Source organism: Lathamus discolor, chromosome 1 (assembly GCF_037157495.1).
Source record: "Lathamus discolor isolate bLatDis1 chromosome 1, bLatDis1.hap1, whole genome shotgun sequence".
Taxonomy (NCBI): domain Eukaryota; kingdom Metazoa; phylum Chordata; class Aves; order Psittaciformes; family Psittacidae; genus Lathamus; species Lathamus discolor.
Window position 1 is genome coordinate 27,008,491 of NC_088884.1, and position 261,948 is coordinate 27,270,438.

Genomic DNA, 261,948 nt, shown 5'->3' on the forward strand with positions numbered 1-261,948 from the left:
AAGGCACATAAGCTATTCTCAGAGTTCCCAGCTGAATGCATCTATGAGCTTGTGGAAGGGATTACAGAATATTATTTTAATAAAAGCTAGTAGCTGGGCTTTCTGACTAGTATGATTACTGAAATCACAATGTGTTCCTTTTCATGTATGGAGTAGATTTATACCAGTGTACACAGTAAAGGCTTTCTTTGCCATTGTCAGAGAAGAATATCAACCCAAGCATCTCCTAAGGCCACACAGTTGAAGTACACCTGTTATTACATGTTGTATTATTCCTCCACTGCTATAAAACACAAGGTCTACATTTTCACATGTGCATAAGCTAATGACTGATGAGTCATATTCCAAATTACTGTTGTGGAAGCCAAGCCCCAGGCACCAACTCATTTTCATGCAAGCATGCCAAAATTAGATTATATCCTTGAGACAAAATGGGATAAAAAGACCCTTTGAAACACTAAGAATTCTGACCTAATCAATAATTTTTGCTCTTTTTGCATGGAATTTAAAATTTGAGCAGTGCATTTGATTTTCACTTTTTGTTAAATCAATCACTGCTTTTGCCAGTCTAGAAAATCTGCCACATTGCACTGACACTTCAGGTGCTTAAGTACAGTTTAAAAATTGGGCAAGTGTAGCTTTAACATGGGGATGGGAACTAATTATTCTTTTGCTGCAATATCTGGGAAAGCTGAAGGCAATTCACATTTTTGTGTGTCATTATAATAGTTGAAACTATTGAACCAATCATCCTTCTCCAAACCATTTTTATAAGGCTATATGATAACCCTGATTGTGACACCAGCCCAGCAAATTTCAGGTGAAAATGGTACGGAGAAATGACATCCATGGAAGAACCATTGATTTCAGAATTTATAGCTTGCTATAATTTAACTCAACAGGACATTCCACAAGAAAATATTTCTACAGAAACCTCTATCTCTCTTCTTCTTACCATGCCTTTTAATTAAGTCTGGAGCTTTGAGTGGCTGTAATCAATGTACACAAAACAGGTAAGCAGGCAGCTGTAAATACAACTGAGGGAAAGAAAGGATGTCATGGGTTTCTAACAAAGATGTGACAGATTTACTGAAGGGAAAAGAAAATAGAAAGAGCACAAAGAAAGATTACAACCCAACAGGATTCTCTGATTTTACATTCTTCTTCTCTTCTACTTTCATTCTGCTAGAACATGGGATGGATGCCAGAGATGCATCAAACTGTCCAAGTATAATTTAAGTAGTCAGGGAACAGATGTTCACAACAGTTTCTGGTCAGTGCAGGGATTTTATTACCTGCCCACAAGCTCCTACCCACTGTGAAAACTGTATTTCTTGAAGATGCACTGTGTCAGATTGTATCAAATTACCTGTATTCTGTAAGGTTGAATGACCCTAATCAACTAGCAATGTAATACAATATCTCTTCTCTTCCTCTCATCCTCGCTTTATCCAAGACACAAGTTACTTACACTGGCCAATATTATAATGTGGGTTTCAAATGATAAGATACTTCAGGAATTTGACTTTGAATGCTAGTGACTTCCTACAGTGTGAACAGGTGGGAGAATGCTGGAAACTGAAGGTGAGCAAGAGTTCTCCTTCCCTTCTCCCTTGTATGTGCGGCAAAGGTCACAACTCTAATCCACCTCTTACACTTTCAAAGAAAGAAGACAGCGTTCCAGCTCCAGAAATCTACCAAAACTTTTTTGCTTTTTTATTTTTCCACAACAAGTAAGAAAATGGTAATTTCTCTTAAGTAGATCATCGAGGTATATTGATTCTTTTGATTTGAAAAGAAAATGTAACCAAAGACATAGAAGGGATTTGAATACATGAGAATTTACATACAGAAGCCAATATATTGACAGGAGTGGAAATGGTAACAGAAAGCAGAAATTACTGAAACCTGAAAACAGGGTGACTGCAAAAATGCCAGTCAATGAATCAAATGTATGGCTTCAGCAGCATAAAACATTTTCTGTGCATTAGCTAACACAGGAACAACTTTAGCCCACATATACACAGTTTTACTAGCTTTATATAGGTCATCACCAGTGGAATAGCTGTATTTTAGGGGAGCTTTGTATCCGAAATTTTTCCCAGTTTCCCTGGAGCCCACACCAAGAATGTGCTACCATGGCAGCACTGCTAGTGAAATCCAAGAAAGGCAATTTTAATCTAGCTGAGGTTTCTCTAAACATGCCACAGTATAGTTGTAGCCTCAGCTTTCACTGCGGATGGCAGAAGTCAGGTCTCCACCATCATGACAGAGTTGGTGTGTATTGGGGTATATATGACTTGTTTGTTTCCTCTTTAAGAAAAAAAATGTTTCTGGTCTAGGTCAGGCAGAACTTCTGGAAGGAAACAAAAGACTGCACATTTCCTTGGAGAGTTTTTGTACATATTTGGGAAGAAAAGACCCCAGACACCCTATGCACATGATATACTTTATGCACGATATATATACATGAAAGAATCACGCCATAGAGAGACCTCCCACAAAACGGAAAGGAATTTTCTATGAACAAATGGGAGGGGCCCAACAGTTCTTTACAAGGTAACAATGCAGTATCAACCTCAGTAATGCTTAGAAGCAAGAACTCATTGGTTGGGACACAGTGGAGAGGGTAAGAGTGGTATGCAAAACTATTTTCTTGGGTTTTACTTCCAGTTTGCTTTCCCCATTTGCTTAGAGCTTTATTTAAAAAAAGTTATGTTCTGTTCAAATAAAACAAAACTTCACTGATTTTGAAAACTTCCTGGTCTTTCTGGAGAGCTGAATTGGAGCCAATCTGAGTATATTGATCTCACAGCTATGGCTGCTTGTGGCACCATTTGGGCAATCTAAGAAAAAAAAACAAGTCAAGAGCGATGGCCTACCTAGGCAAATAACACTTCTCTGTAGAATGTCCAGGAATACTTACTGCAGTAGATGTGAAAGTATTTCTTTCCCTCTTTCGCTTCTCTTTTCTGGTTGGGACATCAGTATTTTCAAACTATGAACAAAATTGCATATTAGAAAACTTGTCAATTTTTGTATATCCTTCACAGTAGTAGATGGAAAGTTTGTACACTTCTTCCTTAAATGCTTATCAAATTGTATACAAGTAGAAGATCTCTTTTGTAAGTCTGTTATTTTGAACAGAAGGACAATATAATGTTGCCTTATGTCATGAAGGTCCATGTGGTACATATGTTCATTCATGCCTAGTAGATCTCTCAATATAGTCCTGAAACAAGCATTCTAGTTGCCTTTTCAAACACTGTCATATCACACTTAAACCTCTGTGAATAAACAAAATCTTCAAATATGCGGTCTGGATAGCTAAGAATGAAAAATAATAACAATCTCAAAAAGACAAAAAAAAAAAAAAAAAGAAGAAACAAAACACTTAAGTAGGATCCTTCTTTCCCTGCTTAAAATGCACTAACATTCACATGTTGTGTAAACGGTTCCACACCATCTGGCAGCTATGAGAACAAAACATTATTTTCAGGTACTGTACTTCTCACATTCTAAATAATGTACCACAGTGCACTAATTGTCATAAGACACAGCACAATATACAAAGAATTTAAAGGGCAGTATGTTCCCTTTCGTTCATATTTATGCTACACAGTTCAGGAATGCACTTATGTTGCATGCAATTACTATTTCGTGTATTGCCTGGCTGTGTAGATTACCTGTGATATGCTAGAGAGAGAGTAGATTATACAGAAATTGCATTCTTTCCACAACACAGCCTTGTTGGGCTAGAAGTGTACCATGGATGATAATCATAGGAACTCTTTCTTCTACCATGCCGATATAGGGAGTCTGTCGCCACTCTTAGCATGCCAGCCCTCTGGTAGACTGCAGCCTATCCTGCAACTGTTTCCACTGAACCCCTACATACCTGCACAAACATCAGCAAAAGCCAGCTTCCTCAGCACTTAGATGAATCCCAAGTCCAGTAAAAATCAGCAGATGAATTTAGTGTGTGCTGTTCTCTCTCTGAGACAGTCCTGCATGCATTCACCTGCTATACTGATGCTGTACATAGCCTCAGTATAGCTGCATCTATATTGTGCTCCATTCAGACACAGGGAGCTGTGTTTCTCTGTTTGCCTTGCATGATTATGGTGGTTGCTGGAAGTACTGTTGTATGTGGGAATGAGCCAGGAAGGAAGCAACCATGGTTTTCATAGCAGCTCATGTAGGGCCTCATGTTTGAATCTGCCTGGGTTGCTATCTTCAAAGCCAATCAGAACGGTGGCACAGGTCTCCATTTCTTTACAAATACATCCCTGCTCTTAAACAGCTCCACTGACACGAATTTAGAGAGGGCAAGTAGGGCATTCCTCATGATCTAGAAATGATGACAAGCAGGACCTTTACAGGATTTGATCCTGTCACAGTCTTACAAACTAGATGGTAGCAAATTGTTCATCACAATCCTTTTAAGGAGCTCTCACATTTTTATAAACCAGTCTCTATCAGATGTAGTTAATTTGGGGAGAAACTCCTGAGGATTTGTGTCTTCCTAGCTGACTTCCAGTAGTCTTCTTCCCTATAGAAGGCATCATTAAAACTTACACAGCCAGACAAGTTAGCATGTGTCAGCCAGTCTGGGATAGCTTTCCCTACATATATTCTCAGCCCACACCCAGGCAATTAGTTATTTTAACCTTCTTTCTCTGAAAGTTTACATTATGGAAATGTCTTGCTCTATCAGTTGGATAAATGCGTATGGTAGCATCTTCCTCAGCAGACTCTTACGCCTTCTGTCATCACAGTTTTTCTCTCATCTTTCTCTCCTACACCTCATCCAAACTTCATGCCTACTCCTGCTCTTTCCTCATCCGCTATCCATCCTACGCAGCTTTGCCCCCTCCTTTAGTCCACTAGGGTTTTTCCTTCATTAAGTGTGCATGCAACCAGGCAGACTCAGCCACAAAGTGAAGCTGGCATCTTACAAAGTCCTGCCTCTGCCTTCTGTACATCTTCATTATATTGAGAAATAAATTATCTTGTTAGTTATATTATTACATTTTAAGTTGACAAGTAAATCTTATTAGAAAAGTGTAATGATACAATAGGATATTTTATTCATGCATTTAGCCCTCTCTCTCTGACACTTAATTATATCTACTGCTGCATGGTGATCTGAAACACTAATTTGCCAGATCAACTAAAATCCTCCATAATAGACCGATTTCCTGCCCTGCTCTTAAGCTTCTATTCTGAAATTACTTTAAACATATGTCCAGTGAACATTTGAAGAGCCTGATGGGAATGAAAAAAAAAAAAAAACCAAAACCAAAACAAACCAAACCAAACCCAAAAGCCTTAAAAGGTAGTATAAAAGGTAGTATTTCACTAAGAACCACAATGGGAATCAAATTGGAACTTCCATACAGGGTGAGATAAGAAGTTTTGGATAGACATAAATGGGATCTTCCCTATCATGAGCAATGTGGTACCCATGTATCTGTTCCACCACAATACAATGAACACATAACAAAAGAATTTTATGCTAGGGCTCAGGCAACTGAGGTTGTATCTCAGCTTTTTATGGAGCTTTGGCCCAGGGGATCTTCCTTCACATTCAGATGTGCACACAACCATGTATATGCATGTGCACATTGGCCAGGGAAGCTGTGGTATGAGCTAGGCACTCCACACTATGGAGCCCTGAGGAGCCTCAGGATCCAGCATATGTCATCCAGATTTTTCTTTTCAGGTAACCAGCATTCATCCTGTTCTTAGGCTCCCTACAATTCCCCATCACTTTAGTGTGGATAGCACTAGAGCTCACTACAATCCTGAGAGGAAAAGCCATAGATTATTCTCCCTGTGATCTAACTGCATGTCCCTATGTCACTGTAAGAACTGATGGGGTAGCCAATGACTGCACAGAGAGACTGCACTGAGGGACAGACATCCTGCAGGTAAATCAGGCCTGGGGTCCACTTGGGCAGTAGAAGACCCATACGATGTTCCCCCAAGAACTCAAGCAGGTTGACCCCACCACAGCACTGAAGGTATTCCAATATACACAGCTTGATATATTCATTAGAGCACTGCCTTAAGGGCCATTCATCAGACAGCAATGCCAAGGCCCTACATCTTCCAGCAGAAGCATGTAAAGCATGCAGAGCCCTATTGCATAGCTCTTCTCCCACCTGCCCCACTGCCCAGCTGAGCCATCCCAGTCTGCATCCTGAAAGAGCACAGAAGTGCTTGTGGGTGTAAGAAAGCTACAGAGACAAGCATGCAGAGGGCTTCCAGGGGGAGAGAAGTCAATTTGCTGCAAATCTTAATTTAAAAAGCCCTCTGAAATTGAGCAAAAATAATTATAGTTTGCAAACTACCTATAAATTGTGTTGATGACACAGAGACAATCTCCAAGCAAATAATCTTCTCCCACACTGAAAACAAGCCTGACCCTGGTAATGCATGCTTTCAATAAGGGGCTGACAGACAATATAACAGAAACCTTTTTATTTCCATAATGTGAACTAAACAAAGGACACAATTGCATCTCATAAACATGAAAGACATCCACCCTCTTTAACTAATAAATCTGACAAATTTACCCACCTAGTGTAAAGGAAAATGGAAGAATAAAGGCTGAGCCTTTCTTTCTGGTGATAAATAAGGCTAAGAACATTCCGGTAGAGTTACTGCATAAAATGTATAAAAGACTTTAAGGAACTTTGGCACCCAGCTTTCACTGAGCATCAGCTGGAGGTGGATGTCTAACTCTCTTTCACTCCTTTGAAAAGTCTTCTGAAAATTATACTCACTTCTTCACCTCAGTGAAATTTTGTGTTCTGCTTGCATATACCATCAAACCTCAGACTTGTCACTTTAAGCAGAAGACTTACAATCAGTAAACATGTCTTTTCTAGCCCAAACCCAACATGACTCTATTCATCAGTAATAAGCTTTGAGTATAAATTTCTTTACTGCTGTATTTCTCTGTGTATCAGAAATTCACACACAGATTTGGTATAAGCAACTCCAACTTCCTCTGGAAGTTTAAGAGGCAAACTCTGCAATGACAGAACATTGTAAGTTACATACAACTATAAAAACATTCAAGTGACAAAATATATCTATTTGTCATTCAGGGAGAGTACCAAGACAGCAGTTCATGCTATGCTTTTCAGAACAACTAAGCCTCTATCACTGGGACAAAGCATTTAAAAAAAATTGGATCTTACTAAGACACCAAAGGAAGTCACCAGGTTTTAATAGAAGTCAGTCCCCGTGTTGTCTCCTAGGAGCAAAACATTTTCATAAAGTCCAACTCCAACTCTACTAAAAGTTTTAAAATTAGCTCATTAATACTTTTAAAGATCTATTCCTTAAAGACAGCATGTTAGGAAGACATAAAGATGTTAAATTGTACCTCTCTTAGATGTACTTTGCTTCTCCTTTTTTTCCCTACTATCACTTCTATCCTTACAAACTTAAGTAATTTCCTGTCCTCCATATTCACAAGCCTGTAAGGCACCATTTCACCCCAATTTCTGGTGAAGATGATATGGAGAGAAAAGCAGTCCACGCTCAGGACTTGAGCCATATGTGCATACTGCCTGACCAGAAGTTTGGTTGCAAGTTTACCATATGGTTCTTGGGCCATCTGCAGAAGCCATATACTACTAAGTCACAACCATTTCCTTCAGTATGTCATATTTAGGCAAAATGCCTAAACGTGGTGCTGCAATGCTACAGATGGCTCAGATTCCTTTTAAGGATCTATCTCAGACACTCTGAAAATCAGCCATACACTGGCTAGGAATAGGTGTAAATAAGTACTATCATATAGAAGTAAATAATTTCTTCTTAATACAATCTTCCTCCATAGATTGTCCAGTAGACAGTGATTCTTTTTTCTTTAGTGCTGCTTTAAGAAGTGTCTTCAACTAAGGAGTAAAGGATCTCTTTTGAGCCTGATATTTCAATTTGAGAAAAATAACTACTTCAGCTCCTGGCAGTCAAACTACCAACTTAGACAATTATTAAGGATCAATTAGTTGCAATGTAGTTCTGAAAAAAGTTCTTAAAAACACATACATGAATAGAACTTAAATTCTACCAGTAATAAGCAGAAAGAATTTTATACAGTAATCATGACTCTATTTTTAGAGAATTATATAAAACATATTTGTTCTTGAATCTGACAGGTTTGAACAACGTATGCATGAAAATCACATTTTGGTTTAGTAACCAAGGAGCATCACTCAAGATTAATGCAATAACTCAGAAATATACATGATTATCCTCAGTAATCATCAAAATCAATAACTTAGTGCATGAGATACAGTATCTGGTCCTAGGGGAATAATAAATTGAATCTACTTGGAAACAGTGGTGAATAGCACCCTAAACTTTCCTAGAACTCCATGTGTCGTGTATGATTTACCACTATCTTTTCATTTCATGGTACAAGCGCCTCTTGTTGGCCTCATCCTCCTGTAAAAAGCAAATTGTTTTGATGAAGGTCAACTGTATAAGTTGGGAAAGAAAGGCAAACTGGTCACAATATTTCAATTAAATTGAAAATGTTCCTACATGAATGTCACAAACAGTATGTTTCTGATCCCAGAATATATTAGTGCAGTGACCCCAGAAGGGATCTCTCATCTCTGAGATTTACCTTAGAGATATTAAAATGTAAGTCAGAGTGGAGAACACTGAATAGAAAGCATGTTTCAGCTCTCCTTGCACAGACAAATGGACTTTAAAGAAGACAGCTTTTTATTTATATTGCCGATTATATTACTATGATAACACCTAGAATTTTCCTTTATCCTTGCCCCTGTTTTACCCCATTAAGAACTCATTGTGTGAAATACTGGAGAAATCAAAAGAAAGCAGCCCCCATTAATTACAGCTCCATTGAAACAAAATGCAAACAATAAGAAGGAATGGAGTAAGAAGGCTGGAAAAAAATCCTGCAGTTGTCTTAAGACTATGAGCATTACAGAATTTGTTGTTTGTAAAAAAAAGATAAGGGCAATGGATAAATGACCTAGCTTTGGGAACTTATTCTATATAGGATTGATGACATGGGAAAAAGAGCACCATTGTCTGCAGAAGTGCTTAGACAAGTAGTGGAGATTGATGCTGTTGTCAAGAATGAGTAGCATTCACAAGAGAAAGTATGAAGGAGAAGAAGCTATGACATCCCTTGAGGATATGAACCTGTGATGTATCTTGAGCAGGGTTTAAGGTTTAGTGTTCTGGATACTGAAAAGACAAGCTTCTTTATAAGGAAAAAACATACAGCCTCCTCATCAAATTTCTAGATTTTGTAGGTAGAAAAAATAAAAGTAAATGTTTCCTAAAAAAATAATGCTGTGGAGTCTGTTTGCTTCATGGGCAGCTCAAAGAGACTTGAACTCCACCACAAGTATCACACACTTCCTCAAAATCCCATTGGGTAACACCAGCTTCTGTAATTACAGTGTTCTGAGTGAGCCTAGCAGGGATCTGTATTATTCACATATGTCTCGTATGTAGAGCTGCCACATGTGATGTAAATCATCACATTTAATAAGAAGTCTAACAAACCCTGCTCCCCCTCAACCCCAAAATTCTCTTGAATAGAAAAATTAGATGTGCTCTAAAATGTCAACCTATTGTGCTAGCATGGTGTTAAATCGGTATATCTCTAGTGCCGTACGATACTCAGTTTGTTTGGGGCTTGTTTTTTTCCCCCATGTTTTCCTATATAAGTATCTATTTTATTAAAATGGTTTGATCACACTATAGCAATCTCTGTCTGAAGTTGAACCACTACTAATTCAACCACAGATGTCTAGTCCTTTCATGTCCTTTAAAAGTGAGCTAAGATGTCTCATCAGGGCAAACAGAATTTTCAAGATAAATTTGAGTGTCTATGTCAAAAAAAGGTAGAAGTAAAACAGACAGCTGATGCATATAAAAAAGACTGAAGCAGCTACTGTTTTGGTTTTTACTTCAATACTTAAATTTCTTCTGTACTGAAAATTTTAAATCTTTTCCTTAGATTTTAAATTGTGAACATTTCACTTATAAATTGCATAAATATTTTTAATAATTCCAGAGAAAACAGAGTTGTCCTTATGTTATGGTCATGCTGCAGTCTTTTGAGCTGCAATTTACTTTCTTTATATTCAAGATATCCTTCTGTGTAACTGTCAGGAAGCAACAAGGGCTGGGATCTCAGTTCTGAGCTTGAATGGAGCCCTAGGGCTCTAGGCAAGGTGTGCAGGTGAGGTCCTCTCTGAGGTCACTGGTACTTGCGGCCCTCATATTAATAATTTCAAAGGCTTTTCTCCCCTCAGGAGTAGGATATTATCTGTCACAAGAATGCAAGTGAAACTTGCTTTGTGTACCTGAGTCATCTTTCATCCTAAAGGACATTGTCTCCTGGTCACTTCCTGGGAAAATTAAAATTCATGAAGCTATCTAAGGTGTTCTGTTAATGGGTTTTGTATTTCTCTTTTCCTGTCTCATTTCTTTCCTCTTGTTTTCCTCCCAGCACACATCTCCTAGACATAGAGTATTCAGACGAGCTTGGTAGAAGCTGAAATATTAAATTAGCTTTGAACTATTGAAAGAAACAGGAAAGATTAAAACCCCTTACACCTCCAGGTCAACTGCTCAACTGTTTAACTTACTTTTGAAAAAGGGAAGAGCAGACAGTTCTCTGAGAACCAAAATGGTGCACAGAGACACAGTGACCCATTTCATCTTTCAGGCAACCACTTGGGCTCTGGTTTCAGTGATGGCTGCAGTGGGGAAGACAGGAGAGGAACATCACAGCATAAATTGCTGACACAATGTGACAAACCTGTTAGGGAACAAACAGTGGCTGGCAGAATTAGCTTGAATCAATCACGCAGGAAGTTCGTTGGAAAAAGAAAATGAGAGTAACAAAGGATGAGCTAAACAGTAACTAAATAATGTGGAAAGGAGGAGTCTCAACAGGCTGATGAGAAGCAGTTGGTGGAGGCACTTTTCAAGTCACTCTTCAAGGCAATCAGGTCTGGTGCAGGCACTTTCCACAGTGGAGCATGTCATTGCGGCATATGGCGGGTTCCTGGGGGGTGCAAAGCCCAAGGGAGCATCCAGACCCACCAGGATTCGGCAGCTCTTGCTTGAGTGGGTGATGCGATGTGGGAAGGGCCAGGAGCTCCCTAGAGAACCATGAACAGAGTGGACAAATAGGGTGTGGGGAAATTTGCATGGTAGTTCACGCAGGGAAGGCATCTCTTCAAAGAAGGGAGGTTCCACTGGACAAGTGGAGACTTGAAGTACACATAACCCAGCAAACGGGTACCGCTCTGTGATCCTCTGCACAGGTCAGGGGCACTCATCCTACCTGACCCTCAAGGCAGGATGTGGGCGCTCATTTGAGAGTAAAGGCTGCAGCTCTGCCTGGCACAATCTGCACCGCCTACCCCAGTGGAGGTCAAAGCCTTTTTTCTCCTTTCATTTATTTCTCCTGGGGCACGGACAGGCAGCAGCCCTGCCTGCAGACTTTGTGCCCAGGTACATTTAGATTAGATATTAGGAAGAAGTTCTTTACGATGAGAGTGGTGATGCATTAGAACAGGTTGCCCAAAGAAGCTGTGGTTGCCCCACCCCTGGCAGTATTTAAGGCCAGGTTGGATGGGACTTTGAGCAACTTGGCCTAGTGGAAGCTGTCTCTGCCCATGGCAGCAGGGTTAGAAGATGATAACCTTTAAGTTTCCTTCCAAATCAAACCATTCTATGAAGCTATGATTCTATTATGATCTTATAGCCACTGAGGCAAAATTATAGCAAGTTTAAGCATATGTGCATCTTCAGAAGGAAGGAAAACACTGCTTCTTGAGCAGCTCTGGTTAGTGCTTGTTCCAGTGGAGAGCAGCAAGGGTATGGTCATAGAATCATAGAATGGAATCATAGAATAGTTAGGGTTGGAAAGGACCTCAAGATCATCTAGTTCCAACTCCCCTGCCATGGGCAGGGACACCTCACACTAAACCATCCCACACAAGGCTTCATCCAACCTGGCCTTGAACACTGCCAGGGATGGAGCACTCACAACCTCCCTGGGCAACCGATTCCAGTGTCTCACCACCCTAACAGGAAAGAATTTCCTCCTTATATCCAATCTAAACTTCCCCTGTTTAAGTTTTAACCCGTTACCCCTTGTCCTGTCACTACAGTCCCTGATGAAGAGACCCTCCCCAGCATCCCTATAGGCCCCCTTCAGATACTGGAAGGCTGCTATGAGGTCCCCATGCAGCCTTCTCTTCTCCAGGCTGAAAAGCCCCAACTTCCTCAGCCTGTCTTCATACGGGAGGTGCTCCAGTCCCCTGATCATCCTCGTGGCCCTCCTCTGGACTTGTTCCAACAGTTCCATGTCCTTTTTATGTTGAGGACACCAGAACTGCACACAATACTCCAGGTGAGGTCTCACAAGAGCAGAGTAGAGGGGCAGGAGCACCTCTTTCAACCTGCTGGTCACGCTCCTTTTGATGCAGCCCAGGATACGGTTGGCTTTCTGGGCTGCGAGCGCACACTGCAGCCGGCTCATGTTCATTTTCTCTTCAACCAGCATCCCCAAGTGCTTCTCTGCAGGGCCGCTCTGAATCTCTTCTTTGCCCAGCCTGTAGCTGTGCCTGGGATTGCTTTGACCCAGGTGTAGGACCTTGCACTTGTCGTGGTTGAGTTTCATAAGGTTGGCATCAGCCCACCTCACAAGCATGTCAAGGTCCCTCTGGATGGCATCCCTTCCCTCCAGCGTATCAACCGGACCACACAGCTTGGTGTCTTCGGCAAACTTGCTGAGGGCGCACTCAATCCCACCGTCCATGTCAGCGACAAAGATGTTAAACAAGACCGGTACCAACGCCGATCCCTGAGGGATACCACTCGTTACCGGTCTCCAGCCAGACATTGAGCCATTGACCACAACTCTTTGTGTGTGGCCATCCAGCCAGTTCTTTATCCACCGAGTGGTCCATCCATCAAATTGATCTCTCTCCAATTTAGAGACAAGGATGTGGTGTGGGACAGTGTCAAACGCTTTGCACAAGTCCAGGTAGATGACATCAGCTGCTCTACCCTTATCCATCAGTTCTGTAGCCCCATCATAGAAGGCCACCAAATTGGTCAGGCAGGATTTCCCCTTAGTGAAGCCATGCTGGCTGTCACCAAGCACCTTGTTGTTTTTCATGTGCCTTAGCATGCCTTCCAGGAGAATATGCTCCAAGATTTTGCCAGGCACAGAGGTGAGACTGACTGGTCTGTAATTTCCCGGGTAGCTCTCTGGATGCAAGAAAAAGTCTGATTAACCCCTGGATGGGTAGATTAATATTACTGTGTCATGTACACAGAATCACAGAATCACAGAATCCCAAGGGTTGGAAGGGACCTAAAAAGATCATCTAGTCCAACCCCCCTGCAAGAGCAGGGTAACCTACAGTACATCACACAGGAACTTGTCCAGGCGGGCCTTGAATATCTCCAGTGTAGGAGACTCCACAACCCCCCTGGGCAGCCTGTTCCAGTGCTCTGTCACTCTTACAGTAAAGAAGTTCTTCCTGATGTTAACGTGGAACTTCCTATGTTCCAGTTTACACCCATTGCCCCTTGTCCTATCACTGGATATCACTGAAAAAAACCTAGCTCCATCATCCTGACACCTACCCTTTACATATTTGTAAACATTGATGAGGTCACCCCTCAGTCTCCTCTTTTGCAAGCTAAAGAGACCCAGCTCCCTCAGCCTCTCCTCATAAGGGAGATGTTCCACTCCCTTAATCATCTTTGTGGCTCTGCGCTGGACTCCTTCAAGCAATTCCCTGTCCTTCTTGAACAGAGGGGCCCAGAACTGGACGCAATACTCCAGATGCGGCCTCACCAAGGCTGAGTAGAGGGGGAGGAGAACCTCTCTTGACCTACTAACCACTCCCTTTCTAATGCACCCACTGCCTTGCAATAAAACATAGGTCAGTAGAGCTTACAACCTTCAAGGGTAGAAGGACTTTCGTATCTGTATTTCTGTGGCTTGACATGAAAATTTATTTCTACCTGCTCTATACAACATAGTTGTGCCATCTATTGTGATTTTTATCCCAGTTATTTCATCGACAATATTCTCACCTGGTTTGAGTGACAGTAATGAAATTCTTAAAAGTATATATCCGAAAGATAACTTGGCCCATTTATTAGCAAGTAAACAAAAGACAACATATAACCTAATGACAAAATACAGACTGCAACTTCTGTTTACTTGCATTAAAAATGTTCAATTGTTCTAATAACAGGCTTACTAGCAAACTCCTCTTTTGGATCCATTATCTCCGTCATTAGAATTCGAGTGGCAGGGTGAGCATACAGGCTGCTTATTACACAGGAGTTCATTATCAAAATCTACCATAGATTGATTATCAATAAAGTGTTTTTCATTTCCTTAGAATCCTCATCAGAGGGCTCCTTTATTTATTATACTTCTACTCTCTTTTCTTTATCTAATCAGCATGTGTTGAATCAGCTTCTAAGCATTCAGGAGCAAATACTTTCTTCAGCCTTGTAACTGTTAAAAAGTCCATAGGAGCTATCATTCAGACCAAATGCGTTATTGTTTGTCTAAAGATCCAGCTCTTTTTTCATTTTTAAATACCTGGCTTCAAGAGTGTAACAATACCAAATGAGGACCAATATGGTTTCAGACAGTGATAGAAAACGTGCTTCAAATGCAGAGTTTACGCTACTGATCTAGGAAGTTGGAATGTATACATGCACATTAATACCCTCCTCCTCGCTAGCCCTGGAGAGCATGTGTTGCCCATGCTGAATTTCTGCTGGGAGTAAGCAGGCCTTGAGAAGCAACACAGGCAAGCTGGAAAACACTAACTAGATGGCTGAGGTTCAGTTGCATGCAGCTGGTCTCTCTGGGTGCCCCTCTGATTAACAAGGGTGTGTTAGAAAACAACACATGGCACCTGAAGTTCCTGCTCATTTGCAATCAGTGAAACTGAATTACTCAAACCTCCTCCAGGGCTGTGGTTGATAGGAAACAAGGGAAAAACATGGGTAATGTTTAAATACCACCTTTTGTACATGAAAGTTGTCAAATCTCATATAAATAAATTGTAAAAAGAGGCAGCTCTGGGCACTGTTTTCAGTGGAAAAGAAGGAAAATAATTCTGGAGGTTTAAAGGAAGACCACAGAGCATCCTGTTATACTAATCAGAGCAAACACTATGCGCATCACCTATTTGGGTTGAACATACCAGAGGGAACAGAGATGACCGAAAACTTTAACTAGCTCTGACAAAGTTAATTTATATGACAAGCTGGTTAGATCCTTTGAGTCTTAGTTCTAGTAGGTGGAGATAGGATAGAAAATATCTACCCCTCTCTACAAGCTAAAGAGGTAAGAAAAAAATAATTTCTGGTCAATGATTTCCATCCCAGCTATTTTTATTTACCTGAAGTGCAGTGCAACATCCAGTACAATGTTACTCAGAGCTTTCGTATTTTTATTTTACAACTAATGAGAGTTTAATGACTCAACTGACTTAACTGATCATGGTCCATAAACTGCTCAAAGCACACCATGGTAAAAGTCAGAAACTGACTGTGGATCCTCGGTCATTTTGGAAGGATTTCAAAGGGGTCTGAGATGAGCTCTCTGAAGTTCCCAACTGGTTCATATACAGAGAAGTCTCCCCTGTGCCTTAGTCGCCAGCCAGCAGAGCCATATGCTTCCACCAGCCAAGGATGGCCCACGCAGCACAGCACAGTGCTAGAAAACCAGCCATCACAGCATCCTGTGGGCCAGCTGATGTTGTTCAATTTCAACTCATAAGTGAAGTTTCAAAGTGGATTGAACGGCAGTACAATCAGATGGCAGAGCTCTGGCTCCAAATAGGACAGCCACCTCATGACTGAAACAGCATGGCCATACATCTGATGCCCTGCTGAAGTTTTACTCATCTGTTTGAAAACATGTTCATGCGATCTACTCCCCCAAAAATGCACCTACATATCAAGTTCTGAAACATTTTTAATGACTGGGGGACAGAAAAACATGTAAAAACTATAACATACCTAAAAATGTGAGAGAAATATGTTTGGAACTAGTACTGTATCTATCGATGATATTTATTTAAAAAAAAAAAAAAAGTGCCCTGGAAAGTGGCATCTTGCTGACTCACTAATTCTAAAGGCAGGAAATTTAAGGAAACAAAACTACTCTCTGAGCCTGACTAAAACTATCTGTAACTTTTCTATGTCTCCTGAAGGATGTCTTTCTAAAGGGACTTTCTCAGTCCCTGCCTTACCATCGAGCTTTACCAGAATTGACCCTTGTAACCCTGTCCTGTGTGTTTTCCTGCTGTAGATCTAAAGAAATAACTTTCCTATCCATCTGGGAAGCTGGTTTTGTTTTTCTTGTATCTTGGACCACAAATCTAGACGGAGTGGGTGAGAGCCTCACATTATTTAATGTTCTTAAGAAAAATATGAGAGTCGCACATAAAAATAAAAGAGAAGAAATATCCTGTTTCAGAGAAGGCGTATAAAGTGAAATGCCTTTTTTCTCAGTGTTTTGTTTATATTTAAGTAAGCCAGGGAGGTTTTTTGCAAGCAGATATTTTCTCAGCATTGAAAAAGGCTTCCCATAGAACATGCAAATAATCTACACAATATTTTCTAGCGAAAACATTAGTAAAATTTCACCAGCATTAAATATACCTGCACAAAAAGGTCCTAAGTAGGTTATACTAGTTGAAATAGGAACTGTATATAAACTATATATAGAACTATATATAAATATATATATATATAAACTATACATAAGAACTATATATAAACTAAAGCCAGAGGGCTCAAGCTGATCAATGCTGGAAGCCAGGGAGAAGGATTTATATCCCATTACATAATACAGTTTTCCTGTTTAGGTATCTTGTGAGCTTTTTCTACCATCTTTGACAAGCTAGTAAGCTTGACAAATCACTGTTTTCTGACTTGGCAATTTCCATTTTCTTATAAAGAAAATAGCATATGACAAGGTCAAGAATATGAAAGCAATTATAAAGAAGCTTGACAGATCAGATGAAACTTCTTGGGTATAAAGGGAGAAAAGTAAATAAGGAGTTTGAGAATGGACATTAGTATGGAGAATAAGAAAGCAAGCAGAAACTGACAGCTCCAACCCTGGGAAAGCACAGCAGTCATTTATTTGTCAACAACAGAGACAAAAAAAAGAGAGAAGTAGGTATTGTTACCTACTAGCAATCTAAGCCATGAATGGGAAGGCATAAAATGTTTTCTTTAAAAAAGACCACATTTAAATGAAATTAAGAAAGAGGAACCAAATTCTGATCTGGCGTTAGTGAAAATAAATCAACATTGCTACCAGCGTGTGCTCCCCGCAAGAATCTGCTCTGGATACACCTCAATTGGTGTTCAAAACAGTGTTCAAGCAAAGGGCAAAGGGCTAATCAGAAAGAGGAAAACTGGGAAGGCTGAGAATAGTCAGAAACAGCATATCAGGTTTCAGGTATGCAGAGAAAAGTAAGTCTCCTTGAATGAAAAGCACTCTACAAGTGAGCAAAAATATAAAGATGGTCTAAGGAACATCAAGACTCTGGGACAAGAGGAAAAAAGTTCAATAAAGATTAAACACTTTTGATATAGATTACAAAAACTATGAAAGCATTTGGGCTGACAGTGAGAGATAGGCATAAGGAACAAGATGTAGAAGAGAGAGAAGAGCTGAAGTAGAAAGAGATGGTATTGCAGTCCAGGTGCCGGGGTGGGACTGTGATGAATAGCATCTGGGTTTTTTTTTCTGGTTTACAGTTAGTGTTTTTTATGTTCCTTTGAAAACCCAGTGGCTGGGCAGCAGGTAGGAAAACTACTTCTTCGCCTTGCCTTAACCACTGGGCTTTGGCAAAAAAGCGGTGTTTTACAGATGGGGCAATTGCTCCTTTTCTGACAGCAACTGAACTTGCTCAGTGGGAAGAAGGTGCAGGAGGGCAGAGCTGGGTAGTGGGAGGGGACAGGCTTGGCAGGCAGGGAGCTGCTAAGACACAGAAACTGGCAGAGGGGAGCAGAAAACAACCATGTAGTCCAGAGCTAAAGAAAAGAGAAATTTCCAAGGTAGCTGGTGGGATGGTAGAAGCTGATCCAAACCAGAAAGCTACTGAAATTTGCTAGACTGAGAATAAGGCTGCAGAGAAAAAACTGCCCAGCCCAGTACAGGAAGTGAAAGTTTTACAGTCTTATTTTCAGGGTTTTTTGAGTTTCACGCTCAAAAAAAAAAAAAAAAAAAAAAAAATTGGTCTAATCTGTGCTAATAAAAAAATTGTGTTAGAAGTTCAATGTACTCTGGTGATTCTTGCAGTAGCTGCTTTAAAAAACAGAGGCAGACAGCAGCTTCTCTTCTTTCTGGCCACTGTTATCCTAGAGCGAGGACATTTTGAGTTTGACTTCTAAGTTCAGCACAGACTTTTTAGATGATCTTGCAGAATGGCTTTTGAATTTCTGCTTCTGTCCTAAGTTTCTGATATATAGATGACATGTACTTAGTTTATTATAATAAAACCTTGCTTAAATCTGGAAGTTGTACATATCCAGATAAGTAATAAGAAACCACCCTGCATGTCCCTCAAGAATTTGTCCAGTTTGTCTAATTTGACACTGCTGGACAATGCTAGGAAAGATGTCCTAGCATTAGGTAGTATATATATTGTGTATTGCAGCATAGTACAATATTAGGACTAGTTTAAAATAGGCAATATAGAACAGATTTAAGAAATTTAAAAAGGAAAGGAAGATATCAGTGGTTTAGTAAACCTAATAGTTTAGTCAGCTGTAGTTATGTATGTTTATATCCTACAGCAACAGTGTGAGAAACACCAAGAGGCTGCAACTCTTTAGTCAGGCAGTTTTGAATTCAGTCCAAAATACAGCAATAAGCACCAGAAACCTAGAAATCTCCAGGGAGGTTTTCAGATCAGCCAGAAGAGTTTGTCCTCAAGCGGAACTGGGTTCTAACCTTTAGCTAGGTGATCTACAATTTTTCCTCAGCTACTGCAGAGCAACTTTGCAGCATTGCCTTTATCTATGTTTTCTCTAAAAAATAACAGCCTAATTTTCCACAGTATATTCAGATGAGTAGTCCCACTCATCCACTCAGTCCACTTCCAGCAGGAATGCATGGGAAAATGAAGTGCCTCTGATACTAGGATTAAATTTTAGGAAGGCAAAGGGAGGACTGGAGATGGAGGAGCAGAGCAAAGTAATACACTTCCTCAAAAAACAACGTATGCACTCATGAGCTAGTGATCACAACAATGATACCTACAGTATCTACAGATAACAAGCACTGAGGCGAGCAAAATCACAGGATGCTGAGATATTGTGGTGTGACTGAGCCAATCATGGGGATGAAACAACAAGAGATTCTTTCGTGTGTGGAAACACACGGACACTTCTTAATCTATATCCTTGCAGTAGAGTTCAACCTGTTCAGTAACAAAACCATTCATGGAAGGAAAGCTGCTATTTATTTCACGAGATCCTCAATTATATGTCATTGCTTGGATGTCTCCAGAAGTTTTGATGTGGATGTTGTTTAGGAAAGAATTCTGATAAGTAGGCTGAAAAAATACAGGACATTAGCATGTTAAGAAAAGTGGCATATTATATTACATGTATATTGTGTTAGCAGCCAGTCTTAATATTACCAGGTAGTTCCATGTCTGCTTAATGACTCTGTTAGTTGAGCAGTTATGAACACAGGGAGTAAAATTTTTAAAAGGTACACCTGTATTCCACCAACAAAAGAAGCAATTTTGTGCCTAACAGGTCATACAAATGGCCTCTCATGCTCTTGAGGATTTTCTGAGCACAAACATTATGGCCCTAACCATGACTGAAGTAATAGATGGTGCAGACTGAAGCCACAGCTATCTATTTATACTAATAATCTTTTGTCTCTTGAAATCTATGTCTAACCTGTAATGTGATTTCAAGGTAGAATTAAAAAAATGGGTTTCTTCAAATGGAGTTTGAGTTGATGTAGTCAGACTAAGCTGGATGAAGGCTAGTCTACATCCTTTAGTGAAGCCTGAATTTCCAGGGAAACACTGTACTTTGAACCCCAGACCTGTGTGACTGGGTAATAGAATAAAGAGGCTATAATTAAAACTCTATTAAAAGCAAAAAATCTATCAATAAGATGCAGTAAGAGTCTTAAGTTGTGTAAGTTACCATCTTCAAACATAGAGAAAAACTTTGCCCTTGACTTGTCCTTCTGCCATAAAAATGTGCAGTATTGCTGGAATTCCATGGTACATCGTTCTTTATGACCCATTTCAGGCCACAAGTTCACAAATGTTTTAAGCTTAATGTTTTAATATTTGCCAATATTGCTACTAAGAAAAAAGTCCTGCTGGCTTCCACCACTTCTCCTGCCTGCTGTTGTGCTTCTCTACCCTGCACAAAGCTACATTCAGTTGAGTGGCAGACTGAGACAGGGAGCTAATACAAACTAAATCTGAACTGGGAGTGGGAGAGGGGACAAACAGCCCACTGCACTATTGCAAAAGAAGTTTAAGCACAAAGGTGAAGGCAATGAACCAGCGAGGTCAGGTAGAAGCTGCTGGTGAAGAATGTACTCTAAGGCTGCTGCTTTGAACACCAATGCCAACTCATGGCACGATAGCATGCAATTATACAGTTCTCACCAAGAGGCACTCAGCACCCTCCTCCTTCCCTTCACCTCCAAGAAATCTTCAAAAGCTGAGAGGAGCAGGCTGGCCATAGCCTTACCTATGTAAATGTATGCCTCAAGCATTTCGTAAATCACTTACGGATACTTCCAAAGCTACACAGAAACTGCAAAATCCATCCTCCAAAGTTTTCTTTTGCACATTGGAAACAAGCTGATTTCTTTTAGAGCTGTCCAAGAAAAATGTCAGTTTTTTGGTGTTAGATTCATGTTAACTCTGTTCCGGGAATTTCTTTTCTGCTCCCCTTCAAGAGCAATTGGGAAATGATGAAGAACTTTGGTCTAGTCTATGAGCTGGGTGCAGTGTGGGCATGGCCTATGTTGCATCCTATGCTTCCATAGTGAAAGCAATTCTGTATCCTGAATTATCTGCTCAGCATTCTGAACAATCTGTTCAGAAAAGGTATTACGTGAATGCCCTGTGGGCAATATTCATTACTCTGTTTCCCACTAGCTCTGCTAAGGACTTGTGTGTCTAAGGAGACAAAGCAGTATATCTGTTTACTGTTTTGATACATGTTCTATTTTACATTATTTTTTTAATGGAGATGAGTTCAGAAAAGAGCATCTCATTCTTCTAAGAGATGAAATAGGAGTGGGAGGAAATATTCATTAAATGCTGATAGGTGATGACATGCCTGTTTTGGAGTGGGCATTACCTAAGGAGAAAGGCCTTTGTTTCTCTGGGAGGCAAGGGGAAAAAATGTTCAGTGAAATAGAAAACCTGCACGATGATTTCATTATGTCAGGTCAGTGATCCAGTTAGAGGGACTAGGACAGTTAGTGCCAGCAAATCCTCTGGCTAACAATGTAAAGGAGGAGGTTACTCACCCTTCCAGGCCTTTTAAAACATGACTACAGGCATCATGGATCTTTTTAAGCACAGTTTAAAGATGGCATATGTCCTTGCTGGTCACATCATCTTGTTGGTTAAGCATCTTGTTGCCTGGAAACACATCCCAGTGGTTTTAGCACTATAAAGAGTCAATTAACAAGCTGCCTTTGTTCCAAATTTGAAGTATTCTCCTGTTTTCAGCTTTTCCCTTCTTTAAGGCAACTGTTCTATGTTTTGTAAATTAGCCATAATAGGCATTGAACTGATGAAATCCCCTAATGCTTCCCTCAGTAAAGGTAAACAACTTTAGGAATGGGTACTTGAAACAGTGCAGCTAACTCAGCAGAGGTGTAAAGGAGTGAGCATCCTTTTGTCCATTCCTTCCTGATTACTGAGTAGCAGAAAGATGTGGAATAAAGGAAAGATCACTTTAAAGTGCCCAAGAGGTAAAAGTGAGGAAAATAAAATAGCAGTGGAAAGCTGTTAAGGGATCTGGCTGCAGGCATCTCACTCGTGTTTGCATAAAGGCTGTCCTTCAGACAGTATCGTCAGCATGCTTGGCCCTTTATAGAACATCAGAGACTCCAAGGCTCAATTTAAAATAAAACCTGATCAAACACTGTATGTAATCTATGCCTACCCTGAAGTGAAGGGAAATACTCCTGAGGAATGAGCTATATGTTGCTTCTGCATTACAAACACCTCAGCCCTGATCACAAAAACACAATGTGCTCAGTCTCACAGCCCCATTTTTAAGAGCTTGGCTACCTATCTGAAGAGATGCCTCAGGAAAGGATCACAAAAAAAAAAAACCTGCCGAAGGGGAAGCCGCTTATCTAGCCAAGAGGAGACAGAACAGGTTTTCCCTTTGCTCACCCTCTTTCCCCTCCTTTCTATCTCCTCCCATCTGGAGGAGCCTGCATCAGATACATGCTGCCCAGGGCTAAATCTTACTTCCCTGAGAGCAACTAGCTTCATCCAGACCTTTCATGCAGTTGCTCAGTGTTTAACTCACCTAGGATGCAGACAGATTTTTTGCCTTCATCTCGGCATATTTTGAAACACTGCAATTTCAGAACTATCTCCCTAGAGAAGCCTAAACTGCTGGACAGGATGAGCACAGTCTATCGTCCTTGTTGAAGATGGGTCATGGTGCTGCCGTGGCTGCAAAGCAAACCAAGGCACAAAGAAACCTTGAAGCAGTGAACCTGGATTGCTAATTTAACTGCAAGGGAATGCGTTGGTGGGGAAGAGTGGGGAGGGAGCATCCTGCATTTCAGATCCCACTGTAACACTGTTACAGATCCCACTGTTACAGCCCAGTTAGCATTTTACTCAGACACTGCATAATATATCAACAGTCCTCAGAAAAGGACTGAAACTCAGGATTTTCTTTCCCCCTTTCTCAAATGAGGATCTCAATTTCTTATCCAGGAATGAGGCTGAAAGCGTATCTAATGCACCAAACATCCTTGCTGAGACAGATGGCACAGCATCTACCTGGTGAAAACTGAAAGCACTCAGGTGTAACACAGATGCCAAAATGCTCAATATTGTCGAATTTAAGGCATCTATGAGCATGCACAGAGGCAAAGTTTCATGTTCCTACAGCATATAGGTTATGCAGAAGCTGAACAAAATGCTTTCGACTTTTCCATCTAATTGTGCTTGTATCCTTTGGAAGGATATGGAATTTGATCTTCAAACCCATCAGTGGGATTATTGTTTGATACTTTGTCACTGCCCCATCTGGAGCCTGCCATTATAGCTCCCCCTGGGAATTCCCATTTTTAACATGCGGAATCCGCCACTATAAAGGAATTAAGCTGATCTAATTTTCAGGGTTAGAAATCAGTCACACAGGACAGTAGATTGTGGGGTAGGTCTAGTACAGCTTCCAAAGTATCAGAAAATCCTACAGACCAGTTGCAATATAGATAAATTAATTAGTAGCTATTAGCTTATTAGCTGGCTTATTACACAGTCCGGACTGGAGTCCTGAATGGATTTGGGTATTCCCTCACTCATTAGTGCCACATTTTATGCCCCAGACATGGATTCCCTCTTCCGCACACAGTAGGAAATGGGTACTCAGGCTGGAACTGCTGCAGCAATACTGGGACTGCTGAGGACAGGTCAGCTAGTGAGCAAAAAGGAGATGCTGAAGTGAAGCCTGTACCTGAAATATTTCACGCTGCTAAAGGGGGCTCCAATGTCTGACAACTTAGGGTTAGGTACTTACATCAGCCTTGATATGCAGACAATTGTTTCATCTGTGTTTTTTATTTGTGTGTATTTAATAAGACAAATTCAGGTGGGAAGCGACCTCTAGACCAACCTCCTTCTCAAAGCAAGATCAGCTCTTAGGTCAGACCAGGTTACTCAAGGCTTTATCTAGTTAAGTCTTGAAAACCTAGAAGGATGAAGACTGCACAAACACTTTGGGCAACCCACCCCGCTGCTTCACTGTCCTTGTGGAGAAAAAGGTTTTCCTTATATCCCATCTGAATGTTGGTTATTTCAGCTCATGCCTGGTTTTCACCCTCCTTCCATATCCCACTGTTCAGAGCCTGGCTCCACCTCCCCAGTGCCTCCCTGTAGGCACCTGGGGTGGCTGTTCAGCAGACCAGAAGCTATCCCTGCTCCAGGCTGGACGTCCTCAGCTCCCTCTACCTCTCCTCACAGGGCAAGTGCTCCAGATCCCCAACATTGTGATAGACTTTAGCTGAACTCATTCACAATTATGAGTATCTGACTGGGACTGGAGACCCAAAACCATTTCCCCTCTTTTCTACAATACCCCCACTGGACAATGCAAATGAATGAGAAATGGAATTCTCTTCAGTACCACCTTGCCTTTGTGGAGCCAGTCCAAAGCCACATCTCAGTGTTCCTAAGAGGGTTCCTAGGTAGTCAGTGCAGTAGGATGGGAAGGTGTGTGCTCTGCAGATACACTTGTCCCATACAGCTCTGGGTGGAAGGACAATTGAGCAGTTGTGCCTGATTTCTATCTCCCAATTTTTTTGGAAAGAAGGAAGAAGGGTGATTTTTTTTCTTGCTGTATTTCTTTGTTTTAGTTCAAATACCTGCTTCATCCAGTTGAGCTTTTTAGCATTTCTCATCTAGTATGATTTTGAAAGTCACAGCTTCTCAGCTGCTTTGCATGGCTCTGAGCCGTGAGTTTCCTTGTTAAGATGAATTTCATTTTCCAGCTATTGATATTACCTTCTAAATTTTTCATTCCCTCTTTGAAGTTGCAGCCAAATAGAAATGTTCCTGCCACTGACTGATTTTTCTCACATGAAAATTAAGTTCAGTGTATACCGGTATGTAAAGGTAATGAAATCAGAGCATCACCTGAGAAAAATCAAAGCCTTTACCAAGTAACTTTTATGAAATTATTCTCTGTTTTCCTGTACTATGGAGGGCCATAATCTCTATTCCTGGCCTAGGTATGGCACTACCCAGTTGATAAAGATATTCTGATTTCATATCGCTTCTCAGTGATTCTGTTTAGTCTCACAGATTCATTTTCACTAGATTAACGTTTCCTTTCTAGGGAAGATGATTCAGTCATAATCCTTTTGGATCAAAAAGAAAACCTTACCAGACAGAATTGCTAATGTTTAGGTGAAATATTGCACAGGGCAAAATTATAAATTAATGCCACATATCTGAAATACCTAAAATTCAGCTGAGACAATTGTTTGTACTTTTATTCTGTTGTGAAGATGGGGAAAGAGTTTAGAGTCAGGTGATGATCATTAATCAGGTATTAGATTAAGAGGTAGCTTGACTTCATGGACCTGCAGGACATTGTAATTAAATTTTCTCCTATTTTCAATCAGTGTAACCCTAGTTACAGATTTGAGAACAAGCTTGCAGACCAAACTCCAGACAAATTGGTTCTGTGCATTTGTGCCTCAGCTGCAGGGAAGGTGTTTGTCATAGAACTGAAGGGATGAGCAAGAGTAAAAACATTTTTTTAGAAAATATTTTTTTCAGAGTTCTAACTTGCTGTAGTTAGGACAATTCTTACTTATTGCAGAAAAGCTGTAGTCAGACAGACTTTCTAGGCTGTCTTCAGAGCTAGTCTAAGCTCTGAAGCCCAACCCAGTACACCCTGTATCCATCCTGATGTGGGTAATTTAATCTCTACGTAGTTAATGGGAAGCCCTAGAGGTCCCAACGCCCCTCCCAGAGAACAGCTCAGGCCAAGAGTAGCCCAAAGGTAGTGAATGCACTAGGCATAGTAAATGGGATGCCACCTGGAGCCTGCCAATACCAGATCACGGGCATTGTGGTATCTAGAGAGTATGTGGCTGGAGGATACACTCAGCACTTGCCAAACCTGGTCCATTTTGTGGATGGATGTGTAGTCACCTCATGTTTCCAGAGCTTGGGAAGCAGGATTAGTGGTTGCCAGTGAAGCAGTGTCAGAGTGGTGACAATTCTGCTCTCACTTCCCCAATAGGTGTCCCCACAAGTACAGGGCAAGGAAGAGACAGGCTGTCCTATGACTGGACAGCGAGACCATGAAGTTCCTGTAGTTGGGCGGGAAGATAAATCAGGCTCTGGTGCCCAAAGTCAGATGGGTGCAGGAGTCATAGGGATGGCACCAGATAAAACTCCTCTGCGTACTCCCAGCTAGCAGGACTTGTGTCAGGAATGCTGGCTATCCACTAGCAGTCACCAAATTTCAGTTTTCAAGTATCAGTTTTATGTGGAAGTCACTCAGACTCCCCAGTGATGAAAAACAGTATAAACCAAACAAATAATTATGCATCGTCTTCACCCACTTCTAAGCGTGCTAATCACTGTAAATGTTAATGCAGCTGTTAATCCTCCATTTAATAATGAAAATTCCTGTCTTGAAACCTGTCTGAATTTTGTCTGTAAGCTATGATACTACAATGCTCTGGTCATCCTTTGATCTTAGAAACAATGGGGCTTTGAAGAGCAGCAGACTGTCCATTTGAGCCTTGGAAATCTCTTCTCTGATCACAGTGTTTCTGTCTGAACAACCCCACTTTTATGTTGCACTTGCAAACAAAGGTCCTGCCTTCTTCCCTCGCCTCTTCACATCTTTCGTGACCTGTTTCCCACCAAAACTTTGTTCTTTTCAAAAAGGTAACTAAGAAAAATTTGCACTTTTCCTTCTTTTCCCTGTTTTTTTCTTTCCCTTTTGATGCCATTGTGGTGCCATGCTGAACTCAGGACTCTGCTCTCAGCACTTCCTTTCTCCCTTCAGCTCAGTTCGTGCCACCCCTCCCCACCTTCCTGTGTTCCCTCATCTTTATGCTATTTGGTTTATGATCTCAATGAATATAACTGTTCTGTTTAGGAAAAAAAGATCACTTTTTCTTTTGATCTACTTCCAGTACTCATTGTACTACCTCTTATTTCATTCCTTCTATAAAAGTCATTGTTAAACCCTTTTTCTTCAAAGTATATGCTTTTTTTGATTCACAATCACTACTTCAGTGCCTTTTGAGAACTCTTTTATCAGTGCTGGTATCTTTTGTCAACTCCCACCACATTTTCAATCTTCCTTGCCCTCAGTATTATCCCTGAAGAGGTATGTTTTATTTTTCTTACCCATCTTCTCAGTGGTAACTTCAACCAGGTTCCCATGTTATAAACAGAGCAGTTGCTGTAAACCTTCATATTTTTGGACAAAATACACATTTTATGAACATTAGTACATTGAAATTTGTGCCATGTCTCCTGTTCCAGTTCATAAATGTCATGATTTTTCACTCTGCAGAAATGAGTGTTCCAGCAGGTAGCTGAATTCATTCTCAGCTAATCTTTAGACAGAGTTTACGGTTTTCCCCTTTTAAAAAATGACCATGTTGTGATTTTCCTTATATTTGCAAGGTGTTTATTCTCCAGACTGAAGATTCAGGAACTTTCTGACCCTTAACTTTTTTTGTACCATTGTCACAAACCATTTAGAGCTCAGCTTTGCAGGATACTAAACATAATGATGCATTGGAGCACTTCAACTTATTTTTCAGCATATGTGCAGTCCACTCCAGCTGTAAGCACCTGCTCACGTATTTAAATTTAAGTATGAAATTAAGCCCTCAGGTGGATCAGGGTTCATGGGCTCAGATGAAGAGTCCAGAGGTGCTGCTTGGTGCAGAACTGCATCCATACGGCATTGAGCTCTCCAGAGCCAGATCTGAAACACAGAATTTAGTTAACACCAGTGGGTGCGCATTCTGTGCCCTCAAGTGCTGACATTTCATTCCAGTAAAACCAAAGATAATACTGACAGAAATATCCATCCACCAATCAGCACATTAAAAAGTAGCTGTCTGTAGATGTATCAAGTCACTTTACCTTTCTTCTGTTGAAAAATTCCACCCTGCTATTCTGCCACCAACCCAGACACCCCCCAAATTAAACCAGATTTATTACACTACTGTTGCAATAATTTTCACATACATCTGAGACTACTTTTCAGTACAATGGTCTGTTCTTTGTGATACAGGAAGAAATACAGCCTGAAATATAAATTTGGAAATTAATATAGTCCAAGTAATTATAAAACCTGATATTGGAATATATTATAGTTATGAAAAGCATGCCAGAGAAATTGGAATAAATTGAAAACTGGAAGGAGAGAGGATATTAAAAGCACATGGAAAAGTACAGAGCAGGAATCAAATTTACTGATGTGAATATCTGAGCAAACTCGAAAGTGATATTGCTACACATACTAAATGGTTAAAAGAATTTTAACAGGAAATAAATACAATGTGTCTCTTCTACAAAGCTGTTTCATTTTCTTTTTATAAAAGAAGATGATTAGGGTCCCTTGAATATCAACTCTTTGACATGCAAATTTGACAAGGAGTGATTGAGTTTCAGTAAGTTATCCCTAAACCAGGCTTTCTTACACATTTATCTTATCTAGTTGCATTTCCTAGCTAGACTATTTCTGCAAATTTCATGTGGACTGTATATTTTTACTCTGGGTCAAGTTATTAATTTAAGCCTTCTGAAGTATGATCCCTTACTGAAAATGTAAAATGAAAAAGAGAACCTCACAAATTCTAAGAGCACTCTCTCTGTCTTTTAAATAATCCACTGTCTTGCAAAGAATAAGTACCAAAAGCTAAACCTAATCTTCAGAAGTATAGTCTCTGTTTTACAGCACTTCCAAAACTCCAAAGCAACTGAAGATTGACTAATACATTTACATTAAAAAAAAAATAATAATATTTTGGAAACTGACTGCTCTTAAGCAATCAGTTTTGTCTAGCATAAGCTTTAATCCTTTATACATTTCTAAAGGGAATGGAAACTGAAACATATATTGCAAATTTAAATAATTAAGGTCCAGATAGACTAAGGGGCTGGATTACTAACCACGGGTGCTTGAGACACCCAAGTTAAAGTAACCCCTATAGCAATGCACAGTTGCCCCTGATCCTGGAGTTGCTGAAGTTATTCAGGTTTCCAGCAGTAAAATATCCCAGGCATCTGGTGGGTTCATACATTGGGAAGTTAGAAGCTTGGTTTCAGCATCTGACTCCCAAAAAACAAGGAACATCAACGTTGAGAAAGGCTGTGTTGTCTTTCCCAGGGTCTGCTCCCAAGCAGCAGAAAGGGTGGCTGTTGCTGAGAACTACTTTAATGGTTCCTTGAAATTCAATTGGGAGCTTGGGCACAGAGCTCACAGACGAGTTAGGAGTGATAAGGGCCTGAAAGTCTCTTGCGGTCTTTTTGGACATGCTCCAATTGCATGGGGCTTCAGTAAGGCTCACAAGTTTAAAGCTAAACAGCTGCTGAGAAATCTGTGGGCCCAGGGCCTTCAAGAGTTTAGGAAAGAGCTGTGGATGTTTAATCAAATAGCAGCAGTGGCCCTGCCTGCCCGGCTGCAATCATGGCAAGGCAAGCTGAAGCAGCTTGTTAATAAATGCTTCAAGCAAAACTAAACAGAGAAAATCATGGTAAGGAGAAAAGGGGAACACTTCAAACACAGCCTAAAATGATTATTCTGCAAATAAGTGCTGCTTTCAGTCTCAGCAAAGATACCTGTTTGCATAAAGCCAGATGCCGAAAAAAGCAGTGCATACTTTAACGTGTAAAGCACGTTTGTGCCACACACCAGAGAAGCGCAGCCAGGGAGGAACCTGCTTCCCTGCTGCATGTCCCTTATGCTGTCCCCATGAACGTCATCCTCTGCAGTTTCAGGCAACAGCTCAGCCTCACTGGGACTCACTGTGGAGAGAAGGATGCTCAGTTTGCTCCTGGGGGCTTTCCTCTGCCAGCCACTACCACAGCCTCAGCAACGCCTGAGTTGCAGGCACAGGACCCCCTGCCTGACATGCCTCCCTGGCCACTGTTACCTTCTTCAGCACCCAGTTTCAGCAATAAAACTGGAACTCAGTTGTTCCCAGTAGAGATAAATTTAGAGAACATTTTGTCAGGTTTCTTCTAAAACAAAACTGAGCTGAAATAATGATGTAAATGTCCACTATCCAGCCTGTATAACTCCTTGCCCTACAGACACTTTCATTCCTCAATTCAGGACGAAAACAGCCAGCGGTCCTCTGAAAGGAGTAAGGCTTTGAGTTCTGCAGCATCTTTGAACACTGTGTTATTTCCAGCTCCTCCCCTCTGGAAACCCAGGAATGGCAGAGGCAATGGTCCGGTCCTGGCTTGCAGGCAATGCTACCAAGGGGTGCTGCAGGGCTAGAGCCACCCAAATCTGGACTCTGTAACCCCCACTGGTCTGTCCAAAGGAAGGGGGCTCAGGCTTGACAGCCTTCCCACAGGAGCTGTGGTGCTTCACCACTGCCATCACAAAGGCTCTTTCTTCTCCTGAGTACTGCCCACCAAGGGAAGAGCTTTAGCACTACTCGCCACTCTTTTATGAGACTGGGATTGCATTGATGTCATATTTCCTCTCCTTGGATGGTTTTCTTTGTGAAACTGCCAGGAATAGAGGCTGAACTTTGTTCAGAGTTACTGGATCCTGGAGCCTGGTAGGGGTTCCCTGTTCTTAGGATCATCCCAAAGTGACCCAAGGGTCCATTCTGCATACTGGGGGAACCATGGGGTTCCAGGAGCCATTTACACCAGACCTTCTGCCCATCTCAAAAGGGGAGGAGGCTGCTTCTCTGACTAGGCTACTGGGGCTTCTCTTCCTGCATTCCCTTGTGCCCCCATGTTCATTCATATGTGTGTGGAGATTGGCTTTAATCCCCATCATTTAAAAACTTGAGTTAGTATCTGCACTTTGTGCTGAAATGAGAATTTTGACTATGGAAACTATAATATTGATGGGTATTTAAATTTTACTGTTATTCGTGTGATCAGTAAAAATACGTATCTTTTACTAATAACTTCATATTTCCACATTGTAATCATAACTTGCTTCACATGGGCTGAGATTCATCAGAAAAGATTAAGGAAAAGATCATGCTGGTTCTACAGCTGCTGCCTTATGTCTCTGTTTTCTCTGATGCCTGTCCATGTACCCCCGAACTGGAAAGAGTTTCTCTTGTAGAGAAATTGAAAATGTTGGAAATGAGATATATAAGACACTGTGCACTGAGGTTTATATCTGAGACATGTCTAGATGATTTTTCTATATCCATTTAGTAGGTCACTTACAAAGAAAAGAACATAAATTATTAATGGAAAACAATAGGGTTTTGAGGGTTTGGGTTTCTTTTATAATCATTCCCTCTGGGCTGTGATCAGTGAAGATACACCAGAGATGAATTGTACCAGAAGCAGCTTTTTTTACAATCTACTCAGTACTGATCAAAATACATGAGCAAAATGTTAATCAAATTATTTCAGAAGTTGTATCCTAGTGTTCAGTGGATGTTTTAGGTCATTACTGCAAGACCAGAATCTACTTTCAGGATCCTGTTTTTCTCGCTAGTCTAAAAGCATATGCACTTCTAAAATATGAAGGAAAAAATAACATTCATGTATTCACAATAGAGATTTTGTGTCATCAGATGTAACTTGTTCATGCTGACACGTTATTGTTATAAGGAGTCATACCTTCAATTCTAATGGTTAAAGCTATCATAATTATTGGGGAAACATTTTTTTTTTAACTAAAAACTACCTATTGTAGGTGTCAACTTACTGAACTCAATGGGACTTTGCATAGGTCCAAAAAAGCCAGCAACAAAATTTCTGGCAAATTCAGGGGAAAAAAGGTCTGTCTTTTTGAAATTACACACTTCCTTTTCTCTTTCATCTGTATAGTTGAAAACACTGAGTTTGCTTCCAATTATCTTTTATTAAGCTTATATAATAAATTGGGCTTTTTAATTACTGAAATAGAAATACGAAAATCAATTTCAAGCACAGAATGATTCTTTCTGCCATAGAGGTGGAAGATAATTATTACCGAAGTATTATCGTAAGAGATTCCAGGAGATAAAGAGCTTTCAGAGTCACGAGTGGCAATTACACACTAATCTCTCCAGGAATCTCCATTGCCACTGAACGCTATCAATGCTCATGTGAAAAATCCCATTGTTAAGGTATATTAGCATCTCCCATTGATACTAAAGTAGGTAGTTTTAGGTTTTTTTCTTGCAAAATAAAACACTAGAACACTGGCAAATCCATAGGTTTGTGAAAGTTTAATGACTAAAAAACAAGTGTATCCTTGGACTCCTGTCTACTGCCTTTAGTGGAAGAAGAAGATACTTGCAATGCGAAGTGGCAGTAAAAACTACTCTGGTGTAGACACAGATTTTAGATGCTACCTAGTGGGAAGCCATGTGTGGTTCAGAAGTGCAGGGATATATTAGATTACACGAGTTAGTGCAGGCTAAGTAATGAAAAACATGCGGAAGCACAATCTGCAGTTATGAATCATTTTTTGATCACAACTATAATTTTTATTAGCTAAAATACTAATTGAATTTCTTTGCAGTTACTTCAGTTCATCTCATTATTAGCAGAAAATATATTAAATTGTGAATCAGAGCCTGTGGCGATCTCATGGAGGTAGGTTCATATTGAAAGACTAAAAGCACCCATTTCTGCAGCTGTTTCATGCAGCTGCATACAAAATTTACTGGTATCTTGATAGTTTGCCAATGACACAAAGCTGTGTGGTTCGGTTGATATGCTGGAGGGAAGGAATGCCATCCAGAGGGACCTTGACACGCTTGTGAGGTGGGCTGATGCCAGCCTGATGAGAGTTTAACCATGCCAAGTGCAAGGTCCAACACCTGGACTGGAGCAATCCCAGACAGAGCTACAGGTTGGGAAGAGAAGAGATTCAGAGGAGCCCTGCGGGGAAGGACTTGGGGGTGCTGGTTGATGAGAAAATGAACATGAGCCGGCTTCAGTGTGCACTCGCAGCAACATAAAAAGGACATGGAACTGTTGGAACAAGTCCAGAGGAGGGCCACGAGGATGATCAGGGGACTGGAGCACCTCCTGTATGAAGATAGGATGAGAAAGTTGGGGCTGTTCAGCCTGGAGAAGCAAAGGCTATGTGGAGACCTCCTAGCAGCCTTCCAATACCTGAAGGGGGCTATAGGGATGCTGGGGAGGGACTCTTCATTAGGGACTGTTGTGATAGGACAAGGGGTAATGGGTCCAAACTTAAACAGGGGAAGTTTAGATTGGAGATAAGGAGGAAATTCTTTCCTGTTAGGGTGGTGAGACACTGGAATCGGTTGCCCAGGGACGTTATGAATGCTGCATCCCTGTCGGTGTTCAAGGCCAGGCTGGATGAAGCCTTGGGTGTCATGTTTTAGTGTGAGATGTCCTTGCCCATGCCAAGGGGGCTGGAACTAGATGATCTTAAGGTCCTTTCCAACCCGAACCATTCTGTGGTTCTGTGGTTCTATGATTCTGTGATTCTGAAGCTGACAGGTAAATTTTTACATGCCACAGTAAAATTGGGAAATATGGAAAGAAATAAGTTAGCTAGGAACCAGTGATTGTTCCCATACTGCCATAAGCTTTATAGACCTTTCTTAGGCAGGAACAGTGCCACAGCCCACTCAGCTGTCTTTTGTGGCTTGCAGTCTTGCTAGCTGATTGCATCCTCTGCCTGCAGCACTTATGAGCAGAGTTTCCTGCAAACCTGCTGTCCTCCCACAAAGGTGGCTCAGATCCTGAGCTTAGTCAGAATAATAGGTCAGCATCAGTTTTTCTTTTCCATGTAACATAGGGATAGAGCTGTGCATGAATTCTGAGCAAAACAGTCTCCAAATTACGGTTTTTTCATAGAACCATAGAATAGTTTAGTTTTTAAGGGACAGTAAAGATCACCTAGGTCTAGCACCCCTACCATGTGCAGGGACACCTTCCACTTGACCAGGCTGCTCAAAGCCCCATTCAACCTTGAACTCTTCCAGGGATAGGGCAGCCGTATGAAAACCACACAAAAACCAGTCCAGCAAATTTGCCTTGTGCCAAGTCACACAGTAGGTTGATTGGCTGTCAAATTGACCAGTTGGCAAATAAAATGTTCTGTAATAAAGATCTGGATTTTTTTTTTTTTTTTTTTTTACTGGAAAATATATTCTATGCATTTGGGTATATTTAGTTATTATATTGCTAATTCAGAAAGGTTGCTAGGAAACTCTGCTAGTAATTGACTTTGGGGCAAGGAAGAGGGAGGAGACATACAATGTTAACACTGGGATATCTCCTGCTATCTGGAAGGACTTTGTGTGCAGTGAGATGTACTGTTTGGTGCGTCTGATCTCCAGACTCAAGGTCACCTGCTTGTAGGTCTTTTCATCATGGACACAGCCGAGGTATTCACATGCTTGGTTTATGCTGGTGAGGAGGAAAAGGGATTATAAGCTCCAGTAAAGTGGTGAAGGAACCAAAGAAGGTGACTTAGAGCTGTAAAATGTCTTCATTGCCAGGGACAGGTTGGGCACTTACAATTTTGAAAGCAGCAGGGGAGTGAGAGGCTGGCAATGAGTTAGCTCAGGAACAGGATAGTCTCTACAGGTGAAGCAAAAAGCCAGAATTGATGAACCAAATGTATTCAAAAGAAGAGGAGAAACTCTATGTGTAAGCCTTTGATTTTCTCACCTGTGTTTTTCTCCCTGCAGAGCCATATGTTCTGTGCTTTGCTGTAGGATATGTTCTCAGACCTCAAAGTCACAACAGACCTTAAGTCTTTCATTCTGTGAAATCTCATTTAACATCCATGTCTCTGGAGCAATAACTGCTTTGGGCTAAATCTGTGTCTTCTAGATAATATCGGGAGCTGAGCCATTCAGCACTCTGATAGTTTGCTCTAGGAGAGTAGCCCACTGCTGAAGACTTGAGAACTGTTTCCTGTCTAAACTTCTCCAGCTTTGGTTCAAGGTTACTCACCATTTTTCTGTGATACTTGAGAGAGCTCTTAGGTACTAAACGAATTTTTCCTCAGAGGTGCATACGCACCTTGCTGTGCACAAGGTATCTCTCCATCCTTTTTGATAAAGCTAACCTTAGCTGTCTCTTTAAACTTGATATTATTAGACCTGTTCTCCAACCTTTATTGATATTTGAAGTTCTTTTTTGGCAGGCATTTCAATGTTTGTGATTTGTTCAACGTTTGCCCTAGGGCTATTCCTACATACTTCATGAATCAACAGAGAGAAAAAACCTTCTCATCTCCCCTTCTGCTAGGTTAAAGAAGCCAAGCTCTCATTTTCTAAAGCAGACTTTCCACTCCTCCATCTTACTAGCCTTTTCCTGCACACAGCCAACACAAGGTCCTGTTTCTTGAACAGGAGTGACTAGAAAACACACTCACAGTTTATCCATCACCTTTCCCCCATGACAGTGATTTTTCTTACTGCTGCTTCAGAAGTCTCTGGTTTTGCTTTGTTTTGTTTTGCAGGAGCTGTTAAATATTAACATTTGTGCCTCTGGGCCACATAATGTTTTCGCAGTCTGAACTTTATAATGTTCCCTCTGTCTCTGGCAGTAAATAAGTTCTGGAATATTCAAGGAATGTCTTTTTCAGTCATTCCCTTGTTGTTCATATCTGCTACCTGGTATCCACTGATAACCAGCAATCCAAGCGTGCTGCCTCTGGCAGCAAGCCCTGCTGGCACTTCAGATGGATGTGCTCTAGAACGAAACGGACAGAACAGAGCCCTGTGGGGACTTCAGAAACCCCACTTCTGTTGTCATATGTAACTAAATAGAAACATATGCCTACCTCTGAAAGAATACCTGATAGTCAGACTTGTTCTCTCTCTTAGTAATCATAAACTAATTCTTGCTGTTTAGCTCTGGTTATTTGCAGAAAGAGGGATCATATGCTCAGGGACTGAAAACCTTGAGTCACCTCAGAAGTCTAAAGATCTGAGCTTCATGCTCCTCACAGACACAAACAAACTTCTGTTAGGGATCAGCAGTGGCACCTAAAGACTGAAATATAACAGAAGTTTATTCCTTGCAGTAGCTTTTTTCCAGCCATCTGCATTTGAAGGTGGTCAGTTTGTTATTCAGAGAATTAGTGTCATGGGATGTGGCTGTTAGATAGTCAAAGCCATTTTTTAAATGCATTTGTCCCCAGTAGTGGACATTCTAACATCCGTGGTGCAAAGTTGAGATTGCTTAGTGTGACTTCCCAGAGTACACAAAGGAATTAGTTTGGCTTTTGGCCTCCCTTCTTTTAACTGACTGGTAAGTATGTGTACAAAATATAAGAGAGTCGGGCATCAAAAGGATTTCATTGGACTGAAACTGAAAATCTTGCTAAAGAAAAAGGAGAGACAAGATCTTGTTTTACCATTTCTGTTGATTGTCCTCTTCTAAACAAAAAGAATAAAACATGATTACTATAATAAATCCGTTTTTAAGTGAATGCCTTTTCAAGTACTAAGCATTATCATGTTGCAAAGGACTGTCAGAACAAAAAAATCTTATTAAAGAAATTGCAAGATGACATCTTTTATATGACTCAAAGTTTCAGACTCTTGCTGTGAATTAGTGCCTGAAGTCGTGTTTAGCTACTAAAAGGTCACACTCCTGCACCTGTATTTTCAAATATCCTATAGTAGTACTTTGAAAGAACACCTGCTGTGTAACATGTGCAAGACCAGCCACCAAGATCAATACAGACACTCAGAACCCTGCAATACTGATAGGCCATTACAGCATTTCTAAAATCAGTGGAGTATTTAACAAGGTGCTAATGTAACTCCATTGAGACCAAGACAGTGAGCCTGTCCCAACATACTTGTGGCATATTTTTGCAGAACTTCCAATTTTTTGTGTATTTTTTGAGAAAAAGATACTCCTGATAACTGATAAATAGCAGTCAGCTGCGCATGGCATCCTAAATATCAACCTTCCTCCACACAGAATCTACCCTCGCTACACGGCTTTCATGGTGTTGTACTAATGCTGATCTGCTGGAACCAGCCCAACTGCTAAGCTGGCCCTACCTAGCAGTGGTTCAACAAGGCAGCTTCTTCACCTGCACCCAACATCCAAAATTGTTTTAGTGCACTGATGTAAGATGTACCATAGCTAAAGAAAGCAATGCTCAGAACAACCTCTTCAGCTGCAGCCAATTATTTAAACTCCTGCAGAGTGAGCTATATAGATATTCCTCAAAGGTCACTTCTAACTTAAGGTAGGCCAGTAAACTACCCCCTTTTAACATCCAGTATACAACGCAGATGCTACAGCAGCACTATTGATGGAAAATTCTTCCCCTACATGGAATCGTGTGACCTGCAACTGCTGCTTTTTGATCTGAAAGTGAAAAAATGGATGAGGGAACTGGAATGACATTGCTGTAATCAATCACCTTGGTCATCCAGTATCAGGCAGTGACTAGATGCCAGTTCTCTACAGCAAAGGCAGTGTAAGAAGCTCTCGTTCTGTCATAGCCCTCAATTTTCTGCATCAATCAGTTGTGTAAGAATCTGTTGGGAAAATTTTCTAAATTGTGCCAGTAAAACAGCTGTGTTTTTTAAAAGCAAAAACTCGCACTAGAAAATAATTAACCTTGATCCCATTACACAAGTAGTTTGTACCATGTTCAGCAGGGAATTGCATTAGTAAGACTGATTTAGTAACCCTAAACTGCAGGCTGTGTGTGAAAAGTCTTGCACCCCAGGAGAAAATCTGCATGAAAATATATCCTGAAAAAGTGTATGATGATGGTCATCTTACCCTGCAGAGCCCTCGCTTCTGCAGAGCTCAGAAATTTGTCCTCTGTTCCACCCCGGTCAACTACTATAAACAACTGAGGGAGGTTGCCACTGCAGTACAAGTTAAGATGCCAGTGGTACACTGGTGGACTGGGGAAACATTTGGAAAAGCAGTATCTTTATTAAGTTTCCTAACCTGTAGAAACTGTTGTTTCAAAGTTTTTCTGTGATGTGGCATTTGTACACGTGAACTGGAGACTGCAGAGAAAAAAGAGATGGCTTTTTTGAAAAGCAAAAATAGGAAATCACTCAAAAAGGTAGATGCAGCTTGCAATGCTTCACGCTTTTTATCTCAAGAGCTGACCATAAAGTAGTCAGGTAAAAGGATAAAGCACTTGGGCTCCCTGTTCCCCTCCCAGTCAATACCTGAAGATGCAGAATTTTGCACAGATCACCAAAAGGGAGAAGTTTCACTTCTTTTTCACTCATCCATCTTCCTTTCCTCTCTGATCCTAGCCGCTTTTATCTGTTTCTTGCATTCTGCAAGTTTTCCTTTGAAACATTTTAAATTCACTAACCCAGTAATTTTTTTAACTTTTTTTAGGGCTTAACTTTCTCCTGGGTGCATTTAATTGGATCATTGGTTGGACTGGTGAATGCTATATCCAGCACGAACTAAGAAGTGCACAGCTAGAAATCACAGTAGTGATGGTGGATGCTATCCCGTTTAAACCACTTTGTTTGGCTCATGATGCTGCATGAAGCCATACATTGGGTACCTAAACTCAGGCTCCTTTCAGGTGTTCTCAAGCTTTTTTCATGGGATATGATGCTGTTGTCATTAGTCATTCAAGGTAATATTGAGTTGTGATCAAATACTTTGGGTCTTGATTTCAAGAATCCACAATTATTTGGCAATAATTAGAGATGCTTCTGAAAAATGAACTTTTTTTGTCTGGCTGTATTCCAGAGTTTGGGGATTCCAGGTTGAGAGAGAGGCAAGACATAATGAATAAAAAATCCAATTAGTTTATTACTATAGCAAAAGATAGGGAGGAAGAGCTGGCAAAGGGTAGAAGAAAGAGTGAAGGATATTTTTGGTGAGTGTTTATCTTACCAACCCCAGAGACCATGTGATGACGCTTAGGAAACCAGCTCTGAGAAACATCCGCAGTATCAGGCGGCAGGCTCCACCGTAGCGGGCATCCCCGCAGAGGCAATGTTGACCTGAGCGTTGTGAGGCTCTGCCTCCGCACACCACGAGGTTCTGGCTTTTTATGTTGGCAAAATACACACTCCTTCTGCAGTAGGGGGCCAATCTACAACAGAAGGAGCAGCCAGTTTTACATATACATCAACTATCCAAGAGTAGGCGGAGTTTTATGTAAATTGAGGGAATGTCTTCTTGGCGTTTGCGCACTGCTCCCAGGTGGTCTCTGGTGGGGGTCTTCTTGCTGTAGGTTCAGCATCTTCCTTGTTCTGAACTTTTGAACCCTTCACCACTGCTCATGCGCGGTGGTTCTTAGCAGCAGTCCAAACCATATAGCTGGTGCAAACTGGTTTGTTTCCTCTTTATCTCCTTGGTGCCTTCTTCTGATTGGTTCGTTATTTCTTGTAGATTAGGCATATATAAATGTGTTGCAAGCATCAGCAGAATAGGTTCAGTAAGTTGCAAACTTAGTCAAACTAAAAATAATGCCTTAGCACTCCCCCCTACCCGAGGCTGGGGGGGAAAGTTTGCAGGGGATGTTTGGGGAAAGGCCACCATGGACCATATGTTTTTTTCCCTTGTCAGGCTCGCCTGACACAGGCTGCTAATATAAATATTAGTATATCTGTAAAGCTTAGAATAAGTATTTCTTTAAGACTGTTTTTTTATAAAACATATCCGTCTGCAATTATAAATCAAATAGCTTCACAATTAAAAGACATACTTGGCCTTTTTTACCCTGTGAAGGTTTGTGTGAAATTGGAGCCTTGCTGTGGGTTTTTTTTTACATAATTAAACCTTTTTGCAAATGAATTCTTCATACCTCTTAATTAAAATGTGCAACAGCTTTTTATTTAAAGAGCACAAATTCATCAAAACAAACAACAGCCCAAATTGTCACTGAATTGTTGCATCTGTTTTTCCTTGTCACCTGGTTAGAGATCTAGAAGGAATTGCAGAGGTGTAGATAACATTTCATTCTTCAGCACTTGTGTCACCACAGGCTCCCAGTACTCCTCACCTATTCTCCTACAGGAGAGCAGAAACTAATCTCTTCAGAGCATTAGTGCCATTTGCAGCTCATTGATAATGCCTTTCTACTAAACTATTGGTTTACCTGCTCTGCACCATCAAAATGGTCATGCCTCCATTAATACATGCCTTCTCTTCTCCAGAGCCCTAAGAATCACCTGTCAAAGGCATTTCTACTCAAATGGAAGAATATGCAGTCCTATTCCTTGGCCATGTGTTAGTTTAAGTTATCTTTATCTGTCCTATCATGGTACTATTTAATTTCAGAGCAAATTCATCTTTATTCCAACATAGTTTCTTACCTTTTCCTATTTTGTCTGCATCTTAGCATGGTGCAGTAAGTCTATGACAAAGCATGAATTATTTTTTTTAGCTGCAGGAAAAACTGTGTTTTGTAGTCTGCAGTAATTGGGTGATCCTACTGGGACACCCTCCTTGGCACTGCAGGATTTGAAGTGGCAGGTGTTTAGGCGTGATGCAGATTCATCCTCTCTTGCCTGCACTGCCTAACAGCATGAAGGCAAATCCAAAGCTTTCAAAAGCCTGTAAAACTCTGATAATCCTGCTAAGATTTACTGCAACTGTTCAAGAAAGAGATACGAGCAAGTCCTGAGATTAGATAAAAAAGAAACATTTTTATTTTTTAAAAAAGATAAGCAAGTCCACTCCAAAGGAAGGAAATCTGTAATTCACCTTGAGCACTACCCAAGGAAACACTAATTTCTTTCACATGCAGGGTCAAGTTTTATGTGAAGCCATTTTGACCTGTAATCAGTTTGCCTATGAATAAACATATGTGCTATGAGGAACCATGGAGTGGAGACAAAATATGATCACAAACACATCTACGCCAGCTCTCTTAGAGGCCTGTGGAAAGGCTGCTATTGATTTTGATAGTATTTGGATGTAATTCTGTCATTCAGCACAGGTGATTTTATTCAGGACATTTTGGTTCTCTCAGTGTCAGAACAAATGCAGCCCATGTTATCATCAGAAGAAACCAGAAAAGCACAGTACTTCTGAAAATTAAGCTAACAACCCTTTTCAAAAGAAGATGTGATAGCTCCAAATGAGTCCTCCTTTACTGGTGATGAACACCAGCTCAAGTGCTAGCTTAAATGGGAAAAGGGTTTTGTGTGCAGCTGGAGAAAGCAGGCAGAGATTTTGTGAAGCTGGTGGTTGTTATTTTTGTCCTTCCATGAGTGGCGCTTTGTTTAACGTACAAATTCTTGGGCACTCATTGATGACAGCTATCCCTAATGAGTGGATCCAATCCCTAAAAAGGAGGGAGTAAAAATACATCTTTCTGGTTTGCAGCGGTCAGTGAATTAACAGAAGAGTTCAGTATGTCAGCGATTTCTGAACTAACAACACAATGTCACAAAGCTGTTTTTAGGCACACCACCTATAAAATTGAATACATTTCACAGCTGACATCCATCTTGTGCTGGTTTTGGCTGGGGTGAAGTTAATTTTCTCCACAGTAGCTAGTATGGGGCTATGGTTTGGATTTGTGCTGGAAACAGCGCTGATAACACAGGGGGGGTTTAGCTAATGCTGAGCAGTGCTTACACAGAGCCAAGGCCTTTTCTGTTCCTCACAGCACCCCATCAGTGAGCAGGCTGGGGGTGCACAAGGAGCTGGGAGGGGACACAGCCAGGACAGCTGAGCCCAACTGACCCCAGGGATATCCCACACCATGTGGAGTCATGCTCAGCATGTAAAGGTGGGGGAAGAAGAAAGGAAGGGGGAACATTGAAAGTGATGGTGTTTGTCCTCCCAAGTAACTGTTACATGTGATGCCCATGGGAAGTGGTGAATGAATTCCTGGTTTTCTTTGCTTGTGTAGCTTTTGCTTTACCTGTTAGACTGCCTTTATCTCATCTCGACCCATGAGTTTTACCCTTCTGATTCTCTTCCTCCAGCCCAACAGGGGAGAGAGAGCGAGTGGCTGCATGGGGCTTAATTGCCAACTGGGTTGAACAATCACAGTCCTTCTTGGTTCATGACAAACAGGGTTATAAAAAAATGTAAATCATAATTCTGATTGCTAGAGCAATGGAAAAAAAAATAAATAAAAAAAAAGTTGTTATCCATGACTTGAAGAGTTTGAATTTTAACTTCTGTTTGGACCAGAATTTACAAGGAATTTTTAAGGCCTTTGAGGCAAGGATAGAAGCTTCTCTTTAAAGCAGATCAAATAAGACAGTCATACCCATCTACTCTGATCATAACATTGTTAGACAGTAGATCAATGGTTGAGCATAACTTTGGCACTTTATAGATCTTGTTGATAGTTTTCCATTACAAAAAATATTGTGTCAGAAAACATTCAGAAGATAAAAACAAAATTCCTTGTGGGAACAAGTCAATATCAATTATTCTTTCCACTGAGCAGAAGCACGGACCCCATGGACCCTTGTCAGTCAGACTGGATTCCACTTGAACATTTGTGGGTTTCAGTGAGTTTATACGCAGCCCTCAGCAGGATGGACTCCTGGGGACTGTACCCCATCTATCAGTCCCTACACAGCATTTGAAGCATGAGACCTGGGAGGCAGGAATAATGGGGATCAAGCGTCCCAGGTGTCATGTCCCATCCAGGACAGTCTGTCAGCTCAGTGTGATGCCAGATCCTAGTGGCAGCAACACCCTTGTGCCTTCATCCTTCCTGCTTTATTGCTGCATGTCAGATGTCTTTCCTGACTAGCGTTGGCCACTGAAGGGCTACTCTTTCTCTCAGACCTCTGCACTTCACTGTTGAGCATCAGTGCGGATGTTCAAATCAGTGGAGGAGGACTTCATTCTCCTGTCCTTAGGATCACCACCCAAAAATTATGGATCCTTGCAGTTTTGACAGTTACTCTGAAACCTCTCTTAGAAAAGGGTAGTAAAAGCCAAAAGCAAATCCATATACCAAATTCAAGCAGAGCAACTCTGCTATCTGTGGAAACAGTTGGACAGAAATGAAGGGAAACGAAGCATGTCTCACACATGGCTGCTCCACTGGCATGGTCCAACTGAGAAGTTGCTAGCCACTTCCAGCCCTTCTGTTGAGGATACTTCCATCCAATCCCATGTCCTCCATTTACTCTTGGAAGAAGATGGGGCTGAAGAGAGTCTTATTTTCTTTTACAACCCAACTCAATCTTTGGATTAACTCAAATTCAGAACTCTCCCTGATTTATTGATTATTACCTCAAGCACAAGTATCTCTACCTACCACTTTGCACAAGTAAAGCCTAGTGCCACTCTCAGCTGGCCATTCCTGACCACAAGCAACCATGACTGGCTAAGCCTTGGTCAAGTGTTATCATAAGAATTTTTCCAGAGATATTATGCAAAGACAAGAATAAACATTTTCATATGTAAACTTCAAGATCTACATATACATCCAACTTGTTAATCATATTTAATAAGATGTCACAACTCGACTGATACATGCAGTTTATTACCAATGATCAGTTTAGACAGGATGGCAACCACCTCTGAGATGACAATGAATTTGGGGGTCCTCATAGCATCCCCTCTCCTACAAGTTCGACTTTAAAAGCTTGATTTTAAGACAATCCTGTGTATCTTTTATGGGTGACTAGGAATACTTTGATTTGAAAACCACAAGCTTTCACATTGCTGGAATGAAATATTGCAGCATTTCTGTGGCATATTTTTAAACTTTTCACTTGAGGTTTTGTCACAGTTCTGAACGCAAGTTTTCAAAATACCAAAAAATGATAGCAGGGTGGCCATTAAATTTCCTGGACTCAAAAGAGGACACTCAAAGACTGGGTTTTCTAAGAAGCACCTTTCAAACCCTGCGTGGGTATAAGTGGTGAAGCTAACTTAAGGCATGGAAGACAGCAAATCTACAGCCAAGCTGTCTGAAATAGTTGAGAGAAAAAAAACTTTCAGTCATCCACACTGGGAAAACTGGTTTTCACGAGATAGAGAAACACCTGCGTTGTTTGCCACTGAAAATGATATTTACAGTCTCTTCACATGAAATAATGTACTTTAATTCATTAAATTCGGAGGAGCTGAAGGATTATTTTCTAAATAGCATTCTCTGTTGCTTGAAAGATTTTACTGCACAGCATAAGACACAGAAGTAAATGTAGTCTGTCTCGAGGGCCTGAAAGCTAAAGTGGCAGTGCTGACATACGAAATAGTGAATAATACAATGAAAGCAGTCTGCTCTTCTTCTAATATGAGCTTGGAGATGTCAGTGATGGTACTCTTCAGAGTAATAACATTGTACATTATTAAAGACAAGATCTCAACAGCTGCTTAATGTTAATATAAGACCTCTGATCATATTTTCCTTGTCAGTCCAATATAGGCACTGCAGTTTTAACTTACAGTATAATCACCACCTTCTCTTACACTTTGAGTTTATTTCCTGTTTTGTCAGGCAATCATTAATCTCTTCTTTAAAAAAACCTAAAAAACAAAAATAAATTGAATGTTCAAAATTAACTCCTAGAAACTACCCACAGTTCTCCCTATCCTTATCTGAAGGAAAAGGAAGCTATTTTAGAGTCAGCTGAATCTTTGCACTTTCCATTTTATGCCCCGTCTTCTATTTTCCTTGAGTAGAATTCCACTGCTCCTGTTTTCCAAGACCAAGCAATAATGGCAGAAGCTGTGAGTAGATTCATAAAGAGCCTCCTGCAGGATCTGAGTTTTAATTCTAGCTGTTCACACACTGTGTGTTAGCATATGTTATAAGCAACTATAAATTGTGTACAGATGTGTGCTGGAATTTCAGTGTAGCCAAGCTAACAACATTGAATAACATCTCGTGCGCTTTGTAATTATACATAATGCATGTGTTGTCATATAAGAGAGTCCATGTTTGTGGCAGGATTTATCCATTGGCTTTGGAAGCAAGGAGTAAGAATTATGGTGTGGATTTTTAAACAAGATTTTTAATACAAAATATGCAAACCAAAGAAAAGAGACTGATTTCTGGGGAACATTTTATATAACAAGATATATAACAAGCTCTGCCTAAGTGAGTACACAAGCCAGGACTTGAAACACATTCCTTTAGAACACGTTTCAGAAGTCTAAAGACAAAAAAGTTCACATATAAGTAAAAAGAGAAAGTATGCGAACATTGTCCTAGTTGGAAAAGCGAAGTGACAACAAACATCAAATACAGCGTAGCACAGCAAAGGGAACAGGGGGAGCAGGCAGAGAAAGGCCACTCTGAAGACCAGGAAAGGCAGGGCTGAGTGGCTATGAGGGTCCTTAAAGAACCTTGTAAATAATCTCGGCTGTGTTTTTGCCCAGAAGTGATGATTCTCATCAAGTGAAGATTAGTATGTTGTTTTCTGTAAATTAGAGTTTGAATGCTGGGAATATTGATCATCTTTGTTCTCTGCTGCGTGGAGAGGGCAGACTCTCATTGCCTGCATACCAGCTATGCCCTTTCCATGGCTCAAACAGAACAGCAGCACTGCTCTTCTGACCAGTGGCAAACACCAAGCAGATACAAACAGCCTGCCAAAAAGAAACACTTTTCTTTCAGTTGTGTGGACAAAGCAGTAGAAGAAAAGGTAAGGAAAAGGCCTAAATACACTCTCAAAATGTGAGCATAGGTTAGCTAGAGCATGGCAGAAGATCAGACTTCTGTTGCCTCTTCCACTCAGACTCCTCAGGAGAAGGCTTTCAGCATGTGTTTTAACCTAATCCAAATCAAGGTTGGCCTCATCCCACTTTCCTGCACATTTCTAGCTTTTTATGCCCTTGTCATCCGTAACTTTAGCACAGGCACTCGTTTGATTGCATAGTGAAATGGTTCAGGGAGCTGGAAAACCTGAAAACTTACCATGAAATAAAATAGCTTCCAGCCAGGTAAGTTCCCTAACTGGGTTCAATGTGAAGCCAGAGATGGCAGGGCTAATGCAAGAGAGGGGCGAAGGTGTGCAGCTTTGGTCCACAAGGAAAGTGCAGGTTGCAGTAACCTAGTCCTCGATTACCTTAAACTGCCATGGAAGCACACCATGGGGACTCTCAGCAGATATCACAAGCTGCTTTGTTACCCCATAGATACATGTTTGCCTCTTTTGGGTAGGCAAGAGAGAGACCTTTTTCAGTAACCTAAGATGTTTTGTGTTTCTTCTTCCCCAGGTTGCTATCCTGATAGAAAGAGGATTTGTAGGTTTAATGAGAGTACTCTCCAATAGACAGTAGCAGCATTAGTGAGCAGCATCAGCTCTGAGAAAGCCACAGCTTTCAAGATTCATCCTGTGTTTGAAGGTGATTTGCTACATCTAAGCTGAGAAAATACATTAATAACAGAAAGGAAAAAAAAAAAATCCATTGCTGTTTGATTATATCTTGCATTTTTCTTATTCAGCTTACCTTTTGGTATAGATCTCCTTTCTACTTGTATTACACATTCCAGTGCATTTCTCCATACAAATAGCATTTGCATCATTTGGCAGAAAACATAAAAACCTAAATGATGATCAGACTTCCTAGACTGTGCTCGAAAGGATGTGTTAAGAGAAAACACTTGCAGTTAAATCCCATCATATTAAATCAGCAACATTCTTAACCCTGAAGCGTAGCATCTTGTTATTTATTGACTGCTTATTCTTGACTCCTTGCACTCCTTATATCTCACGAGTCTGATTAGCTACATATCTGATGGTTATGTTTTCTCCTGTCTTAACATCCTTGGCTTAATCTGTGCGGCTATTTTGCTGACCCACTTTGTCCAAACTTGTGATACTGCTCAATACCTTCAGAGCCTACCTTAGAAGGCTGACGTAGCTTAACACTGGCTGGTGTCCAGCCTTTCTTTACTGCAAACAAAAAGCTGAATAGTCCCATCCCTTATCTGGGAGGGACAGCTGCAGCTGTACTTCCTACCTCAATTTTAACAGAACATTTCTGAAAGATTAAGTGCTTTATACAAATTCAAAGTGGATCTTGTGAAAAAATATCTGTGGAAACGTAAAAGCACAGAAGAACTGACACTAGGAAGGGCCATGGGTGAAAGAAAAATCCCAGGTAACATTAGCTTGTCTGCCTACAGACTGTACCAGTCTATGAGCAACATAGTTTTCTACTACTTTATTGTCCCACTGTCCTTTCTTGCATTAGATACTATAGTATTTCTTTCTCATGAGGCAGATTATATTTAACCACACATTGTAGCAATGTTTCCTGATATTCTGACAGAACTGATCTGAATTCCGTAACATATATATATATATATATATATATTCATATATAATGATGGAAAGAGGTAGCAAACTCCTACCACTTCAGCAGTTTCTAGACTAGGATAAATGCAACAGAGGAAGAGGACTCATTGACAAGTTATGCTACTGTTTCTAACCATTTTAATATTTTTTTGAGCGAGACAACCTAAAAGGAGTTGTTCCATCTCAGAGGATATGTGTTGCTACAATAAAGCACAACTAACTACATTGTTATCACTTCAGCTGTAAGACTTAACATGCTCCACTGCATTCCCAACCGACATTCCCTACTCAACAGATAAGGAATTAGTCCAGTGATTAAATTATTTCCATCAGATGCTCTCCTCTTTCAGCTGTGCTGGTTGTCCTTTTGTTGTTTTATTGACCTCCATTTTCCAGGCCATTGCATTTCCAAACAGCAGTCTTCAGAAACATTATCCCACTAAGAAAGCAATTAGTTTTCAGATTTTAAAGTATCTGAGGCCTTACTGGCATCCAGTTGCATTTCTTCATCTGTCAGTTTGTTTCAGGAGGTTTTGCATTCTTTTGCTGCTATTTTAATTGATTGCTCTGGTTTAGTAGAAGCACGCAGTTGCTAGGAGCAATGCCCAAGTGCTAGACCACATAGTGCTGATGTGCAATAAAGCAGCTCTAGGGTCCCCCGCATTTCAGAGGATGACAGAGAACTGCTTGGAAATTTTTGCTATAGGAAGTGATTGTCTTCAGAACAAGTGAGCTCAAACTCAGAAAGGCGACATAAGCACCACAGTTGAACTTCCAGGGGTCGGTTGTATCTCTGTAAGGACGTTGGCATGGTGTCCCGCTGCAGCAGGGAGACAGGGTTGCCTTGTGCAAAAAATGAGGTGGAGGCTTTAATTTTGCTTTCTTCCTTCATGACATTGTTTTCCAATATTGTAACCAAGAAACCACAGTAACTTGAATTGGGATTTGCTATGCACTGTGTACTATTCACCTGCACTATGCACGTGCTTGTTTTGTTTCCTTCCATTTCAATATTGAACCAAGTTGCAGAGACGAAATCTGACCCTGTGGAATTTGCCAAGGTGAACAGCTGAAGGATTCAGATAGTCACTCTCCGAATGAGCTTGCAGAGGCTAAGCAGCTAGATTAGGAGAGTACAGATGGGAAAGCGATAAATCCCATGATCAGAGGCATTTACAACAAGCTATGAGACTCTGCTTTGTGCTGTTTGTTGCTTTAGGCTGGGGTTTTTAAATCCCAGTCTTTGTTGTTTTCCCAGCTTTGTTTGCTCAAGGCAGAGTGATTGTCAAATACCACACACAGAGGCCCCTAATTCTGACTGGGACGTCCAGTAAGATAGAACTTAAATGAGACACAGTAGTAATATGTAGAATTAAGTCATTCTGGTCTTAATGCTGCTGGTATTTCACTAATTTTACCATATGGTAGATGTTTTCAGTATGCTGTTTTCCTCTACAGAGTTTCAGCCCATATGCCAAAGCACAGCACGAAGTACACTAAAGGCCACAATTTGCCAGATCTGCTTCCCTGCAGTTCTGTCCTGTAAGAAATGACCAGTCCCCAAACAGCAACAGAAACAATACCCTGGATTTTCCTGGTTCTGAAAACTGTATCATGGCAGATTAAGCACATTTCTTTTGACTGACCGTTGTGCTGAAGGAAAGCGAGTGATTTCTGAAGACTGCCCTGTAATGTAACTGTTCTGGTATGTCATACGCTTTTGGACAGCAGTTACTTTCAATATTCTTATGTTATAGCTTGATTTCTAAAGTCTTCTTTTGTGTGCACCGAGCTAAAGGGTTACTGCTCAGGAGCTGACTGCTGAGTGCGGCTTCTGGCTCCTTGCAACTGTAGGATAGATGCGCCCTCCCGTGTACCAGCTCTGAAGTGTTCTTACAGCCACAGCACTCAGAAACCAGAGACCCCTCTAGAGATCTGGAGATTATTATTTTTTTAACAAAATGTTGCAAATAGGAACTCTGCCAAAAAAATCGCTTTCAATCATCCTGAATTTATTGATAAAAGTTTTGATTTGGAAGAAGTGGAGAAGCTTAGACTTGCAGAACAGGTAGCCATAAAAATAGTAGTGCTGCCTCCCCCATGGCTTTATGCAGTGAAGAAACAAAGAAGTACATGCCCCAGGGGTTTACGCTGCTTGCAAGGATAGTCTGATGAGATTTTGTACATTCACCTTTCATAAAATCAGTACAATTCATGTCAAATAGAGCAGGGTAAAGAAAGAAACATCTCAAGGTAACAGTCACTTTGCATAAACTTCTTTGAAGGAGTATAGTGCCAGACATACATTTTAATTTCAGGGCACCACTAGAGTTAAGCTGGAAGCACTGAGGAACCTTTCATTTTTTGCATGCTTTGATTTTGACACCATCATCCCTGCATCGATTTATGAGAAAACTTTGAATCAAAATAGCGGCCATCAGTATCTGTGCCACCAATGTAAACTACTGGATTTTTCAGGAGTCTCTGTTTCTTTCTGAAATATTAGAGCATATCAGGAAATTGTAAGGTGCCTTCATTACAGAACTATAATACTGGAGTCTCTGACCAAAACAGTGTCTTTCTTTGTTGACAAGGAAAAGGTCCTGGAGGTAATTCTAGTTCAAATGGCAGAAGAGCTATATCAGCTATTTCTCCATATTTTCCCTCAGAAATGTCATGCAGTGGGAGGGGGAAGTACTGGTATTGCTTGTTTTCATGTAGATCACTAGTCCCTCTCAGCTCTTCAGTATGTCCCTTCCCCAGAGTGACTGGAGCAGGACATAGGTTAGAGGCGCCCAATTGCCTCTGTATCTTTGTCTTTTCATGGTCCCTGGATGCAACCTAAAGACATCAGTTGAGCAATGTAGGCAGCAAATAAGCTGCATAAAATTGGGCTTTGTGAATAATACCTTTCCAAGTAACAACACACCTGCCTCAAAATATGCTTTGCCCTCTTTCTTTGTACTGTTAGCCAAGGCACTACAAATTATGCTAGTGTCTTTATTTGGGTTACAGATGTATAAGACTGCTTCCTTTTCAACAGATTATCTAGTCAGATTAATTTTTGTCTTTTCTTGTTTCCATTCTTAATTCTTCTTCAAAAATGAGTAGTATTGTCATCTTTGGATAGTTTTCATGTTATTTCTCTTTATCTTCTATTGTAGGTTGGGAAATTCCGGTTATATTTTGTTTGCATTGATCTGTTTTGCCTAGTCACCATAAATTTCAATCTCCTTCCTCTGCTGCATTTATTCCATTAGTTGTCTTAACTGGCAGTTTCTTTAATAGTCCTTGTTCACATATGAGATTTTCATAGCTTTGAGCTACTTCATTTCTCTAGAGAGGAAATTAATTTGCACTTTAAACATAAGCAACACTTAGTCTCCGTTCAGTCACTGGCAGCTCTTATGCTTTGGGCTGCCTCAGATCTATCAGTAGTTTTTGTGGGTTTTTTGCCCCAATTTGTTTCTTTCCTGTAATAAAAAAGAATCTTATTACTGGAACCTGATTTCAGGTCCTGAAATTACACTTTCTTTCACCCAGGCCAGCTGAGAAAGAAACCTACCAATTACTTCTGAAGTTAAAATCACTTACTTTTCAATAAGCCAGAAGTTGATGCTGTATCACTACCTCATTCTGCAGATCCTGTTAGCGTGTCTTAAAAGCCAGCAGTAAAAAAAAAAGTGTATTAAGACTCTATAAAAGTGGAAATTGAAGTTTGTGCTACTACTAAGTTCTCAAGCATATTTACTGTATATAATATAAAATTACTACATAATATGACAGACTAGGAGCATGGTCTTACAGTTCTAACACTTCAGGTCCAGAACAGGATTTGACAAACCCAAAGTACACACAAATATTCTCCAGAGATTTTTTTTTTTTTTTAACTGAGCTTAAAGCACAGCTGATAGTATTTATTAGTCATCAAGAGATTGTCCAGGATACACATTTTCATACACGCTAGGCCTCAGGATCCCAAAACTATAACGTCTGAATCCAAACTTCTATTCCTTGTAGCTGTATTAATCCATTCTGTATAGACACTGGCTAGGTACCTTGGACAAGTTCCATGGCACATTACCAAATACAGTGCCTACACCCTCTAACCAATGTTTTCCTCCAACCCTTTCTGGTTTCTCCTGCCATTCCCTGGTTGGATGAAAGCTGAGATTGTCCTGTCTGTCAGAAAGGAGTCTAGCAGGATCAACATAAAGAGCTTAGGGCAGTCTAATGAGCCAAAAGCAATAATTCAGAATCAAAAGATGCATCTTCACAATATTCCTGCTCAATAAAACTTAGTTGATGTAGTTTCCCCTAATCTATGTGATAATTTGAAACTGAGAGTACCGCTGCTGACTTACAGAATCTTTCTACACAAATACGTCACAAGAGAGTTTGTAAAATACAGTCAGTATAGACAAGTAGAAGACAAAAGATTAATGTTATTAATTTACTTGAAAAACAGCTATTTGAAGTGGGCTAGATGGGCTCTGAAACAGAGATGTGTCTAGCTAACTGAAAAGAGGATGAAATGGGGACTTGGCATTTCTGAAGCCTTATGTTCCAAAGTTTGCTTTTTCCCTTGACATGTAAAACCAAGACAACCCCATACATAAAGATGAATGCAAGGTTTAAAAAAGTTTTGAGAACTAGTCTGACCTCAAACATGCAAACACCATTTGTCACCCTTTATCATGTGCAAGTACTTTTCGAATAGCTGTTGGACTAGTGCTAAACTCCTATAGCCTCCAATATTTAATTGCTAATACTGTTGCTTGACAGTGGTATTCTTCAACAAAGGCTTTAGTTTCACAATAATGACATTATGCTGTTTATTCCTTAGATTGATAGTATGTAACTGGTGGGTTACTAAATTTGTGGGGTTTTGTTTGGGATTTTTTTAAAGAACACGTTCAGTCGGGACACAATCAGGCGATTTTGTTGCCAACATCCCATTTCTGTCTTCCAGAGACATATGCAAGTCTATGAAGTGAACACAGTTTCACACTAATTTGTGGTCTGGGAATCTAAGCAGGACCACCTCTGGACATTTCTCAAGTCCTCACTCCATGTTAGGTTATCATTGTCCCAGCCAGCACTTCCCTGTAGCGTTCAGCAGTTTCATCCAGGACACTGGCAAATGCATGGTGCATTCTGTGAGGCAGGATCTTTATGTTCCTCACTGTGTGGAACAGTGTATAGTTTGGGTTCTACATAAGTAGGAAGCTTAAACCCTACCATTACTATTACTATTGGTTAGACAGAATGGGAAATTGTGTCCCATACATTTTACTTAGCAGCCTATCATATTTATTTACATAACAAGTGGTAGGAAGAAGATCTTGGGGCAGAGATGCCATTTTAAAATGAAGTCATTTGTCAATATTTCTTTTTCCACTCATTTAATTTGCATGGAAGGAAACTAAGTTTTATCTCTGGCTGTGCTACAGCACTACAGTTTATTCACAGCAGGAAAGATAGCAAATATAAACATCAAGCTAATGGGCTGAACTGCTGTCTAGCTGGTGCTAAAGCTGACCTAAGTATGGATGATGATGCAGCACAGTAACTGCAACAAAGGAGTGAACGTGTCCTTCAGATTGTAGTTTATCTGGGCTACATGAACATAAAATTTGAATTTCAAGTGTGCATCTTAGAAATGTGTCTAAGAGACTTTGTGATTCTTTCTAATGTATGTCCAGAAATGCTGCTTCAAATTAGTTTCTAGCAGCCACTTCAACATATGGAAATGGCAATGCTGACATCTAGCTATGGGCTTGTCCTCCAGGCTCCTTTAGTGAGAAACTTTTCAGGCACCAGTCCCTTGGTACAGTTCAGAGCTCTACTCAGAATCAGGGGTGATGGCACCGGGAAGGACCTCTTTCTCTCCATTGACTGCAAAAGAAGTGTGTGCCAAGCTCAGATGTAGACGTCTTAGTTTCTGACATGCTGCAAAACTAAGGAGATAATAACTTGCATAAATATAACAAAGTGACTACCTAACCAACACTAACTCTTGTGTTTTTCACAGACATCTCCCACAGGACAATTATTTTGTGATTACTAGTTTTCTTGGGAAGTGCTTTCTGGATTTGGGTACACTTTGTTGGCTACAATTGCTTTTTAACTTGAATTGACCTGACAACATATTGGATGTTATTTTCAGAGCATTTCCATAATGAATAAAAATTTCCACAAATAAACACGTGTCCTTGGATGGGGAAAGATGAGCCTTTTTCTTCTTCTTTTGTGGATAACAGATACAGGATTAGCTGGCATGTTTTGAATTATCACAACTTTTACATCCCAGAGGAGGATGACTGTACACATTCAACAACAGGCCCTTACCACCGAGACATTCACCTGAAGTTTCTTGAGTAGGCTCTGTACTGAGAATGTAATGGCTGCTTCACCTGAAGGTGAAGATGTTCTGAACCCCCAGGATTTTGATGACAGCAATGGAGAGAAATAGACTCCTTTCCTTTTTCAAATTTGCATAACATTTTCCACTGATGCAATAATGGTAAAATACAAACAATACAACAAAGCCCCTCTCTTTACTGATACGCCAACTTTATTCATTCCTGCATGCAAAAGCTAAATTATTTATTTGCATGAGGTAATATATTCTATATGGTTGCTGCAAATACTCGCTGATGTCTTAGGATAAATTTTTACTTGATCAGGTAGGTATAGGAGTAATGTTTTTTAACCCAGAGATACAGCTCACTGTTAACTAACAGTGCACTTACAAGCACTGCTTTGAGCTGGAGCAACTGACTCATTTTTAGATCAAAAGTGATGGAAAATTGCCAAGTCTGTTGAGCTGCCTTGGCTGTGACATTTTATGAGAGAGATAGCCATCTGAGCATTGCTAACACTGGGCATCTTGTTACCAGCTACATATTTATGCTTGTATTTCTGCTGCTGCTGCTAAAAGAGTGAACAGAACTGATCAAATGGGCTGATAGCAAGAACTGTCCACTGGACAACTCAGTTCTTTCTGGACAAAGGTGGAAGTACATGAAAACAAATAACTTGAATTTCAAAATCTTGGTCAGAGTCTGCATCCTTAGTTTGAGGATGAAGTTGTCCAAATACCCACAAGAGGTTCATTTCCTCATCCTTCCCGTAAATCAGAAATGAATGGAGTAAAATTCTTCTATTCTCCCTGTTTTCTTGGGTTTGTTTTTTTCTATTGCTCTGAAACTCAATGTTTTTCTTCCCCTGAGGAGGATCTCCGAGTAGGCACAGGTTGGATAAGATGATGGTTGGATAAGAAATTCCTGAATTCCTGTAATAAGGTGGCCCTCAAATCCAGATCTCGCAGAGGTGGAATCTGTTGTGAAGGATACGTAACAGGAAAATCAAAGCAAATACGTACACTAAATCTGGATTAATCTGATAACAAAGGCAGACCAAGGGACACTCAAACGCCTCTGATAGAAATTCTGACCATTTCTGATTTGTGTTACTAGATAGTCTTGTATTAGGAACAAAACAAATACCTGCACTGCAGTTCAGGCTTTTAAAGTTGTGCCTGAAGCGTAAGTTTCCGAGGATCTCCTCAGATACTGGTGGCATATTCAGACTTTAATTTTCTGTGTTGAGAAAGCTTGATCACAAGCATAAATACAGAAATCCAGCTCACAACCACGCTTTACCAACTGTGCTCATTAATTCTCATTTGGAAGCTTGTAGAATACCTTTTTTTGGTCAAAAAAGTGGACAAGTTTCAGAGCACCTGTCTTTGAGAGCCTTTCTGTAGCATCACATCATTTTTATTTCTGGCATGTATCTTGACTCAAATGTAGGGTTCATAAAGAAGATTTTGAAGTGTTAAAAGGTTCTTTGATATGGTGCCATAGGAATCTAATTATTTACTCTATTGCTGCCTCAGCTACACTAAGCTTAAGGAATTAGATGGGGTGCAAGATTTTAGTTTTAACTTATAAAAATGCAAATGCTCTGGAATTAAATTGCTCAGGAACTTCACTCTCCATCATACAGTGATTAGAAGCACTTGAGATGACGTTCTTTCCCATGGCACAGCATCATGCCTGAGTGATTGCCGGACTGGGAGCTTTTCCACCTCTCCTCATGTTCCCATCTCCAAAGAATTTAATTCACTACAAAGTACTAACCTTCCTCCCCACTCAGTTTTCAAGGAAGAAGTGACCTGAAGTACAGATCAGATTTCCAGAATGTCCTTTCTGTTGCACTTTGTATCTGTGGGATATCTGCCCAGGACGTCAGATGGGTATCTAGGACTGCTTTTGTACAAGAAAATCTACAAATAGCTCCCAGCTACATCTCCCAGCGCATTCTCTGTGAGACCTGGGGGCCTTTACTTCACCTTTTTGATCATTTCTGCTTCAAAAAAATAATTTGAAAAATCTCCCCTTGCTGATTTTCTGCAGGATCTTCCAAAGATTAAAACAGATGAAGACACCTTCATCCTGCAGATTACAGCAGATGAAGAGAATTTCATTCAGGGTGAGAAACCAGCATGATTACAATTCATTGTCACACACATAAAAGACAGATTGTCCATTGCATCCCTCTGTCTCTTGTTCCCTGAATGCTGTGTGGAGTTCTAAACAGAGAACTTATTAACTTTGCGTTCCATATAACCAGGCTTGTATATTTACTTACCAGACTCATCCGGATTATTGGAAGTCTCCCTTCTCACTAGCTCCATTGACATAAATGACTCAAACTTCCTATGTGTACAGGATGCTTCCCCTTGCTTGCTAATCTACTTAAATTATCTTTAAATTTCCAGATGTCACTGAACCCATCACTACATTTTCCCATTTCCCCTCCTAGAGCTGAGGCTTCCCCTTTTCTCTCACCTCCAGAGATGTCCAGAATTCTGTACCTCCTCTGTTTGCTTTGCCCTGATTTTCTCCACCTGCCCCTTGTTTAATTCTGCTGTGGTGTCAAATTTGTCTTCATCTGCTTTTTTGCAGAAAACGCTCACCACCCTGTGTGTATATGGTATATACAGGCGTACCTTTGGAAGCTTCCTTATTAACTTGCAAAATATACAAAATACAACGGCAGAGAGTTGCAGAAATGTAACTGAGAACAGAGGGTTTGCTACTCCATTTGCTCTTCTGATGAAAAGTTTTGAGACTGTAAAACATGAACACAAACACACCAAAAACATGCTTTGATGTAGTACGCAGTGTGCTTGATGAGAACAATAAAAAAGCTTTCCACTCTATATAGAACTTCATAAATATGCATTTATTTCCTCATCTTTCATCAGCTTTACAGTTTTAACCAGGTGTCTCAGTGGTAATATTTGTCAGGAGCATACAATGGAAATGCAGATACTTTCTGTAGTTCTGAAGTTAAAAATAAATTCATGGGCCTTTCCATAAGGAACTGAGCCAAAAAATAATGAAAGTAATTTCTTATAACATATTACAGAGTTATATAATATTTCAAATTACATTTCTATCCTACTCCATGTCCTGTATTTACATAGTTAACTAATATGTTTGTTATTTACATTTTTCAAATGCTGTAATCATAAATCTTTTTATATTGTACATTCTTGTTTTAGCTTTTTATTACAGATTTTTTTTTTAACACACGTTTTAGAAACTACATTTTTAATACTTCACATGAGTTCTAGGAAATGACTGCCTGGTTTCACTAGTAATGTGTCAAGATGACCCCTTCATAGGAAAATACATATTACAAAGGAATTTTATAATATTCAGAATCTTGCATTTTGAAAAAAATAAGTACATGGGATGTAATAATGATAATGGTACTTCCTTTTCTATGTCATATTTTGTTCGGAATAACATTTTATCTGAGATGTAGAATTGTTAAATGTGAGTGGGTTGGGTTGAGTTGGTTTTCCAATAAATGATGTATTTTATGTAAATTCTACAGTACTGAAAATTTGAACTTTTGCATAAACATTGGCCTTCTATGTACTATTCCTATCTGTATAGATATATAAGTGCTATTTATATATCTATATTTTCTTTTCCAGAAAACTCTACATCTACATAAATAAGCATTGTTAGTATCCTAGGAAACTTCCCCTATCCTTAAAAAGCAATGTGCTCAAGTACAATATTCAACTTCTGACACAGACATAATAGTAAATGTGACCTCTGATGGAAAAACATTCTTCCAAGGGAAGTAAGAGGTACCTGTTGAATTTGGAAGACGTGGCAGACAACTATGTGGACCTGACAAAGGAAATTTTATATATCCAGTCCCATAAATGTTATGCAGGAGCATCTGACACAGCAGACAACTTTGGGTCAACTTTCCATGTTTCATGTAACGACCTAAATAATGTCTTAATAAAAAAAAGTTAATTATAGAAAACTCTTACAACATTGCACATTTAATGCTGCGTGTCTTTTCTCGTTACAATAATACACATTTCTATTAACAAATGATTGTAGATACTAAGTTTAAAGCAAATGGTAATGAATTTCAGGTTTCTTTTATTCTGTTATTGGTAGATATTCTGTTAGGCACAATATGACATTCTTTGTAAACATAAAGATAAATTTCAATACATTAGACCATGAACTGAAGTTACAGAAAATAATATACAGACATTAAAGACACACGGATCCACTACACAGTCTAGGCACAAATGCAGCAATCCAGGAGACCTGATCTTATACCCATTGCAACTGAAACCCCCAGCTGACACTAGTGGAACCGAAATGCATACAAGTGACCAAACACTCCTGCTTCTGAATTTATTAATTTTTTTTCTCTTCTACCAAAGCTTTCATATAATTTGAAAAAATACATCTCTTCATCATATGTTGGTAAAAATGTATTTTAGTCTATTTACCCTGAAACACCTAATTATTTATAAAGTCAGTGCCCAGAACTAAGGCTCCTAAAGCAAGTAATGTAACTAACACATCTAGAAAGCTTTCTTCAAAATATGTATCTACATATTTTTAAGAACTTGAAAATAACCTTCCAAAAACCAGTCATAAGAGAAAACCTCTTACAAATCTTTTATTTCCCAAACTTAAAACTGCACTACATTTTTCACGCAACATTGTGCAACTCGAGAACCAAAATGAGGAATAACAATTCTGAGCTTTCATCATGTTGCTTATTGCAGCTCTCACCCTTAAATACCTGTATGTGTAGGATAGGCACAAAGTAATAACAGTTATTTACATCTAATAGAGCAACATCAGAATTCTTATCTGAAAAATTTTCTTGAAAATAAATAGCACACTTAAATTATGTGAGTTTTAAGAAATTATTCAGTATCCCATGATAATGTGAAGAAACACTAATTTCATGCTATAAATTCATAGAAGACTTTTATTCTGCTAGTGAAACAAAAGTGATCTGAGTATACGGTTACTACTATTGTTACTGGGAACTATCTTCTTGCTTCCTCAGAATAATCAGGAAAAAAAGGGTATTCAATTCTTTAACAAATAAGCTTTAGAAACGTTACTTTTCCTTTTCTAACATGCTAGAAATGGAGAATAAGGCAACAACTGAGATAAAAATGTATCTTGCTTTGTAAACGAAGCTTCTTAGTATGTTTCTTAAAAGTGAACCTTCATGCTGAAAAACTGAAAGGCCTCAAAAGAAAAGCTTTAATTACTTTAATAAGACCATGTCTTCTATTTCATTCGATATTTTCCATACACTCCCAAATATATAGAGAGGGATTTACTTTAGTATTACAGATGACTCTTCAGCTTTAAGTAACTCCTCTGTAGGACTAAAAAGCTTATACAGCACTCTGCAAGACTTGAGTAATGTTTAGAAAAATGCCACCAATTTCCATTGCAACCTTCTCTATTCTTACATTATTATTCTAACCTAATTGCATGGGAAAACAACAGATGGTGTGTGAATATCAGTGTCTTCTGACTTATAACCAGGCCCCCAAACCCAGGCCTTGCTGTCTCATTTGATCTTTACAACACTGAAAAGTTCTTTTTTTCCCCCCTCGAAGGAAATAACTTTTACTGACCGAAACTGGCTGATAAAGTCATGGCAGGTGATGCTGAAGCAATGATAAAATCATTCCATAAGTAGTTTTAAGTCTTAGGTACATACAAAAATTGCTTGACATAAATTAGACAGACTGCAATTAGAGAAAGGAAAAAAAAGGAAGAAAATTATGTTACAGACTCTGAATTCTTTTTTTCATGCTGAACAAAAAAGTTCACTTTTAAGTTCATTCTATGCTCAATATCCTGCTTTGTCCATTTCTTTGGTATTCTGTTCTCATTCTGCAAATTTTAGCACAATTTTAATGGTCATCTTAATTCAAATGAAAGAGCAATGAGCTGAAAGCACAACCAGAACAGATGCCATAATACTGCAGAACACATTGGTCTTCATGATTTTTGGTTCTTTATATTCATTTCTTGTAATGATTGGGGGCATCTGCAAATGCAAACTTCAGTCTGTAGGCCTCTGCTAGGAGTACACTGATTTCTTCATTTCCCCAGTGTACTGTGGGCAAATTTTGCAAAAATATCAGCAATTCCTAGGTGGAAAGAAAAAAAAAAAAAAAATATTTTTTTCAAACACCAGTGTATAGGAATGCAGTACTTACACAATGATTATTTGTAAGCAATCACACCTCAGTATCCCAAACAAAGCTGAGATCCCATTACACTTAGTGATTTTCCTGTAACTTTCACAGAAATACTTGCTGTTCAGTCTCCCACTTCAGAAATGAGCTATTAATTGCAACTGAACTGTAGTTTTTGTCTAGTGCTAGAAAAATAAATACTACGCATGAAAGAAAGCAATACCGCCCAAGTGTGCAAATTCCATGTACCTGCACTTGCATGTTTAGACCACTACTGGTATCCCAGTCATGGGGCACCTGGATACATCTTACACACTTGTGAATTTCAGCCAAGCTCTAGAAGCTTTCATGTACCATTTTGTGTATAGTTCTTTAAAAATTCCACATATATCTTCCACATTTAAGATGTTCAACCTAATTTCAGTTTGTACCATCTGCGGCCCAGATCATTTCAGTATACCAGTACTAGGTATGAAGAAGGGGGGAATACCCATACTTCTTTAAAGAGCTATAAAAATCTTTAATTTTCAATACCTTGAATGTTTTTAGAACCTCTTTATGAGGTGGGTTAGAGCTGCAGACAGCTACATATAAAGCAGAGTTGCAGACTAAACTGAGAAGTGCTAAAATTCTCTTCCCTAATTAGACTTTTCGCATGCAAACATGAAGAATATCTGACTTCTGGTTTGCTGCTTTCTAGGTATGCCTTGTATATAGCACAGCAAACAACAGTTCAATTTCTTTTGACATTAATTATATAGCAATACAGATAAAATTAATCAACAGAAGTAATTTTAAGTGGTGATTTGAATTTCATTTCATGAGGCCCTAAAATGTGGGTTCCTGGTTTTGTAAGGCATACATGGGGTGTTGGAACTAGATGATCTTTAAGGTCAGTTCTGATGACAGCACTAAAATCCACCATGACTTACAGCAGGACAAAGCTTCAAATCGTCATCTGTATGCTGAAACTTGCCATCTGTGAAAGCACTCTTTGGAAGATCTACTACCACCAATTCTCTCCTGAGCTCATACACATGACGGTTTTATAAGATTCCCATTTGACCAAACTCAGGAAGTTAGTTTGTTTTTCTTAAATAAATAGCGATCCAAAAGGTCACGAACTCTCAAACATGATGCAAAAGGCACCCTAGGCCAAATATGAAGCTCATGTTTTAAACTTTCCAAAGAAAAGATCACCTGGAGATCTCCTCTTTTGAAAAAAACATTCCTTAAAATTTCAGCTGTGGCGAAGCAGCAAAAGGCAATTTTTTTTATGAGTTCCATTACAACAAACTGAATGTGGAATTTTATGATGGGTGTTATAAGGTGATGTTAGGAGTAAGCATAGTTGTTAAGCTTGCCTGCCTCTCATAGGTGCTCTATTTTTTGCTGCAAAATGCAGATAATTTGTGCACATTTGTATATGTGCATATATTTGTGAGCATGTGCATATTTATTTTTTTGCATGAATATATTAAGATTTATTCTAAAGAGCAGGCATAAGGAAGCAGGAATGCAATTAAGCCCACAACCATTATCTTGCTATAAATCAGAATCCTGCAACATCCCTGGCAGGTTGGATGGAGTCTTGGGTGACATGGTTTAGTGCAAGGTGTCCCTGCCCAGGTTAGAACTTGATGATCTTAAGGTCCTTTCCAACCCTTACTATTCTATGATTCTATGACAATATCATGTATAACTACACAGTGAAATTCTTCACCTTCATGAGGGTCTTATTTTCCTTGTCCCCCATTCTCCCTCCTCTGCATCTGCTTTCATGGAAGAAGGCTGTAGGAGCCTTTAGCAAAGATCCTGTGGTTACAGTAAAGAGCAGGGAGCAGAAATGAACATGAAATTGTTTTTTTGGTGTGCGCATGTTAATTATTTTGGCTTCATCTATTTCATGGTCTTGCTACTCTGGTTCTTGCAATATGAGACAAGAAAGGATAGAAGTTGTGCAGTACTATATATTTAATTATGAATAGTATAATAGAGCATGAGAATGCTTATATTACACTTGAGAGAACACATTTTTAATAAACTGTTATACAGGTGTTATTTCCATCTACTTATTTGACAGTTATGCTGATAACTGTAATTAATAAATTAGCACTGGAGAGTAGGAAGGTTGTGTGGAGGGATGATAAATGCCTACCTCCACGAAAGGTGGGTTTTTTCTTCATTTTACAAAAGTAACTTTCAATCAGTTCTAAGACACAGCAGTTAATTCAGTGAGTTTTGTGAAATTGGCTCTTTTACTTTTTGCAGTGCCAAGACTTCACTGGGTCAGACTTCTGATGTGAACTGGTACAACTGACTCATGGTGTTCGAGCAGTGTTTTGGTTTTCCTTTGGGCTACTGTTCAAATAAATTTGGCCTAAACCAATCCTCCAGGCACTGGAGAGCCATGAACCTTCTAGCAGACCTCAGCATTTGGACTTTGTAGGACATCACCTACTAGAATGTGCAACCAGCAGTTGCCTGTACAGAAGCTACTCAACAGCTAGTGAATGAAACTAAACTGTTTCAGCATGAGATTAGAAAGAAGGAGTCTACGTTGGTCATAGAGTTGGTCTGATACACTGATTGTTTCTGTGGCAATCATACATGTTTTTGTGGCAATCGTACATGTTTTTCAAACTAGAAAATGTTGGTACATTTATGAAACACTGATAATTCTTGCAAATGAATGAATGCTGCTTATATATTCAGTTTTGACTGTAAGGTAATCATGCTGGATATGCATATTAGAAAATGATTACAAAAATTGAGTTTATTTTCTTAAAACCTCCTACATAGCAGCCATTCTTACAAACATCTCACTGCTCAATGGTTAAAAAAAGGAGGTAAAATAACAGTCACTTAACTTTCCAGAGTACTGAAGTTACGTTATCTTAGAGAACAAATCACTTTTTCTGAAATAAATGTACAGGTTTAGAAGTTTGTCTGGAAATGACCCACGAAGAATGACACAAAACACATTATTTTTCTCCCAGGATATACAGGACAACTGCAGGAGAAATCAGGTGTTCCAGGATTAAGGCTGGAAAACTCAACCCATTTAAACTTATGCTCTTCGTTGAACATGTAAAGACTAAATCTCCAGTATCCACAGTACATGAAACTTAAGGTGCATCTTAAATCTGAAATATGATTATTGGTGAAGAATTAGTTTAATACTTCTATGATTAACTGCAAAATTATTAACAATTTTCATCAGCATCAAATATATAACTAAACAGGAGAGCAACCCATCGACCATCTAAGTCCACTTCTGTTTGAGTGGGCATATTTGCCACTGTTACTAAGGAAAAGAATCATTCCTTAACTGCTCCTCAAAGTCTAAGACTGACACTGACTAGTGCATATGTTATAAATCTAAATGAAGTAACTGGCCAAAGATGCACTACTTAACTGATTTTCTAAATATAAGGCTTACCCTTCCTGTGATCTATTACAGAGCTTCAAAATTGGCTCAGATACAAATTAATTTATATCTTGTTAAAAAATAAAGTAGAACTTGGCAAAAACCCTACTAAAGAAAATTTTTTTTGCTTTAAGCACTAAAGAAAATCATGTTGCACTTATTGTGCCCAAATATGGGGCATTCTTTGAAAACAACAAAACAACAACAACCAAACTCAAAAGAAACTCCAGAAAAATCTTTGGATTTGAAGAAATCAAAAAAATGTTAAGACCACATGAAAAGTTTATCTAAACCTGCTTAATTTAGCATTTTGCACTTACAAAAAAGAAAAGGTGACAACTGACTCAATAGTATTATTTTTTTTTTTAATTACTATTCTTATTTTTTCTCCAACAGATAAAGCAGGAACCACTAGAATGCATGTGCAAATAAGGCATCCACATTAACTGCTTCAATTAATTTTCGTACCCACACTCAAAATATAAGACGCTTTGAAATATGATGAATCATGAACTTGAATTCATGTTTACCATAAAAAACTCAGTGGTGATAAACTGCCTGGAATATTTCAGAACAAGAAAACTGAGTATGAAAAGGATTATTTGTAAACTATTCCTGCAAGAATTTTATTTTCTGCTTAATTTAAATGATGTTGTGATGCCACCTGGCTGAGGAACCAGGGCAGCCAATAGATAATCATCAGATGGGGTTTCCAGAATCCCAGTCCAATGTTTGTTTGTATTTTGGCAGCATCTACAACAAATATACTCAAAATTACATTTGGCAAACAGAGTGCCCTGGTTTCACTGGCCTCCAACTGCACTGAATAGACATATTAATCTTTTGAATTAGGTTTAGCTGCCTGACTGAGCCCACAAGCACAACTTCAGTTTGGTCAGTGTGTGGCATTTGCCCTGACATGCCACACTGTGGAAAGGCATTTCCGATCTCCCTTCCCTCTTGCCAAATAGTGGTAGGTTTCCTCCTGTCTGGGGAACAGTAACAGGTATCTGAGGTATGCACAACCAGCAGCTAATTCGTCATCTATGGAATAACTCTGCTAAATTAAAACCAACCAAACAAAATAACATCACCAAAAAAAAAAAACAAACACACAGCAACTCCTCCCCCAACCCCGAGAAATTAATCCCTGTTTACTTTTACTTCTGCTTAAAAGTTAAAGACATATAGGAGTACTTTCAAAGTCATAAACCCCTGAACATTGTAGTGAATGAAATAACTGATTACTTTCTATTGCTCAGTGTTGTCTGACCAAATCTGCTCTGAGAAATCACAAGTCTCTCTATGCAGCATAACAGCTGGGCAAAGAGATACTACCCATAACAGAGGAAGATCCAGGAACTACTTAGATTTGCTTCCCCCTCTCACTGTACAACAAAAACGTGAACAGATTTTAGCACAGGGCCCCTAACATGGTTAGAGGGCTGCAGCAGATTGTTATACCAGGACAGTGTAAGAGATGTGGGACTTTTTTTATCTTGGAGAAGGCTGAGGTAAGACCTAAGAGCAGTTTCCCACTACATACAGTGAAGGTTATAAAGAAGAAAAAATAGTAACACTACTTTAACAGAATTTGGATTTACACGATACCTTACATAAATGATATACTAAAATATGCTATAGCACATTATGTAGCATGCTCAACTATGCTACAATTTATAAAGTATATTTCAACACTTACAAACAGCTGTATAGAATGTAATTTTTAAAGTACAAATACTTTCAAAATGTCATTTTTCTTCGATAAATCCACATTTATTCTAGAACTATGTAATCACCATGTAACCAAGACAAGACTGATAACATTTGTTTTAAGGGCAGGGTATAAAAGCACCTTCACAAGTACAGAAAGTTCGAGGTCTATGTTTTAAACACCACAGCAGTAAGACCTGGGAGTAATGCTGGCTATTAAGTAATGGCTGTTGTCAGATAAAAAAATTATTCTTGAGGGAAAAAACCTTACCACACAAGATCCAACACATATACCTAAAAGAAAATGCCAGACTACCAGACAGGTATCTCAAAAAGAAGATGATGTCCAAAGCCCTTATTCTTCAGTGTATTTCTCGGTTTCCTCCAAAATCAAAATGATAAAAAAAATCAAAAAAAGATCAAAAACTGAATACTAATAAAACTTAATTAAACACATTTTTAATAATTATTACAAAGCTCTCCTCATTGAGACTGTAACCCAATGAAATCTCAGATCATCAAAACAATCTTAAAAACCAAAACCAAACAAACAAAAAAAGGAAGCAAAAGAAAGCAAATTTTATCATGTTTTGAAATCTAGTTCATTAGCAAATCCACTTAATAGTATGAAGTCCACTATAATCCTTCCAATCAATACAGGTTTTAGCATACCATTTGGCAATAGTCATGGTTATTTGGTAATGGCTATCTATAGTTGTGCCATTTACTGCCACCCTGACTCTGACTCCATATGTGGAACATCAAAATCAATTATACAACAAATAACACACTGAGAGTTAATAAAACAAATATGTTATGCTAATGAGCAGAGAATAAGCGTCTCTTCTGTGATAGTCAAAGCAATTTATTTACTCCATTTATTTATCCAGCTCAGACTTTTTTGTCTGTATGAAGTATTGACAAAGTTCAACTGCAGTGTTTTTTTAACAGAAGAAACTTAACAGAACATAAACCTCCGTAATAGAATAGTGGGTTTATTTCTAGTTAATATAAAAATAGCAATAACTGGGTTAAAATTAAACTTGAACATACTGAGGACATTAATAGAGTTGGTTTTTAATGTCAAAACAGAGAACTGGTCTATTAATTTAACAAATAAAGGCAGCCCTAAAATACAGTATTTTTCTATGAGAGTTGTTAATCCTTCCTGCTGCTAACTGCAACATAATTATGGTCTGAGTACTTCTGGTCTACCACAGCTCTATTTTGTAGTGATAGGCAGAACCTACAATCTTACCATATTTTATGATCATGAACTTTTTAATATTATGCTTCAGGGCTGCTAAAGGTAAATTAACTTCACAGATAAATTTGCATTAATTAGTAAAGAATTACAAATACCTGTATTATGAACCACACCTCTACCTATTACACCTTATGCACACAAATAAAACACCGCAAAATTTATACTGGCAATTTGATCAAACAGCTGCCTTATGAGAGTTATTTGGACTTTAAATTTTAGGACATAGTACCTATTTTTTAAGAACTAATGAAGTACAATACTACTAAAATTTAATTAGAAGAATTATTGAGACAAGCTAAGGAGGAAAGCAATTATTGCCAGAGAAAATAACCATTTATCTTTTTGGATAATATAAACCGCAAATAAACCACACATACATACAAAGAATACTAAATGAATTTATTTAATGGAAAATTATATAATGTAGTGCCAGAGAGAGCCAGAACTGGACAATGATTCAAACACTGTTTTCCAACCAGATGTATCCACTATGCAAGCAAAGGAAATACTCAATATAGGAATGATTTAATTCCTTTTTCCTTTACAACATTATTTTCCACTTGTATGTGGAACTTCCAAATGTGAAAGGGTGGCATGGATGGATTGTTCTAAGAGGGCATCCTGCCCATGGACTCAGTCCCTCCCCTGAGCTGCACAGTGAAGCAGACAGAGCTGTTGCCTGGCTGCAACCCTGTAATTGCTGCAGGGGCCAGGCTGGTACTGTACTGTGCAATCCTAACTTCAAATCCTCTTCCCACATACTTAAGATGAAGGATACCCGTTTGCTTGGGGACTTGTCCAAGATCAGTCCAAATCCTCCCCCTTCAGACCGCTGTCAAAGTAGTGACAAACGCACTGGCTGGTAACTTGAAAGCAGAGGTCCAGCACTTGCTGAGAGCGCAGCTGACCTTGTTTCTGTTCCCTTAGAGCTACTTTTCCCTTCTTTTTACCTCTTGCTGTTCATAAGCAGTGCACCAATAGGACTTTACCTCTGAGACAAGTTTTTTCCTTCCTGAGCACTGTTTTCCTTCTTTCCATGCACGCAGCAATATTCCCTACACTGCTGCCACATCTTATTTCTCCAGCTGTCCAAACCTGCTACATGGAGTTGCAAATAATGAGCTGTATTTCTGGAGTGCTGTGCATCTTATTAATTACCTATGTGTCTGAGTCAGAGAAAATGCTTACTTCCTATTGGGCACAGCTGGAATTGAGAAAACTAAGATTTCAAAATCTAATATTAAAGAGATAGCAGGAATAGGCCATCTACTGCGGCTTAAGAAATATTTGCTGCAGATGCAGGTTAAGAGGCATAGATGGATCTGGATCCTTCAGTGGTACATCTGAGCACCTGCAGTGCTTCCTAAGCATGGAAAGGTACATGCCACAGTGCACACGTAGTGTGGTCAGCAATGGCTGAAATAGCACCCAACAGTCTGGTTTGGATACTGGATGTAGCAATACCCTCCTTGTTCTTGTAATATCAAAGATTATGGGTGAACTTAAACTTTGATAAGCAGAAGATGGGGGAAACACTGGTTTATCCATGCTAAGTGGCAGGGATGTTTAAGCTTGTACTGGCATAGTCTGAAAGATTTAGGAGAGAGATGTTCTTGGCAAGTCATAAATCGGTGTCACTCAATAACTCCCACCTTGAATATGAAAGTTCACGTCCTATCCTGTGACAGTTTAGAGGAAAACAAATGAAAAAATCCCTCAAAACCCCAACACAATATTTGCTGAAATAGTGAATATTCAACTTTGCAAATTTTTTCTTCTACATTTTTCTATTGATCATTACCTAAATTATGCATCTAGACTTTCTTAAAAGGGTTATTAATTCTTTCCAAAGAATTGTCTCCTAAACAATCAATCATCTTTATCTCTTATACACCATGACATCTTAACCATTGGACCACGGCATACAGAACTCTGACCAGTATTAAGCTAACTACAGAAAAAAAGGTTATTCAGAGTTCTAACTAGACTTGATGCATCTTAAAAATGGATACTTTAAAAAAATATATAAATAGGTTAAAGGTTAATTTCTTCTGCTATCAGCTTCCATTCAGCAACTCAAGTGTAAAGTGGTTTTCAGCAAGTATATATATATATATATATATATATTATTCTTTCATATAATATATATTCTTTGATTCAAATATATATTTTTATTCTACTTCCAAGTCAAAAATCTCCCATTAATCTTCTGCAAACATACAGAAGTATGCTATTCTTACAATGAATTTCATATTCCTAATAAGAACTTCATAGAAACACACCTTAGTATTCTGAAAATGAAAGCTTATGAAAAGTTGATGGCCTTATCATTTCCCTTTCATGTTTTTCTTTTCATGACTACTGAAAAGGATTCCTGGACTCAGCATATTAAAACCACTAAACCAGCAATTAAAGTCCTGTTTCATCCAGTATGGAACACTTACACAAGTCATTAGCAACCTTAATTGCTAATCATAAAATATGTGGTTCTAAAGAACTATGTCAGAGAAGCTGTGCTTACTTAGCTGAAGAGAAGATTTACATCTTCATTTACACAGATATGAAAATATATGAATTAATATAGTAAAAAGTAACTAAGGGAACACATTTTAGCTGTTATTGTAGGTAGCCCTATATCCTTGCTCTCAAATGAAAACAAAAACCAAACCCACAAGTAATACATAACTCTAAAGCTTAAAATGGGAAATAAATTTGCATGTTAGATATTCTTGTTAACAAACTTACTATATACACGTTATTACCTACAGGTTTATATGACAAGGTTAAGCACACAGACTTAAAAACAAAGCAAACATTCCCACAGGACACAAAAGATGTTCAACTCCATAAAAAGCCATCTGTTTTTTGTAATACCTCTTTATTCTGAACTGTCTCAAAATGCTTTAAAATTACATGCATGTGAAACCGAAGAAACACATAATATTCAATGCTCAAGAAACAAGAGGAAGTAAACTTACTCCAACACTGATGTAAATTCAAACTTAATTCAGACAAACAAAAACATTCTTGAATTCTTTCTTACATTTAAACTAGTAAAAACAGAACTTCCATTTAAAAATCTCGTATGAAAATTGAATATCTGGGAAAAGTCCAGGAAGCATCTGTGCCTCAATTGCTACAGCACAGAGCAGAATGCTTCTGAACCACTCTCACTATGCTTTTTCCCATATTGTTTTATGTTAATATGAAATATTGCTACACTGCTGGTATTTGGAGATATGCGTACTTCTTATGCATCAAAATATAATCACAGCAAATACATTTAATGAAAAGCCCAGATAAATCGTTTGTCACTAGCTCTGTGCAAAAGAAGCAAACAAAGAACGAATGCAGATTTCCAGAGTATACAAAGTCATAGAATCATAGAATAGTTAGGGTTGGAAAGGACCTCAAGATCATCTAGTTCCAACACCCCCACCATGGGCAGGGACACCTCACACTAAACCATCCCACCCAAGGCTTCATCCAACCTGGCCTTGAACACTGCCAGGGATGGAGCATTCACAACCTCCTGTCATGAAGATCAGAAGTCATCCTATTTGAAAAAAACAACAAACAAACACAGAACCTACTGTACCAATTAAGACTGCAGCAATTATGGCTGAATTTAATTTCTGAAATGAATTGCCAATGAGTAAGTTACTACATTCTTTTTTTCTGTAGTCAAGCAAAATCAAAATATTTGTACAGCAGATTCCAATAGAAAATTTACAATTCTGCTTCTCCATAAAGTCCATATGCTACCCACTTGGTTTGGTTTTCCTGACCATAATTTGGCAATCCATTCTAAGTGGAAGAGTTTTATACAGTTCCAAATTCATACATATTCACCCCTCTACAGAAACTTAAATTTTAACACAATAGTATGAATACCTAAAAGCTCATAAAAAAAAAAAAAAAAAAAGAAGAAAGAAAATCATAAAAGATCAATTGAATATAATGAACCACAGGGACAAGAGTGTATCAAAACTTCTGTATTTTCAACTTAAAGCAGTTAGTATGTTTTGACAAAAAGGTACTTCACATTGTAAATCATTCTGAGTAAAACCTCATCTTGTTTTAGAGAAAACATATTAAGGATCACTGACGTAAAATTGCCTGTATACAGAACTTAAGTAGCACTACCTGAGATATATAATTCTAACATCCAATAAATACGTCACAATGTAGCAGCTACTTAGTGTATTATCATAACTAAAAAAAGGAAAAAAATCCTAAGGATAATTCAAATGGAATATTGTCAGTATCTTAGGGATATAGGACTGAAAGAGGCCATTCCAATCCCCATTGTTCAATCACCCACACCACATGAAGCCATAAATAGGTGTTTTGCTCTAAATATAAATAAATGTTCCCCACTTGCTATGTCAAAATCCAGAAAGCATTTGTGCACCTCTAACAGACTTCTAACAGTCCTGTCTCTACATTGGCATGGAATCTCGTAACTGAAAATTTCTAAGTTAGCCTGAGAAAACTTTCAAAAATCAATAACAATTAATCCAGAAGTCCCTTTAACTCTGAGGAGAACATCACTGTTAACACTAAGAAATCGTTTAAGTTTCCCTGGTGAGCAAAGCATGCAGGCAAGAGCACAAGTCGAACCATTCAAGCTGCATGGGTTCTCTCAATGTAGAAAACCAATAACATCACCCCAAATTTCCATCCATTCCTTGATGTCTCAAAGAGAAAAATATATGAAATCGCATTTCCTTTGTACCTCTTAGAACAAATGATGTTGAAGTTCTCTCTTGTGAGACCTCACTTGGAGTACTGTCTGCAGTTCTGGTGTCCTCAACATAAAAAGGACATGGAACTGTTGGAACAAGTCCAGAGGAGGCCACGAGGATGATCAGGGGACTGGAGCACCTCCTGTATTAAATAGGCTGAGAAAGTTGGGGCTGTTCAGCCTGGAGAAGAGAAGGCTGCATGGAGACCTCATAGCAGCCTTCCAGTATCTGAAGGGGGCCTATAGGGATGCTGGGGAGGGACTCTTCATTAGGGACTGTAGTGACAGGACAATGGGTAAAGGGTTAAAACTTAAGCAGGGGAAGTTTAGATTGGATATAAGGAGGAAGCACTTTACTGTGAGAGTGGTGAGGCACTGGAATGGGTTGCCCAGGGAAGTTGTGAATGCTCCATCCCTGGCAGTGCTCAAGGCCAGGTTGGACAGAGCCTTTAGTGTGAGGTGTCCCTGCCCATGGCAGGGGGTTGGAACTTGATGATCTTAAGGTCCTTTCCAACCCTAACTATTCTATGATTCTAAGTTCCAAAAGTGCTTCCACAAACAATCAGACTGAAGCATTAATTCAAATTAACACAATATAATTCAATTGTATACTATAAACTAAAGAATTAAAATATTCTAACCCAGTATAAGTACTATGTTGGAAACACGATAAACATCTGTGCTTAACACATCTTTCAATCTGTCTGTGGACAATAAGAAATCCAAACCAGGACGAATCTTACTGTATCATACAGTAACATAAAGCTTTGTCAGAAAATACATACTGCTCTTTACGTCCTGATATTTTTACATTGGAGGTGCTTCACTTTATCTAATGGTTTATAAATCAAAATAACAATTTATATCCTTTTGATCTTTCACTAAAATTATGTTATGAATTACATCTTTACCCCATTACAAAGTGATCCAATTGCATTTCAGAAGATAAACGTACTCCCTCTCAAGCTTTGTTTTGCAAAGTTAAATATGCAACATTCTTTTAATACTCTTTGCTAGGGCCAGTTCTTAATTTCCCAGTCTACTGTTGTTGATAAACATAATTCTGAAGAGATTACATAAAACCCAAACAGAATTCTCATGCATGTCTCTGAGAGATGCAATTTTTCAAAAGCAAATAGACAAAGAATATACAGGGACCATGGAAATATGACAATTCTAAATGGAGCATTTGGAAGTCTTAAGGTACATACAAATGCCTAGGCCCCCAGTATTCTAATACAAAATACTAACATATTTTATTTATATAGTCTTTAATTGCCTTTCTTACATATTACTATACTGATAAAACCAGAAATCTACAACTTCAGCTTTGGCCAGCCAGAATTTAAGATTAAATTTTCATACAAAATGATGAAGGCTTCAACTTTCACAGAAAACACGAGCTTGCAAACCAGCAGCCAAATTCGGGATTTATTCTTTGCTTATCTAGCAAAGAACAGCTTCCAGACACAAACATGAAAGAATGTCTTTCAGTACAGTCTTTCAGTACAGTGGGTGACAGTGGCTGGGTTAATCCCTTCTGACTCCTGATTTTTAAGATTTCAAAGATTCAAGTCCTGAAAGCGCTTAGGCCATGAGTACCTTCTCTTGGTAATCCTAGTTCATACATGTAAGGAAATAAACAAGTTTATACTCTAAAACTTCATAAAAATCTGCACGTTGAAAGCAGTGGTCACTGTCACAGTACCAGTACTAACAGAGCAGTTGGCAGAGGAGCACTCTGACAACTGCAAAGCAGTTCCAGATCAAGCATGTCAAAATCCTTAATTTTCTACTATGTAAGGACAAAACTCACTAAAAGCATGGAAAATCAATATGGAGAAATACTGTTTTCATAACTGCTATTCTAGCATGTGACAGATGCTAGTATTACATAAACTACGTATTAATAATAGTTTGCAGTGCTACTCCCAGGCATAAGGTTCTCACACCCGTGTGGTTTTGTAAAACTTTAAATTACATTAGGAAAAGATTTGTGGCCTTGTGCCTTCAGAGATACAGAAAAAAGCTTTGAAAACTCTGTCTGAAGAGCTCATCTTAAAGACTCAAAACCACACATAAACTGAGTATGTTCTAAGGAAAACATTACTCCTGAATTTATTTTCTTTGGAGATCTGGGCTTTTGACAAAATTCTTTCTTCTAGAAGACCATACCTTGTGAACAAAATGCCATTTTGTTTAAATAAATGAATATGACCAAAAGGTGTTTAAGGGTTTGGCAAAAACTGTAGTAACAGTTCAAATGGAAAAATACTTCAGTGGTGTATTATATGATATAATCTAAGTGTTTGATGGGCTGATTTACCCACAGTGACTACATCTCTCATCTGTTCCTTAGCAGGCAGGAATTCCTGTATTTATCACAATAATCTCCGAGAGGCAACTATAGCACAGCTTGCAAGATGTAGCCTTTTCTCACAGAAGAGAATAAAGACATCAGCTACATGAAATATAACTTTCAGAGGTATATTCCTGGTGGCAATTTCTGTGCTCTTTAATAGGCTTGCCTGAGAGCTGGCAACTCAGAGGCCCTGCTATGCTCTGTCATCTTTTCTCGTGGGCAACAGTCTTTGAGAGAGGATGTGGTAGAGAGCAACAGCTATTAAGGACTTCAGCTATCCCTGTATAACCTGTCATTGTATGCAGATCAGTACCTGAAACTAAGCACATGTCTAACAACTGTGATGAAAAAAAATTAACACAAAGCTTTAGTGAATCAGTTCCTGAGAAGTGAATGCAACCATTGCTATTCACTCAGCTAATAGCAACCAAATGCTATTGTGCAGAAAATGAATTAGAACAGGATAAATGGGAGCTCTTACTATATTTGCAAAGGGATGTCTAATGTAAAAAACACCATAGAGAGCGAATGGATTGTCATGTGTAAAGATCTTGCTCTTGATGCAGCTGAAAGGGCTTACTAGGAGTACGATGGCAGTAGTAAATCTGCTAAAATGGCATTTCTGGAAGAATTTTAAATCCAATTTGTTTACAAGTAGATGACAAAACAATACGCATTTTAATTCTTGTTATTTTTACTGTCTTGTAGTTGCAATGAGACAATTCTTTTGTAAGACAGCAAAATCTACACACAACAGCATTTAGGAAACCACAGAACAGAATTGAAAGAAAGAAAATTAATCCTCCTCCATCTGCTTGTCTCAAAGAAAGGCATATGTCACTTCATCCTATTATTCAGCTCATACTCCAAAAGCTTTTAACTTCTTTGTTCTCTTATCAGTAGTTTTGATTAAGTTTGGTAGTCAAGTATACAGGTGCCTGTGATTTTAGTCTTCTCCAGGGTTACACACTGATAAAGCCAATAATTGGCATTGTTATGCAGCAGTTCTGCTGAAGAAATAAACATGGAAAGAAAACAGTTTTCTTTGTAGAGAGATATCTCCAGTGACAGCTGTGAATTACTAACTGAATGGAAGCCCTGCCAGTGCATTTAGTTTGGCAGGTGACTTAAATTACTCAGGAAGAACAAGAGTTTTTTTTTCTTTGTTCAAGAAAATCCTTTTTATATTGAAATGGAGAAAATGCAGAGATCCTTTTTGTGGTATTTACTGAAAACAAACACAAACATTGGTTGAGGAGAGAAAAATACCTTATAGCCATCAGAAAGTGCTTCTCTGGAAGTTTGCAGGACAATACAATCAGATTTTCATTGTTTGGAAGATTTGATTTAAAACTTGGGATAGTAACAGCATCTCTGTAAAATACAAGCCATCAAGCAAGGCTTACAAGAAATCTCTCCAGATTATACACATCCTGCATCACATCCTTCCCTTTCTTTAGCAGGAGTCGGAACAAACACAACTCTTGACAAAGCATGCAGATTAGAGGGGACCCCAATTCTGCAAGGTGTTCCTCACAGCCCGCAAAATGCATTGCTGGACCTGCATGGAATTTGGTCTCAGCATCCTTAGAGAAGTAAAGCTCTGAACAGAGAACACAGATATATTTCCTGTTACTTCAGACTTTCAAGGTAAGGCAGGACACAACTTACTGGCAGAACAAAATTAATGTGTTTCTAGAATTTCATTATTTTACTGGACATGGTGACAATAAATTAAAAAATAATAATGAAAAAAAGCATTGATCACTCAACAACTATTGAGGCCTTTTTAAACAAAATAGTGCTTTTTCTTCACAACTAAGCTTTATAGAGATCTACAATTTTAGACCTCTATTTTATATCGGCAATGTGGTTCTAACACTGTGTGCTTCTTAGTAAGTATAATTAAAAATTACTAGATATCAAAACGGTTAAGAGGTAATTGTGGGAAGCAAAACACATATATGTTTTAGCAATGACAACTGCCATTTCAAAACTGTACTCTCATATATTAATCAACACACCTATTGGTTTTGTTTTTGATAAATTAAACATTTTGAACACTTCAACCATCTACTCTAAGCCCTCGCTATGTCTTTGACTGCAGATATCAAAACTGGATGCAGTATTACCAAACCCTCCCCCCCAGCCAAAGCAAAACAAGCTGTTATGTTCACTGGTTTAAGGATGTAATTACTCCCAAGTGCCACAGCATCATTCTGTTAGCTCACACTGAGAGAGCTGTTAGCAATTCCCCCTAGGATCATTTCAGAAGCCATGCATCCCAGTCTACAGTCTCTCACTCCAGAGACATGACCTATTCTACTTATTCTGTATTTGCAAAATTTTTCATTTGGCTGTATCAACACACAGCTTGCCTGAAGAGGTCAACTGAATGAGTGATTCAAGATTGGTTTATGTAACTGCTGTGTTCTCCTCACTTTGTCAGAACAGTAAATCTGTATCACCCACAGAATATTATTATCTGTTGTTTTATTAGTGGAATGCTGATTAGCATCATGCCAATTACTGACTCCCACAGAAGTTCGTTGGACAAATTGCCTCTTGAACATGATTAACTAAAACATCTTTTTAGTCCTCCTTTTAGGATATGTGTCAGTATGATCCCTGTAATATATTCTTTGTCTATTTGCTTACGAAAAATTGCATCTATCAACCAAATATATATCACCAAAGAATGAAATCAAGTTTCATTGTCTTGTCTATTACCTAATGCAGGTTTACTTTTCAGGAATAAAGATAGAAATGAAGTTGTCATGAATGACACTGGGGGAAAAAATCATTCGTATGTTCTTCGTAACTGATAGTAAGAAAATTGGATCTGTAACTAGACAAACAATAATTATGAGAAAAATAATGCCTTAGTAAATCTGATAGAATTTAATACTTATAATTAAAATGACATCTTTATTATCTTTAACAACATAACAATATTACTTTCTTCTCACAGAGTCTTCTGAGATAGATAAAAATTGTCACAGATACAGGAGGAACTTATAATCTTGCCATTAAAATCCATAAAGCAAAATAAAGACAAAGCTATTTCTGCAGAAAATATTAATAATTATTATCATTGCTGTTAGCTGGACACACCATGGTCACAAGAAAACTACAATGTCTTTACAGTATTATCCTCTGATACCTTGGAGCTTCCCTATTTGCAGTCTTCCTGAAAATTAGGAAAAGCCTTTGGAGGGAACTCTCAAGGGTACAATGATGTCTACATATGAAGATAATAAACCCATCACTGAGAAGAGTTCTGATAAGCTTTAAGTGGTAGATCCGTTAACAAAAAGTAACCCAGTATTCAAAATCTTCATGGAAGCAAAAATAAATACCTAAGACCATCCAAACAGCTAAAAATATCCAAAATAATTTTAACTGGAGCAGAATCTTTTCTGAAAAGTAAAGAAAACATATAAAATAACACATTTTTTCATTACAGTTTCGCATTCATGACCTACGCTGTATCACTTATTGGTGAGTGGTCATGCTGCCACAAGCGAAATGATAGCATGTTCAGCAAGACTGAAATAGGACTGAAGGCTGAAATAGCATCCTTGCAGCCCCAGCAAAGCATGAAGTCAGTCTGCTTATGACAGCTGGAACCACTCCAACCCTACTGCTACCTCATTTACTTTCTAACATTCTGTTGAGATAGAGAAGTTGCAGTACACATTTGGAAAGCCACAATAGTCCACTGCTGATTCATGCTGTTAAATCATGCTGTTATTACATTATATTTATGCTGTTCTCACACTGCTTTACGATGGGAGACTTCATTATGGTCAGAGCCAGAGCAGATGATGAACTGCATGTCAAGAAGAAACAACACTTGTTTGCCTGCATTAAAATGTATAAACTCTGTACATCAGGTGAAATTAATTCTAGTGATACAGAAACATTACAAGTTTCAGATTATTTGTATAATCACTGAAACACAACTTTGTGTTTCAATGATTACACAAACACACAGGCATGTTTTGCCAAATGACAGATCTAGCTGCTGATGACATGAAGACGGCAGTTAAAGTTGAGACTGCAACAAGAGTTCCTGTGGGGTTTTTGATACAAAAAGTCTATATTTTGCTGTGTGAGTGCTTTCTATCTTCAGGAATTCTGTGCATTAGATTTTTCCTGTGCTTATTACAGTTTTTCACCAGCAACTCTATTTATCAACTATAATCAAATGATTTGAAAAGATTCCTAAGACCTGAAGAGAAGGAAAAGATAATTAATCATTCGCTTCTATAACTTCACCCTCAGGATTACTGACAAGATTTTATCTGAAAAGCCAAAACTTGGAAGCCTCTGTATTTTAATACCTGATCTGATGTCAAATGGGTGGATGGAAACATTTCTAAAGAAAATAGTCATAGATGTCATCTATGTAAGACATAAATGCTATAACTTGAAAGACTAAAGAAAGGTAAAAGTATAAACCATTTTCAACCTGGTACATCTTAGTAGAGTTCCCATCTTAACTTACAGCAAAACATCAAAATCCTTAACTTGGGTATGATTATGCTTTTAATTCAGAGTGAATGTGCCAAGAAATAAAATACATTAAAGCCCATGGGAGTCACAGCTGCAAACTTGACACATCTGCAGTTCAGACAGGCAGCTACAGCTACTTTTAGTTACTAAGTAGCAGCTGCTCTTTCAATGATTTTGACAACCAGACTGTCCCTTCTCCCCTCCCCTTCTTGCGTCTGTGATAAAAATGCTCTTACCACACACTATGAAATATTGCTACAAAAATTAGAATAAATTCCAGCAACATTGCCAAAACATACAAGTGAATATAGCAGTAATGTGGAATGCTTTAGCATACTGCTACTGCTTTTCTTCAAAACAGACTGAAACATGCATCCTTTAGGTAGGTATCTGTGTGAAATTCATGCACGTAATGTAAATCTTACTTTTTCGCCAAATTTTATCATTTTTATTAAAGGACTGGGCAGTTAGTTAGCAGGAAGATCTCTGACATTCACAGCATGAGTGAATTTTAGTAACCAGCTGTAGACTAAAACATTCCTAACAAAAGCAAGTCAAACCACTATGGACTGAGGTTTTAGAATTTTTCTTGCACTTTAGGTTTCACAGATAAAAGCTAGTTAAGAGATGGAAGAAACATTGTGCTCAGCGTAAGGATCTATGGATATCTTTGGAAACCCTTATGCACTTCAGTAGGTTTTCAGTGGAGTAAGTGATGTCAGTAATGGGAAAGCGCAGAATACAACTGAGTTCTTAGATATTCTGGGCCAGAGACATCTGTGAAAATAATGATTGTCTATATGCAATCATCTGAATAAAAAGGTGTCATGAATATGTGGTCAACTTTCAAAACAGAACTGAAACTTAAGAGATTTGCCTACAAAAATACTACGAATTAAAATCACAGATCAAATCTCACTTTTTAATTGGTCTTTATTGTGACCACTATAAACGATACTGTGCATTGATCATCTGAAGATCAAAAACTTTATTTCATTTTCTAATTTTGATCAAATCTTCAAATAAATTCAGTCATTTCATTAGAAAATATAATTTGGATACTGGATTTCATTGCTGAATATCTGGACTTCAGTCAGTCTGAAATAAACTGGGATATTTTCAAACCTCTTCAGTTTTATGATATTCATTGAATTACTTAATATATTTTTAGATCATGTAATTATTCTTTAAGTTAAATCTACATTTATTCTATTTCTGATTCTCTCCCCGTAAGTCTGTAGAAATGGGCATTAGAAGCTAATGTTCAAACACTTTCTCATTTCATGCTTGCATCATTAGTAATTTTCTCTTGGTCAACTTCCTCAACTCCATTGGTATTCACCACATCACTTATAGCTGAATTAGTTTCAGTATAATTTGTTGACACACTGATAGTCTTGCATTGCTTTTCTACAGTAAATGTCCTCTGTTATGTAGATTTTTTTATCCTAAGGCTCAAATTGTTACAACAGGCAACTTTACTGAAGAGAAAATATGACAATTCTGCAATTAAGACAAACTCAATGTTTCCACTGAGAAAGAAACAATTATGATGAAACCATTCAAGATGCAGCACAACTGTAATGTAGCAAAAATGAAATCTGGACTGATAAGAACATCCAACGGAATTTGCAAGAATCAAAAACCCCTTCCAGTTCCAAGAAGTGTACCGCTCTTTTCAAAGGTGATAATTCAAACGTCATGTAAAGTTACACATTATGTGCTGTTTCAATGGACAACATTGTTGGAAGATTTATAGATTAATATATTGAAAAGCACAGGATTTTGTGGGGGTTTTTTTACTAAACAGACAGCATAAGCAACCTTTTCTGCTTTGGATGATTTTGGCTGGGGTTTCTTGTGTTGGTTTTGTTTGTTTGTTTGTTTATTTGCCTTTTTTTTTAACATGGAAATTTGATACCTTTTAAGTTTTGCCAGTCCTAAAATTCCCGGTTGTAATTTCATTTTCTGTTGGTAGAAAGTCTTATCTGATTTTGGTACTCCCTTAAGATCACCTAAGAACAGCATATCCAGAACGAAACAGCACTTTTTCAAAAATGAATATCAGAACACAGATGTAAAAAAGTCAGCTCAGCTCTTTCATCTCATTTTCTGCCAGTATCTTATTATGCAGTATTAACAATGACATGTTAGTCTCAACTATAAAACAGAAAGGAAAACCTTCACCTCTTGGTATAACACTCTGCAAATTATACATGAATTGCTAATCATATTTGCAAATCAGTTTTGGTTTTGAAGACTATTTACTGAACTTGTATTTTATTGATTCTTAATGTGCCCAAGTGAATACGCTTTGAAAAGAAGTATTACTCTAGTTATGTCACAACAAAGTGTCTCCGGATCCCTGAGGTCCAACCCAAAATATGAGGTTTTCTCCCCATGTACAGTTTAACCCTTCAAGAGTAGCATTTACTAAAAGTGGTGAATTGAATTTGTCAAATAACTCAACTGAAGCCAAAACTGAATTATTATTCTGGTTCACTTAAAGCCATGCAAAGACCCGAAGGATTATTAAGGACTACTTTATGGATAAGTGCACAAAATATAGTCCTTATTCTTGCATCTTAAACAAATTAAATTCTTCATACCCATTGTATTTTATGCACATTCTTCTAATCTCATTCTTTTTTCTAGAATAAGCAAAATAGACTTCTATTTCAATTATGACTCACAATGCGATTTTTAGCTGCAATCAGAACCACTTAACCATTCCAGCTTCTCAGCTAAATGTAATCACAAAACTGTGCCAAGCCCGTAATTTCAAAAGTTTAGCAAAAGTTATTGAAGTAAACTTATTGACAAAGTGACAAAATTTGTTACAGACTGTCAAAAGTCCTCTGTCCCCAAACAGCTTTTTTTTCTCTTTGTGTACGACTATCTACCAACTTGATTCTGATTCAGTTACTGATTTATGTATTCTAGGACAATATTACATTTTCAAACATTTCAGCACGCTGCTTGCACACTAGTAGCATTAATGATATGTGTTTTTATGAACTCTACAGATTTGTTGTAGCATTTTCCCCTGTATGTTCTGTAGCTCAACATAACAGAAGTGTAGATCCTCTATTGTGCAAAAAACTTTATCAGCTTAAGGTTTCTTTTAAAAACCTGTCACCCTGAGTTAGAACCTGATATTGTGGAAAACATAAAATTCATATGGGTGCCATCATTGTAACAATACATTTACAGTTGTGTTTAAAAAATAAACCCAATCAACAATAAAATACATAACCCAGATTAGAAATAGCACTGTAGCATTATTATCTGATCTCAAACAGTTCAATGACAATAAGTCACATGCAGTATCTATTACACTGTGGTAAAATAGCTTTTATAGAATTTCATCTTACTTTTTTTGCAATCACTGCTGAGCCTTTTATTGAGAAGCATAATTTAGCATAGATTAAAGTTAGATACAGTGACCAAGACAGAAACTTACAGAGTTTCTCACTATAAATACTGATAAAGTAACTGGAGGAATCATTTTATATGATTGCCATAGGTCCAGTGCATGACACTTCCATCACTTCTAATTTGTAATTTACTTCAACAACAGCAGCACAATATGCTATGAAACCCAGCATCAGTTATCCATGGCAACATTTTGTCCTTTCTAGATTTTCAGAATATACAGACTTAGAAAATAAAGTAAAACAATACAAGTACTGCTCTTCACCTCAGACAAATATTATCCATCATTAAATATCTTACGCGTGAATGCTCTAGGAACTCATCACAGCATAAGTACTCCAAACCTAGAGCTTCTGTAAAACTGTTCATAAGGAAACCTCCTTTTAAGCCAACAATGATTACGCTGCATTTAGTCCAGGCCAGTCTCACACACTCTAAAAGTCACATTTGCTACTAATTTTTGTTGCTACATCTGGGCCTATTTACTGGGTGTCTGTTCATTCTGCAAGGACAACTTCAACAGAAAAAATCAAGTAAGGGACATAAAACCATATTAAACATTTTCCTGCAACTAAAACAACAACATTAATAAAAACAATACAGAAAAAAAGCTTGATCTAGTGCTAATTTCACCAAGCAATTTCCATTAAAAAGGAGAATTCCTGAGGCAAATAGGAAAAGCTGACCAATGACACTGTACAGTTAATGGGATCAATCTAATCACATTCGAAATACACAATTTTCAAGTACAGCAAAAAGTAGATTTTGATAAACTGCAGAACTTTGCAGATACGTAACAGCAGGTAATCAGCTTTACCAGATTTAAGTGTTAGGGTCCTACAGTTTTTACAGTACCCAGAGTCTAAGAAAGAAATTACTATTATGCCACTGTTACTGGAATGCTCTCTAAAGTTCTACATTCAGGTAACTCTCTGTGCCTTTGGTTTTTTGTAATACTTAATATTTCCTTCTTCAAGAGCCTTTGATTCTGAAGAGACTTACAATAAATAGTCAGGGGCCAAGTGATTTCTTAGTAATATCCTTTGTTAGGCTGCCCTCCTAATTAGTGACTATGCAAAATGGGTAGAAATGGGAAGGTTTAAAACAAATCAAAAAAATATATTAAATCAATTATTGGCAAGAGTATACAGAACACATAGTATAATTTTACAGAATAACTAGAAGCAAACTAAAACACACTCTAGGGTTCACTCAGTTACAGTAAAGAGATAAAACTGATTACTAAAGAAGAGTTACAATTAGCATGTTCAGAAGTAGAAACTAGGCATCTTACAGTTCGCACATTTGAAAATCATGTTCATATTACAACCACATGGATGTGTTTTCCACCAAAACCGTATTTTATTCAAAGCTATATTAATGAATTCCTTAAACTCAAATAATAATAATTTAATAAAAATAATATTAATTTTGATAATTAAAAAAATAGACCTGCACACTAATGGGGACGGCTTGGTACTCTCTCATAGTCAAGTGCCCAGAAGAATACAAAGAAATGTAAACCTTTTCTTGCCCATGAAAAAAATTAGAATTTAAAGGTATCTTGCAAGCAATATGAATTGTATAAACACTATGTGCCACGGTTTTTCTTCACCCAACAGCAGGTTTTACAAGTGGATTTATGTTCAACAGCTCTTTCCCTCTATTCAGCAGCCTCAACAGAATTTGCTCCTGGATGCTTAAGGGCTTCCCACCCTCCTGCTACTGATGACATCTCTGGTGACGGTCAGTACAGGAAATGATATTTGGGCTTGCAAAGGGACATTCAAACTTTCAAGGAATTCTTCAAAGCATGTTCAATATCCAGACCACTAAATGTAGGCATTTAACAGATTAATTCTAATTTCTGCTGATGCCATGATCCTTTGTAATTAATAGAGTGAAATAAATATTTGCAAAGGATAGGCTGAGATCAGAGCTGACTGACTCACACTTACATCTTTCCACTGACTACAGATGTAATTTAAAGTGACTTTATTTCTAATTTAGACATGGCTCACAGGATTGGCTTTATTAAAGCTTAAGCCTAACTAAATAATGTAACCCATTTTCAATCTAACTGGTCTCTGTAACATGAATAATACCTACAAATAATATTTGTACTGAACTATTGCACCTGGTTAACATATTTCTTTTGTTACCTAAAAGATTAATATTTGAAAAATAAGGAAGATAAATATTAGCTAATGTCACATAGAATTGATTTAGCAAACACAAATTACTGCTCATTTTGTCATACAGCTGTTTTGTTCTTTTTGAAGAACACAGAAAAACATCAGAGTTACAGCTCGGTTCTACTAATATATGGTACTCCGACCTCAGCTGTCAAATACACTAACTCTGCTGTCAAAGATTTTGTTCTGCATGAAAGAATAGGTAGAAGTTAATGAACTGCTGTACATTGCACATGAAATCCAAGCACAGAACTGCACTTTGAGTGTTCACATTTGAACTTTTTAATTTGATGCATCATCTAAAACTGCAACATATTCCCTATCAGAAAAGCAAACCATTCAAATTAGTAACTTAAATTGGAACTAACTGAAGAAAAACACTGTCTAAATGGATTTTTTTCAAATGGCATGAACATTTACATGGAGTTAAAATCAAAGTATTCAGAATTATAACTTATCATATACCTTCTTGGAAACATTTTTTAAATTGTAAACATGCAAAAATAATGCCAGTGATTTTAGTAATGTAAATTGGCTCTTCCGGAACAGGTTGCCCAAAGAACTGGGAAATCCTCCACCCCTGGCAGTGTTCAAGGCCAGTTTGGGCAGAGCCTTGAGTGACATGGTCTAGTGTGTGGTGTTCCTGCCCATGGCAGGGGAGTTGGAACTACATGATTTTAAGGTCCTTTCCGACCCTAACTATTCTATGATTCCATGATTCAAAAGTGCTAACTCCCAGTTGTCTACTACTTGTACTCAGAGATTAAGGAGCAACTTCTTTAGATTGCTAGCTATGATGTTCAAAGTCCAAAACAGCAGAGCTTCCAATTTCTGGCAACACATGACAATATATTAATGTCTTCCAAAATTGTTCACAGCAGGAAGTAAAATCACAGCAATGTTAGTAGGCAGGGTCTTTAAATTTAGAAAGATTTCCATGTTCACAGTCCTTAACTCTTTACAGGTTTTAGTACGTTCTCAGAAAAGACCCTTTTAGCTTCCACATACTGAAGAGTGAGAGTGCAGGATCAGAACCACAAAACCTCTAATCACAGAGCTTACACAGAAGAGGGGTGAACACTCCTCTGATCAGAAAGCTAAACTGTTCAGAAACATCAATTTTTTTTTTAAATTGAGAAACATTTATTTTACTGCAGTGGTAATGAGAACTAAATTTCCAGCACAGTACACACCAAGAAGCTAAATTAAAAATATATTTATTAGTTACACCTCATAACATCTGAAGTGAGAACTCCTGTACTTTAATGAAGAAAAAGTAACTATTTAAAAACTCACATCATAAGCTAGGAACAAGATGACGAAAGATTAAGGAAAACTGTGTTACTGTATTTGAGCATAAATGGTATAAAAGCATGTTTGTGATATATGACGTTTCTATAGTAGATAATTACTAGGAAGGATATTAATATTAAACTTTCTAAACTAAAGCCTGTTACCTATGCAGACAGCAGTATGAATAGAATTTGTCTTCCAAGCACCCTCCTATTCAGTCACTTCTGTAACCATCTACCAAGCCCATTTTTAGGGTGCAAAGTTGTATTTCTTGTGTAGCTGTAGTAAATACACATTCTGGCAGGTGTACAGAATCAGATTTGCCTTTCTTTAAAACCTTCTCTTTCAAGTGATTTTAGCTCACAAACAAGAATCCACATTAAAAGAAATGCTAGTTCATGTGAAAAGTGAAATAAAAATATACCTGTAATAAATCTAACAGTCTGAACAGCGATAAATGCAAGCTACAGACTTCGTCTTTGATTGCACATAAAGTCTGCTATATTTCAATGAAAATAACTGGCAGACAAGTTCAAGAATGAAATAAGGAGACAATATGCTCATCATCTATATATTCTTGGAAAATAGGGATGAAACCCAAGCATTTTCAATAGCTCTGATTTTAGATTGTTCTGATTAATTCAGACTTTCCTGTTGAATATTAATATAATTTAATATAGGTGGGAAATCCTCTGCAGGAAATATGCTTTTTTTCTCTTTTTTTTTTTCTTTAAATTTGAGATTATGCCTAAAGCAACACATGTCATTAACCTTCAGATGCCAAGGGTTCACTCATAAAAAGAGAGCACTATTTCTCTATTTCATGGAACAACATAATGCTTTAGGAACTTTGAAATCTAATAAATCGAATGGGCAGAAAACAGACCACATGTAGAAATACTTGTCTTTGCACCCCAAAAATGCTGATAAACACAAGGAAAAAGACTAAAAGGGCAAGCTCATCTTCTAAATGACAGTTGAAAAACCAGTAGTGTATTCTTACCGATATCAGAAGATACTAACCTGGACCATCTCTAAACTTTATTTCAAAGAAGGGGCAAAGTATTTAAGTGAGCTGGGACTTAAATCTTAGGAATTAGGAAGAGTGGTAGGTAGCAGTGAGCCTTCTAACCTTATGCTGATTCTAATTAAGTGATTATTAAAGAGGGAAGGAAAGGCAAAACAAATCAAAGGTATTGACAGTGCTCTCTCCATCACTGAGCTGAAGATGTGCTTCAAAGTCAACCTGCAGCTGACTTTCACTTCAGACATTTCCACTGTGAAACGCTTCACTATCCTCTGAAACAGGAATCCATCTTCAAACTAATACATGCATAATCTAAGATTAAATCTAAGAATAAAGCTGACAACAACTTCACAAGGCATAAACATTCACATAAGTAATAACCTCAATTTCCTTTAAATTTTATTGATCATATGATGTAGAAAGATGATGGTTCACCTTATCATTTCAACTAACATTAGCTTGTAGTACTTCACCATAGTTAAACATTTGGCAAAAATCAAGAGCACTTATCTAAATTTTAATAAGACAAACAATTGTGCACACATTCATTTTAGTCATGAGGGCATTACAGCTTACTCCTTAGCATTTCTACAAAATAAAATTACAAAATCACTATTTTAAAGAATGTATAAATCAGAATAAAGGACAGTCACTACCCTGAAGATTTTATGGCTCAAGTATAAAACGAGAGACAACAAATTCACAGAAAAGTAAAAAGAAGCAACCCAAACCTAGTCAATGTGGTTGCAAGTGCTATTAACAGACTGAACCCTGTCAGGTCTGTTCTAGGTATTCAGAAAAACAGAACTTACATAAAGATTTAGAAGAAAGTAACTGAGTATCTGCATTAGGTGCTCCATTTAAGTGAGACAGTCTATCTGGGAGATAGCACAGATACTTTCTTGCAAGCTTAAGCCCGTGATGAGGCTGTCATCACCAGCTGATATACTGGCAGTCAGCATCTCAACACTGAATATGAGATGACATGTAAGGTGTCAGTATTAGTCCATTAAAGGCCTTGGAAGAGAAAGTGTTTAAGTTTTCCTTGGTGCTATAAAGGAAAGGGAGCTAAAGGAGATGCAAAGCAAGAAAAAATGATGGACTGAAAAGTGATCTTTATAGCTTCTTTGCAGTCCGGGTGAATATAAATGAAGGAAAAATGCATTTGTCAAAGCCAAAGAAAAGGACATTGCAGTAACAAAGATGTGAATTGATGACAGCATGGGTGAAAATGTCTGTTAGACAAAGAGAAAAGCTTGTATCTTCGAAACACAAAGTAAAAATCTGCAAGACAGATTCCTTACTACAACATATTGAATATATCTTTGTAGCTCAGCTATGTCAACAAAATGATGACTTACTTAAACTGAAAATTTGGACTATAGGATCTAACAGGTAAACCGGTATCAGTCCAACATTACTATTAGCTTACATTCAGTTTGACAGCTGAATCTAGTTCCTGAAGTCTTGTTTCCTTACAAATCTTTCAGATATCTGGTAACATTAAACTCAATAGCCATGTTTTCTATTAATATTTTAATTCTAAATGTGCTTAAAATCATGCTTGAGTATTTTAGCATCAACCATTCACATCCCAATATTTCAGAAGAATTTTAGAATTATGGCTGTTGTTAGGAAAATTAATGACAATAAGTCAAAATCTAAGACATGCTGATGAATAGAAAGGTCTTTATTACTTGTATCTTTAATTACTTAAGCTTAGATAGTAAAAATTGAATTAATTTCATATGTTGCATTCGCATGGCAAGACATGTTTTATCACGTTAAAAAAATATTGCATTTGTATCCATATTAAACTTAGTGCTTTTTCTCTTTTTTATAATCCGACACTAGTATGAAATCAGTGAATTAACACAGAACACTTATACCATCAACAGAAGTGTCCTAAGGCAAGAATGACCCATTTGATCGTATCAAACATCACATGGGTTACAAAGGAAAATGTAAGCCAGCATTAAAAGGTCTTCCATTTACTGTCTGCCCATTCTGTTCTCTGTTTCCCCACATGTCAAGTAAAAACTGTTAATGTGAAGTATGATTAGAGGTACATCACTACACAAACGAGCTTTCTGCACCTGGGTTTGTGAGGCACCCTATGTAAGTAAAGCAGACTGTCTCTCTCAAGAAGTGATAACTATGGGAGATTAACAAGCTCTAACTAGAACTAAACCACTATCATTTTCCATAGAATTAATCTTTATATTGTATATGGGTATGAAATATTTAAAATGTCTATCTGGAAACATATCAGCATAGTTTCACTGCTATCAAAAAGTGACCCTGTAAAAACTGAAAATAGCATGTAATTATTTTTGCCCTTGCTACATAGCATTGCATCACATAGCTGATAGCACCAAATAGCAAAGTTCAAAATGGGATCAAAGTTTACTAAAGAGGTTACCAATACCTTTATTAAGCAGGACAAAATATAAGCAACTATAAACTCACAGCAAAACAAAAGTATATGTCATTTCTCCTCTGCTCAGCTTCCTAAAATCAAATATTTTCTCTTGGGACACTGCAGTTTGAAATAGTTATCCTCATTCTCCAGTGTACTGTATTTTACGCTAGTTAGGCAGGACCAATTTATAAAGACATGGAATAGAGGACTGGCTTAACCTGTGGGAAGTCAAGACTTATCTCTATCATATGCATACGCAAGAGAAATGATGCATGTTTCCATGATTCTTGATAGAGTTTACAGAACAAAAAATGCAGCAGAATATGTACTATAGCTATGACTTCTCAATAATGTGAATTCAATGAAATTAGAGTACCCCCACAACACAAACTGAACTTCCCAATTTTCCAGTGTATTTTGAATACCTATTGCTTGTGCTACCACTTTGTAGACTAGACAATAGTCTACAACTATTGTTAACAAACCAGAAGAATAATGGATTTTATTCTTGCCTGTGGGAGAGAAGCATCATTTGGAGAACTAATAACACTTCAGTTTAGTCATTTTAAAAGGCCATGTTACACAATAAAGAAGGGCAAGTCTTTTAGTGATAACATCCGATAGTGATAAAACTAGCTCTGCAGAGCCTCAAAATTACTAATAATATTTCTATGTCGTAAGCAAGCTAAAGCAGTCTGATAAATATGTTCCAGATTTATGTACTTCGTAGTCTACTTTCCATAGCCTATAAAGAAATTAAACCATAATTAAATACCTTAATTATTAAATAAGTAAAAAAATCTCAAAATATGTAAGGAGAACAAAATAAATCTTCATAGTACTACTCACTAGATTATTATTTATTTTAAACGTACTTGGAATAGAGTCTGTAAAAGGGGAGAATTATGAAATTGGTGCAGGAAATCAAGAGGAAAAATTTAATAGGAAGGATTAACATTGTGAACATTTGTAGTTGAGAGGCATGGCTGCCAACATTAAAGTTGTTTTTGACAAGATAACATAAATTGAGAAAATCTGACAGTGTTAGCAGGTAGGATAAATTACAGTTAGCTGTGCCCTTAGGCACTTCTTTATTGCAAAGATAGGCAACTGCAGTTAAAGTGCTCTGAATAAATCATTTTATGATGAAAGATAAAATAGATTGAAGTGATACACAAATTTATACAATGGTTCATTTGTACAGGGCAACAGAGTTCAGTCAGATGGAGAGAAAACAAGCTGGTAACAGGCAATTTCCCAGGGGCAGGCAATGGTGGTGGCTTTGTAGCACGGTTTGCTTACAGTCACCCTGTAAGCAGGATGTAAATGCCTTTCAGGCATTGCATACATATCATAGGGTAAAATGCAATATACGGTGTTTCTATGAAAGTGAACTGCCACCAGTTCACAATCATAACTGAACTTCTACAGGCATATGCAAATTATTTGCCTATTTATAATATGCAAATTCCATTCCAAATAATTCCCTGATATGCTCCTTGCTGAAAAAATTGAAGGCTTTGGAATGCAGGGACCTTAAGTGAATACTCTTACAATCCTTTTATTTCCTGCTGAAAAACAGGCTCCTTATTTTAAAAGACAGCTTGCCTAGGTTTTTTTGAAAGAATTAAAATCATGTTGTTAGTGTGTGCTGTTATTTATACAGATGAAACACTATAAATACATAAAAAAAGATCCAATTACCTTATCAGAAAATCTCTTAGTGAAATACCAAGGCTCTGCTTGCAACAGCATCTCCAGAAATCATCTCAAAGCTCCTCTCAGCATTTTTTTTTTCCAGAGAGGACAAAGAAAATGCATCTTCTACTGCTTATAGTCCATCACTTCAGGTCTAACAGTTCTGGAGCAACTCTAACAGATACCGTCAGTCTTGCTGCAACTGCTGGTATTTTGTCATAAATCCATCTCCAAGTAATACTAGGAAGCTAAATTTTATAAATACCACCATGTGCTTGAAAAATATCCCCTTTACTTACTTGAAAATCTTTCTCTTCCAGGATCTCTTTCCTCCACCTGACAAGGAAGGCAGCACAGACGTACAAGTGGAAATGAGAAAAACCCTCTGGTTCAGACTAGAAAAGAGAAAAATATATTATTCTTTCAATACACAAAACTTCCTTTTGATCACCATATACCCCAAGTGTATTTTTATGGCATTCACTTCTAACTACAAACGTCAGTCAAATCTCTCTCTGTACCATAAACATGTTTGCATTTCACCTATGCCAAACCTATTCATAACTACTGTCTGTAAAAAAAAAAAAAAAATAAAAAATCAAGGTGAGGTGTGCATCCATTTCTTATACTTAAATTCATTCTTTCCAGACGTGTTTTCCATTTCTGACGTTATCCATTGACTTACATCTGGCATGAAATACAGTACTGTCTAGCTTAACATTGTGGCATGAGCATATGCTTTATCTCCATTATTAAGAGCAAACTCTTACTACTACTAGCTTTTCCATCATAAATTTTGCTATCAGAACTTACTAAGCATTTTAAAAACACATAACTGACTGAACTAAAGGGTTTTAGTAAAGGAAAAAATCTACTAATTGTAACACACAAAACATTTACAACTCAGATTTGTATTCAGATCTGCAAGTTTCTGTTCTAGTTCAAGTCAGCAGATTCTGTCACTTTATAAAACTCCCCCCAGAAATTAAGATTTTATAAGTATACCTAAGAGCTTAGAAAAATCTGCAATCTTATTTTCAAAAGACCTCACTAAGTTTTCCAGTGTTACTAAATTAATCTTAGATTTTATCTTCTACACCGAGAACTGAAAAAATAATTATGATATCGAATAATCAATGTGATGACTGTGAATGAAAGCTATGTAAAATCTAATTAAAATAACATTTAAAAATAATAATTCCAAAATTAAGCTACATAATCTGACAAATGTAGGGACACCTAAATGATGATATCTAAATAATTTTTAATACCAAATTGCAGTGCTTTGAAAGTATAGCAAATTTGTTTTCCTATTTCTCTACTGGTCATTTCAAAACTGCAGTTTACCTTTTAGAAAAACACTGTGTTCTGCTAAGTAAAATGAACTGAAACAACTTCTTATTAAAACATAACATGAGAAAATATCTATTTTATTGCTGTTTACCGAGAAGAGCACGGGATTTAAAATAACCACATAAGACAGTGCAACAGAGTAACCTCGCTGTTATCACAAGTGGAGAAGGAAAAATATTCTCCTACTATACTTTTCCTTCTCCCATACCCTTGACTGATGGAAGTACACAGTATATCACAAGGGGTTGATAAAAATACCACAGTAGCAGCTACAGAAACAAAAGATCGTCTTGTCCACCAAACTGGTAAACCAAGAAAAGAGATAATGCCAATGATTTGCAGAGGAGTTTTAATTTTAAAAGTGTTGGAACCGAAAATAGAAATTAGTTAATTCTGGAAGTAGAAAAGGAAGATTCTGATTATAGAACTGTCCTGGGTTCAGCTGCAGCAGTTATTTTTCTCCTTCTTAGTAGCTGGTGTAGTGCTGTGTTTTCGACTTTAGTCTGAGACAATGCTGATAACACACCAATGTTTTTAGTTGTTGCTAAGTAATGCTTAACCCGATCAAGGACTTCTCAGTCTCATGCTCTGCCAGCGAGGAGAGGCACAAGAAGGCAGGAGGAAGAAGAGACAGGATACCTGAACCAAATTACCCAAAGGGTTATTCCATATCACAGCACGTCATGCTCCGTATATAAACTGAGGGAAGTCACCTGGAACGGGCAGATTGCTGCTCAGGTCAGGCTGGGTATTGGTTGGCAGGTGCTGAGCAATTGTATTGTGCATCACTTGGGTTTATTGGGGATTTTTTCCTTTCCATTTTTAGTTTTATATTCTCTCCCCTTCTTATTTCTATTATTATTATTATTATTATTATTATTATTGCTGGTAGTAGTAGTGGTTTTGTATAATACGTTATTTATTGGACTGTTCTTATGTCAACCTGTGAGGTCTGCATTCTTTCGATTCTCCTCCCCATTCCACCCAGAGGTGGAAAGGGGAGAGTGAGCGCATGGCTAAGGGTTCTAAGCTATAGGCTGGGCTTATCTAGGAAAACACTGTACTTGGATAACATGACTTGAATAATGTTGTAAAATCCCAGGACAGACAAAGCACATGGTAATTTTAACTAGACTTCTCTCTAGCAGTTGTCTTAATCAGAAAAAACAGACTGAAGTCCAACTTACAATATTAGAGTTTTACAGAATCATGTACTTGCTACAACCCTCTTGAAAAATCCGTGTCTTTTACTTTAGTGTTGGCATTTCTCTTGGGGTGGAAAGCTAACGTATATAAAAGCATGAAATGGTATCTCAAGAGGACACACTTGTAAGCAAAGTGCTGTTACCATTTATCGTATCAGATGCTATCGTGGAACATTTAAATAATCAAACACAACTCTAAAAAATACAGAAAGCCAACTCTAAGAAAACAACCCTCTTCTTATTTCATTGTATAAATAAATTTACAGAACATGCAGTATTTTAAAAATTCAGCCTTTGATAATACTTTACTTTGATAGAATGTTCATCTCTAAAATGAGAAAAAATACTTAATTTTTTTTTTTTTTTAATTAAGTATAGAAACAGTACTCGTGGTCTACTTTTTCTCGGCACTGAACTGCAACCAATTTCTCACTTTTAACGTGTCAACAGTCTGTACGAGAAAATATCAACACATTTTCCAGAAGCCACCTTTGAAGGATGCGCTGTCACGGTGAAGACTTTCTGGCATAGTGAGAACCAGCTCAGTTCACTGTTACCTGGTGAATTTTGAACTGTGTTTAGCTCCACTTCAAATAATGGGGAGCTGAAGAGCATAGCAGCAGCTTGAGCATTTGAAATCAAACAGGAAAACAGGGAAGAAAAAAAATGATAGCTACAAGATGGAGGAAAAGTACAGAAATACTGCTGACAGTAGCTTAAGAAAGAGGAAGATTATTTTTGCAGATGAAGAAGCAGAAAGACTGAATAGTCTATAAGGACTAAAATTTCATTAAAAATATTAATTATTGATCAGGATATTTTATGTATTGGATTATTACATTTCTTTAATTATATTACATAAGCAAGAAAGAGGGTAGATTTAGGTTAGATATAAGGAAGAAACTCTTCATGGTGAGGGTGGTGAGACACTAGAACAGATTTCCCAAAGAAGCTGTGGCTGCCCCATCCCTGGCAGTGTTCAAGGCTATGTTGGCTCCGGCTTGGAGCAACCTGGTGTGGTGGAAGGTGTCCTTGCCATGGCAGTGGAGTTGGAACGGGATGAGTTTTAAGGTTCCTTCCAACCCAAACTGCTCTATGATATGATGAACTGAAAGGAACTTGGTTTAATTTTAATACATACTGATCTTCCTTTCTTCTCCTCACTCCTCCAACATTATATAAATCCTTTACAAGCACAGGAGAGAAGGAAGCAGGATTAAAGAAGTCTGTCTCAAAGCAGCATTTTCACTTTAAAAGTCAATTTGCAGAACTGTTGGCAAAATTGTTTATTTTGATCTCTCTTAACCATGTTACATAGGCAGTCAAATTAGATCATCAGTGTTCATTCTTCTGATATTAACCTAAGATTCTGATTTTATGCCCAAGAATTCATTCTATTACCACATAATCAAGAAAATTCTTTCATAGCCAGAAAGTCAAGAAAACCAGCTTAAAATAAAAAAAAAATTGAAATTAAAATCAAAAAAGCCCAGAACTGCAACATTGTAAATTGAAAATATTTTGAGGAATTGCAGAAAAAATATCTGCAAGTATGTAACAACCCATACTTTTTCTTGGTATTTTTCTGTTCAACCTTTTTTTTTTTTCCAATACAATTTTCCTCAGCTCTTTTAAATGAAACCAAATAGGCTTAAATATGCAATTCATTAGAGAAAAAATACATAACCCCCTAAGAATTTAAGAATTCATTGTGCTTCAGAGATAAGTCTAGGCTACAAAGTATTTCCAATGGATAGTTTTAGACAGTTTTAGAAATTGAGTAAAACAGCTAATGCATAATTGCCTTTTCTAACACCTGCTACCTATTATACCTTTCCATTTGTAGCTTTTGAAGTTGCAAACAGTTTGATCTCTAAATGTAAAGAAATGCAGACTACCAGCTAAAAGCTATTTAAAATCAAATATAAACAATGACCTTGATTTAAATATTTTAGCAAAAGATCTCAAGACAGATGTACAACCTTCCAGAAGACTTACTCTGAACATATTACGAACGACTCAGAGCACATTATCTAAGAACCATCTGTCATTATCTATAAAAATCATTTAGATTGTTAACATCACAAATATCTCATTGCCCTGCAAATGCTGGATCTCCTCTGTAGCTGAAATGAAAGGCATTCTGTACCCTACACTTCCCCAACTTCTTGAATTAAACAGTCACTGAGAGAATGCAAATTTTGTTGTATGACTAGACTGATTATTGTCTAGTCTAACCTGCCTCACATACCCTGGATACTTCTGCATTTAAGGATAATAATATCTCATGGTATTATACTTGTTGATAGAGTAAATAAAATGCATGATTATTTTTTAAGTACCCAGAATGATTAAAACTATGAAATTGTGCCAAGGTTAGGTATTAAACCACCACATTTCACATGCAAATAATGGCTCAGACACAAGGACTTCTTTATAGGTCAATAAAGCAACTTTAAGCAACCCTGTTTTTATTACAATACAAAGATGAGATAGATAGCTTAGCTGTAAAAAGATTCAAGTATTTTTTCCAACATTATCTAAGCAATCTATGGCAGAAATAGAAAAAGAAGCCAGTGCAGGATCATTATGGAATGTGGAATGTGTTGGCTGCTCCTTCATGATTTGCCTTTTCCATTAGCCAGGCACTCTGACTTCCTAGGCACAGACTCAATTCACTGTCAAAACTGTGGCTCAGAGTTCCAGCATGAGAAGAAACACAGCACGAGTACACTACGGCGAGATCCGTCAGGGTAGCTATCTTCCAACAGCAGTGACCAACAGCATTGCTTTAAGATGACTAAGACTATGAGTGCAAGCATATAGCAGTACTCCCTCAGCATGTCCTGTCAACTTTCAATGATCTCATGTTTAAAAATGTCCTTACACAAGCTGTAGAATACATCCATTTTATTTACTAATATGCACAAAGCTTTTTGCAACTGTAAGCTTTTTTGGTAATCATAAAGTCCTGTAGTAAAGAATTCCACAAGACAAGTGCATGCTCTATATCATGTCTGTTTTAAAACAGCTGTTTTAAACCCAGCACCTGTTAGTTTCATGCAAAGCTGCTCAGTTATCACATTGAAAGAGAGAAATAATATTCACTTCCTGTTCAGTCCATTCATCTTTCCTTCTATTTTACAGACTAGATTTTTTTTCTGGTCTATTCCACCATTGCTCATATACCAGCTCCACCATCTTTGCTCAGCCTTCTTTAGCATTTTTTCGTGGACTTTTCTGATTTTGAAATAAGCTTGACATTATATACAGCATGTAAAATGCAAAAGGACCATAATTATCATAGCTGCATAATATTTTGTTCTCCTTTCCTTTTCCAACAATTCCTAGATTTTGATTTCTTTTTTCTTTTTGGATTGCTACTGAGCTTGTACTTTCTTCTTGCGCTGGAGTGCAGAAAGCTAACCTGAAGCCAGCAGTTATACCAGTAAATTTAGGATTGTGCCAAACACACACACAATATCACTTTATATTTGTCCACATTGAATTTCACCTGTTATTTACTGCCTGGGTGTTTACAGCAATATGAAGCCCTACAAGTCCTTGCTGTCACTTTACCACTCTCCGTAGGATGGTGTTGTCAGCAGACTTTGCTGTCTCACTCCTGTTTCCTGTTCCAAATCACTTCAGCAGAAACAGCTAATGCCTCATCACAGATTTTAAAAGATTTACAAGTGATTTCCTTTAACTTTGAAACCTGCCTGCTTATTCCTACCACATCTTTTTAATCTCTGGACAGTTATTATCCATTAATTTCACAGCCATGCTTTTTCTTTAACAACCTTTAGCAAAGAACCTTCTCTACTGTTTTCAGTGAGCTCAACAGGCTACATTAACCTGGTTCATACGTCCACTGGCTCTTAAAACTTTGCAAGGTGTGATTTCTCACTACAAAAGTAATGACAACATTTTCTTAAAATGTCATATTTAATAATGGTGAAATAATATTAACTTTAGAGAACACTCTCATATGTTCTCATGATGACACTAAATCTCTTCATCCTAAAATATGTTGGAATACTGCAAGGACTACAACTATCTTAAAGGTATACAGCAGCCTACCAACTCATGTAGGATCATAACATTCATTTCCCTATCAGTTTTAGTCACTTATATAATGAAATTTTGATCATTCTGTGATGCTAAAATATCAAATTTCAGTCATGACACATTTAAAAGTATTTTACAATTGTAGATAAAAATATCTATTAATTTTTTTTTTGTGAGCTAGCACATTTTGGATTGCCTTCTATCATTGTCTCTGTTTCACCATGACTATTCCCAAGGGGACGATCCTAAAAGAAAGAAGTGACCAACACAACAGCACTTGGCTAAACTGAATCTAATCTGATAATAAACACAGCAACTAAGTTGAATCATACATTCTTAAGAAAAACCCAAACAAACAAGCAAAAAACCACCTTACTATACGTAAGGCTTATAGGTAGCTGTTTCTAATGTAAACATTCATCAGTTAATAAGAAAATTTAGGACTGGTTTTCCCTTTGCATTAAAAACAAATCTGATCAAAACACATTTCATAGCACTTTAAAATCTGTAATGGACCTGAGATATAAACCCCTGCCATGAAATTCCAGCCACAAGAAACATTGATCATTGCTAAAATATTTTTTTTTGGATCAATGTCTTGCCCTGTTAGAATGCTCCATGTGGCCTGCAAAATGCAGGATAAGATTATTAATCAATATCAAATATAAATGGATGCTACTGTTAATTACTATTTACTTGATTTACCCAGTCTCCCACTAATCATTTAGTTTTAAGAAGCATCTTTCATACAATTCCAACATTAGCTTGTTTTTTGAGAACACAGCTTAAATTACTGTCCTCTTCATTTGCTAATATATTCAATACAAATGGAATGAAAAATAACTAACTTCAAGAGTGCGTTTGACTTTTTTGTCCTAGTTTTTCCAGAATAAACTATGGTGAAAAAAAAAATCAGTATTTCTTGTTTGGTTCATTTAAAGAACTCATCATGAAGTTTGGGGCTTTTCAGCCTGGAGAAGAGAAGGCTGCATGGAGACCTAATAGCAGCCTTCCAGTACCTGAAGGGGGCCTATAGGGATGCTGGGGAGGGACTCTTCATTAGGGACTGTAATGACAGGACAAGAGGTAACGGGTTCAAACTTAAACAGGGGAAGTTTAGATTGGATATAAGGAGGAAATTCTTTCCTGTTAGGGTGGTGAGACACTGGAATCGGTTGCCCAGGGAGGTTGTGAGTGCTCCATCACTGGCGGTGTTCAAGGCCAGGTTGGAGGAAGCCTTGTGTTGGATGGTTTAGTGAGAGGTGTCCCTGTCCATGGCAGGGGGGTTGGAACTAGATGATCTTGAGGTCCTTTCCAACCCTAACCATTCTATGATTCTATGATTCTATGATCAGAATGTCAAGTGAATTCGCACTTGATGATGTACTTACTGTCCTGGTTTCAGCTGGGAGAGAGTTAATTGTCAACAAGTAGCTGGTATAGTGTTGTGCCTTGGATTTAGGATGAGAATAATGCTGGTAACACACTGATGTTTTTGTTGTTGTTTCGTTACTCCTCACCCCACCCCACCAGCAAGCAGGCTGGGGGTGGGGCACAGGGAGCCGGGAGGAGACACAGCCAGGACAGCTGACCCAAAGGATATCCTACACCATATGATGTCATGCTGAACAATAAAGTCGGGGGGAATTGGCTGGAGGGAGCTGATCACTGCTCAGGGACTGGCTGGGCATTGGTCAGCAAATGGTGAGCATTCACATTGTGCATCACTTGTTTTGTATTCTCTTATCGTTATCAGTTTCCCTTCCTTTTCTGTTCTATTAAATAGTCTTTATCTCAACCCACAATTTTTACCTTTTTTCCAGGTCTCTCCCACAGGGGATGACTGTGTGAGCAGCCGTGTGGTGCTTAGCTGCCTGCCAGTTTAAATCACAACAGGTACCTTCACACCCAGTGTGAAATGTGGTTTTCTTTTATAGTTATTTTTCTCCTCATGGGTGGTAGTCTATTATCGTCATATACAGGAACCTTGCTAGACCTTAGCAAAGGCACAGAACTTCTTATGCAACTCCTTTGTAGTTCTGTGGTGCTGAATTAGGTATTTACAGAAGAAATTAAGAGTAAGGCAGTTTTCTTGAAGAATGCCATTGATACAAACGCAAGGTTATACTGAACTCTACGCAATTACATTTTGCATCAATTATTTCCAACATTACTTTGAAAAGAAACTAGATATACATGGAAGAATTATGCATAGTGAAACTATCAGAAGTTTATTGATTTCTTTCCTCTAATTTCCCATGTTAATATGCCTCCTCTCACCTGCAGTGAAGAGTTCTTTCTTAGGTCTTTGTAGTTACCAGAGAAAACTTTACTTAATCTGCCCCTCTGAATTCCTACAAAGCAAAAGGCAAACACCTTCCATTCTACCTACTAGTTACAGCTAGGAAGAACATGAAAGACCAGGACCATGGCGATGTAAGCATGAATTCTACCAGTTAAACAGTCATTGCCATTTTAGCCAACAAAAACCCAACATAATGGTAAGGGATGAAATATAAGCCCCAAATCTAATATACATATTTATTTAATAACTTTCTGCAGGTTTTTCTTCTGTGTAAGACCAAAACTTCTTCAGATCAAAAAATTTGAACTTGTTTGGAATGACAACATCAGAACCAGTAGCAAAACTAATGGAACTACTCCAGGCTGATTTCAGTGGCTTAACAAGTAACAGTCATACAACATAGCAAGTCTACATGAATAAGGGTGAATAAGGGTGGATAACTTACACTGTTTAGATTTTAGAAAGTGGTTGATTACTTACAGCTATATTTTCTTTTGTTCATCATGGTTAATGTATTAAAAACTAAAGTATTTCAATTAGAGCCATTAATATGGTTCCTAATTATCTCAACAAGCTGCAGCACTGAGCAATGACAAAAAGGAGAATTTCTATGTAAACAACATGTCTTTTACTTCCTCTAACAGCATGAAACACAAGCATACAGTATATTTTGTTTCATTCGTGAGTATAAAGCTGAAGCATACCTTTCCCTATGCTCTTTAGGCAGATGACAGAAGTTGTAAGAGGATATGAGAAGATGATATTACCAACAGTCTTTTCAAAAATGTACACACACTTTGAAAGTCTAACTCAACAGGTATTTCCCAGAAAATTAATTTTGTATCTTTAATTATTCAGATGCTCCACACCAGTAACTTAGAACCCTTCTACCATTAGAGAAGTTATAGAAGTATCAACTGCATTGTTATGGAAAAGTTGAGGAGCAGAATGATGAAGATAAACCCCAAAGCGACAGACTAGTTGCCCACACAATAGGTGAAGTTGAAGAAAACACTTTCTAAAAGCTGCAGGGTATTTTTTTATAGGTTGCATGGCAGATTTGAGTGAAAAACTCCATAGAAAATATTTTCAAAGGTATTCACATTTGAGATACCAAAATTTAAATCTCATCTTTGTTTTACCTCCATTCAATGACAGAGAAAACATTTACTTCAAAGACTACTTTTATTTTCAGCTAGGCTTAAAGTTAGGCTTCAGTTGTTCAGGCATGGTTGTCCAGCTGGAAAGAAATTTGTTTTGAAGTTTCCTTTTAATTAAGACCTTATTCTTTCTATCTGAAATCACTGATTTAATTTAAACTTAAACATTGAAATTCTTTCTCAAGTAATGACTTGACACCAATTAGTTAGCCAAAAATGTGGTGGAAAAAAGCAAAGCTGTGTTACAATAAAATTGCTATTATTCACAGAATTCTACTTAAAGATAAGATTTAACTTACAATGCACAAACTAAATCCAGATCATTAGGAAAAATATGCCACAACTGATTTAATTCTGAAGAATTAAAGGAAAAATATTTTTACATAAATGTTAACCTGCTTTAATCAGACTACTGATTTCAAACAATAGCAAGGCATGACTGAAAAAGAATATGGCAACTTTTCCACCTGTGAGCAGAACTTCAGCAGATCATATGAATCAAAACTTGATTCAAAAATACTTCCACAATAACTTGATTTCAAAATGAATACAAATAAGCAGTATGACTAATATTTACTAATCTAATTCCCTATTTCACCTTTTAAATTTCTAAACTATTTACCTCAAGTATCATTCTAATTATTTTTGCAGTTCATTCCCAGAGAACCTTGATACTGGGAAATTAATTAATGGACACAATGGAAGAACTGTCAGCATTATTTAAATACAATTTCAGCATTGGCCTCATTTACATGTATCCCTTTCTTCTAAACAATGGGACTGCTGAGGTTTTTGTATGAAACTGTTAGTTCATTAAAAGAAGCACAATGATATCGTTTTCTGCAGATACTCATCTGTTATCACACTTTGCTGAAATACATAATCCATGCTCAAGACACCACGAGAGCTTTTAGCCCCCATATTTCAAAGATATTGAAATAGTTGTATAATAGTAGTATAATTGTTTTATTAATTTACTTTAGCTTTATCATATCATTACCTTTAATAAAAGTTATTAAATTAATTCTTCAAAGCAGACCTATAAAAAGTGTTAGCTTAACACTTTACAACTGAAAAAAATAATTTGAATAACTGCACAAGTAGATATCACATATTTATACTGAAAGACAAAGCCAACCTCTAAAAGTATTAAAGACCAATAAATGCTTATTCCAACTTCTCAGCAAATAACAAGAATATCCTAACTGACACACTGCCAACATGCAAGCAAAAAACATCCTCACAATACGTCACGTCCAGATAGGGTGGCTCATATATGTGCCTTGATGGACAAAATTTGGCATTTTGATTGCAATGAATGCTTACAATGAAAGTTACTTTTCACTTGAGTAAAGCGTCATCCAGTAAAGATGTTATTGAGTTCTTGACCAGTGAATAGAAATTCTACAATCCTCAAATTCCCTCTTCTGCAGGTTGAAGGGATGATAACATCAATGCAATATGTATTGCATTCAAGTTTTTGGAAGATTTCTTATTAGATTCTGAACATAAAATTACTTTCATACAAAAACCTTGTGTGTTCTGTCTTAGTAATAACAACTAAATTTTCAAGAAGAGCAGTCCAGTGATACACACCATAAGAACTCAGAATGTGTACTGCATTGAGTCACACGTTTTCTAACAGGTGGTCTTGTTAGCTAAGAAGATAAGTGGATAGGATAGTAGAAACAGAGATACCAAAAAGGTGTTTAGTAATATCCATGAACTATTGCTTTTCTTTCTTGTTCATACTGATCTTTGCAAGCTTAGTCATAATAGAGTCAAGTTGTCAGTCAAGAGCACCACCCAAGTTTCTAACACAACCATTATAAAGATACTCAAGATACACCACTAGCTTTTTCCACCCCCTTCTCTCATCACTAAACCACGTTGCAGTCTACAAACTGGCAACAAAATCCTTAGTTTCTGATGACCAGTATTCCTCTAGAGACTAAGAAATAGTTGGAACTTGTATTTTCTACCACTTGCTGGTCTGCAGATATCTTAACACTTATTCATGAAAATACTGTTCCCTCGCACAGCAACACTATCTGAATCAGTTTCTACGTAGGGATGGCAGTGTGGCTGAATGTTCAATCTTGTCTCATGATGACGATCTAATTGCAACAAGCTTTTTGTGACCATACAACTGCTTAACGACATTCCATAGCCTGCATGCTTTACATTTCATTCAGCTTCTATTAAAACTAACGTATTAATAATGACACAGAAACTAAAGATGGCAACTCTGAATGCAACAGCATCTTCACCGATTAAAGAGAAGAAAAAGCACATCTGAAAACACTACTTAGCTGCTTTTCATCTACGTCCAGTACACAGCCGTGATTCTGCAAAACTGCAGGTTTATGAAAAGGCTCATGTCAAAAGCAACTGAAAAGCCACACCATTACTCATTCCAAGTATCTGAAAATTGCTAGGCACTCAGTATCACAGCTGGAAATGCTAATAATGCATGCATTTTAATTGAATTCATTAGATACTTGATAGCTATCACTAGAAGCTTGATCTTGTCTGGATGAATAAGATAAGCTGCTTCTTACCTAAATACTTCACACAAAAGACTCACCAAGCTAATCCAAAAAATACTTTTCATACCACTTCTGTTCCCATCCACCAACTGGTTAGTGCAGAAACAGAATAATAGTGATGATTACGTGCAAGTTTGCCAAACTCTGATCAGAATGGGAACTTAAGTCCACAAAACATAATTGATTTAATTAGCTTTAGCCAAAATACGTTCTGGAAATAACACGATTGTTCTGAAGATGCTAACGTGTCAATGGATTCCAGACTGATTAGTGCTTAAATATCTCTCAGGACACTGAATCAAAGTAAGCTCTTTGATTTCAATATTTAATGCTGAAAATCAAAACTTGGTGGACAGCAGAACAATCAAGTCAAAGTCTGCACTAATAATGAGTCTTCACACCAGATTACTGATTGAAGACAGCAGCATGAAACAAAAGCCTTGTGTTGGAATGGCAACCCCTGTGGAGTTGTTGCAATTTGCTTTATCAAGGTTCTCTAGACGTTAACTCTGATAGAACTGAAAGATCTGTCTTGACCCTGACGAGCCCTGAGCAATTACAAGACAGTAATACTCTCATACTTTTCTCCAGCTCAGCTGCATCATACACTGACCATCAATGCTTTCCTAAGTACACAGACTGCAAGCACTTTGTTGAGAAAAGCTTCTACAAGAACACCCTACAGCAGTTTAAATGAAGAAAATAATGGCAGAGAGTGAGCCAAATTTGAAGATACTACCACCTGCAGTTTTATTAATTGTATTACCAATAATATGTTGGGGTTTTTTTCTGGATAACCTTACTCCACCACAGACACTGCACAGATGAGTTGCTTGAAAAGCCCTTGCTCTACAACAGCTTCTTCTATACTGACAGCGTGAGGTGAACAGTATTTTTTTTTCTCATTTGACATGACATCACCAGAGTGTGATGTCCAAATCTCTTACAGCTCTCAGTAAACATGGCTTCCTTTTTATTTTACACCAGTTTTTGGGCGCATCTCTCCATTAATCCAAGGTGACTGAATCTTCAGTACCAGTATCTTGAGACACTTCCAACAGAAGACAAAACAGAGTGCCCTAACCATCACCTTCATGAGGACAACTTTGATTCAAATAATAGCTTTCTGGATGAATTTCTTTGGCTGAACATAGGATTTTCACCTGAAATTCACAGTTAACATCTAGTATAGTACTTCACAATCTCTTTAATCAAGAACTATTGACTAAATAATTTAAAAGCACAACACTAGTCCTACCAAAACAAGCTGGGCACTGCAGGCTGCATTAGATTCCTAAACATCACTCCAAATCTTCAGAAGAGTTTTACAACTTATTTTATTCAAGCCTTCAAAAGAGTGCCTACTGAGGTTATAAATGACTCTTACTGGATTTGTTTTTTAGTATTAAAAAAAGAAAAAAAAAATTATGCTTCCATGTAATTTTCCTCGAATCTCTTTTATTACGCTGTAACAAGCAACAATAAGACAATCATAAAAAAACATGCTGCCAGGCTTCAGGACAAGTTTTACCAACAAAATGAATGTGAAATGTACAAATATTTAGCAAAATAACAATTCAGCCTGTAGAAAATTACAACAGAAACTAAACAATGTAGTATGTACCCAAATAAGAAATTAAAATAACAGGTTAATCTATTAATGGATGTATCATCAAAATGCAATTTTTTTACTGCATCTGCCCTTTAGCTTTATAATGTTTTTCAAATGATTTACATAGATTTTTCCCACATGATTTTTCTTATAACAATGAAGACTGAAGACTAAACTTTTAAAATCTAACTAGCATATATCCTGAAATTTTGGAAACAAGGATGTCAAGCTGTGTGTTCAAACATAAATTTAACATTTAAAATAGCATTTAAGCTGCAAATACAGCTTCATTTATCATGTAGCTGAAAGATTTTTGACACTTTACTCATCTTCAGTTACTTTGTGTACACTGTTATTTCTTGATTCCCAAACCCTAAATTTATGTCAATATAAATAAATATAAATAAGACATAAATTCATATCAAAACAGTAAAAGATGTAGAAAAAATAAATTAAAAATACACCATATTTACTGCAATTAGATTTTCTGTACCTTAAAAAAAAAATGCATACAGAGATTTTTTGATAGGCAATACCAATCATCTAATGCCATTTTGGAAAAATCTGTACATGTTATTTTTTAGGGTTGTATTAAAAAGTTACTAGTATAAGATCACTGCTATCACAAAACGGCTCTGTAGAAAGATGAAGCTCAGCATATACTGACAATGCCTGTAGCTCATTCCAGTCAAAATGGAGGCAGTACAGTGATATTAGTTGGAAGAAACATGCTCTATCCAACTAGTCAACGTACTCATGCGGAGTTCTACTGAAGATTTACATCCTGAAGACTCCCAGAACCATGCAGAAACTGCTTGTTCAGGTGCAGGGATAGAAACTGGTGTCAAACAACTAACTGATTCCAGAAGTTTTACAGTTCTCAGGACTAACGATGAGCTACTGACTCTGGATCCTGAACACCTTTCAAGAATCTGCACTTGCCGCATAACTTTCAGACAGCAAGAACTATCATAAACATTTTTAGGGCTCTTTATTTTTCACGTTACCTCAATAAAGCGTGCCTAGTCTTAGAAGGCTGTGAAAAGCCTCTGCATCCCTGAGGTCTTAAACTATAAACCAAGTTAAGACTCATTTCAGAGAACCGACAAGGTGCTGCTACTATGGAAACAGGCAGGAAGTAAAGGTTGTCACGCACTGCTGACTGAGAGCCTACAGGGATCCCAGCCGTGGTGTTTTGCTTCCATAGAGGATACAGGACCAGAGACAAAGAGAGTTCAAAACAAAGGAAGGGAAAAAAAAAAAAAAAAGAAGAAAAAGAAGTCAGCCCAGTTAGAATAAAAGAAATGCAGAACGCATGTGTAATGAAACAGGACTCAATACTGTAAGGGAAGGCAATCTCCAAGTCAGAAAACTGAAAACCTCTTCAACATATCTCTGATTTACACAGCAGGTATTTAGCGATGATATTAACAATCACTCTTAAAACAAAATTAAAAATATATATATATATATGTGTATACTGCCATCATACAAACATTTAGTCTACACTTAAATATTTGACTTCAAAAAGTGATATGGTATCATACAACAATATGCATTTAAAACTGTATCTTATGGAAACATCAAGAAAATCAAAGTTTTTAACTATGAAAATGTTTTATTAAAACTGGATGTTGGATTATTTCAAAATAAAACAACAGCACATCACCCACATAAAAGAAATTTTCCATGAAATATTAAAATGAAACTAAAACATGTGTAAGAGAGAACTTTCCTCTATCTGCAATCTAAGCTTTAAGAAGCATCATTAATGAAAGTTGTTTATACCTTTCAGAAAGGACAGATTGATTTGTTTTCCCACTAACACACTGCTTTTCTGCAGGTTTGATAAATTACTACGAACAAAGAAAGAATCTAGTTAGAAAGAAGAAAAACCTGTTTATTAACAAACAGGAAGACTATTAGAACTTAAAGCCTCAATCATGCAAAAGCTACTGTTAATTCTGTGAAAAGGTATTTGAAGAAAATGTGCAAAAATGTATTAAAGGATAAGCAGAAGATACAGTTTTTGTTGAGCTGATTTGTTTTTCAAAATCTATACAAAACTTTAAAAATATCCATATTAAAATATGGTTGCCATTATATGGACATTTTAATTCAAAAATTATGTAAAAGAGGAAAAAAAAGAATTGACAGTATTTAAATAAAAAAGCAAAAAAGCAAAGACCTTTCAACTGCTATTTCTGTTGCCCTATTTACTAGACCATGTGTTCCCTCCAAAATAATCTATGTATTTTTGCCTAGAATGCAAAAAAAACCATGCTGCATAGCTTTTCTATTTATTTAGCTTATTCAAGGTATTATTACTATTTCCTAAGTCACTACATAAAACTTGCACTTCCCGTACTATTTACTGTGTTTCATAAAAGTTCCATTAGAAACAAATTCAGAGCAAATGTAAGTTGGAGGCATCATTTCCATTTATTACTTTTCATAATACCTTTTTCATTCAGAGGTATCAACACAATCTACAGAATTACTGCCATTGTTTTCAAAGACAGATAAAGGACAAAAAAATAACAGCATAATGTCTAATTATTGTCATCTATCAAACACAGAGGGATATATATTGAGTTATACAACACAGAGTACAGTAATCATATGGATATTTATGATGATCCAATTTAAGACTTTTGTGAAAGATTGCACTTTGATATATACTTTTCATATGTGTGTGTGTTTTATGCCTTTTCATAAATAGACACCACCAGGAGGTCAGGATGAAGCCTCCAGAGGAAAAGTGAGATCCCTTGTGAGCTTCCCTTTAGTGGAACTGAGGACACTTAGGAATGAAAGTTCCAGTGACCGCAGTGAAAACTAGAAGAAAAATTACAGCAAAAAAAAAAAAAAAATGGGGGGCTGCACCAACCAGAGCCAGAAAGACTGATGAAACGATTGGGAAACAAACAGACTTTGATGAAACAAATCTTGTAGAGGCAGAGACAGCTTCAAGGAGCTTGCCAAGATTCAGAAATTCTTCAAGGGCACAGCTACAGCAGTGATTTGGTTTGGACTGCAAGCATTCTTTTGAAATACATTCTCATGTACATTCATGTACTAAATCATGGCTTGCATAGTAGAGTTTCTCTCAGCAGATCCATTCCTATTTCACTGTACTATTTGCCAACATGGACACACAAACTTAGAAATTAACCTAGAAGCAACCCCCTACAAAGATGCACTGAGTAGACATAAGTGTTGTCTACAAATCGCATTTATTCCTGCTTTTTCATAAATACAATTTTGTGACTAGTAAAGAAATTAATTATTCTAACTTAATAAAACCCAGCCTTTAAACAATTCAAAAAGCCTTTTTTTGGAATGCTTTCAAGCAGAAAGAGGAGGAGCTGTGTTAACCCACCTACAAACATGGCCAATATGAAGTTTCGCTGAGTATCCAGGGTCCTGTCAGAGATAGTACAGGTAGTTAAGAACTATGCTCTTGCACATGAAAGACTTTCTGCAAAGTTTTTGTATTTTCTATTTCCATCAGCACTTACAAGCATAACAGAAAAAAATGACTCAGACTGGGAATTTGACATAATGTTTTCCCATGTACTCTCTCTCTTCAGGAAAACACAATAAGGCACAAAGAATTTTAGTTTCAAAAACGTTCAGCCAAACTAAACCACAGAAGAGTCTGCGATTTTATCTCAGCCATCTGCTTAATTTATAAGCAAAGAATGTTCAATATACTGCGATAAATTCAAAGCCTCCGATCTGTCTCCCGTCAGAAGAAAAATGTGAATGTTTTGGTGCAAAAGATGGGAAAAACACTGAATTTCCATTAATTCCTGAAGTGTCCAAACAACTTTAACCACAGACTAAAACAGAGTATCATGCCCAGTTTTCTTTATTCTTATAGTCAGAACTAGAGAAATCATACAGCCACAGCTCCTATTACCACTTAAAAATGAAGGTTTCTCAGAATTTGGTAAACATTTATCATGTAATTCTTAGGAGTCTGAAGTCAAGCGCACACCACCATCTTCTCTCCAGAAAAGGAAAGCATAACTAATACATTATTACTAGTACAAGCTCTCTTTCATTATTCACTCTCTATAAGAAAGCATGGACATGCACAATTGCTAGTCCAACCTCCAGCAGTAATGGTATTCATCAGTAATCTTCTTGTGAGCCTTTACAATGGCCCTACTACTTGACTTCAATCAGCTGTAAAGCTCCTTTATTCTGTTATCACATCAGTGTGAGGGAATGAATGCCATGGATTGAATGCCTTCCTAAAGGAGTGCAGTCATGCTGTTAGAATAGCAATGAGCTTCATCTGACACTGCTCAACACATTCTTTCACACTCCCTCACTCTTGCAGGGGAATGCATGCATGACAAAAATAAATATCTGTTGAGTGCAAATGCTAAGAAACATATCTACAGAATGATATACTAAATAGAGCATATCACAGTTTAATAGGAAGAGTTGGAAGTTGATATAAAGGATGCAATTAATAGACTTAACTGGCAGCAGTTGTGTTCCATTTGTCAGAAGAAAGGGATAGACAGAATAATTATTCTACTAGTGAGAAAGATACTCAGAATTTCAATGCAGAATGTCTCATCTTCTCCTTAAGTTCTTTTTATTTGCGCTGATGCAAGTACCTAAGCATAGACTTGGTCTTTCACATTTTAATAAAGAGAAGAAAACAAGAAAAAAAGGGTAACTGTTGATACTCTAAGTAGAATATTCTGTAGTTCAGCCTGTCTTTTCCCTAAATAGGGAAAACTGTCATGCATATTAGCTTTAGCCAAAACAAGCAGTTTAGTCTAATATGAAATCTCTATTAGTATGCCTGCAGAATCTAGATGACCATATTGACAAAGTTATCAAACAACTCTGGCAGGAAACTGAATTATCATTCATAATTGCTTTTAGGACTCACTCAAAGTTTAATTTGCCTTTATTTCTGCAATTTTGAATACATCAACACTCCACCACAAAAGCAAGCTAAGAATAACGAAAGTGCATCTTCATAGCTCAAGTATATTGGTGAATTTTCAGTAATAAACACATTATTAAATGCTTCTCAAAAAATTGTATTTCCACAGTTAGCTATAATAAACTAGTCTTTCTGACCAGCTATGACACAGTTTATTCTCTAGAAAAGTTATTTCTACTATTTTAAAAACATTTCAATCAAAATGATACTGAAAAATAAAAGAAAGTGTCTGAAAGGAAGAAAGATAACAGAATGCAGCAACTATCCTCGCTCTTCTTTGGGACAGTATCTTTTAAATTAACACTAACCTGCAAATCCATTCATTCTGAAAATTTTATACTTGATAATCTCAAACCTAATCTATTTATGCTTCTCTTTCCTTACTAAGATACTCTGATTTTTCCCCCTCCATTAATTTTTTTGTATTAAAAATATATAATCTTCCCTACACGTGAGCTTATTTAAATTCCTGTGCTGTTTTGTTAAGGATGAAGAGAAAGGATGGTGCTGTGGACTGTGAAATGCCTTTGTGTTACTTGACCAGAAGCAGATTATTTCAAAAGTGTGCTACACTCTAAAGTCCATTTTAGAGCAAACTGGAATAAAGTGAAATCTTTCTTCTGTGAAGTATCTGTCAGCATCAACTCTTGCTTGGAGAAGCACAGAAAAACTTCTGTGCCCATGCTCAGGAATAAGGCACTGATGTGGCAAGTGAATGGGGCCTCTGAACACTGTTTTGAGAACATGAACTGATATCTCAGAGTACTGGATTTACATTAAAACATAATGAGTGACTCAGCCAATGACGTTTTCTTGAAGAACGACAACGATCCAGTCAACATTTCCAGTAGGAATTTTAAATATTGTCTCCTGCACCTCTCAATCATGCTTGTGAAAAGTTCAAAACTCAGGATGGAACTCTACAAAACACGTTCCTCAGTGAAAGTATATAGCTAAAATTGCATCTGCAGTGGTGCTGTAATTTAGTACATAGTAGTTTGGTGACACCCATTCCCACTAATGTGAGGAAGAGAAAGTATCAACAGAAATCAGAAAAGACATGCTTTTCTTTTTAGTATAGCAGAGAAATAAAGCTTACAACTTGGTCAGCCCTGAAGTGGTCAGGCAGTTGGACTAGATGATCACTGCAGCTCCCTTCCAACTGAAGTATTCTATTCTATTATACTAATTATACCCTAAAAACCAGTTATTAGCACGTTCAGGCAGTAAAACCGAATCAGAACACACTTAGAAAGGAGCAAGAAATGACTGCTTCAAACAAGTCCAAACAGCCATTCTCTGCCCCTTCTCACAACTGCAACACAGAACTGCCCAGCTCTCCATGCCTTGCTTAAGCTTAAGTATGTCCAATAAGCAATATGAAATTAAAACAATGTCCTCCTCAAAGACATGGCAGAAGGAAGGAAATGAATGGCAGCTGAGATAACACAAGTCCAAATCCTGCACTGACAAGGAGAACAAGAAAGCACTCATAACTCACACTTGGTTTCAGTAAATAACATTCAAAAGAACTAGGCTGTGCCAAAGGTAGGCTGCAAGAAGACAAGTGCTTGAAGAGCTGAAGACCTCTCAAGGTTGTTAACACACTGTTTACACAACAATAATGAACTCCTGGGCATTGGTTTCAGGGTTACAGTGTGAGATTAAGCTTGTAGTTAACATAGGTAACACCATATGCTTAGCACAGGTATGCATACTTCCACATGTGCTCCTCTTCAAATCTTCAAAATCTCTTTCTAAATATGGAGTTCTCTGAATCAGGATTTATTTATAATCCCCAAATCAATGAAGCAGAATAAAGGGAAAAGAAACAAACCAACAAAGAAACAAACAGAATAGAAAAAAAAAACCAACCCTGCACTGCTGAGTACAAACATTTCATGTAGATGTAACTCCACAACATGTACTCTTCTATTGATACTAGCAGAACTTCTGGAAATGACACTACGAAAAAAACATTTATAGCAACAAGCCAATTAACTTAAAAAAAAAAACTCCTAAGGTGATAAAATACACAGTAGTTTAAATCATACAAATATAAATTCAAACACATCTGTAAGAAAACAGATACACATTACATTTTAATAGTGAATGAGCAATTGGTAAAATCCTCATTAAAAAGTGCTTTGCAGAGACTAAAATTTACTACAATAAAAGCACCTGAAACATTACTCTGACTTTGCATAATCTTCTGTTAATGACCTAGACCTAGCAATATGATGGAAAACCTAATAATGTGGTTTTAGTACTTCCATAAAGGAACAAAATGGAAGAAAAACCAATTCAAAATGGGTTTAAATGCCTCAAAAAGATAAAATAATTTCCTTATATTGCCTTGATTTTACAACCACTTCTTTAAGGGATCAAAGCATGCTAACACAACTTTTATTTAGAAAAGTTAAATACAAGACAACTCATTTCTCCTACACTTTGTTACCCCTGTTCCCACCCTGCTCCCCTGCTCGAGGAATAACATTAGTTTTTGCTAATGCTGTTAAACAACATAAATGTCTTGTTCATAGTGGAAAGCTATCGTGTTTAAAAACAAAGAAATATTTATTTCCAAATGGATGTTCTCCTGGCATGTAAACCCACCCAGCTTTACACGACTGATATTAATGATTTGTGAAGAATAAAATGCTTTTGATATGTCTTGCAAGAATGTGGACATAATAAGATATAAGTAATGAAAAACTGGACTACTGGAGACACTGGAGGTCAAATCTGATATTTGCTGAGACCAGGAAAAGGAAGAAATAAAACCAGAAGAAGATAACAAAAAGCAGACACTGTCTCTGTGAGCGATAATAACATCTGAAGGAAAACAACCTTTACTTTAAGTAAGAGTTTATTCACACAAAAAGGTCTACCTATTGCAATCCCATTAAAAAATACAGTTTTGATGAATAATTGTTTAGTTAATTAAGGGATTAAATTCTTGGCCTAACTGGAAAACAAAGACATAATTTGCCTATAATACAAATCAGATGTTATTTAAAATATTTCTATCAATATTTTTCTTGACACTTCATTTTGCTCATTTACTTGTCAGCAAATTGAGTAATCTGCTGAACCACACTGAATGAAGAGGACAGCTACCATTGTATATTTGGAGATACAAAATACAATGTAACTTTACTGGGTTACATTGCTAAGTATTCAATCAAGTGTACATGGAAAGAGCAGGAAGAAATCTATTTGAAAAGCAAAAGATGGCACAATTCAGGGCAATATTTTTAAAGTGAAAAAAGATTTACAAGGAAAAAGCAGATGTCAATATCTAGGAAATCAACATTTTACATGTTTCTACTTAAATACAATTAAATTAAATTGTAAATTAGCAAAAATAGTAAATTGCAAAAGCATAGTAAATTACCAGGAAATCTTCATTATTAATACTATAAGTTAATAAATACGGTGAAGGAAAAAGTACTGCCTAATTTTGTATATCCACTTTGCCTTTCTTGGAATTATTTTAGACCCTGAATATAACACGAAACATCCCAGTCACTACGTGGGTGTGAAAAAACAGAGCACATTGCAGAAAACAGACATCCTGTCATAGCAGCCTTACAATATCTGAAGGGTGTCTACAAGGATGCCAGAGAGTGACTCTTCATTGGGGACTGTAGTGGCAAGACAAGGGGCAATGGTTTTAATCTTAAACAGGGGAAGTTTGGGTTACATATAAGTAAGTTCTTTACTGTGAGGGCGGTGAAGCACTGGAACAGGTTGCCCAAAGAAGTGCTAAATGCTCCATCCCTGGCAGTGCTCAAGGCCAGGCTGGACAAAGCTTTGGGTGGCATGGTTTAGTGTGAGGTGTCCCTGCTCATGGCAGGCAGATTGGAACTAGATGATCTTTCCAACTCAACACTGCATTTGACAGCATTCGACACTGTCCCACATGACATCCTTGTCTCTAAATTGGAGAGACATCAATTTGATAGGTGGACCACTTGGTGGGTAAAGAACTGGCTGGATGGCCACACACAAAGAGTTGTGGTCAATGGCTCAATGTCTGGCTGGAGACCAGTAACGAGTGGTATCCCTCAGGAATCAGTGTTGGGACCGGTCTTGTTCAACATCTTTGTTGGTGACATGGACAGTGAGATAGAGTGTGCCCTCAGCAAGTTTGCTGATGACACCAAGCTGTGTGGTTGGGTTGATATGCTGGAGGGAAGGGATGCCATCCAGAGGGACCCTGACACGCTTGTAAGGTGGGCTGATGTCAGCCTCATGAAGTTTAATCGTGCCAAGGTCAGAGCAATCCCAGACACAGCTACAGGTTGGGCAAAGAAGAGATTCAGAGCGGCCCTGTGGAGAAGGACTTGGGGTGCTGGTCAATGAGAAAATGAACATGAAGCCGGCTGCAGTGTGCACTCGCAGTCCAGAAAGCCAACCGTATCCTGGGCTGCATCAAAAGCAGCATGACCAGCAGGTCGAAGGAGGTGATCCTGCCCCTCTACTCTGCTCTTGTAAGACCTCACCTGGAGTATTGTGTGCAGTTCTGGTGTCCTCAACATAAAAAGGACATGGAACTGTTGGAACAAGTGCAGAGGAGGGCCACGAGGATGATCAGGGGACTGGAGCACCTCCCGTATGAAGACAGGCTGAGGAAGTTGGGGCTGTTCAGCCTGGAGAAGAGAAGGCTGCGTGGAGACCTCAGAGCAGCCTTCCAGTACCTGAAGGGGACCTATAGGGATGCTGGGGAGGGACTCTTCATTAGGGACTGCAGTGATAGGACAAGGGGTAACGGGTTAAAACTTAAACAGGGGAAGTTTAGATTGGATATAAGAAGGAAGTTCTTTACTGTGAGGGTGGTGAGGCACTGGGATGGGTTGTCCAGGGAATTTGTGAATGCTCCATCCCTGGCAGTGTTCGAGGCCAGGTTGGACGAAGCCTTGGGTGACATGGTTTAGTGTGAGGTGTCCCTGGCCATTGCAGGGGGGTTGGAACTGGATGATCTTAAGGTCCTTTCCAACCCAAACCAGTCTGTGGTTCTATGATTCTTCTATCACATGAAGTTCATAAAACAATTCTTCAGAATAGTATCTTCTTCAGCCTTTCTAAGCTTTCTTAGAGTTATCCTTCTGCTTTTCAGGAAAGCCTATGGGGCTCCTATATGTTACATCTGAGAAACTTTACAAATGTTTATTTAGTCTAAAAAAAGCTAGCTAAACATCTTTTATTACATGGAAAGTATCCAAATGTTATCAACATAGCTTCTGTGTCGCAGAATGGCTACTCTAAAATAAATCTCTAGGTTGAATACCTTGTCTTTATAGTTGTCAGCAGTCAGGGGTAATGTGTAAGCTTTAGGTAACTTCTTATCATCTTCTGGTATCTTGGCACAGAGATTTCTCAAGACAGATGCTGGAATCTGTTTCTACACCTAATGATGGATTTTTCTCTCACAAATTTGCTTGATCATGTTTTGAAACCCTATAAAATTCAGGACACAGAGTCTTGTGGTGAAGTGCTCCACAATTAAACTGTGTGCTATGCAAAGAAGTACCTTCTTAGGCTTGAACCCGACACCTCTTTTTAAATGTGACTAAACCTTTTCCTTTGTCACGTGTACTTTGTACACCTGCACTATATTTCTATCTTAACCTTCCCCCTTTTCCTCAGGATAAGGAGTCTTCAGAAGAAACAATTCTTCATCATTATGCATTCTTGACTTCCTCTAACCTTGCCTCACTCCAGAGGAACACCACGGGTTTACATAATGGCAAAATTAGGTTCTCTTATAGTCTCCATTCTAACACCTTCACAGAAGTATTTTGACCTTGAGTTCTTGTTCCTACGTAGCAACACACACTTCACGGTTAATGACCATGTACAAAAAATATAATTTCCTTTTTCTCCCCAAAGCTTTCCACGTCACCTTACAGTTACATGAACAGGAATTTCAAGTGCCATTTTATCGCTGTCACTCTGTCCCAGAAGGTCTTTCTGCTTTTCTTGGTTCATAAATTTGTTTCCATGCTTATTCTGAATAAGCTATTATCAGCTGCAGGCTTTCTTACCCTGTTAGTCACCTTTTCCTGATCTCTTGTGAAGATGCTAAACGACATGTTCAAATCTAAATATGTAACATTTACGTAATGTAGGAAAAGTACACATCTGTCTGCAATACTTTCTGTTTATCACCTTAAAATTTGTATTTAATCTTAAAGCTTTCTACTTGTTATACTACCAGATAATACTCCTTTGTTCTGATATGAAAAAATGACAATCTGGTTTGTTTCAACTTCGTCTACTGCGCATTTGAAAATAACTGAATGGCTTTTTCTACAATTTATAATCAACAGAGTAAGTTTCTTCACAGTGAAAAAGGGAGAAATAATATTATATCAAAATATATCATCCGCTAATATTTCCCAAGGGCTTACACTGTCTTCTCTGAATTAATAGCTCTTCAACAGCTGTATTATGTCAATATTAATAGCAAAGAAAAAGGTTCTCCAAAGATACTTTAACTGCACTTCACTATCCTGAAACGTGTTTAGTATTTAAAAGAACCCAAACCTGTAATCTTCTCCCCTACAGTAATATTTCTTTGCAACTTTTCTCCAATTTCACATTTTAAGTCACCACAACTATGTTTCCTCTCAGCTCACTGTCTCTGAAGTAATGTAATTCAACAGAAAGTAACAACAAATAAAGTAACTAAGTATATCTAAAGTAGACTACTATAAAATTACATTAAGACATGCTGCCTTCTTTTATTTCTTATTTTTCCCCTCCATTGAAATCCTCAGTACAGCTGAGAAACATTTTTTCAATTTAAGTAGATTTATCAATTAAAAATAAAGCCAATTACACTAGACTGAATTTTACTTAAAAAAAAAAACATCTAGTAAAAGATGATACAAGACCCTGGGACTTTCAAAGACATAGGTTAAAAAAGATGTTTTTTAAAACCCACAGATAGTTCTGAGACAGAATCTGTGAAGAGAATGATCTCAAACAATGCTATAGGTGCTGTCGTTATTTTCTAGTTACTGCCAAATGATAACACATTTGTCTGGAATTCTTAACAACTCCATCTAAAAAAATCTCCATTTTAGTCTGTACTTAAAACAAACCACCACACACCAAAATGAGAAATCAACCTCTTATCAACTCTTCTTATCAATCAACCTCTGTTTTAAAAATGGCTTAATCTGTGGTCTGAAAGATCACTGCCCATTAAGACAACGTGGACTTTGTATGAATCATTGCTAACCACATATCCTCACAACCACAACTATATTTGACTGAAATGCTGTATTAAAAGTCTAGGAAATAGGTACCTGAGTTCTTTTTTAAAGTATCAGCTGTAAGTTTATTTTAATTATGTTGATGAGCAACTGTCATGATATGTGTTTTCCTGTTCATTTCTCAGAGTTACACATCAGTTTGCCAGTTAAATCTTTCTGAATGTTCTAATTTCTAAATCTTTTCCCTTTGACTGTGATTGATGCTTCCTTTCTGCTGAGGAAAAGGCATAAAAGGCATAAAACGCTTACAAGCTAAAATGCTTAATGGGTTTATGAAGAAGAATGTTGTAAGAAGGATTGCTTTGACAGTTTGATTAGATTAACACAATCAATCAGTTTCAATAATATACACCACCCTTAAAAACACAGGTACTGCGGCTTTCTTAGTGCATGCTACCGCATTTAAATTGAAAGCAACAATATCACATCTTTTCAGTGCGAAATGTGCCCCTCACTACAAGAAAGATATTGAGGTGCAATGAAGAAGGGCACTGAAGCTGGTGAAAGGTCTAGAGAACAAGTCTTATGAGGAGCAGATGAGGGAACTGGGGTTGTTTAGCCTGGAGAAAAGAGATTCAGGGGAAACCTTGATGCTCCCTGCAACTACCTGAAAGGAGGTTTCAGCGAGTCAAGTGTCAGTCTCTCCTCCCAAGTAACAAGCGATAGGATAAGAGGAAATGGTCTCAAGTTGCACCAGGAGAGGTTTTGATTGGCTATTAGGAAAGATTTATTCACTGAAAGGACTGTCAGGCATTGGAACAGGCTGCCCAGGAAAGTGGTTGAGTCACCATCCCTGGAGGTATTTAAAAGGTATTTAGATAAGGTGTTTAGGGACATGGTTTTTGGCAGTGACAGGTTTATGGTGGAACTCAATCTTAAAGTCTTTTTCAACCTAAATGATCCTATGATTCTATAAATACAGTATGATCTACATTTTATAGCCTCATACTGTGCTGTAAATAAGAATATATAATGCTGTAGTTCTGTCTTCTATCAGAAATATCCAGAAAGTTCAAAAGCATGTCTGGCAATTGTTAACAGGTCTGATTCAAAGAAATGCAGAAAAGGAACTGATCTGTTATATTTTCACCTTCTTGAATTTGTTGTTTTGACAGTCATAACATTATCAAACATTTCTTTATTTCTCCCTCTCCTAACTTTCACTAGATTTTATGTAAAATGATTTGTAATCCATTCATGAATAAAACTAACAAGCAAACTGGTGGTACAGCTATAGCATAAGCCTCCCAGGTTTATAACAGTCCTGTCATAACCAATCTCACCTTGGTGTAGAGAAGATCAGATTATGAGTTTAGTAGCAGGATAGACATGTCCTATGCATTTGAGTAGGAATAAGTCCTTTTCAATTGTGGAGCGTGTGAAGGACAGGTTATCCTTGCTTTCAACTCTATTATCAACAAGGCAATATCCTATATTATGACAAAACTTAAAAATTAAACACTACTTTCCATACTAAAGATAATAAACAGTGGACTAGGTTTGGATTTATGGTTGCACAACTGCATAACAAATTTTATCTTGTACAATGATACCCAATATCACGATACAACAATGACAGCAAAACTAGATATATTTGAACTTTTATTAACCAAGCACAAATAGGCTGAAAATACTGTAGGAAAAATGCATACATCTTTTACATCTTTTCAGCAGTTGTTGAAGATGCACTGAGTAACAAGCAGATACAGAGTAAGAGCCACCTGAGAGACTGAAGTGATCTCTATATAGTAACAAGATCCACTGCTGGCCTTGAGATAGTGCTTGTTTAATTCAGGACGATGTGAGATGGACCAAATAGGGTTATCTGAAAATTTATTAGCAAGAAACTCAGGGCAACAGGAGATGATGAGATCAGAGCAGTCTGGGCTGAGGCTTTTACAGCTACAGTAAATGCACTTTGGATTTGCATCTTATTTCACACTCAATTTAGTCTTGGATTTTCCTTCAGACTAGATTTAGCCTTGAGTCCCCAAATGCAACATTCCCACTATCTTGTGGTCCAAAGCTGTCCAAGTGATTGGCTTGAGACATGTATGTCTCCTTTAGGGGTTGTTACGTGTTAGAGCCTCTTCAGTGTGTAGCTGGAAAATAGCTTACCATCACATTTCCTTACAAAGGAATTAACACCCAAAACTATTCCATGAACCAAACGAACAGAAGCCAAGTGAGAACTAAAGAGGAATTTGGTTCAGAATTGCACTACTATTCCAGACCAAACCACAGACTTACATTTGCTGCATGCATATGCAGGCTTGAATGTAAAACTTGCTTCACAAGAGAAGAATTTGGGGAAAAGTGCCTAATAAACACAGAATTCAAATAACCTAGAAGGTGTCAGCATTTCAAAATGAAAATTGAACAATTCATGAGCTGTACATGCTGACTTATATAATCAAGGTCACCTCACATGACTGCAGGGATACTGCCTGTAAGCATCTACAAGAAAAAGCTGCAAACTAGCAACATGCCTATTAAGACAAGATTGTTCAAAAAAGTTCAAAGTTCTCATTTGCACATGGCTGTAAAAAATGTCTTCTAAATGACAGCTTAATGGTTCTAGAAAGAGAAAACATCTTTAATTTCAACGGGAAGGGAAAAAAAAGAAAAAAGTACGAAGGCTGCAATCAGAAGAAAATTAAGATAGAAAGGTTGGTGAATTGTCAGTGCTGATTAAGAAAGAGGAGAAACAAAAGCTAGACAGGGTGAAGTTAAAGCTTTGGAACCCCTGCAACTGCTATGAAAAGAAATCTCAGTAGTCAACTAAATACAAATGTACTTTAATACTCTATTAAAGCAGGCTGAAGTATCCTTAGTGTAATAATATTCAGCCATTGAAAATAATAGTAGCCAAATTCAGCATTCTGCACGCTATAAACTTTGGAGAATAGAGTATTGCTCAACTTCACAAACTACCAGTTTGGGAGTGTTCAATGTGAGGCACTTATAAGAAAAAAAATAAAAGGTATGATTTTTAAAGACATTTCATAAGCTGCCTTTAAATGAAGCTCCCAAAGTCATTTTTGGATTGTACACATGAATGACAAACCTGTGCTATTGGCAACAAACAATTCAACTTCTATCTGATTGCGTGAACTCTGTATTTCTCAAACATCATGGTTAATACAAAATGAGAAAGCTATATAAAGAACACTATTCTGTATCACAATAAACTTTTTTAATAAATAGAAATAAAGAACTGGGCTTCATTATATTTTTCCCTCTCTACTATGGCAAAACACAGTTCCAGCATTTAACCCAAGTATCTCCAGCTTGCACTAAAATATATCTTCCTTCAATTACCACCACAGTCACAGCCTTCAAAACCTGCACAGCAAATGTGGAGTCACCACCTCCAAAAGGTATGTTTTTCACAACAGCTATTTTATTTATAAACTCCATTGTTTACAAAGTCATGACAGTATCACAGCACAATAATAATGCCCAAATCATGATTCAGACATTATACTTAGTCTTGAGTGCATACTTTAGATTCATTTATTTTGAGTCTAAACTTCACTGAAAGATACCACTACTCTATGGAACATTGCTGAAGATAGCCGAGTTATGTGAAATTAATCACTGACTCCCATATAGAGGTTTTGTCAACTGGTTTATTAAACACACGGTGAAAATGGATTAAAGGGTGGCCAAAATGTTGAATATAGAAATAAATGTTCTTTCAGAGAGACACCTTTTCAAACAGGTGAATAGACTAGGCAAGATTAAAAAAAAAAAAAAAAAGTAAAAAATTAAGAGATAGTAGTCTCCAATTAATTCATTTAAAATGTTCTATTATTAATAACTGTATATTTCATCAGAATAACCACTACAACAACCTGCTATGTCACAAATTGTACTTTATAGCGTACTTTCTATACTCTGAGATCTGAATAATCCTAAGGACAAGGTAATTTCTGAACCAGTGCCAAACCACTGTCCATAACTGATGTCACATTAGGAATCAATTTAGAACATCTTCATATTCACTTACATACTGCAGCTTATGCAGCATTATACCAGTTTCCCACTATAAAAACTTTAATTCAGCTAAGCACAGAACAAAATTTAGAAGATATTTATATACATTTTGAAATAGTTGGGGTTTTGATCAGTGATTCAACTCCTGGGAGAAAAAAAAACACCACCAAAACAGCCTAAATTGGGATAACCACAAGAATACTTACAGAGAAAAATGGCAAGAAAATGAAGGAACTGAATGATAGAAACTCTGAGCACTGAAAGAAGCAGCAAATTACATATCCCATCTGATTTAAATAGATTCATATTATTCATATTGTACAAAAAAAATCAAAACAAGAATTAGGCTTTTTGAATTTCTATGAAGAAAAAGTAGAGTACAGAGAGTCTGGAAAATGTAAGAGAAAAATATGTTAAACAAAAAAAAAATCCTATGCAGGATCTACTACAGAAAGTTATGAAATAAGAGAACCAAGAGCTTTTGGGGGAAAAAAGAAGAATCCTTGGTATCAGTAACTGTCATCAGCTATCTAGGGAGAACTGTCATACAGATGCTCTAAAATGTGCATCTCAACTAAGAGAATCAGGCCAGAAAAAAAGAGCAGATATGCAAATCATAAGCATAAGCTGACAGTGAAGTTGTAGGAAAGCCTCAGATCACCCATGAATAGGATGGAGAAGGAAAAGTGAAAAACAACCAAGAAAAAGTGCCTTCCATGAGACTGGAAGAAAGGGCAGAATAGATCTCAAAATAGATAGTCAAGGGCAATGCAAAAAGCAGAGCAAAGCACAAGACTGTCATGTATCAGGAAAACAATAAAGGCCAGAATATTAAGGAAGAAGTGATCATTACTAGGAGCTAAAGCACTGGAAAGACAAAAGAAGATAAGGTTCTTAATATTTCATGTAGTTCTAATGATGATGTGCATTCCCGAAACAAACAGTAACTATGCCAATTTCCTAATCCCCTTACAATATCTATGCTATTATAAAAAAGCTATTTTTACTGGATTTTACAGGAATACTACTAGCTTGTCCTTCCTTTCACCCTCCAAGGTTATGTTTGAATTCAGGTACTATGTCACATACACTGGAAAAGAGCTAAAAATTATTTTGAAAGCTCAACAGATTTTCTGTGCAGGTTGCTTAAAATCTTTCCCATTAAAATTCTCTGCTTCAAAGCAAATCAGGTTAATCTATGCACTTCAACCTACTAATCTTCATTGTAGCAGAATGTTCTGCAGTACACAGCCAAATTTGCCATGAATATGTACTCATTATTTTACATGTGGTAGTGAGGATGCCCTGTTTGGTAAAGTGGCATCAAACGCAGATTTCTGAATTTCAAGTCTATTTTATGGGAATTTGTGTTTTTTCTTACCTGGATAAGGTTCTGCTATTCAGACATTTGCACAACAATATAAACCATATATGCAGTATTATTTCCAATTCTGTTGTTCATTTACAGTAGCAATAAAATGTTTTTAGTTTCATCCAACTCTTCATCTTACATCTACTATAAACACTTCTGATTTGATTTTAAATTGGTACTGTTCAAAGAAGGAAACCATGCATTCTCACATTAGAGTAATCTATATCAATTCTGTGTTAGCTATGGATATTCTGACAAATTTGAAACAGAGAACTGTGCAATGTTAGGATTATTTTATATTTATTCAGGTTCTAACAACAGTAAAACATCAGAAACAAAAGTTAAAAAAATGGTAGTCATGGTTTGCTTGTTAGTGTTAGCTTCTACAAACACCAATAACCAGCATAACTAACAATAGCTGCTTGAGAAAAGAGAAGTAAGTAGGCTCCAGTTTTAAAATACTAAACTGAACACAAACTTGCAGCTTAGTCTCTTAAGACATGTAAGTGAAGCTCTGTGAGGAATGGCTGAGGGAAGGAGGAGTAGCCCTTTCCTGCTTTGCAGAGATGCCCTGTAATATTCATGCTCGGCTCTGGCTCCTTCTCCTGCGAATTGTGAATTACACAGACTCCACACCCCTGGCTCCTTTGAAATTACCAAAAAGTGCTACAAAAGTCTGATGTGTATGGAATCTAAAAGACGCACAAAATGAAAGAATATACAGATATGAGAAACTTTCCTTTTTCTCTTCTTGTATAGCATCATGATTCTCTTTCAGACTTTAGACTTTAAGGATAATATTAACTTTAATAAAGCCTTCTTTTAGAAAAACTGACTATTTCAAAGAAGTGAAGAAGCAGAACAAACCATTTTCTAGATTATCTAACATTCTATTATCCTATAGAATAATGCATCAAGATCCTGATCAATAAAGCATTTTAAAGGACATGCTTAATTTACTAAATTCATGAGTTGTTCCACTGAAGCCAATGGGATTATTCACATTCTTTGAGTTAAGCATAAGAGAAAGTACTTTATCTCATCCCCTCTACATTCACAATCAACTTCCATTTAGCTACAGAAAACTTCCATCTACTTCACCAGTACTGGAAACTGCCTTAAGAACTTGAACCTAGGAAAACCCACAGGCTTCCGTATGCATATCACTGAGTTTTGATTTTGTCTGGGCTTTGCATGTCTATATACCTCCCTCATAAAATAGCATGGCTACCAATCTTTTTCCTTCTTTTACTTCCCACACAGAGAATTCTCCCCCATGTCTATGAAAGCTACCAAAAAAAAAAAAAAAAAAAAGGACAAAAATTGGCAATATGCAAACATATTTGAAATTCACTTACTTTAAAAAATTGATCTAGTGGCCCAGAATTTCAAAAGATAAAACTCCTTTTGAATACTATCAAAGGAATTTCAACTCACTTTTTATAGAAACTTGGAGAGCTTCAATTTTGAGATTAAGGTTTCTAAATTTGAGTGTCTAAAGCGTGCTGTGTACTTAAACTACATAGGTAACAAAGACATAGTCAATATGGTCAACGGAGCCTAAAAAGGTACTCAGCTGACAGCTGACTTTAAGCCATACCTAATCTCTCTCTAGGCTCCTCCATTTCCTAAGTCTCCACCAGCTATCATGGAAGCTTAGAAAACTGACACAGCAGTACATACACACAAACCTACAGTAAGGTATTTATATTATTTCATTTTTATCTCAAACTAAATCCCACCTCCACTGTTCACAGTAAGTCCATAGGTAGGAGGGGCAGAAACTAGAAATCGTGGATTTCCAGATCCAACAAACCTCTAAACCCAGAAATTCCCACATACTGATGAGTAATAAGGAAACCCATTCAAAGGCATGCATTCATGACAGACAGTAACTTCAGCTTTTACGGGGAGTCATACTTAAGCATCTCATACAAGCACCTTATGTCAGTTTTATATCTGCTAGTGCATATTTCTTGAAGTTCAGGTAACCACTACAACAGCATTTACTCCCAAGAAGTAACCTGATATGCATCTCTCATGGTCCACAACCTGCTCTGCTGTACCACAGAATCTGAGCAGAGATACAGAAAGTGACAAGTTTGATTTTTCCTGCAAGGCCAGGACTAAATGTGACAATAAAGACAGGGCTAAGCAGATGACATGTATTAAATAATATGGTTAAGATCCCTATTAGGGCTGGCACAGGAGTAAAGCTGATTTTATTTGATGGAGGATGGAACTATTAATTTTTTTAAGCTTTTCAAGGCAAAAAATATAAGATGGGATGGGGAAGATGAGGATATATAACTGCAGACAACAGCTTGGGATCTGAATGTTCATACTGCTCTGTTTAAGACTGTGGTCCACCTCAAAATCAGGAGCTGCTTAGTCTGCTTTCACTGGGACCTTGGGAACCCTGCCTCTCAATAAGAAACTGCAAAATAAATAAGAACAACTAACAAACTAGAGCTGGATGATCAGCAAAAGAGTACTAATTCTATATAGACATTGTTATTATTCTACAAAAAAGCATTTGGCTTTCTTCTTTTCCAGAAGAAAACATCAGAGCTTATAAAAATTTGAATGAGTTTATTTTAAGATTTGACTGAAATGCTGAATTACTGTTAAAGAAACCGTTTTTTTCTTCATTGTGCACACAATCCTTATGCACATGAAAGACTCTACATAATATTAGATATATAGTTCAACAGAAACCAGTCCAGTTCTTGTTCTATCATCTTTTCTTTCAGCTTTGTGGTTATTTCAGATATTGCGGTTAGCACAAGATAAACAATAAGAGGTCACCAGCTGCAGTGCTATACCACTGAAATATAATTGCCTGCCACAATAAAGTCCTAATGAGCACAACTCTTGTCAAGGGGAGGTTGCCTTGGCAACAAAGTTATCCCAGAAGATAACTATCCATGTGGTAGGAGGTGATGACAGTCAGTTGCCTGACAAAGATTTGAAAAATATAAACTTTTCAATTGCTCATGTTGAAGGGAAGCTTTATGTACCAGGAATCTACTGACATAAGGGAAAATACTGACTTGCTGAACACAATAGGATCTAGAAAATTCCAAAGAAATGAAGAGTTAGAATAAGGATGTTTTATTTTAATAGGAATATGTTCAGATTGCCAGTCTTGCAAGTAAAAGTCCTTCTCTCATGTGTTCACATCTTCCTATGGTCCAAGAACTAAATCTGATTTAAATCATACTTTTAGATTTACTTTTAAAGAAAATAATGGAAAAGGTGCTCTTGAATAACAGTGAAAGTGGGTGAGATCAAGGCTGGGATCAGTAGACAGCAGGATGGTGAATTCCAGCCCTCAGGTAGGAAGCTGAAATAAAAATCCCCAAGAGAAAACAAGAAGTGACAGAATCAAAGGGAGAGGCATGACATGACTACAGGCTCCAGAGGCGGATGCTGATTTTAAATCCAGGCGCTGGTTTCTCTGATGGTATACAGCAGGTGGATAGGAAGAATAACCACCAAGTCACACAGGATTTTTACCTTTATTTCCTACAAAAATTAAACTTTCGCATTCACATTTTATGTCTGGGCAGGAAAGGTTATATCTCACTATGTCTGTCTCCCCTGCTCCAGAAATACTGGCCAGTTTCAATCAAATTGATAAATGCCTAGATAGCTTAAAGACATGATCCTACCCACATGTAATTGGATATAAAATATTCAGTGCCCAGACGTTTTAACAAGGTCACTAAGCAAGACTCTAAAATTAAGTTGTTGTTGAACAAAAGAGAAACTGTTAATGAATTTAAAGGACAAAACCAACAATAGAATCTGTGTTGCTCGCTAAATTACTAAGCAGTCTTGAAAAGAATAGTTTGGTAGAGATGCAAAATTATTCAGGATAAGTTTTGCTGATAAAAAATTGGGCTGGCTGCAAAAAATTGCAGAAAGCTGTAGTGTCACTGAATAATAAGATGGCAAATGAAATTCAGTCTGGTTATATACACAGAGGGAAAAACACTGCAAAGCATACACACCTGATATTGTCCTTGACAGTAACCACCAAGACAGACAGCTAGACTAACTATGAATAGTTACCTGAAAGCACTCATTTAACAGAATAGACATGAAAAATAATAAATACAGAAATAAACAGAAAACAATTTCACCTCACTCTATGAATCTATGGCATGTTCATCTCTTGAAGTTTCCACTTAGTATATGGCAGCAATAAAATGTATAGTAAAACTATAAAGATTACAGAGAAGAAAGATAAACACAAAAAGTGCACAAAATGGTTTCTCTAAGCACAGATATTTTCAGCTTGGAAAACGAGTGACTCCATACAGAGACAGAACACAGTTTTGAAACAGGTGATGCTTCAAAAAAGTGAATAAAGAATGATTTGACACAATCTCATAATCAAAGAAATAAGACGATGTGACTTCAGAAGAATCTTTTGCTAAAGGAGAATTTCTTTTCACACAGCATAAAGAAACTGCAAAAAAATCACTGCCACAGGATGCTTTACGCAGTATATTTTAAAGCAATTAGATACATATTTAGTAATACTCAATGGACATTTAAAAACAAAAGTATAGAAATACAATAAGGCTTCTGAGTAATAGAAGATGGGATGGTACACACCTTCCCTGCTCTGCTCTCACTCTAAATGTTTGCTGTCGTCCACTTAACCCAACCTGTTTCAAGGAACTTTATAGTCAAAAAAAAAAAAAAAAAGATGAGACCAGTGGGACAGTGAGAGGTTTATGCTCCTGCTGAAGAAAAGGATGAGAATTGTCTATGTAAAACCATGGACTCAATATGGAAAAGAGATATTAGAGCTGACATAAAGGGTATTCTTGACCATGAAAAATTAAATCTGCTTTCAGTACATGTATTTTGAGTCTCTTGTCCCAGGTGGATTAAGGCTTTGATTGAGACCAGAGTAGTAATATCTTTCTTGTATAGAATTTCCAGTGCCTGTTGAGAAATGCACTCCTGTTTCAACTTTCATTGTTTTGGGATTTTTTTTCAATAAATACTAATCACAATATAACTCTACAGAAAAACTGAAATACTGTCCTAGTTTGGCTGGGACAGAGACTTAAATCATTCTCATGTTCAGGGAATCAAAATCTCCGAGTCTATGTGAAAAAACCCTATAACTGCATGTTTTAACTTTTCCTAAATTTCAACAACTGCTGGCCAAACAAATTATATTATTACATGTAACCTTCTTTCCTCTCTTTACTTTTTTTGTCTTTTTCTGGCAGGAAGTGGTGGTGTTACAATTCTTGTAACCAAAATTTTGTTTTAGTATGTCCCTAGAGCTAGACCTCCAGTTTTCCACTGGTATAAAGAGAAAACCTCTACTTGTGCTGTTCTTCATGAGCTTTAATAAGGTTTCTGCATTCTCAGCACTTCTGGAAAATCGTATCAATGTTAATTAAAATATAATAGTAGATGTCTACTTTTAAACAAAATCCGCTTGATTAAAAAGTAGTAATGAGCTACATAAATTATACCAACCAATAAATGGGAAACAAAGATGTCTGTTATCACATTGGTCAATTGAGTACATGAGGTCCAACATGAGCTACCTTACAATAAAAATGAACACTAAGTCAAAGAAAGGGAAAAGAAACTTCATCTCTTCTTGAAGAAGGAAAAGATATAAATGGCTGGTCAAGTACATGTGATAAAACTCAGTCTAATGAAGACACACTCACATTCTCCAGAAAAATAAAATAATGTTTAGTTTGAGCAAAAGAAGCCTCAGTCTCCTGGATGAAAAAGGAAAATTAAATTTTAAGGAGGAAAAAAATATATATTTTTCTGGACCCACCTGGAAGACTTCAGGATGAGAGATTACACCAGCAGTGGGTGCTTTCTGTTGAAGTTTGTCTAACAGATGCAACCTGAGAAACGTACTATATACCAAGAAAGAAATTCTTCTTTAAAAAAGATGGCAAATAAGCTGTCATCATTCTGATTCAACACTAGGGTCCAATTCACAGCTCTGCTATCCCATCCTCTCTCCCTTGCACTGGCTGTGGTACTCATCAGCCCCCTCACTGGGCTAATCTGAAGAAAACTAACAGACAGTGCCAAAGCGCAGGAAATAACAGGAACAAGTAGAAACACCTATTTCAGCAGTGAGACAGTAAATCAACTCAACAGTATTGTCAAATTCTAACATTGTTGTTATTTGCTTTTTCCTATACCTTTTGTAAATCTTTGTAACTCTGTTGCATGTTACATGGTAGGATTATATGCTTTAATTTGCATTTATTTTCCATGGTAAGCTTTAAGATATCCTGGTAAAGTTTTTCTCACACAAGAATAGGGTAAAGCTGTAAAGTAGGAGCACCAGGGGACTGCAAACAGTACCTATCGCACCTGCCTGTTTGGCAGTGTATCCAAGAAGTCTGAGTGTGTGACTCATTTCAACGATACCAGCTTCTGGTGAGCTGGCAATACAGCACTCAGCTAAGTGGTACTTAAACAAAGAGGCTTCCTGGCAGGGGAAAATATTAGGCTGTACACTTGAAACATTCATGCAGCACTTGCTACCATGTACTTAAAACTGAAAACTAATACACATAGGTGCTGTTATTTTTTTTCATTTTTCATTTTATTTTTTTCCCTGAGCAAGTTCTTAGCTAAGGAACTTGTGTCAGTATCTCTTCTGCAAATTATATACTACTAGAGAGTTACTTACACAGAGAGAGCATTGCACAAAAGACAGCACAAAAAGGTAATTTATGTAAGAAGATCAGATCAGCAGGAAAACACTGTAATGAAAAATACATGCGCTCCATTCTACAGGAAAAGTAAACAAAACTAAGTGCTGATGTGTCAATGAAAATTCTTCTTCTATTTAAAATGGCAGTCAGTATACCACCATGTTATGATTTGATGGCATTGTTGAAGATTTCCTTCCAACTCCAAACTGCCCAGAAATCCAATGTAGTTTTGCACTCAGTATTTAAGCAGTTTAAAACTGTTGATAGTTAAAAGTAAACACTGGAACAAAACCAAAACTAACTTGCATTTCATAAGTCTGTAGAAATATGTTAAACATTATGTATCCTGAATAATTCAGCCATCATACTACCTCCTTTTACCAATATATTATGCCAAAAAAACATGACAAAATATAAGATAAAAAGGCAAGAGATAATAAAAAGATAAACCTGAGGTTTTATGTTGCACTATTTTTGGTTTGTGGAATCTTTCACATTTGATAAAGTACATGAACATTCATATTAATCAGTTCTACAGATTTAAAATTTGACTGTCTTGAGCGTGACCTAACAGTGATTTCTATTTTGAAAGAATTTACAAGGTATTTACAGCATTTATCTTTTTTTAGAAGAAAAGAACAAAAACTAATGATAGCAAAGCCCAAATAAGGTGAAAAAAGTGGGATAATTTGATCTCATTAAAATGCAATTCAAGTTAGAGAATAAACCAAACTAAATATTTATGCTTAAGAAGCTCTCACAACATATCTTTTGTAAGCACAATGCATAATGTCTGCAATTTTTCTACTTTACAAAGTCCTGCCACAGAAGACAGTGATATATTTTAGTGGATTTAGTGGATTTCATAGATACAGTTACAGAATACCAGGGTATTTACTGAAGTGAGGATTTGGGAATCTTTCCAAGTTTCTCATCCCCTCAACTCTAACTAGCTCAAGTACAGGTATTCTGGATTATATGTCCAATGATGTACTTCACAGAGCCTAACAAATGACTGATGAATCCTGAATTAAACTAGACAAAAAAGAGGACAACACCCAGAGTACCTTTGCTATCCTGCATACAGAGACAGAGGTGGATGTCATTTAAGTGTCCAATCCTATTCTCACTGAAGGCAATGGAAGAACTGCAACAAATTTTGAGAGACAGAATGCAGTTCTAACAACCCCAGACAACACAGTTACCTATCACACTAGGGAACGTATAACAGCAGACTATTTAAGTGTGCTGTCATTCCCTTGAAAACTCCCTGTTGCGGTTCATGAGAAAATGGGGCCTGTTCTGAGAATGACCAATCAGGAATTTAAGCTGGAGACAGCACAGTATTTATCTTTCCACTGCAAACAGAGGAAAACATGCAACTCAGCAAGACCAGGCATTATTTCAGCTTTGATGGGGAGAGAGGAAGACAGAGGAGATAAAAAACATTTTTTCTGTGAAAACATCGTCAGCAGGGTCTTCTCTTCAAAAAGAGGTCACTGCACTCTAATCCTTGGATGGGCAGAGAAGCCATCCACCATCACCCTGGATTTCTTCAGGAAATGGAGGAACCAGATGCACACTTGGTGCAGACATGAAGGAATCTGACAGTCCTGCCTGTCTTCCCATTCCTTACACATAAAGAAATCTGACAGTCCTTCCTACCCTAACTCTTCTCTGGCATTGCCAAATCATGTTGTATACTGGGCTTAGAGCTGCCTGTATCAGTGCCTTGCAAAATGTCCCATTCCTTCCCAAGAGCCATAAGGTAGAGCCTGAGCAAAACCCCTCATATCAGCAGTGTAGGGATACCTGTAGTCCCTGCTGTGGATAACATTACATTGCAACATGATTAGTTCACCTTCTCTGTGAACTTATACTGCAGTTAAAGACATTTCTGTTTACAGTAGTGCGAGAACTCCTGAGTCTGCTGAGTAACTGAACCAAGAAAACAGTGCAGAACAGCTGCACCTGCTAAATCAAAACAGAGAAATACTCCTTAAGCATGTTTAATATACAAAAATAACCCTACTCTAGCTATAAGAATCCCTGTCAACGTATTTAGGTATAAGAAACCTTCACTGAAAAGATACATGGAGATCCCATGTGAATACGTAAGTTTTAAGCTTTTAAGTACTACAGACAACTATTGTAATATAGCAAAATTTGCTAAAAATCAGAACGAAATACTCAGAACCACTTACTATGGTGAAAAAGATCAGACTGAACTTGAAAGACTCTTTTCAGCATGACAACAGTTAGCTTGAGAAGGTAACCCCATGCTTGGTCCTCAAAAGAAGTTTTTCAGCATTATCATCAACATTATTATATTACCAACATTATCAACATTATATTATCAACTTTAACATCACAGCTCACAGAAGTGTTCCAAGTGAAGTTTTGGCAAAGCCAGCTATTTCTTGGGCACATAAAGGTGCTTACCTGCACCAAGGAAGAGCTTTCACATGATTTTAGCACACTGATGAGACTAATGAGCAAGTACCAAACGCAGTGCTAGAGTCAGCATGATAAAAAAACCTTCAGGAGTTAGAAATGCTGCACCAACAGCAACAAAAATTATTCAAAATGAAAGAAACTCGCTACAGTAAAACATTTCAAACAGCTCATTTTTTTCAGTTTCTCAGAAAAATCATGCAAAGAATAAATATTTTCCACTGGAAGAAAATGCAAGGTAATAACAGATATTAAAATGAAAAATAGACATTAAAATGAGACAAAGGAGGTAAAAGGACCCCAGAGGGAAGCAATATTCAAATTCAATTCAGAAATTTGTTGAAGATGAACAACCAAATAAAACATGCAAGAATACCACCTCCTAGGACACACTAACAGTAGAAGTGGTAGATCATTCCTAACATTTCTGAACATTTTCTTACCAGGTTTGGATATCATTCTACAAAACACACACAAAAACAACCTACTGGACTCATCAAATGAATAGCAAACAAATTTTTAACCCTCTGAGAGGTATGTATAGATGGTCTAAGTGAACAATCTGGGATTAAAGTGTATGTAACTTACTAAACTTTGCTACAAAACGAATAGATGTGAAGACACTTCTATTTAAAGATGCTACACATCTTTACAAGACATAAATTATGAATTATTCTCATATTTACTAAACTAATTCCATTGAAAATTTTTATGGAATTAAAAATATTTTTACTTTTCTTCATTTATTTGTTTTTCATTAAAATCAACATTAAAGGCAGCAGAGGATATATTGTTTAAATACATAGTCGAAAATTCCTACCAGAAGCTAGCGGAGTGTCAAGTCACAGAAAAAAGAATGGGTAAAGTTTTTTCTGGTATCAATTCCTTAACTTGACAGTCAGGCAACGAATTATTGAGGAAAAATAATTACCTCAACTAGAGGTCAGTAACATAACAAGTTTTGTCTAGACAGACAATAAGACAGAAGACATGATGGGAGGATGAATGTTGAGAACTGGAGACTGGAACATAGTATTGGAGTGAGTAGTTAAGCAGACAGGCAGTAAGAAGACTGGAACTCAGAATCAATGAAGGGCATTGATTAAGCACAATTCAATGTTTTACTTCTCTGAAGAGACAAAAGAGAGTATCGACATTAACCCATGCTTTGAGTGAGTGTTCATTTTAGTACTATATCACAACATCAAGTGTTTGGTTTTGAAGGACAAAAAGACTGAAGACATTATATATTTCTAATTATTAACTATCACTGAAGGCTTTTTCTCTTCTTATGATGATTCTCAGATGACACCAAAACTAAAGGTTCAAGAAAAAACACACACAAGCATATTGGCATGTGCAAAACATGTTACCAGAGTTATGGAGGTTTAAAATAGTACTCACTTGGTATGTGTCCCATAACCTGATGGTACACTGTAAAGGGACTTCTCTCATCAGCAAGTTATTCATCCAACGGAATGCAAATTGCAAGTATTTCACCTCATGCTGATCCAAGTGCCTATGAACTTGTTCTGAAGAAAGAATAAACAGATATTTTACTGCAACTTTTCTGTAGTCCATAAGTATCAAAGGCACTGCCTGAAAAAATAAAATATTCTTCCGTTCTCAAGCGAATCAAACGTGCTGGTGCATGCAAACTCTTACAACTGTATGAAAATCCACAAAATATAAGCAAGTAATTAAACATTACATTGGATTTATTTTTCTGCCTCTTAATAGCTTAAACAACTACTCTCAGTGGTGCTATCTTAAGAAAAGATTAAACTGAGAGCTTTAAAACATACTACAAAAAATAAACAAAGTTAAAAAGTAAAATGATTTGGTACATATATCCTCACTTAATTTCTTAGGCTACAAATTATTTGGGGCAAGTCTACAAGAAACAAGGTTTGCAAATAACTTAATAGCTTCCAAAAATAAACTGCTGGTAATAAAAAGAAGACAACATTAAATAACAAGGCAAAGAAATACAAGGGAAGTGCATGTAAAGGTTGCAATCACTTGAGACAAAAAAAAGGTGAGAATAATGTGAGCAAATTTTAGTAATTTGCAACTTACTTAATTTCTACTCTGCTCTTGTGAGACCTCACCTGGAGCATTGTGTGCAGTTGTGGTGTCCTCAACATAAAAAGGACATGGAACTGTTGGAACAAGTCCAGAGGAAGGCCATGAGGATGATCAGGGGACTGGAGCACCTCCCGTATGAAGATAGGCTGAGAAAGTTGGGGCTGTTCAGCCTGGAGAAGAGAAGGCTGAGTGGGGACCTAATAGCAACCTTCCAGTATCTGAAGGGGGCCTACAAGAATGCTGGAGAGGGACTCTTTGCTAGAGACTGTAGTGATAACACAAGAGGTAATGGGTTAAAACTTAAACAGGGGAAGTTTAGATTGGATATAAGGAAGAAGTTCTTTACTGTAAGGGTGGTGAAGCACTGGAATGGGTTGTCCGGAGAAGTTGTGAATGCTCCATCCCTGGCAGTGTTCAAGGCCAGGTTGGATGAAGCCTTGGGTGACATGGCTTAGTGTGAGGTGTTCCTGCCCATGGCAGGAGGGTTGGAACTGGATGATCTTAAGGTCCTTTCCAACCCTAACTATTCTATGATTCTATGATTATTAGTCTAACAAATAAATAGAAATAAAAAACAGTACAAATCAATGGTTTCTAAAGCAGTACTCCTACACGCTGTATTTAATGAAGCATGTTTACTATTTGAAGGCTGTGATAATCACTTGCATAGGTTACTGCTAGAGCTAACAGAACTAATCTGCTCATTTCGCTTATGTATTTAGCAGAATTTCCTCCAAAATGGTTCACAGACATTCTGCTAACATGTTTTAGCTAACAGGCTTGAGTATGATGTTAGCATGGTGTAAATGATAAATACTACAGACATGCTAGAGTCTTATTTTAGATAAATTTATGACAAGAAGTCTTAGTTAAAGCCTAAAAAAAACATTCCTAATGTCTTTCTTTATACAGATACAATCTTGGGAGACTTTGCTACCCAAGCTATTTTTTTATCCACGTCAACAGAAGTGTATTATCAGCTAAAACAATGCATAAATGCTGATCTTGCAAATTTCACATTTCTCAGAAAGATCTGAAAAGTCACTACAATACTAAGCGAACAAAAAAATTAATCCCAAGAATATGGTTGCACTGTTACAGGAAACATGACCTAAATACTCAGGTAGTAGAAGTTAAATTGTACTAAATTATAATGCAGACTGAAGTTACTCAAATCACTTTTTCTTTTTAGTCAATATGTATTTTGTGGCCATATGAAAGTGACAGCCAATGCAATACACCCGGTTCAATACAGCAGAAATATTTTAGATTTTAAAAACAATGAATAGCAAGCTTTTTGAAAAATAAGACCAGTCCCAACACTTTATACTGAAAGTCCACCTGTCACAACATTCCATCTGAGTGGTGTCTGCAGACAAAGAGTCATGGAAAAGTATAAAGCACTAGTACTTCTCCATGACACTTAGCCTCGAGTAATCTGTGGCTAAAGCCCTCTTCAGGAGACCTGATATTTATGTTCCTAAAGTCATACCCTTCTGTAATTTAGAATCATAGAATACTTACGGTTGGAAAGGACCTCAAGAGCATCTAGTTCCAACCCCCCTGCCATGGGCAGGGACACCTCACACTAAGCCATGTCACCCAAGGCTTCATCCAACCTGGCCTTGAACACTGGCAGGGATGGAGCACTCACAACCCCCTGGGCAACCCACTCCAGTGCCTCACAACCCTAACAGGAAAGAATTTCCTCCTCATATCCAATCTAAACTTCCCCTGTTTAAGTTTTAACCCGTTACCCCTTGTACTGTCACTACAGTCCCTGACTAAGAGACCCTACCCAGCATCCCTATAGGCCCCCTTCAGGTACTGGAAGGCTGCTATGAGGTCTCCACGCAGCCTTCTCTTCTCCAGGCTGAACAGCCCCAACTTTCTCAGCCTATCTTCATACGGGAGGTGCTCCAGTCCCCTGATCATCCTCATGGCCTTCCTCTGGACTTGTTCCAGCAGTTCCATGACCTTTTTATGTTGAGGACACCACAACTGCACACAATGCTCCAGGTGAGGTCTCACAAGAGCAGAGTAGAGGGGCAGGATCACCTCTTTTGCCCTGCTGGTCACACTCCTTTTGATGCAGCCCAGGATATGGTTGGCTTTCTGGGCTGCAAGCCCACACTGCAGCCGGCTCATGTTCATTTTCTCATCGACCAGCACCCCCAAGTCGTTCTCCGCAGGGCTGCTTGGAATCTCTTCTTTGCCCAATCTGTAGCTCTGCCTGGGATTGCTCCGACCCAGGTGTAGGACCTTGCACTTGGCATGGTTGAACTTCATAAGGTTGGCATCAGCCCACCTCACAAGCGTGTCAAAGTCCCTCTGGTTGGCATCCCTTCCCTCCAGCGTATCAACCGGACCACACAGCTTGGTGTCATCAGCAAACTTGCTGAGGGCGAACTCAATCCCATTGGTCCATGTCAGCGATGAAGATGTTAAACAAGACCGGTACCAACACCCATCCCTGAGGGACACCACTTGTTACCGGTCTCCAGTCAGACATCGAGCCATTGACCACAACTCTTTGTGTGCGGCCATCCAGCCAGTTCTTTATCCACCGAGTGGTCCATCCATCAAATTGATGTCTCTCCAATTTAGAGACAAGGATGTCATGTGGGACAGTGTCAAATGCTTTGCACAAGTCCAGGTAGATGACATCAACTGCTTTACCCTTGTCCATCAGTTCTGTAGCCCCATCATAGAAGGCCACCAAATTGGTCAGGCAGGATTTCCCCTTAGTGAAGCCATGCTGGCTGTCACCAAGCACCCTGTTGTTTTTCACGTGCCTTAGCATGCCTTCCAGGAGAATCTGCTCCAAGATTTTCTAGGCACAGAGGTGAGACTGACTGGTCTGTAATTCCCTGGGTCTTCCATTTTCCCCTTCTTGAAAATGGGGCTTATATTTCCCTTTTTCCAGTTGTTGGAAACTTCACCTGACTGCCATGATTTTTCAAATACGATGGCCAGTGGCTTAGCAACTTCATTAGCCAGCTCCTTCAGGACCCGCAGATGGATTTCATCAGGTCCCATGGACTTGTGCGCGTTCAGATTTTTAAGATGGTCTTGAACCAGATCCTCTCCTACCAGATCCTCCAGATCCAGGCCCAAGGTCTTCATTCTCACAGTCCCTGCGTCTACCTTCTAAGAACTGGGTGGTGCAGTCAGAGCCTTTGCCAGTGAAGACCGAGGCAAAGAAGTCATTCAGAACCTCAGCCTCCTCCAAATCCTGTGTAGCCAGTTCTCCCAAGAGCTTCCTCAGGGGGCCTATGTTGTCCCTAGTCTGTTTTTTTTGCTACGTACCTGTAGAATCCCTTCCTGTTATCCTTAACATCCCTGGCCAAGTTTAATTCTAACTGGGCCTTAGCCTTCCTAACCTGGTCCCTAGCTTCCCAGACAACATCCCTGTACTCTACCCAGGCCGCCTGTCCTTGCTTCCACTTTTTATAAGCCTCTTTTTTTCATCTGAATTTTTCTCAGCAGCTCCTTATCCACCCAAGGAGGACTCCTGGCCCTTCTGCTGCACTTCCTTCTAGTTGGGATGCAGCACTCCTGAGCTTGTAGCAGGTGATCCTTGAATATCAACCAAGAGTCTTGGGCCCCCCTGCCCTCCAGGGCTATATCCCATGGAACCTTACTAAGCAGGCTCCTGAAGAGGCCAAAGTCTGCTCTTTTGAAGTCCAGGGCAGTGAGCTTACTACACGCTCTTCTCACTCTCCTGGGGATCTCAAATTTGACCATCTCATGATCTCTGCATCCAAGGCTGCCCTGGAGTACCACATTCTCAACAAGCCCTTCCCTGTTGGTGAGCACAAGGTCAAGCATGGCACCTCTCCTTGTCGGCTCCTGTATTAATTGCAGAAGGAAGTTGTCTTCCACACAACTGAGGAACCTCCTGGATTGCTTGTACCGGGTCGTACCGTCCCTCCAACAGATGTCAGGGTGGTTGAAATCCCCCATGAGAACAAGGGCCTGTGAGCGTGAGGCTTTTCCTATCTGTCTGTAGAGTGCTTCACCCACAGGTTCTCCTTGATCAGGCGGTCTGTAACAGATTCCCACAGTAATGTCTCCCACGGCTGTTTTCCCTTTAACCCTGACCCACAAACTCTCTGTAAACTGCTCACCTGTCCCCAGGCAGAGTTCCATACTCTCCAGCCTATCCCTAACATAAAGGGCAACTCCCCTTCCCCGCCTGCCGGACCTGTCTTTTCTAAAGAGCCTGTAGCCTTCCCTTCCAACACTCCAGTCATAGGAGCCATCCCACCATGTTTCTGTGATGCCTATTATATCATACCCCTGTAGATGTGCACCCATCTCTAATTCCTCTTGTTTGTTCCCCATGCTACGGGCGTTTGTATAGAGGCATCTGAGCCGAGCTCCAATTGAAGCCAACTCGTTGGCTGGAGCAGCTGGAATATATCTACGTTGTTCCGAGCATTTATTACAGGTGTTGGCAACTGACTGGGTGTGTTGGGATGGAATGATGCCCCCCTCCCCCAGCACATCTAGTTTAAAGCCTCCTTGACCAGTCTGGCAAGCCTCCTACCAAAACTGTTCTTCCCCTTCTTTACCAGAGCAGCTCCACCAGCCCCCAGTAGACCTGGCCTACTAACTTCAGTTTGGTGTTCAAGACACCCAAACCCCTGACTATGACACCACCCTTTTAACCATTTATTAACCTGGCCAATCCTCCTAGCTATGTTTTGGTCCTCCCCTGTGTCCTGGAGAATTGACAAAAAGACTATCTGAGCTCCAGAGCCCCTAACCACCTCTCCCAGGGCTCTGTAGTCTTTCTTTAAGGTCCCCAGTCTACTACTGTCTATATCCCTAGCACCCACATGGATCACCAGGACCGGGTAACAGTCAGTGGAACTTACTAGAGCAGGCAGCCTCTCTGTAACATCCCTGATCCGTGCCCCTGGTAGGCAGCACACCTCCCTCGAGACGGGGTCAGGCTGACAGACGAGTGCTTCTGTCCCTTTCAAAGTAGAGTTCCCTATTACTGCGACCCGCCACTTTTTCTTTGTAGCACCAGTAGAGATCTTTACCTGTGCATAATCCGGCTGTTTGTGGTGCAAGTGTGTTTCCTCGTTAGTCTCCTGTAGGACAGCAAAGCGGTTCTGCGTGGGGACAACAGATTTAGGAGGAAGCCCCTTGCCTTTAATTGTCCTTTTCCTCCTTCTTTTGTTGTTTTGCTTTGTCACCAATTCCCAACTTCCCGGGTTGGTGGCCTCCTTCTTTCCTTCATGAGCTGGAGGGGAAGCTTGAGGCCCCTGCACAGTTTTGGGGCTGGAGCAAGCAGCCCTGCTTCCTCTCAGTACCCTGACATCTTGAAGCCCACTAATAGCATCCCGCAGCTCAGCCCCTGCTGCAGGAGGACCTCCACCAGGGAGCACCGAGTGCAGCCCTGCCCATCGTGCGCCTTTCCCTCACAAGCCCAGTGCAGGCACCCTCTACACCCCGAGCTCTGCACTGCAGCCTCCCCTCTCATCGGCTCTGTCTGGGTGCCTACGCTGGCCACCGCCGGGGCAGCCAGAGCAGAGCTCCCAGACCGAGCCCTGGTCATACGACGGGTGCTCACCATCCCGCCCGCCTGCCCGTGCGTGGTCACTCGCGCTCCCTGGCGCAGGTTTTTACCCACTCAGGGCTGGTGCCGCTGCTCCTGGCTCCGCCCCCTGTGAGTCCCTGCTCGCGTCCGCGGAGCTGCCGGCTCCTGGGCAGGTCCTGTCGAGGACTTGAGGCTCCCTCGGTAGTTCCTGCCGCTCTGAGTTGAGGCTCCTTCAATATTGCCAACTATATAAAACTATGTGCATATCTTAAAACTATCTGTTACCTCTCTTGGGAACTCTTTAAAGTTGTAGCTATATAAAAAGATATGTGAATCTTTAAATGATTCGTTTCATTTCTATGTATAACACCAGCTAATTAGATACTTCTATAGAATGGACTGAACTGCTACTATGGGATGTGAAAAGGCAAAAAATGAAGGTGGAGAGGTAATGATCTTGTGCTATTTGAAGTGATCTCATTAAGTCCTGGATAATTCCTCTCCTCTGCCATTATGTGTACAAGCGCAGTACTACAGCATTACCACCGTATATTGTGCGTACGCATTGTCAGTATTTCTAAAATTACATAAGGACTTTGTGATGGATTTTCCACTACCCATAATAGCCTCAGCCTTCCAGTCTTAACAACCTATGACTAATCTTCTTCCTTCCTCTACAAACCTAATATCCTCCTGTCACCTTCATACCCTTCTTTCCCAGGCTTTCTGCAAAACTCATCAGCTGCCCCAGCTGGGACAGAGACAACAGATAATATGAAGGCTAGATACGAGCCTTTCCTCAGCAGCTTTGCTAATCCGGGTTGCTTTTCTTTTCTTTCTTACTAATCAGCAAATAAGCTTTAGAAGAGTCATAGAATTCTGCACAGTGGAGACTTTTCTCCCTCTGTATAATGCTGATGAAGCAAGTTCTCAGCTTGAAAACTTACTGGAAAGAAGACAGATGTGGTAATCATGTGCTAAGGTTTGCAACGTTAAACAAACAGGCTTAAAAATGAAACAGGCAGTTCATATGTAAAAGACCACATTCTGAAGACAGTATAAGCTTCAGAAACCTCTGTATTTTCATTTTCCACACAGAGGCCTTGCACGTCTCTACTTCTAAGCAGTTAGAATACAACAGAACAGTTCCAATTGGAAGGGACCTACCATGATCCTATAGCACAACTGCATGAACACTCCAGGCCTGACCAAAAGCTAAAGCTAATGTTAAGGGCATTGTTCAAATGTCTCTGAAACACTGACATGCATGGTGCATTGACAAGCTCTCTAGGAAGCCTATTCTGCAGCCTCTCAGTAAATAAATGCTTCCTAATGTCCAGTTTGAACCTCCCTGGCCAAGCTTTGAACCATTCTCATGTGATTTGTCACTGGATGCAACAGAGAACATCTCAGCATCTCCCTCTCCATTTCCCCTCCTCAATTAGCTGCAAAGAGCAATGAGGTCACCCTCTCAGCCTCCTTTTCTCCAAATTAGATAAGCCCAGAGTCCTCAGCCACTCCTCACAGGACATGCTTTCCATCCTTTCACCAGCTTCACTGCCCTCTGGATGCTTTCAGAGACCTTCACATCCTTCTTAAATGATGGGAACCAGACCTGTACACAGTACTCAAGGGGAGGCTGAACCAATGCTAAATACAGCAGCATAATCACCCCTTTTGTCTAGCTGGTTATGCTGCATTTAATGCACCCCAGGATGTTTGATGCCAGGATGTGGCTGCCAGGGCACACCGCTGACTCGTATTGAGCCTGCTGTTGACCAACACCCCCAGATCTCTTTCTGCAGGGCTGCTCTCCAGCAACTCCTCTTCCATTTTATACTTGCGCCCAGCGTTACTCCATCTCAGGTACAGAATCTGGCATTTGTTCTTGTTAAATTTTCAAATGTTAAATAAACCTCTGGTGATTGCCTAATGTTCCAATCTATCTAGATCCCTCTGCAAGGCCTCCTGTCCCACAAGAGTCAACAGCACTTCCCATTTTTGTATCACCACCAAATTTGCTAATTTGGCATTCAAGTTGTGCATCCAGATCACTGATAACAATATTGAACAGGACAGGCCCTAGTCCTTGAAGGACCACACTAGTGACCAGTTGCCAGCTGGATGTAGCTCCATTCACTACAACCCTTTGAGCTTTCCCCTTCAGCCAGTTCTTCACCCAGAGCACCATTATTAGATCAGATATTCAGAACAAATACAGACTGCCTTTGCTTTGGCTGAATTCAGCTGCAAGTTAAACATACTGACCTGAGATACTATGTTAGATATCTTTCGTGTCACATTCAGACACCTATATTGCAGACTACTATAATTAGATAATCCACCACATCATAATGCAAAAAAGTCAGTTTTATTTCAGCTGAAGTTACTAACTCACAAACATTTTTGTACTTCACACAGCAAAACCAAATTTCATTTCATTGCTTGCAGCCATTGAAAGTAAGCAATGAAAAACAATAAATTGTGCCAGCTGTGATATTTCAACTACAGCTGCTAATAGGCATAATGAATTTCTTGAAAGTTGCTTTCTAGTCTAAACAGGTTGAAAAATAGACTACTAAGTTCTGTGCATTATAAACAACTGATGCAAGACTGGCATAGAAGATGCATTGAGTAAAAAAGCTAATTCTTCCTACTACTTTGTAAGTAATAGTGAGTAGAGGCTATTTTGCTGATAAAGGTAATTTGGACAGTCATAATCTAAATTTAAATTTTCCATTTCAATGAAAATAAGTACATGTGTGCAATGAACAAGCAAGATATATAATTACTGTCAGCTTTCAGACTTCAAGTATTTTATAAAAAATACTTCTACTGCAGTCTGTGATAGTAAAACAGTATTACAGTTAAAAAAATAGCTCTTTTATCAAAATTCAAAAGAAAGACATAATAAGTTTCTCACTACTTTCAATAAATCTATATATAAAAATTTTGGTGAAGCAAGACTTCTGATTAAAAAATAAAATTCATTATACATATGCATTACAAAGTAGTATACAACCAAAAATAGGTATTTTGTACATTAAAGGCATTTATAACTATTGATAATTTCAGTAAGTACACTTATTAGATATAACAGTATTAATGACCACAATCAGCAACCTTAAACAGATGTTTCTCATGGCAGAAGGACTTACACACATAAATTGTTTATAGATAATATTTAAAGTCAGCTTCACAACTGTTTTACTGATTTCAAAATTGAAATACCTCCAGACATGGTGACTCAACAACTTCCCTGGGAACCTTGTTTCAATGCCTGACAGCCCTTTTGGTAAAGAAGTTTCTCCTAATACCCAGTCTAAACCTCTCCTGGTGCAGACTGAGGCAGTTTCCTCTTGTCCCATCACTTGTAATTTGGGAGAAGAGACTGACACCTACCTTGCTACAACCTCCTTTCAGGTACCTGTAGAGAACAGCAAGGTCTCCCCTGAGCCAGCTTCTTTGTTCTTTGTTGCACCTCAATGTCTCTCTTGTAGAGAGGTGCCCAGAACTGAACAAAATATTCAAGGCATGTCCTCAACAGTGCCGAGTACAGGGGAAGAATCACTCCCCTGCAAGCTTGCGTTCATGAGACCAAAACATGCTGAAAAGCAGTGACTGCTTAAGTTTCACCTCTGAGCTAGCACACAAATTTGATAAAACTGGTTTTCCTAAGTACTGCCTACAAGCCTCGATATCCTTAGGGAACAGGCATCTCTTTGCACCAGCCCCATATGGATACGGTCATACATGCTTGTTTTCCTTCACTATGCAGCACATTTTGCTCCAGTCTAGACTCAGATGGGTGATTAACATGGAGCAGTTCATGCAGTTTCATTCATTAAGACAGGGACTCCACAACCACCACCACGTCCACCACCACCTTGCTGTACTACTCGTTCAGTCAGTATAGCAACAAAATACTGAAATCCTTCCTACTACACATTTAGACATTATTATTTGCATACAATTATAACTCCCACATACTAAACCTTGTTGTCCAAAAAGAAACTTTGTCATCACTAAATGACTACTTTCTTTCTGAGTAATCTACCTACCTAAAGGAAATTTTTGGTTGTCATTCTCTCTCTTCCAGAACCATTTCTATATTGTTCAAAGCCAGTATGTTTACGGAAGACAAAGCTATGAGTTTGGAGTAAAATCCCAACACCAGATTTTACCAGATGCAGCTTACTGCTTACAGCCTCCCAACCTGAATTAACGAAAGTCTGAACAAAGTAATTCTGTCAAGGCTACAGCTTAGTATATTAATTTCTATTAATATACATTAATAACAAAAGAAGTTCCTGATGACTAAAAAAGACATTCAAAAGATCATAAATGTGCACTTGAAGATGAGATCTCATTATGATACACAATTCAGCTTCAAGTAATAGTAGGAATCTGAGGAAAAGATTTACATGCTGATTATATCTTGTTCCAGAATTAGTTTACTTTTTATAACTGGCTAAAATCATCCATTGTAAGAATAAAAGCATTTAAAAAAAAGAAATTGAAAAGTCTTCTACAAAATGAAAAGACGACTGGCAGAAAACCAGAAATGCTATCAATTTACATTCTCCTCATGGCCTACAATTTAGAGATAATGGCCTATTTGAATTTAGCTTACTAAACGTACAGCCAATAGCTATGACTGAGAAATACCCTCTTCATAAACCAAAAGATATGGCTGATACCGCAAACAGTAAAAGGTCCAAGACAATGATCCCAAAGCAGAAGAAGATAATACTAGAGGAGGGATGGGAGAAGGGAGGGAAGACCTAGCTGGCTTAGAGAATCAAATACGGGTAACAATTCTGTGGTAGTCAATGCAAAATGGAGGAAAGCATATTAACAGGAAAAACAGCAGCAACTGAGGAAGATCGACTGCTCTAGCTAAAAGTTAAAAATATACCCTTATTTCCAGAGGGAACTCAATATCCAAAGTGCAACAATTAACAGTGAGAAATATGTTTGATGAAACAATTCTACTTCCAGGTAGCATACACTGGCCTTTGGTAGCCTCTTCTTTTAAATTATAACTGTATGCATTCATAACAAGGTTTATGCCTAACACTTTTTAAACTCTCCAGAATATTAAACTTTTTTCTTCCCTTCTTTTTTTTTCAATTTGCTATGAAAATAGTAACTTTTGGCTACTGAAAAGTTAAAGTGCTTACAGAGGTCAGGAATTTATAAATGATTTTACAGTCAGTCCCAATTCCTGCTAGGATCTCTGAACTCTGTAACAGCATACAAATATAATCTCCATGGCAAAACATAAAAATAGGATTTAAAAGACATATTAAATAATTATAATGCCCAGTGACCAGCACTTAAGAGTGGATTAAAGTATAATACAGTAATTACAATTATAAAACCATATAAAAAAGAACTAATGGTGAAATACGTAAGATGGCTTTGTTAAAATGAAAGAGAGCTTTATGGCACAAATTAATTAAAACAATTACGAAATGCTTCCAAGATTTTTAATCACTTCAGCACCAAGTTGACATATAAAAATCGTCCAGCAGAGAAGGTCCTTACTAATCACTGATTTTCAACAGCAGCAGTAAGGTCTAAATAGGAATCAATTCTATATCCATTTCCCCTTCAAAATGGTTCTGCATGGTTAAAGAATACCAGTCTTTTTAAACATTACAGTTAGAGCTCTTTTTTCCAGACACTTCAACACAATCTTAGTTCCATGTTTTACAATATAATTAAACATGAACATAATTTTGCACATACAATTAAGTATTCTTTAACCATAATTTTAAAAAAATCATTAGCATGGTTGAGTACTTAATGAAGATTGATCACGTCACATCTGACCACAGTTTCATCATCAGTTCACTGTATGAACTCCAAAAGAACCAGATTAAAAAAACAAATTACTGAATCTGTATCTATCACAGTATATTGAACAGTTCACTTGTTCATGAGTTCTTATTAAAAAGCAGCAGTTGTTTAATGAGAAAACATATTAGTCTTGGTTGATATTTTGCCTTTTGGAGATTCAGATTTTCCTAAACAAAAGAGTAAGCCAATTTTTCCCTGCAGTTTAAGAAGTTTAATCAACACAGAAATTGAATGCCCTTTGGAAACTATTAAAGTATCAAAACTACTCAATAGGTATCTCTATGTACATTTTGGGCTTAAATCGTGGAATCATAGAGTAGTTAAGGTTGGAAAGGAGCTTAAGATCATCCAGTTCCAACCCTCCTGCCATGGGCAGGGACACCTCACACTAAACCATCCCACCCAAGGCTCTGTCCAACCTGGCCTTGAACACCGCCAGGGATGGAGCATTCACAGTTTCTCCAGACAACCCATTCCAGTGCCTCACCACACTTACAGTAAAGAACTTCTTCTCCTTATATCCAATCTAAACTTCCCCTGTTTACATTTCAGCCCATTACCCCTTGTCCTATCACTACAGTCCCTCCACAGCATCCTTGTAGGCCCCCTTCAGATACTGGAAGGCTGCTATGAGGTCTTCACACAGCTTCTCTTCTCCAGGTTGAACAGCCCCAATTTTCTCAGCCTGTCTTCATACAGGAGGTGCTCCAGAAATTAAGCTTTGAGCAGCATGATGAAACTTTTGTGTTTGAAGCACTGCACAATACTATGGGAAGAGGGACCTTTATCACCTGGGACAAAAACCTTCTGAATGCCAAACACCAATGCCACCTTCAGAGGAGCACCTGTAGGAATCCCAAGTGAAGTCTAGACATTTGAAACTTTAGCAGCCCAGAAAGACGTGGCTTTTGCATCAACTCAGATATTGTAAAGGATAATTCCACCAGTACTAATCCTACCGTTTAGATACATTTACAGCAAATATTCCAAAGATGAGAAACACACAGAATGGTGCAATTAAATAAGCTCTTTCACTGTGGGTAAGGAAAAATATGTATAAAAATTAAAATTTTTAGTCAACTGTGTTTCATTAAGAACTTGACCTGCATATATACACATAAAACACATAGAAATTTTAAAGATGGATCTCATATTTTTATGTGCATAGATATCAAAAATACGTGCAAAGTATAAATTTAAGCCCATGGCATGAAAGTACTTTATCACAAGTCCTTACTTGTGGCACTACCTACAGAACTGCAGACAAGTGACCAAGACATTTGTAACACAAGACAGAAATATGTAAATGAAGTATGGTTAGTGGAGCTAAGATTAATTTGTTTAGAACATTAAAACAAAATGTATTATTGAATTTGTATTTCATTTGCAGTGATGAAACAAACACATTTACCATATGGCAGCAATAAAAAAAAAAAAAAAAAATATATATATATAAAATTGCTAAAATAACATGGTTTTAAAAGGTAAAAAAAATTTTAACTGCACCAAGGTGTAAGTAATAAATATTTTCCCAAATAAGACTATGTGGTGTTTATTAACTCATTCCTTAAAATATTTTGCATGTAGTAGCTTAAGAAATATTTTCCTGTCTCTTGACAAAACTGTAATTTTTTTTACAATATTCAAATGGAAATAAACCAGAAATTATCCCAATTAATATATCATATTTAAAAATACCTATTAATATTCCTCAAAACAGAAGGCCAAAGAAGTGTTTACAGTGGACACAGCAGAAATACTGAAAAATTACTGAACCTTTGAAAAATGTAGCCGGATTCTAAATGAACTTTTTTAAGGAAATTTTAAAATGCAGCAATCTTTTTACATTCTTAGGAATTTTTCTACTACTTCCATTTTCAAAAGAAGGGAAAATTCTACATAGCAACAGGGGGCTTGGCTGTTTTGGGGGGTTTGAAGTTTTTTTTTTTTTAATTTTTCCATTTCTTGTTACTAAGATTCAAGGGCCAATTCTATAGTAAGATTAGGAATTACTGGTGAAAGAATCTGGAACACTAATAACACAGAATTTATTTAACTACAAGAAAACATAAACACAGATCACACTGTGAAGAACACAGATGCAAACCCTGTGAGTTGTTCTATAAAAAATGTAGAAAAAAAATCCTCCCAAATTTACCCTCACAGAAGATTCAGAACATTTATGCTAAGTTGAGTCATCAATACTGCCTTTATAGTTTATTGTAAGGCTAATAAGAAGCCAACATAAATGCAAAATAAATTTAACATTATAATAGGCTATTTTTTTAGAACTGCCTTCTTGCTAATTTAGAGAGGATGCCACACAGTTTTAACATCTTTTATCAATGCTTACGGAAACCCAAGACTACTTTTGCCTACAAATGCTCAGCCTTCTCCAGATGGCTACCTCAAAAGCTAATGTAATTACCAGATGTCTTACAGTAAACCAAAGAAGCTGAGACTTTTCCAAGCATGAAACTAGCCAAATGTTAAATACTGCTAAATTTTGGAAACGCAAATCCAGAATCAAATCTGGAATTTCTACACTAAGTCTCTTTGCTTTCCAGCCTAAATGAAGCAAAAGTGGAAGACAGCATGCCACGAGTGTGACCTACAGACATGAGAAATGGTTCTTGACTTAGAGCAGAAAAACTCTCCTGACATTACAAGAAACAGAAAATACAGTTATAACAGGTTCCTTATATTATTGAGCAATCTATTGATGTTCCCTCTCAATATTTTTGTATAATTCCTAGAGCAATGTGAATGATGATGAGCAGATAAATGAGACTGAATAACACATTATCTTCAGATTCCATCTCATCTATAACATTCCATTAACAAACTCAAAAATTCCATTAAGCATGATTCAATCAAAATTATTTTCTGAATTTTAAGCAGACTGAGATTATGATTAAATTAACAGAGTAGCTTGGCTGTTTGAAGTCTACTGCAAAGTTCTACAGTGTGCACACAAGGACAGTTACTTTACTTGGAGAGCAGCTGTGATCCACAAGGCTGGGCTACTGAAGGTGACTTGAATTGCTAACATAATGTATTAACACTCTCCAAAGGGCGAGCATCACTTTTCGTACACTGCTAATCCATTACTGTTAGCATACAATCTGCACAAGCTTCTCCTCTCACACAGCTACTTACTATGTTAAGACACAGTAGCAACAGGAATATTATTTTCTTCCACGATCACTTTAATTAGCACATAGGATATTTACAATATATATATAGATTGTAAGATTTCTTTTTTAAAAATAAAGTATTCACACTGGCTGAATTCATACATAGCTCAATTCATATTAGCCATTCATTTCCCTTTAGCTACAGTATAACAAACCCAATAAACATAAGAAGACAAAAACAAAGATAAATGGAGTAAAGCACAATAATGTATAATATAATCAGACTATGTCACAATTCCAGCAAAGCACTAACCAGAATCACTTACCTGAGGAATCCAAAAGTTTGTGAAATGACAGCAGTACACATCCACCATCACCTATCACTGAAATAGCTGCCATTGCTATTTGAAAAGGAAAGCACTAAGAACTGGCTGTAATTGACTACAACTACAGTAGCCAAAGCCTTAAACAGTCTTACTCAAAGAGGCTGCAAAATCTTCATCCCTGGAGTTGCTCAAAGATGAACAGGCAAGACTCTACACAGCCTGAACTGTTGGCCCTGTTCCATTAGTTCAAGAAAGACATGAGCAGAAGTTTGAAGCACTGACTTGCAGAGTCTCCACATAACCTAAACTTTTCTAGGTTTCCCTAATGACAATTACATACTAATCTTATTGCTTTCCTTTTCAAACAGCAATGATAACTTTCTTAAACACATAATAGATTCTACAATGAAAAACAAAAAAAAAAAGTGCAATGGAATTTCCCTCACTCTGAAGCATTATAATCCTTCTTTCTTAGAAATTGAACAATAATATATTGTATTACATTTAATATTTTTATTAAACCTAACAATAAGGCTGAGTATCAGAATGGTATTTTTAATTCTAAAAACTCGTCAACCAAGAATTTGTTGATATGAATGTTCATTGACCAAGTTCAGGAAGTCTATTTACAGGCATTCTAATTATAAATTTCATTTAATATACATTCAATAAACAAAAAATAATTTACATTGGAGAAGAATAATTGAATATATAATTGAATTTATATATATATATTTATTATATTATATTATAATATAATAAGAAGAATAATAGAATAATAACTGAATTTAGAGAAGAGATTCAGAGCAGCCCTGCAGAAAAGGACTTGGGGGTGCTGGTCAATGAGAAAATGAACACGAGCCAGCTTCAGTGTGCGCTCGCAGCTGAGAAAGCCAACGTATCCTGGGCTGCATCGAAAGGAGTGTGACCAGCAGGTCGAAGGAGGTGATCCTGCCCCTCTACTCTGCTCTTGTGAGACCTCACCTGGAGTATTGTGTGCAGTTCTGGTGTCCTCAACATAAAAAGGACATGGAACTGCTGGAACAAGTCCAGAGGAGGGCCACGAGGATGATCAGGGGACTGGAGCACCTCCCGTATGAAGATAGGCTGATAAAGTTGGGGCTGTTGGGGCTGTTGAGCCTGGAGAAGAGAAGGCTGCGTGGAGACCTCATAGCAGCCTTCCAGTACCTGAAGGGGGCCTATAGGGACGCTGGGGAGGGACTCTTCATTAGGGACTGTAATGACAGGACAAGAGGTAACGGGTTAAAACTGAAACAGGGGAAGTTTAGATTGGATATAAGGAGAAGAAGTTCTTTACTGTAAGGGTGGCGAGGCACTGGAATGGGTTGCCCAGGGAAGCTGTGAATACTCCATCCCTGGCATTGTTCAAGGCCAGTTTGGACAGAGCCTTGGGTGCCTTGGTTTAGTGTGAGATGCCCCTGCCCATGGCAGGGGGGTTGGAACTAGATGATCTTAAGGTGCTTTTCAACCCTAACTATTCTATGATTCTATGAAATGTAAATACCAAAATTGATATAAGCATAAAATGACATTAAAAATTCACAGCACAAGCAGTTAACATTTGAAGTAAAATATACTGTTTTAGAAATATTTTATGCACATATTTTGCTACCTGATATACAGAAGTATCCCCTTATATTTTTCATATTCATTTACATTTTTAAAAATACATTTACAAGTTTCACATGCGTTTACATTTATAGTGCAATATTACACAAATATTATAATGTTTACATTGTAACTTTCCTGTAATATTACATAAACGATGTAATGTCTCCTGCCCTTAGTTTTTGTTCATTAAAAATACTTTAACAACCTAAAAATGCACAAATAGCATATTATCAAATATATTATCAAATATTCAGGCAGGGAATATGCGCAGGCTAACCCAAAATCTACTACGGTAAGCACTAGGACAAAACAACTACATAGTTTGTGTAATGAAAAGATGGAATTAATCTTTCCAAGCAGATTATCAAATATACGAGAAATATTTTTTTCTATCTCATCACTGACAGGCTAATGTTGCAAATATATGCCTAGTTCTGCTTGGCAACATTTTGTTAATACTCTGTTCATTAATTTAACAAACTATCAAGAGAGTATGTTTAGAATGGGCAAGCATTATCTCTTGCATTTCATTTAATTAAACTTTGTTCTAGCAATATGACAGTCAGCATTTCATGAAGGGAATTATTTTAAAGATGAAGGTAGAAAATATTTCAAAATGCCCTGCTAAAACATGAAAGCATAATCTAAAATTACCCCTGCACACACAGTAATTTATCTATAATATTAAAGATGTTATTTCCAGAGTTCATAATTAATTGGATTCCACAGAGAAATTATTCAGGCATTCCAGATAGCAAAATGATGCACAAAGGCACAAAACATAGTGCCGAAGGACAACCATAAACAACCACTGTGACTTGCCTGAATTACAACAATCATTGAGCTTAATGTGAAATGAATACTGGCTGCCTTTTGTATGTGGCCATTACTCTGCTGCAAAGAAATTGCCATTGAATTTTGATTATATTGCCTTAATAAAAAGTAATGAAAGTGGCTCATGCTCTAGTGGCTTTCTTTTAAATGATACACGACAGTGATCTTGCAAAGGCCAGCGTGCCACAAATTGATTATGACACCTCATCTGAGGAAGGCGATGTTACCCCACCACTGTAGGTAACTGCAATGATGACTTGACTTCTTGCAAACATTTTAACAAAACCCTTTCAGTGAAAAAAATAGAAATTAGGTTTTAAGACTTACCATCGATCCGACTAACAAGTTCTTCCAACATTTTCACTTTCTTCTGAATTCCTGGCTGTGCAAATGTGTAGTTATCCTGAAGAATAGACCATATACAAGTTTGTAGAGAGAAAAAAAAACCTAACAAAACTAAATAAACCTTTTCCTTCAATTACGTGTCTCAATCCATGTATTTTTCTATGTTTTCTTAAGGTGTTTGTGTCTTGTTTTTATGTTTCCTAGAACTGCTTCTACAGATAAGTAGTAAATTATCAAACCATATAGTCCTACTTCAAGACCCCATCCCTAACAGTATATTCTATAGCTGTTACTGCATCAATTGCTCTCTACATGCTAATTTAGTGTCCCTAGATTTACAGCTTTCTTGCAGAAGTCCAAGTAGTTTTAAATGGCTGTCATCTTCAATGCCAAATGTGCCATGCTAGAGATTTTTATAAGGTAAACTTTTTCTCATAAATTTACTATTCTATGACAAATAATGTACGAAATATGAAAACTTAGACCTTAATCAGTTTCAGAGTAAGAAATTGATCTTTAGAAGTTCAGAACAATAACTTCCAGCATCCCAGGAAATCAAAAGACTATTTTAATGGAATCATGACTGTTCTGAACCCAAAGTTACAGTTAATATCATGAACCAAAATTTAACACACAAGCTATACAGCTAACATGGCAGGGTATGTGCATGTATTTGTTTGAATGTATTGACTCTTAACTGGATTTTCTATTTCTGGATTGCAACTCCACAGTACACACTAGAGTTTGCAATAATGAGAAGGAGAAAGATATCTCCACTTGAACCCCAAAGTGATCAATCTTTTAAAATATGATATTTTTTGAAATACACAACAATGCTTGTGAGTATTTGACAATACCTCAACTCAACTCATTTTGTTATGGTTTTCTACACAGGAAAGATTCGAGAAAAGAAACTTACCAATCTATATTTTAAAAGGAAGTTTCTACGTAAAATTGGTTTCTTTGTAACTGCTACTAACACAGAAAACCAGGTGAAAAGACTTTCTGTCTCAACTGCTATTACTTAAATATGAAAACCAATTGGTCAACTAAGCAACTATCCCAAAACTAATTCTTAAAAATATTTTCACTGATGTTGGAATATTTTCATTTGATTTCAAATGTTAACTTGGCCATAAGATTAAAAGGGGTGAATATCAAGTTCATTTTTATATATCCTGAGAAATTTTTGGTTGGCTGCATTTTGGTTTTTGTGGGTTTTGGTGTTGTTTTGTTGTGGTTTTTTTAATGCCATATTGACTTTCTTGACTATATTTACGTGTTTGTTTTGTTGGGATTTTTACTTGCTTTTCTTATTTTATTTGCTATTTAATCTTAAAATCTCTTTAGGAAATAACGTCCATTTTCCTACAGAAAGTACTTTAACAATGAAAACTAGTGTAAATGATTATATACTGTTCTATTAATTTATTTAAAGTTAACTGGCATTTCTAGAAGCACTGTACTCAAATTACGGCAATACGATACTCAAATATTTAATCTGTAACAGATCTACTGAAAGCCAACACAAAGTTAAACTACTACTACTTGGATCATTAGTCTCTCCCTAGGTAGTGCAACTCCAAACAGTGATCTATGAATCTGAAAGTGTTTTCTTTCTCAAAGTATCATTTAATCCATACATACAGAGAAATGAAACCCAAAATGTTGGGGTTTGGACTTGAAAACAGGTAAGTTTGCTCTTCAGTACTTTTGATATTTTGTCTATTTATTTCATAGAATCATAGAATCATAAAATAGTTAGGGTTGGAAAGGACCTTAAGATCATCTAGTTCCAACCGCCCTGCCATGGGCAGGGACACCTCACACTAAACCATGGCACCCAAGGCTTTGTCCAACCTGGCCTTGAACACCGCCAGGGATGAAGCATTCACAACTTCCCTGGGCAACCCATTCCAGTGCCTCACCACCCTTACAGTAAAGAACTTCTTCTTTATATTCAATCTAAACTTCCCCTGTTTAAGTTTTAGGCCATTACCCCTTGTCCTATCACTACAGTCCCTATTTCTCTGTTCACTTTTTCAGCTGCAAATGAGCACAGCTGGGATTCACTCTTCTACTGGTGCTGACTCATCTACCTGAAAAGTTCTTTGCTGGCTCCCCCAGTCCTCCCTTCTAACTAAACTATACCATACCCATTCCCTCCTATGATACTTGTAATTGACTTTCTGGAGTTTCCAAAACTGTGAGAAGGACACTGTAAACACAAAAATTATTTTGTTATTACTATTCTTGCTCCTTATGTGCTTCTAGGTGGGGGAAAAAGCTAGTAACAGTTAAATAAGAAAACTTGTCAATCTTGGGAAATTCATGAATTATTGCTCAGGCCAATACAGAAGTACAGTGGTTAAGATTTTAATTCCTATATCATACAATTTAATTGACAATATCAGCTTCAAAATTTGACTCAACTTTAATTCTAACTCCTCTACCTCCTCCCCATCAAGAGGCACAGGGAGATAGGAATTGGGAGTTGTGGCCAGTTCATCACACTTAATCTCTCCTGTTCCCCATGGGCCATACATCTTGCAAGAAAGCCTGCTCCTGTTCAGGCTCTTCTCCATGGGCTGCAGTTTCCATCAAGGCATCTCCACCTCCTCCAGTGTGAGGTTCTCCCCAGGCTGCAGGTGGAGATCTGCTCCACCATGAATCTACATGGCAAGGGCACAGCCTGCCTAACCATGGTATGCACCATGGGCTGCAGGAGAATCTCAGTGCTTGGAGTGCTCCTCCCCTCCTTCTTCATGACTTTGGTGTCTGCAGAACTGTTTCTCTTTTTCTCACTCCTCTCTCACAGCTGCTGCACAGTGCCTTTTCACCCTTTCTTAAATATGTTGCCACAGGGGCACCACCAGCATTGCCAACGGGCTCAGTTTTGGCCAGCAACAGATCTGTCTCATGTCTGGCTGGAGCTGGCTCTGTCTTGACACTGGGCCTCTTCTCACAGAAGACACTCATGCAGCTGCCCTGCTACCAAAACTTGCCATGTAAACCCAATACAAGTTCTTCACTAACTTCTGAAGAAAAAAGTATTCCACTATTCAGCTCCCTACCTATTCCCCCACACAGTTGTGGGTCCTCATAGGAGCATTTCATTATTCACCCTGCAAATTTTTGTTAGATTTCCTCATTTATTCCTCGTGTAACTTTGAGCATCAATATTAACTGAAATACGTCCTCTGAAAGTCATAAGTAGTTGAGAACAGGAATTGTCTTGCCTTGAGAGACCTTCAGCAAACAGATAACATAAAACACCTTATATTCCTAACCACTGTTCTTGAGACTTTCTAGCAAGCATTCATATATGACAAAGTATGTATAAGTACAAGACAGAATCCATGATAAACATAAAATATTCATGCACTGGTGTGCATTATCTAAATTCCTTAACGTTCTGCTCAGATAGCTTCCAACATACTTTCAGTGAACTATGTTAACCTACTTCACAGCTGAATGGTTGTAATAACTAGTTCAGAATCCAGACACATAATTAGTTTCACCTTATGCAGTAGGTTAAGACTTGATAATGTCACAAGGGCTCAAAACTTGCTTCAGCCTCAAATCTCTGTGTTATTAGTCTGTACTTATTCTGTAGAGGCTAGTACAACCACCTCACCACCCTGCAATTACAACTAGGTCTGGCAGGACTTCTCAAAAACATAATCATTATAATTTAAAATAAAATAATTCAATTATAGCCTTCACTAAACTTGGAAAAACATATGACGTAATTCCTTTTGTTGTTTTTTAAGGTTAGAGAAATTCTAAGTGGAAAAACTTGATTAGAAAGTGAAAACAAACAAAAAAATGCACTGAACAAATTTAACTGGGACAACCCTCCCACACTCACATAATGAAAACGAGTTGGGGCACAGAGGGGAGAGGGAGGCTTTGCAGACTTTACCTAAACAACATCCCCCACATTTTGTCTTTAAATAGGCAAAGATAGGATAATTTTAAGAGAAGAAGGAAGATAAAAAGAGAAGGGAACCAACCTTTCATGTCACCAGGGCAAGAGAAATAAAACCAGACAAATGGAAAAAAAAAATACTGACAATAATCTGACGACTGCAGCCAAAACACAAGTACATGCACAGTGTCGCTCATCTTTTCAGGTCACATATGCTGTTCACTAACAATGTACTGATCAAAATATCAGAACCATTTACAGAAGCAAATAGAAAGTTTTGACACAAAGTCTTCTTCCTGTATTGTTTGGTTGGTTTTAGTAAGATTTTATCAGTCAGATCAGAGCTTTAAAATATAAAGGATACATTAAGCAATATGAATACAGCATACCTAGATGTCCGTTTTCTCTACTGATCTATATTTAAGCATTCCTATAAATCAACTTAAGTATGTTCAAGTGTATTATCACATGAATTAAATACAACTGAAAGGAAAAAAGCTTTCAGAAGTCACATATTTATCATATCAGAAAGCAATCTTCTCAATTTTATTTTTTAAACTCGTTTAAGTACTTCCTTCACATATTTTTGAATCTTCTAAAAAATCTATCAAAAATCTTGGTCTACCTTGTTCTCAAAGTAATGGAAAAAGGTGGGGGCAGATGGGAGAGAAGTATGACACTTAGATAATGATAGCCAGCATGTATAATAACACTATCAATGGTAGTTTCAGTTTACCCAAAATGTTTTTTGAAGCTGGAGATAACAACATAAATTCAGTCTTAAATAGAGTATAGGAGAGAGTGTACATGTGCACAAGAACAAACACAAAAGTGTGCTGGAGTATTCCGTGTGCACATATTCCATACCATGTTCCATAATTACCCCAAGATATTTTAAAAAGACCTTTCAACCTCTGTAATTGTTAAGCCTCACTCTTGAAAACTTAAGATTTCCTAAGCAGTAGGAAAGAGATTTACAAAGTGTTGTAGTTTAAATTTTCTATACAGAAAACAGTATCTTATTTATTCCTACACTAAGAGGATGGAAAGAGCCAGACCTTATTAAAAAGTAGGTACCAATTCTCATGTTAAAATAGTATCCTTAGTTTTAGAATCAAAGACCCAATCTTCTATTGAGCTATGTAATCAAAACCTCAGTTTACACAAGTGGATATATTATAAATTCCAGAAACTTCTAAAGCAGCAATAAAAGAAGTGCTCAGGGTATAGTTTTGGATTATGGTGTATGCCAGAAACAACTGAAAGAGCTAGAAATCATAAATCACAAGCACTTAAGTCCCCAAAAGCTGATGCTGTAAACTGTAGGTATAAGATAGAATATTTTTATTCTGAAGCATACTTATAACACAGTATATTTAATCTAAGCCCCAGAAAACAATGCCCCTTATATAAGTGTTCAGAACTGATTACAAACAGATTTGTTCTCTTCCTGAAAATTTTACTCTCAGAGATAGGCTAGAAAACTCTGTTACTGGCTTCCAAAGAGACACAGGCTCCTTAAGAGCTTCTGAAGATGCGGGTGCTGAATCAAAACTACAGCCCTCAGGGTAAAACTTCAGCCCTCAATTTTCTATTACCTGAAGTCCCAAGAAAAGCTTATTGTTACAAACTTAAAATCAGCTACTGGGCCAAAAAAGAAGAACTAGCTTGGTTTTTCCCTTTTATGAGCAGTCAGCAGCAAACGACTACAAGGGACAATAAGAGTAAAACAAGCCTGCAGTGGTACGCTTACAGCATTCATTCAGTTTCCAGTCTGCAGTATTGAGACTCCCCTAACTCAAGGTGGTATCTTGGTATTTAAGGTTGTCTAAAGATTTTCCTTCAACCAAATTCAAAAAGTCCATGTTCTAAACCCATGTAAAATCTTTTAATCTTTGACAAGAAGCCCCTCATCTTAGTTACCCAACCACTCTTTTTTTTAAGCCTTTCACTCAGCAGTATTACAAGATACTATCTAGGTCTTGCATCAGAAAAGGCAGAAAGCAACTACTCCCTATTCACCTTCTTTGTGCAGCTCGTAATTTTAAAGACTTGTATTATATTCCTCCACTTAGCTAAATCGTCCAAGCTGAAGAATACAATCCATCATTCAGAAACTGTTTCATACGTTTGATCACACTTATCTTGTTCTGTTTTGTTGTGGGTTTGGTGGTGTTTTTTGTTTAACTTTCAATCCATCATTTCAAAATGAGATGGACAGAAGGGATTAGAACAGCACACAGCATACCTAACACAAGCTCATTTTAGGTTTTAAACGTAGCAAAGTGTTGGATTCTCTTTTGAGGAACACTTGTATAAATCCTCCTCCTCCTTATGTGGTAACAGGCAAGGCTTCCAACATGGATACTTAGCTTCTTTACGAATTTCTGGTAAAGGACTTTATCAAAGTGCATTTTGCAAATGCAGCTAAACTGTAGAGGTGTTCACAGGCTCACTGACTCCTTCCAAAAGCTGCCAGATTTCTGCTGCTTTACAGGAGTTATAGAAAATATTAAATAATGTGTGGTTTTATCCTTTAACCATTTATTCTGTTTATTTTTACACTTTCTACAAACTTTCCTGATGTGTATACCTAATTGTCTGTACTCTCCTGAATCCTCTTGAAATCATTTTCAAAATCTGATGTCATACCCACTCCATTCCATTCTTCTCATACCAAAGCAGTTCTGAGCATTGATCTTGTTTACCCATTACCAGAGACCTTCACAGGACACAATCAAAGATACGTTTCTAACCGAGCAGAGTTAGCAATTGCCTCTCAAATTCTTACTCAGCATCCTGAAACATAGTATCCTAATGTTGTATTCAATCTTCTCAAACTGATGGGCAGGAACTCAAGTCTTACAGTGACTAAGCAAGCCGCTAGAAATTTCAGGAGGGTCCCAAAAGATGGATAGACATGGATAGACACTAGTCCAAACTCAGCAATTTCCATGTAAAGCTTATTGTTGTAGCATACTTCTATTACACAGTTCAGCAGTACCACAAACAATAGATTTAATTACAGTTCTACATCAATTTACAATTTTTAGTTGCAAAGGAGATACTTTGCAAGGTATGACTCAGGCTCATGATTAGTGATAGTCTCAGTGGAGACCATTTATCCAAAAAGTCTCAGATGCTGGCACATCAAGAGTTTCAGGATCCACTCTGAAACAATCTGGCTAAGGCCAGAACATCAACAACCATGATACAGTCATTGGCTGCTCAGAATACATCTACTCAGAGCCATACGGGAAGACTACAGTAGATATGCTTTTTTAATATTTTCACTATTTAGAGTTTTGAACAGATGATAGCAGATATGCTTTAATTACTGTCACATCAAAACAGCAGGCCTAATTTAACAGCTATGTTAATTACACTCAAACAGCTCACAGTTACAATTCTACTCTCTGAGTTTATCAACTTCCAAACATTCTTCAATAAAATGTATTTTTTTTCTTCAGGTATTAATAAAGTATTCAAAGAACTCTATGCAGAGGAGCTTCAAACAAGAGTTTGAAGATCTGAAGGTCCTTTGGAAAAGGAAAAGTCATAGAGAATGACACAATACTGCATGTGTTTTGCCCTCAAAGTCTGCTCTTAATGGTATTCTTAAGAATAATTTATCTGTATTTTAACAACATTCTCTTGAATTGAGAAAGGCAAAACCTGCTTACAGAAAAACTTTTAGACACTTGCTCTAGTTTTTCTTCTTTTCCTTCACTCAGTTTAAAGCACTATAAAACAGTATTTGCTCCAACAGATTATGTAAGAAAAAGAGAAGCAGATATCTGAGCATGAAAACAGAACAGATTCTGGCACCTGTTGTGGCCACACTTATGTTTCACAAGATTTGAGTCTCACATATGATACACAGACAGAGTAACAGATAAATACCATTTAGGGTATCATTATATAAGTACTTGCTAAAAATGTTGAGGTTGTCCATTTCTGTTAGAAGAAAAGCCCTTCTAGAACCCTGAAGAGGCACAAATGCCTGCCCTAATTGCACAAACAACTTCTCATTAAATTTGTCATGTTTACGATCTTAAAATTAATACTGAAATTTGAGAAACTTGAAGTTTAAATTAAACTTTTTCATAATTTAGATATAGCTTTATGGAAGCCACTGATAATGAAAAGATTAATCCCAAGATATTGTTTATTCATTAGAAGTCTCCATTCAACAGCAAAGTCACTTTTGGCAAAGCAGAGCAATCTGCTTGTGATCATCAGCTGTCATCCCTATAATTTTTTAATATATATATAATATATATACATATATACATATAAATACATATAGATATATAGATTAGCATTCATAAAGTTTTACAACACAACTTGCACTTCAATCCCCCTCCCCCCCCCCAAAAAAAATAGCTATTACTTTTACAAGTGTTTTAAAACACAATTCTGATCAAGCAAATCCAGTGGTTTTCCTTAGTATAGTTATAGCTTCAAGGAAAAAAAAACACGTTTTGTCATTCCCAGGACACAACTTGGACAAGACACTAGCATAAAAAGAACAATCTAGATTTCTGGAAATTACTAAACACGGTTATTACCATATAGAAGCTCTCTCTCACAGATGGAGCTACAGCAAGAGCAGCTGCAGGAAGAGACACAAAGAATGAATAGGCAGCTCAAACATTAAGAGAACTATGTACAGAAATAACTACTGTTAGAGCTTTTGACAATTCCTGACAGGACTCCCACATTTCTAAAACATACATTTCTGACTGCCATTAGGATCTGTTTATGTAGAAATTGGAGCACTACTGCAGTACTGTCTTTCAGTATCAGCTATATGATTTTAGTGGAGATTCTGAAGCCTGCTTATGAACCAGATATTATATATCACATTTACCCTGAACTCACCACAATTGCAGTGCTGTGTTCAGCCGGGGGGAGGAAAGCCTACTTCCTCCATTTAGCTAAGATTACCAGAAGTGCTGGGCTGATACACACCCAGAAATCCTAGACAAAATATCACCACATTAGCATTGGTAGACCTTGCAGTGCCTGTGATAACAGAAACATGATCCATGGAACGAAATCACATATGCAACAGACAGGTGGTTCACATGACAAGAGGGAGATAACAGGTAGACGTAGACACAGTACATATTTCTCTTATCTGTCAATCTTGACTAACAAACCCATATTCTCAGACAACAGATGTGCAATTTATCATAACCCTAAACTAGCTGCCCAAAATAATTGCAGAAACAAGCAGAAAGCCTGTCTTGCAGAAGTTTAACAAAAATGTTCAAAAGAAAGCAATCTTCAGCCTATTTTTTCCTTAGAAATAAACCTTTGGAAGGTCCCATGAAGAATTTTCAGAAGAAGCAGGGTCAGTTATTTCTGTACATACTTATCAACATTTGAGCTGCATATTCATGCTATCTATCTCTTACCACAGACCTCTGAAAGGCTTTCAAAGCAGCATTCAATCCATCCATCCCTCCATCCATCTGAATTGAGGCACACATTAGCAGCAACTTTCAGTAACTGAGGAACAAGAAAGAACTTTGCCGGAATCCCTCTGTAGCTCATAAGTCTTGCTATATAATCAGCCACAGAAATAGTTAACACCTACATCAGCATTCATTAGTCCCTGGAAATTAATTATCTCCCTTTTATTCTAAAAATTTCCAGGCCCTAATAAATCATTATATTAATATTTTATTGCTATTTTTAATACGTCTGGTTAGATCATTATACAATGCATATATTTCCCCTTTGGTTATTTTATTACCATTATACTTGAACTTAAAATGAAGAGTTATACTCTCTTTTATACATGAACATTACGTTTTCAGATGGCACAGATCAGCATGAACTTTCTATTGAATGTTAACGGGACTCTGTTGAGGAAAGTATTCTAAAGGATGCTTTTGTAATAAGAAAGCTAATTGTGATGGATATATAGGAATGTCTAGTTAATTAAATGGAAGAAATACTTGTGGAGTAAGTTCTAGTTTTCCCATATGTACAGCCATTATTACTACAGGTGAAAATGCAAGAATACTCATTCACCATCCACAATTTAGAACTGGGTTAAAGACAACTGGCTTTATCACGAGCATGGTAAACTGACATCTGAAACGTTTTATCTTTTGATTGTTCAACTTGAAATGCAAGACAAAAATCTAGAATACCACACCAGTTTTAGGAACCCCGATAAAAGAAAAACATGAATAAACTGGAGTGAGGGCACAAGGTCACTAAGATGCTCAGAGGTATGGAGCAAATGCCCTGCAAGAGGACGAGGGAACTAAGGTTGCTGAGAAAAGAAGGCTTCAGATGCACCTAATAGCAGCCTGCTAAAACCTACGTTACCAAGACAGCAGTCAGTTTTCAATAGTGCTGCGTATTAGCAGGATGAGAGACAAGCAGCAAAAAAACCCAAAAAGTGCTTCATCCGGCTATAGGGAGAAACTTTTTCAACATGAGAACAATCAAGCTTTGGAACAGGTTAATACCTCGAGATTGTGCAGTCTCCATCCTTGGAGGTTTCAAGACCCAGCTGGAAAAAGCCCTGAGCAACTTGATCTGACTTCAGAGCTGACCCTACAGGATGACCTGTAGAGGCCCCTTCCTACCAGAATTATCCTATGTTTTATCCTATGATCCATCCTATGATTTTAGACACTTTCATTCTTTTTCCTGAAATAAGTGAGGTATAGTCTTTCTATGACAAGAGCTAGGGAAAAAAAATTCAGCATGTATAGCCACTTGGGAGCCTATAACTAGAAATAACAAACTGAGAAAGAAGATGCAAAGTAATCTAAGAAAATATAATAAATTATTGTGCAATAGAAAACGTTAACTAGTGTTAAAGTTCTGCAAAACTCTCTAACTGGAGCCACAGACAAACTTGAATAAAAACCGTCAGATCACCAAAAAATATTAGTGAATCTGCTAAAGCAACAGATCATTTGACCAAGGCTTTTATTTCTCCTCAAGGCTAATGGCCGTAAGCATGTCAGGAAGTGACTGTCATGCTGCTCAATGCCAACACGGTCTCACATTTAATAATGAATATGCATTATATTAAAAATAAACAGACACATTAGATTAAAAGGGGAGGGTGTAAGATGGGTGAGGAAAGAAGAAGTAAGATACTATGCATCACAAAACCCAAACAAGAAATACATGCTTCTAAATAATATCTTTGACAATTCTGGAACCAAGAAAATGATACAGTCGGGATGAGTTTGTTTTCTCTTAAGAATAATATGGGGATACAAATACAGTCATTCTTCCATTACACTCTTACGCACTTGAAAGACACATACACCTAACAAAAACAAAACAAAACAAAACAAAACAACCTATTTAGCTCATATGAATAAAGAATTTCACACCAGGACCCTAACTGTTATCAAAGTACACTCTTTAAACTTATCCAGTACTGGTAGGCCAGTACTTGCATCAAATGTAAGCCTATAATGATGCATAAATTAGGAGAAATATTCTGCAGAGATTCTTCAACTGCACTTATCACCACATCACATATCCCTCTTCTTTAAAATCCCTGTACAGTTTATTCAGACATCTCAAAGAGTCAGTAGTCATACATGAGCCTCTTGTGACACACCTTCACAGAGGAAAGTAAATGTACTAGGGCTGCTCCCAATCCGTTCATCCTCAATCTTCACTGACACCGGGGACTGCCCCAACCCAGGTGCAGGACCTTGCACTTGGCCTTATTGAATTTCATAATGCTCATATGGGCCCACCTCAGAGTTGTCAAAGTCCCTCTGGATGGCATCCCTTTGGCAAAACAATCTTTATTCTGTTTTTTAACCTCTTCCTTTCAATTGGCTGATTCCTTATTGGGCTAGTTCTCCCAACCAACTCAACCTGCCACTACATCTATCTATCTTCTATCTTGACAAGTAAAGTGATATCAACATAGAAGGGAACCAAAACAAGAGGATGGGAGAAAAAATAAAACAAGTAAACCCTTTCATTTCAGCAGCACCTGTCAGTTGCACTGAATTAACTGCAACATTATTAGTCACGCCACCGGCATAAACTTTCAAGCCTGCTTTTGATAGATGAGTGCATCCTTTTGATAGATGAATACATCCAATTCATAACCATTCCATTTATATAACAGCTTAAATTTTCATCAATGCAGTTTAATTCCATTACAATTAATTTCAGTATTCTGCTCATCAGTACTTGACAGTTTTGCATGAAAACACAATTTTAAGGAGAAAATATGTAATCTCTGAACCTCTTTTTCTAGAAAAAAAACCCCAAAAAAACAGAGCAGCAGGCCTGTGACAAAAGATGTTCCAGAAACAGGTAAGACAGCTGGAGGGCTTGCATTTCTTTACCTGGCTTTCTTCCTTTAAAGTGGATTTCAAGTTCTTACGTTTGTCTTCATAAGCTTTTAAATATTTTTGGTATGTGATCAAATATTTTAAAATATAGTAGTTCTAAGAGACTGAAATAAGAAAACTATTTGTTACAGGAATCAACATGAGAAGGCAACTATGTTTTTCAACACTGCTACACAAAACACTGAGCTACTTATTTGATCTTTAACCAGGAGAAATACACTTAAAATATCTTAAAAGAAGTTAGACTTCTGGGTTTTTTATGCAGTTTTATAACAATTATGTTACAAGTTTATGCCTTAGCCAACCTGCCTTACTCAATGCAACATAAGTCATAGGTAAGAATATGCTAAAGCACTTTTAAAAATACTAAGTACCATAAGGAAAGAAATAAAAGGCAACAAAATGCAATCAAAATAAAGAATCTGGAAACCATTAATTTAGTTTCACTGAAAAGTACAGCAGTACAGCTTCAATCCATAATTTTTTTTTATGGTTATTCATATTTTATGATGATTTATTAATGATTGGAGGATACCCATTTTTCACACAATCTCCAGAGTCTTTGCTACATGAAAACCACTCGGAAAAACAAAACCTCAAATCTTCAAGCATTTCTCCAAAGCACTTCAAAACAAATGAATTTACATGGGACCTATCTAAATGATTGAATATAACAAGTACAGTAGAAGCATTTGTCCATCACCTCATCTCATAACAGAATGTTAGGAATAAACTAAAGTTTTGCTATCCCTGCAACAATTTCTATTGTCATGAAAAAAACCCCAAAACCCTGAAACAATTTCACAGAAAAGATCCTCTACATTATACAAGTAACTTGTTTGAAAACAGGGAATAACCAGAAAGAGAAGATATGAACACAGAAAAAAAGAAAAGAAGCAGCAGCAAAGAGGCAGCAGCAGTCTGCTAAATATTTGTAACTGTAATTTATTTTCTAATCAGCTCGCTGAAAGCAGCAAATGAACCCTGACTGCAAACATGTGCCTACCAAATACTGCTAACAAAAAAAAAGTCTTTGTTGTCAATGCAAAATACAAGTCATCACCTTTCAGAAACTTTCCATTTCTAGCAAAGGTCAATTTTGGTCCCATCAGAACCCAGGAATTCACAACAATCATTTTAGTGCATATATTCTGAGGTTACAAAATCAGATTTTTACTTTCTATGGCACAGACGGCACAGGCCTTAACAACACAGATCTGAAAAACAGATATTAGATAAATATTATTTGATGCCTAAGGCAACACAAAGCCTATAAAATTCAATTCAGGTAATTTTTTTTACAAATTGAGAAGTTTCTATTTTACGGTGTGTCAGCACTGCAGCACAAAGTGTTTAAATCTGCTAAATATCAAATGCAGATATTTGGACTCTCATTTAATCCGTGGTAGATTGTATGGATTCCTCCCTCAAATAAATGCAAGATGTTCAGCTACATATTTACTATTCCTTGTAGATCTTTCTAATCTTCATAAACTTATATGCCAATGATTGCAAATGTGTACATACAAATTCATTATTATTAGTTGCAAGTTGTTGTATTGAACAGAAAATGGTGCTCCCAGTTATAGCTTCTCAACATGGAAAAAATTCAAACACGTGCTGAAGTAGCATCAGTATCAAGCTTTAAATAAATGTCTTAAAAATATGATTATATTTTCAGAACTATTGTTTAGAGTTTGCTATATTAATGACTTTAAAATTAAGAAATAAACCAGCTTTTCATCAGCTCAGTGAGGCCGTTTTACTTTGAGACTTGAGCAAACGTTCTCCATGCTTGGTGACAGAGATGCCCAACATGCCTTTAGAACTGGAGATTTCAACTCTGCTCTCAAACATCATACTACAATGAAACATCTGGCCATTTTAATGAAAGGAAGTTGCACAATTTTTCCCTTCCTTTTCCTTTCTTAATACTATGCCGAACTTGCAGCAGATTTCTCCAATGTGGAAATCTACTTCTCCCCTGTTTTTCATAGATATACTCTTTCTCAACAGCCTTAAAGTATTTCAAGGCCATGACATTAATCAGTTAACTCTACTACTTACAGACAGGAAAAATCAATTTACCTGAATGCCATCAAGCAACTTGCTCATGCACCAGTAACTGTCAGCTTCTATGTTCTGCAGCACTTCTTCAGGCAGACTGGAAACATCAACATTTTCCACTTCTTCTTCTGTTTCAGGAAAACAGAAAGAGAATCAAGTCAATAAAGTGCACAGAATAAATAAAGCAAGGATGATGAAAATAATTGAAAACAAAGACAACCACCACTTATCTTCTAGTCAAAAACTTCAATGCACATTTACTTTAACAGGGACGAAATGAATCATTTATTGCTCAACTGTGTCACCTAATGGCTTTAAACGTTAATGAATACTCAATTTCTTGCAGACTGTGAAAAATCCAAATCATGCCTGGTTAACCAGAATTAATATATAATAAATTACTTCATTCTAAACATTCCACACCTGAAGGAGGATCATCAGAAGCACTTTGAGAACCCTCATGCTATGTATGAGCAATCTGCAGAACATGGTTATGTTTGCATCACGTACAGCAAAATATGTTGCCAGTCCTGGCAGAAGAAAAAGCCTTGAAAAATGCTTTTTGAGAAAACCAGTGAAATTTATTTAGAAACCTGACTACAGCTTTTTAAGGGGGGTTTGTTTTTCATGCAAGCATTTGGAACCAGAAGGAAATCAGATAAAAGGAAATATGATTCCTACCCATCACTCCAAAAAAAACCTGATTCTCAATACTGGAAAAGCACAGAATCCTAATGACACCTATTTAATTCAACACACAAGTATGTTGAAAGAAATTTGCATTTTGCTATGAACTGAAATTTACCACCTAAGCTACACTATCTTACTTTTAAACCATGGCATCTGAATAAATCCATCTTGAACACTAAATGTGCTGCCTTGCCAGCTAAATCATAAAGCTCCCGTAAAGCCCTAAAAGAGAGTTTAGCACAAGTTGGGAATGCTCCGAGTAAATGCTGTAGCTTCCCTCTTGCAGCAGCAACTCACAATGTTTTACTGTATCAAGATAAAAACCAAAGAAGTGTCTTTCCCAGCCCTGGTTTCTTCTCAAGGAGGAGAAGGTGCAGAAGAAAGAGGTGTTTGATTCAACTTAAACCAAAGAAAGAACTTCCTCCATTACACAACTGCAAGTAAACAGTAACAGAAAACCAGGATATGTAATACCTTAAAACTCCTCTAATCATCTGTCTCATAGCTTTGCAATATGTCATGACGGAAGCCTATGTACACCTTTAGATTGTCACGTTTGATTATGCTGCCTTAAAGCACTTATTTGTCAATTGGTAATAATCATAAGAATTACACGTTATAAAATAATTTTAAGATACCAGTGATTTTACCACCACTAGTAGACACTGGTAGCAAGATGTCTACTTACCAAAGCATTCTTGTTTGAACTGGTGGCTACATGTGGGTGTGCATCTTCTAAGGGATCATTAGTTTTGCATTATAAAGTATTATCAGCTGTAGGACAAGGAGATTAGGTTGTGCTAATAAAAAAACTAGTTAAGATATTGGGAAACCTGGTAACTAAAACAGGGGATTGCAGCAGAGACTCCATAAAATAAAAGCATGCAATGCTCTCAGAGGCAGCAGGACCATAAGCAATGCACCAGAAGTCACTTACTGGTTAAAGAAATATCACCTTTGCCTTGGAATTCAGTTTCAAAAAGCAGTTTCTAAAATGAAATCACCAAACAAGTACCCAACATATTTTAAAATAGCCTATATAACAAACTCAGCTATAACACTGCCTTGCAGAAAAATGAAGAAAAAGTTAGTAGCAGGCTGCAACAACACATTTTTTTTAACAGATGATAATTCTGTGAGCAGGAAGAAACTCCTTATCCAATGTCAGCAGCATATTCCTCCCAGCAAAAAGGAGGACAAAGCCCCCCAGAAGTCAGTATTATACTCCTCCCCCCCACAATGGACAGCAAATTCTCACAATTCTCTGTGGAAAACAGAGGCAATATAGACAGTAACTAGGAGGCAACACTCCCCTCCAACATCTTTCTGTTAAGTTCGCTTACTTTATTAGACTTTCCTCATGAAAAACTGCTTCTAGCACAAACTTGGTTTCCTTTCACTCTGCAAATCCAACCCCTTCAGAAAAATCATGTTAAGAGAAAAGCCTAGTATCATATAAAAGACAAAAGTTTTTTCAAAGTAAAGATGCTTGAATACAGTGGTGATGACAAGAAAGGATTGAAGGCAAACAGACCAACCCAAGAAAAAGCCCAAAACATGTAGCAATGAAAAATCTTAATTCAGACTAGACAAGTAGGTAAGGTGATATACATTTGGCAAAACCAATCCAAATTGAAATGCCACTTCCACAGCTCAAAAAGAAGACTGCAGAAGGGTCCCTCAAAGTCTAGAAAAAAACAGCAAATTATTATGAATGTTAACAAGTCATTTACTAAATCCACTAACAGAAAAGTTACTAAGTGTACTCACAAGGCTTACTCAGAGAAAGACTGAAAATTATTAGACTTAACATGGACCAAAAAAAAGGCAATTTAAGATGGAAAGTTTCATGTCAGCCCGTGAAAAAAATCAATATTAAGTCTCTACCTATCTACTTCCAATCTGATGTGCCCTGAGATTTTATAAAATAAACAAGAAAACCCCACCATTTTCACCCAAGAAGCCCTTTTTAACAGTTCAGAAATTAAAATTAAGGATGAATATTCCCATTAGTTTATAAGAGAAAGCCTTTTCCAGACAGAAGATGACTTATGTAACCTCTACAGCAGGAACATTACTTGTCATATCCTATTCATGTTAAGTCATAAATGTCTTACAGTTATGCAGTTTATGTTTACTATATATTCACAAACCAGAGTCCCAGTGGAAAAACATCTAGTTAATATTCTTTTCATCTTAACAGGTAAAAAAAATGAGTAACCCATTCTCTCTAAGCCTCACAATGTCTACAGAAAAAACAATACATGAACCAGACTTACTCATATTTATATAAAACAAAAACATATATTGAACTTTATTCTGCTTGAAAGCAGCAGTCTTCAGGCCTTCGTTCACAAAACATTTGCTGAAAGAATAAGATTATGACTACTTAGATAGTGCTCCTTTGCAAATTTCCTGCCTTTGAGCAACTTTTCTTTTCATGATACTGCTATCACATTTCTGAACAAAAGGGAAGTTATAAATCGTAGCACAACACAATAACTCCTCTACAGGTGGGCATGAAAAGATAACAAATGAATGAGCCTTTTTATCTTCTCTTTCTCATCTTTTTTATCTTACCTCTTTTTTGTCCTTCTCTTTCAAAATCTACCGTTTCACACTATATGCTCGTACTAGCATTTAAACCAACAAAAAAGCTGAAGACACACCTAATCATTGGAGGTGGGTGTCTTCACTTCCCTCCACAGCCAAAGCAGAAAAACAAGTAGTGATGGAGTATTAGCTGTCTTGTTCTAAAGCAGAAACCTAAAATAAATCAGATGAATCACATACAAAGAAAATCCTGGTTTTGTCAATATTAGCTATAACTTGAACTGAAAAGGACTGCCTTATAATGCAGACCCCTAAACTTCGGAAGTCTATAAGGACCCACCAAAAGTATTCCCATCCTGTGACTGAACTATCTGCAACAAGTAAAAATGGAAGGCTGCAGTTTGAGAAACAAGGCTGAAGCAGCTTGGACAGCAAAGATACCCAAGCATTAGTATTTTGGAAAAAAAAAAAAATAGATTCTAATTGTTCTAGTAAGGGAGGACTAGCAAATTAGGAAGAATTTTTTTTATTCCCACCCCATCCTCCAAAAATACACTTTTTAAGAAACAATTTCTAATGATTCCAACTACTTTTCATCATGGGTATGTTCACCAAACACAAAAGATGTCAGGACAGGGCCTTCTGAAAAGAACATAGGTCTGACATAAATTCACCATTCTAAATAGAGTTCTCATTATTCCACATGCAAAAGAAAAATGGATTACAGACAGAAAGGCAACTATTATCAAGTTCTTTCTGCTCTAGTTTAGGTGACCCTATAAATCAAAATATACAGATAGCATTCAAGAACCATTCACTTCTGTCACCAAAAGAATCCATAGTCCCAAAATATAATGTCACAGATTCACAAGCTCAACCATTAGAGACATAAAAATAGCACTTCTAGGAAGCACTCATCTAGTTTTCTTGTTCTGTCTCTGCCTTTGGAAGAGGCATTCAAGAACACTATACTTTTACGTGGCTTATACTGACTTATCTTTAGTGTTTTCATAAGCCTCAAACATAAAACAGATATTCAGGATTTTTTATACGTTCTTTAAATATATAAGCTGCTTCCCATCCAATTTTCATTCCCATTGTGCTTCTCATGCATCATTAAGTCATCTCTACTAATGTTAGATAATAAAGCTTTGAAATTAAAAAAAAAAAATCTAATTAAATGTGTTAGACATTCAATTGTATTTCAGTAACACTCTAGAAGTATTTATCCTATGTAAAACAACTGTCTCAAACTTTTGCTTAAAACTGTGCAACTAAGTATTTCAAAGAGTACGTCAAATTACTTTAAGAGATGTATTAAAACACTTTTTCATTAGATCAGTTATGTAGCATGTTTTTGTATATATTATATTAGCTGGTACTTTTTTATTTAAGTGAGGTATATGCTGAACAAGGAGAAAAATTCAGACACTAAATCTACTGAAGAAGACACAACATTGCAAAAGCCACCAAACAACCAAGTGGTCAGGGACACGCTATGGTTCCTGCTGCATCAATTCACCTTAACTTGCTGCAGTTTTTTGAGGAAGTTCAAAACTGACTCCTAACATGTGAACGACCTGTTTCAGGGAGAACTGAAATAAAAAAGGCCATCCATTTTCATGACAAGCTCCAATTAAGGAACACTTGATTGGCAGGGTAATATGTAAAATACAGTTTACATATTTAACATTTATTCATTTATTTGTGTAGGCACATAGCGCAAAGTGCTGCTTCTTATTTCAATTTAACACTTGTGCTGGAAAACAATTGCAAATTCTTGTTTTAGATAAGTTTAAATTTATTTTCAATGAGTGAAATCTGAGAGGACAATAATATAAAGATTAAATAACAAGAATATGGAGGCAAATAGCAGGCCCATGTGTACATGTATCAATATCTGGGGAGAAAAAGATCACTGTAAAAATTCACAATTATAAAGTCTCACAGCAACATTTCTTATTTTCTTCAGTTTCCTGCAGAGATCTTTATCGTTTTATCTATGTTATTGTAGAAGACAGTAAAATAGTTGCCTTGAGGAAAAATTCTGTAGAATGGAGTCAATGACATGCTGATCTGAATATGTGCATTGCCGTAAGCATAGTATTAGCTGGGTTTTTACTCACTCCTTGTTTACGCTTCCAAAACTTCCCACAGTGAAAAAAAGAAAGAGTAACTTTTTCTAAACAGCTTTAACTGGATCCATTCCCAAAGGCAGAGACATAAGGATGAAATGAAAAATTAAAATAAAGCATTAATTACAACTACTTACACATGTATTTTTCCAATGACAACAGAAAATAAACATGCTAAACATAATACTGCTTTGCCTCCACTGAAAATAGATTTTTATGAGATTAAGCCTAGTTGCTGATTTTAGTGGAAGTTGTTAAAAATGTTTAAATGTTCATGTCTCATCTGTGTCAAGATGTATTTGATTTCTTCCAAAAAAAACCCCACACTAACATAAAAAAGTGCTTGAAATTCACCATTTCAGCACAGATCATGGGTAAAGCATCTGTCATTACAGACAGATCAAGTCACACAATATACATTTTTGCATTAAAGAACTGGAAATTTTTAATTTCAGACAGGATTTTATTTATGGCAAAAATCATGTCCTGAAATAACACTAAAATACTGAAAGCTGATATGATTTAAATGGGTTAATGAAATTCTACAGTAACTAGCCACCCTCTCAATGCATCCAAATGGCCATCTGTGTCCAGCCATGTTCGAATGCAACAAACAAAAGAGCAACCTGCATTCAGAACTTCTTCTAAACCTGTTTCACCAGTACTCAGTCTTCACAAAATGGGAAAGAAATTAATGTAATGTGACAGTTTTACTACTTCATTACACTGAGCAAGCTCATATAAAAAATGTCTCTATTAAATAAAGCATACATTCCTTCAAAGGAAACTATTTTTTAGCGAAACAGGCATTTAATTGGGTTATTAATGTTTTAATTTTAGCTTTTTATCTTGAAATGGTGTCTCAGCACTCAGAATAAGGCAAAACTCGAATGCACTGGAGTAGAGGCAGGGGATGAGACGAATGGTGATACAAGAAAGATCCAGAGCACCTGCAGCCCAGAAAGCCAACTATCCCCTGGGCTGCATCAAAAGGAACATAGTCAACAGGTTGAGGGAGAGGATTCTCTCCAGCTACTCCTCTGTCATGAGACCCTACCTGGAGTATCACATCCACCTCTGGGGCCCCCAACACAAATGGGTTGTGGAGCTGCCCTAGCTGGTTCAGAGAAGGGATAAAAGATGATGAGAGGTCTCAAGCACCTCTCCCATGAAGACAGGCTAAGTGAGTTGTGCTTAGCCTGAAGAAAAGATGACTCTGGGGAGACCCTATAACAGTCTTCTAATACCTCAAGGGGGCTTACAAAAATCTGGAGAGGGACTTCACGGGAAAATAGTGACAGGACAAGGGGTTACAGCATTAAACTGAAAGAGGGGAGATTTAGATTAGGAAACAATTCTTTACTATGAGGGTGGTGAGACCCTGGAATAGGTTTCCCAAAGAAGTTGCAGCTGTCCCACCCCAAAAGTGTTCAAGACCAGGTTAGACAAGGTTTTGAGCAACCTGATTTGGCGGAAGGTGTCCCTGCCCATGGCAGAGGGCTAGAACTAGGTGATCTTTAAGGTCCCTTCCAACCGAAACCATTCTAAGATTCTATGATGCCCGAAACAGACTAAGATCATCAACAAATTATTAATATTCTTTACATACACCCAATATATAAAATAATACATAGAAACATTAGAAAGGCAAATTCTCTGAACATCTTAAAATTCTTCTTTCTTTCAGCGCTAATTTGTGTAAATGTATTTCTCATCTAATGTATAAAAGTATTATCATGGACTTCAAGTCCAAATTATATAGCTCTTGCAGAGGTGCAAGAAAATCTTTCTGACTGTACATGCACAGGTACTTGTGTGTATGAACTTAGCTTTGTTGTAATCTACTTTGGATGTTTTATTTTCAGATACATCTAACCTGAAAGTTACCAGCAAAATATACAAACTACAAAACTATACACATATATATACACAAAACTATATTGCATGCAGAGATGCACAGTAACATCTACAGGATCTTATATATCCCAGTTCAAACTCGGTTTTCAAAAAGCCTTCTGAAACAGCTATTCAGTCACTGCTGCATTAGTGCAATGTTTTCCAAGGAGATCAGGACATAATAGAGCATTTAAATGTAAATTTTTTTCAGTAACAATTACCTAATTAAATATGTACATAATCACATCAGTATCTCTCATTGAAAACAATCCTAATTACCTATTTATCTGATAGAAATAGCTTTTGAGCTATTAAGGATTAATCACAAAAGTAAAAAGTTCCCTTTCTTTGTAGTCATAAAGGTAAAATTAAAACTAAAAAAATAAACTTAACCATCTCATCAGTCCAGGCTTAGGTAAACATGACCTTAATGCATTTCAAATATTCCCCCCTTATGACTCACGTTCTCCCATATGCAATGTATTGTTGACTTGTCTGGTTTAACACTGTTAATAATCTTACACTTGTTTTCGATTGCTCCGCAACAAATTCCTTAAGATACAACAGGAAGCAAAATAAATATCCTTTATACATCAGTATAAGAATGTTGTTTTAAACATTAAGCATTTTACTTTATCAATATTAATTCTTTAAGTAATTTTATTGAACATGGGAAATGTTATAAAATCCTCTGACTTGGAAAACAAGGTCAATCACCAGCTCCAAAAACACTGTAAGCCTGATTACTCTGACCTAATTTTTAGGCTCATAAAAATTAATATATGACCCTGAAAGTACTCTCAATTTATTCTATCACAAAAGAGTAAATACTTAATACACTTATTCTTTAATTCCAGATTCTCCATAACAGTAATCAGTGAATCATTGAGAGTCTGTGTTTAGTGGGCCTACATGCTTGCAAATGAGATTTTTCTACTCAGGCTTTTTCCAGACTAGATTTTAATAGTAATCTTTTTCCCCCACACACACTAAGTAGTCTGTAACTTGTCCTTCATTCCTACTGTACATACCGTGTAGAAATAGATCTGGTTTTAAAAATCATCAATTTATTTGAAAAATAGGGAAATTTTCACCTCATGTTGCATGTTAAATGATTCCTCATAGGCTGCAGACACCGACTACTGCTCAACAATTCAGGTGTGAGAAAGATTAAAAATATATTTACTATTTCAACAACTCTACTATCAAAACAGGATACAAAAGAGAACTAACTAAATCATGTGGCACCAACAGGTCTTTGATGCACAGAACTTACATAATGCCAAATATAAGACTGGCAGCTGAAGTACTTGCCTGGTAAAAGCAGCTTACATTTAGAAAGAAAGGTATAAGCCACATCCTTGAGTATGACATTATTGTGAAAGAGAAGCCTTCAAAGCTTGTAAGATGACAGCTCTTCTTAAAAATGTATTTTAGCAACAATGAAAAACACAACATTCAGCACAAATGCTTCTTAGAGAAATCACTTCAATAGATTTACTGCTGTCAACCAAAACAGGTTGACAGGGATAAGTGGTGCATGTGATACCAAATTATGGGACTAGTAATTAGCATCCAGCATGCATGATGAGCACAGGATGCTGATGAGCATTTTCTTAGAATGCCTGATAATGGAATTTCCTGAGAAATACAAAAGGTGCTTGGAGAATAGGAAATGAAAGATTAAAGGTTGAACATGTCTCCCAAATAATATCTTTTAATTACCTAGCTTTTGCTTATCACTTAGGTTTTTTTTTAAAGCATCAAGCTTATGTATGCTCATATGCACAAACACACAGAGCACAGAACTGCAAGAATGGGTAAGAGTAAATCATAGCATGGCCAAACAAGTCTAAAGGAAGTCTCAGGAAAACGGGCCTTACCTGTATTACAGAGTGGGATTGATTACAAGGCTATTTTAGAGACAACCACTGTAGGACTGTATTTTCTTAATTGGAAGAACCTTCCAAAAGAATCCATAAATTAATGTAGATTTAACAAACTGGGGGCAATATCAACTGCATTAAACGCAAAATTTATTTAAAAGATTAAGAAAACAGTCTATGCATCTACATATGCAAGGGTGAATTTGAAGTATTGAAAATTGATACTTCTTACATGAAAGTATTATTAAAAAAAAAAAAAACCAACAAATGGGTCTTGTACATAATTACTTAATATTATAAGGTAGGCAAAGAGAACTCATTTGAGCAACCTCATAAACAGAAGTATCTTTAATAAATTACCTGGATAACTTAACCAGGCTGAATGTTCAACTTGGGTAAATTTAAAAATAATTAAAACTATCCAATAAATGGTATGTAAATATAAAACCTTTTAAAAAATGCGTAAGTTTAATTTTTTTCAGTGATGAAAGACTGAAAAATTTACAATTGTCAAGTAAGTTCAACAACCATTTACACGACAGTAACTCCATGTAAATATAAATTCATGCAGTCATGAAAAAAATTAACTTGTTATTGTCACTGAACTGAGCAACTAAATATATTCTCAAAGAAAAATAAGTGGCAGGGGAAATAACTGTTTTCAATGACATCAAATGCACAGCTCTCTGACAGAGGCAGTTAGCTGCAAATCCAATCTGTGCAATATTGGCCAGATTTCCTAATTATAGTGACTAGCTTCCTCATATTGTGATCCCCACGTCATTCACAATGAATAAGACATCCTCATTACAGACTTCTTGCCTTATTTGCAACAGAACGTAAGTAACATACATTATTTGTTTAGTACAGATCTTATATACTGAATTAAAAGAAGCGTATTTGTGGAGAATGAATTCTTGACTGCACAGGCAACACAATTTATTGTATTACTTGTCAAGTTCATTCCTTAACTATTTTAATCTGCTGTGATTTACAATTTCCCAATGAAACTGCTACATACACATCTGTGGCAAAAAAAGCCACAAGGCTTCCTTTATTCATGAGATTCATTTGCATTTTTACATGCTATACAGGTATTTAAAATTAAGAAATAATCATCCCACATGGTACAACCTCTAGGAAAAAAGAAAACTGCTCTGTCTATTCAAAAATAAGAGTATGATTTCTTTACTTTCCTTCTTCTATGTTACTGTAAGAAAGAAGTGTCTTTAAATTAATTAGGGTTACTTTAACAAAGTGCTGTAAAAAATTGACTTTTTACCTCCTAATTACCTGAAGATGGAATAAGCAAAAGAACATTTTTGAACTCAGAAATGTCTTTGATGAGAATACAATTCATAAGGCAGTATATTTAATCAGTATTGGCTTTTATCAAAACTAATTGCTATAAAATCATGACGTATTTTCTGTTTCTATGAAATAAAGCAATAAAAACATATGGAAGAAAAATTGTTTTGTAAAAAAAGTTCTTTTTTCCTGTTTTTTTGGGGGGGTGCTAAAGTACTGAATTTTTCACTTTTGCTTTACAATTTCAGACTTAAAAAATTTCAGATTTTCCAAATTAAAAACAATCAAAAAATCCCCACAATGATGACGAAACCCAACTACTTTATGATTAGTATGATTTTAAAAGGTTTGCACCTAAACTTCAAGTGAAGCCCAAATTAAAATGTTTCAGCATACAACTTCTGACAACTCTATTTGAATTTATTTGAAATGTATAAAAAATTAACTAAGGACATATCTTATTGAAAATAAAAGCTGTTTACAACTGTTTAAAGCACTGATTTACCTACTTTTAAAGCCTCTTAGATCTTGATATGCTACCCATCTATGAAACAGTATTTGAATGCTACATTCCTGATATTTGTACAGCATGTTATCATTGCCTAAGTAATTCTTTCTCTTTTAGCTTTTCTTCCTGTGAGTTACTTCATAACAAACCCACAAAGTTGTGATATTTGGATGCCAAGAGCCACTGAAGACATTTCCCACTCTCTTGGAAAGCGTGCTTGAGAAGATTTAGATCTGAAAGTATAACCACCTCTGTGCTGCTTCACTAAGAAAAGATGATCATTAATTATAACTATAGGGAGACCATGGGGAGAGTAAACGGATGCACCAGCCAGAACTAAAATACACTGCTCCCTTTGGAATACATGTCCCTCCCATAGTTACATTAAATGTAATTAACTTTCTCCTTCTTCACTATTCTTTCATTTTTATACCTGCAGAAATCTTCTGGTTTCTCTTCATTTTACTGATTCTACCATTATTCCAGATCATGTTTTCCATCTATTCCCATGACCCAACATTTCCAGTTTGTAGTTTCAAATAAAATAACTTTCACTAACCTCTCGTGACTTTCTCACAGTAGAAGTCCATTACTTTCTTAATTGCTTTCAAAAATGAGACAATGTAAACCACAAAAGATATTTCAAACTTAACAGAAATGCATTATTTTTAAGGCAACATTCATATTATCAAATTTGTTTAATTTTTAAAATCCTATAAGTGTACTTTAAACATCATGAAATAACACGCCTTCTTTAGACGGCTGCAGATAGAAAAAAAAGCAGAAATACACGGACATGCAAAACAAACTTTAAAAATAGATAATTAAAATCCACATCAATAATCAGATTTATGAATTTAAACACATCATCCTATGCACTAAACTAGGACTTTTGTTAACAGATTCTTTTTTTATACACAGGGAATAAAAAGTCTTTCTCCTCAAGCACTCTTTAGCATACCTTGCAGGGAAAAAACAAAACCCCACCAAACAGAAGAGCTAGAAGTATGTACTTGGTTAATACAGACTTTCATTTGACAGACAGATCTGGGAGTTAGCTGAAAACCTCAAATACTTAAAAGAGTTACTTATTCTGATTACTAATGACAGAATCATAGAATAGTTAGGGTTGGAAAGAACCTCAAGATCATCTAGTTCCAACCCCCCTGCCATGGGCAGGGACACCTCACACTAAACCATCCCACACAAGGCTTCATCCAACCTGGCCTTGAAGTTTTGAGTTTGTTTCTTTCTTATGAAAATGTAAAATAATATTTAATATGGAGTACAGTAAAGATACCAGGCAAGAACAAAATCCACTTTAAGCTCTAAACTACCAAAGGCACTTGAAGTAGAAGACTTCAAGTTGGCACTTGAAGTAGATGGACAGCAAGACCGTGGCTCTCCATCTGAAAACCAGTACTGAATCACAATGTTTTGGGTTGAAAGGGACCTTAAAGATCATGTAGCTCCAACCTCCCTACCACAGGCAGAGCCACCTCCCAACTAGACCAGGTTGCTCAGACCCCTATCCAGCTGGGCCTTAAACACTTCCAGTGATGGGGCATACAAAACTTCTCTGTCCCAGTGTCTCACCACCTTCACAGTAATCATTGGTTTAAAAGAACAAATAAATCAAAAATCACATAACCAATGCAGTAATTGTTACAACCTCATACACTTTCTTGGAAAGAATGGAAGTGCCTGGTAGTAGTAAAATGATGTGGAATAAACTTTCAGGATGAATAGAGACAGTAGAGACAACCTGTAGTATAAGCAATTCTGCTCACCAGTCAGCAGAAACAGAAGACAAAGTAGTATAATTATGGTACCTTGACATTTTTACAACTCATGCATTGAATCACAATATAAAACTAAATTAATGACACTTAAAGGTCTTGAAGGCTTCCTCTAGTAAAACGCAGAAGGCAGCACACTGAGTAACTCAAACTGGATGAATATCACAGTGAGCTGAAATCAGTTACTACCAAAAATTTTCATTTAATTCTCTATTTAAGAAGAAAGCTGGTCATATACAGCAGCATCTTTAAGATAAAAGCAATTAATTCAAATAGTGGTACCTGGAAGTAGTTACTACCAGTCACCTGATAAATCCTCTGCCCAACACCTAGTCTAATCTTTGAGATAGCATGTTTGCTTCTTCCACAGTTGCTCTTAACAGCTTTTCTCCTCTGCCAATCTATCTTAATTCCTTTAGACATCTTCTCAAAGCTTGTCAGCCAAACACATATCAAAAACACAGCAACTGTTACTTGCTATACTTTCAATGAAAATACTGCAGTATGATAATTAGTTGTATCACTGCTTTGAAATACTTATTTAGGATAGGTTAAAGTGACAGCTTTGGGACTCAGCACACGAACTTAGTATGCTGATGCCACTTGGAAACTGGAAAAGCAATTTCTAACATGACAAGTCTGAATGACATGGATATTTTCTTCTGAAGCACATGAAAGTTCTTTCTTTTTATTCAAAGCCCTAAAAAATAATGCTGACAAAAAAAAAAAAAAAAAAAAAGGAACTTTAGGGGCTTTTCTTCTTTTTTCTTTCTCAAACAAATTTTCCCCCTCTCTTCTCCAAAAGAAAAAGTTCCTTTTTAATATAGCATAGTTTTCCTGTGAAGGTGTATTTATACGAAATCACATATCCATCACTTTGCATTTTTTCTAACTTTTATATTTCTCTTATTACCATCTTTCATTTGACTCAAAAAAAAACAAAAGTCAGGAATAGCTTTTAAAACAGAGGAAAGCATTTTTCGCTTTACACTACTTTATTCATATAAACTGTAGCAAATTGAATCAGATAAACATATCAGGGTGATTACACTGAAGAACTGTTCTTAGACAAATGTATAATTTCAGTTTGGTGTAGAACATTACCCAATTAGCATAAGCACAAAGGAATAAAGAAAATACTTTCCCAAGTAAAAAGAAAATCAACTTAAACATGTACTTCTCTTATTTTCAAACAGAAGCTCTCATTTTTAAAGGAGAAAAAATTTGAACTGAACTTTCATGGTGAATTAGATTTTGATAATTGCCCACACAAGTATGTCGAATATAGAACAGTTCAGAACTACAGAATTCAGAGAGCATTATCTGGTTTAATAATCAAAAAATACCATGAATATCTAGACTGTAAATAGTAATGTTATAAAGCAATTCAGCATTCCTATTAATATTCAGCAAAGTCTACTTTTTGAAAATGACTGTTTCAAATTAGACAAAAATAGTGACAGAGAAGCTTCATAAACTCTAGTAGACGAATACAACTATGACAGCTGTTCTTTCTCTCTTGTCATTCAAACTTGAATTTAGATTGATAACTGGAGTATAAAGTTAATGCAACACAGAAGTTCATTTAATAATAAAACTGAAGTACTATTTATTTTTCAATGTGTTTATGGGTTTTTTCCTTCTGTTTGTTTTACAACATAAAATGCTTTCAGTGTTCTGGTTTCATGAGTTGAATTCAGACACCCCAAGTAACCCTATTAACATACAAAACTTGACATATTTTAAGTTTTGCATCAACATGGCTTCCTATTAACAACCCGTTTTGGTTTACCCCAAAGGCACCTTTCATATATGCTTTACGTACTGTCCTTTTTTCATTCAGTATTAATATTCAAAAATTTATGCTTTCATTATGTAGATTACCCTTACACCTTAGAATTTCAGGGTTTAAGGGTTTCTTTAAAGGGTACCTGGTTTTGTTGTTTGGTTTTGGTATTTCTCTAAACAGAAATTTGTAAGACACTGAGCAAGAAATACCATTACTCAAAATATTAATTTTCTCTGAGAGAACGAAAAATAACAGGCAATTAAGCAGTTGGATATACTTACTAGGATAATCCTAACGCTTCTTTTTCACTTCTGACAGCAATTGTCAACCACAGCCAGAGAGTTCTAACTTTAATTAAGTCTTTTCACTTCAAATAGATAGAAACCTCTTAAAAAAGTATCCACAAAAAAAAGTTTTAGTTACAATGTTAATTTTTCCCTGACAGCGAAGCCTACTTCATCAACTAACACACCCTTATGAATTAAATAATCAGTACCCTTACTACTATGCATCTGTAGTCAGACTAAAAAAGGTATTTTAACACAGCCCACACTTGATTGAAATTTGCAATATGTACCAGCTCATGAGAATAAGAATTTTGATTTTGCAATTTGTGTGGCTGACCAAATGGACTTTCAAGGACTTAAGTTTGTTTCAAGGGAAACAAGAAGACGGCTGGAGTTATTTTCTCCATCCCATCAGTATGATATGACTTCAGACACTTTGGTTCTAATGATCTGTGGAACCTCTTAAAAAAATTGAGATTATAGGAAAATATGACAGAAGTAATATTAAAAATAATTCTACATACAATACGCAAAGAAAGGCAGCAAAGCCTAAGCTTTGCCACCTTTCTGGGGAACCTTCAGAGGTGGTGAAAAAAATAATGCTTTTTTTTTTTAAATTAGCCTTGAAGTTAAAACTGGTACCTAGAAAACACAGATTCACAGTGTTTGCTTATCACAGTTACTGATAAAAATTTGTTCAGTCAGTCTCAAATCTCTCCCAGTACGACTACTGGATACACCCATGCATCCGACATTTCAGATGAACTGTTACAATTAGTCTGGAAATCTGACAGTATAAATTGAAATACAGAGGTAGAGAAGGATTGATTCTGTAAAACAGTATTGCCTAATTATAATAAATCATGGCCATTCAAAAGAGTACTAGAAAATAAAAACAGTAGAAGAGCAGGTTGCCATACCGTCCATGGATTTTGAGATGCTTTTATGAGTACTCTCTAACTTGCTAAGAACAAAACACGTGTAATTCACAAAGACTTATCATGACCACTCAGTTTAATAATAGAGCTAAAGCACCCTAAGAGCTACCTGGCATTAAACAGAGATCTTGCTTCTCCCTTCTTCCCTAACATGATCCTATCCCCACATCAGCACTGACGTCCATCTCTGATCCCTAAGAGCAGAAAGTTAAATTATTCATTTTATTATGGGGTTAGTTTCCTGCCAGTGTGACTGAACTGATTCACCATGCCAGAGAAAAGCCAGTGCTGACCGAGAGAAGACAGGAATGCATGTTTGGGGTTTGAAAACTGAAAGCAAAGCTACCCATTTTGACAGTAGCAAGCCCCAATTCAGCTGTGTAATCTAAGCACATGGCAAACAAACCCTTTTCTGTCCAACTAAACCTGATTTGGAAATACTCAAATATGTAGCTCCACTGTTAAGTTTAAAGAACAGTGAAATGAAACCAGAATAGGCAGGGTACATTGACCTCTCGAAACAGCAAATGGGATCTACAGCATATAAGAATTTAATTCACACATTTCCAAGCCCTTTCTGGAAATGAAATATATTAATGAATAAAACTTACATAGCAATATATTATCACCCAACTACACCAAATAGTTACTTATCGATGTGTGCTCAGCTGCTCTTATCAACACCTTCTCAAGGTTACTATACTCCAAGAAATGACAGAAGTGCTAATTGGGTTGGCACAATTAGCTAAAAATCCACTAATTAAATAAGTAAATCACCTCATTTTGACCAAAGCAGATTAAGAGAGCGCTTACGCAGACAGATTCAGTGGTATATTTGATACCAAATGCCACTGACTTCCAGTAGGTTAAGCAACTAAGGGAAAACGGTAGGGAATAAACTAGTCACTAGCAAGCCACACACAAAGTGCATACCTAGGTAAAGCTCAACTACATTCTTTCGGGCCTTTAATATTACAATTACATGAAAAAATAGTCCTAAACTAAAATAGTTGTATAAATTCCAAGACACAACAAAGTGCTCACTGAAGGATTAGTCAAACTGCAGCTAAAAAAATAGTATTCTAACAAGCTGAAAAAGAAAATTTGTCTAAGTAAATAACTAAAATAAATATACAAACATACACACACAAAAGGATCAAAATATTAAAGGCAATTTATAGTTAATTTACCCCCTATTAATCTATTCTTGCCGTTCCACAAGTCCTACAGACATATTTGCCCTCCTTCATGCTCTCTCATTCCCTAACCTTCCAAAACTAAGCATAAGATGTCCTCTTAATACTATATTTTCTTTACAGTTCTGTTTGCAGTGCCTCCAAATATACAGCTTTATTAACCAGCCCTAGACACAGCAGTATATTATGGCTAGCTGACAAACAGTTCAAACAATTCACTGTTCATTATTTTCAAAATTCTCCTCCTTGATTAAAGTGAATGGAAAGATGTAAAATTGTCTGATTTCTTCTCCCAATTAGTCCTGAAAAGCTATATATATTATATATTAGTAAAGAAAATTGCTCAGATATTGTGAATGATTTATTTTTAAGTAAGACACACATAAAAAATGAACAATTTAAAAATATAATCTAGCCAAGGGTTTTTTTAAGAGTGCTAAGGCTTTTTTAAGGCAGTAAAATTTAAGTCTATATTTTTACCTCCTTTGATACAATGTAAATCATCTGGAGGAATTTAGGGTTTTTCTCTATAACTCAAATATTTAAATGAATAAAACCCCCTGACAACCTTCTGAATTACAAAAGAATGTGCATGCATTTTAAAAGTGACTACAAATTCTCAGAATACACAGCTTCTTCACAAAGATCAATTATATCAGGACTGTAAACTTCAGAATCTAAAAATTGCAGTGACTTAAAAATGGAGCAATTAATACTTTATGCACAAAAAGAATGGTTGAATTACAACTGAGGAATCTGATATGTGGCATAAAAGAAAAGATGTTAGGAGGAAATAAGACCTATAAAAGGGTCTCAGGAAGCTCCTAAATAAAGTACTACAAGCCAAATCATAAGAAACAGGATAAAACATAATTTAGCTCCACAAGTCAATTTAATAATGAGTTAAAACACACGCTGCCAGGACTGTCTTTCAGCACCTATCATTTCTAGCTTCTTTCCCACTGCAGTCACAACCAGTGCTGCCACACTGCATGGAAGACTGGTACAGAAGAACCAAGTCCTCAGCACTGCGGACAGGCACTAAACAGGTCTATTGATGACTTATAGACCTTCTTCACTTTTTCCATGTGGCAAAAGCAGGAATCATCAATGCATAAAATCAAACTCAAATACTGTTTATCTTACTCATCACAGTCTTCCCTCTCTTCAGCTACTCTGCACAACAAAATATTTTCACTGGACAATAGATGTGCTCATCAACAGTGTAGAGTGGGGGAACATATTCCTAGAAAGTCAAAAAGTGAATGACGGTTATGTTAAAGCCAGCTAAGGCAATGCTGAACAATTTCTGCATCATGTTTATACATACGTATGTGTGTATATACTAGATGTTTTGTAATACGTGAAAACAAAGAGTGTTTCAAAGAGAATCGACAGTTAATTTGAAAGTTTCAGAAAACAGAGCAGCTTTTGTTTGTTGCCAATCTTTTACAGAGGAATACATAGGATGTTTTCTGGACTTGTGCAGAAGACATAATAGAGTTTTCAGTATATTCAATACTTGAATTCAAGAGTTTTATGTCAGCTTTCTTCATTCCTTGGCAACTCAAATCACACAAGTAACAATATTCCATTCAATTATCAAAGAATATTGCACAGAATATTGTTAACGTTTACGAGAATTTCGGTCAACCTCACTGGTATCATGATTATTACTATAAAAAAATCATGGAAACTATTAAGAAGCAGCACTGAAACACACCTTTGTATGTGAAAACTACACTACTGGTGATTTGCACTAAGGAGAGAAAATATAATGTGATCAAATGGAACTTGTGACATTGAATTTTCATACGACAGAAGAGTGATTTCAATTATTTTGAACAGTTTTTCAGGCAAGTTTTACGACGTCTTAAAAAATGAGGAAACATTTTCTTAATACTTGCAAGAAAATTTTAAAATGTCAGTTATGCTTCATGTCAGTGCTTTTATGAAAATTTAATCTGTGTAAGTTTTATAAATCATTTCAAACAAATGTGTAAATAAAAACATTTTTATACGGTATTGCTCAAAAATGTATTTATTTAAACAAAGAAAAGTAAAATGGTAGAAGTTTGTTACAAAGTGTAATGCAAAAGTTATCAGAACAGCTCAAGAATATACAAAGATAACAAATAAAAAAATCTTTTCCGCTTTCAAACTGCAGAAATCACTCATATTCTTGAGCACTCCACCCTGGGAATTTTTCCAATATGTCTCTCATGGTAAACCAGAAGACAGTAAGGATGATTCTATCAGTCTCCAACCACTTGAAGGGCCTGGGAAAGAGAGAAGCATCCAGTTAATCAAGTTATAGTTGCTTGTTCAACTTCCACATTACCAAAACAATTTGTCATTTGTTCAGTTTTGCTCAGTCTTTTCTAAGTAAAATAACCACATGTATGTTACATCTTTTGTACCGTATCTCCTCGAAACCCCAATGCATGAGCCCTATTCATAACTCTCCACGGACTTGTGCATTGGAGGAACTGATTAAGAAAGGTCTAGGGTTTTAGGTAGAAGGATTCAATACCTCAGATTAATTTATATACTGCAGCAATCACGATTTCAGCTTGGTCTTGTAAAGGAAATAATGCAAGTTAGACAAAATTTTACCCGCTAACACTGAAAATATAAGAAAACTTCTAGCAGCTCTCTGGATTCAGTGGGTTTATACTCTTTCCTCTCTGGCTTACTGCCTCGTCATTCAGAAATTCAGTTTTATGTACATTCTAAACAGATGTACTTATTGCATAAAAATTACAAATCTCTTAAAATATCTGATAGACAACTTTTTCATATTTTATGAACAAACACTGAAGAATTACCTCAGATAGAGCCATGATACAATGCTCTGAAACATTATTTTAATTATACTATGAAAATAACATTTTTTAATACAGCATTCAACAGTTGGGAAAAAAATAATAGATTTAAATTATTTGCAGTAAATATGCTGAAAAGGAAGGAATGAAGGTAATAACTGATATGGAATCTCATTTGAAGGACAGGAAGCCGCCTGTGACATACGAGAGGTAATGGAAAGCTAAGCAAGGCAGCTACAGACAGATAAGTGCTTTTCAAGGACCAAAGAAATTTTATGTTCTCATAGTAACACTGGTCTGGGACTAAATCCCATCCCAATTCCATTAGGATTTCAGCCTGGATTAATTATTCCTTAAAGTCATGCCAGTATCAATTTAAAAACACTAGGTAACAGAAGTTATATTAAATGCCTTCTACGAAAGGATCTAAGCTCACAAGAAAAATACTTACAAGAGTAACACCTTCCTTTCCAAAGTTTTCAGCTCGTGAGTTCTTGTAGACATCCTCAAATTGTCTTCAGCTCCTCTATTGCAAGAAGATTGCGGACAGTATCTGAATCACCATTCCAGTCTTCAGCAGCCTCATTTTCCTTCACATTCTTTATCCAACATAAAATGATGGAATGCTAACAACAGCATTTGTTTTCTGCAACTGATTTCCTACTAACTGCTAATTTGCTCTTCACCCAACACTACTAGGGGTGTCAAAGTGATTTCACACAGCCATTCCATTTAGCAGTGGCCTGGCATGCATCCTTATTATGATGGTTTTTCTCTTGAGCTCTCATCTCCCTGGATGGTGAATAAATCCAGGTCCTCACTGTGGTTCTAGATATACACATAAGGCCCAGTGAGTTAATGAAATGCAGATGTAGTTCTGAAATGTCAAATGTAGTGAAGTGTAGCTGACTTCATGAGCAAGAAGCCTCAAGAAACTGTGCAGCACAACTTAATGACTGGAAACAATCTACATCAACAGGAACTCAGGGCAACAGGATGGTGTACAAAGAGAGCAACACATGTACAACTTGAGATAGGACTTGCAAGCCAGTGCAAAATTTCCTTGTCTACATTTAGTCAAACACTGAGTAGTCACATGGTATATCTTACCTCATTAATAAAAACATCTCTGGAATTGCATCCATATGGACAAGATTACTTTTGACACAAACTAATATACTACAAAGTCACAGAGCTTTCAGGAAAACTGCCTTCACAGTAATCACCATTCCTTCTGACAACATACACTGTAACACTGCTACATCATGTAAGACATTAGAAGTAAGCACAAAACAGTTTTCACATACCACTAACTTAGAAATTCCAAGGAAGTTGTTATGCTATGGTGGAATAAGCTTATAGAACTCTAGTATTTTTCATGGGTTCATATTCCTCCTTCTCCTCATTTAGACCAGAAATCCTAATCTGAATCTACTATATTCCAGCAAGGCTGGTTATCAACTCCTCTTGCAGTTGTGCCTCTCCTAGCTTCCTTTGACAGCCAACTTCTACCTTGCTGAAAATATTAGTATTCCACTTTCATCGCAAAGTAGGGAACTAATGAGACATTCCCAAATTACACTTTCATCATTCTTACACTACTGGAAAGGTTGAAAGAATGCTCTCAACATTTAACATATTCAATTCCTACCTTCAGTCACTTAACCTATTCTAAATGTGGGAACCTATGTGCTAAAATTAGGTACCTCAACCCACACTAATTCATCAAAACGTCTATGACTTCAGTCCTTATAAACAAACCCACAAACCTACTTTGCGCCATTGAGATTTGAATGAAAAGGCAAGTAAATTATCACTTCCATACATGCCATTTATATCTTCAAAAGTTCTTTAACAACACTTTTCCAAATAGTTTCTTGATGTCTTTAGCAGACCAGAAAGCCTCCCATCACTAGAATAAATATCTCACATATTTCTCATGCAAGATTAAGGATTTAGGGCTCTCTCAGTTGTCATAAAGCTAAAATAAACATGGCTTTCCTCCCACCAAAATATTTGACAAAACTGCAGTTGTGTGTAAATGTTATCAAGATTTACTATCAGACAATCTAATCAGCACAGATCTATAATGGTGCTGTTAATAAGAACTTATTAATCTTTAATAATCCTTTAGGACCTCTTTCTCTTAATTATAGAAAGAACCTAAATTAAAAGGCATTATCATCATTTTCAATGGCATCAATTATGACCCAAGTGACTCAGAGCTGCAACACAAACTCACCAGTTAAACTGAAAAAAAATACACAAAAACCAATAGTTAAAACAATAAATACAGCACCTTAAGGTACAAACCAATATTGACTTAAAAACAGAGTAAGAAATAAGACACAGAATAAAATCTCAGGTAAATACAGAGTATTACTAAAGTAAATATTAAATACACTAGTAGCTTCAACATTTTTGCTAGGAAACCTCTGCTTCTCTGCGTTTATTTCTATATATATTACTTAAGCACAATTCATAGTGTGAGTTCTGAATCCATCTATAATTTTACTACAAATCTCAAGATTTTTTAGGTACTTTCCAAATTTAATGTCCCCTTTTCAAGTTTAAGTGTCATGCACATTCTTACTCATTATAACCTGAAGGCATCACTCAGCGTAACTACAAAGACTGAAATCAAAAAGCTATTTAAAGACATATCTGAGAAAGTTTTATGTCACTGGGGGAAGTAACTGCTATTAGCACTAAGCCAGGACCACTAATATATTGAAGAAAATACCCTAATTTCAGTATTTTTCTTATTATATAGAAATCAGCTTTTAAATAAGCTTTCACAATGCAGTTTCTGAGTTTCATACATTTTCCGTGGCAAAATATCTCTTACGGTTGTTAGGTTTTGAGTTTTGTCTTTCTTCAATGGATACTTCTGGAACAGTTATGCTTTCTGATATGAAAATACTGACAAACTGGCAAATACATTAAGATCAGCAGGGCCTCCAAATGTAAGTTGGTGGTAAAGGCAAACTTATTTACCATATTAATTAAATGGTCTATTTAACATGGAATATCAATTCTCTAATCACATCTCATTTGAACTTCTTATTTCAATTAACAACCCTAAAGTCTACTACAGACCCTGCTGTTCTAGGATCATTAAGAACATTTTCATTATCTGTCAAATGAGGGAGTAAAAGGCAGAAACTGCAAGTACTCTCAGGAGTAGGCTCTACCCTACTTAAGAGATGATTAGGGAGAAAGCAGCAGTAGTTCTCATTAGTTGCTTAGCAATGAAACGTCCCCCTATGAAACAAGAAATGAACAAAGCAACGGAGGTGTTGCCATGCAAATGAGTAAATGGGTAGTCTATCATCCACTCAAGGATAATCTGTCCTTTGTTAAATTTAATCAATCCGGATTAAGACACCAATGGGTATCTTGCATAGAGAAGGTAAGAAGAATCCACAAGGGTTAAAGCAGTTGATGTCATCTACCTGGACTTGTGCAAAGCATTTAACACTGTCCCACACCACATCCTTCTCTCTAAATTGGAGAGAGATCAATTTGATGGATGGACCACTTGGTGGATAAAGAACTGGCTGGATGGCCACACACAAAGAGTTGTGGTCAATGGCTCAATGTCTGGCTGGAGACCAGTAACGAGTGGTGTCCCTCAGGGATCGGTGTTGGAACCGGTCTTGTTTAACATCTTCATCGCTGACATGGACAGTGGGATTGAGTGCGCCCTCAGCAAGTTTGCCGATGACACCAAGCTGTGTGGTCCAGTTGGAGGGAAGGGATGCCATCCAGAGGGACCTGGACATGCTTGTAAGGTGGGCTGATGCCAACCTTATGAAGTTCAACCATAACAAGTGCAAGGTCCTACACCTGGGTCGGAGCAATCCCAGGCACAGCTGCAGATTGGGCAAAGAAGAGATTCAGAGCAGCCCTGCAGAGAAGGACTTGGGGGTGCTGGTCGATGAGAAAATGAACATGAGCCAGCTGCAGTGTGCACTCGCAGCCCAGAAAGCCAACCGTATCCTGGGCTGCATCAAAAGGAGCGTGACCAGCAGGGCGAAGGAGGTGATCCTGCTCCTCTACTCTGCTCTTGTTGAGACCCCACTTGGAGTATTGTGTGCAGTTCTGGTGTCCTCAACATAAAAAGGACATGGAACTGTTGGAACAAGTCCAGAGGAGGGCCACGAGGATGATCAGGGGACTGGAGCACCTCCCGTATGAAGATAGGCTGAGAAAGTTGGGGCTGATCAGCCTGGAGAAGAGAAGGCTGCGTGGAGACCTCATAGCAGCCTTCCAGTATCTGAAGGGGGCCTATAGGGATGCTGGGGAGGGTCTCTTCCTCAGGGACTGTAGTGATAGGACAAGGGGTAACGGGTTAAAACTTAAACAGGGGAAGTTTAGATTGGATATAAGGAAGAATTTCTTCACTGGAAGGGTGGTGAGGCACTGGAATCGGTTGCCCAGGGGGATTGTGAGTGCTCCATCCCTGGCAGTGTTCAAGGCCAGGTTGGATGAAGCCTTGGGTGGGATGGTTTAGTGTGAGGTGTCCCTGCATATGGCAGGGGGGTTGGAACTTGATGATCTTAAGGTCCTTTTCCAACCCTAACTATTCTATGATTCTATGATCTACAGCCTCACTGAAGTAGCCAGGCAAAGCGCTGCTCAAGTTTACCTATAAGCATTGCACATTTTCATTGTATGTTGGTATGACAAATAGAAATACAAGGAAAAGAGTTTTAATTCAAGACAGATCAGTACTGTCATTTTTACTGTTTAACCTTACCTTTTATATCCATAGTTATGTGGATATAGTAATACCCAAGTTATAATGAATTGTTGTTAACAATTAGCCAAACTCAATATTTATAAAGACATAAATACCAATCTATAAGTTTAAGATATGGGTGGTGTTCTTGCAAGAGGTGAGCATTTAACCAATAACTGAGTTTGTCAAACAACAAGTTTTCTAAAAGTACATACACATATAAGGCCACAAACTCAAGAGAAATACAGCTGTTTACTATTGTTACTAGTGCTGTAAGCTCCAGAATGGCAGAGTTCTCAACCAGAGAAATTTGATTACTGCTGCCTTAATTTTCAGACCTAATTCCAGGTTGTTGTTCTTTCAGTCACCGATCCATTTTAACAGGTTCCTTACAGTTTCCCTGTCATTCATTTGAAAGGTTTCATTGTTTCCTGTGTTGTTTTTTCTTGTTTTGTTTTGGTGCATTGGTTTGGGGAGTTTTTTATTGTTGTTGCCTGATTTTGGTTGCATTTTTTAAACCCCTGCTCATTTCATACATACAATTTAGTTTCACAAGCAGTGTGAAACAGAAAAGAAAGAGAAAAAGGGAGTATAAAACCACCTATGAAGAAAAAAAAGCATCAGAAGTAGCAAACATCTCTTAACTACAGAGCAAGATGAAAGCAAATCCTAGATTGTGCTTTCAGATCTTACCAACAAGAACACTGTCTGCAATTTCTACAGAGGATTATTTGGTTGGGTTTTGTTGAGGGTGGAGGTTATCTGGAATAAAAACCTGAAGGAATCCTGAACTCCAGTGACTTAGCTGAAATCTGACTGTTTCTCAGTATATATTCAAAGGGAACTATACAGAATTAAAATTATAAAAATATATGACAAGTTATATATAAAATTATGCTTTGACTAGCTTATCTAAATTGTTATTCAGATTACAAAGAAGATACAGTTCCAAAACCAGTACCAATTCATAATTCAGTATTAAGACAAATCTTACCTATATATTCACAAACAAAGACTACAAAAAAAGGAGTAACAAGATCATTTATGCCCTGAACATATCCACTGGCTGGATGACGTATTGCCCAGATAAACAAAATTCTTTCGAAGATCTGAAAAAGAGTTAAAGAAACTATCAGATAATTTATCAAGTGATGAACACATTTTAAGCACAACACTTGAAAATTATACAAGGACAAATTCAACATCATAGAGCTACTAGTATAAAAACATGCATACAAAACCATAAATAAGCATCAGTATTCATAATTAACTTCCAGGGCTAAGTAAGCTTCTCAGATCTTCAAAAGGAAGCATTTTCACTGTATTAGTACATTAAAACCAACCTAGTACATAATTGATTTATAGTAGTTGCAACTAAGTAGCACTTACTCACTGAAGCTTTCCTGAAAATGTAAAATACTTCTTTCCCAAAGAGACAGAAATGTTAGATAATTTTCTCATGACTTTTCACCTCTTTGAGAGAAGTATTTTATTAATATATCATTGTATCTATTCCTAAGTAACAGAAAGAAGTACTTCACTTAGCTTAGTTTTTTTAATAACATACCCATAAAAAGAGATTCCACCATAGTTTGGCTTGTCTAGCACTGCAGTGTGAGGTTCTAGACTTCAGAAGCAAGTATACTGGTTAACAACAACAACAACAAAAAAATCTATCTGAAAAAAAATCAGGAAATATAGAAATAAGGCAACTGTCTGCCTGAGGGTATTACATAACATCACCAGCTCAACTGTAAACTGTACCTTGTCCAGGATCTGCAAAAGCTCCTAAGGCCACAACATACCTCACCATCGGAAGGACAGCATGAGAAGAGTACAGAGCAGGGAAATCACAGTTTATCTCTAACCCAGTTTAGCTCTGTGACAACCTCTATTTGTCCTCTATTTGATTCTGAACATTCTACATGTCTTAAATGCTTCAAATAAGCAGCAGAGTGAAAGCTGTTACGTGCTTTGCCCTAACTACAGGTACTCAATCAGGTATAATCTGCTGAAGCAAAAGAACATTTGCTTTTCCCTGGAAGGTCTGCCTAAGAAGCCAAAATGCAGAGGCAGCTAAGAGGAGCAAAGAGAGAAGAGCTCAAACCAAACAGTGTCAATTTTAAGATCAGGCCTCCAATACTAATAGAAAAACGAGAGACTTCTTAAGGACCCCAGGGAGATTGCATAGTTTGTTGCAAGTCCAGAAGTCAATGAATGCTCAGGCTTCAAGAAAGCCAGTAAAAGACCTGACCTCAAAGGACACAACAGGGAGAAAAAGCTGGTATTATTTCTACTCAATCTCACCTCAAGGTTTTGTTACATTAAGAAGTTGACTATTCTAATTCCATTTTAAATAAAAACTTATTCTTTAGTTTAAAAGCCCTCTTGCAGTAATTTTCAAGTACAGAAGGGTCTAGGCATATAGAACTGCATCCAGGTGCATAAGAATTCCATCACAGGCTTCCCCATGAACTAGCTGAACCTGAAACACATTTGCACTTTTTGCTTTGAAAGCAAATATCAACATCCAATCTTCTCCCACAGGCTTTCTTTTAACAACCAGCTTTCCCTAATCTCCAGGTTTTACATTTCCCTGGCATGCTGAAGATCCACAGAACAAGCGAAATGGTCAAGAACAATCAATATGAAAACTTTGGTGGGCACTGAAACACAAGAAGCCTTAGCTCGTGTTTGATCCATTCCAGCTACAATTAAGATTCAGTTTTTGTGATTTCACTTTTTGAGGCAAAGATTAGGCAGAAAGCGAGGTATTCATTTAGCAAAAGCTCCGCAAAAACCTCATTTTCATTACTTACGGTGCTTATCACTTTAGCTATAAACTCTTCTCTGTGATAGTCCTGTCACCTCATGCTTTTTAATATGTGCTGCATATTAAACTGAAAAAATACTAACCTGTGCAAACCAAGCAATAGCCAGTGGAGTTTCATCATCTATCAACAACTGTATAAAGACCCTAAGTTCTGCCATGTACTTTTACATGTACATTACATTTTACATAATTATGCCTTTATGAAATTGGTTATATCACGTTTTTGCTATTATTGAAAAACTGCAAATCAAGTTAGCTCACAGCCATCCTTCCTGCTTCTGCCAGTTGCTGTTTCAGTTTCAGTAACATTAGGTTATCAGTATTACTAGTGTTATCATCCTGTGTTTCACTTCATATAAAGGACACATTTATCATATTGAAAACACAAATAACTTTCTTGAAAACAAATATAAGATAGAAGTGACTAGAAAACCCTATTTAAGTAGCAATTATGTTATGCAGTAGGCTAGATAAAAAAAAAATCTTGGTGTGATGGGGTTACAAAATATGCACAGTGAGAAACAAACGAAAAAAAAATAAGTAATTCAGTAAGTAACAGCTACCAAAACACCCATCCTCAAAATCACAAAAACAGTGCTTTTCATCAAGGCATGCCTCAAATCAAACAATGTTCAAATTTGTACCACCAATTTTTCCTTTCCTAAGAGCCTGAAAATATACATAGTGTGCATTGCAAAATGAGCTGCCTATGGATTTCAATGCAATTTTAAAATCCAGATATGAAAACTGAGGGGATGAGGGGTGGTATTTAGTTGGGGTTTTTTTGTTTGTTTGGGTTTGTTGGGGGGGGTTATTTAATATTATTGAGCAGGAAGGATCACTCCGTGATTGGCACATCATCTTTAATATCCCCAAATGCATCTAATCAGAAATTCCACAAATACACACTAAAATAGTGTTTTCAGTTTCTTACTCATTTTCATAAAGTTTCATTTACTGTTCTGAATTGAAAAAAATGAGCACTGAAAACCTGAAAGGCAGACTGATTTAAGTTTCTATACAGCACTCATCGCTGTGATTCAAATAGGACTCATTAAAAAGGTCACTTTCCCTAAAGGTTTCCTTCTTGATTTCCAAACCCACAGTAGAAACTGGAATTAATTTTCTACTAGGAACCACTACTTCTCATGAGATGTCATTACTGATCAATTATTCTCTTTTGAATTTAACTCTCATTCATGATAACAGCAAGAACTATATATACATAAAGAGAAGAAACCATTAGCTTGACTTATTGCACCTAAACTCTAAACTTACAGCCACTAGTCTTCAAAAGAAACCTGACTGAACTATATGGGGGAAGACCTTCAACTACACTCTCTCACTTCTTGAGGGCCACACTACTTTCCTCCGACCCGGATACATAATTCCCATAAAAAACAAACACTTCAAACAGATTTTAAAAGGAAGTTATTTCTACACATAAGACTCAACAGACCTTCTTTTAAACTGAAATGTTTTATTACAGGAACCAAATTCCAGGCTCAGAGAAGAAATTAAAACAGCTTCATTAATTCTAATGAAAAGCTCTTTGGGAACAGAGGCTCAGATACCAGCAAGAACAAAAATCTTGGAATGGCAGCATTTGGAAACTGATGTCAGAAGACACTGTGAGGTTTCTACATGCATTATGCTTCTGGTCTTTTCACTAGAGTTCTTCCTCCAGCTTTGTCACCTTCAGTCTCTTTACCTTATCCTAAGTGACATTCTTCCTAGTAGTGGTATTATCATTTTACATCTCTGTAGCATCAAGAATTGCTATATAAAAAAAACAGTCATAATGCCCACAGTCTTGTTAATTGCGCCACCCTTTGAAACCTGTCTTTGACTTACACTCCGATTCCCTTCTTTATAGCTCTTGCCGTCACACTTTAAGAGGGAGTAACTGTTGCTTATCTTGGATCAGCAACACCTTCACCCTCTCTTGAAGGGAGTCAGGTCTGGGAACAATGCAAGGCCCCTGTCTGCATTGAGCCCTTGGGAGCAGAAAGGGTTTCCCTGTGATAAATGATTAGGCTGTGCTAGCATAGGGGTCCAAAAACCCAGAAAGGGAGAAGAAGAAACGAGGGAGAAGTTGGATGTTACAACCCTTCCAGCATCATTTGCACTAGTCTTTGTCAGATGACATCAAGCGAGTTAGACCCTCCTGGATCAGAGAGTGAAGGCAATGATTATATATGCATGCCTACCCCCTCAGCAGCCCACACATATAGTCAGGAGATCAGAGATCAGTGGAGCTCTAAAAACACCTAACACATGAAGACCCTGAGACCCTGTAAAGTTCAGGATACCAATGGATCACTAGAAATTAAATCAGATCTTTTCTTTATGGTTCAAATGCTTCCTAGATTTCCCATTACCCCACTTGACTGCTGCTATCCACCCTCTTCACGTTCTTATTCTTCTGTACCAACAACATCACTCACTGCCAACTAACAAAATATTATTAAAAGACACCTTTACCATTTCTTTACTATGAACTAGGGAAAAAAAAAGGTGTTAGAGAAGAAGTATGGATGACATAGGTTATGAACAGGGATTTTTCTTTCTTGGGGAAAAAGGGGTTGTTGTAGTTTCTTTTTCAACAAGAAAGCAGCAGCACTCTTGTACAACGCATGCATCACACTGATGACAAGTATTTCTACTTCATGTGGCTCAATTAGGCTTGTTAAGTGACTCAATTTATTAAACATTCAAACTAAAAAAATGCAAGTATGATCAGCAGCAAGCAGGGATACGGGGCTGTATTCAGGAGACTGAACTCAAGGAGCTGTATACATGAAATAGAATTTTTACTATTGGGAGATAATTCAATGTCACTTGCAAGGGCAACTGGAGTTTCTAAAAAGTATGGATTTAAAATATACTTATTTTATGGCAATGTTGAAGATGCACATGTATTCTTTCCTAGTGTTTCATTGGACATTTGGACAGGTTCAACAAATAACTACAAATGAAAATAATGCTAATTTTAACAAAAAAAAAAAATGCAAATGAGATGCCAGTAAATCACATTAAATGCCTATGCAACCTGAGAATTGGTGTTACCTGCAAACAGACAACTAAAACCAAAAAATACCTAATAATTTCAAGTGTTTAATGATGCCACAAAACGAGCCAGAACTGTGTGCCAGACTCAAACTTTGCTGAATAATATTTGCTATAGAAGTTCTATTGACATACTGGAAGTTACTTAGCAAGAAGTTACTTAGACACAGTATTTCTTTTTTATTTCAATTACTCCCAAGCAGTAACAGAAGTGTTTTATTCTGGGAGGATCTACTAGTTCTGAAGCTGACTGTCAGCATTTTCATTAAACCAGCCTATTTTGAGATTAACTATAGTTCAGCTATAAAAGGAAAATCTCCTTTCAACTGTGACCACTTGTAACAAATACTACACTAATATTCTTATCACATTACCATACTCTCCAATGCCCAAATAAATCCTTTAGCTCTAAGTTACTCATTCAACCAAAAAGGGATTGTAACTATCCTGTAACTAATTCAATTACTTATTATGGGATACTTTCCCCAACACACTAAGTATTTAACAAAATTACTCATTGCAAATGTTGGAAAACCTTGAGCAAATCTTCTCTGATTATCAGCATAAGTTTACTCTAACATTTCTAACTGTACTATTAAAAAAGCAGATATCCATGGTAAATACAAAGCTGTGTCCATACTAACTATTATCAAGTTTGCATGTAGTCTAAAGAAATGTATTATCTAGTCCAAGATCCTACAGATTTCTATTTCTATCTGACAATCTCATCATTTTACTAAATAACATTTTACTTCAAAATAGTCTCCAGTGAGAATATTTTGTCTGTTAGTATCATTTTAAAGCCCCTTGATTTCTCATCCAAATAATTTGTTTAAAAGGAAGGACATTAAATATATTCTTCAGAAGACATTTACCTGAAATTTCTACTTTAAACTCCTTTTTCTATTTTTTTTCAATTTTTCAGCTAATTTAGAAATAAATACACCATCTAGCAGTCATTCCTGAGGAAGTGTTTTGTACTTTTCAATCTTCCTTTAAAAAACAAGAATGCACAGATTCTTACACCAGGCAAGTTAAACAGCTTCTAGTTTTCCCTTCACTAAAACATGAGGAAGAAGAAAACCCCACGTAATTCTGGGGCTTTTTCATCTAAACTGAAAGCTACAAAACCATGATCATTGTACCTCTGAACCACAGTCATACACATTTTGAGACACAGATGATCTTCATTGGAAACCTTAAGAACAGTTTAACCTTACAACACAGGGAAGTAAAAGCCCATCCCAAGAAAGCCACCACTTTGTGTTGAAGGCAAACACATCTTTAGAATAATTTAAGAGACTACTGCTGATACAAGTAGTTCTTTCCTCTTAGAAGTATTAGAGCATTCTTCTTTCTGTAGCCCTTTCTGCATGACAAAATAGTCACTTCCAATTTCATTCATTGGCTCATTTCTAGATACAACAGTGACACTGATCTTATTTCTTTAATAGTATATTTCTTGCTGATATTGTTCCCCTTTTTGTCCCCTATTTTTCCTACTTTAATCTTTTTAATCATCCCTAGAATAGCCAAGGTAAAACACCACTGTGTAGAAAACAGACAGAAAGCAGTATTTTTATAACATTTTCTTTCAAGAAACTGTAATAGGCTATTTCTTCAAACTGATTTCTCCAACATACATGCAGGAGTGCTTCCATTAAACAAATAACTGGAAGAGCAGAAAAACAGATGAAATCTAGTTCTGCATTTAACTTCTCTATCATCTAATAACTATCCAAAGATGTTCTATATGACTCTATAATGATACTAACAGAAGCTACATGGAAGTACATTTGAAGGTCTAACTAGAACCATTAGAAAGGAGAAGGAATTGAAGAAGAAGAAATAATTGAAAGAGGATTATTCACACCATCTACACTATTTATGACCTATATACTTTACAAAGTCATCCTGGTATTCAATTACCAAACAAAATAGACCAATTTGATTAACATATTTACCATTAATTGATGTATATTTACTATAGTGGGAAAAGAGCTTAAATAGCATGCTCAGCATATAAAACTTAAGGAAGCAAAATGAAATAAGGAACACAAAACCAGTCATGCTACAAATTCACAAAAAGAGAATTTCCTAAGAGGAAAACTCTGTGATAAGAACTTTCAGACCTTGAATGATTTTGACAAATATATAGAACCATGGGGGTTATGCTCTGCATTACTTCAAAACACATTATTACCAAAATACAGACAGAAAAAAATTTAAAAAAAGGAAAAAAAAACAAACTCAAAAGCACAATGCCAAAGAAAAAAACCTGACAGATTCAATGCAAAAGATTAATGAGATGCCTTTCCTTTTACTACTCTAAATATTTACACTATTTTTAGCCTATACTTATATACCCTTATTTTTTTTAACTTTAAGCTAGTTCTGAAGTTAAAATTGCAAGTGTTGTCAAATTAATTGTTAACCAGTGCTGTTACATCAGATTCAGTAATAAACTGATAGCTACAAAAAAAAAAAAAAAAGAAATCTTTATATATCATTCTTACCTCTGTTACTTTGGGCTGAAGTCTTAGAACTTCAGGACTCATGCGTGGGATATCTATATGGATCTAATTAAACAGAAAGAAGAATACTGAAAAAGGAATCAGCCACAAACCTTTCAAAGAACCCAACAGTTAAAACATTTTCTTAATTTTACCGTATTAGCCATGATGTCATTGAATCACTTTTTTTAGAATAACATGGATTTACTGTATTTCAAAACATACAGCCACATCTTTAAGTTATTATTAATCAATGAGGCAAAATAAAGAATGAAACGCCCATATATTTTGTGTTCATATTTTAGGTTTCTTATATCACATTTTGATCATTTGGAATTATAGTCATTTTGGTAATACTTGTAACCTGGGGTATTTATGGGTAAATACAGACTACTACTGCTCTAAAGACATGTTCAGTTGATACTGTTATGGAATCATAGAACCATTTAGGTTGGAAAAGAACTTTAAGATAAGGACCAACCACTAAAAGGTTAAAATAGAGTTTAGCACCTATTTTAATGTATTTGACAATTGCCTAAGAAGAGAGCCCAAATATACAACTTTGCAAAGGAGTTTTATGCAACAGAATACTAACCTGATTATTCTGGGCTAGATACACAAGTACTTTGTATTAGTCATGCTATATACTTCTTGCCAGCAAAGATCAGACTTGAAGCTGAAAATCTCTGCTTCTTCTGTCCTAAAGAAGGCTAGGTACTATTGCTTACTCCAAACTTAGTAATACAAAATAAGTATGGAGTATTCCTTAACTTAAAGAAAAGTTATCTGCTTATCTGGGCAGGCAAGAAAGTTTGACACAGCTATACTTATTTTTATTGCACATCATAAATAGTTTCAACTTCTTAAGCATAAGCATGGAGCCAGTAAAAAACAGTCACTGTTACACTCCCTGTCCATTTTCACTCAATTCAAGGAAGGTCTGAGCAGGAGATGAAAAATTTGAAAACACTATTGTTCTTAAACAAAACAATGACAGCGCTGAACAGCAGTGCCACATGGCCTGACCAAAGCCAAGATTAAAGGAAATCCACTGTTTTGAATTTCAGACCAAAATAGTTAATATTTTTGCTTCTAAAATGTAGGGAAACAATTTGTTAGAGAGCTGTTTATCAAGTAATATTAAAGAAATAGAGAAAAACAGTGGCAAACATCAAAAATAATCTCCAAGTTGTTTAGAAGATGTCCTGTAAGTAAAAGTCACTTCAATAGGTGTTCTACCTGTCTATAGGTATCCTGGTGATTTTCATCATTTCTGGAATCATAATATTGTTCAACAAATGCAAAATACTCTTTGCGCTTTCTCTGTAAAGTGCTTTCTCTTCTGTCCACATTTGCAGGAAGATAGCCCTGAAAAAGTGAAAAGAAAAGGATATTATTCTTTGCCTTACAAAAAGCAGCACTGGTATTTGATTACGTGTGACAGGAAAGCTAATAAACTCACTCGGTGCCATGCAGTGCCACCTGGATCTGAATAATCCTTTAGGAAATCAATTTTCTAATCATCCCAACTGATACAAAAGTACAAACATCTTACTAAAATCAGCTTTTTTTTTTTTTTTTTGTTAAGGAAAAAGTTTCAAGTTTTTCCAGCTTTAAAAAGCGATTTCTCACCAAGAATTCTAAGATTATGTTTGCTTTCTGAAGACAAAAGCTTAAAACAAATAACTTCAGATAAATGCAATGCTATATGAGTTCATTTATTTCTGTATTTCTATGCAGCCAATATTAGAGCAATTTTAATAATTTTTTAACAAAATGCATATTATCTTAGATGCCTTTAAGTAAGAATGATATACATTAGCAAATATGTTTAAGTTATGATTAAATCTGTAATACAATGGAGTATTAATTCAAAAGCTTTAAAACATTCTAGCTACTTTATTTCACTGTTTCAGATGAGAAAAAAAATTATCTCAAGCTTTCATTTCATCTCAGGAGGTTATTAAGTTTCATCACAGAAAATGACTCAACAGCACCAGCGACTGGGCTCTTAGATGTAAGAGCACCAGCTGTACATTTCCTAGAGGCAATTTATAAATCCTATCTCATTTTGTGTAAAGTATGGACACACTAAGGCAGTTGTGTCAGATAATGCAACAATGTATAATCCTGCCTAAGTACAGAATATATCTGAATGGTTAATCATTGAACTCATTCGTATATATCTGAAAAAAACAACCTTCCAGAAACAAAAACAATCCATTCTAATTTTCCTCTTTTGTCAAATCTGATGGCCATTTCTGGCATCACAGCCAACTTGCCATTTAAAATAAACCAAGCAACTCAGCTTACAATTTCAGCATTTTACAAAAGGAAGTATCATGAATGCTATTAAAAGGTCAGTTAGATATAAAATACACTTACTAGAAACATCATTATTCATGTAACTGGCTACCAAAAAGATTTCTGAATATTCAGATATATTAAATGTTTTCTTGTAAGCAGCTTGATTTCAAGCAATACTGATAACCTCTAACACTGTAATAAAGAAAGCTAGTTGATATTTTACATAGATGGCAGTCCTTTAAAAATACTTTGCATACGAATCATTCTAATGATAGATGGCTTTGAAAGAGATCTGAACATACAAGACCATATAAAAAAACCCTAATAATTATATTAATCACTATTCAAGTCAAATTAAAATATTTTCACAGAATCACAGAATCCCAAGGGTTGGAAGGGACCTCAAAAGATCATCTAGTCCAACCCCCCTGCAAGAGCAGGGTAACCTACAGTACATCACACAGGAACTTGTCCAGGCGGGCCTTGAATATCTCCAGTGTAGGAGACTCCACAACCCCCCTGGGCAACCTGTTCCAGTGCTCTGTCACTCTTACAGTAAAAAAGTATTTTACCAATATTAGAAAAGTTCTCTTGCCACAATAACAGCTATCACCATACTAACGGTAACTGATAAAACAGAGAAACTAAATTTATGCAAGATTTAAGTTCCCTTAACAAAATAATCTTCATAATATCAAAAAAATTCTATAAAGAAGTACAGCATATATATTTGCACTTACACAATGAGCCATAGCCACTGTAAGTAACTAGGAAAATGCTGTGCATTTAGCTACAAAAACAACTACCTTATTCAGTCCTAAGCACTAGAAACGAAAATGGAAGTGGTAAACCCAACATACTATAATTGCTAATTACACAGTAAAATTAAACAATCCAAGTATATATGTTCCATTACTCTCCGGCATCTACCCCATTTCTATAACTTCTCTTTTGCTCAACATTTAGAGAAAAATAAGAATTACACTCCATACTAAAACAGAAATAGATTTTTGAAAGTATCTCTATATAAAGCCCTTGTAATCTAACAGGAAATCATCAGCAATCTGCTACACCACTTACATACACACAAGTCTGTGGGGCCACATAGATCTGGCCAACAGTACAGAGGGAGCTGGTGGAAGTGTTTACTGAGCCACTTTACATTATTCATCAGCAGTCTTGGCTAACTGGCTAGGTCCCAGTTGACTGGAGGTTGGCAAGTGTGACACCCATCCATAAGAAAGGATGGAAGGAGGATCAGGGGAACTACAGGCCAGTCAGTCTGACCTCGGTACCAGGGAAGGTTATAGAGCAGATCACCTTGGGTGCCTTCACACAGCATGTACAGGACAACCTGGCGATCGAGCCCCATCATCACGGGTTTATGAAAGGCAGGTCCTGCTTGACTAATCTCATCTGCATCTATGACAAGGTGACCTGTTTAGCGAACAACGGAAAAGTTGTGATGTGTCTATCCAGGCTTTAGTAAAGCCTTTGATACCGTTTCCCACAGCATTCCCCTGAAGAAAATGGCTGCTCATGCCTGGGACAATCACACTTTTCACTAGGTAGAGAACTGGCTGGATGGCCAAGCTGAATGGAGCTAAATCCAGCTGATGGCTAATCACAAGCGGTGTTTCCCATGCTCAGTATTGCAGCCACTTCTGTTTAACATCTTTATAAGTAACCTGGATGAGGGGATCAAGTGTGTTTGCAGATGACACCAAGTTGGGTGGGAATGTTGATCTGCTGGAGCATAGGAAGGCTTGAGAGAGAGAGAGATGGACAGGCTGAATTGATGGGCCAAGGCCAATTGTATGAGGTTCAGGAAGGCAAAGTGCCAGGTCCTGCACTTGGTCCATGACAACCCCATGCAATGCTACAGACTTGGAGAAGAGTGGCTGGAAAGCTGCGCAGAGGAAAAGGACCTGGGGATGTTGGTCAACAAATGGCTGAACATGAGCCAGCTTGTGCCCAGGCAGCCAACGGCATCCTGGCCTGTATCAGCAATGGCATGGCCAGCAGGACTAGGGAAGTCATTGTCCCCCTGTACTCAGCAGTGGTGAAGCACCTTGAATAGTGTGTTCAGTTTTGGGCCCCAAGAAAGACGTTTTGGCGCTGGAGCATGTCCAAAGGGCAACAAAACTGGTGAAGGGTCTAGCGAACAAGTCCTGTGAGAATGGCTGAAGGATCAATGTTTACAAATATGTAAAGGGTAGGTGTCAGGATGATGGAGCTAGGCTTTTTTCAGTGATATCCAGTGATAGGACAAGGGGCAATGGGTGTAAACTGGAACATAGGAAGTTCCACGTTAACATCAGGAAGAACTTCTTTACTGTAAGAGTGACAGAGCACTGGAACAGGTTGCCCAGGGGGGTTGTGGAGTCTCCTACACTGGAGATATTCAAGGCCCGCCTGGACAAGTTCCTGTGTGATGTACTGTAGGTTACCCTGCTCTTGCAGGGGGGTTGGACTAGATGATCTTTTTAGGTCCCTTCCAACCCTTGGGATTCTGTGATTCTGTGATTCTGTGAACTGGGGTTATTTAGCCTGGAGAGATGGAGGCTCAGAGGAGACTTTATCATTCTCTTACAACTACCTGAAAGCAGACTGCAGCGAGGTAGGGGTAGGTCACTTCTCCAAGTAACAACTGACAGGACAAGAGGAAATGGCCTCAAGTTGTACCAAAGAAAGTTTAGATTAGGCATTAGGAAAGGGTCGTCAAGCACTAGAACAGGCTGCCCAACGAAGTGGTAGAGTCATCATCCCTGGAGGTACTTATAAAACATGTAGTTGTAGCACTTACGGACATGGTTTAACTGGCAGTGTTAGGTTAACGGCTGGATTTGATCTTAAGGGTCTTCTCCAAACTAAACAATTTTATGATTCTATATTAAAACCATTTAAAAATGTTATTCCCATATACTTTAATTTCTTAGTTTAAGATGACAACAGAGTAAATACAAACCATATTACACTCCAGATACCTTAAGAGGTATTTGCTTTTGCAAAACCGTATCTTTTAGGACTTGCATCTGGTACCTTACATCACACAAGCTTAACTTTTGCCTTAAGGCTCATCCTGGCATTTAATATCCTGTCCCAGTGTTTTGTATTAAGTTAAAAATTGAATTCTGCTTCCCATTTATTTTCAACAGTTGTTTGGGTTTTTTTTCCGCTGTAGGAAATCTTAGTTCCATTAGAAATCTCCATTTGTGAGATCAGAAGTGATTGTTCGAAGGATACCAATACTTTCTCAGCAAGTCTTTTTGCTATTATTCAGTTTCAAAGACTGAAGTAATCTTTCAGTTGGACATGTCGTGTTTCCTGCCCACTTTACAAATTAGGTTTCATTTTTAAAAGTAGGAAAGACTTGCAACATATCATCAGTGAATAAATTGGTGGAGACTTTAATCCGTTTATTCATTAATTTCCTCAAAAGGATCTTGCAACCATATCTTTATTTTTGTTATTCAAAAGAAAAGTGAGCCTGAATAGTTCTGCTTGCTGTTTAGGTACAGTATACCTAACATTCTTGCTATATTTCATAGCTAAGTCATGTAAATTTTTTCTATACTGTTACCAATAGACATGCATAACATCCACAGCCCCTAAGCATTATATTGATTTTTATATGCTTTCCCTCTAAAAAAACTGTATTCGTCAAACACATGTTAATATTATTTACCTTCTATATAATAAGTATCTCAACTATTCAATTTGTTGAATCATATTCAAAAAATTCCAACTTCAATTCTGATTTTACAAAGAAGGTTATCACCTTCTGCCTTAGATACCACCAACTGTACTCAGTTCCCCAAACATGTCATAGTTTGGGCATGACTGTTACCCAGTCTTCTGAATAATGCCAAAGCAAACATGTCCAGCCTTAATTTAGTTCTAAACTGTGCTTTAGTTTCTTTGGTTTTCCAGGTTTTTTTTTTGTTTTGCAACTGATATTTAACCAAAAGAGTTTTGGGTTTTTTGTATGTTTATTTACCAAGGCACCTCATAGCATAAAAGATTATCACAGAATCACAGAACAGTTAGGGTTGGAAAGGACCTTAAGATCATCTAGTTCCAACCCCCCTGCCATGGGCAGGGACACCTCACACTAAACCATCCCACCCAAGGCTTCATCCAACCTGGCCTTGAACACTGCCAGGGATGGAGCACTCACAATCCCCCTGGGCAAACGATTTCAGTGCCTCACCACCCTTCCAGTGAAGAAATTCTTCCTTAGATCCAATCTAAACTTCCCCTGCTTAAGTTTTAACCCATTACCCCTTGTCCTGTCACTACAGTCCCTAATGAAGAGTCCCTCCCCAGCATCCCTATAGGCCCCCTTCAGACACTGGAAGGTTGCTATGTCTCCACACAGCCTTCTCTTCTCCAGGCTGACCAGCCCCAACTTCCTCAGCCTATCTTCATACGGGAGGTGCTCCAGTCCCCTGATCATCCTCGTGGCCCTCCTCTGGACTTGTTCCAGCAGTTCCATGTCCTTTTTATGTTGAGGACACCAGAACTGCACACAATACTCCAGGTGAGGTCTCACAAGAGCAGAGTAGAGGAGCAGGATCACCTGTTCGACCTGCTGGTCACACTCCTTTTGATGCAGCCCAGAATACAGTTGGCTTTCTGGGCTGCAAGTGCACACTGTCGCCTCATGTTCAGTTTCCCATCGAGCTAAATACTAAAGACTACAGAATTAGAACTAAAGAATTTTATTAAAGAACATTACTCCCTCTTACTTGGGACGTACATTAGCAGTAAGTAAACAACTAATGTGACTTAAAAATTAATTACCATTAGAAAAAAGCCTCATGGAGTTTATGGCCACAAATACCCAAAACCCTTTTTCTTCCACACTTCAGGAAAAAGATGAATCCAGCTGCTGTGTTACAATATAGAAAAGTTAATGATTCCTAAATGACTCATCTTTGGGTTTCGAAAACATATTAAATGAGGAACACTTAGTAGATAAGAAATCATGGTGAGAATTACATAAAAAAGCTGAGAACTTTCAAAATATTGCTATTTGGTGACAGGGGAAAAAAAAAAACAAGAAAAAAAAAATCACTTAATTCTTAAAGAAAAAATCCAAAAAACCTAAAGAGAGTTTCTTTGCAGAGGTATGGTCAGACAGATGAAGGTAAGAATTGAACCAGAATGGATCCTGGATTGCTTAAAATAACAGAACAAGGGAACTCTACACTTAGGAATTTCTCTAGACTGTGAATCTCAGAAATACTAAGTTAAAATCAGCTTATGGAATGAAGCTGCAGCTCACAGAAAGCCCATGCTCTTACTTGAAAGCAAGAAAGTTACTGCAGTTAGCCTATGCATAATTCCAGTTCTCTAAACCTCAGTGACAGTCCTCTGATTCAGAACTAAACCTATCTTTATGCTTTAGCTTACTGTATTTCAAAATAAATTTTGAGTTAGCCACATTAATTTTTTATACTTTGAGTGTTTGCAAAGAGGCATCCTAAAATTTCAAGGAAAAAAATAAGGCAAAAAATGTTTATTACCAAATTCTCGGTTAACTTTGGAAACACAACAAAAATAAATTGTACAGTGTAAGTTTAATTTCAGTTACAGCAGGATATTTGAATATCCACCATTAAGAAGCTGCATCTGCATTTAGCATTAGAAGGAACTAAGCTGCAAATTTAGTAGAACTCATCAGCAAGAGAGACTCTTTCAGTCATTGGAAATCAGTGTCAATCTGAAGTAAATACTTTGCATTCCCCGCTGAATTATTCTATAAAAAGCAAAGCTATTTAAGTCTACTCTCTGAAAAATTCAATAGTGTTAAACTGTTGTGTGTATAACTCAGAATTTTAAACAGTTCTTAAATGCATAAAGACTTGCTGAGAAAGTGTCTTTCATAGCCTCTGGAGAGTAGACAGCAGCAGATTTCTGCTTCTTTTTAATACAAACATCTTCACAAGTTCTTCTCCCAACCACAGGCAGACAAACAACTGCTAAAACACACAACTGTTTGCCATCTGAAGTATCATAGCTGAAAAGATTGACATGAAAAATACTCCTCTGAGGAATACATTGTATTTTTGCAGAAGAACATTTTTAAATACAGTGTAAACACTGAGATTAAAAAAAAAATAAACTAAAATTGAGTTCCGTAACACCAAACCCAGTGAATCCCAGATTCCTGCAAGCTTGTCTCTGATGCCCAACTGCAACACTTGTGTGCTGTGTGATATTTCAGTCAACCCACTCCCAAAGCTACTGCCATTGTAAAATCGTGTGACCACTGGGCAAAGTTCAGTGAGCTCAGCCAGCCAAAACCTCATACTACAAAAAAGTGATTAGTTTTTTAATTAGTTGTCTCCCTGAACTGACTCACAGGTCTGACATTGGGACAGCCAGTGCCACAATATAACTGACCGCTGTGGTTCGGATTTGTTTGTCTTAAACCACTACAGAAAAATCAGCTAGAAACCTCATAAAATCCTATCACAGATTTTCCTTAGTACACTGTTAATCTTTTCTTAAAGTTACTTTAATGTGAAGTCAGAATGAAGCCTTTCACAGGACACCAATAGGCTTTATTTCCTCTACTGTATGCCTATTTTCAAGAAAACTGTAAGCAAGTACTTGTATTTGAACTCTTCACCATTCCATCAAAATTGGTTGAGAGAGGCCACTGTTACCACCTAAGCCTCTCTCTCATATAAAGCCACTTTGAAAAATAAAGATGTACAGCTGACATGATCTACTGCTACCTCTCATTCCCCTCCTTTCAGTTTGACAAATTAATCTTGAAATCAAGTAAAAGAACAAAACTTTCATTACAATTCAGCAACAGGACACAGTGTTTTCAAGTATCACTGATGCATTACAACTCAAGCAAAATTATTTGCAATGCTTGAAAAAAATAAAAAAGAACAAACCAAAGCAACAAAAACTATTACTACTAAATGCAAAGGAAGAAGGAAAAATAAAAATAACTAAACAAACCAAAACCAAACAACTTACTGAAAGAAGCTTCCATGCAATTGGACGAACCCGTTTGGGAATGCCAGACCAACTCAATTTCCGTAATTCTTCTATTAAAAGAGAAGTATTTCATGAGAACTAAGGAAATGACTATCAATTATTATACACAGATACATTCAAATTAGCTCAAAGTTGTTTACAACAATGATCATGTCCTCGTATAAAATCTAATGAAATCAGAATTATGTGGCAATTCTAATGAATTAATAAAATACTGAAGAATTACTATCTCTAGGGATACTATAATAGGTACTGAGTGTGATAAGGTAACTTTCTGAAGCATTTCTCAACATTACTTTTCAGTACACATGCATTATATTAACATGCAAGATAACCTCAGTCTTATTGTATGATATGTTTACACAGATCCTAATTAAAAATGAGATTTGCAGTTACAGAAATAGAATGATACTTGGTCTGAATGCTGGAATTTAATCCTATGCCATATTTTCATTCTTCATGTAGTACTCCTTTCTTTTGTCAGATACCAAGCCAGCTAAACCTATCTGTGGCAATTTGCACATTTTTTGTGAGAACTGTTTAACACAGAAAAATCAGAGAGAATTCATATGCATATAACAGTGTCCCTTAGAAACAGTATTTTTATGAGATATCTACTTGTAGCTCTTTCTCTTCTTACTCCAAGTCGAAATTACAGGTTAATACTGCACAAGTTCAAAACACCAACATGATCAGGAATACAGCACAAAATTCTACATTTTACCTTGTATACACTTATTCCAATTAATTATATATTTGAATTAACTATGTATATTCTAGCAAATTTGGTCTCTATCATATGCCTATGTTTTGCAAATTCTACACTCCAACAAGGCATTTAAAAGCATTTTGTCTATTACCCCAAGAAAACAAAGCACAGAAGAAAGTAATTAGAGCAAGAACTTCCTGAGTGAATATGATGACTAACTTTGGCCATTTATAAATGAATATTGCCTTTATTTTTTGACTCTTATAGGCAATGTCCATCATCATAATCTTACTCCCACCCTCCTTCTATTACTCTGAAAGAAATATGGATCTATAATACAAAGAAATGTAAAATATCATGTTAGGTGTGGTATGTTACCATAAAGCAAGTTATTTCTAGGGACACATATAACTATTTTTAACCAGGAATGAAAACACAGTCCACTGAAACCAGTGCAATATTTAAAACAAATATAATATATTCCAAGACAAAAGAAACTGATTTTAAAAGTGTACCAAGGCTAAATAGTTAGTAATAATAATCATCATCATCAATTAGCAATTCAAGTTTTTCAAAAGCATCAACTAAAGCAAACAGAAAGCTCCAGTAACCTGGATTTTGCAATATTAAGTTACCAAAATCCAAGCAAAAAAGCGACCAGATGCTGCACTGGGACCAAAACAGAGCAGAAAATCAGAACAGCAGAGAAAAAGAACACATACTAAGAAAGATGTTAAACGGTCACCACATCGGTGAATGCATCTACCACAAGTCTTGAATCTCGTCTAAAGAAAAAGGATTACTTTCTTGTAACATCAATGACACTGTTTGCTGCCTCTAAGCTTTAAAACACTATTGTATTTGACAAAAATAATTTTCATTAACAGAAGCTCTTCTTCAACATTTCAAACCCTTGAGTAAGTCAAAATATACCGGCACAGAGGAAAAAAAGTAAAAAAAAAAAAAAAAAATTTAACATGTTTTTGGCTTGAAGTCATGGTTTGTTCTGTAGTTTTGTTTATAAACAAACTCATTTATTTCTTGACTACAGAAGAAGAAATACAAAGACATCAAGATGACACCCTGTCAAAGGGAGAGTACATAAATAAGTCAAGGTTATTCCCTACCACTACAGGTTACATTTAGGCATGTATTTCTGTGCAAGTGTACCAAAACAGCAGAATACATAACTATTTAGGAATATCATACTGAGTATGACCAAAGATAAATTCAGTCATATACCTTGGGCAAGCCAAAGACTACAATAATTGCCGAGGTGAGTAGCTCGAGAGAGGACGCCTTTAACACCAGAGCAGGGGAAGAGATCAGCATCCAGGAGCCTCAACTCAGAGCGGCCAGAGCTACCGAAGGAACCCCAAGTCCTCGACAGGACCTGCCCAGGAGCCGGCAGCTCCGCGGACGCGAGCAGGGACTCACAGGGAGCGGAGCCAGGAGCAGCGGCACCAGCCCTGAGTGGGTAAAAACCTGCCCCAGGGAGTGCGGTGAGGCAGTTTGCGCGGGCAGGCAAGGGGGATGGTGAGCACCCGTCATATGGCCAGGGCTCGGTCTGGGAGCTCTGCTCTGGCTGCCCCGGCGGTGGCAGCGTAGGCACCCAGACAGAGCCGATGACAGGGGAGGCTGCAGGGCAGAGCTCGGAGTGTAGAGAGTGCCTGCACTGGTCTGGTGAGGGAAAGGCGCACGATGGGCAGGGCTGCACTCGGTGCTCCGTGGTGGAGGTCCTCCTGCAGCAGGGGCTGAGCTGTGGGATGCTATTAGTGGGCTTCAAGATGTCAGGGTAGCTGAGAGGAAGCAAGGCTGCTTGCTCCAGGCCCATACTGTGCAGGGGCCTCAAGCTTCCCCTCCAGCTCATGAAGGAAAGAAGGCGGCCACCAACCCGGGAAGCTGGGAATTAGTGACAAAGCAAAACAGCAAAAGAAGGAGGAAAAGGACAATTAAAGGGAAGGGGCTTCCTCCTAAATCTGTTGTCCCCACGCAGAACCGCTTTGCTGTCCTGCAGGAGGCTAACGAGGAAACGCACTTGCACCACAAACAGCCAGATTATGCACGGGTAAAGATCTCTACTGGCACTACAAAGAAAAAACGGCGGGTCATAGTAATAGGGGACTCTACTTTGAAAAGGACGGAAGCACTCATCTGTCAGCCTGACCCCGTCTCGAGGGAGGTGTGCTGCCTACCGGGGGCATGGATCAGGGATGTTACAGAGAGGCTGCCTGCTCTAGTAAGTACCATGGACTATTACCCACTCCTGGTGATCCATGTGGGTGCTAGGGATATAGGTAGTAGTAGACTGGGGACCTTAAAGAAAGACTACAGAGCCCTGGGAGAGGTGGTTAGGGGCTCTGGAGCTCAGATAGTCTTTTCGTCAATTCTCCAGGACACAGGGGAGGACCAAAACATAGCTAGGAGGATTGGCCAGGTTAATAAATGGTTAAAAGGGTGGTGTCATGGTCAGGGGTTTGGGTGTCTTGAACACCAAACTGAAGTTAGTAGGCCAGGTCTACTGGGGGCTGGTGGAGCTGCTCTGGTAAAGAAGGGGAAGAACAGTTTTGGTAAGAGGCTTGCCAGACTGGTCAAGGAGGCTTTAAACTAGATGTGTTGGGGGAGGGGGGCATCATTCCATCCCAACACACCCAGTCAGTTGCTAACACCTATAATAAGTGCTCGGAGCAATGTAGAGATATTCCAGCTGCTCCAGCCAAAGAGCCGGCTTCAATTGGAGCTTGGCTCAGATGCCTCTATACAAACGCCCATAGCATGGGGAACAAACAAGAGGAATTAGAGATGGGTGCACATCTACAGGGGTATGATATAATAGGCATCACAGAAACATGGTGGGATGGCTCCTATGGCTGGAGTGTTGGAATGGAAGGTTACAGGCTCTTTAGAAAAGACAGGCCTGGCAGGCAGGGAGGGGGAGTTGCCCTTTATGTTAGGGATAGGCTGGAGAGTATGGAACTCTGTCTGGGGACAGGTGAGCAGTTTACAGAGAGTTTGTGGGTCAGGGTTAAAGGGAAAACAGCCGTGGGAGACATTACTGTGGGAATCTGTTACAGGCCGCCTGATCAAGGAGAACCTGTGGATGAGCCTCACGCTCACAGGCCCTTGTTCTCATGAGTGATTTCAACCACCCTGACATCTGTTGGAACAATGGCACTGCACGGCACAAGCAATCCAGGAGGTTCCTCGACTGTGTGGAAGACAACTTCCTTCTGCAAGTAATAGAGGAGCCAACAAGGAGAGGTGCCATGCTTGACCTTGTGCTCACCAACAGGGAAGGGCTTGTTGAGAATGTGGTACTCCAGGGCAGCCTTGGATGCAGAGATCATGAGATGGTCAAATTTGAGATCCCCAGGAGAGTGAGAAGAGCGTGTAGCAAGCTCACTGCCCTGGACTTCAAAAGAGCAGACTTTGGCCTCTTCAGGAGCCTGCTTAGTAAGGTTCCATGGGATACAGCCCTGGAGGGCAGGGGGGCCCAAGACTCTTGGTTGATATTCAAGGATCACCTGCTACAAACTCAGGAGTGTTGCATCTGAACTAGAAGGAAGTGTGGCAGGAGGCCAGGAGACCTCCTTGGATGGATAAGGAGCTGCTGAGGAAAATTCAAATTAAAAAAAGAGGCTTATAAAATGTGGAAGAAAGGACAGGCGGCCTGGGTAGAGTACAGGGATGTTGTCTGGGAAGCTAGGGACCAGGTTAGGAAGGCTAAGGCCCAGTTAGAATTAAACTTGGCCAGGGATGTTAAGGATAACAGGAAGGGATTCTACAGGTACGTAGCAAACAAAAACAGACTAGGGACAACATAGGCCCCCTGAGGAAGCTCTCGGGAGAACTGGCTACACAGGATTTGGAGGAGGCTGAGGTTCTGAATGACTTCTTTGCCTTGGTCTTCACTGGCAAAGGCTCTGACTGCACCACCCAAGTCTTAGAAGGCAGACGCAGGGACTGTGAGAATGAAGATCTTGGGCCCACTGTGGGAGAGGATCTGGTTCGAGACCATCTTAAAAATCTTAATGTACACAAGTCCATGGGACCTGATGAAATCCATCTGCGGGTCCTGAAGGAGCTGGCTAATGAAGTTGCTAAGCCACTGGCCATCATATTTGAAAGATCATGGCAGTCAGGTGAAGTTCCCAACGACTGGAAAAAGGGAAATATAACCCCCATTTTCAAGAAGGGGAAAATGGAAGACCTGGGAAATTACAGACCAGTCAGTCTCACCTCTGTGCCTGGTAAAATCTTGGAGCACATCCTCCTCGATGGCATGCTAAGGCACATGAAAAATAACAAGGTGCTTGGTGACAGCCAGCATGGCTTCACTAAGGGGAAATCCTGCCTGACCAATTTGGTGGCCTTCTATGATGGGGCTATGGAACTGATGGACAGGGGTAGAGCAGTTGATGTCATCTACCTGGACTTGTGCAAAGTGTTTGACACTGGGATGTTTGACACTGGGAACACCGCATCCTTCCCTCTAAATTGGAGAGATATCAATTTGATGGATGGACCACTCAGTGGATAAAGAACTGCCTGGATGGCCGCACACAAAGAGTTGTGGTCAATGGCTTAATGTCTGGTTGGAGACCAGTAACGAGTGGTGTCCCTCAGGGATCGGTGTTGGGACAGGTCTTGTTTAACATCTTCATCGCTGACATGGACAGTGGGATTGAGTGCGCCCTCAGCAAGTTTGCTGATGACACCAAGCTGTGTGGTCCGGTTGATATGCTGGAGGGAAGGGATGCCATCCAGAGGGACCTGGACACGCTTGTGAGGTGGGCTGATGCCAACCTTATGAAGTTCAACCATGACAAGTGCAAAGTCCTACACCTGGGTCGGAGCAATCCCAGGCACAGCTACAGACTGGGCAAAGAAGAGATTCAAACCAGCCCTGCAGAGAAGGACTTGGGGGTGCTGGTCGATGAGAAAATGAACATGAGCCGGCTGCAGTGTGCACTCGCAGCCCAGAAAGCCAACCGCATCCTGGGCTGCATCAAAAGGAGCATGACCAGCAGGTCGAAGGAGGTGATCCTGCCCCTCTACTCTGCTCTTGTGAGACCTCACCTGGAGTATTGTGTGCAGTTCTGGTGTCCTCAACATAAAAAGGACATGGAACTCCTGGAACAAGTCCAGAGGAGGGCCACGAGGATGATCAGGGGACTGGAGCACCTCCCATATGAAGATAGGCTGAGGAAGTTGGGGCTGGTCAGCCTGGAGAAGAGAAGGCTGCATGGAGACCTCATAGCAGCCTTCCAGTGTCTGAAGGGGGCCTATAGGGATGCTGGGGAGGGACTCTTTGTCAGGGACTGTAGTGACAGGACAAGGGGTAACGGGTTAAAACTTAGACAGGGGAGTTTAGATTGGAGATAAGGAGGAAATTCTTTCCTGTTAGGGTGGTGAGGCACTGGAATGGGTTGCCCAGGGAGGCTGCGAGTGCTCCATCCCTGGCGGTGTTCAAGGCCAGGTTGGATGAAGCCTTGGGTGCCATGGTTTAGTGTGAGGTGTCCTTGCCCATGGCAGGGGGGTTGGAACTGGATGATATTGAGGTCCTTTCCAACCCTAACTATTTTATGTTTCTATGATTCTATAATAATAAATACCAAAGGAAAAATGTACAACAACACATAAATGCGAACTGAGTTGTTTTCCAGCAAACAAATTATGCCCCAGCCTTGAATTTCCTTGTACTTGCGGCTTTTCCACACCTATGGCAACAGTAAGATTAAATATTCTACAGAGTTAATAACATAACTAGACTTACTGTAACTGATTGCATTTTCTTTTATTTACAGTCCATCCCTATCAAACATGCTGATCATTTACAGCAAGTATTCTTTGCCATTCTTCCTGTCCTTCTTTATTAATCATCATAGACAGATTACTGCCTGGTCTTTAATCTGTAAAGTAAAATAGACACTATTAAGCAGAAACAAATTTAAGCTCATTTTACTGGTTCCAACTCCAAAATAGAAAACACAAGGAATTTGTGGTCAAGGAAATCCAAACCCAAGACTGAGAGCTATTTTAGGTTCAGAGAAGATACAGATATGGCAAGGCACTGCCAATTAATTCCTTTTCTAAGCAGAGGTAGCTCAGAAGGAGCACTTACTGAAGTACATCAAAGTGTAATAACAATGACAAAGCTCAGTTATATCAAGGTTCCTTAATGCATGACAACATAAACAAAAGGAAACCTCCATCCCTTCTAACACTAATTTCCTAACCTCTACTTCCTACTTACATATCACTTCTGAGTCCCATTTATCCATTCCACCCTCTTCTCAAGAAGGTGGTGGTTTTTCCTTTCTTTTCCTCCTTTTTGGCCCTCATCCCTATATATTTCTTCTTTATCTTTCCTCAAATCATTAACTGAAATTCCACACCTGTCTTCATTGCTGGCCAGCAGAATTCACTGTATAATTAAGAAAACCTTAAATTATTAACAAAAAAGTGTTGCCATCATTAAAACAGAACTGCAGCTTAAAAAAAAAAAAAAAAAACACTAAATAATTACTTAATATATTTTTCAAAGGAAGATGGTTTTGTTCTTTATCTTGGAATAATCCCAGAAATTGATGCTCTCTTGCTTTCCTGCTTATACCAAATTGCAACAAATTTAACTGCAATTATTCACATCACTGAAGTTTTAAATTAAACACATAAGAATGTGCATTAGAAATGAAAAAAATACATAAAGTCCAAATATTCATGACCATTCTATAAGCTAAAGCCTGTAAAAGAGCTGTCAGAATAATAACATTCTATTCCCTTTCACAGAGACTACCTATTGTAGAGGATGAGTAAAGTACATTTATATACAAGAATCATTAAAGACAAAATATATGCTTTGATACAATTATTCCTGATGTCATGCTCCCTACAGCTTGAGTTATTTTCTATTGTTAATTTACAAACACCAGACTGCTGATAGGGCTTCTAAAAATGAAGTCCAGAGAACAAATTCTGCAGGGTTTTTTTTCATACAATCTTCATTATTTTCAGTTTGCTTTTGTAAACATGATCATTCTTTCACTATATTTTTTTAAAAAAAGATTTGTTCTACTCTAGGAAAGTATTTTATGAAACAAGTGGAAATCATATGTAACACTGCAGCAGTTTTCTCATTCTGTAATATAAAACCTATGTGGTTTTAACCATCAGCTTGAAAGTTATGGAACAGTTATTACTTCTATTACTTCTCTCTGTATTGTAAAAACAAGAATTCTATTTTTTTTTTTTTTGTCTCACTTGGCAACTTACTATAGAAATATATTATTCTTCCACAGCTTTTTGAGATACATGTGAAGGGTATGAAGGATGTAAAAAATCGGGAAAAACAGTTCCAATATATTAGTCTAAGCAGAACAGAAGCAACAGCAGCATATGCTTTCAAAACCTATTAAGAAACTCGAAGTACATGCACACTAAATATGCACGGATGGAGGAAGCATAAAAGAATCCTTATACACATAACTACAAGGAATTTGGTGGTATCCCAGTAAAATCCTCACTTATTCTTCATCTCAATGAGTTGATAGGCACTGGAAGAATACAGGATGACCAAAAGACAAGTAACGTTAGAAAAATATACTACTGGAGTGTGAACTGAAGTCTCAAAGAAACAATGAGAGCAGAACTTGTGCAGATGATACACGCAGAAAGAGGCTGAAGTTTAAACTGAGCTATATATCAAAGGCTAGCACAAAAAATATACTCCATTATGAGTATTCTGTCACTGCAAACACAAGGGATTCAGTGGGAAAAAAATAAAAAGAAAGTCCTAAATCTCACTGATACTCAATAGGGGATGGCACCCAGGATTGTCTATTCATAATAAAAACCTAGGCTTGGGCACAGAGATGCATTAAGTACAGCAGGAAAGAGATTGGTGGCTCTGACAACAGAAAACAAAAAGCAGTTACGAAGTCAAGAGCTATGGTATGTTACGAGCAATGGAAAAAAGGCTCTAATGGATTCTGAAGAAAACCAAGAATACACATGACAAAGAAAACCATGTTAATAGCTCTGCCATGACACACAACAATGCTGGAGTACAGAACATACAGGGACAGCCTTCCTCAAGATGTTTCAAAAAACAGCAGATGGACACCACTGAAGTGAAAAACTAAAATAGATTTTTTCTTTCTAATATCAGGACAAGGTGGAAAACAGTCTGCTACTTCAAACAGAGCAAAAGTCTGAGTACAACACTATTTGGAATGGGCTATTTGGCTCTCAGGGATTCATTCTTTCTGACAGCTTTAAGAGACTAGTGTTTTGAATGTGGAGATGGTAAACAGCAGAATGAATAACACAACCTAATAGAAAAATTATTAGGTTATTGTGGTATTAAGTGATCATCTTTAGAAAATCTTCATATTTGGCCTTAAATAGACTTCTGTCCAAGAAGTTCAAGCCAAATCAAAACTCTGCATTCAAAACAATGGAAACAGCCAGCTTCATAACAGAAATTTGAGATCAAAAAGAGTGCTGCAATTAAAAGGCATTTGTAAACCCATAAATTCTACAGTTTTAGGTCGTATCAACTTCAGCAATATTCCCAGAGCAAGCAGAAAACAGATCCATTAATCTGGTTTATATGCAATTTCAATTTTCTAGTCTACAAAAGCAGACAAGACAATTCTAATGTTACAAGTTCTCAATGACTATCCAGTCTAACAGTATTGGCAGTGACTGATCAGAGGCAGCATAACTCAGATATTTCGATAACCGTTTGTTATACAGTAGCAGCTCCACAACAGACCTGGAAGCACTAAGGCAGTGATAACAGGATTCTTAACGCACCCAACCCAGGTGCCCCTTGCCAGCCAAAGAAGCCCTTCTCCCCTAAGCCCTCCTGGCAGCCAAAACAGGTTTGATTTGTGTCATGTGGTATCAACAGGTTTAGTTTATTGTCAGGCTCAAGCTGTGATAATCCAGCACAAGCTGCCCAACAGGTACCCCCAGCACCAGGTCACATACCTTACTCTTTTTCCCATTACTTGGTATTCTTTTTCCACCACCCTTCTATCTCCTCTTCTCTACCCCAAATTATCAAACAACTTCAATTACTTCTTCCCTTACTGGTCCCAGTTTCACTACAGCTAAACCAAAATTTGGCATTTCTGAAATTATTACCCAGGCACTGTTAGTCTTGTCACACTGCACCTTCCAAAGTAGCCCCAGTGCTCCTCCTCTCCATGCAATGGCACTGTTTGGACATTTCTCACACAATTCCCCCTTTACCACTTGTGAAATCCAGGCATCTTGTTAGGTGCTATCTATAACTTCTGTCAGTTTCTTACACTGTAGTTTGTTATGTTCAGCAATTTCTCATGTTGCCTCCAGCAGTTCTCCATGCCCTAGGGAGTGAGCTCAGCCTCCGAGAAGGGCAGTCAGCAGCTTAGATATTTGCCTGCAGACCTAACTTCCCTGAAACAAGTTTCAATTCCACACGTAATCCGATGTCAAATGAATTCCCAAGCTACTAAGCACTGAATCATAAGTAACTGTATCACTGGGTATATTCTTCTAAAATCCAAAAAGGCAGGAATCAGTCAGAACAAGTAAAGGCAAAGCAACCATACAGTATAATACAGTTTATGAACTAAAAAAGAGAATATCTGCCTTAACTAAACATCTACAAACTACATATGCGTAGCTCCTCCACCCCTGAACATGATCATAAGCTCCAGTGCTGATTTAATAACAATGAAGGCCCTAAGTCTTCAAACACAAGTGATCTCCAGCTGTGCATTAACCTGTATTTAAGAACAAGTATGCTTTCCGAGGTCTGATCTATTCTCTGTCACTCGTAGTTTCGCTGAAAGGAAACCGATCGTATATATTAATTACTTCCTTACACAATCATTTTGCCTGAAGTTTTGGCTACTGTTACACACAGCACACAATTACAAACTAGGCAATAAGCATAGTAAATGCTTATTTTTTTTTCTGTTTTATAAACAGAAAATAAGTTGCAACTCAAACTACATTTGTTACTTTCAAGTTACATCAATTGCTCATTGTCAACTCTATATCCATTAAATACTAATCTTTCACCTTACTGTGTTTTTTAACCCTCCCTTAACTCAACCCAAATAGGAATCTATGCACAAACGTAGCTACTGACCTCTAAAACCAGCCTATGCAAAGTAAAAAAACACCCAAGCATAAACCCAAGAAAATTTGCAAATCCACTGTCAGAATCAGAAATATGGAACATATGATTGAATCAGCAACAAACCACCCAGGACAAAAATTCCACTTATTCTTAAGTAACTTATTTCAGGCCAAAGATAGAAACTACGCAAGCAAATTGGAATATAGTATATTCTAGTCCAACTTTCTATCCTGTGATGCAGCTGAGCTTTCCTTCTACATTCAGGATGAGGCAAAGATAGTTTTGACAAAGAGAATTTAAATTACGACACTATTTGAAATGAAACCTCAGTTTCTAGGCTAAATATAAACAACACTTGTAGGACACACTGAACTAAGGAGTTATGCTTTGAAAATTAAAGAGAAAGGAGGACTAATGTTTTATTTCAGCAAGTTTCAAAAGAAATACATTTTTATTCCTGACACTAGTCTGCAACAAGCACACATTTCTTTTAACTAGGAATAGACTGGGCTGTCCCAAAATTCCAAACAATACCATACATATCCTATAGGACTGGGTTTCAAAGGACTGCCCTTTCTGGGAAAAAAAAAAAAAAATCTCAGCACCAGACATAGAGGTAAAAATGGAAACCAAAGATGTTTCTCCTTTTTGTATAACATAACACTTATTTGAAACAGATCCTCTGACTAAATTCCCATGATGTAGGCTTTGGGGATGAATATGTGCCTGCATTCTTCCATGCTGAGAGCCTGGATTGTCTGGATTGTTTGAGAAAATGCATTTAACACTAGTTTTTATACCTTTAGCGAGTTTTTTCTCAAACTCTTTTAAAAACACTTACATGTGTTTAGCCTGATAGGATTTATATTCTGTTCTACTCTCCTTATTTGATACAGAACTTTAACTTTTTGATTGTTATTTAATAACCTACTACACTTAAAATATATAAGTATATATAAAAATCCTCTATTGTCATGTCCCAGAGTATCCTTCTGAATTTTCTCAATGCTTTTGGTTTTGCTTTCTAAGTTGTAGGGCAATTGCTTTCAGTATGGAAACTGTTTGATAGACGATTTCACATCGTTAAGCCAATTCCATCGAAAACCGTTAGCCTGGATATGTGATAATTTCATCTCTGCACCATCACTGACTGCTGTCCTCTGTCAAGGTACTCAAAAATTCCAGGATCTCACACTACTCCAAAAAGGATATAAAATTCTGGTCCTACCTTTTCAGTACAGTGAGCTCAGCTAGCATTTTGCAGTGACAAACAGCACACATTACAACTGAAAGAGGCTATGCAAGAATTCTTGTCAGATGCAATAGCAAGCTTTCACAATTATCACCCCAGAAGCACAGTCTGACCCTTGTGCATCGCTGCTGTTAAAGCATCAGTTCACATTATGCTTTCCTTTGATGATTCAAAACCAAAACAAGTGGAAAGAAAAAGAACCCTGCCCTTGCCAACAACAACTATAAAAGCAGGACAAAAATTACCCCTAGAAGACTTAGTCTAACACTACTATAGCATAAAACAAAAATGTTTCTGGTGACAAGACAGGCAAGTATCTAAGTTCGCAGGTTATCTTAAGACACTGAAGTCTTAATCAAAAAAAGAGCTGAAGGGGGAATCAAATCATTCTCATAATTTTATCTCAAAGTTAAAATACTAAGGTCATAGAATCATAGAACAGTTTGGGTTGGAAGCACCTTCTAGCACATCTAGCCCAACTCCCTTGCAACAAGCAGGGACAACTTCCAACCTGACCATGAACACTTCCAGGGATGGCGAACAACCTTCCTGGGAAACCTGTTCCGGTGTCTCACTACCCTCACAGTAAAGAGCTTCTTCCTATTATCTAATCTTAATCTACTCGGGTCAGTTTAAAGACATCCACTTCATCCTATCACTACACACCCTTGTAAAAAGTCTCTCTCCAGATTTCTTGTAGATCCCCTTTAGAAACTGGAAGGCCCCTGAGCCTTCTCTTCTCCAAGCTGAACAAGACCAATTCTATCAGCCTGTCTTCATAGGAGCGGTGCTCCAACTCTGACAAATATTACGGCCTTCCTCTGGACCCGCTCCAACAGGTCCAAGTCTTTCCTGTGCTGAGGATTCCTTCATCAACAGATGCAACATCTTCAAAGAAGATGGGGCATGGGGGAGAGAGAGAGGGGAAGAAGAACAGGGGAGGGTGTGGAATAGGAAGTACTACTTTCGTAACTTCTGTCAGATTTCTATATGGCAAATCAGGTATCTCTTCGACCTGTCCACCAGCAGAAGTTTTCAGTTCCTTTCTTTCCGGAAATTTCTTGTCTTTTCTCCCCAACGTGTGTCATTATTTCAACAGAGTCACAAAACAGAAGGACAAATGCCAACTAACGGAAAGAGATGCCAAAAATAACTTGCTAAGGTGAACCAGGTAAACTGAAAGACAGTCTTATGACACAGCTGGAACTGTATGCACACCAAAATGCCCTTGTTGTTTGACTCAGCCCTTGAAGTTTGAGTTGAGTTTTGTACAACATCCAAAAGAAGGGAAATAATATTAGCACTATCTGTTACAGTGCTTAGTATAAACCTAATATATATTACTTATATTGATACACAATGTACAAGCCTTCTCTGATCAATCTCCAACAAGATAACAGTTAAGCACTCTACTCTTATTCTAGGTCATCTTTAGTAAGAAAGATCCATAGAACATAAAAGAGACATCAAATAACCTTATCTATACACCATCAAATGCAGAAAAAGCATTCAATAGTAAAATTAAGGTGCAGGTTATATTTAATAATGTAATCAGTTTGGGCTGGAAGGGACCTTCAAAGTTCATCTAGTCCAACACCCCCTGAATTTTTGGAACATTTTTACTCATCTATTATTATTAATAATTAAAGCAAAGGATGGTTACAAAATCCAATTACTTGATACTACGTCTTTGAGAGGTACATTCCTAGAGCACATATCCAAATGAAACTATAACTGGGGAGAACAGAAGAATTTTTCTTAACTACCGATTTCCTCCACACTGATTTCTATAAATGTTTACATAACAGTGGGAACAGCTAATATTCCACACCAAAGAAAAGCTGAATTTTAGCTTTTCTTCCAAAGAAATGTTCCCCTCCACTTTACCACTTTGTTATCCCCTGTTTTAAATCACAACAATCTCTTAAGCCAAGCTGATACCCCTTCACAATACTTCTGAAGACCTGCAATATTAAAGTGCTGGGGGCTTTTGGTTGGTTGGTTGGTTCTTGTTTGGTTTTGTTTTGCTGGTTTTTGTTTTGTTGGGTTATTTTGGGGTTTGGGTAAGTTTGTCTGGGGGGTTGGGTTTTTTTGATGTTTTGGATGGAGTTGGGGTTTTGGGGGGGGGATTTTTTTTTTTTTATATCTACTCACAGCTTTTCTATACCTGTGATGACTTTCTTCCCAGATTAGTCCTTGTCTGTTAGAGTGTTCTTGATTTTGTTTTTAATAAAAGCAAACAGGAAAGAATGAAATAAGTGGCAAATAAAAAAGAAACCTAAAGTTATAATATTCCTGCTGTGGTAGGGTACAAATACACTCCAACCACGCAGTATATTTATTAATTTTTATTGCACAGATTGTAGTATAGAAGTACAGGTATGAAGGTTTTGATCTTGGAAATTACTGTGTTGTAAAAACCTATTGATTAAGTATGTCTACCCCATAGTTTGCAACACTTTAAATCAAGGCATCACATGTACTTGCACTTAGATTTGAAACTTGTCCTCTATTTAATATCTCATTAACCATTAAACTATTTGGCATTGGTTGAAATGTTACATTCTCCCTAGTCAAAGCATAATTTCAATTTACTGTCATTATACTAATTCTTTCCCCTTGTAGATTTCCCAAGGAATTAGACGTCCTACTTATGAGGTGAAGAACATGCTCCGCAGCACAGGATTTCTACAAAGGAGTTTTAATGCCACCTACAAATCAAACACACATTCTCACCCAAGACAGTACTGCAAAAATACCCTTGATTCAATACAATTAATGTTTTCTTAAAATTCCAGGACAATTATTTTGAAAATGAGCAGTTCTTAAACATTCTTACCCAGACAAGATCACTGGTTAAAAATGCCAGCACAGATTTAAGTTTAACTTACAGCTTTGGAGCTGAAATTAGCCAGATCCAAAAACAGTATCTGTAAAACCCTGCCTGTAAACTCTGTCCCAGATTGAAAGGATACCTTCTGAAGCACCACTTTGAACCCTAACTGCTATTCTGTCTTTCAGTTGTCTCCTTATTTTACATACTTCTATGAACAACAAATATCAAAATATTTATAAACCCTTCTGGGTTTTACACGAAAAATATCTCCATTTGCTAGCACTAGCTAACTGTCACTTCTGCTTAGGAGTCAGCATTTATTTTTTTGCAGAAACATTGCTTGTTTAGGCTATCTTATTACGAAGGGATAATGCGATATGCGAATGCTTCAACTTGACATAACTCAACTAATTTTGGAAAATTTTGTTTCATCTACCTTACTACAACACAATCAGATATGCATTTCTTCTCTCTGAAGAGGGAACAGTTTAAAGCAATTATTCTAAAAGAAATCTTGAGTCTTTATATTCCATAAATATTTCAGGGGGCATTCTACAAAGAAAACACGCCATTAAATTGCCAGCTTTCTAACCCCACGAGCTATTACCCATTAAACCTGAAACACATGAGGGTAAACAACCAAGACTACAAGTATTTTTCTTGGAACTACAAGCTCATCATTCTATCAGTTACAAATAAATAAAAAATAAGCCAAGAAATATTAAAGGAGTTCAAAATTTCTCTGTATGTATTATTCATTCTTGATACAGCTGTTATATCATTGAGATTACTGTAAATGGCTACATGAAGTGATGGCCTGCATGAACAACTCCACGACAGATATGATAAACTAGATTTACATGTTTTATGTTCCTATAACATAAATTCTTTGGAGAATTTAACTATACAAAGCTGCAAAATTCTTTCAAGAGCACAGATGCACAGAACCGCAGCTCCCCCAACAGCATGTTATAATACAGGCAGTACATATAGAAAATAGCTTTAATAAACGGCTTGTTATTACTATGGCAACCACAGCAACTTGTTTCCAAAACGAATAGCTCCGTTATTCCAAACAAATAATAGCTCTGTTATGCAATTCATTATTTTTTTTAAACAAATACTGTCTTTAATCACCTCAATGGAGCGAAGTTGTCTGAACATATGCAGAAAACAAGAAATAAACCCCAATCTAATATCATAAATACAGGGCAAGACACTTTTCAGGACCTTTGCTAGAAAAGAACAGGAAAGAACATCTTGTCTGCTATTTCATGAAGAAAGTCTGAGAAGCAACAGTACATGAGGTTGGTTTTTAGAAGGTACAAGAAAGCAAGTGAACAGAAGATTATGAAAACTAAGACAAAAGGAAGATTTAAAAATAAAAACAACAACAACAAAAAAAAAAACTAAGAACTGCAAAAGTGAAGCCAATAATGTAAATTCTGAAAATAAGGAATGGAGAACAGCTATGCCAGCATAAGATTTTAAATAGCATTATAGTGTTTCAGAGTTCTCCTGTAATGTTCAATTTTTTGTGCATCCTAAACTGGTTTTATTCTTACATTAAAGCCACTAAGTCTCTAATGAACCTTCCAAGTAGAACTAAGGTATCTCTCTATACAGAAATGGACAATATAGGAAATACCACTTACAGTACCAGTTAATTAAAGGAGACAATTTTCCCACTTATTTAGAAATTACAGTATTTATTTCCCCTGTTTGGGAAGAAATTATATGACTTATTACATATAACTTATTATAATATTAAAGATCCCTGTCATTAAGATTCCTACAAAACAAACTAGTCAAAAATTTACATTCAAAACGCAATCCGACATTGGTTTTTGCACAATTAAAATAATCAGGATTAATAGATAGATGTCTAGATTACTGAGCCACAAAATTAATGCAATTATTCACAAGACATAGTAATAGACAGCTTCCCCCATTAACAAAAAGGCCAGTCCACGAGCTCTAATCCACATGAGGTTTTTTCAGTCGACTGTGAACACAAATTACATCTCCAGAGCAGTTGTCCCTTATTGCTAAAAAATATGCAGGGGAATATCCAGCCAATAATCAGTATCAGGAAGGTAGCATAGCACAGACATACACAGTGAAGTATGCTCCACTGTGATCACCTTCCCAGGCAGTCACTGCTTTATATATTTTTCTATATAAATCTTCTGTTTCTGGATTTCCTGCTACTGAAGTAACTAGAGTTTTCTATTTTATTAAAAGCGAAAGAGATGGTGGCAAGGAAATAAACAGGATTAATTATACTTTCTTGAGCTTTGCTAAACTGATTTACCAGCAGGATGTGCCACTCATTGCAACATGTAAATTACTGATCTTGATGTTCAAAAGCCACAGGGCCCATAGAAAGGTCAACGTTCTGAATAGCCTTGTTGGTGACATTCCTAGTAAGTTTGTTTCCTGCTGTGTCATCTGCACGATGGTGAGGGAAGCAAGCGAGAGGCTGCTCCCTCGAAGGGCCTACAACTATTAACTACCACAGGGAGCACTGAACTTCTTACCCAAGTCTCTTTTACTATGACAACGCAGATTTCACACAGTGTCTGCGTAAGTTCATGATACTAGCTGGAAAGAAAGGGAGACAGCACACCGAAGAAAAATACATTAAAAAACAAACAAAAAGGAGTAACTCATCATCTAGTACCTTTCTTTCTCCTATTTCATCCAGAATAAAATATTCCTCTGAATCCTATTGTCTGCCACGTGGCTCAAGCTTAACAATGATTCTTGAACAACTGAGCACAAATCAATACAGTGAGGGGTATATGATCTCCTAAAAACTCTGCTAAAACTAAAACTGGCATGAAAAATTTTTTAATTAATTAATTTTGAAATTTGGAGTAGAATGCTGCCTAATTCCTTTTTTTTTTTTTTTTTCCAGTGCCAGTTAGTCGTAACTAACAAGGTTATTCTGTGTCTACACAGGAATTTGGGGTTTTTTTTATAATCCCTTCCCATCAGCTGAACTTACAGTCCCACTGTAATGCTCTAGGTCCAAACCCATTTGGAAACAGAATTAGTACAGAGCTCCGCTCTTACTGAAAGAAACCTACTGCCATGAATATAACATAGGATTTTTAAAGGCTGTGCTAGAGCACATTTCTTTGAGCGGTGTGCAGATCAAGGGTTTTAACTTCATGATCTCTGTGTGCCTCAGCACAAAAATGAAGCTTTATTCTCTATGCCATACTGCTGCAATTGATATTAACAAAGATCAGATAAGAGATCACAGATTTATAAGTAAATATTTCCTGAAAGAAGTCTAGAAGAGGTAGGGCTAGCGCCCTAGTCCCTCAGAAGTAGGGCTCTTCTGTGTAGTCCACTACTTCCCATAACGGTTCATTAAATCATACTTGAATACCAAAGCTCCTGACTGAAAAAGAAAAAAAAGGCAAAGATTTAGGGTACAGACTCCTTTTTCAGAACTGAAAAAAGGGTAAGATTATTTTGCTTGTTAATAAATCTGCAGCTGTGGAATCTTAAAGTCTCTTTTTTTCAATAGAAACTTAATTCAATGACAGTTTGTGCTTGGAACCTGGAACAGGAAGGAGTCTTTGTTCAAGTCAAAATTAACAAACCCTCGTTAAGACAACAATGAAAGACTGAAAGACAACAAGAAAACAATGCAAATAAAAGTTTCTTCTCTTGAAGGTACTGATTCCAGCTACAGTTCTTCTGTAAGGCCTTTGATACAGTCCTCCACAACATTCCTGCCATTAAATTAGAGAGATATGGGTTTCATGGATGGACTATTAGATGAAAAAAGGAAGCAAAAATACTAATCCTGCAAAAAGCAAATATAAGGAATCATTTATGGATATTTAGCACCAAGTTCCAAAACCTACTGGTAGAGCACTCACCTTTTTTTATTAGTCTTGTTTATTAACTACATTAACTGAAAAGCATGTTTTGCAGGTAACAGGCTAACTGGAACAGAACAGGAATCAGAAAGGACACCTTTCAGTTATACTAGTTTAAAAAGACATATGACTAATGGCATGTCATATGAAGCAGTGGTAGAACACATGTTCGTTTTATACTATATAACAACAGACTGGAAGAAGAATAAGCACTAACAGGATCAACTGCAGATAATTGGAAACTGCAGTGGGCAATAAAATTCTAAATGACATGGATGGACTAGGAGCACAGAGATAAATCACGATGCAGTTCAGTGCAGCAAAATTAATGAAGCTGGGAACAAAATTAATCAAGTTCATTTTGATTAATGCATTTTATAAAAGTTATTGAAAATTTTCAATAACATCAGTTTGACAGTTTTAAAGGACATAATATACTGCTGTTACAGACTAATACATTTATGAACCATAAATAAACAAGATTATAATTACTGTTTAATCAGGTTTAATATACATCTAGAATGTATAAACAACTGTAAGCACAAACAGGAAAATACTACTTTTCATGCTGTTGCAACATTACAGATGACTACTGCGATACGAAGACAACACATATAATAAGTTTTCTTTCTAAATTTCATTTCTAGAGAACCACCCTAGAATTCTTTTCTTATAGTACACAGAGGCAACCTCTCTATTGTTATGAGATAATCTGAGATTACACCATTTGTTAATTTGTGCAAAATTATGGAATTAACTTTTGCTATCAGATCAAAGGTTCAGCTATTCTTCATATATTCTGTAAGATTTCACATTACGTACTACTTCTATAGTTAGTAAAGGACTTGCTAAGAGACAGCATCCCACTTAACAGCTTGTGGTGCTCTCTGCAAAGGTTTTCTTGAGAGATAAATGAGAGAGATAAATAAGTGAATTTTTATGACGTTCAATGAAATAGAGCTTTGTCATTTGAATACAAGATACAGCAATATGAGTAGATTTATGATAGGAATGCCTTACCATTCTCATTGGTGCTTCTACGGGGCCTTCCATTGTTTTTACCAAGGCAGTATTCTAAAACTTCAATCCATTATTTTGTTCAACTTGGAATACGTTGTGACCCAGTAAAAAAGTCAACTTAACATGCAGAACAACTTTACATCTTAAGAAATAAGTTGTTTTAACTTTGAAAAATTATATCTATGTGCTATGTTTCATAACAGTAGCATTGGGATGTTATGAAGCTTCATTAAACCAAGAGAACACAGTGTACAAAGTTTATTGTTGGTTGTTGTTTGATTTAAATAAACATGTTTGACACCCAATTACATACCCACTAGCTATATGTGTGAAAAAAAAAAAAAAAGGCTGAAAATCACTTGATTTTAAGATAAATAGGGAGTTAAGGAAGTGCTTTAACAGCCTATTCTTTAAATTGATGTTATAAAACCTATTGTACATCTACTATGCTGAGGTTACAAGATAACTTTGTTGCTATAAGTCAGCCCAATTTTATCAACAGTTTGTTTACATTGTCTTTGCACAGCAAACAGCTTCCTAAAAACACAAGTCTAACAAATTTAATAGTATTAAAGTATCTTGCACAGTGTTTTACCTGTAGCAGTAGTGTCCCTCTTAAATATGTAAAAAATGGTCCATTGAAGGAAAGAAATTTCTTCACAGAGACCCTCTCCTTTTGTTTTGTTAAAGCCCCCTACAGTCCCATCCCCTCCCCTCCTCTTAAAGCAACCACCTATTTAGAGAAGATTCTGCAAACACACAGCCTATCTCATTCAGTAAAGCAAGGTCCATTACAAGTAAAGACAAGGCCCGAAATGAAGTAAATGTACACCAAATTGACTGCGAGGCAAGCATAAGCACAGGTTGATTGCACAAAACAGCTAGTGCAAATTGTTCACTCTGACTAAATTGGCATACAGTACCAGGAGTAGGAAGCTACACAGACATGCAGGCTCTTACAGTCTACTCTTCAGCTGTCTACTAAACACAGCTGTATTGCTGTCTCTAGTCCTATCCTGCCTCCTGAATGTGCACCCAGTATGCCTCAATATGATCTCACTACAGGGGTCAGTCCTGAAGTCCAAACTGCTTCTTACAGTGGGCTCCTTCTACCAGCCCACATTTCTTGCTATAATACAGTTCAGCCGGTTTAGCAGCTTTCATTCCGTAATTTTAATTTTAATATTATTCTCCCCATTCTTTAAATTATATTACTACTTGAGAGTATATCAGCAGGGCTGTTGAATATCTCTCTCCTGCGGCACAAATCATATACCTAGAAGTAACATTCCTGTGAGAACTACAAGAGGAGTTCATATAGCTAACTACTCTTGACATTCAATTCATATTATACTTTCCTTATTTATATTAGAGGTAATAACAACATAGCAATAGTCAAATAAAAAATGCCAAATGGAAATAAGGCATATTATTTGCATCTATTTATCATGCAAACAACAAAAATGCCTACAGGACAGAGAAGCAAAGTGTGTTAGGAGGGCTTAAGGGAAGACTCAGAACAACTACAATGGCAATTATAAATTACAAGAGTAAGTTTATTAGTTCAGTTCTACAAAATATTAGAAATTAGTTAAGGGCACTTTTGAGACATGGAAATAGGCTTTTATTTACAGTTTATTTATTTATTCATAAATGTTAATTGACCTAAAAGAATTAGTTCTTTCATATTCTTAGAATTCTGGGGTGGGGTTTTTCCCTTCCTTTCCTAGTTCATGTTCTCAGATTGTGCCTTGATTTAATACCTATTAAATCAAGTGTATGTAAGCATCTGCTGGATAAAGTGTATGCAAGCATCTGATGGATAAAACTGTACAGAGAAATTTTGAGGATGCTTCTATCATTACATATTTATGTAATATTTAGATGTGGATTCATATCCCAATTACCGTCTATACCTGGTATATTCTTTTGCTCAATGTATAATTTTATGGGGTTGATGGAATCTACCTGTTTCCACAACTTCATAAGATCCAACCTGTGGAGCAAACCCAACTCCAAAACCTGTTAGTGGACTTCAACAGCTAAAATAATCTTCACTTCCAAATCTATATGCCTAATTCATCTTTTTGAGATTTTTCTTGTAAAAGAACACACTCTTTCACAACCTTTTGTTGACACAGAAGACTAACAATGCATTTTATGCTGTCTTTATAGGATAATGATTATTCAAGTGTGACTGAAAGGATTTCAGGGTCATTTGTATTATTTTGTTCTTAGTCCATGTTGATTTCTCATGTTATGGTAACAGAAAAACCCCAGGTGAAAATGTGCATGACATTGTTTCAGTTAGACAGATTAACTTCTTTTTATATTGCTTTGAAAGGATGCAGAAAAAGAACTAGTCGCGTAATCTCTTTCAATAATACGCAAAATTATGTCAAGAAAACAAAGTCAATAGAAATACTTCTGCTTCTTCTACTTCCAAGCAAAGCCAATGCTACTGCATGCAGAAATGAACAGAAACACTTGCTAAAATGTCTCCAAGACAACTACTTATTAATTCAATTCATGACAAACAAAACCCAACTATTTGTGGATCTAACACAAAACAAAGACTCACACATACCACAGCATCACACACATACACAGAGCCAGCTGCAAAGCTGCAGCAGAATAGCTACCTGTCCCTTCATTACTCACTACAAATCTTAGCTTTGAGCCTGTTATCTAGTTTTACCTTTAGTCCATATTCAGCATTACTATGAAGAGACAAAGGAAAAAAAAGAAACAAAAAACAACTAACAAAACCGAAAACAAACCAACCCACAAAGAAAAAAAAAAATAAACCAAACCGAAAACAAACCACAACACAGCACATGACAGATTCTCACGCTAGTACTGTCGTTGTACATTAAGAATCCTTTCTAAACATAGTCTTCATTCTAACATAGAGAACTAAACAAAACATTTCTCAAAAATGCATACACACATGCACACACCAGATTCTGATTAACCGTACATATGGTCACATGCATATACATGTTTGCACACACACACACACACATATATGCATACACACACTTTCCTTAATAGGTCCATATAACACAGTCTAAGAACTATCACCACATATGACCTCATATTACTAACTTCATGATCATCAAGAGTTTGCTTGTCATCAATAGAGTTCATGCCTTCCACTAAGAAAGATCCTGTATTATTTATAGATATATTAGGGAATGCTATTGGATCTATCCCAGATATCTTGACTTTTGTATCAAAAAATAAAAACTGGGCTTAAAATTCTTATTCACACAGCTTCGAATTCTGTACTCATTACAGACTGAACAGCAAGAGAAAAGAAAACAAGCTTCCTGTAAACTAAGATAGAAAAGGCATTATTTAGTAATATCTGTGGGAAAGAATATTGAAAGCTTATGAGCAACATCCTCAAATTTCATATTCCTATGCACATTTCCATTTGAGATTTACAAAGTTCCATACAGAAAAAAAAACCAAACACAGTTTGTTTAAATAACATTGCCTAAACTCGGACCACAGTCAGGATGACTGTACTCCTAATAAAATTAAAATCTTCTTGCATTCCCTTCAAAATGTTAATTGCTAAATTTGATTTACTGAGAAAGTATTCACATAGAATAGGACAGCAAAAGCAAAATGGATAGGTTTAAAATCAAACTTTGTCTTCCTTCTGACTTTCTAACCTTATATAACAAAGATTTCTGCTATTACAACATTCTGAAAAGTTATATGAGTTTTTATGTCAGTCACAATCACATAGCTCATAACATGTTAGATCAAAGAGGAAAAAGCAATACTTGAGTATCATTTTGAAGCTCACATGTAATTTATTCTAAAAACTCAGAGTTTGTTCACAGCTGCAATTTATAAGAATGTCCAACTCACTGAAGTTATATGTCTCATCTAGTTAGTATTGTTTCCATAGTTCTACTTTGCTAGCATCAATCTCACAATAAGACACAGCACACGGTGGGGGTGCAGAAAGGAAGCCACAACTTGGACTATATTATACTGAAATCTCTGATTGATTGTCTTATGACCACTACTGGGCAGGAAACCTTCAATTCAAGAACAGCAAACATGCAGTTTCTACTTCCTTCCTTAAGAGTGTGGGAGACAAAGCCATGTGATTCTGTGATATGCTCTCAGCACTTATATCTACTATTCAGCAGTCAAAATCCAGTGAACAGAGGGAACAGTCAAGTTATCTGACAATACATTTGTTTTCACATTAACATGTTGTCAGCATTCACAGATGAGACACAGAACTACTGCTGTATCAGTCTGTGAACACTAAACGCTGAGTAGACAAGCAGTAATACTTCCACGCCTCATCATTTTTCACATCCTTATTTCTAAGTGTGAGAATCATTTCTGTACTACATGCTGTTCCATTAACAGGTATTAACACTAAACACAGCTAATTATGGTTTGGTTTTCCTCCAGAGGTTAGCCCAGTAGGAAAAAATAATGTGAGAAAAAAAAAGAACAAAAAGGCAACTAACACCTTACATATTAGTAGGATGTATACAAATTGAGTATTACAAGCCTGAATACAACAAGCATTCCGTTTTATTCTGTCTTTTGCAAGATCAATTCTAAATGCTGAAAGGATTAGATACTCAACAAACCATCAGGCAGAACATCAAACAGAAAAAAATATAGTTAAATAATAATTTACATGTAATTCATAGCTCCTATGAGAAATACTCACCAAGATCTGTATTGGGGCCAGCAAGTAGCAGCTTAAATTTGTCTAATCGGGATGCTTCTCTTTCAGTTAATACAGGAGTAACTGAGGTATTACAGTCTGCCATTCCACTCACCAAGGGAGGGGTGGAAGTCTGTGGAAGGGACTGTGATCTCTGCATGGAAGTATTTTCACTAGCATTCTCTGAAGGGAAAAAGAATCGCAACAGTTAGCCTCAGCTACTGAGAAGACTACTAATAACTTGAATTTAATTTGTAAATTTAAAATAGAATTAGGTTTTGGAGAAATGTATATTCAAGTATAGCACAAGGTTGGACTTCAAATTATTTGGATTTAGCAGGAGGAGCATTCCTCTTCCAAGCACTATTCCACAATTAAACCACACCAATTGGAGAACAGACTAACAGCAAGGCTAATTGATTTCTCAAATCTTATTTTAATGTTTATACATAAACCACAGAACAGATCACATAAGGATGAACTTCCCAATCTACATGCATGGTTTTCTCCAATTTTTGAATATACTTCATACAGTAGTATTTTAATAAGAAATTTTCACAGTTGTAGAAATACTATTAACTGCACACAACTTGGTGCAGTTAACCATTAAAATGCATTCAGTAGTGCAGCTTCCTTCCAAAACTGAGGATATAATAATGCTGAAAACACAAAAGTTTAATTATTCTTCCCTCACCCCTGTATTTCTCACACACATACTTTAAAGTTTAGTAAGGCATACAGTGCCTCCCTCAAATCGATATTGATTACTACTATTTTCCTGTGGTATTATGAAAAGGTCGGGAAGGGGTTAATGTCTTAAAGGGCAAATATTAGTCCCCTCATTTGATTTTCAACATCTTTTTCATTTTTTAAACATACCTGATGAGCTCGATGTATGACCTTCACTGATTGATTTAACAAGCCTATTATCACCACATGCAATCGAAGTCAATTCTGCAGATTCTAGTTGTTTTTCTTCCTGTAGATGTTCTTCTTGAAATTTATGCTGCTCTTGTAGCTTGCTATGATTTTCAATTACTTTGTGCGCCGTTTCCATGACCACTTCAGTATTTAAGTTTTCAGCAGCTATTGCTAAGAGTTCATCATCATCATCCCCAAGATCCCAAGCATCACTCGTGTTACTTTCAAATTCTTGGAAGGTGCTGACTTTCTTTAGTTTCACTGGAGTTGTAGGTGGCTTTGAACCTGGTTTTATCAAGCTGTTCAAAAACAAGTAAACAATATTTAAAGAACTAGTAATGGAGGAAAAACACTATGAAGAAGGCCAAAAGAAACAAAGCCCATGCCTGACATAATATAGGTAGCAAAATTTAATCTCCTTCCAGTCATGTTAGTATTAAAAAAAAACACCAAAATCCATACCAAACAACAACAAAAAAGCAGACCAACCTGACAGACAAAAAAACAGAATACTACTGCAATAGTTTAAAAGATAGACAGGACATGTTGTACTTCTCTTGCTTCATGAACTTTTGTAGACTGCAATTGCTGCATAACAACACAGCAGCAGTAATCAGGTCATCAGGTCTACTCATGTCATCATAACCAATCATGTAATAATGCCATAAACAAATCAAGTCTCACCTTAAAACTCATTACATCTATCATTCCTCCCTATACAGGTGATCCTGCTGAATTTGCCTTGGAACTTTGCTCTTCTTATAGGCAGGATATCTCCTCTAGTTGCTAGTCTAGATTGTACCCTGATCAGCTCCTAACCTTTCATCCCTCTGTCAACACACAGTATAACAGAGAAGAATCAAGCATTCCTCCCCAGCTTGGCACTTGCTCTCACTTACAATACCAAGCAATCACATATCTCTTCAGATTTCAGCTAAACAAAGCATAAAGTTGAGAGAGCATCCCAGTCTGCTCTCAAAAAAAAAGTTAATGCCATTAACTCCATTGCTTTTCCTGCCCATTCCTCTCTTTCCACTTATGTTCATTTACTTTTTTTCTTTTTCCTGTAAAGACAAGGCACCCAGAATTGGAAATCAGAAAAAGTTCTTACACAGTCCTCATACAATGTCAGTAATGTTTCTGTTATGTATTACAAGGAATACCTTTCCTAACAGGTGTTACAAAACTAACATTTTTCCCCAGCTTATCATTATCTAAAATAGCAAGATCTTTCCCCTGTCATCATTTCAAGCAGTAAGCTTCTAGGTTTTGCTACTGCGTCTCTCCACCTTTAACTCACATTAAGTGGAAGTGTGTTAAAGGCTTTTAACATACTTTATAACTCCACATTTTGAACCAATTCATCCCTTTCCTTTTTCTTCAGTCTTCAAGGTTATACATTTCAACTGCCTTCAATTCTGTATCATCTGAAAATTAACTAGCATGTGTTTATCTCTTGTGCCATTTCAAACCAGCCCTTGGGGGGGGGGGGGGGGGGAAATCACCTCCTTCCAGTATGTTTTGGCCTTGCCACTTTGGGCAGTTCATTTCATTGGTCATACACTTTTCCCAAAATTCTCACACACACCAACATTCCAACAGCAATGCTGGTTTCCAAGGAGCTTAGGACTCTACCAACAAACCAAAAACAATTCTGTCCTTGACAAAACTTAAAACAAACTGTCTTTCAAAAGACAAACAAACAAAATACAATAAAGCAAAACATAAGACACAGAGAAGTAGGAGCTGTCAGAAAGCAGCATTTTTCTGTAGCCCTCAGCCAAAAGGAGATGAAAATTATTTTGGCTTATCAGCATGAAATTTATTTGGTTACTAATGATGTTTAACATAATGTTACCATTTTCATGTACATTGTGTTCTGATATCAAATAGTCATGACCTATGGCAATCAACTTTTAAAGCACTAAAATCTATTCTACCTGCTGACTCCTCACAAGCAAAATGCCCACCTTTGCCTCAAAATGATCTACATCACAACCTGACTCTTTTCTCTTACAGGAAAAGAAAGCCAATCCATCCACATAAAGACGCATGCAGGAAAGCAGCTTACACCCAAATATTTACCCGACGATTTTCAATGTGTAAGACACTGCAAACAGATAATAAATGCTGGTAATCTAGGCTACTTAAGAACTGAACAGCTGTTTGTTGCTCCCAATATGATAAGCATCAGGAAGTCATAAGACAAGACAACAGAGAAGTCAAGATGATGACAAAAATTAAAAAAGGAAGACTAACAAAAAACTTTATAGCCAACAGGGAAGAAAAAGGGGAGAGAAGGCAGAGGAGATATAAGCTACCTGGAATATTTAAATATTAGGCTGACTTACGTTCCATGCAACAATGGATCAAAAGGCGGATGCTGAGCTCCATACACATGTTGAATACTAAAGGAAAAGAAAGAGTTATCACAAAAATAGTAAAATATTTGGGTTTTTTCTGTGTATTAAATAAACAGCCTATAATAAGGAGAATTGAAATGCTCCAAATTTTCTGTTTCAAAGAATCCCTCATGACACCAAAAATAATGAAGCTGAAATTAAAGCATATACTAAAAAGTACCTCACAAAAAATCATAGATTTGCCTAATAGGAGGACTTAACTGTTACTAAAGTACAAGACTGATGTATTTAAATAAAAACATAAAAGATTGCATGTTAGAGAATAAAAGCCATGAGTATTAAAACAAATATTTTGAAATAAGTAGTTGCCTAAGACAGATTTATTTACAATTATATTTAACATTGCAAAACAGCATGTTACTTCATGAACAATAAAACTCTCCATAAACTAAAAGTTCATTTGCCCAGTTTTCAGCTATAAAATTATTTTATACATAGAAAAAGTCCACAGAAGACACATCAAGATTTACATCTGGCTTCATAACAGAAATTGCTACTACAAAACTCTCCGATTGTCAGAGGAGCAAATCATATACAACATTAACATCTACCTAAACCTGCACTAAAAGACACATAAAAGAAAACAAACATGCCCTCCTGACAAATCAAAACCAATCTCCAGACCATAAACATAAATAAGTCTGACCTTAGTAAACCTGAGATAGAACCAAGCCAGGAGGATAGCAGTCACAAATTTTGACAGACTTAAATTTATACTACATGAGCAGTATTAATAGTAGTGAAATTAGCCCTAGAGATGACTGAGTGGTGGTTTATAAAGGCTATCAATTTTCATGTGATTCCATGCAAACGAAAGAGTGAGTCCACCAACAGCCTTCCTACACGACTGTACGCATACTCCGCACGTCAAGCCTCTGCACTCTTCTCTTAGCTTGCATGAGAGTCAGGTGTCCCCTTCCATTTTGGCATACACACAAAATCTGCCTTTTCCTTCACACACTATGAATGACCATGATAGGAATCCACCCAAGTATAAAGCAACATCAATCTTCTCTGCACTATTAAAAAAAAATTAAAACAAAAAAAATCAAAAGCAGAATCCTTATTTTTCCACATCCCTGCAGTTGCCTTCAAGTTAACTAAATGCATCTCTTCACAAACCCCACCCAATCGAGGAGGGTCAGGTGTATATTACTCCTAAAGGACTCAGCAAAGTTAGAAAATAACAAGTTCAGCACAAGAACAGTCAGACTGAAAGAGTTAGTTTGTCACTAGAAAAAAAAAAAAAAAAACAAACCTGCTACAAGTTATTGCTTATGGGTAACTAAGAACTGAAAGAGCTAAAAAGATGAGCAGGCTTTGTGGAATTCAGGCAAATGGTACAGAGTTACTGTTCTCCGATAACCAAGAACACGCATCGCTCTCATAAAAAGAATATATGAAACGGAATTACTCTACTTATAAAAGTAGTTCAAGGATGGGAGCAGTTACTGTTAAATAATCACCTGAACATGCAGTCCCAGCCTGACGTAATGGTCAAAAGAGGTAATGTGACTTTGGGGATGTATTTCCCAGAAAAATGTGACTGGCAGAATGTGTTTGTAGCTCTTTGCAATGATACCATGACTGGGTCTGCTGTCTATACTTCAGAAAGAGAATTGTGAAATCGATGCTATTTTGAAATATTAAGCAGGAACTAAAATGCAGCTCTATGCCTCTGAAGTGCAGCTTCCTGCACGCTATTTCAAAATACCATAGCTTGCATCAAGTCACAAACATCGTAACGTGTGTCATTACTGAGACCACCAGTGGTCCTCGATCAGGTAATTGCAATGCTTCGGGCATTGAGCTAACAGAACCAAGGCAGGGCACCCCCCTCCAGCCACAAACAGCGACCGGCCGGCCACAGAGAGCACAGATCTACGAGCATCCGGTGAACTCAGCGGCCGAGGCGGCTCCCAGGAGCCGGGCGTTGGGGAGACCACGAAGAGGAGCCAGGCAGAGCCGCGGCCCGACTCGCCCCGCCGCCCTGTACTCCAGCTGGCGGCGGGACGGGCCGCGACAAGCCTCCGCCCGCCGGCCGCTCCCGACCTGCCTGCCGCCCCCTCACCTGCCCGGCACCTTCGCGCCGCTCAGCTTCCAGAACTGCTTCTTGCCACTGTCACTCGCCATGGCGGCCGTCACCTCATCCCCTCCCCGCGGCTCGGCTCGGCTCACAGCCCCGATCCGCTCCCGCAGGCTTCACTCCCTCCCATCCCCTTCCACACAAACGGGACAGAACGCAACCATCTTGGGACCGGGAAACAAACCCGCTTCTCATTCGTCCCACAATGCGGCCCGGAGGTTTTAACCAACCAAAAGTGAGAGTGCTGCCTGGTGGGTCAGGTTAAGCCAATCGCAGAGGGGGAGTGTGATGGGCGGAGAAGTGCTTGGAGGCGGGGGTCGCTGTGGTGCCGGTGACTCGGTCGGTTTGGGACCTCGCTCCCCTCCGGTGGTGGAGGTGGTCCGGCTTGGGAAGGCTGGCGCGGGGCTGCAAAAGAGGCGCCGGGGCTGCAGCGGGGTCCGGTGGGCTAGCGCCGGGAGCCTCGTCCGAGACCACTCCCTGCTGTATGAGCGCGGGCTGAGGCGGCCGGCGCCGCGGGGGCTCTTCCTTGGTCTTGTGGTGGTGTGGGAGGTACCAGCCTGAAATGGTACAGTCTCAGACTTGATTCCTGTCTGTGATTAACAAAAGAGCTCCTTTAAAGACAGTTTGTACTTCATGGTACTCAAGAGTATGATGTTCTCAGGTTTTAATCCTTTTTGTTGTAACCACAAAGCGAAATTCAGAGTACTCTTTAGGAAGAAATGCAAAACTTGCTATGTCAATGAAAGGAAACAGCAATTGAAGATGAGAGGACAGATTTCAATCAGGTTAGATCTGACACCATTTTATAACAAAATGCATCAGATTTTTGTTACTTTGTGCCAGTTGTTTGCAGTTCTTTACCCACTTTTTTTTTTTTGGGGGGGGGGGGAATGGCTTTAATCATAGAATGGTTTAGGTTGGAAAAGACCTTAAGATCATCTAGTTCTAGCTGCCTCACCATGGGCAGGGACACCTCACTATAGACCATGTTGCCCAAAGTTCTCTCCAACCTGGCCTTGAGCACTGCCAGGGATGGAGCATTCACAGCTTCCTTGGGCAACCTGTTCCAGTGTTTCACCATCCAACCAGAAAAGAACTTCTTCATTCTGTCTAACCTGAACTTCCCCTGTTCAAGTTTGAACCTATTACCCTTTGTTCTGTTGCTACAGTCCCTAATGAAGAGTCCCTCCCCAGCATCCCTAAAGGCCCCCTTCAGATACTGGAAGGCTGCTATTAGGTCCCCACGCAGCCTTCTCTTCTCCAGGCTGAACAGCCCCAACTTCCTCAGCCTGTCTTCATACGGGAGGTGCTCCAGTCCCCTGATCATCCTCATGGCGTCCTCTGGACTTGTTCCAACAGCTCCATCTTTCTATAAAGTTTTCCTGAAGATTGGGCTCACCCAATAATTGTATCCACTTTATTTATTTGTTTTGAATTGGTACAAGATTGAGGGTCTTTATATGTATCTGTAGAGTTCTCAGCACTCTCATCTAAGGATACATCACTTCTGCAAACTAAATAAGTATGATTTTACATTATTCTTTGGAGTATGGCTCCTAAGAAAATAATGCTGACTTACAGAGGTTTTATGCTGCATCCTAATGCAAGGGTAATTTAATGTATCAAAGATTGTTCAGGGAACATTCCACCATAATAAACACCACCATGTAGTATAAGACCTGACCTGCAGCATGGCATTTATTCTGTAGTATGTATTTCACATATAAGTTATTATTAAGAATAAAAAGTAATTAGTTTTTCTGCCTGCTTTGGGATTTGCTTTAGCAGATCTTGCTAGATCACTGTCCATGAGTGAAAGCTGCATGTCCCAGTAATTTCAAAGCTACTTAAAGATATATATGATAAGGATAGCATCATCTTCCCTACTTGTGTCCTTTAAATAGAATCCCTCTTACAGATTCTGGACCTGTAAGCTTTTGTAATGCATTATGACCTTGACTATCAGCAACTTTAATAGAATATGCAGGAAACATAATGTAACATGAACTACATCTGTTATCTAAAGTGAAAATAAAACCTGTAAAGTCATGAGTGAAACTTTGCATGGTCATGGCTAGATAAATTTAAATCAGACCTCTTGCTGTTAGAGTACAAAAATTGGGTACTTTTGGTTTTGACAGTCAAAAAAGTGATAAATCCATAAAAGATACGCTCTATCATTAGCATTAGTATGGATGTTGAAACTCTATTTGTGTTCTTCTCATTTCTTTATTGGATATTTGTGAAAAGGAAAATTAATTAGATTCAGCCTAGATAGCCTAAATCGTCTGTCATCCTTGTAACGGTTGACCTGAATGCTGACAAAACACCGTTTAACTTTTTTGTCAGTCTGGTGCAGCCGTGTGGAACTGGTTAGTTTTGGAAGTGGAAATTTTATTGCATTATGTATTAAAGTCAGTACAAAGTTAACTGCATTATTTAGTTTTCATTGTATTCAGTATATGTTGTGTGGTGCTTAAAGTTTTTGTGTGGTGCAGAATTTGATACTGGAAACAAATAACAGCTGCATTGATTTGTTCATGTGAATGGGTCTGACCTGCAAATGGGGCTACATCTGTACCAAGTACAATCACAAAATCTCTGTCTGAAACTGTGTGCAGCTGCTGGCAGTTGAGACCCTTAGACTGAAGTCATCCAGAGCTGGACAGACCCTCTCTTGTCGACTTTCAAGAAGGCAAGGACACTATTTTAATTCTCTTTCCATTCACTGTTACATTTTTTACTTGTTCTGTGTTTTATCCCTCACACAAACCTCTGTTGCTGAGGTTCTGGAGATGCAAGGGATTTGGAAGGAGGAACCTTTCAAGGCCCCATCAGGTAATTTAGGTGCAATTCCTTATGCCCATCACTTAAGGTGATACAACCACAAAGTGTATGTCCTTGAAAAGGGCTTTATGAAACAGTATTAATGGAGTATCATAAGGAGATAAGTTCATAGCTATATAGTACTTGGAAGGAGATGGTGGTCTAGGCATGTATTTTAGCAGTGTTCATGCTTAACAATTTTGGTTACGGAAATGTAACATGGGCAGCTGAGGATGTACAGAGTTTACAGTGACAACCTCTTTACTCATTTGAGGAGATCTGCTCGGGTCAGATACTGTCATTCAAGCAGTATAATGACACTGCAGTCACTGCTGGGACTCACCCACTGCTGTTATCAGTGTAGTTTTCAAACACTCTCAAGAATCTAGACAAGCACTTTGGAAATTGATTAACATTGAGTTGTGCTTAGCTGCAATTGCACTGCTTCAGACATCCAAACAAGCCACATTCTTGCCTGGTTAATATTCTTGCACTAGCAATGTTTTGAACAAAGTAGATGCTGAGATGTTTAGTAGTGTAAAAGCTGGTGAACTATATATGCAGGTGTTTCAGTGGACATTCAGTTTTATTGTTTTTGTTTTTCAGCTAATCTGTTATAGAGTGCTTCTGCTAATACAGCTGTGTTGGTATGGTTACACAGGTAGACTTTTCTGTGGAGGTGCAGTGTATTTTGGGAAAAGAAGATTTTCTGATGACAGGAAAGTATAGATTGATGATAAACATAATTAGCTTAGCTGACAACAGCATTCCCCTGCTAACTCAGGTACACTCACAGCAGGAGGATTTGCTGATAAAGTTGTGAAAGCTAGGGAATGTGCTTTTTCATGCTTATCCTTACATTGCTTTGTCAGCAACATGCTGTAATGTAGATGCAGCTGTGAGTTGTATTTTAAACTTACTTGTTCTACAAGCTTACAAGACTACATTTTGCTGTATGTTTTTGTTTGCTTTAATTAATACAGAAAAAAACCCAAAACTGAATTCATATGAGCCACTATACATTGAAGTATTAGTTTTCACACATGTTTTTACCGCTTAAGCAGACTGGTGTAAGTGCTTCTGAATGTAATACTCAGGGCTTTTTATGGTGGCTGATCGCTGTTTGGTCCATCCATATGCCTTCCTACTGAGCTATTATATCCATTGACTTTACTGTAAATGCAATGGAAGAAGCAGTTCTTTAAAATAAAATTGGGCAAAGGCAGTGAAGTTGCCAAGCAAGCTAACCCAAAGCCAGCATTCTGCACAAAAAAGGATAGTAGAAGCAGAGATAACCACTTGTACACTAGGAAGGACAACAGTCCTGGAGGGAACAGTACTTGGTGACAAAAAGACATAAGGCAAGGTAAGATAAATGAGATAAGTAGTCATGTAGTATTATGGAAGAAAGAATAAAGGGATGTTAAAGAATAGAGATAGCCAACAGCTAGATTGAAAGAGGTTAGATATGCACCAGCAAATCACATAGTCTCAACAGCTCTTCCAGTGCAGTGTAATTTTTCTCCAGAAAATTGGAGAGGAAAAAAGGAGGAAGGAATCAAAATGAGAGAGTAATGACCAGGAGCAGACATTGTCATTGCAGACAAGCAGTCACAGTAGCATTTTGTAGCTTCTTCTCTGTAAGTGGCCTTCCCTATTGCACATGAACTGAACAGGGGTTTGAAAATATGAGCAGACTTGCCAAAATATACTTATGCTGGTGGTGCACATGTCTGGAATTGTACACACTTGCACTCTGTATTCAGTAACAGTGAAAGAATACTGTGAAACAGGAAAGATCGTAAATATGTGCTGTCTCTGGGTAAATGTCTGTTTCTTTTTTACTGCGTCCAGAAGACTGATTGATGTGGGTAGTTTTCAAAGGCTGTCATTCACTAAAATATTAGTAACGGTCCTCGTATTTACATTCCATGTGGGTTTAGGTGAAGGGTTTTAGTTTTATTTCTGTCTGTCACAGCATCAGCTGATAATCCGACATTGTTGGGCATAGTCTGGAATAGCACTCTGTGTCCAAGGAGTGCTTGCTTACCAGCAGTCTGGTGGATGAAACTGCTCTTTCCCCAAGTCTGATGCAATATTCAGTTGAGGCTTAAATGACTCAGAGGAGGAAGGATGCTTTTAAATGGAAGTTTTGGGTAGGAGACAGGGAAGTTGGCAAAAGCCACAGGTCCTCTTTCCAACATACTTCTAGTTCCTTGAAATTCCATCTTATTATGCCTCCAGTACATACAATGAATTTCAGCATGACAGAACTTCGAAAAGAATAAATCAATGCATATTTGTCTCTGAGCCATGATAGTTCTGTTCATTGCCAATAGAAATTTCTTTACATTACTCATATCAGTTTCTAAACTCCACATTTAACTTGTTATCTATTAGAACAAGGTGAAAGGTAAAATCATTGGAGCATTAGTTAACTTTTCCTGCAGCTAAAAGATCTTGACTTACTGAGAGAAGTTTAAAGGTGCCAGAAGACCTGCTTAGTGCTATTGATGAGGAAGTAGGCAATAGCATTTCTCTAAATTCAGTAGGAGCATGAATCCCGTGGGACAGACCACTTTTTTACCGAAGTCATAATAAATAGCAAAACTGTCTACTGTTTCTTTATTCTAAAAGCTGGATGTGGAATGCGGCAGAATGTGAAAGATGGGTATCTGAAGCTGTTCCCCTAAATATACAGACTGGCTTTTTGGATTGGTTTGTCTTTTTAAAGTATCATCTGTAATTAAGTGGAGTGCAAAACTGTGCAAAACTAGATTTTGGCATGTAATACGAGAGTAAGTAGGGCTCTCAGATCCCTCAGGTTTCTTTTTAGAATATCCATACTCATTTTGCTAAGTGGCCTCACTTTTTTTCTTCATGTCAGTTTTTATTATTGAATTTTTAAGAGAAAGAACCTGAAACAAGTTACAGGTTACTTAAAGTTACAAGTGCCTTGTAACTCTAAGAAGGAATTTGACAACAGATTTAGGTGTTTTGTCTCAGCTTCTCAGTTTTGGTCATTTTGGTTCTGACCGACAACTTCGTTTCAAATTTCAGGAAATGCACCTGGTGTGGAGAGAAGTATTTCTCAGCATTATTGACTTCTTGGTTATCCAGCTGCTGCTTTGACTGCTGATACTGAAATGCTCTGACCTGTGGTTTGTAACAACCTCTGATGAATGTTCATGTTGATCTTTGAGCCTCCAGACCTATAAAGGTCTATAAAAGAGATGTTCCCTTTAGTTCATTCTCTGGCTAGCCTGTGTTTTCCGTTGTTCTCAGAAAACGTATTCAGCATGAAGACGGTGCATTTGGCATGCAACTAGTATCAATCCTGTCCTTGGCCCCTTACATTTTTGGTCAAAAAAAGACTATTTAGAAGTGAATCTTTAAGTCTCCCGATGCATGTAAGAAGAACAGCATCATGATACTACACAGACGTTTTTATGGATTTTCTTCAGCAGATATTTTCAGGTGCTCAAATGCATCAAGCTGTGTGTTAATTGGCACCTACAGTTTATCTTGAGAACATACATTTGTTCTCTAACAATATTATGACTGAATGCTGCAAGATTTAGAATCATAGAATCATAGAATAGTTAGGGTTGGAAAGGACCTCAAGATCATCTAGTTCCAACCCCCCTGCCACGGACAGGGACACCTCTCACTAAACCATCCCACACAAGGCTTCATCCAACCTGGCCTTGAACACCGCCAGGGATGGAGCACTCACAACCTCCCTGGGCAACCGATTCCAGTGTCTCACCACCCTAACAGGAAAGAATTTCCTCCTTATATCCAATTTAAACTTCCCCTGTTTAAGTTTGAACCCGTTACCCCTTGTCCTGTCACTACAGTCCCTGACAAAGAGTCCCTCCCCAGCATCCCTATAGGCCCCCTTCAGATACTGGAAGGCTGCTATGAAGTCTCCACTCAGCCTTCTCTTCTCCAGGCTGAACAGCCCCAACTTCCTCAGCCTGTCTTCATACGGGAGGTGCTCCAGTCCCCTGATCATCCTCGTGGCCCTCCTCTGGACTTGTTCCAACAGTTCCATGTCCTTTTTATGTCGAGGACACCAGAACTGCACACAATGCTCCAGGTGAGGTCCCACAAGAGCAGAGTAGAGGGGCAGGATCACCTCCTTCGCCCTGTTGGTCACGCTCCTTTTGATGCAGCCCAGGATATGGTTGGCCTTCTGGGCTGCGAGCGCACACTGCCGGCTCATGTTCATTTTCTCATCGACCAGCACCCCCAAGTCCTTCTCTGCAGGGCTGCTCTGAATCTCTTCTTTGTTGGTTTGGGTTTTTTCTCTAGTCTTGTCTTTGGCCATCCAGCTCCATCACCAGCATCTTTTGAAATTCTTTTTATGGTTTCTCCTTGGATCTCTGTCTTATTTAAGCCTACCACTGAGTTCTCTTTGTGCCTCAAAGACACTGTTAGCTCCTTTTTCGTGTCATTTGCGTCTGTGTGAGGGATTAGTTTTCCTTGGCGTTCTGAAAGATAGCAAAGACTTTACTATGCTATTCACCCCCATTTCACTCTCAATTAATTTCTCTTTGATCCAAATGTATATTAGAAGGTAATTAAGTTTCACTGTTTGCTTTTCAATCCATTTTTGAGTTACTCTGTGTAGCAGTTGAAAAGTACACTTAAACTGAAAACAGCCTTCTTCCCTTCTTTTTTAGCGTTCCACCTATTTTCAGTATTGAAATCCTATTAATACAATTTCTGTAGAAAAGGATTAGTGGTAGAGTGAGTTCAGGTAGTGTAAGGTGAATGACAAATACAGGATAGAATATGAATTCACAGTTGGCTTTGCAGTGTGTTGCATAGATAGCGTTTCCAAAAATATCTTCTGTATAATACGTCATAGTTATCATTCAAGTCAAGTGAGTTCTATCAAAGTCTTGTTTTCTTTTTCTTGAAGAGGAATAGAATTTGCTACTTTAGAGGTATGTCTGTATCAGGTCTCATTAACTGTTCCTTATTACTTGTATTTTTATTGCTGGTTTTGTGTTTTGTGTATGCTCTTGCTCGAATATGAGCAGATGTAAACATGAGTGATGAGTATAATTAAGATATTGCAGTTGGAGTTCTCATAACAGGATCCTTCCAGCATGACTTTCGGTAGGAAGAAGTTATTGAGTGCTCCTGCAGTAACACTGTTGGCTGAGCAACTTGTTTTACTAGTGAGAGTGTTGGAAGGGTTTATGATTTAGCAACACAGGGGCTGAGAGGTTGCAGAAAGAGATATAAGCAAAATTATATTGCAAAGAAAATGGAAGTAACTGCAAATATTTGGATGAAAAGATATGATAAATGTAACAAAGCATTTTACACATTTGCTTTAAAGCCTTGTTGCTCCTTATCCAAGAAGTATAATATCTGTGTTAGAGAACTGAATTTACAAAGTAGTCATTAGCTGAAGATGGTAAATGTTTTCCCAAATTTAAGAACATTGGTAGAATTGGAAAACCTGCATATTTTGTTCTATTTAGACCTTGTTACTTTTGAAACAAAGGTAGAAATAGTACAAGTTTTTCAGCTAAAGGGAGAAAAGAAAACTCAGACTCCAAAGTAAGAATGAAATATTTAGCTATTCATATCACTTTCTTATATAACACAGCATGTAGTATCATGTTGTAAAGTAATAAAAGAAAGAACAGCTTAGCTTCTAAACCTCAGAATGAAAATTTGCCATTTCTCTTGAATAGTCTTGACAGTTGTTTCAGGACTGGCAGTCTTAGTGCAGGGAATGAACTAAGAATACTGATGTAAAAGGACCAGAGTCCCTGGCTTTTGAAAAGAAAATGATAAGGCAATCACAGGCAGTTCCTCAGAAGTTAAAGCCATTTTAAATGGAAAGAGCTCAGAGGATTCATCTCTTCTACTGAAATCGTGAAGTATAGTCATAATAATTCTCGTATGCATGGTCATTAAAATAAGACTTTGCAGGTAGCCAGAGGAAATAAATACGTTATGCATCATTTTTCAAAAATCTCTCTAACTCTGAAAATCAGCCAGGGGCTGGAGAACAGGAGCAATACTGAAATACTAATGAAGCTTGAAAACTTTTTTATCTTTTTTGGCTTTGTTTTGTGAGAGGAGACATCTACTCAGGGAGAGAGTGTTTTATACTGGACTAACCAAACTGAGGGAAGAACAGGTAGGTTTCTACCAGACAAACCTTTGTCTGTTTTTTTACACACTTTGATACTGAAAGTTTTATAAGTACTTCATGACAAAAACTTTAAATTCATAGTTCATGTCATATTATGTTCTTGTTCCCACAGTAATAATACTGTAATTGTTAATATTATTAATATCGAGCTTATCCCATTCCACCTTTGCTGTCTATGATTTGTATTAATTTGTACATGGTACCCTTCTGTTTGTATCAGTTCTCAGATAATGCTAGCCAACATTCTTACTAATGCTCTACAAATTCAAAATCACCGATGCTCTGCATTTGTATGTGGCAAAAATTAAAAGTTACAAATAATAATAATAGCAGTCACTAAAGAGTGTAGGAGAGTTGTAACATGATTTAATGGTTGGAAATTAATACAGAAAAACCTAAGCAGAAATACTGTCTAAAGAGTGAAGATAAGCAATTGCCTGATTGGTTAGGAAATGTAGGAGCTTCTTCATAAGTTCAGTTCTTTAAATTAAGACAGGATGTATTACTGAAAATTTGCTGTACTTCAGCTACAATTCATTGAGCTTGATTGAGGCTTTTACTGTATGAAAAATCTATGTTCTTTCTGTAAAAAATCAGAGGAGATGATCATAACAGTCCCTTGGGCTGCACGACCTATGAATTGCTCTCAAAGCTATTCCTTTTCTAATTTCTTACTATTACTTATCTGTTCAACTCTCTACAACAGTGAAAGTTACATTGGTTTACATTACATTACATTGGTTTATACATAGCATATATATATATGTATGAATGTGCATTAGATACAGATGTTTAATCTTATATAAAAATCAAATTAAAATGTGGTTTTGTTGGAGTATCACAAAGAATAGTGGGCCTTTCTTCTTTGTGGTAAAAGGAAATTTAGTGGAGCAAGTTTATTTAAATTGACGTGTTTAAAGATGAGTTTTCTTGTGTTTGTGTAGGTGAAGGAAGAGGCCACCTATACATAGTCATTGGTCCATTTAAGATGTAACCTCTTGTCTAGGAATGTGCTCTGTCTCTCTTCACTGAGAAGGCAGGCAAGTTGGGTCCTTCTGTAACATGGTTCATGAGAAAGGGTCTGGATATCAGAGGCTTTTTCCTGAGGAAAAAGTAACTCAGGAAATTTCTTCATAGCTCATATAATTAGCCAGTTGAAGTGTGAACATATGGGAGCAGTGAAGGAATAAATCACACAGCAGCAGCTATATGAGTTTTTTATAGTATTCCAATTCTCTGTCTGTTACACACGGCACAATAGAAGAAAATGTCCTTTATTTCATTGCTAATTGTTGGCAGTATGCTCAAAACCAGTAAAAGTTAACGAGAAAATTATTATAGTAGAGAAATAGCAGTCAGTAACATTTCAGTATCTAACTTAGCTAAGGAAATCTGTTGTGTTTAATAGGCCAGGTTGCAGCTCGAATCTCATGCGTGTTTGTTTTCACTGATTTCAAAATGTGAAAGAAGCTTTTATGTTAATAAATCCTTGTTTGCATTCGGGTTCTCCTTTGTTGAAGGCAAAGGGCCATTCATCAGCACTCTGCATCTCATTGCTCTTTTCAGTTTGCTGAAGCATGTCTGGAGCAGGGCTGGGGTGCCATTGGCTCCACTGGAAACATTATGTCATTATCTCAACAAGATGTTGTCATGCCAGGAAAGGATCAATACTTTGATGAGGAGCTGCTGGCTCAAAACCATGTTGTTATTTTATAAAGGACAACTTGGAACACTTTCCAAAGCATTTCCCATGGTATAAAGCTCCAGGGACTTGATTTGTCTCTCTGCCTAGTAAACTGAGTTGATTCATCTGAAAATACGTGTCTGCCAACCTCAGATAACAAGAAAAATTACACCTTCTGCCCACGTTAGGCTTCAGCCTTTCAGCTATTCCGATAGTATGCTGTCTTTGTGAAGGAAGTACTTCACATACCACCGATTAATCAGTGGGGAAGGGAGGAGAAGGCTTTAGCCCTTTTCCTGCTGCTGACACCAGTCAAGTCTAGCCTTTAATCTGTGTGACCACCCAACTCCAGGAACGCTTGCACCCTGTGCAAGGGCTGGCAGCCCCACAGGAGCTCGCTTGACTTTGAAAGGTCATTGCGCTGCAATCCTTCCCTCCATCCTAGCCTGCTTCCCTGCCGGGCTGCGGTGCCAGTGCTGTCAAATGTGTCCTCCTCAGGGTCTCCAGCACAGACAAACCAGGACAGCCGCATGCCTCTGGGTCAATGTGTTATGAAAGGCAGGACAGCTAGAGCTAAAGGGCTCTCTGTAGAAACAAGTTCAGCTCTCTGCTGAGGAGTAAGTCTCAGAAGAGATTAAGAGTTGTTCAGGGTGCAAATCCAACATCGCTTTGGGTAATATCACTGGTATACAGCAATTAAGGATTGTGCAATGATGAGTGAAATGGATTAAAAAATCTGTTGGTAGAATTTTGTATCCTCTTGACACTGTCAGAGATGGCTTTAGCAGAAAGGCTGTATGGAAGTCCTGTAGCTCTGCATGAGCAGCCTGTTATCTGAGGGGCAAACACTAGTTGGCTAGCTACTGCTCTTCATTTAACCCTCCTGTTGGCTCATTTAATCCTCCTATTGGCTCAAGTCCTAAGTAACCCAATTTAAGGATTTAGATGCTCAAAGACAAGGAATTATTTTGTGAAGGCTTTTTGTTTGTTTTAGTTGAAAAGCAAAATAATTACTCCAATAACCTTAAGAAATATGGAAAAGGAAAAAGGGAGGACTCAGCATCTTTTTGTGATATATAGATGTACGTATTCTTTTTATGTTAATAGGCTGTTTATACTGTGGGTGATAAAAACTCAGCACAGTTTTGAATGAATTTGAATTGTCTTTATAGGTGTTGATCATTGGTTTTATTATAGTAAACAGATGTTTACCTTAACAGAAGGCAAGTTTAACAATGTCAAATCACTTCTGTCGTATTAGTTCAGGTCTAATTTGTCAAAAATGCTCCCTGGTTCTTCCTTGTGTTCTCAGGTGCTGAAAATCTTGAAGAATTCATGTCCATTCTAGGCAAATTTAACTGTTATATATCACTATTGAAACTTTGATTACATTTGGATTGTAAGAGCTTCAGAATTATTGACAAAAACATTGCTTCATGTTATTTTCTTCAAACCTAAACAATGCAGAACCTGCTTTTCATACAAAACTGATGGGATTCTTTACATCTGGAGGGAAGAGCAGCCCGAATACTTATTTCACGTTAGAAGAATTGCTCAGTGTTTGTTTGCTGTTTTGTTTCTTTCAACAGTGAAGCCATACAATCCTTTCCTCTGGCAGAAGAAACAGGCAAACAACTTTGCCAGTGCTGTAGTGAAAAGCCTTTCATAGCATCCATCAGCTCCCACAAACTTCAGTGCACTTGTTCATCTCTTTGATGCCAAGGAAAAAGGATCAATATCTGAGAGGTCTTTTGTAAGCCTAAGAGTCCTGAAGAAATCAGCCAGCAATAGGCATCTGTCATTCTCTGAATGTTTATTCTTCCATGCAGCCTTTTTTCTGTTACCACCCGCTCATCTAACCTGCATTGCTATAGATTTTTCCAGTGGCAGGTAGGCTTCAATATACACATATACAATGCCTGAGAGAAACCAAACCTAGGTGGTAAGGTTTCACACTGCTCTGAGAAACACTGATTTTTGTAAAGAGTCCAGATGCAGATATTATGGATTTTAAGAGCTGTAACCTTGAACAAAGACATTTTTTTTTCCCTCTGAAATATTCTAAAGACTTCTGTAGCAGACACAAGAAAGAATAGCCTTGTGTGCTTTTGAGAGAGGACTGGGATTCATGACTTGATCCCATTCTGTTACAATTAGTGTACTTCATTTGTCCTCTGTTATGCAATAAAATGAACTCATTGCAGCATCACTGCGTAAGTGGCTCTCACTATCATTTCATACAGGATCAATGCTTTTTCTCATCTAAGCTTGCAAAAATAAAAATTCCTCTTAATATCCCTCATATAAAAGTATTATCAAAGCCAAGTGTCTTGGTTTCAGCTTTCTGTTGACCAAGTATTGGACTTTCAACATCTGATTTTTTCTATGGAAGAAAGCATGTAGTTCAGGAGTGACTTTCCACTTGCAGAGGAGGATCCAGGGAATTCTTTCCTTGTCACCAACATTTCCATCCTGTACAAAACCATAAACAGACTTTTGCAGTTACTGCTAATTCCATTTCAAGCAAGAACAAGCAGTTTCCTCTGAGATTGCTATTAATACCTTATTATGAGATTATGATAAAAGCTCTCCCTGGAGTCTGCCAGCAAAACAGCTGCTGAAGTAGATGTCTTGGTACTGCTTAGCCCTGTAATGTTTTAGTAATCTCATTCTTGAAGATCAAGTTAATTATAGTTTGCAACATGGCCAGGTGTCAAAGACCAGGCATGTTGAACCTGGCCTTTTTCACATCAGCGTGACCTCCGGGCTGCTAATGTGAATCTTCATTTTTGAACCTAACTACTTTGATAGTAGTGTTAGTGTATTAGGAGGCAAAGACTGTTTATTACAGGAACTGCAACATTGACAACATTATCACTGAAAAATGTTAATATGGAAAAGTAGAAAAACAGTCATTGAAGAGCACATCCTACTCTATCCCACACTCAGAAGTGTTGCCCTTATATAAATGGATGACTGGAGTGGGGATTTCTGCTTGAGATAAGTAAAAAAATCTGCATGTTTATCTATTTTAAGGGTTTTTTTGTCAATTCATATCTTCCCTATACATGCTTTCCAGAGATTTAGTAAAAGAATATTGACTTAGAAAAGAAACAATTCTTCCTAATTCCAGTGCTATGATAGCTCTGCCCACACAAACCCTTACAAAAACTCCTTGAGTAGCAGTAGTATAAACTTTGCCAGATATATTCAGCTGTTTACTTTCAAGCTGAGCAGTGCTTCAGGGATCTTGGCATACGGCCCCCGCTATTTGAAATCTGAGGAAATTCCCACTAGGCCTGAGACCAAACACCTTCTTGCAGCCATTGGATGGGCTTTTACTACTGTGGTGTTTTAAAAGGCTGGTGGTTAGCAGCCTCTCACTGCCCAGGGATCCAGCTGAGTTGCTTCACAGAGTGCTGTTCAGCCTGCCTTGATTGCAGACACAATTCAGCCACTCCCAGCTGTGTTCTGCCCACTTACAGCAATGATTAATTTCTTTCCAAGATTTCAATATAAAAGTCGTCTGCACTGAGTGATGGGCCCTGCTTCTGTTCTGCGTTGCTACGTTTTTTAATATCAAGGTGGTGAATGATTTTTTTTCACATTAGAACTTTCAGAAATACCATCTCATACGTTCCTGGTTTTATTCTAGTGGCCCTACAGAAACAGGCTGAAAACAAATCTGTAACTGAAAATTGTATTTTTGTGTAAGAGGCAGCTTTTAATCCCTTTAAACAGTACATACTACATGTTGATTAATACATCTCAATAAAAACTGTTCATGAAGTCTTGAGTAAAAACTGTCTTCCTTCCTGATTATTCGTGTTTCACCAGTTTGGTGTTTCTGATGTGTGTTTATTCTAAGCAGGGCTCAGAGCTCTGGAGGGGTTAATGCATGATAATGCTGGTAAGGGGTAGAAAAGCTGATTGCAGAGTTGGTAGGCCCAGCACTTTCTACATTTGTTGCCAAAAGTAGCATCCCTATGGCTTCTCATGGCAACTGTGCCCAGACTGGTGCCCAGCCATATAGGGAGGTTGACTACATTGCAGCCTGAGAAATTAAGAATGATTAAAAAACATTCATGTTGAAAGCCCTAGAATATTGTAATAAGAAAAGCTTCTGTATTTGAAACATGTTTCAACAAGCCATGAAATATTCTTATTTTGCATCCAGAAGAAAGATCTTAAGATCTGTTGAACATCCGTTGATTTGATGAAAGCTTTCAGCCACTTAGAAATGAGCTGAATTTTGAAACATGATGGAAGGACCTGGCTGCCTGAAAGAGCTTCCTTTGGGTGCTGTAAAGGTCAGCAGAATTCCAATCCAATCATTTCCCCAAAGCAATCAGTAGCAAATGATATTGCATCTGAGGGACTGCATTGTTCGTGCTATTTTGTGCATTTGTGCTATACAATGCCCTAAAACAATCAACAGTGTTTACTCCTGAACTGTTCAAGGCTACAGAAACTCTTGCAGGATTTGATCATTCACTAGTATGCTGCTCTAAACAAGATATTTAGTTTACAGGCTGATTTTCCACTTACGTTGTCAGCCTTCAAATATTGCTGACTCCAAGGAAAACAAAAGATGATGTGCTAAAGAAGAAAACACATTATGCCTTCCACATTCATTGGTAGAAATAAACTTAAAATCTGATATGCTTATGCAGTTTAGCTATTGCATCAGCATGAAAGTAGCTTCTTCATCAAATTAAAGTGACACAGCACTCCTGTGCTTACAGTGCTCCTATATGAGTCAGAGATTCTGCATAGAAAATGCAACCAGCCATAGATTTCCACTTATGGAAAACTGCCATGACAGGATTCTGTGTCCCTGCTCGTAATGAAATAGAATACCTTTTTGGCTTTAGTCAGATGGATTGAATGCGACTAAATGCGTCATCAATAATGATGTCCCGGCAGCATGGGTAGTAGGTGTGGTTTGGGTAGACTCACACGTAAGTGACCAAGCAGTTCTTATACAGTGAGCTGGAACATTTGAAAAGGAGGATGGATGGTGAGACATTATTCAAAGGTACCTTAGAAGGAGTGAACACACCCTGCCAGCTAATGCTTCTGGATTCCTAAACCAAAAAGAGGAGTCCTCTGCATGGGCTTAAAAGTAGCTGCAGGTGTCAGCATATTAGCACCTACCTCCTTACGGCAACAGCATCTTTAAGTCTGTGACCATGATAACAGTGAACATAATTCTAATTTCACAGGGCATTTCACTAGCTGTCTATTGCATCTTTCAATAAAAAATAGATATGAAAAGAATAAGAGATTCTATACTATTTATATAATGTACTGTAGAAGATCAGTTGTAGGAGAGGACAGATATGCATTATGTGTTGTATTATTGCTGGACTGGGGAAGTTGCTCAGTTGCTGTAGAGGATGTCTCTTCAGATTCAGTCCAAGATGGGTAAATACAAGATTTACTCAGGCCTGATAATAGCTTCACAATTGAAAACTGTTAAAAAACAGGATATTTTAATTCGAAGGTTAACAGAAGGTTTGTACATGAGCTGCTGTCTCTTGAAGGTACTGAGATATCAGCTTAAGGCCATTATAACTCAACCATCATTTTGCTTGAAATATGTTTGGTTTTGGTTTGGAAAGACTTTTAATTTCTTTAAGATTAACAAATTATGTTTCAAAGGTAGAGAAGTCTATCTGTATTGTACTTTCATTACTCTGGAGTGTAAAGTAGCAGGTGAAGTGTTAACATCATTATTACCCAGTGAATTGGGAGGTGCAGGTAAATAATTTTTCACCTGGCTGTACATGCATACCTGCACACATACCCATACGCTTTGCAGTCATAGCGTCTTCAGATAGTAAAAGGAATTAATGTCTTCAATTTTATTTTGTAGATTTCTCATGTTGGGTTTTATCTGATCATTTTCAGAGAGATGTGTTGCCATTGATTAAGTTATGTAGAAACAGTTTATGTGTTTTAACCCAACTTCAAGCTGTGTTGCTGTCAACCCTATTATGTGTGTCTAATCAAACACATGCAACATTGCTTGTCTTCTGAAACAGTGGATTGTGAGTAAGGAAATTCGTGCTCGTGAAAAAGGGAAGATGTAGGGTTTTTTTTTCCTACTCTTGTCCTGTTTGTATTTGGGCAATGTCTACTTCCCTTAAGCATATAGTTGCATTTCTGTTTTTTAATGAGACAGTCCATAGCATACTTCTCTATTTTTCTCTCTCCACTTCATGTTCTATCCCACAGTGTTTCAAAATGCTTCTTTCCAAAACCAGAATGATTTGTGATGTTGATATCATCAGCCATATGGTCTATTGAGTAAATCACATGTGATTTCTTGGTAGCCAGTAGTTGCTAGCTGTGAATGACATGACACACCATAGCATTACATTCATTTCTGTCCTAAGAATTGTAGTCACAGTCTCAAAATTTGCTAAAAAAAAAAAAAAAAAGAAAAAGAAAAAAGGAAGAGGAATGAAATGTTGTACAAGTCGATTTTAGACTGAATTTTTGTTTCAACTCAGTATACTTCTCTGTTTTCTATTCTAATTGTTGTTCTGGCCATTCATAGGTTTATTGCATGCCCATCCTACTATTACAGAGGAGGAAATTTCTCCCAGCTAAATCTAGAATGAATGTGTTATTAGTTCAAGTTTTGTTATTACATTTCCTTTTCTAATCAAGGCAAGGAATCTGCAGTTAACAATGTAATCTTTTTTCCTGTTGACTTGCTCATATAGATACAACCATAAAAGCGATTGGTTTGAATGGTTTCTTTGCACTCAGGTTCTTTTTGAAATACTGATTACTCCTAATTGTCATTTCTTAGCCACAGTGATTTAGAATTATGTCTTTCAGAGTCATGATTTCCTCAGAACTATTCACATTAAACTGTCTGGAGATAGTTTTGAGGTGATTGATTTTTCAAAGCATTGAAGTGAAGTTTGATTCATAGTTCTAAGTGAGCTGGTTGACTAAATCCCTGTGCAATCTTTTGAAAATGTGTAACTTCCATCAAAACCTACAATATCCATAAATTGTATTTAGAATGACATCTAGGCTAGCCAACTCTAAATATGTTCCCAATAAAATGGTGTGCTCCAGATTAGTCAGTCATTGTCACCTGACATGACAAACAGATTACAAATGTTTATCAGGTTACTACTCAGTCTTTGAATTTGTTTTTCAGTGTATTCAGCACTGTCCCCAGGGTGACTGGCATCCCTTTGAACAACTATGAAGTCAGGTACAACAAATTTCCTTAAATATATTTTTTTGCTAGAATTAAATATTTAACTTCAGTTATGAACAGATCCTCTTTGTTCACCATTGCCCTCCTTTTTGCTGTGTCTGATTTTGTATTCTTTTCTTAGCTTTCCATTTAATTTTGATACCAGAAAATCAAAGAGAGAAGATGCCAATTCAAGTCAACATGCATGCAGAGATGTCAAAAGGCATCTGCTCTGCTTTGTGGATTTTATGCAAAGTATTGGCATGTATTTGCATTCTCATATCACTGATTCAGACAGCTTCATATCAGCTATCAGCATCTCTACTACCGTCGTCAGCTGGAAAACAATCATAGTGAAAATTACTCTATTCAGAGGAACAGCTTCAATCTATATTTGATCTGATTGTTCAGAAGCTTCATTTTTGAAAGAGAATTTCACCTGCATTTCTAAGCATGTACTTTAGGTTTATAATGCATTTTTAAAATATTGTATCAACCACAGAAAGTAACACTGCTAATTAAATCACATTAATTAATTAAACCTGTTTCAAGGAGACAATTCACTGGCACTTAAAGATGTAAAACCCCTTCCTTCTTCTATTTTAAATCCACAAACACAACTTTAAAAGAATCTACAACCAGGATCTTTGACTTTGCAAAAGTAGATGTAAATAGTAGTAAATATACATTTATGCATCAGTGAACATTCCAATAATATAACGAATCAATAACAAGACTGATGAGTCTATGTCTAAAGACTGATAAGATTGAGAAAACCTTTTTTTTTTTTATTTATTTCATATACGCTTATATTTTCTGAATTAATTTTGTTCTGATCAAGGTATTGTGCAGGATTGCTTTTTTATGCTGAAACTGAAGTGTTGGGATAGTTTGAATAAAAATACGAAACTATAACTTTTGACTACAAATCATGAATTTTTCAACATGGACTATCAGGAAAGTCACGTGTGTGATCTAATGCTACTTGACTTCAAAGTGACAGTATTCATAAGAAAGAGAGAGTTTTAAGTGTCGTTTTTTACTTTAGCCAAATGTCTTTGCCCTTCTGAGCATCCTTCTTCCTCATATAGTAACTCTGCTATCTTGTAAATAGTAGCTATACCTTAGAACATCTCTTGCTTTTGTTAAAAAACAGACCTCAAGATCCATCTTTAACTGCAATTATTTGTAGTCTTGTAGTGGTACTGAAAAAAGCACAAGCTCATGAATATCAAGTCAGAAGTAGAGGTATTCCGAAGAGACTGGTATGAATGCTTGTGTTTCAGGGTATGTTTGATAGGTGATAAGTTCCCTGGGACAAAAATTGATTAAAGTGTTGAAGAACCTTCCAAATGTCAAGAAGAGAGCAGGAGGACTTTTTGATCCCTGGTGATTAGTCATTTCACTAGCTTCTCAGTGAGCTCAGTCTAACTGTGATCACAGGTATGATTATCTTTTAGGCATAAATGGCACATTAGTGTCATTTCCTCAGTAATAAGGAAAAAAGGAATTAAAAAAAAAAAATATGAATTAGGTTTATATTTCATCTCATTCGCTGTGTATCACCTAGAGTTTTTATTCTGACAGCTATACAGAGACAAAAACTTTTTTAAAGAATGTAGATTATTCTCATATATCCACAACTGAAGGAAGTAAATCATATTTTTCAGCGTAATGGTTTCTATAATGAGATCATTTTATTTTCAAATTATTTCATTAGTTGATGACATTAAGTCTTATAAATATACTGCCCAGACCTTCCTCTTCTTTTTCAGAAGAACTTGCTTCTGGTTTGGTTTACTTTCTGTTTGGAAAGGGACTGTTTCTACTGCCTCCATAGTCTGTATGGTTTTTATGTTTAGGCCACATTGCCTGGTATAAGTCAGACAAGCCCTGATATGGATTACAGCCCTGCCTGCTGAATAAGAGTATTCAGAGAAGTGCTCTGCAAATGAAAGGTCCAGTTAAAATGGCTCAAATTAGAGGTCTAAAAATTAGTTAGGAGGAACAATACTGTTTTGATGATGACAGAAATTATTTTTTGTTAACAGTATTTTCATCCTGAAGCTCTTTTATTTCACAGATTGGAGCCCACAGTTGAAAGTTGTCAATAGTGTCATGCTGATGGCACACACATGCCCTATAATTGTATAAAATCACCTTCAGGCAGATTTATAAACGATCAGAAAATCTTAAGAGTTAGTATATCTGATGGAGGTTACTATTGAGTATGACACATCTCATCAGGTCCCATAGTCTTGTACACCTTCAGGTTCCTTAGATGGTCTCAAACCTGAGTTCTGCCTCTTCAGTTATCCTTGCTTATGATGACTGCAGGGTAAGACTTACTTTACCTATTAAGTCATTCTTACCAGAGCAGAGCAAATACTTCTTATACACCCCCTTACACACCCTGTACCCTGCAAGGCCATCAAGAAGATAACTAATCTCAGATTCCTGTATTGGTCTCTTAAAACAAGATGAAATATCAGTGGCTCCTAGCGCTTTCAACTAATTACAACAATTTCTCAACTTAAGAGCAAAGCTGCACACTGCCAGAGAGCATTATCATTCTGTCAGACAGTAAACTAGTGATTTCATTGTTTCTTAAAGGATTGCAGGTAGATGAGAGGGAGGTCTTACAGCTCCTCAGGGAGTCCAGTTGAGGATAATAATTAAAATAGGAATAAGCATCTAAACAAAGAAATACAAATCAATACTTCTGTGTATATCTGTAGGTGGGAGTCACAGCTGTAACAGCTCTTAACAAATCATACATAGTGTTTTTCACAGTGATAGGTATTTGAGCCAGAGAATACGGAGATAGGTTGTAGCTTTGGAAGAAAGGAAGGATTGTGTAAACTTCCATGGTTCAGGAACAGCATGCAACATTTCACTTTACATTAAAACAAAGTATCTTCTGGATTCATTCCCACACTCTCCAGTATATCAACAACTTTCACGCTATTATCTTTTGGCTCAAGTGAATAAAAAGCTGCAATCATCCTTTTTGACAAGCCTTCAAAACTGTTTTCCAGATCATTTCCAATAATAAATGTAATTTAAACTTTTATGATAAAAGCATAGAAGTGCTTTAAAATAGCCCAGGTATTTTTCTAGAGAACATGATGTCATTCTTTCCATCAGCAGCCGCTCATGCTTTCGTCTTTGTTTGCTGATAAGCAGAAAAGGAATTAGAACATTAGTCAGTATTTTGATATTTAAAATGAATTATTTTCCTCTGTTCTAGCCTCTTTGTTGGTTAGTTTCCATTTTCCAAAAGTATTGCCAAATTTGGCCTTTGGGTGTATTTACACTGTTCTAATGGGAGTTGTATGTCTGCGTACTTGAGAACCGAATTTGATTCATGTGTAAGTACTTCAATTTGCCTGAGAAGCACTGAGATAACATTTTTTTATAATTCCCAAGCTCTCTAAAAAAAAATTCTTGTGACATTTTCTTTGTGGAAGAAAATAAATTCTTTATAGTTATCTGTGGGCAGTAAAAACATCTTCATAAAATCTGCGATTCCCTCTAAACTTCCAACGCAGAACTGAGTGGCAAAAATATGGTGGAATATTCTTCTTTGGTCTCTGGCACACCTAGGTATTATCCAGCTCTCACTTTGAAGAAGATATTTTGCATTTTTCCACTTCATTCACTCTTTCAGGTAAGGCTGGATACACAGTACCTTCTGCTTCTGCCAAGGCATTGCAAGGGAGTGCTTGATTTTCACTGTGGAAAAAATCAGTCGCAGTGTCCTAATGATGAATTGCACCTCCAAAAATTTTAGAAGAGAGATAGCTCAAGTTGGCAATGAATAAAATCAGTACTTTGTTAATGCAGGTCATGCTGAAGATTACCTCTCTGTGTCTGTTGATTCAAAAGATGTACCTACTTAGCGGTGTCCTTAATTGATTGCCTACATTATCATGTAATGAACCTGTTAAGTACAACATGAAGCTGCAAGTACTTTTTATAGAGATCAGACTCAGAATGGTTTGGATTGGAAGGGACCTGTAAAGATCATCTAGTCCAATGCCCCTGCCATGGGCATGGACACCTACTAAATCAGGTTGTCCAAAGCCCCATCCAACCTGGTCTTCAACACTTCCCTGAATGCAGCCACAGCTTCTCTAGACAACTTGTTCCAATGTCTCACAACTCTCACAGTGAAGAACTTCTTCCTAACATCTAATATAACTCTAACCTCTTTCAGTTTAAAGACATTACCCCTTCTCCTATCCTAACAGATCCTACTAAAAAGTCTCTCTCCGTCTTTCTTGTTGGCCCCTTTAGGTACTGGAAGGCTGCTATAAAGTCTCCCCAGAGTCTTCTCTTCTCCAGGCTGAACAATTTGTACTCTCTCAGCCTGTCTCCTTAGGAGAAATGCTCCAGCCCCTTGATCATCTTCATAGCCCTCCTCTGGATCTGCTGTAGCATATCCATGTCTTTCTTGTTCTGGTGGCTCCAGAGTGGAAATCAGTACTCCAGGTGGGATCTCACCAGAGTGGAGTAGAGAGAATCACCTGCATTGACCTGCTGGCCATACTCCTTTTGATGCAGCCCAGAATATGTCTGGCTTTCTGGGCTGCAAGTGCACATTGTCAGGTCACATCAAATTCTTCATCCAACATTATCCCCAAGTCCTTCTCCTCAGGGCTGCTCTCCATCCTTTCATCCCCTAGCCTGTGATTGCCCCCACCCAGGTGTGGGACCTTTCACATGGCTATGTTGAACTTCATGAAGTTCATGTGGGCCCACTCTTCAAGCCTGTCAAGGCCCCTCAGGATGGTGTCCCTGCTCTCAAGAGTATCAACTGCACCACTTGGCCTGGTGTCATTCAAGATGATTGACCTATCATAAACTCCGACACTGGGGAGAGAAAGTTGGCTTTAGAAGTTATGTTGTTTGCTACGCAGGTAGTAAATGGATCATAGAGATAAACCTTGGAAGTTGTGTTACCTTCCTGCATTCTTCCCATCTGACATTGTGAATTGTACTTGTAGCACAGCATATTGTTCCTAAGTTGGGAATCAACTTGTTCCCGACAAGTGCAACCCTTCCTGTGGCCTCTCTGGACCTGTGAGCAAAGTGAGGTACTTTTACAACCATGCCATTTCTCAGGGTGGAGCCCTGTGGTCAGCTGTCTTTAGCACCAAGATTTTAGGTTATAAAAGCTGCAGCTTACTGGCATCACTGCATCTTCAGTTCTGTCCCCTTAGTGGTAATTAAAGGCTTAAGTAATAAGCAGTAAAACAATAATTGACATGTATGTGCTTTAGTCTGCCAAGTCAATCATCCTTTAGAAGTTCCTTCTGTTAGATTAAGGGAAAAAAATCACGAAGTACTAAAAACAATTGGAAAAAAAAAAAAAAACAACAACTTTGTATTGGCTCAAATTTGACCTTTACTTTCTGGGGACAGAAGCACATGTTCAAGGGACTAACAGGGAGTGCCAGAATAGACCAAGCACAGCACTGGTAAGAAGTGCAAGACATTCCTGTAGTAGCATGGAGGATCCCAAATCATGGACCAAAGCACTGTTACAGTAAAATGATGTAGAAGGAAGAAATAAGTGGCTTCTCTTTATCTAAAGAACTAAGAAATGTGGATGGCAAATGCCATTCCTTCTAGTGGTGCTAGTACACCTTTGTAGGCTTCTAACAGACCAGAGAATACTTTATCAGTTCTGTGTTTCACAATTGCAGGCTTCAGGCCTGGCTAAGCCAGAAAGAGTTGTCAAATTAATAATAACAGAAAATAATCATAGGCAACAGTGATAAAAAGAACAAGCTTTTTACTTCTTCAGCTAGCATGGATCACAGCATGATATTAATTCAGGTGACTATAGGCTATAAAAGATTAGATCTACTTTTCCCAGTGCAGAAATATAAATGGGTACCCCTGTGTAGCATTTATTAGAATAAAGCTTTATCCATTAGCTCCTGGAGCATGTCTGAGAGGGTCAACAGAACAGCGAAAGCCTCAGCTGCACCCAGAGTACCAGTACTGGGCTGGGGTTTTCACACAGCTGCTCTGGCTTGCAGAAGTGGTTACAAATAGTGGAAATGAAATGTGCTAGATACGGTACAACAAACAAAAAGGATGTTCCTGGCCCAGGGGTCTTACCATCCAAGTGTAAGAGGGATGATAACAGAGGAGAGAGCTGGCAAAATGCAAAGAACCAGTGAGACGCCAGTGACTGCTCAGAAATGGATTTGGCAGACTGATGTTCACAACAGGCTTTTGAAAACAAACAAACTTTATTGTAGTATAAAGAGCTTTATAGGTGTTTGTGGAGGCAAGGATTAAAAAATGTGAAGGGCAATACAACTGCCAGAAGTAAGTGTTCCTTGGAACGCTGAAAGTGCAGCATACCTGTTTTCAACAGTAAAGGTGGCAACATTGCATCCATCAAAGCCAGTGGAACGGATGTTGCACTGATGGACAGGCGATGACAGGTATTCATGGCACAGGGAGGCTATCTTGAACACATGCCTGGGGTGACAGTGCCAAGCTTATTCATTTCCAGAAAATGAAGTGTGAGTGCATTGCAAGGTTCAGAGCAGAGCTCAGTGCAGGAGCTTTTTGGACCTGCAGTGGCTCTGCACAAAGCCAGCTGGAGCTGCTCTGGATC

The 261,948-nt window shown here is 37.6% G+C and overlaps 1 protein-coding gene across 2 annotated transcripts; it reads right to left on the reverse strand.

Annotated features, from left to right (window-relative positions):
- Positions 1 to 56,439: 56,439 nt before the first annotated feature.
- Positions 56,440 to 237,570, reverse strand: TBC1D22A (TBC1 domain family member 22A). 2 transcript variants are annotated; one of them, XM_065665352.1, is made up of 13 exons: positions 237,375 to 237,570; positions 235,232 to 235,288; positions 232,839 to 233,179; positions 231,963 to 232,142; positions 207,374 to 207,444; positions 199,304 to 199,432; positions 198,068 to 198,130; positions 190,644 to 190,758; positions 165,117 to 165,223; positions 150,717 to 150,792; positions 132,358 to 132,485; positions 90,184 to 90,279; positions 56,440 to 59,729 (listed from the first exon to the last, which is right to left on the reverse strand). In XM_065665352.1, exons 1-13 carry the CDS (start codon positions 237,434 to 237,436, stop codon positions 59,601 to 59,603), a joined length of 1,554 nt encoding a protein of 517 aa, XP_065521424.1. In that variant the 5' UTR covers positions 237,437 to 237,570; the 3' UTR covers positions 56,440 to 59,600. The 2 variants fall into 2 exon arrangements, with proteins under 2 accessions (XP_065521424.1, XP_065521423.1); XM_065665351.1 differs by lacking the exon at positions 237,375 to 237,570 and adding an exon at positions 236,770 to 237,325.
- Between the last annotated feature and the right edge of the window lie 24,378 nt (positions 237,571 to 261,948).

Coding starts and splice junctions, on each gene's coding strand:
- TBC1D22A (XM_065665351.1), bottom strand. CDS start 236,888: ATGGTATCATTGCAAAGAGCTACAAACACATTCTGCCAGTCACATTTT. Junction 232,143..232,838: donor TCATACATCGAGCTCATCAG/GTATGTTTAAAA, acceptor TTTTCCCTTCAG/AGAATGCTAGTGAAAATACT. Junction 132,486..150,716: donor ACTTGTTAGTCGGATCGATG/GTAAGTCTTAAA, acceptor TTCTTTCTTCAG/AACAAGTTCATAGGCACTTG.